At 39.5% G+C, this 288,358-nt stretch overlaps 2 protein-coding genes across 2 annotated transcripts; one reads left to right on the top strand and one right to left on the bottom strand.

Moving 5' to 3' along the window:
- The first annotated feature begins 52,661 nt into the window (after window positions 1–52,661).
- On the top strand, window positions 52,662–199,585 carry BANK1 (B cell scaffold protein with ankyrin repeats 1). The gene is made up of 18 exons (XM_086464796.1): window positions 52,662–52,683; window positions 53,247–53,396; window positions 56,214–56,321; window positions 61,336–61,734; window positions 70,691–70,756; window positions 82,235–82,383; window positions 83,543–83,681; window positions 85,467–85,609; window positions 92,741–92,858; window positions 106,375–106,571; window positions 171,407–171,503; window positions 173,055–173,351; window positions 176,158–176,430; window positions 186,473–186,541; window positions 189,596–189,777; window positions 191,427–191,490; window positions 192,957–193,085; window positions 199,344–199,585. Exons 1-18 carry the CDS (start codon window positions 52,662–52,664, stop codon window positions 199,583–199,585), a joined length of 2,844 nt encoding a protein of 947 aa, XP_086320922.1.
- A 42,958-nt stretch (window positions 199,586–242,543) lies between these two features.
- On the bottom strand, window positions 242,544–263,845 carry SLC39A8 (solute carrier family 39 member 8). Its single transcript, XM_086464795.1, has 8 exons — window positions 263,654–263,845; window positions 258,004–258,172; window positions 253,631–253,800; window positions 252,968–253,090; window positions 251,652–251,819; window positions 245,629–245,836; window positions 244,941–245,125; window positions 242,544–242,690 (listed from the first exon to the last, which is right to left on the bottom strand). Exons 1-8 carry the CDS (start codon window positions 263,843–263,845, stop codon window positions 242,544–242,546), a joined length of 1,362 nt encoding a protein of 453 aa, XP_086320921.1.
- Between the last annotated feature and the right edge of the window lie 24,513 nt (window positions 263,846–288,358).

The following is a 288,358-nucleotide window of genomic DNA, read 5'->3' as shown; positions in this document are numbered from 1 at the left end:
ATCAGACCATAAATAAGCAATGAATATGGGGTCAGCTTTAACTGAAACATATAGTCCAACACTATCTTGATTACACGCTGACCAGTTTAATTGGATCGCTCTGGTCATCAAAAGGAGTGAAACGGTACAATTAAATACATAAAAGATAGAAATGGTGGATAGAGATACTGCAGCAGTCAGAGGTAGAACAGGCAGTTGGGGGGGGGGGGGGGGAGGGGGAGTACAAAAAAAGTCCAGTTATCCTATTGAATCTGTTATTCTGAGTGCAGATATCTTCGTGGTTCCTCATACTTATGTACAGTACTTTGCAGCCTAGTATTTGCAAATGGTCCAGGAAACTGTTAGACAACCTACATTTTCTTCTGAAATAGTAAGTCTCAAAGAAACAAACTGCATGGCAGTACACACAATAAAATGTAATGAGAATGATAAACCACGTGGTTGTTGCTCAAAGCTTAGACCTAAGAGCAGCAGAGAGCAGAGACACAGTGTGCTGTATTTCAATCTGTCTAGATTTTCCATCAAATAAGCAAAACTAGTTTTCAATTACTGTAGGCATGACTCAGAAAAATACAAGTGGGCAATATAGAAAGGCTGTGAAAGCAGTGAGATAAAAAGTATAAAACAACTGGATTTCAAAAATCTAAAATTGCAGAAAATTCGTCCATATTAAGGCTAACCACTGTTTGACTCTCAGTGCTACTTCATTAGGGTCATTTAGCATATAACTAACCTGATCTTAGGGAGGACAGTTGCCAAAAGGTGGATACTGCCCACTGATGATATTAATACTTCCTTCTAGTACCAGTCTAAATAGTTTGGAATGAGATCTACATACATTATGTGCAGATACTGCTGGTGGCAATGCTTTTGCTGATGTTTTAGAAGATATGCCTGGAACACAGGCAAAGCTAACAAAGAATTGATCAAGGTACAATGGGAAGAAAATTAGGTGAGAATAAGCTTTTACCTGCTTTTCTTTTCTTCATTACCTTGGACTTAAAATGTCTTGAAAAGAGTCTTAAACAGGACAGTCACTCATCTTTTATTGTTCCAAATGACCAAAGTTGCAGTAAGTTGCTTTTCTTACACTCATTTGATTACAGATGACTGTATGGTCTATTTCAGTATGTGTCTTGCTCAAAGAAGATTCACCTGTAAACAGCAGTTTTTAAGGTGGCACTTAAAGCCACTGAGGGGCTCAAAAGAAATGCAAGAGAATTCAGGACTGGTCAATTCTGATTGAACAATACAAGAAAAAGCAATGGATTTGACAGGGAACATTTCTGACAATTTTTAGAAGCCTTCTTGAGAGAATGCATTGTTGAAATGAAGAGTACAGTGCAGTACACCCCACCTTTCTATATCATCCTAGTCTTTTCCATCTGGTAGAAAGCACAGTCATTCCCTCTTCTGTAGATCTCTCATTCTTTCTGTTTTATGTGTTAAGCACCAAGGTATGGAAGTTGCTCCTGCTGATTTCTTATAGGACACCACTTCTGTCTTTCAGTATTTCTAACAAGCATTTTTATTCTTTTCTGTCTACAATACACATAAAGCCTACACATCTCAACTCTCTTTCTATGATCAGGCTTAGTTTCCCAGAATTTGCTTCTCCAAGCCAGTACTGAAAAAAATTGACTTTTTCACCTGTTGAACCTTTGTACTTTTCTAAATGTTTCTGGGCTTTCTCATGCTTTTCTCTATGAGAAGACACAGCTGAGTTGGAATTCTGCCTCCACTTCCTTTGAACAACTTTGTGACTGGATATAAAATTTTCCAGATAACTGAACTTATCTATTGCTTCTGCAGTTGATTACTAGGTAATGTTTGCTTGCATCCTATCAGTGGTAACTGAGTCAGTATACAGGCATATCATTCCCTCCCACATTAACATCCTTAATGTGGTTTTCACTCATGGTTTTCATGGACTCCAGCATTTGCTGTCTATTATCTAGCACTGCAGCTTGCCTTGTTATCTCATCGGCACATATGACTTGTTCTGTGGGGCGGGGAGGGGGGGTGTCAAGGGCACAGGACACGACATACGACATGCCATTCATTTTGTAGTTTGCAAATCCTTTCAGAGCTTCCCTCAAAGTAAATTCTCTACACACGTTGAAAAATTTGGGGCAGCATATGTTACTGTTTCACACACTGCCTAATGAAATGCTTGCTTGCTGCTGTTCACAGGTGTTCAGAGCCCAGCACTGACTTATCAGGTTGTGTTTATAGGTAGCTTGCACTTGGCAGTTTTATTCCATAGCCCATTTGGGCTAATTACTCCTCCATGCCAATACCACCAACCTCTTCTGGACAGACATCACATAGATTTTTTTGCCTCTGGACAAGAAGCAATGGGCTACTGAATATCTATCTTTCGGTATTTTAAAAGCCAACAACTGATCTTCTGACTCCAGATGTTCTTTGCTTGCTACATGTTCATCCTTCAGCATCATCTGGCTCTTAGTCATGATGCCATACCTACCTGTACAAATACCTTGGACATTCAATTTAGGTGTTAAATGAAGAATGAATGAACATGAAAGCAACAAAGTTCAACCAGATGCCTCTTTCATTCAGTAAATCAAGACGAGCAGTCATTTCCCATTACTTCATTTGGAGAGCTTATACATCCGACAGCCAGACTTTCACAGTTAGGTCCGCAGTTGTAAGGGCGATAGCTTTGCTTCATTTTTAATGAATGTCTCTTCAAGCTGTTGATAGAACTTATCAGCTGCATCTTTGTCATCTGCTATCGTAGGAGTGTTAATCTGTATGATCGACATATTGACTGGATTTGCTAGAAAAAGAACTGTAATGATTTTACTGCTGATTGGACTACATCCAAGCGTATACTTTGATCTCCTCTTGGATACAACAAACACAATGCAAGTTTCTTCTAATTTTTCTGAGCTTAAGCAGCACCCCAAGTAGCTGTTCATCATCCTAGAATGACATCTATTATTCCACTTCAGCACTGATTCTATATTTATCTACTTCAGATTTTTCCAATTCTTTTGTCACAGTAACTCTCTTTTCTCCCCCATGCATTTCATGTTCTTACCTTAAAACTTGGTCTGCAGAAGAATGTGGTATAACTATCATGAATTATCTTCCTAGAGGCTTGGTAGGGCCAGAGGTACTCTATATGACCAATGACTCCATATGACCAAATACTCTATATGAACCTCTACAGCTCGGAAGAGGGAAGTGTCTTGCATTCCACCACAGGAAAAAGATAAGAGGATGGATCTGCTGGCCATTGCTCTGCCATCGTCTTTTCCTTCACCCTCTCCAGTTTTCACCTACCCAGTCATGCATATCTCCTGAAGTTTTTCAATTTACCTGTACCATGGTCAGCATTTGTGGTTTGAATACTCTACTGATCCTACAAGTAATGAAGTCCTCATCTGACAAGGGTCAGGTGATTTGGTGAATATTTGATCCACAAAAAAGAATGATGAAAGTAGAGGTACAAAAGGGATGAAAACATGGGTTTGGTAACTGATAGAGTGGGTCACAGAAGTTGGAGGAAGTACAGAGCATCTGAGAACTAAAGGGAGAGTCTGAATATTGAACAAGTTACTTTAAGAGATGCATGTAGTAAGTGCTGCTCAGCTGTAAGTGGCAGTTGGGTGAGCACTGTGAAACCTCCAAAATGTAGCAGATCTGGTTGACACACTATGATCAATCTTCTTTTGCATCTCATAACATTTTATATTTATATTCAATCTGGAAATAACAATTATCAAAATACTTTAAATCAGGACCCTATTAAAACAGAAGCTGTGACTCAAGTTCACTTTTAAACTGATTCCATGCTTGTTAGAGCATGTTTCTCTTTTGAAGGTACTCCTCTGCTACAGAGCACAAAATGGCATCTTAAGGAAAGAGGAATAAAAACAGAACAACTTCCTATTCTTTCTTGAATGTTTACATAATATTTCAGATGTGTTTTTTCTGAGCTGAAATAAATTCTGCTTCTAGGGACAAACCTGCCACTCATGTTCCACCAAAAAGTTTTGCTTTTCTGGGGTGCATGTCAAAACAGAATTTGGGATATTTCTGCGTTCTTTTCATAATTTTGCATTATATTCCTCAGTGGCTTTCCTAGCTTCATCTTCAGGACTTTTCTCATATTCATTTTTCTAGTTAACTTTTTTCTTCCTTCAGATACCTGTGGATATGACCTTGCAGAAAAAACATAGTAGTATCAATACATCCAGTCCAGTCTTTAATTTCTTCCATCAGTTCCTCTTCATAAGAAAAACAGACAAATTAATAGTAGGGTCAAAGGCTGCCTTTTATTGATCATTATGAGATGTCATCAGGACAGATTGTCTGCTTTTTTCTTCTGTTTACCTGAACACATTAGAATTTCTCTCTTCAGGATTTGTTGACTCCAAGCTGTGATGCAGATATTTTAGGAAACTGTATAGATCACCAGAAAAAGATTCTTCTGACTGAGTCCACCCACTGGTCTAACTGTCTGTCACACATCTCATGTTCAGCAGATGCCTAGAGGCTCTCCACATGGTCATAGAAACATTTAGATGATGACAAAACCATTGCAATGTGAATTTGGACCTGGTTCTGCCAATCAAAGTAGTATTTATTTACTCTGTTCTCTTCAGGTTCTTCATACACTTCTCTCCAGAGCAATCCTGTAATGCAAGAAGTCCCACTGATTTACATAGCCTCTTTTGCTTCAAAACGCTGCACATGAAATTTGAAAAGTAAAAACTTGTCACATCTAATCTTCTCTCAGAAGAATTGCATAGATTTATGTAGCCACATGTTTAAACTGCTTAGAATAATATCCTGGTACTCTGGAAAAATGTTTTCAATATGTTCAACATAAATCCATAACCTTTACCTCAGATGTATGAAATGTAGAAAAGAACTATTTTTTCCTTCTAATTTTTGCATTATAGTCAGCAATTATGATCTTTTATAGACAGATACTCACCTGCAGTTACAACAAATCGTTATAATTTTTATTACCAGCAATTAAAATACAACAGGAGTGTATTTCATTTCAGATGCACTTTATTCTTCTTAGGATCTACACACTTGTAGTTGAAGTATCATAAAAATCAATATGAAGTAAACAGAAATGCAAAAATATGAATGAGGATCAGTGAAGAACTCAGAGAAACTCCTTGGCTGGATCCCATCTCAGGAAAGTTTGAGTGCAGCTGCAGCATTGTCAAATCCTATAGAACTCATTTTGTATAGCCATGTTATCATTTTTGTTAAATTGTGGGTTTAGGCTTTTTTAATTACTCGTGAGAATACACAGAAGAGTCAAGTAGCAAAAGGAAGTCAGGATAATCATTTCATTTAGAATCTAAAGATTTTCTAAGGTGGCCTGATGACAACTCACATGTCCTCATTGTTTTTGAAGCCTATATAAGAGATACAGTGACCAAATCCACACTTTCAATATGAAGTATGATGCTGACCTACATAGCCACTTGGCCATTATCATATTTCTGGTGTCCACAACTGACTATGATCCATACTTGTATGAAATATTAGGGTTGCTGTATCTGCAGAAGCAAACTTTCTCTTTGCCTATTGCTATTGTAGCTTATAACTGATATATTCTGGTGCCCCAGTAAAGAAAGATCTTTGTCTACCTTTATCCATTCAGATGTACTATTCCTGACTCCAGCTGCCCAGACCCTAGGCAGGATACAAGTAACACATTATGCTGGCCTTCTGACTAAGTCACTTTCTCCCCACGGGAAATGCAAGTACTAGGAAAGTAAGCAGTAACACAGTATCTTGATTAAAGTAAATAAGCACATTTGAGCTTTTCAAACTATTTCTAAGAAAGCAAGGGTGATGCAGCTGTGATGGCAGCAGGAACTGGAGCAGGTGTGGTTCCCTGTTTTGCCACACAGTTCTGGTGTGACAGCACTGATGGAATTACAGAGCTTAGGCTAGGAAAGAGCTCATGAGGTTAAGTCCATCTATCTGCCCTGAGGCAGCATCGGCTGCATCTCTGCCAAGGTTTGTCTAACTGCTCTTAAAAAACATTCAGTGGCTGCAGCTCTAAACCCCCTAGGCAGTCTATTTCTGTGATTAATTCATCCTTACCTTTAGGTACATTTTTTTTCTCCCGATGTCTAGCTTAAACCTCCTTTACTACAATTTAAGCCTGTTACTTTTGTCTTATCCACCATGGGCTCAGAAATATTTTCCTCCTTTTGCAGCAAGTTATTAAGCATTTGAAGAATGTCATTGAGTCTCCACTCTTCTCACCTCAAGTCTAAGCAGTAGTGTGTAAACCCACGCTTCGGGAATTACCTAGCTGGGTGATATACCACACATATCCCTTTGCCAAAGGGAGTGTTCAGACCTACAAAGCCATTGTTAATATCAGACATTGTACTTCTAGGAACAGTACTGTTTCAATTGTGAACTTCCCCCAACAGTCTTTTCATTAACAGCTTCAGCTAGAACACAATGGGTTTGTATTTAAAAGTCAGCCAACTACGCTGTTTACCACTGATATGCAACAGGAACAAATAGCCTAGTGCCAAAAGGACTATTTAAACATGAGATTATAGTTATACGATTTACCTAAGCGACAAAGTTCCAGAACAAACATCCAGAGACTCCTAGGTACCAATCTGTGGAAGACCTTCAGGAAATCTGCATTCCAAAGTATTTTTAGAAACATGGAGAGCTTGTAGCAGTAGCAAGCTCAGAACAAGGCTTCTCTATATTCAAGTGGGCTGCAGAGTAAGAAAAGAAAAACATGCTAACTGCTTTCTAAATGCTAACAAAAGAGATTTATTCTAATGGATTTTCCAATGAACAGTCTTGAAGTTCTTATCCAGAATTTGCATTTACCCAGTCTCTAAATTTCAATGAGATCTCAACAGAAGAAATAAGAATTTTCATGTACAATTTACGCTTGCACACGTGAAACATATCTCATGTCAGGAGGACACAAACTATTAAGAAGAAAGTATGGTCCAATGTAAAACAGTAAATAGAGGCACTGATAACCAGAAGGCTGCCTGATAACTCAGCAGAGTTGTGTTCCTCTGTGTTTTGTACAAGTAAGGATCCTTCTCTCTAGACCTCCAGAGACAACTGTTGTTTCAAGAAGAGAATTCTGAATAATAAGAAATAAATTCAAGTAGAAGTGAAGGGAGGAGTGCAAGAGGGAAATGATTCACTACCATAACTGAAGTAGAAGAATAACCCATTCATATGCAAGGCTATTTGTTGTTCTGTGTCATTGCACTAATGAATCACATTAGTAGTAGTAGCTTACCAGTACAGAGAGGAAACAAAGACTATTTGCAGCAGGGATTACACCAGTAATTTCAGTGAAAACTTCTAATTCCAAAACACCTGGCTGAAGAAAGGGCTGTATTCATACCTATACCTGCAGAGACTTCCTCACTTTTTTGGGCTATGTGAGATTTAAACATATTTGTCTTAGTGCCAGATCTGAGGCAGAATCTGACAGTGCAGACACTGATATATTATGAACTGCCAAAAGTACAAACTAAGGAGCACAATGTTTGTGCTTCTACAGCTAGAGTGTTCATTAGTGGTTTAGAGGAGAAAAGAAACAGAAAGGCTGTGACAGGGAATAACTTCACTGGCAATATAACTAATCTATGCTTTAATTTTCCAACTAAAGGTCTTAAGAAATGTTACCTGAACTATGAGCCATTTATTCCAATAACTCTTAATTTGGATATTTAAGAATTTTTCAGTATGTTCAAATGTTGACAAAGACTATAAACCGAGAGCATCTCTAAGCTTAAATTCCCAAGAAGTGAGCTCTTGATTTGACTAGACCAGTACAAGGGGCTGCTCTCTGAAGAGGACTGTTTTCTGAGTTCGTTTGTGGATAAGAAAACCTAAAGATCATAAGAAATCCTATGATTTGACTAAACAAGTGCTGAATGCTAGTTAAAGCCCAACTGACAAAAGAAAAAGCAATAAAATTTAGGAATATTTTTCTGATAAAACTTATTGTTCCTCCCCAACATGGCAGATTTCTCAAATTTTTCAAAAATAGTTTTTCCTTGATTCACATGACTTGAGAACTCCTCAGGGACAAATTCCAAGGTCTGAATGCAGTTCTTTGAGCTGATCACATTCTTGAGAATCAGTGTAGGATCAGGATGCAACCTGTCTCAGATGAGCTCATCACAGGCCAGGTTTTGTCAGCCTTCCTCAACTAAGAACTCTTGCATTAAATGCCCAGCTGGGTTGGAGCTACATAGGTAAAGGTGGCAGAATATCAACCTTTGCTTTAGGAAGACATTTTCAATCCATATTTGGGAATGCTTGCCTAAAAAGATACAATGGCATCCTTTAGGGGCTTGAAACTTCCGAGATTCTCAGATTCTTGCAGCTTTTAAAGACCAAAAAATAAATATATGTTTTGTTTGTTTTAAATACATTTTCCAAGGTTTGGAAGGAAAAGCCTTCTTTACTAACCTGATATATAAAGCACACAGTAATTCCACTCCCAGACATAAATTGTAGAAACTCCAAATGCTAGGCAGATTAATAATTACACATTTACTGGAGAATTACAATCAATGGCATTACAAAATGCCTTTTTTCCCCCACTCTGTCACAGGAGCCCACTACATGGATGCTTATCCTAACCTTATCTAAAAGTCTATAAAACAAAAATGTCAAAACCAGAGATCGTATTCGTTCAAGGACTTTCATATACTTCCCCTTACTTACTGTTTTTAATACCATGTGATAGATGAGGAGTATGTGCAGAGTGCAGCTTGTTTTTTTAACAGTTGTTCTAAAACCTGCAGGGGGTCACTTACATGCTTCATGCAGCACAACCACGGGCCTCCCGCTGTATTTCACTTCATAACTTGCAGAAGTAATGCAAGACTCAACAATACATTCCTTCAGGCCCCTACTGATTTTCAGAGGGAAAAATAAACCACCCAAGAAACAACTTCCGTACAGATTCTCACACCCTTGTGAAAACTGAACGACACAGGCAGTACTGCAATACTTCAATTTTCAATGCCAGGTCAATGAGTAATGGGCAAGTAACGACCCTAGAAGGAACAGAGTAGAGACAGGAATGAGACAGATACTTCATTTGCTACACTGCAGAGCCATGAGCCTTTGGAAAGAGCCTGACACTATCCACCTCTCTGTACCTGATGAATGCTCCCCAGCCCTTCAGACCTGCTACTTGTTACAAGGGATCAAGCTTATGTTGTTGCCCAGCTTTCCATGTGAGCTGTAAGCCCTAGATTCGCTTCATTACTCCTTCCTCTAAATCTCTGGGAAATGAGAAGGGAGAGAACTCCCAGGCTCCTGGTGATCAAGTCAAGCACCCTGTTATAGGAAAAAGCATGGAAGATACCAAACTTGAGACACAGAAGAGCCAACCAACAACAACAAAAATGGCACTCAGTATTGACACCCAGGGCAAGTTTTAGATATATCACTACATCATAAAACTATAGTTCTTGTTATGAATTAAAAAAAGAAAGAGTATGGTTTAGGAAACGGTAGGAATAGAGATAGTGAGGGAGCTAAAACAGATTAAAAAAAAACCATTTTAATGTTAACTTTGGGGGGAAAAACTTAACAGAATTTTTAATAATTCCACAGTAGGCAAATGGTTAAATTATTGCTAGTAGACCCTTTCTCTAGTTGTAAATTTATTCAAAGAGAAAAACAACATTTTCATTTAATTTTTTTCCCCTACAATTTGGTATGCACTTTGCAAATAAATAGAAGACAAGTAGTTGCACTTTTTGCTTAAGGTTTTGATGGTTAAATATATGAACTACTTCATATTTTCATACATGTATTTCTAGAGTTTCACCTAAGTTTTAACACCTGCTTTACTTTGTTACAGCTATGGACCAATAACTTTTATAAATAGCTCAAAGAAGCTTTTCTTTTGTTTGTTTGTTTCCCTGTTAGACTGTCTCTCCTATTGCAAAAATCAACTCAGAATGTAAAGGAAGAAACCCACTATAATATATGCACCTTCTGATTCATGGAAAGATGAGGAAGAAAACAGAAAAGGCAGTACAACACAAATGACCCTATCTGGATAAAAACTATAAGAGTTGTTGATAAAGATTTGGAGCAACCTGGCTAAACTCTGTGGGCTTAATATGTCAGCTCTGCACTATACTATTAGAAAATTTAAGAGGAAGAACAGGTTATGCTTAAACATTAATACTCTTTAGAGCAGATGGAGTCTTCTCCTCTTTGCAGGAATTCCAAGAGACTATTTGATTTAGTCTTCTGCATCTTTCCAGGATCTACTTAATAAAAAATACACTAAGGTTTATCATCAGCATGGCTTGGGCTAGCCACAAAAAATAAGCCCTAATTTATGTCTTGAATACTAGAAGGTATAGCTAAGTCTTGTAACTGTAGTTGAACCTTATCTTTTCACATTAGTTTAGCCACTATACTGCATATGTTACACACCAAAGCAGTTCATTAAATAAGTCAATCAAAGGAAGTAATCAAAAAAGGCAAAGAATAAGAAAAATACGGGGACTGTCTTCCCCCTACTCTCTGAACCCGCCCATAAGCTGGGGGAGAAGACTGGATTTCTTTTGAGGTAGAACAATTTCATAATCTTCCTGTCAGGCCAACAAGAAAGTTAGCAAATTAAGCAGTGCCAGAGTATGTTTTCAAGCTTGGCACTCTCCCATCTCTACAGCTGAGTTACTAAAACTGTCCCTGGCACAGATTTGTCCTGTACCAACTCGTGGTCTTCTAGGCATTCCCAGGGACATTTGAGGTGTTAACACAGGCCCAAAGCCACTTCCAGTAGTAATTTAGACAGATTGCCAAATATAGGTACAGTCTACACAGGGCATATACACCAGTATGCATCTTACGGCTCTCTTCAGACTACAGGCACAAGGAGCTAGTAAAGCATGTAGAAAGATTAGGGCATCAGCACAAACATAAAATGGCCATCCCATCATATATTGGGCCACAGACACCTAAGTATTAACTACAGACATGTTAGTTTCTCTCGGCCTTTCTTGCAGAACAACACGGGCATATACAATATCCATTCCAGGCAATAGTGTTCCATCTTTCCTTGATATATGTGATATAAAGCAGTTACTAGGACATGTATGCAAGTTTTATAAAGTTCACTGAACAAAATTCTACCATTAAACTGTCTTAGAGTAACGCACATCTGAAAGTAAATGAACTGCAAGATAATAATGCTTAGAAGGCCAGTGAAGCATAAATACATGCATTGTTAAAATTAGTTTCTTTTAAATGGGACAAATAAATGTGCAGTTCTTACAAAAAACTCACCTATTGATTTGGAGAAAAAGATCTGTTCAAATGTAACTTGAGATTATTTTGAATATCAGTGCATTACAGACTAATTCTATTAAAGAGATGAATTCCTCATTTTTTCCCTCTACTAGGGATTTTAATCAGTTCCTAGATGTGATATTAGTTGTATTTAACCTGAAAGGAGACGGATTCAGTCATGCATACATGACTAACTCTGTTAAAACATCAACAACAGAACAGAAAATCTACCATCTAGATTTTAACAGGACTACACTACTAACAAAGGCCCTGCTTTGAGATTCAGAGCCCTAAAATGTCAATAATCACGTTAAGTCTATGACGAACAGAAAACCAGTAAGTGCAAAGGATAAGACTCTTAACGTGTACTCAACCAAAAGGGAAAAAAAGAATATACACAACATGCTTTATTACAATTTATTCTATACTGTAAAGGTTTCCAGACACAGCTGTCTATTCCAAGCAAATTAAGTGGCAATTTAAGTGGCAATTTAAGCAACCAATAATCAGAGCCCTGAACACTCCATAAGTTAACAGATGCTAATTTTACCAGGTATTTTACTCCTTGGTACAGACTTACACTTTGGAATTAGACCTCTGTCTTGACAAAGCTTTTGATTTGCTTTGACAGAAGACAGATTACGAGAAGGGGTTAACTGTACCCTGATGTGTTAAAGATTCAGAGGACAACTCTGACTTCCTTGACTGATGGAAAACAGTTGATAACACTGGGGACTAGTGAACTCAACCCCACCATTTCTTTCCAGCCTGCTGTCTGGTTACGTGGGGCAGAAAATATTTTTGAAAGGAAGCAGAGCAGAGCGTGTTTCTCATAGAGGTGCAGTATTTCCCACGTACTTCTGGTTTATATGCACTAGGTGGAAAGAGGTTCAGAAATTATCATCTGCAGAGAGTGATAAACTATCTTTGAGAAGACCTTGCCACCTTTCATTCTAACAATAAGTCAAGGAGTGGAAGGGCCATCAGCACTTCTGAACAGCCAGTCTTCCCTGGTAGCTCTGCAAATACGATTTGTTGCTGCTAACACTAACACAAACAAACAAAAAAACCACCCCAAAAAACAAATTTGGGAGTGGGAGGGCACCAGAAAAAGATATTATCCAAAATAAGTGACAAACAATTCTGTGTTGATTTATTTGGGATTTAGTCAAGCTTCTCACCACTAGAGTGCTGTTGGTGGATCTATATAAAGATATCTTCTGCCATGTTAGATGCTTTAGGATATCCATTTCTCCCTAGCTTCTACCTGTCATTCCAGAAGGTTATGGAGCCCTTGTTGGGTTTGTGACATAACTCATCCATCCAAATGTATAAAATGGCACTAGATGTCTTGGTTTAAGTATTTTCACATAGATTAATTACTTTGAGGTGTTTGAAGTGGTTTTCTGTGGTGGGAAACAGGATTTGTTACAATTAGTTCAAATTAGGTGCACCACACAGGCACTCTTCCCTTTTCCTGTGATGAATAGTCAGCTGAACTAGAATGTTTTCCCCAAGAATTCTTTTTCCTCTCTCTTTATTATAGCTCATTACTACAAGAAGGTTGTTACAGAGGGCAAATATTTGTCCCAAAAGCATTACAGAAAGCTGTCATATCTTTTGCAGAAAGCACCTTGATACACACACTCCCCCACTTCACTCCATCAATGAGTTTTGTCCTTCCTCATGTCATGGCTAGAGGCAGCTTGGGACACCCTGGACACAGAGTCAGGGTTTGGTTTGGTTTGGGGTTTTTTAAAGATCAATAGTAAGATTTTACATTTTGTTGTCTTCAGATACACTGGAAACCAGAACCCCAAATCAACACGCTGGGCAATCTGCTCAGTGATAAATAATCCATCTTCTGGATGTGGCATGAGTTACTGAGGTTTCACAGTTTAATTGTTATGATAATATAATCATATAACTAGAAATCAATGCCCCAGCCCAGGAATTAAAAATATATTAATCAGAACTGTGTTTGAAAGAACTAGCTTAACAGATTGAAGACAGTTTTATTTGCTATTATTAGTAGGTCCCCACCAGCTCTGTGTATCCAAAGTCATAATTTTTGAAAACACAGTCCCTCACCTGACTAGTCAAGCAGCACAACAGACCTGTAATCTGTTTGCAATAGCCTGTGCTCAGTCAGGTTACAATTACATAGTGTGTAGTTCGCTTTATTCTAGTTTAATGTTTTAATCTAGAAATGCACCAAACCTCTAAAGTCAGAGAATTTTGCCTGGGCGATTAAATTGGTAGCCTAGATGAATAAAACTATCAGTGGGTAATACATCCCTTATTTAAATAATCCCAGGTTCCCTCTCTCTTTGGCTGAATAGATATTTAATATTTCAGTGTACAATCATGCGTGCCCCAAATACTTCACCCAAATACTTCACTTCCTAGATTGTATCACAGTGCTACTGTAAAACAGTTTTTCTTAATTACAACAAACTACTAAGACTAACTTACACTGCTACAGAAAAAACAATGCATTAGGGCTTCCATTTCCTTTCCCTTAAACTCTGACCATGGTTCTTGGAGGCAACACTGTCCCCTTTTGAGCACCAAGGGCTGTGCTCTCTGATGTTTAAAGGAAATGGAAAAAAGGTCCTGCTGGATCACACTCTTTGGCTCAGGCAGTCAGCCTGCACCTAACCTGAACTGAGCTGGAATCACTGCTTCCAACAGGACTTTTGGTTTTGACTCCAGAACTCCCACAGCTGCTAACACCAACAGGACCCACACTGGACATCACTAGGCTAGTTAACAGTGATATCACTTGGTTACATGCTGTAAAACACAAAAGCAAGAGAACAAGCCAAACCCTTTTTCGGCGGGCACAGTTGCTGGGGAAATCATCTTCTCTTTCTGTTCAGTACTTCAATAACCCTTCAGCTCCAAAAAAATAAACAAACCAACCAACCACAGTCAACTTGCCTAGAAGCATGCATAGCATTAATGCCTTTTTTTTTTTTTTGATTTTCACTTCCAAAGAAACTGCTTTCCTTTACAGGTTGTACTGCTTGATAGGCCTACTTTCTAACTGTCATTGCATCCCCCCCACTTATTTTTGAACACAGATGTAAAACAAATATATACAGTCTAATGCCACGTGTTCATGCATTCATACTAGTTGGCTTCAGAAAGGGTAAGCTGTGGAGTTTGGTTTAGCCATTACAACAGAAAAGCCTGTGTACCTGTAAGAGCTGGAGAGTGAGTGAGGAATTAGGAGCAGCAGAAGGAACTTGACAGAGGAAAATGGAAATGGCCTCCCTAAGAAACCTCTTGCAGCCTGATCACCCCTGTCTTGGGGTATGCTTTCTACTGTTGGTCTCAGCAACTCTGGAAATATTATCATTTAATAAACACTAACCTTTCCTCTAGCCTCAGCCAGTCTCAATTGCTTTAAATTGCAGTGAACAAAACAGGTCAGGTTCAAGCCTGCAAGACACTGTCACACACATGAAAATTTTTCAGAGGTCCACATGCTTATGTCTGTAAGGCTGTTTGGCCTGACTGAATCCTCTGCATGATCACGTGCCTGCTTTGCATCTCCTTACTTCATAAGCTTAACCGTATCTTCATACAAATCTAAATTTTATCTTCATATTATAATAGAACTGCAGTATTTATTTGAAATTATTTCTTACTCTTTAACACTGCATAAGCACTACTGTGTTTATTTACAATGGCTACTGTTATTAGGTTCTTGAAAGCCACAAAACATAAAAAATCTTCTTGATATTGCAGATTTTGAGTAACCTCTGTCAGCAAACATCACGACCTCAGAGTACTACGTATTTATAAACTTACAGTAGTAAATGAAGACTTATATTTTGGAAATTATTTTGGAAAAAATACACACCAAAACCTCATCCTAAATACAGATATCAAGACCAAGAGGAGCGCAAGCTGAAATAATTCCATTTACAGTAATAACAGACTGGAGCTACCCGTACTTGTTTTAACTACATATCATTACACAGAACAACCATCAGTTAGGCAGCTTGAGACACAGCTTATTTTTCCTGATATATGAAATAGACATAAATGACCAAAATCGGTCATATGACCAATGATGAGTTTGTTAATTAAAAGAGTGGCAGAATTCCAGTAGGATGACTTTATGAAGTTTATTATAATACAAGTTGTTTTCAGCCTAATAATGAACGGTAAATTACCATATAATTTTACGAGTTTGAAGAAAAGATGCTTTTTAATTTTTCTCTTTTAATGACAGAACATGAAAAAGTTCTTCCTAATTCTATTTGGTCTTACTTCATTTCTTTCCTCTCTTTTTGTGAAACTTTATTTAACCAAGACATTTACAGTTATATATGAGGAACTTTGTTCCTTCCAGGATGAAATTGTGCATTGCATGCTAGTCTATCTAACATTATGCAGGAGTTTGTATGTAGGATGACTGCAGTACACAGAAAGAATACAGCAACAAGATTTAACGGGCTGCCTGTTACCCAGCTGTCTCTTTACATTTTGCATGTATTGCAGTGAGGCCTCAGTGCCTTCAGCCACTCAGAAACTGCCCAGCTGTGCCAAAAAGCACATTTAGCATGTTTGGAGCAAATTAATATTGCAAATCTCATTTTGCCAAACAGAGCAAGATGACAAAGAAACCAAGGCCTAGCTAGGCCACAGTTTTAATTACCTCCACAAACCTGGAATTATAACCACTAATTCTGTCTGACCAAAGAATTATCCTGAATGACTAACTGTAACAAACATGATTATTCCTCTATAATCTGGACACTTCAAAATGTTTCTGTCTATCTCAGAGGCTGTCCTTTGTATAAGTGCTTGGGAAAGAGTAGGAACACATTCATGCCAGCCATGAGGTGCAGACACCCATTCTGTGTCTCCCTAAGGCAAGGGGAGGTCCTCTCCCATACTTGATCTAGCAGGAAAATGAAACCTCTCCACAACCTTCTGTACAAAGCATCTTGCGGTCTGCATCACCACCTCCTCAACATAGCTCGACACAAAATTATTTGCCAGGACCTGGGTTACTGAGAGAAAAGACACTAAACCGTTCCAAAAACTTGAGCTAATGAAAACATCTCATTCCTTGTTCCTTGCATGAGCCCAAGGAGAAGGCCCCATAATCAATCCCACCCCAGCCAAACAAGAGCTAAGAAAAGGCTGCCATTGCAAAACAGCACTTAGATAGGCTTACAAACCGCTTCCTCCATGCAGGAGGCCACAGCATTACTAGCTGGCAATACTCCCCCTTAGTGCTTCCAGATTAATGAGGCAGTTGAGCATATGCAGGAAAGCATCCTTTTTTACAGAAAGGCTTCTTTTTCTTGCTAGCTCATGCTGCTGTCTCTTGCATAAGCTGCGAGCAGTCTTACAGATTTATACATCAACCTGAGGTGTTGTCAGATCTTTGGTTTTATTTCTTCATCAGAAAACTGTTTTATGCACCTTCAGAAACTCTGTTTTGTCCTTACCTTCTCATCCATTCTCTGGAGGACAGTACCTGCTCCCTGTGGGATTATTGTCTTTATGCAAGTTACTTGGCCTGCAAGGTGAGCATGCTCCAGACTACCTTGTAGGTTAACACACCCTTAGTACTTTTTCTAAAAGCCACATAACACCCCTATTCTACCTTGTTTTGTTTTTCTCTCCCAATCTGAGTCTCCTTTAAGTGTTTTCTTAATCCTTTTAAATACTCTTGCTAAATTACTTGTGTTAATCAAGTGATCTAATTGCTGACAGTGAATGAGGTGGTCTCCAGGCTAGCTTACCAAATGCTGATTTGCATGTACACTGCAACTTCTAACTGGGAGCCAAGACATCTGCTGACAGGTGGTAACTCCTCCAGGATCTGCTCTCCTGTGACCTGCTGAGTTGTTTTCTTGGCTTATTCATTTATATCCTAAAGAAAGAAATAGGATCCTTCACAACTTTTTCTTGTTAAGCCTGGCTCATGTGCTCTCTGTGGCTTTGGCCAGGAACCATGTGGCTGGAGGATTTATATGAAGTGAAAAGGTTGTGATTCTAGTAAGAAATCTACATGACCCATCAGCTGTGATTTATTGGTCCCTAAAATGACCTAAAAATATGTTGAATGGTTGTATTCTTTCAGTCAGTGCTTAGCATTTGAAAAGCACTTTTTCAGGTGATGAGGAATGTCTTCACAACAGTGCAGTGAGAAAAAAGATTTTCAATAATGATTATTAATTTCTAGAAGACGTGCACTGTAAGGCTATTATGATGAGTCCTGACAAAGTATTGTCTGCCTGATACTTCTCAAATTTTTCAGCTTTTATTGACATTACTGGAAGCCCACTGCTTAAAATAATACACTCCTAGGGCACATCATGCATAACATTAAGCTGCCTACTGTAGGCATACAGCTGCCACAACCAGAGAGCTTTTACGTTACACTCCTTACAACTACCTGGATACCTGCTGTCCCTGCTGCTATGTCCAAGTGTTTTCCAGGCAGAATGCAATGTCTCTTTTGGGATGGAGGGAGACTGTAAACATCACAGAAAGACAGAGGAGAAAAAGGGTTATATACCAAACAAAAGAGACAGAGTAGTGTAAGGTGTATAAGCAGAATTTAGGAGGATGTGGCCAAAATCATAGTCCTGAAACCTAGCTGTCTGTCAACAAACTCCAGAGCTTTTGACCTTTCAGTGCTGTCAGCTCTTTTCTATGAATATGCCAAAGCCCGTCATCACTGTGTGGTACATACTTCTTCAGCCTTCTCTCCCACCTTTATCTCACTGTATATCGGAAATCTGGTGATTGTCTCCTACATTCCTGATCATGCCTGATATGCTTGTCAGATGCTCCCGTCTCCTAAGGGTGCCCTGACCACCGTGCTATTGACAGCTCCTGGCACTCGTGCAGTTGACTGCTTTCTGCATGGTGCCACATCTTCAAAATAAAGAAAGAGAAAGAGGATACAGAACAAACACAATCCTGCAGCAGTTACAGGCCCAGTACATGCTCGAAGGACCAATTCTGCAGTTTTCTACAATACAGAGTTCTGAGTAGAGGGACTAGAGCCCAGGTCTGCCTCTCCTTTCCCTACAATAAACAGTGCTCTATCTATTAGGTGGCACCTTTTCCTTCCTGTCATACAATGCTAATTCAGGGAAGGATGATGTCCTGGATATAGCAGAGGGCAGAGCAAACAAGCAGTAAAACACTCTGACAGCAATTATTTCTGGTAAATCATGTAAGTCTGGAGCTGCCACACAGCAACTCCGTCGCTCTTCAGAAATACCCTCAACCAAGCTGCTTAACCAAGCATTCTCCCATGCCACCCCAGAGGCTGTGCAGCAATCAGCAGTGCTTCTCCCCACGCCAGTTACAGTGACCAACTGACGCCATTGTGTTGCTGGGAAAATAATATTGGACCAGCACAGCATAACATTTATATCCTTTTCTCATCCCTGCTCTTATACCTGCAAACAGCCCACATTCCTAACCAATCAGAAAGTTAGAGTCAGGAAAATAACCTTTCACAACACAGTATAAAACACAAAATCTAATGTTCTAATAAAAATATATTAACTTTCACTTTTTCATGCTCTTCTGTTTATTAAATTCCACACAAAAAAAATTCGCTTATCTGTTTCAGCTCCAGTACAGCTGCTAAATTCATGCAGTAATGCCAGTGCTCTGTCTTCCAGCTTTTAAGTGCATAACATGGACTTTTCAAAAGATCAAAGCAATTAAAAAAGAAATGAGTGTATGAAACTAGCTTCAAAACTGTCTCAGTTCTCCTGCTGTTCCTGATGGTTTTGATGTGACTTTCCCTGCTTTCTTCTTTCTACATCTCTGTTCACAGAGTGAAGGGCTATGGCCACACACCGGGTTTCCTTAAGAAAATTTTCTACATAGTATAGCTAAGAGGGGAGCTTTCCTTCTGTATAAATTGCATCCAGGTTTCTTAATCTCCACTGAGAATTACTTTTATATTAGATTATCAAAGAAGACACGCCCACTCTGCCTGGACTCTGATTTGAATTTGATTTGTTTTGCAAGAGCAGTAAAGTAAATTACTGCACCTAGCTGAGCTGGAGCTGATAGCATTCACTCTCATAAACAGTATGAATTAGATACCGTCCTTCATAGAGATCACTTTCTTTCTGCTAGCATGTAGAATGTACTGGAAATGTTCACTTTTGAATTGATTAAGATCTGCGGACCATATTCAGATTCCTATAGTCTGCCTGTGGCAAATCAGCTCATTTTTCTGTGAGGTGCTGACCTAGGAGCTACGAACAGAACGACAGGTGGTCCCTAGCTGAATAGTTTTCTGGAGTTCACAGCCAGTTTCTTTTAACCTTCTGAATAGTGAAGCAAATATATTAGATTTTACTCTTCCCAACAGGCTTCTAAATGTCAGGAGATCTGTTATTGAGAAAATGTAAATCTCACTGAGGAAGTCCGGGATCTATCCAGAAGCTGCTGAAATTGGTGGAAGTCACCTGAATGATTTTGACATGGAGATCATTCTTTTGGAATAACATGTAGTTCTTGCTATTAAAACTGAATTTCCTTTCTGCACAATTGCCAACAGAGCATCTATAATTATTAAGAAGGTATCCATTGATACAATCCAATATGGCAAGAGGGTCTGAAACATTGTTGACTTTTTTCCTACTACATACAAAGAGTGAAAGTAAATGATGCTAAGAAAAAATAACAACCTATTTTGTAATTCTAAAAACATGAAGGGAGGCAATCAAGAATCTTTTCTGTTCTGAATATAAGTTAAGCAAGGGCACGATTTACCTCTGATGAAGACCATGGCTATCATTGATGTTAGTAGACACTGGATTAGCCTAAAAAGATAACAAAAGAAGTGGTTCATAGTTCACATTCAGTCTTTGAACTCTGCTGTTAAAACTGAGATAAACCCAAGATACAAGTAACAAAATATTGGAAAATGCCTTGTAGAAATGAAAGCATTCAAAATTCCCTGATATATTTATGCTGGTAAATGGTCAATACTGCCATGCTCTGCTTTACAAAGCACGTCTTATCTGTACAGCAAACTGTGAACAGGTAAGGGGTCATCCTGGTTCTCACTCACAGCCCATCCCAAGTAGGAAAGAAGAAAAGGTCTGCATGTGCTCCACACAGCTGCTGTGCAGACAAAAAGACAAAATCTCAAATCTGCGGCTATGAGGTCTAAATGACTAGACTCACTAAACTTTCCAGCTTTGCAAGGCATAATAGCAAATGTAAAAGAAGTGAGAACAGCATCTGGAAAGATCGAAACGTGAAACAGTTGCAAGATGGTTGTTTCCTTTTCAGCCCTGACACCAGTGCCTGATGACAGACTGCTAAAATGAAAAGTGGCAGTTGGCCACCAGAGGGAGCCTGCACAACTTCAAAAATTGCAGAAAGACCGTAAGATTGACAGGAGAAAAACCGACTATGTTATTTGCATAGAGACTGAAGAGAGCAAGTGAAGTCTTTTTCAGGTTCCACAGAAACGTTTCACACAGGACCCAGGCTTCATGTAACATTATTTTGCTGCTTCAGTGTGGAAAAGTCAGGAAGCTACACAAAGCAAATGATGAATTGAAAAAGGTTGCAGTAATCACATGAGAAAGAGGGCAATAAACAGCTAACTAGTTCAGCTTCACATAAAACGAGTAAAATAGGAAAATAATAATTTATAACATTAGTTCCATCATATTCCTTTTTCTGTTCTGTCTGTGTAGGGCCTAATCTAGCCTGGAAGTAATTTCTTATCTCATTTTGTATAGCCACAAGTATGGACGATACGGATATAATGAACAAGAAACAATGCAATGGACTGTCTATACTTGTACTTCTTCAAATATTTGATATCGCTTCAACAAATGTATTTATGAATGAGAAAAAAATACTTCTGATTATTCTAAAAATAAGAAAACTGAACATGCCTTGAGAATAAATTTACAGCTTTCACCATCCACTGGTCAGATTTGCTTCTCTGAAGAAGATCACCGCCCTTTTGGATACCTTGTGTTTATAGTCATAGCATTTAGTGATTTCTTCTCAAGCAACCCTGTGCAATGCCAAGTTGACGTTTATGAAAGAGGTAAGATTTATGGAACACTCTTTCGGAACAAATTAGAAATTTCTTGCGATGACTTTATTGGAAAAAGATCAAAGAAACATCTCTCTAATAATATTGATGTTGTTATGTTGGTAACTGTGTATTTTCCTGCAGGACATGGGAATGAAGAAACATCAAAAGGGATGTTGGGAGAGCGGGCAAGAGTGGAAGGGAAACGAATGCAAATGGCATGGATGTCACTCTAGGTAATCAAACTGACCAAAAACTATGTGCAGTGGTAAAAGAGGAAAGTAAAAGGACAATTGTGTATGCAAGATGTCTGCTTTTCAAATTCCACTTGCTACATGACAGCGACCAGTGAAATTATTAATGGTTTCTGAGACCTCACCAGAGAGGCCTGCTGGCTTCTTGAATTACAACTGCAGTGCCAATATGACTATTCTTGCTGACTGCAACAGATGCAATGGGTGGCCACATACTCCTTCCCTACTTGTCACAGAGGGCAATTAAGCTCATTAGAGTCCTACATCCAGGCTATGATTTCTGCTCAATCCAGTCACTGTTGGATGTATGGCAAAAGTCAAAAGATACTGTCTTGGGCCCGTCAGTTAGTGAGAATGAAAGTACTGGGGCAGCTTACAGGCAGGTGTCTTCACTCACTCCTCTGACTCCAGCTACTGGTAGGCTACCGTAAAATTGTGCTTGCTTATGCTATTTTTGTGAGTCCTCCAGTCCTTTATATATCTTTCCCAATGTAATCCCACACTATAAATGTCTCAGGTAATTGGAAAAATTGCCACAGGTCATAAAAAATTGAAAGGTTTGGTTTCTCATTTCTACACTTCTGAAGAAAGAGCCACTATGATTGGGCCAGTTTGCCGGTTATGAGTTTCAATCTGTTGGGAAACTGTAATTTCAAGCGTATTTCTTCCATTTCTCACCACTTACAACAGCACAGATCGGCAGAAGGAGCAGTACAGAGAGCTAAGAAGCTTCTATTAAAAAAAAAAAAAGGTCCGATATTACCTCATCCTAACTACAGGACATCTCTTGTGCATTGACTAGAACAGCCACAGTTTAATTGCTTCTGCAACTTGACGATTTGCTGTGTTACTGGAAAATCTCACAGTGTTTGATATTTTTTTTCTTACAGGTCAAGTACAGCTGTCAGTAGAGTCCAGGAGAATCTCAGTTTTCACTCTAAAGAGACTGGAGCTTCTGCATGGTGCAGTGCTGACTTACCTCTAAGAGCATCCAGGGTTAGAAAGTAGTTAGAAAGAATCAAACAGCTCTTACACGTTTTAAGTTTCATGTGATTATTTGGGGCCAAACATATGCTGTGTGCTTCCTCTCTGTCATCTGATTTTCTGATGATTTTCAGTTTTCATTGTTGGAGGTTGTGCTGCAGGACTGATAAAGCACTTACAGCCACTTGGACCATGTTTTATCCAAAGCAATCCAGGGTTCGAAGCCTTGCAGGGGTGACAAACACTACACAGGATTTCTTAGGCTTTTTCCTTCTGACGCTTCTGATGGACATTTCAAGTGGCCAAAGTTACAAATGGAAGAAAACCACTCAAAAACTTTATGGAAAAAGAATAATGCAGGCATTGGCTTTGTACTGAGCATTTTAGTTATTGCATGGGAAGACCTTATATTGTTCAGATCAAACAAAAGATTTGACTCAGGGAAGTCAGTGGTATCTTTAGTTCCTACTTGCCTAATCCAGTTAATAAAAGAACTCAGAAGGCAGTAAAAGAGGTATTTTAGGGGCCCTACATCACCTGGATACAAGCCTGTGCATTTGGGATCTGACACCGTGGTCACTTTGCAGTGAGGAATTCATCTCTCTTCACCCAGGTGCTTCTTTGCACATTTAGTATGTTTTACAGGGTCCTTTTGTTCCCTCCCCTGCTCTAAGACACTGAAATGTTTTGTCCCAGTGTCCCACATAACACAGAATACAGGTGATGTTCTGTACCCACCTGCCTTGCCACCGCCATGCAACACACTTAAATACAAAGCAGCATTTTTCAAATAAAAAAAAACAGCAAGAAGTTGATTTTAAAACATATTAACCTGGAGCTTCAATTTAATGTTCTTTGTTACCTGCAATGTTTGAATAATCAATTATCTCCTAAGGCTTGCAATAGTTTCACATTACAAATTGTTCTGGAAGCTTGGGATTTGGGTTGGAGTTTCTGACTCTCGAAGTTAGGAGATAAACTCTCTAAGTTTAAACCTTCATAGCACTTGTGACCTAAGTATTTCAATGTGCGGCTATGTTTTGATATCAAATTGTATTTGCATATATTTTTAGTATTTATACAAGAATGTCCAACTGAAATGCAACGTTTGTTGATAGGAACACCTGCTGGGTTACATTACAACATACTAATAATGGGAAATTGCCTGCTGTATTTAAAAAATAGAGGAAGTTTTTCATACAGTTTATTTGGAATGGAAGGTGGAGATAATATGGTCTTCACTGAATAAGAAGGTAACTGAGCAAGGGAGATGCATGTGTCTGCTTCATAAAGGTATCATTTTTCTTTCCAAATATAAAGTGGCAGCTTTGGATGTGGGAAGGAGTGCTATGTCTGTTCATTTAAAAATATGGCCAATATTTACAGCATTCATGTTCTCATTTTTAGATTTCTACTCAAACATAATTGTCTACCATATACATAACACTAACTGCTTAATCCAAAAATATTTTCCTCTTCAATTTTTAGAAAATAAACAGGAGAGAGACAAATCAAATCATTACGTGTAACCGAAAATCCTGTGTGCATATATGTACACCACATCTATGCAGTATCCGCAGATGGATATAAATCTACATACATGGTCTCAGCATTTTACAAAGAACAAAATAAATATGTAAAACTACTTAGAAGGGTCCAATTAAAAAAAACCCCACACTTCTAATGTATTTCAATTCTGAACTGCCCTGATTTTATTAATTAAAGATATAGGAGGAAAACTACCTGTTACAAGGCTCTACAACACTTTCAAGGTATTGCCTGAACATGTGTGGCCAAATATGAAATAGCGAGTACTGTGGAGTGACATGAGTTTAGCTGGCAAGAAATGAATCAAATTATTCATGAGCAGCGTAGCAATTAAAGCATAACAAATGACTACCACTGAACCCATTATTCTGCAAACACCATTTATTCTACACAATTGTTTCAGAAATGTTTCAAGGAAGTTTTCTTAATATATATATATATATATATATATATGTATGTATGTGTGTATGCGTCATGGTTTAACCCCAGCCAGCAACTAAGCACCATGCAGCTATGCAGTCACTCCTCCCCTCCATATAGGATAGGGTGGAGAATTGGAAAAAAAAAGTAAAACTGATGGATTGAGATAAGAACAGCCTAATAACTGAAATTTAAAAATATAATAATAATAATAATAGTCATGAAAAGGAAGACAACAAAACAGAGAGAGAAATAAAACCTGAGAAAGACAAGTGATGCACAATACAACTGCTCACCACTCGCTGACCCATGCCCAGCCTGTCCCTGAGCAGTGATCAGCCCCTCCCAGCCAACTCCCCCTCGTTTATATGCTGAGCATGACGTCCTGCCCTGGCCATGCTCCCTCCCAGCTTCTTGTGCACCTCCTTACTTGCACAGCATGGGAAACTGAAGAATCCTTGACTTAGGATAAGCACTACTTAGCAACAACTAAACCATCAGCGTGTTATCAACATTCTTCTTGTAGTAAATCCAAAACACAGTGCTGTACCAGTTACTAAGAAGAAAATTAACCCTATTCCAGCCAAAACCAGGACAATATGTATGTACGTATATGTGTGTATAAGCATTTTTAATACATACACATACATATGTTCTTGTATTTCAACATTTAGTTTTGCATCCTTCTGCATCTAAAGCCAGATACAGGTCTAAAGAACTGATCCAATATCCACTAAAGCCAACAAGAATCTTTCCACTGTTTTCAGTGGACTTGGTTAATGACATTGGTTTCAAAAGGAAAGAAAAAGAATAATCAATAAAGCACAACAAAATTCCACAAAGAGTAATTGTCTGGAACACAAGTATGCCATTGTTTTTAGGTTTACTATTGCCTGGATTTTTAAGCTAAACCTTTCATCTCTAGTTGCTTTAGTCAAACACTAGGAAACAGACATTGCACCATAGCTTCCACCTAGGCTGTCTGTCCTAATAATAATTATTATTCTTTCTATTAAAGCAGCACTAGCCACAACCAGAGGCAAAAAACATATGACTAAAAGGCTCCTCAGTATACACCATAATTCTAATTTTGGTGATAAAAACCTGGCTCTAGCTTTGAGGGTTTCAAATATACAATATTGCATACAGTTGCTGCATATCATGTCTCATCTTTCCTGTTCTGCACAAACATAATGGGTGAAAAAGCTCAGAGGAGCAATTGTTTGTTTTCTACACCATAAAAGTCAGCAACTGACTGCCTTCACTTTGTAGCTTTTATTACATTACTTGCTTGGTGTCCAATAATCCCCGTGAGCCATGATGCTGGAGTTTCACATCTCTGAGCCACTTTCACACAGCCCACACACTACTTGGCATCCTGCTGCCACAACAGTTATTTCCAAAAACCTATTTTGACACAGTATATTTAAAAGGCAAGCCCCACAGAACTGCACTGTACTAACACAAAGCATAGCACAATTTATTCTGAAGTATGGGATGACAGGAAACAGCATTGCATGAATCCTTTGATTTTATATCAGCACATGAACCATAAAACTCTGCACATGAGACTGAAAATTGCATGAACTGTTTGCTTATAGGATACTAAAGTAGGTGGGTGAGAAATATGGCTCTGTTACAAGACTCTTACTTGCAGGAATACATGTATGAATTCCTGCATATATGACCTGATGGAAGAAGGTATGATGTATTACTGATAAGGGAGAAAAGCTACCTTCTGTTCTGCCCTGGAGTGCAGAGAAGCAGGAAAGAAAGGTACTGTAACTCTGTATTTGACTTTTCGTACATCCAGTCCAGAACATTGTCCCTCATAGTAGTTAGCATCAGAATTTTGAAATAAAGGTGACAGATACCTTCCATCATCTATATCTAAGGTCTTGTCCTAAACTCAATATCCCAGATTCAATCTCACTTCCAAAGTTTTTATTTCTAAGCACTGTAACTTTGTATGAGTTTCCATTACTTTTCAGATCTGCATAATTTTTGACCTTGATACCACTCTGTTTAGCTAGAAGTCACTTCTGGTGAACTGTGACTCAGTGGTCTAGCTCCGAATCACTGTTCCCTTGAGGGTTACTTGCAGGGTATGACAAAACCAGCTTCTGGCTATGTGGGCTTCCCAGAGCCTGGAAATAGAACAAGGTCAGTGGTTTCCTTTCCCCTACAATGCCACATCCTTTGGTGTAGCCCATACCATGCTCTCTTCCCTGGCCTGTTCATACACCCATGCCCTAGTCCATCAGAGTTTGCTCTGACTCTGCGCACTGAAATGAACTGCGGGGTGGGTCAACACTGGTAGGCCACAACCTACCAGTTCCTATAAAAGGCATGGGAAGGAGGCAACAGTAAAGAAGGTGATGCAGAGGGGTGGAGAGTAGTGAGGGATGAAGACAACTGTCGTGCTTGGTCTGTGGAGGCCTTATCCTGTTTTTTGCCTAGTTAGGGCCCTCCTGTTGTCAACCGCTGCAAAGTAGCCAAATGTGGGTACATTGCAGGTCAAAGTTAAAAGTCAATTGAAGTAACATTACAGGGTGATTACACTGCTCTGACTGTGCTGACTGCATGGGCAGACTGCCATTGCCATAAACCACAACAGCAACTGCTGAATCAGCTCCTTCTCTAAGGAAAATGAAGCTAGGCAACCTATAAATCCCAGCAGCTACCCCTCTAGAGTCCAACACAATCATCCCCTCCAAACCCTTCGTTCCATTTTCATTTAGTCAGCAACGAAATGCAGGGAGATTATTCAATGGAAAATAATTCATTCAAATATTCACAAGAGCTCTTTGTTAGCTGGACTCAAATTCATACACAAGATGCCAGAGTATAATAAGGATCTCAGTAAAGCAGCTACTTCCAAGCACAAGAGTGCTGGATGATAGGGGAAAAATTTTTTGCTTGGATCATCAGCAGATACACCTATTTGACCTTCTCATCACTAAAAGAAAATAAATAGTTGTTACTCCCACTGCCTGAGATGGGTTTCCCTGGGTGAAATCCTAAAGACATCAATTTTTATTTTAATTCATCATGTATGCACTTTGGAGAGTTCAGTTTTGCTGTGACAATTCCCCTGGAGTCTTTGGAAACTTTGTTTAAGGAAGCTGTGACAAGATCTGGTTTGTGAGACAATAAACACTTCAGAGCTGTACAGATTTTGAAGGAGTCCATTGCTCAAAGAATGATTACTCTGTTTCCAGTGCAGGAGCTATAGGATGTGTGAAGATCTCATTCTAGTCTAGTCTTTGTAGCTTGCATTTATTTTCATTTGTATCGTCTGCCTTTTTGCATGAGATTCATAGCTCTTCTATATAACGGTCCCAGCCTGAACAATTCTGCCAGCAAAAATGAAAAACTGCAATAACATGTATTGCTGTAGAAGTTACAGCTGATTCATAGAATGTAAACAAACATGCAACTATCTGTAGGTCTTCATGTGAAAGTTAAATGCAGAATCGGGCAGATGTATTCAGATTGCTGTTAAATTTGTGACTGTAGACATGTGCTAGATATTAGCTTTTATTGCAGTTTGCCTTACACAATGAATTCAAGGCTATTTGTCGTTTACAGCACATCCTCCTCAGTTTGCAAGAAAAAAGCAATGGACATTCCTCGAGTACATTCTTCAATACGAACTCACAATCACTAACCAATATCTTGTCCATCTATGACAGCTGATGAGGCTGCTTCTGTTTTAACATAAAAGGAATTGCTGCTGACTGCGGCTTTTTGGGATTACGTGCTTTGTTATGTATGTCTTTGACTTTGCTTTCGAAGCTCAGATATGAAGAATATCAGGTAACTTTGATTGTCTTCACCATTTGCCCTCCAACATGTAATTGACAAAGAATCTAACAGGCAACTGCAGCACCCATCAAACGACACTAAAATCACTTGTAAAGAGAGGGGATGGGAAGAGGGAGTGGCGGGCAGAAAGAGAGATGTCCTAGAGCACACTGTGCTGTGGGGGAAATTATATAATCTCGGCAAAGCATAATACAAGTATTTCTTCTTTTTGTGTGTGTGTGTATACAAAGGAAAATATAACATCAGCTTCATTCTTGTTCACGCCTCCTCTTCATAAAGCAAAAAACCTGCTGTCCACTGTAAGAGAAGGTTTTGGGCATTTTGTGTACCGAAATGTACCCATAAACAACAAAAAGGCAGCATTTTATTGCGTTCTGACTGGGTTATACAGTCCCCAACACTGTAGTATGTTCTCCAGTGGCCTAGATACCAGGGTGTAACTTGGATGCAGATGAAGATCTTTAGTTTTTAATTAATAATACATAGTGCAGAATCTGAAAGGCTATCTATAATTTATGTATCAGTGTCTCAAAAGCAGTCATTCATACATTATATATTCAGACAGAAAATTATTTCGCTTTTATTTCCCAATAAAAAGTATATTAAGATGTTACTGTGTACCCTCTAAAATGGATCAGGGCTACCCAGAGCTTCATAGCTCTCAAAAATGCCTGATTCCACGGGGTTCTGTCTGCTACAAGAGGGTGAATGTGCAAGAGCATCACTGACTGAGCATCTCTCCCTCTCTTCCAATGGGCTTTTAAAAATGATCAGGCCACTTCTTGGACATGTGCTAATTTACCCACAGTAGGACAGATAATGTGAGAAAAGAGGTTTATAAAAAGGGAAGGAAATAATTTAACAATAAGCGGTTTCCAATCTGGGCTTAAGAAAAACTGGTTATGGTAACATACCACAAGACTCCTATACAACACAGGAAGAAAAAAGTTTTTTTTGAGATACAAGTTTATGCAAAGCTATTGCATATAAAGCATGTTTAATATTAACAGTCATTCTCATCATGCTGTCCTATTTTCCAAGCACCCACCTACTTATAGGCACTTTAAAAAGTAAAAGTAAAAAAATGCATACTGTGTATGCCGAACATGCAACTCTTTAAAAGTTGCTTTCAACGCTGTATTTTTCTCCCCCTTTCTATGAAGCTGCAAAGCCTAAAAATTCTATATTTTCTCCCCCCCTCTATGAAGCTGCAAAGCCTGAAATAGTGATTTCAGGCACCACAGTTCAAAGAAAGTCAGTTTCTGTTACACCTCAGTCTTTTTTACACCACTTTTATGTCTAAACAATGTAGACAAGATGCCAGCAGGATCAAACAAGCCCTCCCTCCTGCCTCAGGTGCTGGGGAGGATATTTCTAGGTGGCTGGGAGTCCCAGCTGTTTGACAGACTCTCTGAACTTGTTCACTCCAGAGGGAAATGAGTCACATCTACCCTTGCTTTGCTGAAGCTCCACCACAGTGGATGTGGGACCAACCAAAGTATAAGTTGTGTTTTTTTCAGACTTGCTTCTCTTCCATGTTCTACAGTCCTAAAAAACTGTTCACTTTTTTTTTCCCTAAAGTACTGATATAAGCCAGCCTCAACAGAGATTTAGTGCAACTGAAATAACAAATATTTTCCAATCTCACAAAGGCAAGGAGATGATAAACTAGTATTTGTGATGCATCTGGATGTATGATGATTTGTATGTAGTGAGACAGCGAGGCAGGAGACCAGAATTCACAAGACAACTTTCAGCAAAGTGAGAAAAGGAGTATCAACCCACACAGAAAGAAGGTATAAAAATTATATTTTTTTTTAAACATGGATCTAAAGTTGCCATCTGAATTTCTCAGTACAAAAATATTTCGGACAAAACAAAACAGTTCAACATGACCTACAAGTAAACAATCTAGAAGAGAAACATAATTCCTGGAGATTCATATACTTTACTTCCCTTTATGAATGGAACCAAGCATTAAGCTGCTCCTGCAGGTATGTCATGGGGGAAAATACTGGTCATAAATAGTTTTGGGTTAAGCCTACCTCTCCCTCTCTATCTCTCAGAACTGAAATTTCAGCATGGAAGGGCTTTTGAGAGACATTATTAGTAGTAGACTGAGGTGTTATCAAACAGAACATTTAACTTGGCTAGTCTAAAATCATAGCATATTTTTCCTTCACAATTCGTAGCTCAATAACTAGGATTACCAACTGGCTCTTGGCAGTTATTTTGAAGATTACAGTAATTACACTTCAATGAATTTCTTCATAATCATCTGTTTCTTGGTATAATAAAATATTAGAATATCACAGTGTATGAATTAGCAGGTAGTTACCACAGAAGTCTGATATACAGCAATCCAAATCCATCTCTATTTAAGTTTTGAAATATTATTTCTTAATCTTGTAAACTGTCCACGCTGGTGGTGAACAGTTTCTCTTTTTTTTTTTTTTTTTTTTTTTTTTTAATCTCTGCTGCTAATCTTTATTTTTGTTCTGTAAATTTGCATCATGAGGTATTTTAAATAATCTCATATGTTTTTTCTCATGGGACTCCAATGTCAGTTTTTGCATGATGGTCTATGCTACAAAGTTGTATTTCTCTGATAGGAAATCAGTAAAAGGAAAAAAGGTGCTGAGAAAAAAAAATCTATTTTATCACATTTGTCAGCCATTCTAAAAAAAGCTTTAAAAAGCCTTGTGAAACCTCAAGCTGAGGCAAATATGAAAAAGAACTGTATCTTTGCAAGTACTTAACTGCAGGCAAATGGCAATTGCTTCCGCAACAGGAAGTTAGATTTTCTCATTAGTTGAAAAGTAAAATATTGGCAAATTAGACTATAATTTTAGCAAAAAACTCTTAAGTCACATGGTCTATTTCTTCTGTTCTGACAGGACTGAGCTGTTCATCTTGAAGTGTTTTGTACAACCTGGGTTTGAGTAACTCCAATTAAAAAGCAAATAAGATCATTCCAGTGAAAGGTTCTTTATATTTCATTTGCCACCTGACAAGCTGTCTTTGAAAACCACCACAAACCACTTAAAACTTCATACTATTAGAAAATATTCCTTAATAGATATGTTATCAGTTACTTTATACTGCTTCAGTTGTATCTGAAAAGGAATTTCTTACTTGAAGAATAATGACGATAATCTGGACTAAATTAATTCTATGGTCAATGGTCAGAGGTATACGCACTACTAAATTAACAGGAAGAGGCTGTAAATCCACATTGTTTTAACTCACATTTACAGTACAATAATTACGTTCTGAAAAATTACAAACAGTCCTCAACAAATCAAATGTCAGGGCTGCATAATGTTACATGGCTACTGAGAAGAAAATGATGTCACCTTAGTCTCTCAAGCACATATGATCAATAAGAAGCAAGTGCTGACTATTGGTCAGTAAATATACATCACCTTCGCTCTGGTTTCATTATTAGATCTCTGTCTTTGCAATCCTAAACACTGAAGTTGATAGTCTCAATGGTTTGAAATCTCCACATGTTGCTACAATCCTATTGAGACACCTTAAATTAGTCCTTAGTTCCCTGTTTGCAACACAAACATTTGCTATTTTTCAAGAACGCAATTCAAGTGTCCACTTCCTTTACCTTCCAGACCATTCTTAGCAATTGATTTTAAAGAGAAGCCAAGCATTACTCCTGTGTGGTTCAAGCAGTCACTACTGTATCAGAAATAGTGTGGCCAGCAGGAGTAGGGAGGTGATCGTGCCCCTGTACTCATCACTGATGAGGCTGCACTTCAAACACTGTGTGGTTGTGGGCCCCTCACTGCAAGAAGGACATTGAGGTGCTGGAGCGTATCCCGAGAAGGGCAACGAAGCTGGTGAAGGGTCTGGAGAACAGGTCTTACTAGGAGCAGCTGAGGGAACTGGGGTTGTTTAGTCTGGAGAAGAGAAGGCTGAGGGGAGACCTTATTGCTCTCTACAGCTACCTGAAAGGAGGTTGTAGTAAGGTGGGGGTTGGTATCTTCTCCCAAGTAACAAGTGATACAACAAGAGGAAACGGCCTCAGGTTGTGCCAGGGGAGGTTTAGATGGGCCATTACGAAAAATGTCTTTACTGAAAGAGTACTGGAACAGGCTGCTCAGGGAAGTGGTGGAGTCCCTGGAGGTGTTCAAAAAAACATGTAGAAGTGGCACTTCGGAACATGGTTTAGTGGGCGTGGTGGTGTTGGGTTGATGGTTGGACTTGGTGATCTTAGAGGTCTTTTCCAACCTTAATGAATCTATGATTCTATGATTCTACTTTGCTGGACATACTGGCAGATATTTTAATAATTTGCAAAGAATCATAGAATCAGAGAACCATAGAATGGTTTGGGTTGGAAGGGACCTTAAAGACCATCTAGTTGTCAGGGACACCTTCCACTAGACTGGGTTGCTCAAGGCTCCATCCAACCTGGTCTTGAACACTTCCAGGGATGGAGCATCCACAACTTCCTTAGGCAACCTGTTCCAATGTCTCACCACCCTCAGGGTGAAGAACTCCTTTCCTGTACCTAGTTTAAACCAGTCCTCTCCCAGCTTCCAATCATTACCTATCACTGTAGGCCCTTGTAAAAAATCCCTCCCCAGCCTTCTTGCAGGCCCCCTTCAGGGACTGGAAGGCCGCTACAAGGTCTCCCCAGAGCCTTCTCCTTTCCAGGCTGAACAAGCCCAACTCTCTCAGCCTGTTTGTGTAGGAAGGGTGTTCCAGCTCTCTGACCATCTTGGTAGCCCTCCTCTGGACTCGCTCCAACAGCTCAATGTCTTTCTTGTGTTGGGGGCTTCAGAGCTGGAAGCAGTACTCCAGGTGGGGTCTCACGAGGGCAGAGTAGAGGGGGAGAATCACCTCCCTCAACCTGCTGGCCATGCTTCTCTTGATGCAGCCCAGGATACGGTTGGCTTTCTGGGCTGCCAGCGCACACTGTTGGCTCATGTTCATCCTAACATCCACCAGCACGCCCAAGTCCTTTTCCCCAGGACTGCTCTCAATCCACTCTTTGCCCAACCTTTATCTGTGCTTCAAATTGCCCCAACCCAGGTGCAGGACCTTGCACTTGGCCTTGTTGAACCTCATGATGTTGGCCTGGGCCCACCTCTCCAGTCTGCCAAGGTCCCTCTGGATGGCACCCCTACTCTCCAGTGTGTTGACCTCACCACACAATTTGGTGTCGTCGGCAAACTTGCTGAAGGTGCACTTAATGCCACTGTCCATGTCACCGACAAAGATGTTAAATAGCACCGGTCCCAGTACCGATCCCTGAGGAACACCGCTTGTCACTGGTCTCCACTCAGACATCGAGCCGTTGATCGCAACTCTTTGAGTGCGACCTTCCAGACAATTTCTTATCCACTGAGTGGTCCATCCAGAACATACAATAAGATGCAAAGGAAGAAAAATTGATACATAGGAAGATATGTCCACAGACTTGGAGGAGAGTGAAGAGGGAGTAAACCTGACTTGCATCAGCCAAGAATACAGGCCAAAGACAGTGAGTAATCTGGGTCTAAAAATTCCACTATGTACACATTCAGTGATGCTTTCTGTGAAGCGAGGAAACACAGTGTTCTGCTATTGGGGGTCTGAACTGGCTTGAACAACTACTTACTGTCTTTCTGGTCATTTGTTTGTGGGTTTGCATATGAGAAGACAAGCCAGCAGTTCATTTATGACCCAGCTTTTCTTATAATCCAAAAGCCACTCCGTTGTCCATTTAATGGGATTTAAGTCCAAATCAACTCAATCTAAATTTTTCTAACATCCTGTTGGGCACTCTATCAAGTGATTTATTAGTGTGTAGTTCTTCAGTACAGATTTTCAAATACAGATCTAAAACCACCATGAGGGCGGGCATTAAAAATTCATATTACAAACAATTACTGTAAGACATAGACAAGACACATCAGGTATTACCTTCCTAAGCATGTAGGAGTAGCTTGCTATATAGCGTTACATTGTGGCATTGACTTTCTTATGCTGTAAACAGCATTTGAACTGGTTTCTAATCACAACATGATTAATTCAGTTTGTTACCACTGAAGGCTTAAATGTCACCCAATTCATAGATTATTGTTAAGCAAAATCTTAAGGATTCACGTGACCTGTACAGGCATACTGAAACTTAAATCACAATAACAGGTAATTCTACACTAAGTTATATTCCATAGATGAAGCGGGAAAAGAATTAATTTCTGCTCTCTGTTATACCCGTAAAGAGACTTCTCTTTTAAATCCACACAGATGTATAATGTGTCTGAAGTTTCTTCAAAACTATATAAAACTCTGTTGTGATCCCCAAGGACATTATGGAAGCAAACAGAACTTTTTTTTTAATATGAGAATGAAATCAAAGAATGACACAAATAATTTTCATTACATACTGGCAGTGCTTTTATGTTCCAGGCCACCTATTTTATATTCTCTTATATTTCATCTCTGTCATTAACCAATTTAACCATAATGGTACTAGAGAAAGAAGCTATTAGATTTGTCTCACTTGACCCATTTTTTCCTTAACTGACAGTGTTACTGTGTACAGTAACATTTTTTTTGGACTCATGTTCCCTTCCAGAGCTACTTTATTATTATCTTCATAGGTATGAACTAAAGGAAGGTCTCAAGCATTATTTTCTTGCTGCCTTCAGCACTGCACTGTGTTCAGCTCTGGGGCCCCCAGCATAAAAAAGACATGGGCCTGCTCCAGCAGGTCCAGAGGAGGCCACGAAGATGATCAGGGGGCTGGAGCACCTCCCCAGTGAGGACAGGCTGAGAGAGTTGGGGTTGTTCAGCCTGGAGAAGAGAAGGCTCCGGGGAGACCTTAGAGCAGCCTTCCAGTACTTAAAGGGGGCCTGCAGGAAAGATGGGGAGGGACTTTTTTTATCATGGAGTGTAGCGATAAGAGAAAGAGTAATCATTTCCAACTGAAAGAGGGTAGAGTCAGATTAGGTGCAAGGAAGAAGTTCTTTACTGTGAGGGTGGTGAGACACTGGCACAGGTTGCCCAGAGAAGCTGTGGCTGCCCCCTCCCTGGCAGTGTTCAAGGCCAGGCTGGATGGGGCTTGGAGCAACCTGGTCTAGTGGGAGGTGCCCCTGCCCATGACAGGGGGGTTGGAACTAGATGATCGTTAAGGTCCCTTCCAACCCAGACCATTCTACAATTCTACAATTCCTTGAAAGCTGTCATACAAACTAACACTCTTAATTCTTTGATATCTCTTAGTGAGATTTAACTAATATTTAGAAATACATCACGTACTTAGTTTCTCCTTTTTTTTTCCACTAGACAAGAAGAGTGGACACTCAGCTAAATCCATGTTAATTCCTATAGTAGCATCTGATATTGAAATGAATTACCTGTGTGCATGGGCAGATAAACTAACATGACTATAGCATGAATCTAAAACCACCCACACCCATGCAAACACTTGCTAATACAAAACCAAACAGTGTCATCGGAAATGCAATACTCCCAACTGCTTATATTAGTGATTATAGCAATATTTTCTGTATTCTAGTATAACCTAGCAATATCATCAGTGGATTTTACAATGAAAGCTGCAAGTAAAATTAAGAGTTAATAATGAACTGGGAATAAATCTTTCAAGACCACTTCAAGCTCTTTAACAGACAAAAAGTTGTTCAAACCTTAGCAGACCTGTAGGAAACAAATGTGGAACATATGTAGGAAATTATCCTGGCAATGTATTGAGTATTAATTATATCCAAACAAGAAGCCACTCTTCCAACAATAGCAGTATATTCCCAAAGGGAAAAACAAAAACAGTATTAGCAAGAAATCAGTTTTGAGAAAATCACTGAGAAACTAAAGCTAAAAAGCATTACAGAAGTATACAATTATCCCCAAACTACTGTTATGAATCTAGGATGTTTGGAGGCAATCTTATACTTGAAGTGAATTTAATAAAACTGAAGCCTGAAATTCATATTGAGGACACCCAGACAACTTGCACACAACACTGACGTCATTTCCAAGACACTTTTTTCATGTTTTAACGTGGATTTTTTGCTTGTTTTCCCTCTAATACAGCACTGCTTCATAACAAGCACTGAGGTTGCTTAATAATTTAACTGCTTTTTCCTTGCCTAGAAACAGTGAGCATTCTTACACCTCCAGCATGAATTATAAATTCCTTGATTTTATGATCTATACAAAGTGCAGTCATTAGGAGGTTGAAGAACTGGGGAAACCCAGTTCTTCTGCTGGGCTTGTAGAGAAGACCTCAACATAAGAGACTTCACAGCAAACTTAATTTGTCAGCAAGAGTCTTTGCTGGAAATGGCATTGGCAGTAATATCTAGTCATATGCAGATACTACACCTCACCAGAGAAAACCTTCATAACTAGGCTGGTGTAGGAAGAAGTGTAAGTTGATGGCAGTAACCCTGATGTTAAAAAATACAGCTGCTTTGTTCTTAGAAATACAGCTGCTGGCTGTAGGCCTCGTTATACCTAATACTGTCTTGAGTGGTTGCAAATAGTCAAACAGCACCATGCTCACTGTTACCCCTGTTCTCATCGTTGTCCTGGACAGGCCAGTATCACTGTCTCAAAAGTTGTGATGACAGCACCATAGCTCAGCAAAACTCAGCATTCCAGCAAACAGTACTTCAGCTCAGCAGCAAAGGCTCAATTGGGTTCAACTAAAAGCACAGACCCAACACATTCAGCCTAACGGCCACCAGGTAGGGGTTAAAGGGCACATACCATGACAAACCAAGCAATCCTCCATAAAACTGCCACAATCCTCACCAAGTTTTATCCTCCCTTAAACTGTGATCTAACAACACAACTCCTGCATTACGTTCTTCTCAGCAACACGTCTTAGATGGTCTCCTTTCAGCCTTATCTGGATCACCCTGCACCTACCACCATGCTTCCTTCTTCCACCCGATGAAAACACATATTTGATCACACCATTGCAAGCCTTCAGGCATGCCACACACATTGACCAATGCTCCACCAAGGCCTCCATGTGGAGCACAGCTTCTTGCTTTTGGACTCTGCTGAAGGCTTATCTTTCTACGACTAGTAGACACCTGCCTGTTGTTTGGTTTAAAATCTGAGTAGAGCAAATCTTTTTCTTCCTTCTAGGACTCATTGCCCCAGTGCTGGCTTACTTTTCCTTCCTCTCAAAATAAGCCTATCATGATTCCATTTTGTCCTTCATCCTAACACGCAGGAAAAACTCATAATTTTGTTTTGTTTTTCCTGGAATGACATAGTTCCAAGTTCCATTTTAGTTATTTTTATATTTAAATGCATTTACCCTTAAGCACCTTTTTTCTTTTAATGAATTCTTATGTCTGCAGTAAAGATTGTCACAGTTCAGACTGATAAATCATCCCAACCACATCCAATTACATTCTCTAACCTGTCTTTTAAGGAATAGCACTCATTATTGACTTGGCAAGACAGTCAGATACAGTATTTCCAAATGTTTTATCTTTGACATATTGCTTCCTCCACTGTAAGATATCTCCTTCCTGTTCATCCTGCTCACGACTCAAGAATACTAACACTCTAATGTAGCACCCCCTGTGTCCAAAAATATAGTACTGGAATGAGGCATTGCCTAGGTACTTGCCACTTCAATGAATGAAACCTGAAGCGAAAAATGAGCAGAAAGGAACAATGGGAGGTATTCCAGGCTCTTCCCAATGCACATGTGAACTGACTTGGTTGAATCTAGTCTGGATTTTTCCTCTGTATATGTAGCTAGAGGTTTCCTCTATGTGGTAGGTCAGGTCAAGCCAGAAATTCACCAAAACCACCCACTCATTAGCAAAAACATACTGAAAAAACCCCCAAAATCACACCAAATAAAATCAAAGTATCCACCTGTGTAATGATAGAAACAGGAACAGCTCACAATGGTTCAGTTTTTCACATATTTCTGTTGAACACAGGCCCTGCAGTGTGCAAGGGCTTTACAGTAGTCCTTTGACTGAAGTCCAGCCCCCTGTAGATTTGTGGTTTGTGGTTGACTGCAAACCGTGAAGGTTTTGTTACACTGAGGCATCTATAAATACTGCCTCTACGTGGATTTTCCTTTTTCTAATACTGCTTGAATTCACTCTGCAGCCTTTCCTTCAGCTGAGGCAGAGCTGAGCACTTGTCTCCTCTATTTTGGACACCCACATTCCTGAAACTGATACTTAGCCACTTCACCTTTGAGATCTTTGACAAATTTCACTAAAATTGGCCACAAGGCATTGAAGCTCCGGTAGGGAAGCAGAACACAGAAGTTCGGATGGGTGAGAAGCACACACCCAGGCGTGAAGAGCAGTTGGACAAGCTTTGCTTCCTTTGGAAACCAACTTAGCACCTTTTTCTTCCAGAAGATACTGTTTTCCTGTAATTGTATTTTAAGGGGCAACTCTGGCTCCTCGTGGTGGGTCTAGCCTTTATTTTGCATTTGAAAGATGCTACCTTGATCAATGGCTCCTGACTAAATTTGACGGCCAGCATAGCAGTGAGCTTAAGTGGTTAGTTTCTCTCACGGGCTACTTTGTCTCACTTGTTTTGTTTTTCCTCTGTGTCACATCACAAAATAAATATATGGCATAATATTGCAGAGGTGTTAAATCACACCACACCTGAACACCTTCCCGGCAGGGCACTGAAACTGTGGTGCTATGACAGAGATCTTGGAGGACACCTCCTAGGCGCCCTTCGTCCTTGGTGGGCTTTCCATGCCACACAGCAGCTCCCTGGGATGACCTGGGCTCCCTGCTGTGGCCTCGCACTAAACCCAACACTCTGCAGAGCTGGAAAGGCTCCACTCCTTCCTCATTTTCTGTCCACACCCAACCAACTTGGACGGTGAAGATCTCTTACTGCGTCCAACGTGGGGAGGGAGAGGCTTTAGCGGGGGCTCCCCTCACCTTCCCGCCTTCAAGATGGGCGGCGACGTTTCCCGCCAGCGGGGGATATCGTGCGACCGCAGCGGGCGGCGGGGACCCACCGCCGGGAGGAGCCGAGGGCGGCCCTACGCTTCCGGCCTAGCGGCGGTGACCTCAGCGGCCGGGTCAGCGCCCTCTGGCCCGGGGGACGGACGGAGGGAGGGAGAGCGAGCGAGCCGGCGGCGGCAGCGGCGCCATGCGCCCGGCAGGTCGGTAGGGGCGGCGCGGCGCGAGGCGGCGCGGCCGCGCTGCGGGGGCCGCGCCCGCGAGGGCGGGCGGGGGTGTGAGGGTGGGCGCGAGGGCAGGAGGGGGCCCAGCCGCGGCCGCCATCTCGTGGCCGGGGGACGAGGGGAGCGGACCGGAGCGGCGGGGCCGGGCTGGGGCCGGGCGCGGGTGGGCCTCGTCGGTGAGGAGGGGGTTTAGGGGTCGGCGCGAAGGAGGGCTTTGCTGCCGGATCCCCGGGGCTGTTGGCGGAGGCGGAGGTGTGTGGTGAGGTTCCTGTGGTAAAATGGGCTGCACTGCTCCCCGGGAAGTGCCTCTGGGTTCTTGGCCAGAGGTGTTGTGTTGCAGAGTGGAGAAACCTCCATGAGGTATTCTCTGCTTTTTCTTGATAAAGTTGGGTGCTTATTGGGTGCATATCCTGTTAGCATGGCTAGTCCAAAAAATATTTTTTTTTTCTATTTGATAAATCACGTTCCCTGTTTGCGTGTTTTCATGGCAAATTATGCCAAGAGTTTTTTTCTGACTATTCTTAGTACCTGAAAACAGTTTCAGGTAACTTTTCCTTGAAAATAGTCCTCAGTTGCAAGTGGTGTTTAATGCAGCTATTATTGTCTTGCAGTACACAACGTGACTTTTCTGAAGATTTGGAAGTCTGGCACAGAAAAGTTAGGAAATTACAGTTGTATGAGCAATGTTACTTCTGTGTCCTACGTGTATATCCACTGTGGGATAGTCTTAATTGGCTAATCACATGCTGTATTATTAATTAAAGATTTATCATCCTTTTTTGTTCTGTCAGCATTCAGTATGGGATCCAGCCTTCATACTGTACAGCAAAACCCTGCTAGACTTTGCACGGAAATAATCTTTTCCTTATTTATGTTTTCATTGGTGTTTGTTGCGTATCTGTGTGCCTCAAAACTGTTAGTCTATATTTTATTATTCCCTTGGTAGTCCTGGAATGTATTATCATTCCGTTTACTGGTGGAAAAAAATGATGAGAAGATAAAATAACTTATGAAGGTTACATGTAAATCAGAGGCAGTCTTGAATCTGAACCAGGAATCCCTAACTCCTTGTCCTTGTGTTTGTTCTTCCCAGCCATGTTTCCTTATTCACAGAAATACTGTGTGTTTACTGCTCCTGTTTTCTTCACATGCATTTGCCAGCCTCAGCAACACTCAAACCAAACTGCAAAGCCTGGCGCTCAATAAAGGGGAAGTGAAAGACATGCAGCCAGATGCCAGAGGTTTGACTTGCTTGCAGCAGGGAACTCAGCTTTATCTTTGTGACATTTCTGTTATTTGGGACAATATTTTCTCCTCATTTTATGAAAGACAAATCAAGAAAGAGATCTGAAAGCCTGATTCTGCAAAGGTGACTCAATGCTTTGGTTTACCATTCTGGTTCATCATTTTAAATGGCTACGTCAGATATCAAGGCAGGCTTTTTTTCAGAGTACCTATTATTTTTTATCATTTTATAACATCAAAGTAACCATATTAGGTATTAATTATCAAATGCAGCATCCTAATTACATTAGTGATGCAAGCCATCTCTGCCTACTACTCTCCTAATATAGATGAAAACACTAGAGAAGAAAGGCAAAGTGACTTTCCCAGCTGTTGTGTAATAAGTTAGTTGTAGATAAAATATCAAAACTCAAGACTGCTTTGCTTTCTACCCAAGGCTGGTTGTAAAACGGATGTAGTTATTTTACCAGTATCTAGCCTTTGATAGATAGGATTTTCTATCTAGACTCAACTTGCAGTATTGCAAGCTTCTTTAAAGAAAAAAGTAGCTTGCATGAGCAGAAACACATGCTTAATAGCATTTCTAAATATACATGCACTGTCCCAGTTAGTAGGCAAACAGGTATTTCTAGATGTGAATGGTCAGTTGTGTTCTGATAATTGCAGATGTTTACTTAGTGATCGTGTTATATAAATGACAGTATACAATTGTGCATGACCTGGGGATATCCACTTTAACGTCTGGCTTTTGGTGAATAAAGGCAGTCAAATCCTGAGTGTGCATGTGAAATTGCTGGAGTAATTGCTGAGCAAATACATAAGAGCACCAAAGAGAGATGGCTGGTTTCCCAGCTGCTTGCTGCCAGTTCCACACACTGGCATTGGCAGGGAAACAAGTAACTGTAGGTTCAGCCAGCAGTGAATGTGCCGGCCTTCTGCTCTGTCACTGTTTGTCACTTTTCATGTATTGCTCTGCGCAAGCCCCATCCGCCTGGGACCTCCATGCATAGATCCCTCTCTTGCAGTTTTACCACAGCACCAAACCTTTCTTTCCAATGAAGAGAGGCCTGTTTTCTCCTGATGAAACACTAGCTGTGAGGTATTGGAGTTGTTTTGGGTGGGTTCCCCAAGACATAGTCTAGCTCAAATCTGAAAACTGTTCGGGGCACTCGGTGGGAGAGTTACTTGTTACTTGTCAGTACTTTGTAGGAAACCCTGGCCTAGATGAACTTCTTTATGCGAATTCCATGAAACACGCTGTACCTAGTAGAGATAAAACATCCATAGTGCATGATCCTTGATGATACCTGTCTTGACTTGAGACAGGAGGCTCTGACAGGGTAACTTGTTAATGGCTATGCCATGTTTGAGTTATCATTCCTCTCCATGCTTATTAACATAAATATCATCACTGAGATCTTCCATTGTGTGGTCTTTACACAATGTGCATTTCTGTGCCACCAGCTGTTTCTGGGACAGTGTTTACATGACAGATATTCTGTGAGGGGATCTAGCCAGTGAATAGACAAAAATAATACTTGATTTTTGGTTTTCTCAAGAATTGGGGATCACTTGAATTTTTAGTAGCCTTAAAAATTTTTAAACCTCTTTACTTTTAGGAACAAAAGAAGTCTCAGACCATGATTTGATTCAAAATCTAAGGGATTTAGTGGTGGAGTTTTAAAGCAGATTCAGCAATAACGTCATACTATGAATAATTAATATTACTACTAATAATGTATTAGTAATTTGAGTATCAAAGAAGCCAGTACTGTGAAAGCTGCTGTCATCTGTTTACAATCTTATTACTGTGAAAGAAAGCTCCTATTTTTTATTATTGATGAAACATTTTGATATTTCTGCAGCGAAAAACAAAATTATAATATTTATATTTTAAAGGTGAAATCTGTCTCCTTAGAATGTAGAAATGGAAATCTTCACCATGGATAAGGTCATTATTCTGATGTGTATTCCAGATGCAACATTTTCAAGCGGGTCTGTTGGCTAGAAACTAGAATTTTATATTTTAAAAACATACTGTATGAGGAAAAAGAAAAATGAGATTCATTAAGCTTTGAAATTCAAGTACCTTATAATTAACACAAAACTATCATTTGTCTGCAGAAGTGTTGGGTTGCTGATTCAGATTCAAAAGTTGATCCCAACAAGATGTTTTCCTTTTGCTTTTTCCCTTCTGTTGCAAGCAGTGATTACTGAAGTGTGCATTTAAGCAATTGACCACCCACATTTGAAAAATTGTATCATTGTTACCGCAATAAAGGTGAAAAAAAGAGCAGCGATCTCAGTTTCTGAAAAGAATGTGTCTGGGGACTGAAGAACCACAGTGTCACTGTTTTCTTGTCTGTACATTTCTTGAAGCTGGTCTTTGAGCACTTGGTTAGCTTATATATTCCTTTGTTTGTTTGTAGGTAATAATGTTGTAACTCCTCTACGTAACTCCTCTAATAAGCTTAAGGGCCACAATGCAAACAGCAGCAAAAGCTTGTGATTATAATTATCCACCTGGGAGCTCCAGTAATTTCTGGCTATCATTAAAAAAATAAAGTTGCACTGACCTTTTGTATAAATTAAAATCAGACTATTACAACGTGAGCTGTGATTAAACAGCCAGGTTTAATAAATGTAAACAAAAGAACAAAAGTAGTAAGTTCAGAATGGTATTTTAAATATCTAGGCTTTTTGAAACTGGTGCGAAGGTAAGAAGGGAGTCACAAATACCAAGATCTAAATTTCAAACTGGGATCTGTTTCATGTGATAATATTGATGATTATTTAGTGTTTATTTTCTCCCTGCATAAGTAAGAAAGCAAGGCTTTGTATTAAGCCACAGAGTATAACTTAAGCTATCGCAGGCTTGACAGTTAAAGCAAAGTGGTCTTAAGCAGCCCCATCATTACTTTGTTTTTCAGTGTTTCTGTGAGCCTTAAATAAGATGAGGCTTACACGTTTGACATTGAGGTAGTTCAGGCAGTGGTATAGCTGAGTTTGGAAAGCACCCTTTTGCTTTCAGATCACATGCTTAACAGCTGTAAAGGTCTTGAAACTTTATACAGGTGTTTATAAATAGCACAGTTTGTGGCTATGGCTCATTGCTTCTTGTAACCTTAGGGGTGATGAGCAGTCATTTTTATTATGTGACCAATTGCCAACTAATGACTCTTCATTATTGCCAAATATTACATACTATTAAAAACAAATTTACAACAGTAAATACTATTCATTTTAGCAGTATCTTGAAATCACTTTTATGATAAATGAGAACTGGCAACATATCTATAGTAAATGCAGTTACAGCCTGAGTATAGCCTACTTGAAATATCAGGTTACTACTTTCATCAGAGAACGGTGTTTTGCTAGCGTACCATCTGAGCATTGATTCGGAACATTCAAACCCTGAAGTACACAGTAACGTATATTGCAGTTAGAAAAGGAAAGCAAACTTCCTTCTTCCTTCCTTTTTTAATCATGAAGATAGTATCAGTATACTTAAAAAATATAAGTAAATTACAGATGTTATTAAAAAAGATGCCAAGATTTTTCAAAAGTATTTGTTATTCAATTCAATAAATTCAAATGTTATTCAATTTATTATTCAAAACTACTAGTGCCAAGTAGTTCCCATTATTTTTGGGAGATGAGCTGTTTTTAAAATTTGGGACAGACAGTTCACAGATAGATTTTCTGAAATGTCCATGTGTTTTTTTAAGAGCCTATTTGTTTACCTTCCTTGAAATACTTGGGATTTCTTGTCAAGATGCTTAGGAATCACTCTTATGCTTTAGCAGAGGTGGGTTTGTGAGTACTTAGTCTTTTTGAAGTAAAGTCTTGGATGGGTAATACAGATAATGAAAGTATGCAGGTCTGCAGTAAACCTAAATGTTAACTGATCAGTAACATGAGAACTTTCAGGGCAGTACCTTTCAACTTGCGAGGAAACAAAACATTAGAAGAATAAAAATACATTTATTTATGTATTTATTATGACTTGCTTCTGCTGCCTGTTTATAAAATTGACTTGAACATGGTTGTTAGAGTGTTCTCTCTCTTAGTTGTAAAATGCTGTTAATGTTCAGGCACATGTAGGAAACACGTTTGTGTCTTCTATCGGATCAGAGCAAAAATTGTTGTGAGTACACTTAATTACAGGTCCCACACTGTTTTAAGCAAATAAAATGTAATTCTGGTGAGAGCAGAAAGAGTCAAATATTCAGCTGCTGTAATTGTGTGAAAAAAGCGAAGGGTAAGTCTTCATACAGTAGTCCTTTGCTGTGCAGATAGACCCAAAACTAAATCTAGAGAAAGAATATGATGGTCCTAGAAATAAAAATTCCCTTGGGTAGGATGCCGCACAGAAGGATTTTGTTCTTTTCAGTATTTATGGTAGTTCATTAAAACTTGTTATGTTATCTTGATGTCGAATGACTCACTTTAAGACTATGGTAATACTTTTTTAAAGAAAAGGAAGATAATAACATGCCCTAAATTAAACAGTTTGTTCAAGAACGACATAGAAAACTAGGAATGATACCCAAGGTATGAGTGTCTTAATGCTACAAACCCAAGACCCTTATCTCTCTAAGTAAAAAAAGGCAAAAAAAAACCAACAAAAAACCAAAAACCAAAAACCAACCAACCAACCAAAAGACAAAGATGTCTTAGTAGTAGTAATAATAAAATAGTAATGTTTGCCTTTAACTGGAAAAAAATAATTTCAAGGCCTGTTCAACTTTTTGCAGTCTTTCTGAGCATCTGTGCAGAATTTGGACACAGTGGTGGTTTGCAATGTGCAGTGCAGGGCTTGGCTTTCCTGTCCAGAGAAGCTCTTAGAGGGTGCTCAGATGCAAAAGGAGATGGTTTTACAGGCATATGTTCCACCTTCCCAGTGGTCAATGCAGTAGTGTGTTCCTCAAAACAGATACTAAGAGCAGTGAGCTTTTCTTGGAAATGCTGTCTCTAGCGTATCCAGCTGTCTTGCTGTACTGCCCCGTATTTTTATTTTTGCAGCTGAGATCTATGTTTGTATCAAGTACAGATTCATACTGCGATATTTCATTACTGTTATTGATAAATACACCACTAAAATGGGTAAATCAAAAAAGAAACACAAGCAAAAGAAAATGGGTGAAAAATTGTTAAAACTTCATTGGTGATATGTTCTAATTTTAAATATTTCCTTTGCGTGTGGTAAGTGTGATGTGCATGCGTTTGTGTAAATGTGTGTGTGTGCATACCTAAAAATGTTCTTTAGAAAAGAGGAATGGGGATTTTCATAACTGCTGTTGCTTCTGTTTGAGAACTAGACTCATTCATGTACAACTATGAAGCTGAAATGCAATACCTTTGTCAAGTTCTGTATTTTTCCCTCTGTACCTACAGGTAAACTTCAAGTGAGTTGCTGAATCTTGCAGGTTTTGATAGCTGAAAAAAAAGAACTGCAAATATCTTCCCTTTTTTCCACTAGAGTGCCATAGTAGATGTCTTTATTTCTTAATTCCTTTATCTTCTAAGAAAACTTTCCTTCCTATACCTCTGAAGTCCGTAGATCCTCCACACATTTCTTGTTCTTTTTGCTCTTGTGAAACATCCTCTAGCAGTTTCCTGGTTTTGCACAGGAGTTCGGGTTAAAGAATTTGGAAGGAAGGAGGAGACTGCATTCTGTTAAGGTTCTCCATCTTACTCTCTCTATTCAGCAAAACCTCTTAAAACCACAAGGAACACATCTGTCTTGTCAGCCAAGTGAGTTTTATGGCTGTGTCTGGTCTTTCTGCTGAATTGTACCACAGCTTCTCTCCAGCTGACATTCTTGGGTTTCCTTTCTATGGAAACAAACATCAGAGGGGGGGAGGAAGAGAGGTTTTCATGGATGCTGGAATTTTGCCCTTACACCAAGTTAAGGTGCAACTGAGTAGTGCAGCCAGATCTAGGAGCTGTTACCTGATCCTAGATCCCCTGCTCTAGATGTAAGTTATTAACTAGATAAAAGAATCTTCTTACAAGAAGTAAAGAAAATATCAGACTAAAAGGTAAACAGCACCACCCCCTCAAACCTGAGATTCTGTCAAAGGCTCTCCAACACATTCAAGTCCTTGTGTGAGAATACACATACAGTTCAGTTCTTGTATTAATGTACTCTACCCTCCAAGTTTCTCGGTGTTGGGGACATGCATGTGTTCTGTATCTTGAACAAAGCAAGCTATTTTCCTGTCAAAATGTAATGAAGTGGTGATATTTTCACTTGCTATTTATCATTATGCTTTCTTCCAAATAATAATAAAAAAATCCAAATATTATGGTTTTTTTAGTTCTCTATGGCACAGGGTGAATGTTAACTCGAAGAATAAATAATTCAAGTTTCTTTACTGTAGTCAATAACAAGTGGTGGGTTTAGGGTGGGTTTTTCTAGTATCAGATTAGAGGTGTGATTGAAATAGCAAGCATTGTTTATTTTTTTAATGGAAAATACAAAAAATTCTAGGAATTTTGAAAAAATAGAAAAGCGTGTGGAATGGCAGTTACGAATTGAACGTTTAAGAAATTGAATAATATATATGTTATGATGAATAATATATGTTAAACATATTTTCATATAGTGCACCCTTCTATTATTCATCACTTTCATTTGTTCATAAAACATTTACAGTTTAAATAGCTGAAAGGAAAAAATACAGTGTGCCTGGAATGAATTGAACTAGGACAATTTAGAGCCATTTAAGGACTGAAAATAAAAGCCCCTGCCTTAAATAATGGTAGTGTCTTCTGTAAAAATGAAAGGCTAAATACAGTGCAGGCTTCAAAGCAGTTTAATGCTAATGTGATAGTGGGGCACTAAATGAAAAAAGAAAAAAAAAAGCAGTACTTTTATCAGAAGCCACAACTGTGGTGTTCCTCTGGTTTATTAAGATTTGTGTGACTGAAAGGACTTGGGCACTTGCTTTTTTTTAAACTATAATATGCATGACTGACAAAAATAGATTTTTTTTTTTTTTTTTTTAAATTAACAAAACCACACAAACAGCAAAACACGGGTATCTTCTGACTTTGATTAGCTTCCTTTTAAAAATATGAAATACAGTTGGGAAACAGGTAGATATGCAGTATTGAGCATAAAATCCTTCATCACAGTGATTTCTCAAAGGTTTTGTTACTAAGATTTTTTTTTTTAAGTGTTTGCAATAGTATTAACATAATTCAGTCATGACTGATAAGCATGTAATGCTAGCCAGGAGTGTGTCTTTGAGCGTATGTATGAAAAATCCTAAGAAGGTGGTACATGTAGTTTAAGAGTGTACAAGCAGACCGTGTGTACCTAGAACAACTTCTTCCCGTTATAAGATCAATTTAGCTGAGCTTTTAGAGAGAAGCTGGCTCAATCAGATCTAGCATGTTTACGACTTTGGAGGTGACTTTAAAAAAAAAAAAAAAAAACAACAAAAACCACAACAGAGACCCCTCTGAAAAATTATTATTTGATCATCATTATTTCTCAAATGCCTTTTGTTTGTTCAAGGGAACTGAAATAAACATGTGATTTGTGAGTCTCAATTCTCATTTGCATCAAAGCAAGTTGATTAGGCTTTGAGTGAACCAGATAGACCACAAAATATCTTTATGAGTGTCTAAATGATTTTTGGTATGTCCAGAAAGTAATTTCTAGCAGCATAATTTTACTTTTATTATCTAAAGATAATTTACATTTCAAATTTATCTGAATCTTTTAAATAGTATTTTTAAAAGGTAGGGCTACATTACCAGAAAAATTTAATAAAGATTGAATCAAAGAATAGGAAGAGTCTTGCTTGGATAGGGTGTTCAATATTATCTAGAAAATCCAATAAAAATGCAGAAAACTCAATACACATTTTTTTCCTCCATGCTCCCTGTGCCTGCCCCCCTCCCCCCCATGTTTGCTATGGGAGCATTTCACTGAATCTCCAGTTTTCACAGCTGTAAAAATTTAAGGCTAATTCCCCAGTGTGTCAGAATAGCTGTTAATCAGTGAAGCCTTGTTGCTGTGCACTATCAGAGGAAATTTTGCCAATGTTTTTAATCGAAACTTTTTAAGGTTTTCATACTTGCATTCTGGTTTTGCAACACTATAATCTTGTCATCAAAACTTCTACATTGGTTTTTCTCCCTTATCAATTCTGTTCCCTGTTCAAGATTGACCGTTTTAGAGGAGGCCAAATTTAATTTGGCCTTGAATGCATGAGACAGTCTGTAATGCCTGAATTGGAGAAAAGATATTTTCTGTGACAGTTAAAGGTAGATTCTACATTTATCAGTTTGGAAACAGAAGTATTTCCTCCTTACAGGGTACATGCAGGACAGTTTTATTTTAATTTTCTTCTAGCGCTCTTGCCAAGCTATTGTCAGTTGGTTTTCTCTGAGAATTTAAAAAACAGCTCTGTTTTGCTGGCAAACTTGCAATCTATACTTCAACACTGAAGCTTATAGAATTCATTAAAATGTTGATCCATATTCCTGTATTTTAGCTTGCAAGTAGATAGTGTATACCATAAATTTTGTACTCTCCCATGCTGTTAAGTCTATCCTGTTCATTGTGGATGACATGTATAATAATCATTATTATTCATTTTGTACACAACTGTTTTTTTTTAAAAACATGCCTTAAATGACAACATAAAAAGGCAGAACTGTCCTTTGAAGTTGTGATAACTCATTCATGTTTTGGAGACTTCTGTGAAAAGCTAGTCCTTTTTATCAGAAAGGATAAGGGGTTGAACATTAACCATATTTAAAATATTATAATAAGTTAATTTTGCTATTTTGTTTCTCTCACTGCAATTATGTCACAGATGAGCATTGTAAAATTTGAATTGCCAAAATGTACATACTCTCCCTAAAACAGTCTGTTTTGCTTAGTACACTGAAAAGACCAAAGTTTTCACACATAAATGACAGCTAAGAATCTGAGTCTTTATTAAAGCAGTAGGAGGCTTCAGAGAAGTGTTTCCAAACCTAAATTCCTCTCTTTTTATAGGTTTCTGTTTCTTACTGGAAGATCAGAGTGATGAAAAGTTTCACAAGAGGTTTAAGCAACTCCCATTTCCTGAAAATGACTCTTGAACATGTTGTTTTCTTTCTGGATATTTCCATTCTTAGTATATTGTTGGTGTCATGCACTGAACTTTAATGTCATAATAAGCATTTAATAAGTGTTACATTTTGTTGTAGTCCTAATTAGCCAATCCAGGTACTTCTAAGCACATTATATATAAATGTAATGTGTATATATACATATATAAGTACTGCAGGAACATATGGCATTGCAGTCTGTACCGGCTATAAATTCAGTGAAAGTCACTATGTTAAAAAGCGTTGCTTGAGGAACCTGCTTTGGTGCAAGTGCTTGAGAGCGAGTGGGAGCTCAGGTGCATGCTCACGTCACTATGCTTTAGCACTCAGTGCCGGGGCCAGGTCAGTGAGCACTCTGAGGACTTAATTTCCCAGGCGCTGTAAGGCCACTTCCACACTGGTAAGTAGTGCTGCCTACAGAAGTGGATTTGCAGAGGCCAGCAGTAGGCACTGAGGACCTGAGAGCTGTGCAAGGGGTGTTGAAGGGAGCTTATTTTGAACTCGCTGTAGTCTGGTCCTGTGGCATTAGGAGGTGGCGCATATTAGGTGTGATTCTGAAGCAGATGTTCTGCTTTACTTTCATCTTAAAGTTATGTGCACCAGGGCCAGTCAGTAAGGTGAAGCAAAGCCTGAGTGAGGACAATCAGATGCTCATGATCTTAACTGAATGTTAAGGTTGACTTACTCTAAGCCATAGCTGTTGCTGCAAGTGGCAATTTTCCCCTCCCATTAACTTCAGAGGCTTGGATTTATCCCGTGCGTCGTTTTCCCTTTTGTCAACTGCAAGGAAAAGCAGGCTGGGGAGTTGTTTGAATAAAAAAAATAATATGCCAGGATGGGTGTAAACAACTGTATAGTAAAGATGTGTAGGACTGCCCCTTCTGTTAGCAGTGAGATTTTTTTCTGTGTTTTTAAGATGTTTTTGCAGTTAATGGCAGTAATCTGCAGGAAATGGAAGATGGAGCATGAGCAGTATAACCTTCAGAGGAGGAAATGTAAGACTGCACACTGTATTTCATATCTATACCAAACATGCCATCAGTTATTGCTGAGCAGCTGGCATGTGGTAGCATGTTACACTGTGGTGTTTTGAGGGGTCTTAGATTAGATGCTAATAAAGTGTATGTACAAAAAGGACAGTGATAGACCTATGACAGCATCAGCCTGTTTTCTTTAAGATTTTTCTTTTTCTGGTTAAGTAAAAATTTGGTTGTATAGATTTGGTCAAACCATGAAGGATTTGATGATGTAAAAAGCAGGATGTTTCATAATTTCTTGGTCGTGTCCTGTCCCCCTCAAGCTTCTAAGTTTTACTATATTTGAACTACACAGGTTCTCTGAATGTAGTGCGATAAGGCTTAATTTGATCTCAGAAATTGTTTAAGAAAGATTTGTTTTCACTTTCTATTCTGTACCTTTCTAACTAGAAATGGTAGATGGTGTGCTTGAAAAGCTAGAAATGCCAATGAGATACTTTTCCTCCAGTGTACGTAATTACATAGACATAGTTTTCCTGTTTCTATCCAACAATGAGAATACACAGCAATGACAGTAAAGTATGGTAGGTAGGTATGTATGGTGTGGTAAATCTATTTGCAAAAACCTGAACGTACAGAACTTCCAGTTTGTTCATTTCCAGGAAGAGACCTATTTGGTCAAAGACAGTAGTACTTATATTAAACCTTTCTATGAGGACTGTCTGCTCAAGAAGGACCCAAAATCGATACCCAGGTAACTCTCAAAATTTGTCCTATTTTAGGACTGGTAATAATTTGAGAATTTATGTTTTGCAGGGGCGAAAGGTAATTGCATGTGTTAAACTTACACTGAGGAGATATGCTTGCTGGAAAAATGTCTTTTGAATCTCATGTAAGCTTTAAGAGTATTTGGGCGTTGTGGTTGATTTTGCAATCCTATGGGTGAATTGTGTGAAGGCAGGCTTGCACTCATGTGACTAACTCGATTTCTTTCTGTCTGATGGGCAGAAATAAAAATTGTTTGTTATATAGCTAGTGTCTAAATCTTCGTCTTCAGGCAGTAGAGAGGAAGCTAAGGTGGTTTTAATACAGAGAAGTCAGCTTTCTACTGAGGTTGTTGCTGAATGTTTTATTTAGCTTAGTTTCTAACTCAGTTAGCTCTGTCATTGCTCATTTTAGGAAGCGACACATTTATATAATGATTTTCTGCTTCATTTACTTCCTTCTGTGTGCATCATTAGCATGAATGCTGTTAAAAAGGTCAACACAAAAATATGAAGTGTTTGTCCAGCGCTGATTAGAGATTTGTCTTGGGCTTTGTTGTTGTTATTGTTTGGGGGTTTTTTGGTGACTGTCACGTATTTGTCAGAAAGGGACAAAAGAAATGAGCTAAAACTGGAGCACCCTTTTTTCTACAGCCTCATAGCTTAGACATGTTATCATCAAATAGAAACTGCTTCTCACACTTCCTTTAATTTCTGGATGAATGCTCAAGTAAACGAGATGCATAAAAAATGGATTTAAAAGCAGTCTGCAAAAGCAGGAGAAGATCAAGCAATTTGGTTTATTGGGTGTCAGAAGCCCTCCCTGGATACTCTGCTGGCTTGTGGCAAGGGAAACATAGTAGTTTTAAAAACCTAAAGAAGTATGAGTAAGACAATGGAATAGGTTGCCCAGAGAAGTTGTTGGACGGGGCTTTGAGCAACCTGATCTAGTGAAAGATGGCCCTGCTCGTGGCAGGAGGTTGGACTAGATGATCTTTAAAGGTCCCTTCCAATCCAAACCATTCTGTGATTCTATGAGTGCTCTGAGAGAGTTCTACTAGGCAGATTTCTTGTGTCAATGATAATCTGTAACTTAGGAACTGTTGAGATGTCGTCTGTGGTTAACTGAGTGTATTTGACCACATTACAAATGCAGGGAACACAGAAATCTCTAAGCAGAAATTGCAATAAGTGGTTATATTTATTGAAAATCGTGTATTGGTGATTGTCTGATGATCAGTGTCTGCCAAGTCCCTAGAGTACAAATTACGCTATTTAATGTGTAAGACATTTTCCTTGTGTTTGATATAGCAGTACTGCTGTGTGACCTCCCCAGATCACAGCAGTTGGAACCACAGCAGCTTGCCCAAAATGTTATTGCTCACAAGATCAGGTCTTTCTGGTTTGTTGTATACGCACCATTTTCTGAGGTATGTTCTCTTGTGGTAGAGGTAAATGTACTGGATTTCATGACACTGTTTCCCCTAGCACTAACTAATATCTGCAGAACATGTTTTCCATTCTCTGTTTCTTATTTTGAAGGAATTAGAGATAAGAATTTGCAAGAAACTGAAGTAACAATGGAATCAAAGGTGGCAGAGATAAAAGCAACAGAAGGCAGAAGAAAAAGCAAAGAGGTTGAATTTAAACAAGAAGAATTTAAATGTGATCGTAAATCCAAAAATCCCTGGGGTAAGTCAGGATGGCACATCTAGAGAGATCCTGATAAGAGAAACACTGGCAATAAAGAATAAAACAAAATAAAATAAAATAAAAGGACACTTTGGTGTACCCTAAGAGTGACATTTTGAATCTGAAATTTTAAAAAATGTTTCATGTTTATAGAACTATGGTTATAGTGGTAGTGTAAGGGAAAGCTTCAGTTGGTGGTTGGTTGTAGTAGCAATAGCATCAGTTAAGACAAACTTGATACAGCTTGTTGAGGTTTTTGTGTGACATAAAAGACCTGTTCCACAGCAATCATAAAAAAAAGTAGTGTACTATTTCAGCTCTTTATACTGCCATTATGGTATATTTTTCTCTTCATGACTTGTTGGTGTCTAAAGCATTTCTGAATTACGTGATTGTGTTCTGCTAAATCTACCAAAGACTCTCAAGGAAGCAACTGTAATGACACAAAATTTTGCCTCATTGCGATGGTGATAAAGGAGGAAGTATACCTTGAAGTAGAGAACTGAGTTCTGACCTCTATATCCCATTTTTGTGTTTAGTTGTGTTCATTAGAAATGACAGCACCTGTCCATCAATAGGTATTCAGCTGTGGACGGACAAGGCCTCCATAGGCAAAGATACTGTGATAATTATGACACTTGTGTATGTATTCACAGGACAGATCAGAGAGAGAGGCTGAAACCAGGGAATAAGGACATATCACTCTTCAGGAGAAACAGCTTTTTGGGCATAATGTTAGCTTTGTCAGATGTGATAATCAGGTATCTTTCTAGTCTACTTGGGTCAGGTCCATGCTGTGGAAAGGTACCCCACGACCTTACTTGGCTCTGTGTTCCCATTGCCATTGTAGGGAAGGTCAATGGAATTTCTTTGAGAAGAGAAGGCCCAGGAGTTCAAGCCTAAACTCATCCCATTTGTAGGAAAATTGTTCCTCTCTGTAGAACCTCATTTTGCACACTCCAGACCTCACTGAGGTTAGTGAAAAGAATGATGAAGACATGAGGCTTCATTTTATACAGATAGAGCAAGTATTTGTTTTCACACACAACTTAGCAATTAGCAACAGAAGGTACATAAATGATGAAAATGTTCTTATTGCATGCTAGTTAAATAGCCGTTTGAGAATAGAAGTGCAGCCGCTCTGCTGGCTGACGCAGTGATGGCAGGAGTGTCCCGTGCTTTAGGATAATTGCTTTAATTGAAACAGGTGTGCCACAGTGCTGCAGCAATTTAGCTACTTCGTGATCTCACTCTAAAGTTTACAAGTGGGCTTTTGTAATTTTCATTTCCATTAGTGGACCGTCTCTGAGAAGCAACATGACTTACTTGAAAACGTTTTCCATTATCTGCAAGTAGTTCTAAAGTGCTTTCTGCTGTCCTTCCCACGATGAATCCATTTTGGCTTGCTTCAGGGGATTTGCCTTGCAGAATTCCAGCAACCAAGAACTAGAGATGCATTTTGAGGTATTTTTACTGGATGTGTGTCAGGTGCACTGACTGGGAAAATACTTGTGGTCTGGATGCGTGAGGGGCAGTTCCTTATGCTAAGGCCACTGATTAGTGCTGAATTAGATGTTCTCATTCTGTTTCCAAATGTTAATTTGGGGATGTTTGAAGTGCTAGTGAAACTTTTTCCATAGTTCCTTATGATATCATTTTAAGTGATCAGGGCAAGTAATATGAAGAGATGAATGGCTGAATCTTTGAAAAGATTGCAAGGGGACCAAGAGACTAAAGGTCTTTTGTTTCTGGAGTCTCATTTGAACTAGTATGTATGCTTGCCATTCTCGTCCTTCATACAGCCCAAATGGAAATGAATCTTATTGAGCTTAGAAGAAAGGTTTTGCAAATCTTCAAGCAAAGACAGGAGTCTGGGTCTCTTACACTTTCTCATGTTTCTCATGCTCCATTTTTGTCGTTGTATCATGACCCTTGACTATACCCATAGTTTTATCCAACAGAGTGAAAGGAATGGGGGGTAAAGGGAGAGCAGAGGAGATACCTCAGTGGGAAAACGGACATTTTTCAAACCCTAGCAGTTTTAAAAAACATGGGCTTAAGACTCTCTAGATGAAGAATGCATGTTTCTGTGGAATGAGAACTCATGGGATAATGTTACATATTCACCTTGGGTGACATTTGATTTGGACAGTGAAACTAGAATCTTAGGACACATGAAAGTCTAATCAGATGAGTGTGGTCAACTTCTAAAGTCTTGAATTTCCCTGCCCTGAGTCTCCTTGCCTGGAAAAAGCTACTTCTTCCTCTGTAAGTTTTACCATGGAAAGATACTCATGGTAATCTTGGAGAATATAGTCTGCTGTTCACAACAGTATTAAAGATGCATTGCATGTCATTCTGTATTGCTTATGTTGCCCCGATTTTTCATTAATATATTATGAGAAAGTAAGCAAGAACTGTTCTGTGCTTTTCCACTTCTCTTTTGAGATAGTCAGCAAGTGTACTTATTTTAACAAATTTTTGCTGATGGACAGTAGCTCGTTACATACTGTCAGAGGTCATATACTTCTTTCTCAAATGTCTTTCTTTTTAAGACTGCCATTTAAAAAAAATAAAACAACCTCCCCTTCCCCAAGTGAGGACATCTGTAACAGGATGAAATTAAAGGGATGAATTTTCTTCTTTCTCTAGCAATTGATCCTCTCCTTTCTCAACATAGTGTTTGAGAACAATTTGAAAGGGAATTTTCTTCACACAGATATCAAAAGCTAATGCAATTGAGGCAAGGAGTGTAAACAGACTTGGATTTACTTTTTTATTAGAGTTGCCTATGGCAAGCTTGTTGTGTGGTTCTAGGAATTCCTGGGCAGCTGAGAGAACAACAGGGAATGACATCGTTGTGCTCCAGTACCCAGCTGGAGAAGGCTGTGGATGACCCCGAGAAATATAGTGATACATCTTTCGGTTAAATTTTTGGTAAACATTTGTGTTCGAGTGTCAGGTTTTTTTATGAAAGCATCCTAAGGCAGGAAGGGGGACTGTACAGCCAATTTTTAAAGCCTAACCTAATTGAAATCAGCCTTATTTAAGTCAAACAAAGTGTGTTAATGCTGATTTGCTGAAAACAACTCTAGTAAAATGCAGATATCTAGATGTAAAGCACATCATCTACAAACATTAAGCCTTTAAAAGGCAGAAAATAAGTTGGCATCTGTGCAGGGGACTTGCTTTTCTGAATCTGGCAGTGTTATTACCAAAGATGAGTGTAACCAAGTATTACTTGCTCACTTCTAAACACACAGAAACTATCTTTTACAAGACTGCAAGATTCATAGACTGAGATATCTGTTTAAGTTTAGCCACCAGCCCCCAATCTTTGATATGTTTCCTTTGCCTTCCTGATGTGTTTAGTGCGTTACAGAGTTCTTGAGATTTCCCTTAATTTTCTTATATACTTGCCTTTTTTCCCTCCATACTAAGTGTTTTAATTGTTGCTGTAAAAAAGATGTTCTTTTGCATTATGTGTGCAAGTTCTTGATTCCTGCTTGGTCACGCTAGTCCACAAAGATGTTCTCGTCTTGTTTGGTTCTCACAAGATTCAGCAGGTCTTTTCAAAGAAGACTTCAGATGGCGTGTTTCAGGAGATGTGCTTTTTTGGGCAACCACGCACCAGTAACTAGAGAATAGTTTTGCTTGTCAGAAGAACCCTTTCAGGTTATGGATGACTGCGTAAATTCTCTTACTGTTTCTCACTGCTGAACTAATAATACATTTGATTTCTACCTTTGAGTCAGTTTCCAAGTAGGAGTAGTTGAAGCATGACTTAATTTTGTCAGGATATGATAGTTTCTATTACATTAACTTTCAAGGGAACAAAATTCATCTCAACTTACATTATATTCCAAGTGCAGTAACTTCAAAGAAATATTCAGTGAGAGATGAAAATAATGAAGGGGGAAAAAACTCCATTGAAAAGTTAAGCATTGTTACTGTGTATTCAATATCGGGTAGTGTTGCATTAAAGCTAGACTTCAGCTTTTGTTGTTTCAGGTTAAAATGCTGCTGTTCTGAAGGCAGAGTTTTGGATGGGCTTTAATTTTCAAGTAAGCTGCATTCTAGCATCTACATCAAACCATTCTATGATTCTATTATCTTAGTAAAATTTCTGAAAGCAAAAAATGTTGTGTAACAGGAAAAAGCTAAAGGCACATGGAGTAGATTTTAGATAGAGCGCTTCATAGCTATTCCTAGGGTAAACTTTGACTCGGCATTTAAAGTCAGGCAAACATTTCAAAATTCACCTTTTAGTAAAGTTTTGGAGAAGTAAGATGTAAGTCTTGCATTCCTGCTTAATATCAAAGCTAACTCTCCATCTAGAAGGCAGATCAATGGCAAAAAAAAAATACAAGGATATAATTCAAAACAAATGCACATTTGGTTTCCCAGAGGTGACTTGATAGCACTAGCTGCTTTTTTCAAACCAATAGGCATTGCACTAAGCTGCAGCACAAAGTGCCTCGCTCGTATGAGTCTCTTCTCAATAGCATGACTCTTCCTTCTGTATATAGATAGAAAAGAAAAATTAAATATGGCAGCCACATTAAATGAAAGTTTCATGAGATGTATGTTTCTGAGCCTTTCTTCCATCAAGTATGGTGTTAGATATATTTCACTCCCTTTTCTTACACAAATAAAGCTTTCTTTTTCATATCTAAAAATCGATATATTTAAAATAAATGCAGCTGAGCCTTCAATAAACGTCTTAAAACCCCTTTCTCATTCACACTTAGCTGAGATCAAAGCTGCAGACTTAGGTGCAGATCTAGTGTATGGAAATAGAATTACTTAATCTTCTTTTATCAATTCAATGCAACTTCCTTACTTTTATCTTTAGAATTTCTTGAATACTCAAGCCTTGTCCTGTCCATTTGCACAGGGGTGAACTTTATACCTTATGTATATTTCTGTTAGGATTATTATATAATGTCAGCCCTTGAAGAGTATTTCTACTGAAGGACTTACTCCTCCACACCTAGCACATAGGGAGCTCCTCAGCTGTGCCTGAATGGTTGGGTCCAGCAGTTCTTTCCTGCTCTGGGGTATGGGAATGCCTTTTGGATGCTTCCAGTCTGCACAGAGATGAGTTGCGGTTGTGCGCCATTCCTTATCAGTGCTCTCCTACATTGAGAGGAAACTTAGGCTCTTGGCCAAGTGGATGCTGTGGAAGATACCAGCAGATTCCTCTTCTCTGCAATCAGGACACCAAGATTCTGTGAATGTTTTTACCATTCAATTTCAACATGCTTTTTTATCTGTCCCTGCAATTCCACTTAGCTGTGTCTTTACTCAGGTCCATCATAATGGAAGGAAACGCAGCTGAGCATGAATTTAAAATGAGACCTTTTAACTTAAAGACTGAATGTGAACTTTCTGTGCATATCCGAGGTAACGTCAAGTGAGGTTATTTTATTCTTCCCATACACTGTATCAAGCACAAGCGACTCCTACCCTGTATATAGTTTCGGATTCCTGAAAATGTATTTTGAACAGGCAGGAGAGTTCGCAGAAGTGCAGAGAGAATGGTAGGAGTTCTACAAAGCCTCTTTTGTAGTGGGAAGAGTAATAATCCCAGTTTACAAACCGTAATGAAAGCAAGGCTAAGAGTCACTTCGTGAGAGTCTGAAGACTTTAGGGGACAGATTTCTGAGAGCAAATACTTCTTTAAGCTTGCAGAAATAGCTAAAATTATATTCCATGGCTGGAAGTTGAAACTACACAGATTCAAACAGAGTGTAAAGAATGAATTCTTAAATATTCTTCATGGATTAAGCATCCTTTATAATTCCATATTTTTAAAGGACCACTACAGTGCTTTTAGTAAATCGGGACTGAAAATAGGAGGTGCTTGGTAATTCCATTTCTTGTGATATGAAATGGTGACTGAAAGAGCTTTTGACCTTACAGCTCTGTTAATACAATTTCTTCTTTTGAAACTATGCGGCATCATAGCCTTTTGTTTCTACTTTTTTTTTTTTTTGGTAAGAGTTATGGAAAATCAAATGAGATTCTGAAAACAAATAACGTTGCAGCATGGCAGCAAGTAAGTTTCTCATCCTAGTGTCATAAAACACATAACTTTGCTCTGAGTTAAATGAAAAATACACTACTATTTATTTTTACAATTAAGCTTCGGCATTTCAGCAGAAACAGGCATTTTTCGGAATGGTTTTACCATGGAAAATGTAGCAGTCACCTTTCCAAATATATTTTGACAAATATTACCCTGCTCTAGTTTGTTGGTCAGGGTCAGTCATCTTGAAATATCGTCACCCAGTACCGTATTGAGCATGGCCCTATATGATTTCCTATGACAGAAAACTTTGAAAGGATGAGTATTCACAGATGTTTAAAAGATGGCAACTATCCTCTGAACAGTTTATAAACATATAATGAACTCAAGAGACTAAGCTATAGTGTCCCTATTCAGGAAGTTTCAGTCAGCCTTCAGCTGGGTAAGCTTTGTTTGAAATATCTCCTGAGTAACGAATGAATGAACAAAATTTAGAAATAATTTCTTCTAAAAAGTAGGGAAGTCCAGTAATTAAAGCAGTAATCCTGGACTGGAGATCTAGGTTAAGTTGTTTATTTTGTACAAGACTTACATGGGATCCTTGACAAGTTTTTTTTATTCTCCTTAGCTACATCTGTTCTATGCTTCCAACAGTGCATCCCACTGTCCAGATCCATTGTGTGCCCAAGAAACATTTTAACTCTATGTATGCCCACCTTTTCCATATCTCTTGATACTCACAAAGCAGCAGCTTAGATACTCACCTGCAAAGAAGCTCTGGTGCACTGCAGACAAGTGTCAGTCAGGTTGCCTGACCCATCAGGAGCCTGGGAGACACAGTGAAGTTCAGTGGAGGTAAAGTGCAGCAGCTGTAGCTATTCCTGGGTTGCTTCACAGGGCTGTGATTGTGAACTACTCCAGAGGTATTAAGCTACCCTGACATTTTAATGTATATTTTACTGGTTAGCAAATCACAGTTATTTGTGGTTTCACAGAATCACAGGGTGGTTGTGGTTGGAAGGGACATCTGGAGGCCAGCTTGTACAACGCCCCTGCTCAAGCAAGGTACCTAGAGCCGGGATCATGTCCAGGCATCTTTTGAGTAGCTCCAAGGATGGAGATTCCACAGCCTTCCTGGGCAGCTTATGCCAGTGCTCACAGTAAAAAAAGCTTTTCCCGATGCTCAGAGGGAGCCTCCTGTGTTTCAGCTTGTGCCTGTTGCCTGTTTCATACTGTCACCCTAGTAACACTGTGGAAGAGTATTAGTCTTCTTACTAGCATAACATCTAGCATTTACATCTTAAAGGGAAAGCACAACTAAAAAAAAATGTAGTTCTAGATTTATTTTTGTCAGATCTCATTTTAAGTTCATGCTCAGCTGCATTTCCTTCTATTACAATGTAATTTTTTTAGAATAAGGACAGTAAAGAAAGATCACTAACAACTATCCTAATACCATGCTGCCAAAATATCCTAAACATACTAATCCGCTTTCTAATTAGGTCAGATTGTGTCCAGTGTTCAAATGTATTTTCTTTACTTCTGCCATTAAAAGCTAACAGTTGCATTTTTTGGTAGTATCTCTTACTTGTCAAGAATCTAGGAGAGAGCAGAATGTGTGAATGCACTCTGCTTTCTACACTGCAACTTCAGTATTTATTCTGAAATACTAGTTGAAGCTATTCTAAACATAAAATATTCTGAGCTATTTTACCAGCATTTGTGTGGACAATCTTTCTGCCTTGGTCGAGAAATAAGCAGATGGTTGTCATTTCAAGATGACCTGCCCTGTTTCTTCAGCACCTCAAGTTTTTAAGAGTGGAGAAAACTAATGATCTGTCTTCTGATATTTATAATGGATTTGAAATGCATCTGAAATTTTTTTTTTTAATGTTTTCTTCTCTCTAGAAAATACAAAGGATATTCTCGTGATATATGAACAAGAAGCAGAAGCGTGGGCTCTGTATTTAAAATCTCTTTTTGGACACATAGTGAATGAAGGAGGAATCTTACTGTACAATCTGGAGACTTCATCTTTCAAGCACCAGGAGCTATTCTCTTTACCGTGTTATAAATGTAAACTCCTGATACTATCATGTGGACTTCTTAACTGCCTGAATCGAAAAACAAGTTATTTTCTGGAACAAGTTCTAAAACCTCTGGATAATGTGGTGATTCTACTTTGTGGGGTGGAGAATTCAAAGATTCTTTATGAGATACTGACCTTAGATGGAGGTATCAAAGAGATTTCCACTGATCAGGAACCGGAAGAATATCTCTCTGTTGTTACTGGAATTATTCAACCAGGTAATCTAAAGCTGAAAACGTTGTGGGATTATTAAAAGACTTTTCTTAGCTGTATTAATATCATTTAGAAGAGAAAAAAAAGTGATAATTCAGATTTTCAGGAGAAATTATCTCTCTTCAGCTTGATCCAACAGTTTTAGTTTGATGCATTTGTTGTTGAAGTTTTATGAAACTGTGTACTCTTAGTCTGGCTTCATTTTCGCAGGGAAGCAGCTTTGGAAAGTCTAAAAGCTGCCATGAGCACCTGTAAACCTACTGTCACTAATTCGCGGTAAGATTGAAGAGCTGACATACACTTGTTTGTCTGTTTCACAAGTTTATAGATCTCAGAAACTGTGCAGAACTGTGGGTTTATGTTTCATCTCTTTCAAAATGCCTTATTGTGAGTATATATAATTCTTTAGATAAATCTGACAGAGTGAAAAATACTTACTGAGTAAGACCCAGTTTCATGGATGGCATAGTTTCCTGTGTTACACACAAAAGCTCGAAGCACAGAAGTTCCCTTCTCGTTTTACCAGCCCAAGTAATAATTCTGTGCTGGAAGGACTAAAACTCTCTAGTTTGTATGTGTTTGCACATCCATGGAAACTGCAAAGAAGCATTAATGTAATAATTGGCACTTCTGGAATGTAAGAAAAACCCCTCTCCTGAGGGCGAGAGGTACTAAAATGGCAAAGTCTGTGCAAATGGTTTAGTTTAACCCAGTTTAACTTTGCCAGGCTGCACAAGTGAAACCAAGAAATAACTTTACAAAGACAGATGCATTGGCCACTTTAGAAACATGGTGTAAGTTGTGCACAGGTTTCAGGTAGAGGGCTGTGTGTTTTGCTTTGAGAGATATTTACTGCTGCCTCTTTGTAGTCTATGGGTCTCTTACCTCCTCTCAGCCCTTGCTATTTTGTCATGATTTTGTCTGCTAAGCAGAACATTGTGCTTCTGTCTTTCTTACCTGCAAGGTGCCATTTTACTGGTGTGGGAGCTTGTGCTTGAGAAAGACATCCTGCAGTTCAGGAGTTTTAGTCAGAAATTAACCTGGGTTTGGATGCAGATGAACAACCAAGAATATTCTTTTGAACACAGGGGTAGAGAGACGCCAGCTGAGTCAGAGTGAGCTAGCTGCATGTCCCTGCTGCCTTGTGCTTGAGCAGATAAGCTTAAGCATATTGTAACGCTTTCAAACTTGCCTAGGATGTGTCTACACACAGTCTGGCTATATCAGATCAGTGCTTTCAAAACTAAGTTTTAAACTCTTCCTTCCCAGCCATCTCCTGTTACAACATTTCATGCTGTTTGGTATTTATTAACCTTTTCCTCAATATATCTTTTCCTGAGCATCTCTCAAGAGTTTAAGTTTTGGGGCTAATTACAGTTGCCTGGTTTGGTTTCAGGAGGTAATGTTTGCAATTTCTCACTGCGTCTGATACATAGCATCAGATTGAAGTTCCTGGGCAGCTTTTTAGTGGAATGAAAACAGTGTCTCTATACTAATGTGTGTGTCTGTGTATAGGAACAAAATCGGCCCAGAGACAGTCAGTTGACTCATGCACAGGAAATTGCAAACGTTTCTGCAAAGATAATCAGTTTCCTAGAAGACAGTTCTTTGCTTAGGTCTGTGAATTCACAGAAGTATTTATTGCATCTGCCCTTGGGGTTTTACTTACAGTGTAATGTCAAGTGTCTAACAGGTGCGCAAATGATCTTTTATTTGGCAGTGGTCGATATCAGCAACTTCGGAGACAAGTATTAAAGCTGAATTAATCAATAGGCAGGCCTCAGTTTCAGTGTGTGCATCTTTACCAAGGATGCATAGACTGCAGTTGACTGAACTGGATCCAGGACTGGGTGTAGTGGTGCTGCCTGGTGCTTTAGGGTGTAAGCCCTCCTTCATACACATAGCAGAGACCTTCTCTGGCCCTGTTTTTTCTGTACTGGTGTGCCCTAGGCATCAGGCAGGCCAGCTCAGATCAGTGCTTGCTAGGAGACCTCTGCACTGCTTTCTGTTGTGCAGTGAAAGTATTCCAAGTGCAAGATTTGCAATTGCCTGGGTGTTGATTTAAGCTCTGAGGAATGAAGATGTGTATGTCTTACCGTTATTCACCTTTGCTTAAAGATGATGGTGACTGGAGTGTCTGTGTCTATGATACTCTTTTGTAGAACCCTATTAAGCCCTTAGACTTTGTGATATCTGTGGCAGGGATTTTGACAGATTACACATCTGGGAAAAAGATTTTTCCCTTGTATTTAAAATGCCTCACTAAGGGGTTATTAAGTATACTTGGATTATTTAGGTTTCAGTGCTTATCCCTTATCCCCTTCTATTTCTGCTTTTGGAGATAGTGGTAAAAACACTTTTGGGTATGCTTCGTGCTTTTCTGTTCCTTTTTTTCCCTAAACTATTCATTGCTGTTAACTTGTTTCTCCATGCATCTGTACCATCTTGTCTCCTCAATATTAACAAGAGCTGTCACTCTACAAAGTCTAAAAATTTAGTGATGTGCTTTAATTACAATGATTACATGGCACCATGCTGTCGTGCACCACCACAGCTAAATTCTGTTAATCCCTTAGGACAGCGAGTCATTGAGATCCTAGGTCTAATTGATGCCAGGGCTCAGGAGCGCCTTGTGGGTGGTTAGAACAACTGAAGATGGATGCTAAATCAGATTGTTACCTCACAGACCTGAAGAGTGTTAATAATGGCGTAGCTTAGCTGCTAGAAATCACCACCTTTCCACTGCAGCTCTCTCCATACTCTGCAAAGTTCCTAGGCAAGGTGAGTTCTCATCTGTCTCTTCTCCCCTAGAACCATTCTCTTTGAACTGTCTCTATGGTCGTGAGATGGAAAGAGTGCAAAATAAACCTAATTTTATATGCGCCTTACACCCAGTTATTTTGCCAAAACCTTTTGCCTACCAGATGGTGCCAGTTTCATCTTGTTGGAGCAGTTAGGGCTCTTTTGTCTGTTGAAACTTCCTTCTACATCTGAGGTAGTATATATGCCAAAAATACTAAGTGAAGCCAAATACTGATTAAAATGCTCAGTAAAACCAAATAGAATGGAAGATGCAGGGTTTTTTTGGAACCAAGCAGAGGGCTTGTTTGCTCTGTAATGTGATTCAAACACAAAATCTGAAGGGTCTGTCATTCCTGTTTGAGCACATTCATGAAGGAGTAGAGGGAGAACTGAGACATGGAAACTGGACTTTCTAACGTATGTTTCCTGGTTGATGACAGATCTTATTATATTTATCTTATGCATGAAGAGGAAGGCAAATACTTTTATTGTTGTCAAAAGATTCCTTTAGCAGAACTTGTTCACAAAATACTTCATTGTTTGAAACTGCCACATTCAGATTTAGAGTTGGTTTTGAATTTTATGTTGTCATAAAAAAAGATAAATCTCTTGGAAAGAGTAGAGCACTCAGAAATTTTGTTATCCTGTATTAACATCTACGATGGCCCACTGTGACTCTAGAATTCTGACTTTTCTTTAACAGCTTTCCCTACTATTGCTGAAAGTAGAATCATGGGACACATTTTGTTTGCATCTGTCTTTTCTCTTTTTCTTTCTACAACTTCTCCTTGGTCTGCTGAACTGTGTACCTCTTTTTATACTAAATTGATGTACTTTCACTGTATTAATTCGGTACCCTGGGAATTTTTAGCCTAGACATAGCTGGTTTTTTTGTTTAGTCCTGAAACACTTCCGCTTCAAATTCAGGCTAGCCATATGTTTAAGCAGAGGATTTGTAGATAATAGATAATTATATGCAGCTGGAAGTAGTTACTTAGATCTTTAAATGTCCTGTAGTTATTTGTGCCTTAGTATTGATGATGCAGAAAGTGAACAGGTCTTATCTAATACAAATGATTTTCTGTGACAATGTTTCTGAAGTGTGCTGACACTTTTATGAGACTTTTTGGTGGGACTCCTCAGTATAGATCAGGAGTCGTAAGTATCCATTAGTCTGCTTGCTAGTTTATTAGGTTTCATTGTTCACTGTTCAACAAAACTACTCTTGTTACTTCTACTTCCAGCCTTTTCTCTAAGCAGTGGTACCCTCTTTTTTTGCCAAAATTTGAAGAGAATCTACTTCTATAAAATTTGATAGTTGAGAACCACTCAACAAACCTACATGTATCCATTCCTTATCTGCTATAATGAGAAGAGGTACATAAAATAACATAACCCTACTAGAAAACTGTTTCCATGATCTTTGACATTCCAGGAAAGATTCTCAGAATGACTATGTAACTTCTACCTGAGACAGCAATATAGTTAGTAATTTCTGATTGTTACCTTGTTGGACTTGATGATCTCAGAGGTCTATTCCAGCCTAGTGATTCTGTGATTAAAAAATATTCAGTGTGCCTGCACACGATTTTAATCACCAAGAAAAGTAATATTAAGAAAACTGCTTTTGCAGCTACTAGTAAGGTATACATCTGGAATAATGAGCTACTAGCATTAGGTATTTGTCTCTAATAGGTAAACGTAGGACAAATAGGCTGGAAGCTTAAAATAGGGCTTAACATACGCATTCATAACATATATCTTAACATGTATCTTCAGCCCACTTCAAGTATGGGGCTGATTTCCACTGGTCACAGAAAAGAGAAATAAATCACTGTATTTTTACCATAAGCTTTTATGGTATCTGTCTCCTGTTTCACTTCTAATACAGTAGCAAAGATTTTATTGGAATTGTACCAGGAATTTGGGTATAACATTGAATACGGAAGTAATACTTCATATTTTTCATCCACTGGTTTGCTTGTTCTCCTGTAAAATCTTCTTTATGCTGGTACTCAAAATGGCAATGGATTTTCTTAGGCTGTCAGCCAGACTTGAGCTGATGAGCTAAACCCCTTCATTTGAGGGGGAACTTTACCATTGTCTTCAGCGGGCAAGTGTTTCACCTGGATTTTGACACTGACTTGGAGTCTATGAAGAAATGAAGCTAAAGTGCTAACAAAAAACAAAGTTGAAGAGGAAACAAAGTCACTAGAATTTTTGGTCTTGTTTGTTTCTGAGTACTGAATACAGCATGATTTTGTGTGTGTGTGAAATGAAGTCCTGGTTGTAAAGATTTCTCACATGGACATGCAAGATTGAGTAAACAGACAGAAGTTGATAGGTGGTTCTGGCCAACCCTGCCATGGGAGGTTGTGGTAGATGATACTACATGGTTGTGCCTACCTTTCCTCCTTCCCCAATGTATTTACATTCAGACAGTGTGTGCCACTGTTGGTGCTTTAAGGCAGTGAGATCATCTGCTCATTGAGGAGCATCTCAAATGCCAATTAAACTTTTATTGAAACAAAAATAATCTGTATGAATTTATCATAAGCAGAAGAGCAGAAGGGACATTTTGTTAGCTGAAGTGTGCTACGGTATAATCCTCATTTCCATTTTGTCCTGCCGGTGAGTCTTTGAACTGCTCTGCAGGGACTGCTGCTAAGATTAACAGATTAATAAATCTTCCTGAGACATTGTGTTTCTCCATCACCACACAGAATGATTGCTGGGATGGCAGGGCAGGGATGGGAATTTGTAACAGGGATGACTGTCAACAAAAAACTGATTAGTGTCACTAACTTGTTTCATCTGGCACGTGATCCTGGCTATTTCAAACCAGAACTGAAGTGACAGCCTGGAAGTGGCAACCATAGATAGGATGTTGAGACTGCCATCCCCTGCTGCCTAAACTGTTTGAGTTGTTTGTTGTTTCCTCTCTTATTTCTGCAAAATCCAGAGGAGACTTTATTTCTTATACAATCAGGTTCCCTAGCAGCTCATGTTTCAATGTGTCAGGGTGACCTGTACCCTTGGATTCTGAAGTATGCATCATGTATGTGATGTTTTCTCTTCTTACTTTTGACACTAATTGGATGAAAACTGCTTACACTTGGAAAAGTAAATGCACTGACATCTTAAAGTGAATGTTTTTTAACAGCATTTAGGACAAACTCATAAAAAGTTTTATTAATAATAAAAGTCAAATGGCTAGAACATAAGCATTACTGCAACAGCATGTACTAATTTAAATTAATGTGCTGTGATTTTACTGTGTTTTATTTACTGTATTTTATTAAGTTAATTTTTTTTAATGAATTAATGGATTTATCGTCATTAGTCTCTCTTTCAAGGTTGCAGGTGGACATCATCCAAATTTATGTCTTGTTTATGGCACAGCAGTCATCAGTCAGTATTTAGTTGCTGTTGTGAGGCTCTTTCTAGAGCTTACAAATAATTTAAGATTTCCAGCAGGTATTTTGCAGCTAGAACTGTAAAATGGCTGTGTAAATCTATAGCCTTACATTTCACTGAAAGGATTGTCAGGCATTGGAATAGGCTGCCCGGGGAGGTGGTTGAGTCACCATCCCTTAATGTGTTTAAAGGTCGTTTAGATGTGGTGCTTGGAGATACGGTTTAGGGGTGTACTTGGCAGAGTAGGGTTGATGGTTGGACTGGGTGATCTCAAAGGTCTTTTCCAACCTGAATGATTCTATGTCCTTCATATAATGTATTATTGATTCTTGTCAGATTTTGCACTGTGGTTACCAATCACAGTTACTGAAAAATTATCATTGGAAGGTGTCTAGAGAAGTCCTCTGGAAATGCATTCTTTGTATTTTTTGGCACACAAGTCTTGTTATAACGAAATTTCTATTTGTAATTTTACCATCATATATTTCTGTTAAGTTAGTGTCAGCTTTTTGGAAATAGGATAAAATCAGAGTCATGTTGTTTTCCAGATTAAAAAACTTGTAACACCTGTCCCTGAAAAAATGAAGTGTAGCACCTAGTTAAGTTCCTACTGGAAAAAAAGAATCAATATTAGGATAGCAAAAGAACAATTCCTGCTTTTTTAATGGAATTAGATTTTGTGCTTGGTAGGGTCTCTCTGTACTTAAAAGACTACGAGGGCAGAACTTCGTCCAGAAAATGTTACTACAGTTACAAAGTTATGTGTTCAAAAGTCAAAAACTTAAAGGTACAAAGTGGCTGATTAAACTTTAGTTAGGATCCTTGTTCGTAGCATTGATTGCCCTTAATTATGTAAGTGCGTTCTTCCCACACCCCAGCTCCCTGCCAAGAACCTGCCCTCATTAGTATACAGGATAAATAGTGCTCGGTTAATTAGCAGTTATTTGATACTTTGTTTTGTGTTTGAGTTTATGGTTGCATTATTTATATGTTGAATGCCATTCAAATCCTGTTGAGAAAACAGAATTATTAATTTCCTAATGTGCTTTCCTGTAGAACTCCTTTCTGTATTGAGTGCTGTCCAAACATTGTTTTATTTTGTCATCATTTTACATGCTTGTATTTAGCAAATTAGGCTGAAGCATTTCTTCCACTTCTGATACTACTTTAAGATACTACTTTTCTTAACACTTACCAGTATACAGTATTTTTTACATCCGTATTCAAACTGCCTTTAATTTCAGATGCATTTGTGACTGCTTGGATGTCCACAGGTCAGCTGTAAGGTCTTTCAAGAAAGTGCAGTACAAAACTGACGAGCACTTCTGAAAAGCATGTTTTAAAAGCCTTCTGGCTTCTGCCTCAAAACTTCAGAATGGGAACATGAAATTACCTAAATTCTCTAGAGCAGCAATCAGCTAATATCACTGTCCTTTCTCTCTCTGGAATCCTCTCCTCATTCACTGGACTCTTGTTATCTATAACAAGAATAACTGAATCAGAATATGGTAGACACCACCTTCTTTGAGTACAAAACCACAAGTCAGTGCCAAAGTAGGTCTAACTTGTGCACTGTCCACAGTACAGATCAATTTAAAAGAAATAGTCTTTTTAAAGTATATATAAATATATTAGAAAGGAGAAAGACTGCTTTTGAGTGTTTGGTTTTATGCAACCTTAAGGCTCCTCTTTTCATCCTAGCACTGGCGTCTTTACCCAGTGACTTACTTTTCAATTTTGTAGTAATATTGGTTATACACTTCTGGAGCACGCAGCAATATACATGGGATCCTGATCAGGATCCCACAGATGCTCTACAACAGCATCTTTGAGTTAGCTGGATCTCACAGTGTGGAGCTCAAGCAGGCCTGATACCTCTTATGTCAGTGTTACCTTAGATGAAGAAAAACAGGCGGTACCTTGATCCAGCATAAAGAAAAAGTGCCATAGACACATATTGCATAATGTGGCACAAAGTCTCTGGGTAGTTATTAAGCCATCAAAATCATTTCAACAAATTGAACTGACAGAGTTCTTTAATATTTGACCAGAACTTTACTTAATGTGGACATTGCTTTTTTTGACCCAGCACTGGGAACTCTGTGGCCACATTTCTTGTACTATCAAACACAGCCCTGCACAGTTGTCTTCCAAACCACAATACCTGCATCCGTTTTCCATTTCTAAATTTCCTGCACCTCATTCTATTCTCTTTCCTTTTGCCCAACTCCTCTCCCATTGTTTGCTATATTGACTTTCAGGGAAACTTTTCTTCCTCAAGCCCATATTTCTTGCCTGCTATAGTAAACTGGAAAGATCAGTCACAAGGATGTTTACTGAAAAGGGATAAATACCATTCTATCTGAAGATCTCTCTAGGCTTTTCTTCTCCACTAGTCTTTGGATTTATTTTTTTCTAGCTGCAAAACTGTAGCCTTAAAATAGCTTTATCTTACATCTAAAATAACATACAGAATTTAATCTAAAAAAAGAAAGTGGAAATTGGCATAATTTCTGAGGTTTTAGGTTGCTTGTCCATTTGTTTTCTTAACTCTGTTTTATTTTGCCAATTGTTTCTTTTTTTTTTTTAGCTTGATTTCTGATGCTAAGATCTTCCTTAGAGCAAACTAAACATTCTGTGAAACAATCAATTAGGATGACAGTGATCACTGTCATCAGAGTTGGTGACCAGTTAAAGATATTTCCAAGTAGATACCATTACAGAATTACTCTTTTTTCGTAGGTGAGCCACAGAATGAAAATCCTGGAGACTCTTTGTCTTACGTCTATGAAGCAGTTCTTGCAGACGGTGAGTTGAATTCTCCTTGTATTTACTCAAATGAAGCTAGTACTCTTCAGAAAATTAAATTTCTTTTCTTACATCTTGTCAGACATGAAAGGCAATAAACTAACCTTACCATACCATACAGTTGTGTAGAAGAGCATGCAGTGTTCTCAAACATCCACCCACAGATCTATACCCACATGTTCTTGTAAGAAACATGAAAGGAGGAGGAGATTCAACAGGGGCATTTCCTTTTTCATTTAATTTCAGAGTAGAGAAAAAGGAAGACATGAAGAGCTTTCCTTTTCTGTTCCCAGCATGAGGAGTTTCACTTGTAGTAAAGAGAGAGCTGATTTGAAATTTCAGATAGATCAGTCCTACTGACATTACCCTTCCAGCATCATTCGTTGGCAGCCAGTGGTTGGGAGAAGTCCTGCATCACAACTTCAGCCCCTGTCGACATTTGCCATTCTGGTGTATTTATAGTTGTGAAAGCCTATAAAGAGTTTTAGTAGGGAAAACAGATTGGCAAAATCTCCACTTGCTTTTAGTAAACAGCTACATAACATGTTTCCTATCCCCAGTTCTTGCTTAAACAACTTCTGTTTCTGGGTTGACACTGTTGTGAAGTGATTGGCTTAACAGCACCAGCATGCAGACTGATGGGAAAGGACAAGTAAGTTATTTTGGAATTCACAGCATCACAGAATGGTAGGGGCTGGAAGGGACCTCTGGTCCAACTCCCCTGCTAAAGTAGGCTCACCTATAGCATGTTGCACAGGATCATGTCCAGGTAGGTTTTGAAAGTCTTCGGAGAAGGAGACTCCACAACCTCTCTGGGCAGCCTGTTCTGGTGCTCTGTCACCCTCAAAGGAAAGAAGTTTTACCTCATGTTCAGAGGAAAGATTCCTGACATAACAGTCTGTGCTGTTGGACTCTGAGGTTATTGGCTCTGTGGGTCTGATTTGCTGTCAAGGTGTAGGGGCAGAAGGATACAGCAAGCTCACTGACTCTTCCATACCGGCATGAATTCAATATATATGTCAGCGATGTATGGAATTTAGAATTTTAGCTTCTTCAGTTAACTTCAAGACACGAGCATCAACCTGTGTGCTTTTAAATACTCCAGTCATTCCCTCTTACCATGCTTTGGTTTACAATGCAGAACAATTTTGGAGCACGTGGATTTGGTTTCTTTCAGATAAAGCTAGAAGGATGAGTGCCCTCAGGGAGCTCACTCAGTGCATTTCAGACGCTAGAAGGTGTGCATTCTACAGGTCCAGACCAGAACTAGTTGGAAATATGCCCCTTTGAAATGAGTGTAGTGTGGAAGGGAGTATTTAGCACCAACCATTTCTCTCTACTAAATCTTCTGTTAGTCCCCTCTCCTTTCTGATAGGGACTGTTTGTGATTCTCTTGGCATCTTGGGTGTACTAGTGTGATCTCAAGCAGAAAGCTGCTGTAAAGCTGCACTGTTTTATCCCTGCAGATCTATTGTCAAGATTTCTAAGGATGTCTCTTTTGGTCCTGTGTTGAATGTGCCATGGGTCAGTGCATTGAAGAAGTTTGTAGGTATAAAGAAGGCTTTTTGTCATTAGTGGCTCATCATCTAGGTGCTCAGTAAGCAGGCATCACTGTTTCTTTTGGTCATGATTGTGATGTCCAAAAAATGAGACAGTAACAGAGGGAATGGTCAGAGAAAACAGAATTCCAAGAAAAGAAAGGACTGGGGAGATGTTCCTCCAAGCTACTCCCTCTTTAAACCCTAAGTCTTTCTATATTAATCCTTTTCTGCTTTTATATGGGGACTGGAAGAGCAGGTTTAAGTCCAAGTTTCCCATCAGCTAAATGGTCAATGTTGTAATAAAGTGAATTGAGGATTTTCCAGCTAAGAAAGTCTTGCATTAAAGGCAAAAATTTCACTTGAAATCTTTGCTGAAGTTGCCTGGACCACAGTGCTCAGCTTTTGTCAGTCATCATGATAGCACTGTTGTATGTAGCCTCTGCTGGTTAATGATGTCCAGTTATTGTTGAGATGACCAAAGAGATTCTCAATTGCTGTGATGGGTGAAAAGGCCAACTAGAAAAGAGGGATTCTTCTGTATGTGAGGCTAAGACTGACTCCCGACTGCATGTAAGGAAATACATGGTCAACATTTCTTCTGTGGTGGTGCAACAGGAAGCAGTTATCTGATACTGCTGCAGAGCTTTGGAGGAGAAAGAAGCATGTCAGTCTTCATGAAGCAGAGAAAGGTAAGATGGCAGCTGCAAATGAGCCCTGCAGAAAGTAGGTGAATCTTCATGTTACCAGACATGATTTGACTTTGGATGTATTGTGAAAAAAATGTTTCCAGGGACTCTATCTTCTCTTTGCTTCTTCCTAATAAGAAGAAAGTGTATGCAGTGCTAAACTCTATGTATGACACAAAACAGAAGTCAGGAGAAATTATAAACCAAGAAAGGATTTTTTGCTAGAACCCTCTAAATTCACAAAAGAAGAGCACTTTATGTAAGGTCTTCAGCAAAGACTGGCCTGCTGAAAGCTGGTTTGTTTTGAGTATGGAGGTATTGTACAAAAGAAAGGATAAGCTGAAGAAGATGGAATTTAGACGTGAACTGGAATGAAAGTTGAACAGGTCAGAAGTACAAAGCTAAATGAGAAATCTAAAGCAGCAAGGGTGGAAAGAGCAGTGAGTGGATGACAGGACATATTGAAAAAAACCTGAAACAAAACAAACTATATCCAGTAAAACAGATAGATGGGGAATGAGCAAGCGCTAACCATCAATAAGAAGTGATTGACTGAAGTGAATTGTGCAAGGCCTTGAGGGAAAAGGTCAGACAGTACATTGGAAAATGGAAAAACAATGTGATCACTGAGATCCTTTTGGGGAAATACAAGCTACAAGCAGATGCGAAAACAATTGATTTGCTAGTGATTGATGGAAAAGATCCAGTTATGGAATGCTAATCACCGTTATATGAATGTATGAGGACTGATTCCTGTAGGTGATAACTGAACAAGACAGCTTTTTAGCCGCTCACAAATGTTGCTATGTGTTTACTTTATTTCTGGTTTCTGTATAAGAAAAATAGACTTATTTTTTTGCTTTCCTGCTGTATTTTGAGAAATGCCCTTGTGGTTCCTCAGGAAATTTTCTGCTCCCCAATGAATCATTATTTATAATTTGTACTAAGGCTGGAAAAGTGCAGCAGTCTTACTAGGATCTGGGTATACCTTGTAACCACACAGATAAAATGTGAATGCCTTATTGTAGAACTGGCCTTCATTATTTTACCTGCAAAATAGAGATAACCTCAGAGTTAGATACCCATTAGGTGATGCTCTGCTTCAGAAAAGGCAGTTCCCCTCCTGTGAAACAGCTTCATCTGTTTTAACATTTGCCATTAAGGCTTGTATCCTAGCACTAATTAACTGAACCAATTAGGGATGGGCAAGCGGATCACGAAAAGATGATTTTCAAGTGTAATAGCTGTCTCCCTGTTAGGTTTAACAGCAGACATCTTTTGGTCCTGCTCAGAGGTCTCATCAAACTAACATACATGCACATACTGTGTTACCTGTATCCTTTACCAAACTAAACTGGAGAAAGGCCAGCACTTTGTAACAAATAAAAGAAGAGCTATCAGAGTACCTCTGCTATGCTATTCTTTCCTATAATGCTATCTGAAATCCTGTTTCAGTAAAATGAGCCTGGGGTCTAGGTGTTAGATTAAAGGACAGTGTCTTAAAAGATAAAGACCTCAGATTACTTTCCTATTCATAATCCTAACAAAAGGAAAATAATCAGGGGTTAGAAAGCAAGCATGGTTTTCAGATGCCTCTAAAAATATTACTCTTGATTATGTTCCTGGGAAAGCAGCATACCTTTTAGCCTGTTTTAAGGGTCGATAGATTTTTAGCTATTTCAAACTAAAGGTGGGAGTAAATTGCAAAGCAGCCTGTCCCCTAGTGAGTCAGTCTTGCTGACAACTCACATTTTTTTCCCCTTCTTTAATACCAGATGTGTCTGGTGTGAGTCTTTCTGCTGACAGCAGCTGTGGCAGCGTGGCACGGGGAGACATGTGGTCTCCTAGATAGACAAGTCCCATGTAATTTAGAGCTGTACAGATCAAGAATAGCATCATAAATTTCATCCAGGCATTGATAAGAGCCCTGTTCAAGTATTGGAGTTCTGCTGTCATACTCAGACTAAGATACAATATTTGGTAAATGAGCTGCTGCAGTCCAAGCTAGCTTCTGTTACCAGATTGATTTAAAGGGTGCTGTAATGTGGAGTATATTATCTTGTGTCAGTAAATGTTTGGATACTATTAATGACATGTATCCTGTACTTCGAGTGGGGTGAAGGCTGAGAGTGCCAGCTACCAGTGTCTCTCCCCCTAGCCTCTCCCAGTGTAGTTGTTAAAGTACTGATCAGTTACATTAAATTTGCTGACCTTCCAGCCAGGTCAATTTTTGAATTTTGATGACTGTAAAGAATATTCTTCATCAAGAAAATAGCTTCAAACATGGCTAAGAGTGGAAAGTTTGGCTACTCATTAGAATTTTCTTGAGGGTGACATCTGTAAAAACTTAAACCCCTTTTTGGCCTGAAATCTGAGCTTTTGGCCTGCCATGCGTGCTTCCCTGAAGTACAACTTGATTCTAAAATGCTCTTCTCTAGCTGTGTTATTTCGTATCTATGTAATTCAAAATGTAGCCACGTGCCACTTCTGTGTCCAAGCACAGTGTGCAATTTGTGCTAGGCCACTTACAAGAGGCTGGAATTGCAGTTCAGAGCCACTAGGCAGCTGCAGCTAGCCCCTTTGGAATAATAAGGAAGCTGCAGAATTGTTTTATCAGGCAAACGAGTTTTGGAGGTCTGCTCACAAACCCGGATGCCTCTGCTATCAATCCTTTTGTCTTCAGTGGTAATTTGAGGCAGCACCAGGAGGATAACCTGTCTCTGTTGTAACAGAGACACGTTATCAGATTTTGGGCAGTGTTTAGTGCTGTATAATCCATCACTGAAACAGAGGTAAGATATGCGTGTGCTGATACCACAGAGAAATGGAACAAAAATGCCAGTGTTCTTGCTGTGGTAGAACTCCAGTAACTCTGAAGTGGATAGATGGCCTCTTTAATACAACATTAGACTTTAGTAACTGAGAGCTGCTGGCACACACAGAGGGACAGACTTCAGTTTGCTTCTCCCTGAAGAAGAGGCAGATTGAATGTATGCAGAATGTAGAAACTGGAAATAGCAGGCTTGGGCTCCATCAACAGTTCTGCTTGGCACCTAAATGACCTCAGGCAGGTAGTTATTCTTTCCAAACTGATCAGTGTGCCTAACAGTTTAGAAACTCTTTGGGACTGGTGTCTAAAGCTCAGCGAAGTGGTCATATTATTAGTGCTGTGGCTGCAGCTGAAAATCATAGATTTGATTGAGGTAAAAATAATAACGTCAGCTGATATATAGTAAAAGATAAACTTAGTCCAAAAAGCCTCTAAATATATGCATCCTAACCAAAGCACTGATTGCTAAGTTTAGGTCAAATCTTTCTTCCAAGCCACAGACCAGTTAGGAACTAGGTAGATGTCATAGATTTAGCCTCTGAATATGCAGCTAAAATCACATGAAAGTGTATATGAAGAAACACCTATAGTTTTATGCAAATTATTTTTTAAAGATTATTGATAAATTTATGGAAAATTGCTTTTTGCTGTTTTGGCATTATTTGAAGGAAGGGTTCTTTGGTTTTACTACCAGATCCAATATGGCTACAGGTAATAAGACTTTTATATTGTGTTTAGATGCTTTTATGATGACTCCATTAGGCTACAATTATATCAGAGTGGTAAATTGTTGTGTACAGAAACAAGTAATACAAGAACAGGTGGGTATGCACCTTTGCAATCAAATCTGTCTTTGCCTACACATATATAGTAATGCATAGAACAAAAGATATGGGGGCTTCCAGGGATTGCTCTGTTATGGGAGAGAAGCAGACATGAATGAAAATTGTAGCACTATCACTTGCTGAGATGACATAAACACCAACTCTAAATATTCAGAAAAGGGAAAACTGTTCTTCATAGCTTTTAAAGGAACTGTCAATTTGATGCTTATTAGCAAGAAAAGTTGTTCACCATAAATAAAGTAATAGAAACATTTTGGAGACATGGGCAAAATAGGCCAACTCGCAGAAAGCTACTGTTTTTGACAGAAGAACTCAACCATGCAGGAGAAACTGGGACTGAAAATGGTTTTGAGAAAAACAAAGATAACTGTCAACGTATTTGCAAAAGATAGATGATTCAGCATAGAGGGAAACATTATTTAAAGCTTATTCAATAATGAATATGTTTACCTTGGTCTGGAATTTGTACGTGATAGAAAACAAGTGAAATAAATTAAGATTTAAGTTAGTTGCTTCTGTCTTTGAGTATGTTTTTAATAATTTTAGGAAGAAGCCTTTCCATTCCTAAGCCCTCTCTTACCATCAGTAAAAGAAAACTTTTCAACAGAGCAGAAAATGGGATTTGCTTTGAAATCATATCTTAGAAAGGACTTATGGTAACAATGAGGAAATCCTGTGTTCATGCTGACGAAAACAGACTCATTGAATGAAGCCCAGTGTGGTGGATGTTTTCTGCCTCCATGTTTTCCAAGCCTTTCTTGTGTAATTTATAGAGCAATTTATTCAGTTAGATGCTGCCTTTCATCCCATTCTGCTGCACTATTTGCTGAGTTCATACAGCAATTACAAATACCCATACTATAAGAGGATTAAATTTCATAAATGTCTATGATAAACTTAGGTGGATCGCAGGAAGGATACGATGTGTGTAAGTTTTTTTCTTGATTTTTCCACATTGCAGAAAGTTACTGGTTTTTTCTGTATGGCTCTACTTTCATCCACAGTTCTGCAGAGCACTCACACATTTGACTTTAAGCTTTTGCAAGGAAGTCACTTATACATGAGCACCTTTTCAATTATACCTCACAGAACCCAGTGGGACCTCCTCTGCCTTTACCTCACATTCTGCTGGGGAGTGGTCCTACCACGTTATGTGGGATGACTCCTCCACTTAAATCATCTCCTGAATTTAGCCTAAGTGCTCTTCCCTGTAATTCTCTCTATTTTAATCTTTGGCACTGGAACACCCTGTCTTTTCTTTCACGTGGCAAATTGGCCACATTTGCTTAATTACCTTTCCATTCTTTGTTGTCTGCCTAACCTGATTTGCCCATATTTCATATCCTTTTGTATGTTGTGTGATCTAGGCATAAACGAGGACCTTTTTTGTAATGCCATTTCAGTTCTTCACCGAGGTTTGCTTTAGCAAGACTTGAGGAAGAACTGAAAATTATAAAGCTAGCAAGCATTTTGCTTTTGTAAAACCAACTAAATTTTGGCTGTGAGATTCATTCCATGAGTAGTCTTAGAAAACACATAAATCTTTCATAAGTTTGTATTTTCTGCTATTTTTAATACCCCAAATCTGTCACATACATTGTTGACTCAAAACACGTAGCAAGTACCAAGTAATCAGAGACAATTTATAATCCTCATGTAGACTGCAGTAGGGATAGCTAAAGCATGTATTTGAAAAATTAGAATTTGGAGGCGGGGTGGGGGAAGGTTGGATGTGGCATGAGAGTTGTTTAGAAGCCACGGTGAGGCATTAATTGTTGAATCTGTGAGAGACTAGAGAGGCTTCATTAAAATTTCTCGGTTTATGCGAAACAATGCAATTTCAAAGTAATTTCATTAATTCAGTTAAAAATGTTAAATTGAAAGCAATAATGCATTCCAAAAGGTCTTGTGTAAAATATATCAAATTGATGTATTGAAGTTACATGAATTAAGAGAGAACATTGAAGTAAAATTGAAAACATCAGCACTGTGCCAAATTAAGTGAATAACTGTTACAGTAAATGTGTGTAATATTTTATTATTTAAATATGAACTTAAATTTTACATCAGTCCTTTCAATGGAATCGTCAGCAGTAGATATTTGTCAAAAGTAAGCCAACAAAAGTAACCTGATGGAAATGGAGCATTACACTCTATAATAGACAATAGATAATTCCCAGTAGGACTGCCCTGAATACTCAAGGGAAGATTATCATAGATTTTCCTTTCTTTTTAGCTTCTAGCTCATAGTGCTATCTAAGCATCATTAGATATAGTTAGTAATTTCTTATACGTCGATCCTACAAGAAAGGGTTGAGTTTTATTCATCCATATTTTAATTGTTACTGCTACATTTTAAGAACCTCACAGGTAGGTCACCATTATATAAAACATTAAAAGAACACATTCACCAAGCAACAAATACCCTTTAATAAATCCTCACTCTTAGATATTTCAGCACTATAATGATGTTCATTTTATGTTTCTTTTAAGCTAATCCTCACCTACAGTTGTAAATTCTTGTTAAATGATCATTTTTTCTGAAAGCCTTAGCAATTAGTGGAGCTCCCTAGCCATTGCTTTAAAGTTAGAAGCAAGACTGTAAAGAGGATTCACAGTGAAGATGTTCAAAATTTAAGTGTTCAAAAGACCTGTACGTAAGGCAACACTTTCTGCCCATATTAAACAAGTATTGTCTATACTTTGCTCCATTTGTGTTATTAGAGTCTCATTACTGTAGTATTAAACCCTTGTGAGCTACATTGTTTTAGTTAATGTCACCAAGACAAGGCTTGCTTAATCTCTGGCATATTGCTTGTTCAGCATTTACAGATAACACTTCACGTGGTTGTTTCATTTCCATGTTTTAGGACAGATAGTGTGCAAACTGCTGGTAGGAATCTGAGTGCTGGAGATGGTGGCTCTAGAGTTTGGTTATTAAGTATATAGTAGTGATAATATAGATCCCTGTTATTCTTGGACTGCTGTACATGGCTTTTGTTATTGTCAAGTAGACCTGAAAGAGGTCTTGCTTGATGCTTTTTAGCTAATAAATTGTTAACCATTTTCACAGTCAGCAGGGGAATCCCTCATTCTCTTAAATATCCAAGTCTTTGATGTAAGAGCCACAGTTCTTAATAATTTATGTAAACTGTAGGGTTGTGCAATCCCAATCCTGACTGGATTGAAGTCCTGATATTGTAGTTATATGTCACTAGGCATAATAAAAATATTAAAATGCAATTAATGTGGGAGGAAAATGTTATCCTAATTTAAACCAACTTGTTAGCACTAGCAGTAGATGAATTATTGTGGACATTAAAGGGTGGAAGTAACTACTGTTGTCTTCGATAAGTAGAGTGCAGACTGTAGAAATAAAGCTGTCATGAACTTCATGAACTTTACATAGATTAGAATGCATCCACGCGATCCTTGAAGAACGATCACTGACAGAAAGCTGACATCTGTAAGATTTATGAGTGACTTAAAATATGAACACATAATTCCCCAAGTACATGCTGTGGGCATACAGACTCCTGTTTTCCTCAGCAATGGTTCAGGCCTTCCGTTTTCTGAAGGGTGGTGCTAAATAAAGTCTAGTCTTCACAGTGATAATCAGAGAAATTAATGTACATACTTTTCGAGCTGAATTAGTTAAGGTGCATTGAACCATGGGTGGATTCTCATTCAGAATCAAAATAGCCTTTGTCCAGTGTAGCCTATTTAACTTTCAAAATAAATTAAAGCAAACGGAATTAAATCTACTTCAATAAAGTATGTCTACATATAGGTTCAGTGTAATTTTACCATTCTGCACTGAATTCACAGATTAAATTCAGAATTAGTTTGCCTTAAAGACATGAGAATATAAGCAAGAGTAGGCTGGGAAGATTTTACTAGCTGAAATGATGATGAAAACTGAGCCTTCCCACCTTAGATGTTCAAAGAACCTTTAGCTTCCTAAACAAAATGTGGACAAATGAGACTTTTTTTTTTTTTTCTTTTCTTTTTTTTGTTTTTCTCAGATGCCTCTAAGAATGAAAACATCTCTGGAAAAACAAAAATTTGCATCAGACATAGCATACTCAAGTTTCTGTGCTACATTCCCTGACATAAGTTTACTTAGCAGGCACATTTATTATAGAAGTAGTTTATTAAATCTATGCCTTCTTAAGCAAGGCAGGGTTGGTAAGGAAAGGGAACATTCTGTATCAAACTGGTACATATCAGGGAAATAAAGGCAAGCAAGTAGTGAGAAAACTAATTGTAAGTTACCCGTAGTGATGCTGAATGGAAAGACTTCTGTGTCGCTTAGGAGCACTGTGTGGTTTGTGTACCTTGGTCACTGGGGCACTTTGGAAAAAAATCAAAGTGGCTGTGGTACTTGTTTGAGCAAAGCTGCTCAGTAGTGAATTGCTACTGTTCCATGCTCTGCCTGTCACTAATTTATATTACTACTCTACATCCATTTAAGAGGAAAAGGTGTGCCTGAAAAGTTATTTGTGTCCTTGAATGTAATTGACTGTGAGTGTTCCATAATTTACAGTAATACAAGATACTGTTGATGTCTCTTAGGGTATTTTCTCACCAGCCAGTCAAGATTTTTTTAACTCTGAGCTGCTTGGAATGATATCATTAATCTAACTAGGTGACTGCAATATGCTGGGTAATCCTGCATGATGAAGAGCTGCTGCAGTCCTTTGAGATGGGTGGCAAGAGCGTTTTGTACAGGGTAATAGAGTGTCTGGAAGGAGCAGTAATGATACAGCTGAGAAGTAGCAGGTGTGAAGAATAGCTTTTCTAGAACACAGGCTTAATCAGAGCTCTGCAGATGCAGTTGTCAGTTCTTTTGTATTTCCTCATCAAATTCTGTGATTTGGTAAAGGATTCACTATGGCTCTTGGGCCTTTACCAGTACAGCAAAACGGGAAAGAAACTGGTTGCAAGCTATCTGTATGACTGGTGTAGCTTTCCAAACCCAGCATATCCTACACAAAAAATGTGTGCCTTTAGTCCATCATTCTGTCCATGAAGGAAGGCAAAGGCTATGGAGTCTCTGTCAAGAAAATCTGTGTCTACTGTCATAGTTACCCAGTCACAGGTATCACAGCCCTTACATAAATCCTTCCTGTAGACAGGTGGGCTGATATTGTAGGCATGTAGCATATCCTTGTTTATGTATGGAGAAAGCAAGAGTGGGAAAAATCTTAGTTTTATCTCAGTATAAGAGTTTGTTCCTCTGAGATTACAAAACTGGCTGATCTCTGTGACCTCATTGGTCACAATGACTTTGGTCTAAAGGCCCTGTCCCTTTTGACTTTAGTAAGACAAGGCATATGAGCAGAGTCTGTTGATATAAATAAAGGCTGCAGGATCAGAACTTCAGAGGCAAGCTCTTTATCGAAGGGGTAAACCTCACCACATTTACATAAAAAGGAATGTTGCGAGGGTTTCATGTGGTGCTCTTAGTGTGACTCCAAATGCCATATGAGTAATATGCTGGAAACCACATCATTGCTATGTTTTGTTGATCTGGGATTATTAACAATGTCCTCATTCCACATTATTTATTTCAGATCACCAAACTAGCTCCGATGTTAGTTTGTCGGATGTCCAGGGAGCATCAGAAAGAACAGATCACAGTTTTAAAACAGAGGTACTTTCTGAAACATTAGAGACTAAGGAGCAGTTGATATTGGTGCTTCCAAGAAGAATATCGTGTGAGGTAAGATTTTTGAATGCTAAAATCTTTGCGACCACAGACAATGTTCTTCTCTTCCTCCTGCAATCTCATTCGTACTATAACGGTTCTGAAAACAAATAGCAGATAAGGGCCCAAAATGAGAGTGCGTTGAAACTGCAAAGGAATTTATTTTGTGTTTGTGTCACATCCACACTGCAGCCAAAAGATTTGCAAATAAGGTAGTTTTGAGACAGTCTCTGAGGGATTTTATCTCTATTAGAATTATTTGGCGTCTTGGGTAGAGATATTACTGTCATGTGGGCCTTGTAGTTTAGAGGGAGCGTGTAGTCAGGCACTTCTTGAGAGATATGGAGTGTCTCTTGGCAAGAGTCCATGGTGGGGTATATGGGTACACGCATATGTGCCCATACCACAAGTTGCAGAAGTGCTTGTGTGAGTGTATACCTTGTCTGATTTAAAATTAAGTCAGAAATATTTATACATACATATCTGCGTGCATATCCAATGGACACAAATGTTCATACGTGTATGTTTTTAATCAGAGTTGCCGTGAGAAAATATGTGAAAATGTAAACAGAGGAGGTACAGTATCCAACACTGCATTCCTTTATGTAAGTGGGTGTCCACAGCCAGATATGGAGGTTGCAGTGGACACAGAATGTTGCGCTTGCTGGCTTTCTTTCAAAGATGACTTACACACATAATTTCGTTGTTGAGATCAGTACAGGTCTAAGGGAGTAACACTCCCTCTGGTTCAGGAGGCAGTAGAAGGGTATTGTCTCACATTACCTGTGGCTTTTGTCTTACTTTACTGTCAGTTCACTGTAAGAGTTTAAGTAAATCTAAAGTATTTTAGGTGGTTGTTATTAGGCTGAATATCACTCTTCTAGGCAGTAAAGCAGAATGGTCTTAGAAAATGTAACAAGTCACCTACATATGAATTTAAAATCCTGTTTTAAAATATTGTTAGTTAAACTAAATTTAAAATGCTACATTAATTGTTTCACTTATGTCAGTAAAGTACTAAAGGATAACACTGCGGTGACATCATGTTTGGTATTACGATTTTTTTGTATGAAGCCGTTCGTAAAGGAACTTTCCAACTTATGTTTTCATTTGCATTTTACACTTTCAGTATAACTTTCTGAAGGACTAATGGGAACATATTTTAATTTTATAGAACCCTGGTGAAATATTCATTTTGCTGAAAGATGAAATAGATGATGAAACTTTAGAAATCGAATTCATAGCAGACAATCAACGAATTAGGACACAGCCAGCCTCATGGAATAAAAAGGTCAAGTACATGAAAGCCTTAGGTAAGAAAAAAATTCTTTACCTTTAAGTAAACAGAAAATTTTGGTCTTCTTTCACTTTTTCTGATAAGTAGTTTCACTTCCCACTATTTTGTAGATGTTTCCTGTACATGGGTTTTGCACACAGAACATTTATTAATAATGCAGAAAAGCAAGGTCTTGTGATTTATGGGAAACTAGGTTCTGTTAGATTGTTTTTGTGTCGTTAAATGGCAGGTGGCAGTCTTAAAATGTCATTAATTAGTCACAGATTAACATTCTTCAAAATCACTGCCATAAAATGCAAAGCTAATATTATTTTCTTATTACTTTATTACTAAAATATTTCGTTTTATATTTAACACAGCTAAATATAATTCTTACTGACAGAGGAAATAATTTCTTTTCTTGTTCGTGTCTGTGCTATTTCTCACTAAGCACTGCTTGTTTCTAATGATTTTTTTCAACTGCTCCATCCATAACTAGTTGCCAACAGTTTCAACTATTTAACAACAGTTTCTCTTAGGAGATCTGTGCGGATTTAAGGGCCACGCCTGTCCCCACTCACTTAATGTGAGTTAAGAATTAAAAAAATTTTCACTTAAGTGTTCAGAGTGTAGCTTGCTACTGCACTGCATGCTGTGAATTCTCAAAGGAACTTATATAATATTTTATTCCCAAACCATTGCAATACAACATTAACAACATTAGATAGGAAGAGTTATATATATACAGGCTACAATTTTCTACAGTGGCTTCTTGGAGCTATGTTTGGGTAATTCTGTGGCCTGGTTTTCATTCTGAACACAATCCTGAGACAATGGCCACCTATGGCCTGAGAGTTCTTTGTCACTGTGATGGTGCAGAGAGTTTGGTTTTAAAGACCTGATGGGAAAGTACATGACCAACAGGAAACTTTCATCTGTAACTGGGGTTCAGAGAAGGAAAGCTGAAATCCTCATTCACAGATCTTAAAAGATTCTTCCAGAATTAATCTAAAAACAAAAAAATAAAAAAAAAATTGGGCAGTTTCCATTTAAGTGGTTTAAGGTCATGTTCTATTAATTTAGTTTCTTTGGCCCTATTACTCTTACTCGTCTCCATTTTCAGGGTTGCCCGTTTTTGTCACTGTTTTGTGGGCGGAGATAGAATTCTAAGAAAACTACTAGTGCTGGTATGGTACAGCAGGATACCTGGCACAATGAATGCTAATGAATTATAAAATATGCTCATAAAGAGGGCTTGTGCTGCATGCATACACAGAAGAAGTCATACTTAAGTAATAGACTGTACAAATGCCTCTTTCCTTTGCTTTTACTAGGTAAACAACTGGAATGGAAGTAATTATGCTGCAGTTTCTGCAGCCTAGTTCAAATCCAATTTTGACAACCTTGCCTGCAATTAAGAAAAATGTTTCAAAAGTTGAATAGCAATTCCACTGTTTGTAATAAATGAACTTCTCCTTAATTTGTAGGCATAAGGGAGCTGATTATAGGTCATCAGTCTATCAAAGGGAAGTTGGAAATTTGAAGCATACTGTTTTCATCTCCTTTCTAATGTGAAGCAATACAACAGCTTTGTTTTATACAGTTTTACAGATACATATTTTCTTTTGTCAGCTTTTTAATGTTAGATTGAATGACTGGGATAAAAAACTGACTACACTGAATCATCAGTGAAGTGCAAATCCATTTCATCGACTCTATGCATTTTCTGTGATATCTTCCTGTTCTTTTACTCATTCCCTGAGACCTCTGGTCTGGGACTGTAAAACATTTTCAGCTACTGTTCTGGTTTGTGTTTTTTAAGATTTTCCTGCTGGCCCCGTGTGTGTAAATGTCTACTGTGGGGGAGTCATTAAGACCACAGCGCAGATCGAGTACTATACTGCACTAGAGGAGATTGAGCACGTTTTTAAGAAAGTGGCTGACCCAATAGCTTTCACTTGTCAGGTAAGTTGACTTCTACGTTTTTAATTAAAAAAATAAAATATTAATTAAACCTATATGAGCTAAGAGGTACACAGTCTTTTGATTGCACAGTAATGAGCAATGGCTCAATAACAGGCTCAGGATTAGAGACCTGTCTTTGAGATGTCTAGTTGTAAGCAGGTTGGGCAAGTGAAAACAAATTTTCTCTCTTTTTTTTTTTTGTTTTTTTTCTTTAGAGTCATATAAACATCCTTTGAGCTGTATATGACCAACCAACAACATCCTGCATTACAGAGGATTCAAATAGTAACAAACAGTAGTGATGTCCCTCTCCACTTAAAGTGTTCTTTTTAGTATGTTCTAAACCCAATAGAAACAAGTAATCTTAAATCACATTGTATTTGGAGGATTATTATTCATTCACCAGCAAACAGGATTTTTCTGGCATAGCTCGTATGGAAGACAGTAGGTTGCCATTCATGTAGAGTCCATTTACAGCTGCTGAATTATCATTCATGTGGTTTGCTGATTGCCATGCAGATTCTTTGCACATATTTAGAAGAATTCAGGTTTTGAGCTGGGTTTCAAATCAGCACAGCAGGCTGCAGTGCTCAGCAGAAGGTCCTTTGCCAATGGCGCATACAAAATAATCAGAAAAGAAAGCATCTATTAAGAAAGGATGGAATTTCAGGTATCATTTGTTGACTGCTGGGTAGCCCAAGCAGACTTGTCATAATGTCTATATTGTAATTGCAAAGCCAGAACAAAAATAATAGTCTGTGTTTCCAGTGCAGACAGTCTCATTTTCCTGTGACAAATCTACCTTATCTACCACCTAAGGCATTACACTCATAACGAAAGGATTAATAAAAAATGATGTATTGCATTATTAGTGTTCTGTTAAGGATGGGGGTAGATTCATTCCAAGTACAGTCACTTCTGTTCTAAGAAAACAGGCTGTTGCACAAAAAAAAAGTGCAACGCTAAGTACAAGTGCGTTCGTCAAGTCTTTATAGTATCCATCGTTCTTTAGCCTGTAGTTTGATATGAATATGGAAATAAGTTTCTAACAGGTGTCATTTAAAATTTTGTGCATAAGAAGTGTGTCATAATGATTAAAAAAATGATAATTAACCTGGTGAACTGGATACCTACAACACACGTGGTATTTCCACTGGATAAATATTTGTGTTATTCAGGAGTTTGACCCTTCATTTGACCAGCATGACTAATATTTAGTAAGACACATGCAATTCAAATTATATTCAAATGCAAAAATAATTCTATGCAGAGCAGTAGTGCACACCAGGAATATGTCAGGTATGTTTAGCAATTTCCTCACCTTTACTCATTTGGATAATAAGCAAGGGTTTAAATGAGGAGGCACTGTTTGCCTGCTCTTAATTTTATTGTTTTGGCAGCAGAAAAATTAATGATGAGAAAGTTTTTGTAATTGGGTAAGTTTTACAATCCACACAATATCATGCTTGCTCTGCAATAAAATATACTAATGGTAATTCTTTTGTAGTGTACGTATGTGTTGGAAGATTTGTCATCATATTTAGTGGTATCTGCTGGGCCATGGTGTGAGGTACAGTAACTAGCTAGGTAGTTAAAGTGTTTCCACAAACTTTTTAAATACTTTAAGCTCTCATGTAAACCTGATTTGATGGCAATAAGATGTATCATAAAGATGCAATTGACATAACATCATTTACCTTCATCTTTAAAAAGATATTCACGCAAGGAAAAACAAAACAGACTTGATAGTAATTAGAATTCCCATCAAGTAGTAGGAGTAACTTTTATTTAACCAGGATAATTAAAACCTTTGAGACTTATCAGCTTATTTGCGAAAGTATCCTGGGGCAACTGTGGTTTATCTATGCAAAGTAACAATCAAACACAATAGAAAACAAAATTAAAAGAAAATAGAAAAGCTTACAGCAATTATTGGTCAAAGCAATATCACTCTGTGGTTCAAAGAAAAGTTCAAGATTTTCACAAATGCCTGCAATCTGAGAAGTAACTCTGTATTAAAATTCTGTGATGAAAACAAATTGCTATAGTAACGCATACCGAAGAGAAAATGCTTTGGTAAAATGCTTTCATTGTGTGTATTTTGTGTTGCCAACCCCTCCAGCTACTTTGAGATGCTATCGTTGTGATTATTGTCCCCTTCATCCACTTTGTCCTCCAATAGAGCCAAACAGATAAACGAAACCCAAGAAATGGGCTTGCAGCTGTCCATTCCTTTTACAGATGGTCAGGTCAGTTCATACATCTTAGTGGGAGACCAACAAAGTATGGTACTGCTGCACTTACAAATTCCTCTTTTTAGAGAGGAATTAAAGATTAACATTAGCCATGTTTTTGATTAAACGTATTTTAAGATATTTACAAATCGTGTTTTGGGGTGGAATTCTTTGCCACATCTGTAGATCGTAACTTTCTATGTTCCACATTTGTCTGAATTTACAAAGCATTTACCAACATTAGCAAGACATTTTAAACAACCAAATAAATGTCTAAAATGTAAGGAAATAAATAGAGTAAAAAATGAAATAAGTTTCTTTGCGTAGGTTTCAAAAGAAAAAACCCTGAAATTTTATAGTAAAGTAGGAAGAGTTGGGATCATAACAACTGAATCATAGTGCTGAATGAACTTGCTATCAGAATATATGAAGGTGGGTGTTTGATAAAGGCCATGAGTTTTATTTGTTCTCTCATATAATACTGCATTATAGAAATTCTCTCGGAATTTGTGTTCTTACAGTAACCCAGTGTACAGACTGATTTTAAGGTTCTTATAATTCATAATTAAACTTTATCATATTTCATTTTTTACTTTTCATCAACTTCTCATTTCAACATTCTGCTGGATTTACATACTGCATTGATTTTTCTCTCAGACTTTCTACCAAGTGCAACTATTGATTCAATTATTTAGTGTTAGTGTTTCCTGGTACAGATTTCATAGATTTAAAAAAAAAAAAAAAAAAAAAGACTAAGATCATATCCTTATTACTCAAATTGATAGGTTCATGTTAGTTTGAGTGACTTTGAATATCTGGAGAGATTCAGGAAGTCTTCATGATAAACTTTGTTGAATAATACCCCTATGATTCTGAGAGACTTGTTATCTTAAAGGGTGTTTTTATCACAGTCACCAAACGGGATTCCAGTTGCAGTGTATATTGAAAAAGAAGAATGAAATAAACTGCAGCCTTTTCTATGAAAACTTGTAAGAAATAGCTATGACTTATGTGGTGGTATTATCTATCTGCCTTTACCTGATCCCCAGAGATATTTCCTTTGAAACTGTTTTTAATATTTCAATCTTCTAAGCCACATTGCAGCTGTTATTTTAAAATGTTTCTTTCTTTTCTTCTAAGTATGAAATCTCTCCATATTCTATCACTGGCTAAAATTGTCAGAAATGCCTAAGTGATTTTTAAGCCTAGCCCATTCTCTTTGGCAGAAGCAATCTAGATATTGAAGTGCATGTAAACTAGTGTGTGGTATGTAAGAACTAATGAAGAAGTTCATTTTTATGTGTGTAATGTAACCTTGTTAGTACTGCTAAAGCCTGTGAGAAATATATTGATTTACTGGCTGTGTAAGCTGTGTTTGTGGGACACATTTTCAGGGCTTTGTTAGCAGTTATTAAAGAATGTACATCATCTCATTCACAAAAGTAGCCAAGTATGTTCAAGGATGGTTTTGGAAGCGCAGGTGTGATGGTCAGCACTTGGGGCTTCTATATTGTTCACAGCTGTGTCCTGTTGCTCTGAAAAGGCAGGGAGGGAATGGAGATAGTGCCTACACCTGGGGAGGTGGTACGGAGCAAGGACAGGCTGCTGGTCATGAGCTCTGGGGTAGCAGGAGGGTGGAGCAAAGGGTAGCTGGCTGTGCTTCAGAGAGCGTGGGAAGAATTGCTTACAAACTCACTAGCTTAATTCTGAGCGGCTCCTGGAAAGAACTTGTCTGCAAGGACATGGGGGAGAGCAGTGCTTTTCCTTCTTTTCTGTCATGTTTTAAATCTTTGTTCAGGTAAAATGTGGGCTTTCTCAAACTCCTGACAGGCTCAGAGTTCTCTTGCAGTGTACTTAACTTTAAATATTGGTGAAGCTTCAGCATGAACTTTAGGTGTGTAATGTTGGTGGGATTTCTTGGGAAGATTTCATGGACCTATAGAGACCTGTGTAGGGTACATCAGAATATGTAAACGCAGCATACTTAGAGTCTGTGAGTGCTCTGGAGCAGGAATGGGCAGTAAAATAAAAGTCTTTAAACTGATTTACTTCTTGGAGGAGATGACCTTTATGTTGGTATGGAGCTAGATAGTGCAGAGTAGTTCTATGGCTAGTTCTGTTTCACTGTTATTTCTGCTATTATCTTCCATAAGTACTGGAACAGGCCCTTCTGTATGTGAGACAAAAGACATTAGCATGTACTTTTTTTTTTATTTTTAAGTAACTAAACTAGATTTTCCTGCTATGTCTTTGTTGTAGAGTAGCAGAACAAAACTACTCACTATAGTTTAGTTAACAAGATAGCTCGTAAAATCATTGCTTGAGCCTTAAGATTTTAGATCCTTGGAGTAAGAGAAAACATTTGAGGTGGAAAACGTGAAGCAAATTGCTATGATACTCTGTATAAGAAGTGTATTGTGCCTCACTTGGAAATCATAGAAATGGATAGGCTGGTCATCAGAAGGCAGGCCTGTTAAAAACTGAGAAATTTAATTCTACTTCCATCTGTTCCCTTTAGGAGATCAGAGTAACTTCTGTCTGAGGGACTTCTAAAAACAGAGCTAGCCTGATGTGGTTAAGCCGTGCAACTGTTTATGGCCTTGAAAATGTTGATGCAAGTTCCTAAAGTTGTGTGCCTTTCTCATTTCAAGAACTTGCTCCATCTTAGATTGTGAAACGTTTTATCTCATGTAAATTCGGTTGTCTGAGTGCAAAGTAAGAGCTATACACTCTTAAGATAGTCCTTCCCTGGATTTCTGTCTGAAATAAAAGGGAGAAGGGGTTCCTGCCTCAGCTGATATTAAAAAACAGAGAAGCTTTGTAAGCAACCCTGAGTGCTTGCTAAAGAGACTATGGGGTGTTTATTTGGCTTTGATATACAATACAGTCTGAAATGGATTCTGTCTGAAATTGCTCCTCAGGCATTTCTGGACAGATGATAAGAGGCAGGTGTTGTTGGAGTGGTTTTTGTTTGTTCATTTTCATTTGAACAGAGAGAGCTAGATAAGTAGCAAAATGTGTAAGGGGCATCCCTACCATTTAAAATGGAAATTAAAAATATTACTTCAGGTTTAGTTTGTCTAGAAGCCTAGCTATATGTTTATTCTCTGTATATTAGAATTTCTGCTATACAGTTGCTTCAGTGAATACTGGTGGTTTTGAGACTTTTTCTTCATGGTGCAACAACTTCATATACAGTCATCTGAGCTAGTTCCTGTGTTACTACTTATTTTTGACCTACTCTAGATTGAACTCCCTTAAGTTCCAATGATGACAGCATATCTAAGAAGACCTACTTGGAATAAGAGAGAATAGTATGGTTTCCTCATAATATTGTTCCTCTTATTAATTTTAAATATAATATGGTTATTCATGTTAATGGCGGGGGGATGTTATAGATATTTGGGAGGTTTTGCATATCCTTTCTCAATTCACATTGTAAGTCTGGTACTCAGGTTAGATCTTTATTCTAGAACAAGCCTTAAAGATATTTTTTTTCTGGGCAGAGGCTTTTTTTTTTTTTTTTTAAGCTTATTGCTTTGGTTATTGAGGACTAAATTATGTATTCATGATTATTGAATAACAAATAAAGAGAATATAATGTGACCCATTTCTTTCCATAATTCACCCTTTTTGTACCGTCACAAGTTACTAAATAGAATTGTGTATCATAATCAGTATTGGAAGGGTCAGTATTAATTATGGGAAAAATAAGCAGTCATATTTTATTGTTGGTAGTTGCCTACCTGCACAAACTTGTCTTCCAGTTCTGGGTAGGTCTCAGATGAAAATTTTGTCCTGCATGTGTACTCAACATTTTCTGATCACATCACGCTTAAGTTCTTACTCATTTTTAACAGCCTCTGGAATTAAACTTCAGGTTTCATCAGTAGACCCCTCTGTCCTTTTCTCCTCAGCATGTCAGTCACAGAGTTTCTTTTTAGGTTTGTATGCTAAGTGTGTCTGCAGATATTTCCTGTTAGTGATCCCAGAATTCTCTTGACCAGCAACAGTTCAGCTATGGGAAGGGAAGTTTTGCTGCAGGGCTGCTGACATCTGAGCAGAGTAAACCAACTCCTACTGAGAGCTTCTCCGCTGTGGCTGACCTCCTTTTGGTGCCCAGTGCAGCACAGAGACTAGGACCATAGTACTCAGCATAAAATGTCCTTACTGTTCAAATCTGTGTACTAATGCTTCTCTTGTCACATCTAGCAAAGGAGCGCTTAATTATGGCTACCTTGAGAGTCATTAGAAATAGACCTTGGCCTTCGGTCCAGAAAGAGGCAATCAAAAAAAGAACTCATGGCAGTCAGTGAGGATTTCCCTTGTCTAGACTATGTGTTTAGTGGAAAGCTAATCTAACTGGTAGCTGTCAGTTTCTGTATCTGTCAACAATGTTATGCCTTGGCTTATGGAACTGAAGCTATTTTCTACCTAGCAAAGTATGGAATCTTAATGTAAAGGTTTTGGGTAACAGAGAGCTACTGAAGTCTTTAAACTTATCCTGAATTACTGCTGTAGTAAGACCTTGGATTTATTGACACCTCGCATCTGTTAGAACAGTTCCTGGCTATTACACTGCATTGTTGTAGCTAAATCGAGAGTTGATAAACACAAATCTTCCTGTCCTTACCCTTCATCCAGAAGTTCTTAGTCACAGCTGAATTTAATAAGCTATAATACCTAGTTTTCTTCAATTGGATTGTGTTATCATGAGCCTTCTTTATTAGAATATCTCTTCTGTAGCTTTCAAACCCTATGCTGCTCTTACTAAGAATGAGTTTCTGATAATACTGTTTTGAGTAATTTGATTCACTAGCACTCTGAGGATAAAGTTAAAAATACATATGCAACAATTGCACTAATATTTTTTCTTTTTTTTTTTTCTTTGAAACAGGCTTTTAAATTTTCTTCTGTAGAGAAGATGGATGATATTCTGACATTGTTATTGAAAAGCAAGGTATCTACTTACGAATTCAGCCCATTCCAAAGTGAAGAACACCATCAACAAGCTAGTGAGTCTCTTCATATATGCATTGATTTTTATCACTGATGCTGTGGTTATTACACATAAGGGTTAATAAGACAATATTTAAGTATTAAAGCCCTTAGTGAAATGGAGGAATCCACAATAAAGACAACGTAACCGGGAAAAATTGACCTTGTGACTCAGTACTATGTATACTTGTCTGCATGTTTGATCAGCTTTGGATTAACTGCAAATTGACAGATTTGCTGAGCAAATTTATACTTATGGAGAAAATGGACAATAAGAGACTTGAGAAGATGCCTATTCATTATGTATTTTTTACTAATTGCTCTTCTGTGATACCATTTAAACTTCACTTTCTCAAATTTGGTTACATAAAAAGAAAATCAGAAAGATTTCTCTGTTGAAGAGAATGGATGGCTTTTGAATTTAGAACAGTACTAGACTTCTCCATTCACTTCAGTACCTATGCACTTAATAGTTTCCATTACTTCTGGACAAAAGATAATTATATTATTTTTAATTTAAAAAGAAAAAAGCATCCCAGTGAGTTAAAACAGGATTTGTCTATGAAGTAGACACTATATGCACAATTCAGTAGTGTATCAATAGGAGCTGCTGTTTAGTGCTAAATGGTGGGTCCTGGTTGAATACATTAAGCACTTATTAAGGATTCAGCTTGTTTTGCAATAAACCAGGAGTGTGATTATTTAGCTTGTGTTTTGAAGGCATGATTATAATGTTATTTCAGATGTGTATTAGAACTTAGCTTTCCTAAGAAGCTTTTGGGGAAAAACAAAAGCCAAGAAAATGTATTTCCCTTCTGAAATACTTAAGAAGGATGTGTTTGAGTTGTTGCGTGACTCCTGTTTTGTGTACCTGGACTATGGTTTTGAGAGAAAACAAGCTCGCTACAATCAAGTACAATGTGACGCTTCTCATAACCAAATATAACGAGTTTTGAAGGTAGCTCTACTGTGATCAATATCATGCTTCCTTTCCTTTTCAGTAAGGTTTCTTTGATGATGGAATTCACCCCTCTGTACTAAATAAACATGATTCCACTTGTATTCTAAAAATGAGCTTAAATGTGAGTCTAGGTTAGTGGAAGCAAACAAGTAGAGGGTTATGTAAGGCACCTGTCCTTGACATTTTCCTGTGCAAGACTGCAGGATTGGGGTGTGTAGGACATATTAAAAGTCATTCCCAATGTGAAACGTTAGTACTGATGCATGGAAGATTTTCTGCTTCTATAGTAACCAGTTAGATTTGGGCGCGTCTTGAATATTGAGAATAACGCTTCCAACCTGCAGTCCCTGCCCAAAAGGCCTGTGCAGTTCAAGAGCAAGTTGACTGCTTGTGAGCTTGAGCCAAGTAGTGACCTTCTTAAAATTAACTGGTTTGATGTACAGCACAACAAGAAAGTACAAAGTTAGATGCCTAGATTCTTCACAAAAGAAGGATGTGGTTGCAGAGCTGGAAGCACTCAGAATGTGGGAGGCCTAGGCTTCGATCTCCCTTTTGCCTGAAAGGTGTGTAAAGCTATGTCTTTGCTCCCTGTAAGAGCAACCCAAACAGACATTAGACCTATCAGCCATAATAGAGGACTAACATCTCCTTATTCAGCCATTTTTATAGCATTTTATTCCAAGCACCACTTTTTCTTGCAAAGAGAAGATGGCAAAGAATGAAAAAATAATTAAATAGCAAAGGAAGTTGTGCTATTGGAAGAAAAGCTCTGAGATGAGTTATTCTTGTAACTCTAAACAGGCAGACCGAATCAGCCTTAATTTCATGATTCCTGTATGTGCTGCTTTTCCCTAGTTGTCAAAATAGGCTCTTATGCCAAAAATTCAGTTGTCTGTTTCTAAGGGGAATGCATATGCATTGTGGCATACTTGGTTGAAATATTGGCATGTCAATGTCAGAATAAAGATACACGTTTAACTTTTCAGTGACTACCTGTATGTGATTCTAGGATTCCTGCCCACTTCCAAACTTTGCTTCTAAAGGCTTCACAGCCTATTGAACTCAGTAAAGCCTCTGATTAGACTTGGTATCAAATGCTTAGTTCATAAAGCTTTGGATATATAATTTTCCTCCAAAAGATGGAGTGATTTTTTTTGTTTTGTTTTTTGGTTTTGTGCAGCTAGCATCTAATGGACTGTACTTAATCATCTGGCTTTCTAGTCTGGGTGTATAGCTCTAGCTTAATAATAATACCTCTGCCCAAAGGTAGATGCACTCCTTGGACACTAGATGCTTCTAAAGTAAAGATGAACTCCTTTCAACCTAAACACTAAAAAAAGTTCAAAACTTTTAAAACCTTTTCCTTTGGAGACTGTTTTATGACTCCAGTCATTGGCATGATTACAGGAGGTCAATCTTGCAGCATGAGGCATAGATAAGAGAAACCTTTCTTTGTATGGTTTTACTTTGATGCTGTATTTTAACTTTAGCTAGCACATCAGGGTACAGCTGATAAATTGCTGTACTTGAGAGTTCTGGATATGAACTCAAAGTGAACAAACAATGAAGAACTCATGATTAATGAATTGCATGGTTTGACTTCTCACAAAGTGTACAGCTGTGTGATTTAAAAACTTAGGACTGTAAAATTAAATATAAAATCTGATAGGAAAAATGCACATGATATAATCAAAGAAAAATGCAATCTGATTCTTGCCTATATTAACAGGGGTTTAGATCAAGACATCACCAGATGCATGATGCTTACATAATTTTTCAAGAGTCCCTCCCTTCCCCAGAATGACTGTTTTAACAATTTTTTAGTCTGGTGAATGCAGTTCTTCCAAGAGATCAGTGTCTAGGCTGGCAAAGCCAAGGACACAGTTGGCTGTCCTGGGTTTGACTGGGATAGAGTTAATTGTCAAAAGAAGCTGGAAGGAGACAAGCCTGGACAGCTGACCCAAACTAGCCAAGGGAATATTCGATACCATGTGATATTATGCTCAGTATATAAACTGGGGGAGCTGGCAGGGAACAGGCTGGACATCAGTTCAGGTGATGAGTGATAGCATTGTGCATCACTTGCTTCGTATATTCTTTTAGTAGTAGTAGTAGTAGTAGTTCTTCTCTCCTTGTCTTGTCCTGTTAAACAGTCCTTATCTCAACCCACGAGTGTTTTACCTTTTTCTTCCAATTCTTCCCCTCATCCCCTTGGGGCTGAGGGGGAGGTGGAGTGAGCAGGTGAGCAGTGGCATGGTGCTTAGTTACTGGCTGAGCCTAAACCATGACAATGGCAAAGGTGCAAAAGGTCAACTTTGATACTATCTTACTTTCAACACAGCTGTTACAAATGTCTGAATAATCCTCTCAGCTAGCACTTCTTTGGTTCACTCTTCAGTGCATAGTTTCAGATTGCCTAATTTAAGGTAATCTTATAACTGTCTTTATTTTGTGTGCAGAATCTCCACTGGAAATGCAATTTCAACTTTCTAGGTGGTAAGAACAAAAGTATGTATGTGATACTACTATAGCTCTCACTGTCCTATCATGTACATACCTGATCATATTTATAGTGGGTTTTGCTTGTAGACCCTGAGGCTGTTTATTGTCTTTCAGTTTCCATTTATTTAAATTAAGTTGGAGACTTTGAGCACTTGGTGATAGGCCTTATGTGTAGTTCCTTGTTTAATATCTTTTCTTAATGACTGGTCTGTTATACCCCGTCTGCTATATCAATATAACCAGGTCTCATAAACATGTGTGATTACCCATCTTTATACTAGCATACATATATGCAAGTGTGCCCATAAATAAGATGTGCTTAGGGTAAAATCATTTGTTGTTATTTCCCTGGGGTTGACTTAACTAGAATATTTTCAGTATCCCTGTTTCTTTTAAATGCTAATTAAAAGAGCAAAGTGACCTCATAAACTTACTATGTTACCATATTATCTAACAGAACAACTTTACATGCTTAGGGTAGGTATATCACTGGATATAATGATTCTGATAAGGGAAGTTTTTCAAAAGATGGATCACAAATACATATTCTGGAGATTGGAATCTCTTGCCATCTAAGCAAGGAGAGTTGTTTGAGCAGCACATCAGGCTTTGAGAAGTTATTTGCAATAGGAAAGTCTAGGGCTATAGGCCTGCACTTTAACGTGTATGTAATAGTCTTTCTCTATGGGATCTCACTTGTTGGGCTACATACAGAAAGAAAATTACATCTCTGCCTAAATGGAGGCAATGGTGACACTGTATCTTTATTTGTTGTTTGACCTCCTCTTAAGTTTGTCAGTATTATTCAAAAGAAATTGACTTATAAAAGGTAGGAATTGGAAATGGTAAAAATAGAATTTTGTGCTGATTTTTTTTTTTTTACAAACCAAGGTTTCCAGTGATAGCCATTGGAATGTATTTTGCCATGCATGAGATGAATTTCAGTTGCTTGCTTTTGATGAAGTATCCTACTGTAATAGTTATTGTAGTAACAAAAAAGTAAATCGGGAGTCTCTACCAGAACAATATTGTTGGAACTGCTGTGTATGTAAAAGATCGTCAGAAATGAAGTGCACACTCCAGACGTAAGCTGTGCCTTTTTTGTTTGTTTGTTTTAATTGCTTTTTTTTGTGGTTGTATGATATGTTTTATGTAGTTCTGAAGAAGATAAAAGCATCTGAATGTGTCAAAATATATTTAGGATTATGCATGGATATTACCTACTAGCAGTATAGAAGAATTAAGATAAAGATTTTTATTCAGCTTATCAAGGGGGAGAATGTTTTAGTAATAAATTATATTTAAAGAGATTATTCTGCAGTCTCTGAAGGGGAATACTGGAAGCGAAATGAGATGAGAAAGCTGAATGCATACTGAATAGAAGCCACTGGAAACTCAGTGTGTTTAACAACAGCATTAACTGAAAGACAGAGAGTGCCAAGACATGTCTGGTGTTTTTAGTGGTGGTGTCCTCCATTCCTTGTGGAGGCATGTAACTAAAGCTGGAGGTAGTGTCCTGAATGTTATACGTTCTGTACCAAACTGATTTCAGGCTACCTTGTATGCATATTATTCCTTTATATTCTGGTAATAGAAGCCAGTCAAAACATACTAACAAATCCAAACTCATGTTTCAAAACTTTTCTTGAGCTAGGGAAGCTCTGATTCTGCTCTTGAATCCTCAGGTTTGGGAATTCTTGGTGCATTGATTCCTGTCCAACAGATGGCAATTTTCTTGAGGAAAATCTGTTTCTTCTTCCACTATTAATTAATTTTCCTTTTTTTTTTTTTAAAAAAAAAAAAAAACCACAAGTTATCTGTTACTATTTCTCTGATTAAACTCAAACATTGAGGCTTATGAAAAGTCCTGAATTTATTCTTCTTGTAGAAAATACTGCTTTTTTTGACACCTAACACTGCTAGGAATATAAGAAGTCGTATCCTGATGTCTGTAATTCTTTCTTTCAGGCTGAAACTTTTCTTCCCAAGAGAAGAAATAGAGTCTGGGTTTTCAGCTGCTAGTGAAACAATAGGAGAAAAGATAGACTGGGGGAGAAGAAACAGATGGGGCTTTAATTGTTTCTTTGGTTTAATTGATGTTGACCCTGTAGAAGTCATTTGAAGTGTCTATTTAAATTGCTAAAGAAATAGTAATGTCCTGTATCAATAATTTGGGAAATAAAAGAAGGATGTCTTACAAGATCTGCAGAAATATCACTGTAGGCTGTTCTGTTTGCTTACTGCAATTTTATGAAAATTCCCGCAGGCTGAAACAGTGCTACAAACAGTAATACTAGATTTTATGCTCTGTTTTATAGCTGAGGCGTTCCAGAATGCTCTGCAGAGAAGGGTAGAGAAGGGGTTATGACAGGACAATTCATGCAAAACAGCAATTCACCGTTAACGTTGTATATGTCAAATAAAACGTCAATTAAAAGCAAGCACAGGCCTCGAAGTTAGTTGAAAACTTGAAGAAGCCGCCTTAATGCACTTGAAAATATGCCACTTGGGCACTTTCTCTTTAACCTTTCCTTCCCCCTTACGATCACCAGCTAACTAGTTCTTAGTGTAGGTGCCAAACATCGTCAGCTTCTGTCTGCTAACATTTTTCGTTAAAGGACTGCTACTGAGTAAAAGCTGTTGACATCTAGTTACCCTAATAACTGCTACTTTTGTTCAGTTCTATATATTTAGCTGAAATGTATCAGTTGTTCCAGTTTCACAGCTGATAAAAATTCCAGCAATTTTCCCCAATTCATTGTGACAAACTTGGAAGTTCAAGAATGGTGTTTTCTGCCTGAAAAATGTGTGCTTTCAAATAATTACAGCCTCTTCCTACTGTGTATAATACTTCAGTTAAAGCAGTTAAACGCAGTATGGTGGAAATTTCTTTACAGTGGAACATCTAATTTGTCCTAAGAGCTCACTGAATTTTGAAAATTAATTGGCAATTAAGTGAGCAATTATAATTTAAAAGAAAAAAAAACAAACCAAACACAAATAGATCTTGCAGTGGGTTATTCTTACTTGGTTATTTTGACAGTGGTACCCTTGATTGTCATTGACTTTTGCTTTAGAACCTGGATGAAAGAGCTATCTTCTTCACCTTTGTCAGGTGACTTTGGAGGGATTTAAACAGTGGTGCCTCTTTTCAGAACAGGAGCAAAGGGAAAGATCATTAGGCTTCAATTGTCTCTTTTGAGGTTATTAACCTTACTATATCTTTTAATTAATTAAATATGTATTTAGTGGAGGAATTTTTGAGAGCTCAAATCCAACAACATCTTTTTCCCCTCACTGCATGGGTGGGAAAACCGTTGGCTTATACAGTGCAGAGAATGACTGCTGGTACCACAGCTGCATACAGAAACAGACATTGAAGTGGTACTGAGGTTGCTGAAGGAACAGCAGCCATCTCACCGTTTGTATAGTATTTACCAAGAAAGTGATCATACCAGGGTGGCCTCAAGTGGTTCAATAGTTCAGAGTTTTCTACCAGCAAGACTTGTAAAGTTTGGCCCTTGAAGATTGCATCCTACTTTGTGTAAGTGCAGGGGGCTCCATTTGTGTTGCCTGAAGTCTTGGCTTTGCAAATCAGTGTTAAAACCTGTCTTAAACTGTTGGAGCTCAGTATGGTAATCTGATGGTCCTCGCAATAACTTTTTGCCTTGTGCCACAGCTTGATGGCACCAGGCTTCTGTTTCATGAGCAGAAGAAATTAAATCTGTCCATTTGAACCACTTAATAAAGCCTTTGCTTGCATCTGCTCTATTGGTTGACTGATCTTGCACAGCACTGAAACAAGATGTGGAGGCTCTCCGTTTCTGAGGGTAAGGGTGGTGGCACCGTAGCAACTAAAGATGACATGAAGTTAGTGCCTGTGGATTGAGGACTTGCTTATTTTTGGTATTGTCAATATACCACCAGATACTCATACCTGGAAGAGATGTAGTTATGAGGCATTTAGTGGGTGGAGGGGCAAGGTGACAAGTCAGGAGCCTCCTAATCCCAGCTGGTGATTTCCATAACTAAAGGAAAAACAATGCACATCTCTCTCTCTTGAATCTGAAGACACTCTTACAGTCCGAAATTGTTGTGATAAATGAAATGGAATATCAAAGCCCAGGACCAATAGACAAAGCTGCAATACCTGTCTTCCCAAGTTTCTGGTGTTTGTGTGGCTCCCTCCCTCCACACCACGTGGTATATATGAACCATCTGTGGGAGCAGCTAGTCAGTTTGATGTCTGAAAGTGTTCGTGGCTGACTAGAGTGCAGAAACAGCAGTCTTTGTGGCTGTAAGCTTTATTCTCCTACATTCATTGGTGAATCTAATTCTTCTGCAGCAGCAACTGGAGAAGTCTCATGCCTAGCATTAGTTCCTCGAGAGGAACGCCAAAGAAGTCTGAACAGAGCTTTCTCCACTTTTAATCCCAACCTTGTTAGTACGCAGCTGAAGCTGGAGATGGCATATCATTTTTGAACACAGCTGAAGTCCAAAATAAGGTACTGAGAATAGTATGATGTTGTGATTCAGCAGTGTTTGGATTCCGTAAAGGAAGAGTCTCCCGAGGTGGTCTCTTGAGTTAGAAGCCTGTATTACTTGTCAACAGAGAAGAGTTTTCCATTGTCATTTGGGAGTACAGGCACCTGGATAAGGAGAGCATAAGAGTGAGTTTTGTTAGCTGGGATTGCCAGCTTAGGGTGTTAAGACTTGTGTGGCGGGAGTCTGCTATTTTCAGACAGCTCTTAGTTCTTAATGCATCTGTGCAATAGGAAGCTCCAGAAGCCGTGTCTGGCTCATCTGATGTGCATTGTTTCTAGAAAGTCTCCATGTAATCACCCTACTGTGTGAGGCCTGTGTAGTTCAGATGTCTTTGCACAAGAAAATAGGTCTTTGGGTTCTGCTCATCTTGAGCAGAGTAGAAGCACCAAGAAGTTCAGTATTGTCTGAAGGGAAAGACTTGAAACTCTTGAATGTGGCTGTATATTGTGTTTTATGATCGTGTCTGCTAGTGAACAGTGATTCTACCTATTATGTTGCATGGCCTGGCAAAAATCCAGTGTTTTGTCAATACTGTATTTTGCTAAATAGTTGCTGGGGAGAAGAGTGCATTCATACCAGTTATGTTACTAAGAAGGACGTGTGTTTAATTTCATAGAGGGCTCATGGCTAAAAAAAAACCTGGTCGTAGAAAGCACAAAGGATATATTCAGCAACACAAAATATTTCAGGCAGCCAACTTTACTCTGTATTACTTGTAATAACAGTATACCAATAATGGTATAAATGTGTTTTCCCCCCAGAGCATTCAATTCCTGTTAAAATTGCCATTATGCCATCACTTTTTGTACAACTAAAAGACTTTCAATTCAAGGGTCCATTATTCATTTATTTATAGATAATAAAGCCATATTTATTCTAGAGATGGATTTCACCATGCTATTTAAATTTATCTGTAACAGTAGATGGTGCAGAGAGAGCTCTTGAATGAAATTAGGAGATAGGTTACAATAATTTTGTAATCCTGATGCAGTTTGTTATTTGTCTTCTCTGGACTTTGGGTCTTTGGATGGCACTCTTGCCTGTTGCACCTGTTTTAAGCATGGGGTGGAAATCCATACTGTGAAAGTCATTCGAATTACTCTGTGAACAGAACTTTCCATTTTATTCTCACTTTTGAAGTGGATGCCGTGAAAAGATGAAATTATTTATAGTGACTGTCAGTAGACTTATGTCTCGAGCAAGATTTGTGTCCTGGAACTAACACTTCAATAACTCAGTTCAGTCTTTAGATTTAACATACTCCCAAGAAAATAATATAATCCTGGTAGCTTCTTTGTTCAGAGATGTAACAGTGATGCTAGCACTGATGCTTGTTTAACCTTTTTGGAAATTGCCTTTCAATCTAAGATCTCATTGGATCTTGTACAAAAAGAAAATCCCTCTGCTATTGAATAAAACCAGTCCTGCTTGTATCTGCATATATGTATGGAATTTTGTTGCGTTATTGCACAAAGTTGCTGACTGATAGGTTGGTATGTAGCAATAGCACTATCCTCAATGGCTGCTTCACCTATAGTCGTAACTAGGACCAACATTTTGAGACTGTATGATTTTATAACAAAGCTCATGTAGCCCAAATAGTTGTGAAGGTGTACAGGACAGATTTATCTGAATGCTCATTCTCAAAATAAGAAACAAATGAAACTATTTCTATCTTCTCTTCTTGGTGAAAGTCTTTAATATTATTCATGTGGTGTTAAAAACATTTGTTTTACGTATGTCTTCTCTGAGTATTATGTAAAAGATCTCACCACCAGTGCTGCTGTTAGTTTTCATACCTGAAGACAGCCTTTTTTTCTACTTACTGCAAGGAGTAATATAAAAAAAAGATTGTTTTAGGAAATTGATTTATTGATTTTTTACCATCCTCCATGGCTGGCTGAGATAGTTCATTTGCTAATGATGTAGTCTCCTGTAATGTTCAAAGTATGTAAGTGTAGCAGTCGTGCTTGAATATCAAACCTAACTAGGGAGGAGTTTGAATGGTATCCAGAAATAACAGCTCAACTGTGAAAGAGCTGAAGGAATTTTGGAATTGGTTCTGGGATGCCTCTGTTTTGTGTTACTTTGAAAACTCAAATATGAGCCTGGAACAAGCTTACGAATACCACTGACTCTTTTTTTCTCTTTATATTGGTGAAGAAGTCATTGGTGATACAGACCTGGTTCCCCTTTCAGATTTGTAGCCAATTGTTTCAGGTTTCATTAGCATGAGTGGAAATTTCTTTTAGAGCATGTTAATACTTCTTTAAGGCTCTTCCTACTGGTGTATTTGTCCTTCTAGAATCTGCTAACAGGATGCAAACTATTGATTAGCTTTCATGTAATTTGCTCTTCTTTAAAATTACTGCTCAACAGCTGTTTCATTGCTGGACATCTCAAAAAAAAAAAAGAAAAGAAAAAAAAACATAAAAACATAGCAAAGGACAGAAGCATTAAGAAAAGCAATTTGACAATGATTTGTGGATGTTTTTTCAAATATTAGCTTGGTCTTGGACACCTTTTTTTGTTGTTTCAGAGAATCCTGTATAATGTGTAAGAAGTCCACTTAGCTTTGATGCTGTTGTCCCAGTCTTACAATTACTTGCATACATTTTACTGCTCATGTGACAGCTCCTTAAATTGGTATATATTTGCCTCGGTCTGTGGAGGGGTTAGTTTTTTCCTGCAGTTAGCAAAGTATAGCCAAAAATAACAAGTCAAATGACTATACTCTGGGGTGACATTTATAGTTCTTCTAATTACAGAATTGAGTCCAGTTTGTGGAAGTTCATTTAAAATGTTGACCAATATGGAGTAAAGAGGTTGTATGGCACTGACTTCTCTCAAAAACCTAGCTACTATAGAGTTTTAAGATTCCCTGTTGTAACTTAAAGGATTTTAAAGCACACTGCAATTGCAAAGGAATATAGGCTAAACACATACCCTTGTTGACAGAAGCTCAGCCTGCCAAGGTGTCTAAAATGAGTGACTTGATTTACACAGGTGCTGTGTATTTACAGTTTCTTGGTTGGATTTTGGGTTGCCTGGTGGAAATTAAAGTCAGGCAACACTCAATTTGTTTAAAAAAATAAATTCAGGTTCATTAATGTGACTTTTGGCTGAGATGTAGCCCACTGAAATACCTTGTGTCAACACAGTATTGGAGTGGAGTAGCAGTGGAATATTCTTTATCCAAAATACAGTCAAGAAATGTCCTACAGTTTTTCTGGTTGATCAGTACTTAGCTGTATCTATTCCAAGAACTGTTCTTGTTCCTTGAATTCTTATATCTAATGGTGGGGTGAGCTTTTACCCTTTCCCATATTAACATTCTGCAGGAGCAAGAGGAGGGGCAGGGGGAAGGTGCACAAATTCACCACTGCTGAGCTAAATTTTAGTATATAGAAGAATGTAAAAACGAGAAAGTTTGTAATGACTGGCAGCTAAGAGAATTCCAAAAGGAGTCATAACTACTACTAAGTTTTTCTTCAAGCACACAAAGGGCTGAAAACATACTGGCTAGCCTGTAGGACAATTGGTGACAGGGATATGAAAGAGAACTCAAGAAAACTAGAAGAAACTGTAGATTCCCAAGTTATAGTCCTGGTTGGGAGACACATGGAAAGAGACTGTCTGGAGTTGAAGGAATCATGTCATTTTAGCAAAAATGGGCCGGTTGAGCACAAAGAAATTACCAGGACTATGGTATATAAGAGCTCTGAGGAAATTTAGGAGTAAAATAGCCGGATTTCTAACAGTAGTGTGCAATTTTAGAGTTCTGTAGTACTAGAAGGTGTAACTGTGGTGCAAAACCCCAATTTCCCTGGGGAACTTGAGAGCTAGAAGCAGGTTAATGTGTTGTCTCTACCAGCCAAATTAATAGAAATTGTAATAAAATAAATTTTATGTAATGTGAAATCTTGCTTTATAGATTTCTTGTAGTTTTTTATGAGTCAGCAAACCTGATCAAGTCAGTAGTTGATTTGGCATGCATGAATAACTGGCCAAAACTAGGAAGCAGACAGTTGGAAAAAACTTATGCTAGTAATACAAAGTATTCAGGGTAGTAAGGAGGAGGACTACCTGGGGAAAAAAATAGAAAGGCCTTATGAGATTTATTAGTTAAGCAGTAAAATGTCAGATGATATTCACTGTAGGTAAAAACAAAGTGATGCAAGTGGAAAAAGCAGTCCAATGTTGTCATACAAAATGAGAGGCTTTGAGCAGGCTATTAGCACTGACGAATGAGACCATGCAGTTCCATGATAACATCAACTTGTTGCTAGGCAGCAGATCGAAAAGCAAATGAAATACTAGGAACTATTAGAAAAGGAATAGAGAACGAAACAGGACATAATTATGACAATGCATAAATTACATGGCTCACCCACAAGTTGAGTATTGTGTGCAGTTCTCCTATCATCTCAAAATAGTTACGTTAAAGCTGGAAAAGGTTCAGAAAAGAGCAGTAGGGGTGATGGAGCTGATTCTCTGTAGGGCACAGTTAAGTAGACTGGATCTCTTCAAGAAAGAAATTTTGGGAATGAGTAAATCGCTAGGAGTTCAGAGAGGGCAGATAAGGATGGTGAATAAGATGAATTAGGGACTATCAACTGAACCTAGCAGGAGCCAGGTTCAGAACAAACTAGAGGACAGTTTTCTTCAGACAGCAGGTGGTAAAGGCACTGCCGAAAGCCCCTGAGGGTGCAAGAAGTTGATGGTGCCTGGGGCAGGCTGTATGCATACTTGGAAAAGAGATACACCACATGCTGATGTATATAGACAAATCACTACACAACAAACAACAAATTATTAGAAAATAGAGTATGAAGCCTGATGGAAGTGTTGTTTGTGCTTGATCTCTCTTTTTGTTTGTGTGTTTTGTTGTTGTATGTAGCTTGTAGCCGCTGGTAAAGTATGAATACAGGACTATGCTGAAATGACAAACTAACTTCAGTTTAGCTTTGTCCCAGTCCTCCAAAGTGAAAAACGAAGTCTGTGATAGAAATTAATATCATGCTGTTTCAGATAAATCCTAAAAATGTTGTCCAACACGTTAGTTTTTCATTACAGGGATAAGCAAAGTTTGCTTTGCGAGTCTTTGGTAGTCATGTGAATTTTCAGCGATGTCTTTTAATATGAAAACATGGCACCATAAACCTATAAAACGATCCCATTCAAATATCTCAAAAATATTCCAAAAGCATATCTTGGCTGTAGAATTTTCTTCCTCTTGCAAGAAATCTTATTTCTCAATAGAATTAAAGTGCTTTAAAATCCCCCTCTCAGAAAAAAAAATAAATGAGATTTCCCAGGTATGCGAAAGGCTCCTTTATTAAAGTATGTATGTGAATTGTAAAACTGTTATTTGGAGGAATTGTTTCTGCGTATGAGTTCTGTATTGGCAGTTTGATAACTGTGATTCTGTAGCACTAATATTCAAAGGACTTTTGTAAAAGAAGGTGGAAGAAGTTCTATGAAAGCAAAACTGTTCTTTATGAAAATTTTGTTTCCACATACAGATAGTCATTTGGAAGAATTTCCTACTCTCCTTCACTGTGCAGCCAGATTTGGATTAAAGAACCTTGCAACATTTCTACTTGATTGTCCTGAGGCCACACAGGCTTGCAAAATAACCAACAAATATGGAGACGATCCAGCAAGTATCGCTGAGAAGCACGGGCACAGGGAACTAATGAAATTAATCAAAGAACTGTCAGTAAGTCCACATGCTTTTTCCATATGTCATCTATAACCAGGGGACTATGATGAGGTACTAGAGAGACCCAATAGTATTACCTCTTCTAAAGCCTAATACATTGGAGTCCTTCTCTCTGCAAATATTATTATACTCCTCCTGTCTCAGGAGGGGTCAAAATGGGGTACAGCCACTTTCTTTGTGCACTGTCGTAGTGGAGATCAGAGGTTTTGTGCTCCTTGAATTTTAGGCTTGTGATGGAAGGAGAACAGTGAATCGGAAGTACCTCATGTGGCCTAGATAGATTGGTGCTTTCAACACCCAAACAATGGTTAGATTGTAAGTAGTCTAGGCCAACCATCTACAGTAGGAGTTAGACTCCTTTAAAAGTCACTTTAAAAGTGACTCTGAACTCTCTTAGCATTACCACTCTTCAGCATTCAACAAAGAGTGGTTGCCCTTCCTTGGCTGTCCACTCCACTGTGAAGGAAGGCTAAATGTTACGACCCTGCGTTAGATGGAGTAAATCTTTCTTCAGCTGGGTATGCAAGAAGGGTTTTGGGCAATAGTTGCCTTTTCACTTGAAAGATAATAGAATAAAGGTCCGTGCATGGTACTAGCATGCCAACTATTGCAAATAAAATCTAACAGAATTGGCAGTATAAAAAGTAATTTACTGTAGTAATATTTGAGAGCTTTAACCTATTTTAAATCACTGTTGTGCTAACTATAATATGAGCAGAGATGATAATTCTTGCTCCAGAGGTTTGAAGGCCTAGAGAATAGATCGGGTAAATCATATCTTGAAAGAAAGACAGGATGTGAACATTGACATAAGTAAGCCTATATTGTGCAGACCTGGCGCAGCTTTGCTGATGGTGTGTGGGGTTTTTTTGTTTGGGGTTTGTTTGGGTTTTTTTGTGTCTGATTCCGTGTTCACAGACAAATGGTAACAAGAGACGTGCAAGAGAAGAAAATATGATGAGAAAGCCAGAAGTTTCACTTTCCTATTATAATCTTCTTGATGGTTATCAAGCTGGATAGACATAAGACCAAAGATGGCATTTGAAGAAATATAAGATAATAGCTGTTTAAATTATGTATGGGAGAATGTTTTGCATGACTAAGGAGGAAAATGCAAGAAACCTAAGGGTAGTTTGTAGAAAGAGATATAAGGAATGGAAACACTGGCTGACTGAGGTTAGTTATTAAAATTCTGGAGCAAGGACATAGGGTTTGGTCAAGTTTTTTCTTTGATACAGTTGGCATCTAAAGTAAAGGTGAGGGAGAGGCACTGGGAAAAATGAAGACAAGTTTACTGTGATCGGTGTTGAACCATGAAGATGGTTTTAGCAATGTCTTATAAGAGGATTCTTTTTTTTTTTTTCCAATGAGTTTAAGGGGCAGAAAATGGCAGACATATAAAAAGTGCCTGCAGATAAGGTATTTTGGCAGTAATCAAGATGCTGGATAGGAATATGCTATTTAACTTGTTGTTGTTGAACAGCTATTGATACAGGCTCTGAAAACACTGAGGGCTGAGAGTATCTGCAAAGCAGGTATTTTTCTAATACTGTTAAAGAAAGCTCATACCTAACTGAGGATATGATCTGGTGTCTTTTCTGAAGTGACGGACTATTCCCTTGCATTTACTGGACAATGAATCTGATCAGGTCTCCAAAGTACTGCAGAGCTTCTTCTATTGATTGAGTGCAAAGGGGTGTTGTACTACAGAGGTGATGCTTTTACCTCAGTGTTTAATACTGTAGTTGAGATCAAATTAAACTGAAGAAAATGTGATCTTCCTTACCATCCAGCATAAAGCTGTCCACAAAACCAGGCTGTCTTTCTGGTTCAACGTGTTCGTAATTTCACATTTAACAATTTCTAGTTGCGGTAGTTTGTCTCTCAGTCATCCTTGCACTGGTCAGAGAGCTCCTGTGAGTAGCAGTCTGATGTACAGGGTCAGGCCTTTCAGCTCTTGCAGTTTACCAGTTTGCCTTGAAGAGAATGGAACTGTGTTCCTCCACATCCCTACCTGTGCATCTGGCTAAATGCCACCTTTGTATGGTCAGGTGCCCCTGGTACCTGCTTTACACTCTGAATGTAAAGGATTGGTAAGACTATATAGAATGTGAGTAAGGTGATATTTAACTCTCAGTGAGATATCTAGATTTCTTTTGTAGGATGATCATATGAGTCAAAGAGTTTAGCATGAAAAATAGTTTATCATGTTTAATGATAATGGTTGATTCTGTAGGACATTCATTTTTTACGCTATTATTGTAGAAACTCACCCCTGCACTTCAGACATGTCTTTTTTTGTGCACCCCACATGGGATTGGAGGCTTCAGAAAATGGGTAATTTTCTTTTTATCCTTGGAAACACACTCATATTCAACCTCATACTGTAGTTTGGGGCCTCTGTAAGAGGAGACAAAAGCACACAAGGTACAGGCAGACTACAACTGATATGCATTGAGAGAATATGTTGCACTTCTCTAATTTTACTTTTTTGGTAGACTGTCAGTGACGGAAGGCCGTGTTTGTGAGGGTGATATATTTCACTTTAAAAAGTGTGCAAAGTATGTGCATACCTCTGATTAGCTTTTCTTTTTTAGTAGGATTATTAATTGTCCTAATAACATCTCAGTATAAAATTATCAATCTAAACCATGGATTTATAATGGTAACTCTGACTTTATACAACGTAATTTTCCATTAAACGGGTTCCTTCATGGTACATATCTGCTGTTGTTTGCATGTAAACAGTTAACAATAGTTGTTCTCTGCCCGTGATGACTGCTGTCCCAGCTGTGAATACTTATACCAGCACTGAAGTGAAAACAAGTCTACCTTTGTAAGCATATGTAGTTTGGTTAGGACATGCAGTTGTACTACCCATTTTCAGTTGATTCAAATGGCGTGGCTTACTAATGCAACACAAGTAAAAACTGGAGCATGCTTCAAGTCTGCCAAATGCGTAATATGGTATTTTAAAAATGTTAGCTCCAACTGCTGGAAGAAAAATGGCTTATTTGTGTCCCCTGTAATAGTGCACTTAAGAAAAAAAACACTTACTGTACTTCTGTAATTGATGGGAATGTGAAAAAGAAATACTTGCATGGCTCTAAGCCAAGCAGAATTTAGTTTAATCACATTCCAGGAACTTCTTTTACAGCTGGCGTATTGAAATTGCTCGTTATTACAATAGAAGTACTTTTGTACTTGGCATACCTCTCACTGTTTTAAAATTGTTACCTGTGTTTTGCCATTCCTTTAAGGAATAGCCCCAAGATATACACAGTAATTCATCACTTCTGTCTTAAAGAGTGATAGGGTTCCAGAAAAATGAGTTTATTAAAACATACATTCAATTTGTCCGAAAACCTGGAAAGTGTCTTTTCATTTGCCTTTGTGCTGGAGGATCCTTAGGGGAGTGAGAATTCCTTGAGATGGTTAGGGTGACAGAGAGAGCAGCAAAAGAAGTGGCGGTACCACAGCTACTGTTTCTACCTTCAAGCCCAAGGCTTTGCTGTGCAGCCCTCTTTGGTGGCTGGTCAGCAGATCTGTGCTCAGGGGTTTTTGGTGATGCAGCTTTGCTGGTAAGGCCCTTCAGCTCCCATGTCCAGCAGGCTTACTGGAGAGGTGCTCAGGGCTCTCTTGGCAAAAGTGAGCTGTAGGAGTTGGTTAACTTGCACACTGGGCCTTCTGTATGGCACAAGTTCCCTGTGCTTATTTAAAGGGAAAGCATCTCTTCTGGAGCTGGACACTGACAGTGTTGATGTGGGGAGTGTTACAGCCACAGAAGATGGACCTGGAGTACCTGGTGGGAGTGCTGGGAGCTGATCTCCTGATTTGTGTCAAAACAAAGCACAAGGGAAGGATCACATAACATGTGGCATACTTGATACAGCTGTAAGAATGGAGGGGGAAGAGGTTTTCCCCTTTTAGTACCAGTGGTATATGCAGGGTCATTAAATGCTAATACATCACACCCTTTAAGAACCTGTATAAATGTGTGCTTCCACAAGTGGTAGTGTCTGCCACCTTTGTCAGAAATCCTGCATTTCAAACATTTACTGAAAATGTCTCCTTTGTGCTGAGAGCACAGCAAGACTTGATCCATTTGTGTTAAAGGTACTAAATTGATGGAGTTGTCCCTAAAAGAATCTTTAACAGGCATTATGATGAAGCTCAGTTTCAAATGTGCCAGCAGTTTATTAAGCAAATTGTATTTTTCTTGCGTTTTAGCACAAAGCCACCTAAATGGACATTCATTTCCAATTTCTACATGTTTCATTAAAGTTTAAATGAAGTAATTCTCTCTTTATAACATAAAAGAGGGATATCGCTTAACATTCTGCGATAACATCCTTGTCTTGTGATTTTATTCTTCTATAGAACCAAGTACTTGACTATTTTCCATAATTGCTTTTCGGTTGAATTACTTGAATCAAGTGTGTGAATTTAAAACTAGTAAGAGACATTCAGTAGGAATACTGGCAGGAGTCCTTGTCTCAGAGTATCTGAACAGGGGAAATGATGAGTCTTTTGAGTTTAGGTGATCCAGCTGATGGCTCAAACACCAGTGAGAAAGGCCAAAGTACTTTTTGCTTTCCATTAGCCACAGGCTCAACATGCATCTGTGGTCAGTTGTGACCTACCTGTGATAGGTAGTACCTTGTTAAGCCTCAGTAGTTTAGTTGGATATCGGTGCCCTATTTCAGATGTGTCTTGGACGTGCCTTGTCCCTGAAAGCTGCTCTAACACTAGCTTGTTGTTCTTGACGCCAGCTGTGGGCTTCTAAGCCTATGTAAAAGTTCCACCTCCAGAAAATAAAGAAATCGCTTAAATGAAGTTCTTACCCAGCAGACAAAGGAAGACTTTAAAAAATAGCCAAGAGAAAATTTCGAAGCGTTAAGTGACTAATGAGACGAGTATGTTCAATTTGTGACCTAGCCATTTAAAATTGAAGGTCGCACCGATAGCCAGTTTAGGCATTTATGCTTTGGTATGAGCGTGATTCTTTGTTCCAGCACTTTGGTTTGGTTTGCTGCTGAATGTGTTGTAGTCAAGAATATTACTGTATACCCCTTGTAGTACACATCTAAGAAAGTATCTAAGAAAAATACATTTCAGAAGTGTTTTATTGGTTGTTTAATGCAAATAACTTTTGATTGTTGGCCTTTAAAGCAGATTCCTAGGGGTGACATAAATGTTATTTAAATATAAAAATTGAAACAGTTACTTCATGTTGCCACCACACAGTTGAGATAGCACAAATTCATTTTTATTTTTAAAACACCTTCTAACGTTTCAGAATTCATTGTCTGAAATGTAAGGCAGAAAATGCAGGTTAACTGAGTTGTTTTAACCTGCCCAGGATCTGTGGCCAGTCCTGTGAATGGCAGAACAGGGGATTAATGGAAGAATCTTCTTCCTCTGCCAGCACCAAAACTCTGTCTGGATTTCTTGTTTAATATAATATTCTGTCTGCCTGCTTCAGGCATCCCTTAGGCAGCTATTGAAAATATAATAGGTATTTAATTGTATGTATCGGTGAAGTTCCTTTAGAGTTGCATAGGTTGAGACAGTGCCCTGGATAGGCCTGTCACAAGAAGCTTGTTTTTTTTCCAGAAGGGAGAGTCACATCAATTCCTTGCTAACTCTGGCGAGGTACACCCTGCAAAGTTTAGATCCACAGTTACCGAGTTCACTGCTGTTAGCGGTCCCCTCAATCGCAGAGAGAAACATAATCATACAGGTGGTCATCATTTTCACTCAGTCATAATTTTTCACTCATAATTTTTGCTCCATGAAACTCGTATGTTTTCTGGAAGATACATGTTTTAGATAAGTTGGGGGTGGGGAGAGAAGTTTTTGTTTCTGAAATGCCAAGATATATTCTTATAAATCTTAGTGAACTTAAAAGGATGGGCAGAGGTGTAGGTTGGCAAGTATTTCATCGGTGTACACCTCTCCCCTCTCATCTCTCTTATTTTGAAGTGAGTGGTTGAACCAGATTACAGAATTTCTTCAAGTATCTTCAGTTTGATGAAATAGAAAAGACTACAAAAACCAGTGTATTGTGAAAATTGAGGGTACTTTTTTCCTCAGTTGTTTTATGCAAAAAGAGTCTTACCTGGCTTTGTTGCTGCTGTCGCCAAATAACAATAAATCTTTAGACGGCAGGAATCCCTTCAACAAGAATTCTCATGATTTGCTAGGGAGTTATAGAAGCTCGTCAGGAATCAGCTTTTTTTGAACACAGAAGTATTATTCTTACATTTATGTTTAGCTTTGTGTTTCTATAAAAGGCTATATGATAAGGCACAGCTCTTCAGCATGAAATGATTATATTTTTAAATCTGGTTGCAATATATATTGCTAAGCTATTACATTTCTGCTGGGGAAGGACCACGTGTAGAAAGATAAACTGGATATATATTAAAGAATCTTAAATTAAATTAATCTGCTATCAGTATTTGTCTAATTACTTTAAATGCTACTGTAGCATTGCACTAGCCCATAGCTCATTACTTTCAAATAGCTGTAAGAGTATGTGACAGAGCAGAGGATTAGTCTGGTTTCTGGAATTCCTGCTAATCCAGTTGTGATGCCTCAGTGAAGCCTGCTGGGATTTTATTCTTGCCACAATATTTTAATGTAGGTTACATGCATCCTTTGGTACCCTGGAAGTTCCTTAACTGAAATGAGTAAGTGAACGTATTCTTTGGTAGTTTTTGGTGACTGGATATTCACTAATCAAATTCTTAAACTCCTCAAGGAACTGGAGCGAAGTCCTGTAAGCTTCTGCCATCTGATAAGCAAATGTTATCCTATGATTTCCATCAGATGTTTGTTCATTGGGTTCTCTTTCTTTTCCGAAATTGCTTGTGGAGAGGCTTGCCATTAGTGCTTGGTGTCTTATGTTCACGATTTGGTTTGGGGAGTTTACTATTTTTATTTTTACTGGCTGACAAGGTTTTCCTCTTCTCTTTTTCACATGTTCTCAGAGGGACATGCTCCCTGTAATAATAATTTGCTGGCATATACTGCCTCTTGAGATTAGACAATTTATATTTTAATGAAGAGATAAGGTATGGACTGAGCATGGAAAAGCTTGAGTTTAAGGAGAAAAGGCTAGATTTCTCATTTTTAAAAAAATCTTGGTCAATACACTAAAGTTTCTATGTAGACTTTTATTCAGGCTAGAACCTTGCACCTTAACTGTGATTAAATCTTCTGTCATAATTATGCAATTGAGTACAACCTTCTTGCAAAAAGAATGATAAATGGAACTGCAGATTTGGAAACCTTACTTCTGTATGAGATGCCTATTGAAATTTGTGAGTGGATTAAAATGAACTAGGATGGTTTTACCAAAGAATTGTCTGGTATTTTGTCTCATCTTTTGATATTCTGTAACTATAGGACTGACACAGTGGAAGTCACTTAATTGCAATTCACTGTTTCAAAAAGCTTTTACAATTTTTAAGGGAAACTTGAATACTAATGGAATCTCAGGCAAAATGCCTGTGAATTAGAAGCAGGGAAAACGAAAAGGGGTTCTGTGATGATGCTTCTATTCTTAAATGCATTTACAGTTATAAAACCAAGGGATTTCCACAGGTCCTTCTGACTGTGTTGTTGACAGGGCAACATCAGCAAAGATACTTAGCTAAGGGGCTTTTTGGGAAGGTGGGATGGGGAGTGTCCAGCTTTTCAGAAGTAGTATTGAGGCTGAAAAGAACCATCCATATCATTTATCTGCATTATTAGGCTCTGAATTTGTTTGGACATGTAAAAAACATTTGGCTAAGCTGTTTATGTTAATGAAAAATGCAAATACAATACTTTACAGAAGGGAGAGAAAGTAAAAGTGACCGTGTTATGTTGTAGTAGAAATCAGTGGCATGCCTATGTCAAATCTGGCCTCCACATCTTTAAAGAAGTGTGGGAATAAATGTGTTCAGGTAGATAGAGACTTTACACTAGCCTGAAGAGGTGTTAGAGGGTATATGGTAAAGGTGTGTAGAATAATGACTGTTTTCAAAGTAAATGAGCTGCTTCTGCTTAACCTCTCTCATGGTAAGTGAACAAACAAATTTGACATGAATTACTGTTCCATATAAGATGTAATTTCTCTGTTCAGCTAGTTAAGATACCACTGAAGTGAGAAGCATAGGAAGAATTCAACAGGCTAGAGATTTTTGTGGATGTTGTGAACTTTTAGTCACTATTCAGTGTGTTATTTTCATCATGAGGGCATGAATCCTCTACCCGAGTTGCATGAAGTTAAGGAAGACATTTTCCCAGGGAGAAGCTACCCCATAGTTGTCCATTAAAACAATTGATCCTTGCACCTTTCCATCAACTTTCCTGCACTGACTGTTCCAATAACTGTATTATTGGGTCAGAAGGTTGCCTTTTTATTTCTTCTTCCTCAAATACAGACATCTCGGAAGCCCTTACAATGCAAAGGAAAAGGTGAAATGGTCTAAAGTCATCTGCTAGCTCCAAGTGTTACTGCAGAAGGAAGGATTACTAGGGCATTCCAGTGGACAGTCTAGAAGCAAGTTTTGGGTCTTGCCTCTGTCAGTTGAAACAATTTGAAAGTATAAATGTCAAAAAACAGGTTTACCTTGAGGTAGTATGTGGTGTCAGTGAGACTATCTGGAGTATTCCCTTTGGCTGCCTCCCAGTGATATGGACAGAATCAAACACAGAGTCATAGAATGGTTTGGGTTGGAAGGGACCTCAAAGACCATCTAGTTCCAACCCCCACACCAAGGGCAGGGACACCTTCCACTAGACCAGGTTGCTCAAAGCCCCGTCCAACCTGCCCTTGAACGCTGCCAGGGAGGGGGCAGCCACAGCTTCTCTGAGCAACCTTTTCCAGTGCCTCACCACCCTCACAGTAAAGAATTTCTTCCTTGCACCTAATCTAACTCTACCCTCTTTCAGTTTGAAACTGTTACCCCTCATCCTATCACTACACTTCTTGATCAAGAGTCTCTCCCCACCTTTCCTGCAGGCCCCCTTTAAGTACTGAGAGGCAGCTATAAGGTCTCCCTGGAGCCTTCTCTTTTCCAGGCTGAGCAACCCCAGCTCTCTCAGCCTACTTTCGTAGGACAGATGCTCTTGCCCCAAATCATGTCATGTTTTGCAAGTTGTGGAGCACAAAGAAAGATAGCATATCAAGGATACCTTTCTCCAGCCCCTCAGAAGGGAAAAAACCCAGGAAAAACAACCCACAGAGCAAAAATGTAATAAGGGATTTTCAGCTTCCTGAGGGAAAAAGAAAGAAAATTAGGAGGGGAAAGGAGCTGTTAAAGTTACTGTGGTAGATAAAATCTGTGAGCCAAAACCACCTACCTTTTGAGTGACACTGTGAGGTCTGAAAGCTTTTGATGTCAAAACCCTACGAAAGTCTATTTGGATGTGGTGGGTTGACATTGACTGGATGCCAGGTGCCCACCAAAGCTGCTCTATTCCTCCCCATCCTCAGCTGGACAGGGGAAGAAAGTATAATGAAAGGGTCATGGGTTGAGATAAGGACAGGGAGATCACTTGGCAATTACAGTTATGGGCAAAACAGACTCAACTGAGGGAAATTAGTGTATTACCAATCAAGTCAGAGAAGGGTGATGAGAAATAAAATCAAATCTTAAAAACACCTTCCACCCACCCCTCCTTTCTTCTCAGGCTTAATTTTACTCCAAATTTCGCTGCCTTCTGCCTCTGAGCACAAGGGGATGGAACAGGAGTTGCAGTCAGTTCATCACTCATTGTTTCTGCCTCTCCTTCCTCAAGGGGAGGACTCTTCATGTTCTTCCCGTGCTGCCAATGTGGGGTCCCTCCCACAGGAGACAGTCCCCCATGAACTTCTCCAAAGTGAGTCCTTCCCATGTTCACAGACTGCTCCAGCATCAGTCCCCTGCGGGGTCACGAGTCCTGCCAGCAAACCTGCTCCAGCTTGGGCTCCTCTGTCTCCACAGGTCCTGCCAGGAGCCTATTCCAGCATAGGCTTCCCATGGGGTCGCAGCCCCCTTTGGGCATTCACCTGCTCTGACATGGGGTCCTCCATAGGCTGTGGTCAGATACCTACTTCACTGTGGACCTCCATGGGCTTCAGGGGGACAGCCTATCTCACCATGGTCTTAACCATGGGCTGCAGGGGAATCTCCACTCTGTCGGCTGGAGCACCTTCTCCCCCTCCTTCTTCACTGACCTTGGTGTCTACAGAGTTTTTTCTCTCACATATTCTGACTCCTCTCTCTGGCTGCAATTCCTGCTGCCTGGTAACTCTTTTTTCCCTTTCTTAAATATATTATCACAGAAACGCTACCACCATGACTGATTAATAGGCTCAGCCTTGGCCAGTGGTGGGTTTGTCTTGGATCTGTCTGGCATTGGCTCTATCGGACATAGGGGAAGCTTCTACCAGCTTCTCACAGAAGCCACCCCTGTAGCCCCCCTGCTACCAAAACCTTGCCGCGCAAATCCATTACAGTGGAGAAGCAAGATTTAATGAGTAAAGTTATGTAAGAGGCTTGCCGTGTCCTTAGTAATCTGAAGGTTCAGAGCTCTTCGCAGATCTAATAGTGACTTACCAGACTTTCCTACAGCTGTAATTTATTGCTTAATTAGAAAAATTGTCTTTAGGCTCTACATCAATAGAATGACCATTAGGGAAAGGCATTTTTCAAAGCTCCCAAGCCCATTATGTGGAGACTGCTTAAGAAAATCCATTTCTGCCCTGCATAGTGTTATTTCTGTTTAACACAGCCATGCACAGTTTCAATTTATAATTCTAAGGACCCCGCACAGAAGGCACACTATTTTGCCTTCTGTTCTTCTCGCCCCCATATATTGTTTTACAATAAATGATTCGGTACTTCACTGCCAGGACTATAGGGTGTCTAGCAATAATCATTTCCTTTTCTTAGCTTTGATGCAAACTTTTAAAAATGGTTCCTGAGTTCCCACACACTATGAAACTCAGAACATGCAGCAATTCACATACATACGTTCACTTTCATGAAGAAAGACAGTTACAAATTGCTTTATAATACATGTTGAATAACCATCACAATCACTGTAATTGAAATTGTATGCTGTGTCTGTAACAGACAGGGGCAGCCTTCGTCAGCCCCATGAGCTACATGCCAGAATCTTTATGTGGCTGGCAGCAGCAGTGTACGTATGTCAGAGGCTTGGGAGTTGTTCTCAGGCAGAAGTTGTTCTCTACAGCTCTTACTGTGAGGCATATAGCTGGATCTTACCACTCTCTGATGATGCCAGTCTTATGATCCACATTGGCTTGATTTTTGCTTGCTCCTGAGATTTCAGGTTATTTTACTGTTCTTGTGTAGTCTTGGGGTGAACTGGGGACCATCCTTGAAATATTAGAGAACTGCTTAAGACCTACAGTTGGCAACCTGTGGCCTTATGAATTCTAGCTGAGTCCATCTGCTGTTAATAAATACCACCTCCTGAGAGCCACAAGTATGAAAGTAGGCAGGAAAGTCTCCTGCCATATGGAAGACACTACCAAGTTCCCTTCAGGCTACCTAGGAAAGCACAGAAATCAGTATCTGTACCAGGCATGGAAATAATATAGTAAGTGTGATTCCTAATTGGATCACTTAATCAAACTTTCAAAGGTCTTTTTTAATGAGAATTTTTTTTTAAAAAAATGCTGCCAGTTGGTAGCATATACTCTTACATAAATTTGTCAAAGGATTGAACAAAAGTTTTGATGGAGACTCTATATGACTCCAAGGTGCTTTCCAAATTAATTAAAGTCCTGTGTTGCAAGGAAAAGAGGTTAAAGGTGACAAAATCTGGTATGGGTATATAGATATGCAGTCAATTCTGGGCAGCTTGTCCTAGGGACACCTGTCATCATTGACAATATAATCAGTGAGGTTATAACTGTAAAAACTAGTGATTTTTATAGATTTCATTGTTCCTCGTTTGAATAAAGTTAAACAAGATAGAACTAGGTGCAGGCCTGAGCTAATCATGCATGTATAGAACAAGAAAAATAAAAAGCTTTCTGGAAAATCCAAAATAGGTAATTTCAGAATTTTGAAGGCACTGTGGTTGAGCTAGTTAATGAGAACTGTTCATCTCCTTTTTTCCAGATTATTAATTAAAGAAGGGGGGGGGGGAGGGAGGTGTGCATATTAAATGCACCCGTGTAATACAGAGATAAAGATAGTATGTCTTACTAGTTTTTTAGTAAATAAAATGACAAAGGGGCAAGTGTACGTATACAGTTCATTGGGACTGCATTGTGTTGTGTTATTATGGTGTGTTTAGTTAGAGCTTGGGCACTCAGTGAAACAGGCTTCTGTCAGACCCTTGACTGTGAATCATTACTGAAGAACAAATAATACACAGTGCCAGGAGCAAAATGCAGCACATTGTTCAGGCAGCACTTAACTAGGAGTAGTTAAAAGACTTACTGGAGTTGAAAATATCCAGAAAGGTGGTAAACAACTGGGTAGCATTTTAACAGTGATTCGTTCTATACCTCTAAGCAGTAGATGCCAGCAAAAAGAGTAGATGGTAGAAATGCATGAGCAGAGGCTTTAAGCAACCTTGGAAAAATGCAGAGCTGGTGGGCTACTGTTGAACTAAAGCGTCCATTCCACAGAGCAGAAATAACAAGCCCAGGGCATAAATGAACAAAAACATACCTTCATAAGAGCTGAAGTTTTAACTACCTACCACAGTAGCAGTGAAAAAAGTAAAGACATTTGGAACAGAAGAAGATACAGGGATTTGCACTTCCTTGGAATTGAGAATTTGTTCTTAGGGAATTATTTCTAGTCTGGCTTTTTCCACTGGCAGCTGAAGATCACCGGGGGTGATAATGTACGTTGGAAAAGGTATGCTGATCTAAGTAGAGATAGAGAAGCTAAAAATGATCACTAAAGTGTCTGGAGTTCTAAGGTACTGTGACAATCAAACTAAGTTATACTGTGTGGCACCATGTTCTCATAAGCTTTTGGCCAAAATCTGGTGCTTGTGGCTTATGTAACATGTCTACTAGCAAAAATAAATGCTGTTATAGCAAGCAAATGAGAAGGATTTCGCAGGATTCCAAGAATTTTAGAAGATTAATATCCTTTTGAAAAGCTTGTCTTAAATGAAATGGATCATAAACAGCTTTATTGCTGTTGCTTAAGAAGACTGTGAGGACTCTGGGGAAGGTTAGCTGTGGATTTGTGGTGTGAACACCACATGTGGCAATCTGGTTATGAAGGAAAAATTAGAAAATATGTGTTGGATTTGGAGAAAGTAAGCTTTGTGATCTCCTGCAAAAAGGGTTGTGGAGGGTTTGTGCATAGCAATAATAACAATAGTACAAAGAAACAAAAGCTGCGTATTCCCAATTAATACTATAACACGTCTTTCTGCTATATAGGTGGGATTTCTTCTCTCTTTTAACAGGATGAGACTGGAAACTTTTATACTGTTTTGGGTCAATACGTTATAAAGGATACAAAAGAATACGAATGCATTTAAAAACAGAAAAATCTATGGCACGGGAAGCAGAGATATTTTGTACTTGCATTGAATGAACCATATGATTGGAGACGCAACTAAGACTTTTCATATGTATGTCAAAAATATAGTCCAGGTCAAGTGAAAGAATTCATTGTTGATAGTTTATGAAGAATTATCACCATGTTCCAGTATTTAAAGGGTGGCTACAAAGAAGATGGAGACTCCCTTTTTACAAGGAGTCGAATGGAAAAAAGAAAGGGTAATGGGTACAAGTTACCGCTGGGGAAATTTTTCCCAATGAGAACAATCAGCCATCGAAGTAATGTCCCCAGGGAAGTGGTGGATTCCCCAACATTGGACACTTTGAAGATTCAGCTGCACAGGGTGCTGGGCCATCTTGTCTAGACTGTGCTTTTCCCCAAAAAGGTTGGACCAGACTATCCTTGAGATCCCTTCCAACCTGGTATTCTATGATTCTCTGAATTAGCTTCCTAGAGAAAAGTAGATGCAAGTTTTTTTATGTTGCCGGGGGCAGGGGGAGTAATGTATATTTTTATTCTCATTTCCTTAAGAATGCTTCAAATGTTCTTTCAATAGCTCTCACAGCGAATGTAGATAAACTAGTAACTATATATATGAAATCCTGATTTTGCTGAGTAACACTATACTTCACCTAATAATATATGAAAATTGACTGTATTTGTGAGGGCAAGAGTTGAAAGGCTTTGCAATTAGATTCAGGTTTAAAAATTTGAGTGCTGCTATTCATTATCTTGATTCTTAAAAGGCTAGTGAAAAATGGTATTAAAAAGTAGCTATATGCTAACAGGCTGTAGAATTGTGCTTGGATCTGTATTAAATCCTGTAAGTTGGCAGAATAATGCAAATGAATCCTGGATTGTCGTCTTCTGTAACCAAAAAGGTTGTGCTCTTGGTAGCAGAGGACAGTTGTTCTAAATGTGAAGGGCTACAGCAAGAGAACAGTCAGAACTCAACATGGATTTGTGATCTAGCAGCTCTCTACACAAGTCTGTATTTAGAGTGGTCTCAGTGATTGCAGATTTCAGTGTTTTCACAAAAAAAAAAAAAAAGTAGACTATTTTGCAGACTAACAGGAGATTACCGTAAAAAGCTGAGGCATCAGAACTGCAGGATCTAACCCATCCAGAAGAAAGAAATGGATTGTTGCTACCTGACAGCAGCGACATTGACGTATTTTAGAAGACTTGGAAATCTATCCATATTTACAAGGAATCACGTGGAGTATTTGAATGCTACTGCTTTGTTTAGTTAATAACTTGATTGCCAGGAACCCTAGCTTCATGATGCTCATTTCAAACATTTTCTGTGATATTTTCTGAGACTTGAATTCATCATAGCCTCAATAAGTTTGTGAGTCATTTTTGATACTCAGAATTGTAATTTGACCTTTCTTTCAGATTTCTCTAGTTACAGATATTTCCATTTCTAATACTTAATAGGTGGGAAATTTTATTGTGTTCATTATAATTCAGCTAGCAGTGAAATGTTAATTGAATACTGCTAGTTTCTTTAGATAATAGCTCTACATTAATTTGCCGATTTTTCTGGTTGGAGAAAGTTTTGTGTTAGATTGGTACACAAACTATTATAATGGTCTTACAAGTGTTAGTGGTTCTATTGGTACTGTGCTAAGCTCATAACATGCTGGTAAAGAGAACAGGAATGTAGTTTGGAATTGTTCCTGAGTGATTTGGGGAGTAAATGCTTCCATGGTTACTGAAGTCTTCAATTTTTGGTCTCAGCGTTGAGCGGAAGTGTATATGAACTATCTCAAAATCAGTGTCAATAGTGTGATTTAACAAAATTATTCTAGCCTTTGGCTCATAACATTTGCAGTTTTATTTTTAGCAAAACATTTTGTAATTTTAAAGATGTTTTTGATTATACCCTTCAAGTGTTTCTTTAGATGTACTATTCACATCAGTGTAGCTTGTATGTAAAAGTACATGGTGATCTTTCCTAGAGCTGAGATACACGAAACATCATGAATTAAAATGTGTTATTATGAGTAACAGCTAGAATTACCTCATGTTATAAAAATCTGCCAGTATTTGTCATCCTATATATGGTTAATTGCCAAACTGTATACTAAATTTTTGTCCCAGTTCCCACATATTTTAAGTGTTGCATGCTTGGAGTGGGCTGACTTTTTTTCAAGATTTAAAGCTTGAAGTTTATTTGGTAAATACACATATTATACAGATTGACACCCTTTGTTCTCATCACCTTGAATGATCTGCAAAAATGACTAGAGATCTAAGTTCAGAAATCCAGACAAAATCATTGCCCTGACCCATTAAGCTCATACTCTGTCTGGATACAGAACAGGGATAGAGGCAAATTACTTGTCACAGACTTTACATTTGTTACTCTACATTTTATCTGTCTGTAGCTATCGAGAAGAGTGAATGTCAGAGCAGTGCTTAAGAAGCCATTTATTTATAAGAAATGGAACTACAGGATCTCAGCCTTCCTGGTATTCACAAGCTTCTGAGTCTAGATCTGGCTTTCTGTTCCTCCCATCTCTGAAACAGGCCAGAGCCATGTGGATGTAACATGCCTGACCCAATAAAAAGTCAGATTCCATTTGTGATTTTAATCTATTTCTAATTATAATCACATTTTTTGATGTGATGCTTTATGTGGAAGAGCGAAGATTTGTCCCCAGGCTGTGGTGGTTTGAGCCCATTCAGCTGGCAAGGAAGCACCACGTGGCTGCTCACTCACCCCTACCCTGTACCCTGAGGGATGAGGAGAAAATGCAACCAAAAGGGCTTGAGGGTCGAGACACAGGACAGGGAGGGCTCACTCATTGGTTACGGTCCAGCAAAAGACAGACTCTACTTGGGGATAACAACATACATTTAATACAAAACAACCACCACCGTCAAGGATAATAAGAGATACAACCAGGTTTAAAAAACAACACACCTTCCCCGCCCACCCCTCTGGTCTTCCCGGGCTCAGCTCTGCTCCCTCTTCCCCCCCAGCAGAGCAGGGAATAAGGGTCACAGCCCGTCCAGCACAGGATCTCTCCGCTGCTCCTTACTCCTCAGAGAGAGAGGTCTTCGCAGTCCTCCTCTGCTACATTGCAGGGTCTCTCTCATGGCGGACAGCCCTCCATGAACTGCTCCAGCCTGAGTCCTTTCCCACGGGGCTGCAGCTCCCCACAAACTGCCCCAGCACAGGTCCCTCCCAGGGCTGCTGCCCTCCCAGCGACGGGCTGCTCCAGTGCAGACTGCCTTGGGAGTCGTGGTCTCCTTTGGGCCCAGTCCCTGCTCTGGCCTGGGGTCCTCCACAGGCTGCAGGCCAACCTCTGGGCCACTGCTGATCTCCATGGGCTGCAGGGGCTCAGCCTGCCACCCCACCATGGGCTGCAAGGAAATCTCTGCTCCAGCACACCCCCCCCCCCTTCTCACTGACCTAGGTGTCCACATGGCTATCTCTCTCTTTCCCCCTCACCAACACAGACAGACAAAACAAAGTAGACAATTAACACGTTCTTTCACTCTCAGATAGTTATTTCCAGAGGCGCTATTGATCTGGCCTTGGCCAGAGTTGCATCTGAAATTGGAGCTGGGGGAGCTTCTCAAAGCCTCTTACAGGAGCCACCTCTGTAGCTCTCTCCCCTGCTACCAAAGCTGTTCCAAACCCCCACCAGACACCAAACCACCACAGACTGCTTCTTGAAGATACTGATTTTATCTTTGTCAATTCTTTTCTTCTGTCTTTTTACTATTACTTTATCTCTATGCACTGGAAGCTGGTAAAATAAACAGTAAATGCATCAGGTGTCTTTAAACTAGCCTCTGCCTGGGCTTAGTCTTGCACCGTGCTTTCCACTCCAGCTCTCGTAGACTTAATCAGGCTTTGAGAATACTCAGCAAATGGAGTATTGGACCCTAGAAGCATCATAGGTTCAGTGGATGCCATTAGGTCTTTGGAAAAGAGAAAATATCCTTTAGAAAAGTTTTTCAGTTCTTTGTCAGGAAAAGCTTCTTTTCCTAGCCTTTTTGTACAGAAAGGGCCAGAGTAAGTAAAAGATGAAATGGAAGCAAAGCAATATGTAGGTGAGAGTCCCAATGTTATTTGCAAAGCATAGGACAGTGTTGAGCAGAAGGCAGAATGTAGAGATGACTAATCTATGGGCTAAGCAGAGATCAGCAGGAAGATGAGGAGAATTCCATGCAGAAATCTAATATTTAGTTTATTAATGATTTCTGAGATATCAGCCAGTTCTGTTTCACAGAAGTTACGTCCATTACATATGTAAAATTTAGGTAAACTGGTAATTTTGTTTATTTTGTCTTCCCCACACCAAAGTTTCTGATACATTACCTGAAGTCACTAATGTAGTAGAGATGGATTTATGGACGTCTGCCCAGTTCTTTACAGTTTAGGCAGCTGACAGTGCTACATCTTGCCCATGACATGAGCTGTCCTTTGGGCTGAGTGAGTAGGTGATTCTGTCCCAGGAAACTCAGCAGAATCGAACCCTCAGTTGAATACAAAGTTATGAAAGTTAATTCTGATTATTGTTTTTTTGTTGGATGTCATTATTTTCATTGCAAACCATTTATTTGATTTTTTTTTTAAATCTATTCAGTTTATCAATTTATTCACAGCTACTGCATTTTGTTATGACTTTGTTCTGTAGTTGCAGGCCCTCTGTAAACATGTTGTAGTTCAGGTGCTGTCATTTCTTCTTTATCACATCTTACCTCAGTCACAATTATGTTATTTGTTGATCAGAGAAGTGCAACGTTTAATTAAGAAAAGGATGAATGCTGTCAGGTTTTATTTTCTACAAAGAAATAATAGGAGGATGTTTTCTAGGGTTAGAGAAAGATAAAGGGAGTAGAAAATTTGTGGGGGTTTTATATGTGTGAGCTTTTTGTTTAGTGCTACCTAAATTATGTATGCTAATAAAATTATGGTGCTTGTATAAGGTGCTTTTGTATTAATTGTGTATGACGTGGATATATTAAGAAGCTGCTATTTTAGTCTAGTGTTAATTTTCTCTGACCTAGTAGAGCACTGATTGGTGGACTTGGAATATGATAGAGCTGTTGTTCAACCTTACGTGTTCTTATTCTACATAGAGAAATGTATCATACCTTTACATCAGTAGTGTCTCTTTTATTTTGAGGTATGGGTCTCTGACCTCTCTCTCTCTTCCCCGTTGTAACTCCATTTATTGCCCTCGGTGGGGTTCACAGTACATGTAAATGATGATACTCTTGGACAGTACCCCTGAAATAGCTTCTGGGTCTGGAAAAAAAAGCAGTAAGTCTGCCCCTCTGAAGTTACAGGTTACCCTATCCAACACTGCCTGTGTTCCTTATCAGCCTACAAAAAGAAGAAATAGCTGGAGCAGAGGTTCGAACATCTTCATCTGGTGCTTTCAGTCATAGCAAGCCGCAATGTTCTACTACAAGAACAGCTATATTTTTGTCTGTTGTCCACACTTTGAGGAATATTAAGGCAGCCAGGCTTTTGATACTCTGATCACAAACAGGGACTTGACAGTTTTTTGAACAAAAACTTGACCTAGGCAGTTATCTAATTGCAGGGTAATGCAGGTTAGAGCATTATTTCTGAAGAGAAGGCAGCATTTATCTGTACAACACAAGCCATGTCTGTCTTTCTGTGGAGAAAAAAGCAGGTAATGCTCTGGGAAAATAATGCAACTAGCCTAGAAAAGGAGGAAAAGTAGGGATCCTGAGGTTAATAGTTGTGGACGGAGAAGGATAAGAGCATTTCGTAGCAGTTTTCTATGCCAGTGTGGGAGTTGTTAAAAATTTTGCAATTTTATGCATTCTCCAAGTAAATGAATGTGTTCTACCAAAAAAATTACTAGAAAGATGAACGAACTTCATAAAAAAAGGAGAAATTTATTCAGAATTTAAATTCAAGTATAGTTATTTTCCTATGAATTCATGCAAAAAGTAGCCTTTTTCCCAGAGATTTTTGTTCCTTGTATACAGACTTGCACTTCTTTGTTCATACTGGTCTTCTGTGTGAAATAAATTATTCTCTAGCTAATCGGTAGGTGTTCCAAGGCTTTGCCATTAAACTTTTGTTTATTCAGCTGACTCAACTGAATAAGCACAGTATCCTCACCAAACGATCTCTGACATGTTGTAGCTGGCAGTGCAAAGTATTCCTGGGTGTGTACCCTGTAGGTGTCCTTTAAAAAACTTGAGCACTTACATGACAAAATAGAAAATTCTAAGCGCTATAGATAAATATACAATATTAAAAGCTGGGAGACCTTATTTGACAATCAGTATTTTTTAAGTGCTTCCAAATCTTAGTCCTACTGTAAGTCTAGTAGTAGACTGGACATGAAGAGCTAGAGATGAATACAGCTAAAAATGCTTTTATGTAAATCTCTGTTTGCAGATCAAATGTTTTATAAAAGAATACATGTGCATGTGGGCTAAGAGTTGGAAAGTTTCAGACTTCTAAGTGGAAAGGATTGAAGAAGTAAAAACTATTTTCACAGAAGCAAAATTTATTTTGAAACTTATGGAAAGTCTAGATAGGCTTTTGTGTTTGCTTAGTGTGTTTTGCCTGGTGTGATTTCTATGTGTGCTTTTCCCTGCCACAAATTCTGTGGACATTTAGGTGGGTTAAGGACCTATAGAATGAGATGCTACTGTCTATTACAGTGATAGTTTGAAAACGTTTTATAGAGGAATTATGTCGTTATGTACTGTTGCAAAATTCACAACCATATTAAGGGAACAGAGTAACTGTTTCAACAGTGACAACCAAGATATGTTATCCACTTGTTTATATTCAGATGATTCATCATATATTCTGTAATTTGCCAAGTCTTTATCTAACAGCTATTTAAAAAACAAAACAAAACAACAAAAAAAGACCAGGACAATATATCAGAAGGAAACTCTTCAGAACAAAATTAGCCCTGGAAATTATATTTGACATCCAGTGGAAACAGCATGACCGGGCTCCTGCTTGATTTTTGTGCTGCCATGACCAATAAAATGTAGTCGGCAAAGAAGGTAGTGAAAGGTTTGTGCTTTTTTTGGCTTCTGAGTCATGTCCAAAGTTGGTCTGTGCATGTTATCTCGCCTCTTGTTTTCATAAGGAACTGTAGGCTGTTCAAAAAACTGGGGGAAGTGGCCAGGGTGTTATGCCATGTATGCAGCAAGACGAAATGGTTTTTTGAGAAGCCAGACTGCATATGAGGAGCTTGAAGACAGGTTATATATCTGCTATCACTCTCCAATCTCCGTCCTACGAAAGAGTTGTGTAAGAGGGAAAAATGTAGGCAAAGGAGATGCTTTCCCTGCCACTTTATCTGTTTTGCCCCTCCTTTCTTCCTTTTCTGGATGATTTTGAAGGATCCAGAGAGCAGCAGATTGTGCAAGTCTAGGGGTAGTCTATTTCTGTGTTTGCAGTTCCCGAAACTAGCAGTATTACCAAGATGTTTTGATGGGGGCTTTCTAAATGGTGTTTACTGTAGCTGATGATTCATTCACAGCTGTTTCAGTAACTGTTACTTATCATTTATACATTTCATACAAAACAGACAAATTAAGTTTGGCAGGGACTCGTGCAGTAGCAGCTCAAGATTTGTAACTGATGCAGAAGCCCTGTCTCTTTGGCGAAACCACCAGATAAGGAAGGCGTTTTGACTTTAAGGAATGTTTTCAGGTTTAATTTCTGACACTGTGGATCTGCTATGTCTCCTACGAATGGAGCAATGGAAGGAGTCCCCCTCAGCTTCTGCTTGAGTGTGAGGGGAGGAATGGTTTGCTGTTGGATCTATGCACAGTTGTCCCACTCATGTTCCCTTATGTTGTAGTACACACTTGGGACCTCCTTCTTGTTTTGAGATCACGGGAAAAGGCCAGCATATAAACATTGAGAGAAATTTAAGGGAGCCAGCAGGGTTTTTACTATCCTCTTTTGACACTGATAAATTGCACAACTCAAATTATTATTTTATACTGCAACAGTTTGGAAAAACTCAGGATTTCAGAATATCATGGATTTTGTTAGTGTCAGAATTGCTGGGGCTCGTGCAGAAGGCTCTTTCTGGCTCTGGTTTTGCATGCTAGTATGTGTATTTTTAATCCAAAATAGAGACCAGTGCCTGCCTGAATTTGCTAATCTGATGTCTGCTAACCTGTATCTGGGGTTTGGGATTTGGCACTCTGTTCTGGGTTACCCCTTCCACAAACAGAGGTGAGTCATACTCTTCTTGTGAGTCTGTTAAGACTTCTGGAACAGGAAGTGGAGCGAAATCACGCAGGAGGTTCTGCAGAGTCATGTGATAAGAGTGCATACTAGTTGTCTCCGATTCAGTTGCTTGGGGGAAAAGCTGCAGTGCTTAATGGTTTAGAATTGAAGAGGCTGAAAGGAAAGGAAGCCTTGACAAATGTGATTTTTAAATGCAAATTATTATTTTTTAGCCTAATGGTAGGAATTACTGGATTTTAGTTCTTAACCCACAATAATTTTGTCTAATATAGCACCATATTATGCCCTATCATTGGTAATAAGCTCTAACATTAGTGATGGTAATAATGTGTTATCCTTCTGATTTATTATTCATCAAATTAATCCCTTGGATATTTATTTTGATTTCATCTGCCTTACTCCTGGAGTTAGCCTGTCTTTAGCCCGTTGTATGCAGGAGATCCATGCACCTTTTAGCAATCTTTACAGATTTCTCAGTAGCAAAGAATTATTTTCTGCTTTTCTAGTAAGGCCTATGTATTAATAGAGAGCTTCCTCTTTAGAAGATACTTTTAAGGGAGCTAAAATGAGACACCCAAACCTGCTACAGATATAAAAATCAATATTCACAAATTGTTTGACTGTGGTTCTTTATTAAGTGTTTTGTGTTTTCTCCTTTTTTAGTTTTTCTTTGCTGTGAGCATTCTAGAAAATGAGTGAACACGAGAAATAGTTAGAACTTGATACAAGCAGAGTAAGACTTTCACAGAGTGAAATACCCCATTATGGAATAATCAGCATTATTTGTTATGGCACCTCCATGAGAGATTTTAGTAGTGGCTCTCATTTATACCATATAAGAGACTACAACCAAGGCAAATATGGCTAGCCAGGAGTGTCTTCTTCCTCTCTGCTATATAACAATATTTAACAAAATAGTCTTTCTCTGAATACTTTAATAATTGCTAGTTGTGAAACATCACTCCTAGGCCTTGCATATTTGTTTGTTATTTTTAAATTTTGCATATTTATTTTTTATTTATCTATTTGTCTTAAGCTTTGAGCAAAACAGTGCAGGGCTTCAATAAAACAAATGCATAGACAAAGGTGAACTTGTAAGGAATAGACAAGCTACCAGAGAACTTGAGGGTGTTCAAATTTTAAAGCTGTTTGACATTTTTAAAATATTGTTAATGATTAGAGCATAGTTTCTTTTTTACAGTTCTGCGCGTGCTTGTACATGCCTAAAATCCTGTATTAGCTGTGGTTTTGAAGATGGCTTCAGCTAAAAATATTTGATGCTGTCAAAATACTGCTGAGGAACAGAATCTGATTTCACAGGACTTGATGTTTTCTAAGCAGATGTTTCCAGTTTTTATAATACTATTGATTTTAGTCCTAGCAACACAGTCTGAACTGGTGCAAATATTTTCAGATGGCATATGTATGTGGGAAGGAGTTTTATCAGAATGTCTCAAGCATGATTGTTCTAGAGATGTGTATGACAGCAGGTCACTATTTAGCCATCAGTATTCATGGTTGAAGTATATTTTAGATCATAGATCTAATTTGACTTGACACGTGGCAGAAGACATCTATCATCTGTTGTTTTTATCACTTCCCCCTACTTGTATATTTTTAAAATAATAGAAAAATAGGGGGAAATGTATATTAAACTTTTTTTTACAAGAAAATGTCATTTTACCTTTTAGCCTTAGTGCTGATTTCACAGAACTTTAGTTTTAAGCCCTTTTAATTTTTTTAATTTTTATTTTATTTTTATAACTTACTGAAAAGAATTGTCTGCTCTCCTTTTTGCAGCTCAAGCATTGATTAATTTGATCCTAATTTTTGGAACTAATGCTGGTGACACAGTTCTTTTCATTCCATCAGACAGGCTAAAAGATTACAATTTTCTGCACTCTTTTTATATTGTTCTAGTAAAACAGTGCAGTTACTACATTTTTCCTATTTTTAGAAGTAAAAGGGTTGCACAGAAACTTTCGACATTAGCTGAAGATATTTTTCATTTGGAGATGAGGAAGGTCCTGACCTGGGTCAGAAGTTAGGCAAAATTATCTCATTATTCAAGTGACCTCTGCAAAAGTTGCAGTATGAAGAAAGAACTTTTGTAATTCTAATGCATATATAACAGTATTGAAGTGCAGATATAATTTTATGCTCTTTATTCGTGTCTCATCTCATTAAACTGGGGCCTGTTCATATCCATATATCTATGGATTTATCATAAATACTCTGTATACATGGCTAAGGAGGTAGTCTTGTGTCACATTTGCTCTGTATTTGTTACAGTACTTCTGTATATAGCAATGCACGTAGTTGGAGAGAGCCAAGTTGTACACCACTTTGCATCCGCTTTCTGCTATAAGAATACCTAAAGATAAGACTAGAGAGTTTGTTTCCTGGGAAAAAAGTTTGCTTTGGCGGCGTTAGACCCAGGAATAGGAGCTCATTGGAGCCTGTAGGGAAGAAAGGTTAGATACCTTCCAATGTTTGGAGCCATGCATCCATTGGGCTACAGCACAGTTTGCTTGAGCCTCCATGGAAACACTAAAGCAGAGGTTTACATGTGCCCTCTGGCCATGGACTTGTGGGCTACTCAGTCTAGTTCATGCATTGAGGTTTTTTCTTCAGGAGTGTTCGAGTGACCTTCTGTTTAACAGATACTGATACTTTCTCGGAAAAGTTGATGCAACCATCAGGAAACAATATGGAATGTACTGCAGGAAAGGAGGAGACTTCCCTCCCCACACCCCCTCCCCACACCCTCCCCACACCCCCCGCACCCACCCACCCCCCAATGGATATGAATCCAAGATAAAATCCAGTTAAGGCAGTAATTTCATGGTTCACATTTGAAGGTCAGAAGATACAGAGTTCATTATATAAGTAGCCTGCGTTGTTTATATATCTTGCATTAGTGCTGCTGTTCTGACCTTTCAGCTCTGGAACTGATATGGCCCCCAGGGTTTAAAGCAATATACTTTTTTAAAAATTCAGTTGTGTCTTACCAAAATATTTGCACTGACACAGTGCTTCCAATAGAGCCTGTGGGTAGAAGGGGAACATCAAGGTGTTGTGAACAGGTGATTTAGATCACTGAAAGGACCACAGTCAAAGGTATCAGCACAAGTGGTTTTAATATGATGTTGTAAAAGTGCAACTTGAACATAAGTTCGGTGGCAAGGTTCACTCTATTACTGTACAGCACAATCACTTCAACAGTGATTCAAAGTTACCAAGGCACAAATCAGAGTTGCCATATTACAAGGTTATGTGCAATAATGGTCACTTACCAAAGATCTGCCATTGGTAAAAGGTCTCTCTGCCTCGAGGAGCAACCTTGAGAGGCGTCCCAGCTCAAGGGGAGATCAGCACCATGCAGCCACGCTGCCTAGCGGGGACAGCTAAAAGAAGCCTCACTTAGGCTGTCTTATTTGTGGAATAAAGTGGATGGCTCATAGTCAAATTACATGCAATGGGAAAGGTCTACATGAAACTCCTTGTACCCACAACTTTCTTCACTCCTTGATAAATGTGTCTTGGAAAAGCCACCCACTATTCATGTGTTAATTGCACGATCAGTGTTCCAAGCTCATATGCATCAGTGCTCACTGTGTCGCTCTGCTCCTTTGTGTGTTTTCAGAGAACAGATTGAAACTAGAGGAGTTCTTGACCTGGCTACAGCTCAGGCCTTTACCTCCTTTGGAGCTGGTACCAAAGAACTGCGAGTTAGGTTAAGAGGTCAAGTGCATCCATCACACAAGGTTTTATGAAACTATGTATTTATTCTCCTTCTCTCCTGAGTCCCATAGAGGATTGAGTAGGTCCCAGCTGTGGCAGAAAAGAAATCCTCTAAAATGAAAAGATACAGAAGACAAAGGGTGGGGCAGAAAGAAGCGTGTAGCTTCTTTGGATATTTTCAGATTACATTCCTCTGAAGTCTGAAAATGAATGCTGGCAGGAAGTTTCTCTCTCCTTCAATTTTGAGTTTGTAGGTGGAGAAGGAACAGATGATGGACAGCAGCAGCTCAAATCTCTGTACTAGCTAAGCCATACAGCACAGTGCTGGGCACTCATCATCAGTGTTGACAGCAGCAGAGGTGGGGGTGGACAAATGATTACTAGAATAGCATGTATATCACCAGGAGGATGTAGTCCACCAAATGTGGGAGCTATTCCTGCTTTTTGAGATGCTAACCAACTCCTTACTTTTAATAGAGATTGGCTGTGCATTACACAAGGGGTTAAGCTGTTCTGCGTTCAACCATCCTTTTACAATATTGTAGGAGAGTAATATCTGCGTTGCAAGGGATTTAATTTCCTTGCCTAATTAAACTAGAAGGCAAATGAGTGCTGTTGTACAAACAGTAAATTCCTCAGTGATTTACTTCATGTTAAGTAGATTTGTGTAGAAATTCGTCTTTGTTCTACAGAAAGTAGATGGTTCCCATCTGCAGTGCCATCTGTCTAGGTTAGCCATTCGGTTCTAGCCCATGTCAAGAGACTGAAAGGTGGTAGCTAAAATTTAATTTTGTTCTTGTTCTTTGCCTTACTGTTGCAGAATACTGTCATCACTGCAGTTACTTGGTGTCTTTGTTGAATGTCTCAGTGGAAAGGCCAAAGCATGTTCTCTTGCATGATGGACTTCCAAGCCAGAGTTTATAGACAGAGCAGGGTGAGAAATCTGTACAGGTTCTCTCTCCTAGCTAAACAAAGAAACAAATAAATAAGCCTTCATTTAACAATTTACCATCTTGATGAGAAATGCACTGGATGGTTAATTCTTATTAATATAAGAATGTATAGAGCAGATTTTCAGAATATTAATTGCCTAGTAACTTGACTGAAATAAAAAAACAGTCATATTGCAGAATTGTAGGGAAAGATGAGAGGCAGCACTGAGCTGAAGAGATAACCCTGTATGGGCTCGTGGATTCAAGAACACAGAAATGTTTTTAGTCTGTGACAGCATGTAGGGCACTAGAGTTCTTGTGCATGTTGGGGGCTTTGCAGTAATACATGTTAACAGTTTGGTTTAATTTTTTACTAATTTTATTGAGATTCTTACTGTTCAGTCCATGATACACGGCAGAAAAGGGCTTTCCTCCTCTTTTGTTTTTCTTGGCTGGAAATTTGTGTACTGGTTTGGGGCTTTTATTTACATGAAGTTGGTCCACAGTTGCACACTTGCTTCTGCTTGTAAATGTTTTTGGGGTATATTAAAGAAGTAGTAGTAAATAGAAATGCATAGAACTTAGCCTCAAATGGGTTTATATTTCCTGAACAAAAACAGAAAGCAAAAGTTTAATGCAGTTCGTGGGCAGGGGGAACCAACGGGGAAGGAGATTTGATACCCGCATTGTTTTAAACAAGTGCCAGAAGAGGGAGACTGTGGTGCATCCAAACACAGCATTATTGCTAGTTAGCCAATGATGTAAAAGGAGAAATCAATGGTGTCAAAATGTGGACTGACTACCTTGCTCAGAGGAGTGTGCTACTCCTTGAAGACCATAATTCGATGACACCAGTACAGAGTATGATACTGTTTGGGCACATGGTCCACGTGAATTATAGCAATAAGGACTCAGTACAAAACTTCCTTACGAGGGTCCTTCCCTGAAGAACTCCATGGGTGTCCAGTGAAGCAACTGCACCTGAAAGGCACTTGTGTGCTTGTCTGTTCCCATTAATCTCTAGATGGAGGTGATTAGATTAACTAGTCCAGTTGACATTGTTGTAATTGTTTTTCAGTTTACTTGGTGTTGTAAAGCAATCAAATTAAGAGACTTGCATTGCCTCCGTTTACTAGATTAAGAAAAAAGAACATTGAACTACAGTGTGTCAAAGACTAGCAGACTTAGAAGAATTTAACGCATCAGTTGACAAATGGGGTAAGGGAACAAAATTTGAGACCACAGTTTTTTTAAAAACTGTTGCTTTTGGCCATGGGGGTGAGTGCAGCTTGCCAGAGTTATCTTTTCTCTTCCAGAATCCCCCAAAACTACTGCTGCTTGACAAAATGACAATGATACAGTGATTCCAGCATTTTATTGTGTCTGGCAAACCTTCTATTAGTTCTACTAGTGTGCTTTAACATATTGAAAGTAATGTTCTTCAAATCAGAAAGGTGTGAGTCAGAGTTCAGTATGATACATTTCACTTAGATACCATCAGGATTTAAATGTCAGGCTTGTCTTTAATTTTCTCTTCCATATATTTGGAAGGCTTTTGGGCATTGATTTTTATGCACAAGCACTGAACAATAAGCTGGCTACTAGAAACTGATTATTCCTATTGTTCTTGTTCACTGACCACCAAACTCTCAGTATGTCATAGTTCTATGTACAGGTTAGGGTTTGGTTACATTGATTTAATTTTTTTAGTTTTCCATTTTGTCTTTAGTCTGTATTGTTTACATCAGCTGAACTGGCAAACTGCTACAGTACAAATATGAGGTTGACTGTGTAAACAACCCTCTAGCAATCCCAATGGATCCCAGTGCTGGCATTTTACTGTTTTCGCAAAGGTAACATGGGAAAAGAAGACAAAGTAAAAAGAATAGAAGGTTCTGATCGATGGTTAATAGAAACAATACATTCATAACAACAGAGTTTAGTGTGCAGAAAAGTATAGATTTGGTTTTAGAGCTCAGACCTTTGCTTCCCTGCATCTTGTTCCTTTGTCTAGGATGATAATTACCCATATGCTAGGTCAGAACAAGCTACGTACTGTAAATATAAAGAAAAAATGTATGAATGTGAGTAATATGAGTTTACTATTTGTCTGTTCATTTGTTGTTTGTTTTTTCTTTTTAGATTTCTTCTGTGAGCAATGTTCTAAAATATAAAACGAAGTGCTTCCAGTCAGAATTAAACAAATGAACCATAACTTTAGAATTTAACCATTCACAGAGCACATACAATCTCTTCTCATAATCGATGTCAAGGTCTCATTCAGGAACATCCTAGAAGACCACACATCCATTTGGCTGGATTTCCTAATGTTCGTAGTTAATTCCTTTGGCCTGTATACAGTAGGCAGCAGTAAGGGATCTGTGAATGGAAGGAGAACACTTCCTCCTAGATTTGTATTTTGAGTATCATCTTGTGATTTTTATTTTTGTTTGTTGTCCTTTGAAAGCTGTCTTTGCTGAGTGTTGATGTGGCAGGTGAGCATATTTGACAAGCAATCTAACTCTCCTACAGTAGAACAAGAAGTGATAACTTTAAGATATTTGTCTGTTGATAAACTGCATTCTTTAGGTTTTTGCCTTTGCATGTTACTGAGGAGAGATAGACCTTCTAAGTTTAAAGTCTGTAGAATTTAGTTGAAGGCTGTGTAGAAAACAACCTGGTGTGAAACCAATGTGTATATCATTGACACAGTCCTCCTTTTGCTGTGCTTAGTGTAAACTGGTAGTATCTCTACTAGCGTTAGTTTAATTGCATTGTTATCAGCCCTTGAGCTACCAAAACATTTTAAGTGAGACTGTCCTGGTTTGGCTGGGTTACAATCCCAGCCCAGCCATGCTGGGCAGCCTGCAAGCAGTTTTGAGTCAGCCAGGGCAGCTGACCTGAGTTAACTACAGGTGTAGCCCACACCATAATGTCATGGTCATTATAAAGGGGGAAGGTTTGTTGAGGAAGGGGAGCTCCTGTGGTTTTCCTGCTGGGGTTCCTCCTGCTTCTCTCTGCTCCTGAGGACTGCTCTCCAGTCGATTGTGATGACTGGATAGTCATTTGGCTGAGTATAGCTTTGTACACCTTTGTTCGTGTTGGTGTATCTCATTAAAGTCTGTTTTTACTTCCACCCCCCGGGTTTGCTTTCCTTTTCCTGGTGCTCCTCCCTGGCTAGTGAGGGGTCATTGGGCGATAGAGCAACTGTTGTAGTTTAGCTCTGAGTACAGGCTAAACATAGACAGAGACTTATTTGAAAGGTGTGGACAAGATTTGGGCATTCAACATCTTTCCCCCATAAGCACCAAATACTTGCTTAGTTTTCAATGGAACTGGTTTCCTGTGTCAAGTGCTTATAGATTTTAGCTGTGTGGCTTACTTGGAATCTGAAAGACGGAAGGATAAAGTCTTGGGAGGTTCAAACAAGTGTTTTCAATGACATGTTCTAAAGAGTATGTATTGTACAAAAATAGCGAGCTTGCAGATCACAAGGAAAATAGTATCTATAGATGGATTTTCTCAGAACTGTTTCTTGTGATTATTATGTAGAAAGACAAATGCTTCTCTGGTGTTACATAATCTAAAAAAAAAATAGACTTTTAAACAAAATTACATCTTGCATGTTTTACACTTATTTGGCAGGCACTTCTATTGTACGATACTTAGGAGAAAAGCAAGTTCATCTTGGATGGACACCACAAGAACAAGTTAAAAATTATAGATTATCTTGAGGACTTGTGTAATGAAGCTATACATTAGAGAAACAATGCTGACCTAACGAAAAAGTTAGAATTGCATCTTCCTTTTCAGCATAGCTGAAGTGTCAGCATTGTGAATGAATTTCTTCCACAGAGTGCAGAGTGATATTTTTCCATGTCAAAGTAAATCCTTAAAGCCAGGCCTGAAGAAGGAGTCGCTGTTTTGACAAGTCTCTTTGTGCCTAGCTGCTTGGAAGAGTGCTGCAGCACACCTAACCGGTTGTGACAGAGGAAAGCTGATGTGGCATGCATTATTTGCCTTGATAGTGTGATGTTTTCTCCTTTCATAAAATGCAAAGTTGAAGAAACATGGAAAATGACCTGCTACTAAAACCACTTTTACATGCAGTGAAGGCTTTCATCTCACATTGTTATTGCCTAACACTACCACATCTAAGAGTTTAGAGAAAGAAATTCAAACAACTGAGCTATACAATAGCTCAAGTATTTGCAAAGGTAGCATAGCAAGAACATAGAGTAAGAAGTTGCTTTTAGTCGTGGAATTGCAATGTTGTACCAGGGAATATGTATTTCAAAAATCTTACTGGATTCAGCTAGAAATACATAATGGATTGAAGCCACTTTTATTGTTGTGTTATGTATATTTCTTAAACGTCTTCAGGATGTTCAGTATAAAGCCTTTTTTCTGATAATTTGTAATAGTTTACAAGAAGTTTTGGTAATCCCCAGTAAATGCATAAGCGTAGTCTTTTCCTTATGAGTTGCATCATAACTATAAAAGCAAACCTGGGCTTGGGTTTATCTATCAGTTTCCAGTTCACAATGATGAAAGGTTTAGTATTTGGTGGAAAGGAATTTAACTGCTGTTACCTTTTAAAGATGTTTGCTTTCTGCAGATTTTCTAAGAAGAGATGACAAATGTGGAGGAGACCCTTGGGACTGACTGTACTCTGGGGAGGAAAGCAGCCCATGTGAGCTCAAGCCCTGTTACTCAGCACTCTCGCAAGTTGTTATGTACTGATGAGGAGAAAGCTTTGCTTGGAGTTTGACCATACCAGATGACAGAAAATTCATTCCTCATTCTGGCTTTCTGTTTCCTGTGATGTGTGGCCAGTTCTCAGGGAGCTCATGCTGCAGACTTTGTGTGGTATGATAAACAGCACCCTTAGGAGCAGAGACCAAAACTAAATCCGTTTTCATTAGTATGATATAGGTAGTCATATACAATAAAGAGGTCACATGCCTTAGCTAAGGCCAAGGTGCATGTACAAAAAAAGGAAAAAAAAAAAAAAAAGCCCAGTACTTCCTGCTTCTCTCACTCCATAGTAAATATAATCTCCAATTAAGCATAGCTAAAAGAAAGTGTATTTACTGTAGGACACTTACTAGTGAGAGAAAACAGAATCTAAAATACATTAAAAAAGGAACTGTACTGAAATACTACATTTTGCTAAGGCAACATCTTTTTTTTTTCTCCTTTGTGACTTGTGGGAGAAAGTACATTCTAGTTTATACTCATTTATGACTGTTTGCTCTAGTCATTTGCTTAGAATTTGTTTATTTGTATGTGGTTCATTATATAAGTTTATTTCAAACAGAGCCCTTTGCTCTTTAGACATTTCATAAAATGTGAAGTAAGTCTATACAGTGTCTTCATAGGATAACTCCAGCAGTATATACCTTGAAAGTTTTCAGTGGAGCAAAATTTAGGTTCAAAAGTAAGAGAAAACAGATGTTGGACCTGTTCAGTGGTAATTTAAATAGTAGTTTGAGCTGTTAATTAGGTCCGAGTTGGTCAAAACCAAACGCAATAGAAGGGTGGTGTGACTAGAACTGATTTCGCTTTTAGTATGTGTGTGCAAAGTATCTTAAGCGTGGAATCACACTCAAGCTCTGACGTGAGCAGTGTTACCTCTGAATGGGTGATGCAAATATGGAATTTGGTCACAAACACCGAGGGCCCAAAAATGCAGGTGCAGCTCATCTCCTCTTCTACCTCCTTGCCCTCCGAACATGAAATCAGCTCAAGACTACTCATCTCATGCCTGTTTTCCACTCAGTTCCTGTCCTTCCTTATAGCAGTACTGATTTTAGCCCAGTTATTTTCACAAAAGTTTCTTTCACTGGACCCTATGCTTTCAGCAAAGTGGCTCAAATTAGTTGCAGCTTCAGTATCTAAGTTGTGAATTTACCATGATTAAAGGCTAAGTTGATGTCACAACAAGTTTGCAACTGTAATGGTTTTGAAGTGATCTCCCATGTGACCCAGGTGACTAAAGTGAAAAATAGAGAAGAGTCAAATATTGACATTTCCAGGCAAAAAATAAATACAGGTGGCCAAATCTGTCAGGTGTTGTGATCACAGTGACTGTGTATGTTGTCAGTCTGAAATGGTGTTTTATCCTTAGACTGTCAAGTCTGTCAGAAAGTTGTGAAACAACTGGAACAGTTCACTCCCAATTCTTACACAGTTACTTTATAGATTTGACAACCTGGGAAGTAGTGCGATGGGTAAGGTTAATAGACCATAATGTGTAATCATTTGGAATTAACATTCAGAATCATCACCTTTGATGCCATACAGTTAAGAGGTTTTTTACACCCTTTTCCTGAAAATACACTCCAGTCTAATTAGTGGAAAGCCATACACTCGTTCCTGTAGTTGCAAGAACAAAGGTACTTGTCAAAGATTAAAACTAACAACAACATTTGTATTTTAAATGGGGACTGGCCCTGAAAGCCTGTTTACTCTTCCCACTCCTCACAATACTTGTCCTCACCTCCTTTCTTACATTGATTTCTGAGCTGGTTCTATATCACAGTGCTTGACTTCATTGGAGGGCGGAAAAGACTCAGGCTTCTGATTTTCTGGGTTCAGGGAGCTCCTAGCCATGAAATCCATTTGCTGATTGTTCTGCCCTCCTGGGCCTAAATGTAGTAAATGTATTCTCGCTAGGTGTGATTTTTGCCACAAAATTCTAAATTAATGCAGTGCTCCGTTCTAGTGGAATGATACTTTCATATTGTTTTCTGTACTTCAGGAAAAAAATGAATTGGGAACATGCTAGCATCAAAACAGAGCTCCATTGCCCACAGGTTTTTTTGATAGTGGAGCTCGCTGACGTTGTCTGAGGATCACAGCAGGCCTCACTGTGGCAGGTATTTGATGAGGCTGATATCAGAAAGTGTGGGCAGTGCTGTGAGAAAATGAAAACATGATTGCCACTGAGGTCATTTGCAACCTTTGACTGTCTGGCATGTTTTAATGTCTTGCTCTCAAAACATTAATTTGACTCAGGAAGTAGTTGGGCACCTTAATGTTTCATAGATTTCTATGATATTTGGAACAAGATAAATTGTGTCTGTGTGAATGAAGTTATGGTACCTTGCTTACTGGCGACTCTAAAAGTATTCATTCCTGCAGAATGATGAGCCCTGCTTCAGCAAAGGGTCTCTGTCCTGAGTTCTTTGCAGCACTGACTGCTGAAATTGAACACAAAGCATGCAAAATTTGTAAACCCATGTCTAGCTGAATGCAGTGGTTTTGCAAAAGCAGCTGTAACTCTAGAAATCATAAGCTATTTTAATGGGACGTGGATATCCAAGTTCTTTGGATGATAGTGTTTTTTAAAAGTTTTCTTCAATTTCATCACTATAGCTGATCTGTAAATTTTGTATTCTTTTTAACTGGTAGACTGCTGATAAAAGTGATATCAGAATTAATTGGGTGTTTTGCCTTAAAAGTAACTCCCGAATTTTCAGAAGTTTCTGTTGGTTCTTACACACGATGATGGTGATATTCCTAATTTATTTAATTCTAATTTATGGAGATAACCAGATCTAGAGAGTTTGCTGCATTTTCTGGACTTTCAAAGGTGAAGAAGCAGAAACTGATACAGCATGACAGCTTACTGATGTGAATCGTTAGGGACTGGTGTTGATTTCATTACAGCTCCTTGGTCTGCAGTGGAATTGGTCCTGACTTACACTGTGTATAGATCAGCTGAGAATTAGGCTGAAAGAACACAGACAGGGTAAAGTCGCAAGTTTTGTTTGATAATATAAGCAAGTGCAGTCTAACACAGTATTTGTAGAGAAACTGAAATGACGATTTGAGCCCTGTGAGTAATCCCAGGAGCTTTACAAAGGCTTTTCTTATTTAAAACCCCAATTTCACTACTGCTGTGGAAATACTAAGATACAGATTCCAAGTAGGGGCTGAGAGGGTAAAGCAACCAAAATAGTTCTGTTTGGTTTGTATTACCTCGCATCACCATATTAAAATAAGAAGTAGAGTTTTCTAAGGAATGTGTAGCGTAACATGACGGATTTAGGGAGGTGTATAATGAGCAAATTTTCATTAGATGAATTTTAGTGACCAAAGACTGTCATGTTGACAGAAGTTATTCCACAATTTTATGACCATTAGGAAAACTTCCTTTATAATTGCAGTCTCAGGAAAATATTTTATTAAATCTTTTGAACAGTAATTTTAAATGTGAATAGAACTAAAGAATGTTGTTTGCATTTTTATATTCTATAATTCAGAAACAGCCAGAAGGATTTTTATGACACTTTTTTGAAGTTCAGAAGAATAAAATACAGTTCTGTCAAGAAGAGGTCTTAGCAGTAGTAGTATTTTTACAGATCTTTTTGTTGCTTGGTGCAATTTACTTAGGAAAGAAGCAGCTCTCAGGGCAGGATGTTTCTGTCAGCTAAAGAGTTGATAGTTTATTTTGGAAAAGGAGATAGATACTATTGCATAGGCACTGAGCCAGAGCTTTTAATTAATTTTTAATCACAACAAAAACAGTGAGTATAGGTAAAACTAGGATTCTTTTATCAGTCTTGGGCCAAGACTAGTGTGCTTCTATCAGAATATATGCTTGCAGAAGAACTTGCTTTGCCTAAGTAGTATGCATCAGTAGGTGAGGAATACAAGAGGGGAGGGATAGAGGCATCTTGAGGGGCAGGGAGTGGGGAGGTAGGCATCCCTCCATCGGCATCCCTCCATCAGCATCTCTTCTGGTGCAAGAGCTAGGGAGCACTGTGTGAAACTGATAAGAGTTGAGTTCAAGACGTTATTTTTCACAGAGCAGACAATATACTCCTGGAAGTCATAGCCACAGGGTGCTGTGACTGCTCAGAGTTTAAAAGTGTGTCCATTAAGTCAAGGGGAGATTGGGTTAATACTTGGAAGAGAAAATCATAGTGGGTTAGTAAGTAGAGGGAGACCATCAGGAAATCTCTTGAGCTGAAAATAGTTGATATGGAGAGCATTGAAGGTATTTTGCCCTGTCTACTGTTGGGACTGGGTTGACCCAGTATATTTATTTTCTAATGGAATTAAATGCTGTAAGACAGTTTGTTTGCCCTGGGGTTCCAGATGAGTAATAGTGGCTAATGTGGTAGTACTTCCTAATAGAGTGGAGCATGGAGGCCACGTCAGGCTGTTAGAAAAAGGGCGTTCAAGTGGAGTGGATATCAAGCCCTTTCTAACATCGGCCCTTGACTGACTTGTTGGATCGAAAAGTGGGTTCAGACTCACTAAGATTGTTTCACGTGCTCTAACAGCAGAATTTGCCTGTCTAGTTTTACCTTCATAAAGGTGATCACTCGATCCCCCAAACTAAAAAGCAAAGACACTTAACAGCATTTAAATCTCAAAGAAGAGCAGAATTATGCCTCCTTTTGAAAGATATCTTTTCAGTATTCTTTGACAGTCATCCAGAGATGAGTGCTAGTTGTGGATTTTCATAAACTACTACGTTTATAGTCCCCAATGGTTGAAGTTTCTTCCTGTTTTATTCAGGTGGCCATGTAAATTCTGTAACTGGGCCAGTTTGCTATGTATTTTAAGATCTGTGGCTTTTCTCATTTGCATATGTACCAGAACAAGAAGCAAAAGGTAACTGTATAGGTAGTCAGGTTTTTGCTCAAGAAATTTTGGTGCAAAGTTCCATGCACAGCATTATCTTTCAAAAGACATGGTTTATTATATATTACCATTATTGTGATTATAACTTTGCCATTATTTCTCCTTGTCTACTGTTTTTTATGGAACTGTCAGACCCCCCAGATTAGAAAAGACTGTTTTGGCTAGAAACCTCCTATTAATGTTCTTTTGCTACTTGTTGTATTATTTCTGTTAATTTGCTGTGGAATATATTGTTTGAAATCAGAAAACATAATTTAAGCTCTCATCTTTTAGTATATGTCTGTCTTGTTAAGTTTATATTAAAAATTATTCCCTCCTTAAGGAAATGTGTGCATAAAATTATAAACACAAAAGCAATTAAAATAATTGTAGAAGTCATCATTATCAGTAGATGACATAAACTCTGTGCTTTTGCATTACTTGTACAGAATTCCATTTTGGGTCTTAGTGTGTCAAGGCAGAGATTTGCATTTCAATGGGGAAAGCATGAAACACAGGCCCTGTAACTTGGATTGTTATTTAACAAAGGGGCATTGTTCAGAGCGTAGGGTATTTTCTTTTACAGAGCTTGTGGTAAAGTAGTGCAGGGCAGGTCTATGCTTTCTGTCACTACAAAATAGGGTATGTGTGTGCCTGACATGTACATGCATCTCTTAAGCTTTGCTGCTTTCTTCAACTGTTTGCTTTAGCAAAGTTGAATTGGACTACAGTGTGTTGAATAGAAATTGCTTCAGTCCATGAAAGAAGTGGAAAATGCAGCTTCCGTCGCACATCAAAGTGAGCATAGAGGCATCTAGAGTATTCTGCAGAAAGGCACCCCAGGAGCTACAGTTTCATCTCCTTTAACCTCAAAATGGGAGAATGGCTTTTAATTCCCACTTCTTCTTTCCACAGTCCCCAAATTCTTCCCTGTAGGCTTCAGTCTTTGATGTCTGTCTACCCTTATCTGTATTTCACTCTTCTTTAGACTGCAGTGTTTTTAGGGAAATGAGGCAAACCTCATCCTGCATTTCCATGGATTTGGGAATGCTATGTTAGTCTTCCAATTCTGGTAACCAGCTGGACAGGGAAAGCATGTTGGCTGCGTGTTTTGGACTGTGATGCATATAAGACTCCAGTGAGCTGATTTAGGCGTTTCTGTGTAGGAGTGATACTGCCGTGCATATCTGTGGTTACTTCGCATTGATTTTGAAGTTCTAAGTGGCCTTTGTAGACAAAGCTAGAGCATAGTAGTGTCTGCTTTATATCACGTGGGAGATAATACTTGCAGTTTCTTTGCATGTTGAAAGAAAAAGAGATTATTGCTACTCTATTGCTTTAACTAGGATGCTGCTTTTCCTCCCGGTATACTGAATTAATATTTTGGTAAGAGGGGACTCTTGAGTGTGTGATATAGCTTAATACATAGGCTGAATGCAAAGAAAATCTGAGATCAGAAAAGAATGTGTACGGAGCTTTGATGTGACTTTTGTTGGTCAAAACCTGTTAAAACTAAAGACTACGTATGTGCTTGACTGCAGCTCTGAGACTAGCTGCCCCCAAGAAGATACACATACCAATCTTTCATGGACACATTGCATTTTTTTTCTCCTTGTTTTCCCTATATAAAAAGTAATTCAGGATAAAAGTAAAAGCACATTTTTCACAGGGAACAGAAAATGTTACTGGCAATGTGAACGTTACTCCACTGTGTCAGAATTGGCAGTCTGTGTGTGTGTGTGTATCAGGGGAATAATGTAACCAGTTGAGAAAATAATAAAGCATTGGGACAGTGGGTTATGCAGCTGCTTGTAGAAGTTGTGTTATAAATCACAGTATAAAAACAGGAGTCATTAATATAGTCCATTACATCCCTTGAATATAATTGGACCTCTATTCAAGAGGTACAGAAGTAAGTGCATGCATTGATATTCTCAGTTTAATATAAGCTTCAGTGTCTCATAAGGCAGCTCCTCAGCTGACATAGATTGATTTCAAGACTCCAAATCACTGTCTGAGGATCTGCCCCACAGAATATAATACAGTCAAGGGTTGTGTGTTCAGTCACAAATATTCACCATCTTTAAGCTATAATTGTTGCTTAGAGAGAGCTTTCTATTTGAGGTTTGTGTATTATCATTCCTTACTCTATTATCTTCCAGCTTTCAGTGTAAGAATTGATAGCAATAGTAAGGTCCCTTGTGGAACCTTTATCTTTTTTCAATGAAAACCTTGATATTTTTTCTTTTTAATGTTTTATTGCAATTTCATTATTGTTTCACAATGCAAAGTGAGGTTGGAGTTTGAGGGGTGGAAGCACAGGTACAACAGATATTAGGAAGAAGTTCTTTACCATAAAGGTGGCAAAGCACTGGAACAGTTTGCCCAGAGAGGTGGTGGAGGTCCCATCCCTGGAGACAGTCAAGATCAGGCTTGATGGGGCTCTGGGCAACCTGATCTAGCGAAAGATGTCCCTGCTCACTGCAGGGGGTTGGACTGGATGACCTTTGGAGGTCCCTTCCAGCCCAATGCATTCTATGATCCTATAATTCTAAGTCAGAGGTTTCATGCCTTTATTCACTGTCAGTAGTCCTTTATTATGCAAGCACTTACACTGTAAAATACAGGAATATAATGCTATCTAATGAAAATAAGGCTGTTGGAGATAGTTCCTACAGTAAACATACTGATTTTTGAAACTTGCACTATTATTACGGCCCAGATGATTGCTAAATTCATTTTCTTTTCCTGTTGTTTAAATTGCCATTTTGATTTAAGGTCCTATGTTATTTTCTCCTAAGTTGTCTACAAAATTCAGCTCCTGATGCTGTAGGAGTGACACCAAATTCCTGCTGAAGACAGTGGAAGTATTCCTATTACCTTACATCATAGTTGGGGGCAGAAGTAAGATTTTGCTGTAAATCTTTATCAGTATGTCTCCCACAAGCAGCCTCCTGTCTTTGTTTCATAAGTTATTCCATGTGCTTAGTTGGAGAAAAGAAGGTAGCGACTTTGTGAGGAATGCATGGAGGTGGTATTCTCTGCAAGGTAAACTGGCAGCATGTTAATGGCCAACACTGTGCTTACCACTGTGAGCTAGAAAAAAGAGTTGAAGAATCCAAAACCAAAGCAAAACAGCATTTTGTATTGCAGTTGTGAAATTCACGGCTGGACATAGGAAGGTGTTTGAGAAACATTTCGTTGCGGTCTGGAACCACTAACAACCTCTCCAGGAACACAGACTGAGACATGAGGTTAGTGCTAATTGGATCTCACATTGTAGACAGTCGTTTGCCTGCAGCAATCAAGGAAGGGAAAAACTTTTGTCTCATCTTCTCTCAGTTTCTTGATTCTCCACTCATGGATGCTTAGGGAATCCAGAATAATTCAGCTAAGGCAGGGGGATTTAGTGTGCTTACAACTAACAACAGGGAAATAAGGATCAGACCTGTAACTGCAGATTTTGAAGGGAAAAAAAGAGGTATGATCTCAGGAAGTTTGAAAGATGCTGTGTAAGAAGGTCAAATTGTAATGGATTTGAGTTCTGATGGAAACAGCAGAACAAATTCATACATCACCTAGCAGCACAGAGCACTTGCATGTTGTAAGTGAATTTCTGCACTTTACTACAGCAAAATATGGCTGGCACAATTAGCTCCATGTAAAAGAAAACTGTATATTTTGAGCATGTTTTCCAGGTTTGTCACATGCTGTTAAACTACAGGAGTGTTTTTCAGTTTTTGTGTACAGCATGGGACTTCTTTTCAGTGCTGGGAACAGAGTCTGCATCAAGCTGCAAACCCCCCTTTGGACATGGAGTTTGGTTTCTTTCTTGGCAGCCTCCGTTCCTGTATTGTTATAGAATCTACCAGGTAGAAGAGGGAGGGTATCTGCAGTGCCAGAAAGTGAAAATAACAGGTCATTTTAACTACAATGAACGTGTATTTAAATAGAGCGATATTTTACAAAGAGTTGGCTATTGCCCAGATCATTTTTGGGTCTGAAACACAGAGGAATAGTAACTAAGCAACAGATTGGCTGGTGGGAATTGGATCACCAAAGGAGACTGATGGAAGAGTCCCCAGGTGAAGAGGATGGGAATTACAAAAGAAAAGTGCTTGCAATAGAGAGATTTGGACAGGAGAAGAAAAGGAAACAGATTACTTTAAAAAGGGGAAACTGGTTACATTTTCTCAAGAAAAGATGTGCATTGAACCCCTGACCTAACACCAAGGAGTGCTGAAATATGGCAAGGAATCTGAAGTATAGTCGGGCATGTGAGCATCTGTTGTTTCACAGTTGTCTGTATTTTTTATGCTACTGCAAAGAGTCTGGACTCCTTGAACAAATTAGAGACTATATGAGCTTTAACTTGTCCCCTTATGCACAAGGTTGGAGCTCTTGACAAATTACTGCCTAAGGAATTATGGGATCTCAGGAGCCAACACTGCTCCTATAGCCCTTGTACTGCATTCCTGGGAAGCTCATAGTAACCAGTCTCTACCCAGCAAGAGCACTAGAGAAAGGAACCGGAGTTTTTGCAGAGATCTAAGAAAAATCAAACCAAACAGCCTAAGCATTATAGGATATCAAAGCACAGATGTGGCTGTCCAGCAGGCAGGATATAATCGAGGCCATGTAGCACCTTGTGTAGATAGCTAAGAACTCTAGCTTTCAGAAAAGGAGTGGAATTTGATTTTTTTTTTTTTTCAAATACAACAGATTTCAGCTTCAGCTTTTGTTTTTATCATCTCAGAATATGAGAGGAGTAGAAAAAGCCATTTGATGTCTATACTTGCCAGAACCTTTTGAAGAGGAAGTTTAAGTAGTGGTGTTTGTGGTTGACAGGAGGTAAAAATGGCATCAGTGCTATGAGATCCACTGAAGCCAGTGCAAAACTTACACTTACAAAGTGCACCCACTTTGCTTCAGTGGGTGTTGAGTCATGGCTTGTATACTTCTCCTGTGTCTTGGTTGGAAGTTGCCTCTCTGCGTATATACCGCATTTTGTTGGTCAAGGAAGGTCAGTTGCTAACCTTCCTTTGCATGCGCAGTGTTGCCTTTCTGCATCAAACTTACTCAGTATATCAAGGTGGTGGTTCTACAGCTTGCTTGCTGGAGCTCACAAGGGATCTGGGATCTCTCATTCCGCTGCTTCCAGTCCTTTCACAAGAGTCACTGCAGTTACCTCCAGATACTCTCAATTTCTTTTTTCTTTTTGAATTCCACAAAAGAAACAAAAAACCTCATCTTCAGGTGGGTCTGCTAAGTGGAGACCCACTGGAGACTGGAGATGGCTGTGCTGCTCCGCTGAAGTTTAAGCAATTACTACATTTGCAAAGTACTGCTTGTAATGTCCCAACTTTGTACCTTCAGCTACAGATGTCATGAGTGGTTTCATAAATATCACGTGTGTGTGTACACACAAAATACTCTTTTCATATGAAGAACTTTAACTAACTTATTTGCTAAATTTGAGTTATGAGAGTTATCTCATTCTCTGCCTGAAGAGGAGGCATAATATTCTGACTATCCTGTTGAAAAGCACTGTAGCTTGATTTAATGTTATTTTTTATTTTCTTTATTACTTTCTTTCTCTTTCTTTATTGCTTTCCTTCCCTGTCTCTCTTTCATTTTGTCTCTTTTCCGTGACTGTATATAATTTTGTGGTACCTTCTTCTGAGGTTTGGGGAGGGTTTTGTTGGTTTGGGGTTTGGTTTGATTTTTTTTTTTTTTTTGAAATGCCTTTCAAATGTTGAATTCTGCACTTAAACATTGCAACAGTTGATAAGTGACACCTTTAATACTGTAAATAGAAGAGAATTAGGCTGCTTGATTAATTTCTGCCTTGTAATTCAGTGAAAGCCTGTTTACATATATACCCTACAAAGACTTGGGGGTGACTCAGATCTTCCACAAGATGTGCTGATATAGATGAACTTCTGTAATTATATTGCATTAATACATTCTGCGTGTTATTTTGAGGTATGTCGGAAGATGCACAGTATTTTAGGCTGCGATATCTATATTCACATGGATTCATTTGAGAGAAAACTACAAAGAAAAGCATAATGTGTTTCGAAGATTGGTGGCTTTGGTAGATGTTTTCTGAAACAAAAGCTTTATACAAATAATTTCTCTGACCAGTTTTTCTTTTCTGGATATATAGGACATTGCCTGAAAATCTACTGGGCTGGTAAAGGATCTTTTGGTTGATTAGATAGATGATCTTCAGGGTATTAAACATGAGAGAAGAGATAGCTCATTCCCTAAAATTTATCTCTATTGGTCTTAAGAGGTTTCTCCTAGTTACTTGCTTGCTTTTTAACTCAATGAGTGCATAGTTTGGGCATGAGTTTTTGAGGTACACAATCCTGCACCGAGAACTGTGAGGACAAATTCTTCAAGCTTCCCAAGCTGTTTGGAGGCATGGAGGCACAACAGCCTCTCCCTGAGCCCCTTCTGTGCCAATACATTGGGGTTCTGCAGAGCTGTAGTTTTCATGTGTTTCTATTTGGTTTTCTTATATTAACAAAAAGAAACTGGATGTTGCACTTTTTCTCTAAAGTGGGCATTTGGATTTTAAACATTGGCAGTGTTTTATTATATAAGGCAATCAAAAAGTTAAACCAGCGAAAAAGGGGAGATCTAAATGTTTTGACTGGTTAAACAGCCAAACATGTAGAGCAAAACTAAGTGAAACATAAAAATGTAAATGAAACCTGTTCCTAAAGCTTGTAAATTGCTTATTTCACTAAATTAGGATGAATGGTCACTATTTCAGTATGTGGAGATGGGTTGTGATGAAAACCACATAATATTTCCTTGAAATATTCTCTTGAGGTAACATTTCTTTTACCTCTAAAATATGAATCTTTTGTGTTAACTTTGGTAATTCCTTTGGTCTACTACAATGAAAAAGCAGTTTAATTACTAAAACTTCATCTCCTTAGAAATGTCAATGCCTTGTCATAGAAACAAGGTTGACATTCATCTATTAAGATTTTAAATGAGTCAACAAATAATCATCCTGAGTTTCTACATGGGAGGACTGCTGAAGTATAAAATCTCAATTCAGTCTCTTGTGTTTAATCATTTGTTATTAGACAGTGAGTTTGGTAGTATGCGTTCATCTGTTCTCTTATTATTTTCTTAAACATGTTATTGCCTCTTCTCTGCTTGCTCGCATCAAAGACAAATCTAGAGCACAGAGGACCCCATGGTTTCCAAAAATGTGCAGCATGAACTGCACAGGAGAGAGGTATGGTTTTATTATTTTTTCCTACTTTGTCTTCTCTTATGGGAAAGGAAAATGATGCGAGGTGTGTGTCTCTTAGGCTGTGGAGTCCGGTTCCGTGATTTGCTTTCTGGCAGCATGTTGGGGGTTTATGAGTCTTGTACGGTTCTTGGGAAGAATCATTGAATGGTTTGGGTTGGAAAGGACCTTAAAGACCACCTAGTTCCAATCCCCCTGCCATAGGCAGGGACACCTTCCACTAGACCAGGTTGCTCAAAGCCCCATCCAGCCTGGCCTTGAGCACTGCCAAGCAGGGCGCAGCCACAGCTTCTCTGGGCAACTTCTTCCAGTGCCTCACGACACTCACAGTAAAGCATTTCTGCCTAGTATCTAATCTAAATGTGCTCTCTTTAAGTTTAAACCATTACCCCTCGTCCTATCACTACTCTCCCTGGTAAAGAGTCCCTCCCCACCTTTCCTGCAGGCCCCCTTTGAGTACTGGAAGGCCGCTGTAAGGTCTCTCTGGAGCCTTCTCTTCTTCAGGCTGAACAACTCTCTCAGCCTGTCCTCATAGGGGAGGTGCTCCTGCCCCCTGATCATCTTTGTGGCCCTCCTCCAGACCTGCTCAAGCAGGTCTGTGTCTTTCTTATGCTGGGGCTCCAGAGCTGACAGCAGTACTGCAGGTGGGCTCTCAACAGAGCAGAGTAGAGGGGGAGAGTCACCTCCTTCAACCTGCTGGCCACACTTGTCTTGATGCAGCCCAGAAAGCCAGTCACATCCTGGTCAACTTGTCAACCAGAACTCCCAGGTCCTCCTCCATAGAGCTGCTCTCCGGCAGGTCAACCTCCAGCCTGTACTGGTGGATGGGGTTATTCTTCCCCAGGTGCAGCCCTTGTTGAACTTCATGTTCCTCTCTGCCCAACTCTACAGCCTGTCCAGGTCTTGTTGAATGGCAGCACAGCCTTCTGGTGTATCAGCCCCTCCTCCCAGTTTTGTATCATTAGAAATTTGCTGGGGGTGCACTCTGTCCCTTCATCCAGGTCGCTGATGAATGTTGAACAAGACTGGACCCAATACTGACCCCTCGGGATCACCACTCTCTGAGCTCTGCCCTTCAGCCAGTTCTCAATCCACCTCACTGTCCCCTCATCTAACCCACACTTCCTAAGCTTACCTATGAGGACGTGATGGGAGACAGTGTCAAAAGCTTTGCTAAAGTTGACGTAGACAACGCCCACTGCTCTCCCCTCATCTACCCAGCCAGGCATGCCATCATAGAAGGCCATCAGGTTGGTCAAGCATGATTCTCCATTGGTGAATCCATGTTGAGCACTCCTGATAACCTTCTTTTCCTCCACATGCTGTGAGATAACAGCCAGAATCAGCTGCTCCATCACCTTTCCAGGGACAGAGGTGAGGCTGACTGGTCTGTAGTTTCTGGGTCCTCCTTCTTGCCCTTTCTGAAGACTAGAGTGACATTGGCTTTCCTCCAGTCCTCAGGCACTTCAGCTGTTCTCCATGACCTTTCAAAGATGATGGAGAGCAGCTTAGCAACAGCATCTGCTAGCTCCCTCAGCACTTGTGGGTGCATCCCATCAGGGCCCAAGGATTTGTAGGTGGGCCCGTGGATTTTTGGGTGTTTTTAGTAAAGTGTCAGAATTTAGTTTATCTTACGTTTTTGCTGGAAAATGTAGGTGGTGTTTGTATTCTTTTGGTATTTCTGTTGCATCAGTCATAGAAAGCCATTGTTTGACTGCAGAATCTGCTGTGCTGAAGGAGAGGCATCCCATTTGAATTGATGGTAAAGAAGTAATGAAATCAGCTGGGGTCTGCTCCTGTGTGTTTTTTACTGCTTGCTGTTTCAGCACAAGTTAGCTAGAGCCTGGTGCTTCACAGTGTAGTGAGTCAATGAATTCATGATTCAGGCTCCAAGGTCACAGAATCACAGAAGGTCCTTGTTCGTCTGTCAATCTCTATCTCTCTCTTCTGTCAGTCTGTCCTGTCTACCTAGCTGCTGAAGTCGAGACAGCTGGAAATTGAGAAAAATTGTAAATTTCATGTTAATTTGTCATGTGACTGGCTATTTTTCAGGAATGCTTGGGTATTTTTAACCAGTTTGTTACAGCTAGATATTTGGTCTCATATCCCTCCTGCCCCTTAGGTATGTTGTTTGTTTTTTGTTTGTTTGTTTGTTTATTCTTGGGTTCCACAGCACTGGACACTGCAACAGTTCATCCAGCACTCATGGGCAAATGAACCTTTCAAGCATTTTACACAGGAATGGAAATATCAGTATGAAATACTTTTGGGTTATGCTGTTTTTCATATTATTTAAACTGTAATTCCCCTGCAATAGCATGTCTCTTCTTCATGGTGTCTGCTAAAGCTTTGAAATTTAAAAATATATGGATTTTTCAGGTTTCCTATTCACCCATTCCTCCTTAACCAGCAAGATTATAGCTCTTAATGCTCCACAGCTGCCTGCTGTGACAATAACTAACCCCTCTTCCATATTAAAGACTATTTAAAAATAGTTCACATCCTCCACAATAAATCTGATTTCTAAACTTCCTCAACATCATATGCTGCTGTGTGAAGTTACACGTACTATGAGTTTGTTTAGTGAAACATGAATATCAAAGGTTTGCCTATCACAGGAATTGTGTGTCAGAGTTTATACGTATTATATTTCCACAAAAGGGAATTTACACTGTAACAGAAGTAAAAAGGCAAGGCAGGACACTCAGCAGTCCATTGAAAAACAATACCAGAGTGCTATGGGCAACAGGTTATACAGTGCCATCGCTATTTTGCTTTTTTTTATTCCTGCCTGCCAGGGTAACCACGTTTAATAGGAGGTTAGCTGTGACAAGTGACCCTGAAGTGATAGTTGGTAGCAGTAGTCCATTTGTCTAGAACTCTTCTCGTCCACAGACCCATTTTTATAGATGCATTTTATAGACGTTTAGAATCAGACATTCTTCCTATACAGCTACACATATTTAGACAAAAGATAGGCTTTAGAGTTTCATATAAAGTATTATAGTCCTTTTGAGGCTGACATACATTTTACTATCCATGAAGATCTACCCCAGGAGTGTTATCCTGCATGCACATGTTGCAGCAAAGTGTGTGCGACAGGGCTGGCACAGGCCCCAGGGGAAAGAATAAAATGGGACTCCTTTTGTAACTGGCTGCCACTGTTTTCCCCATCTGCTGCTGGGGTCCTTCCAGCTCCTAAGCTCTTGTGAAATTAGCCAGTCTTTACACTCAATAGCTACTTTCTGTGTGGTGCAGGGAGGAGAGGAGAAGGAGGGGAATGAGTTGGTTAAAAATTGTTGAATGTCCTGTTAAGGATAAACAAAAACTGTCTTTAAAAAGCTAAAGTGAAAAGATAGAATCCAACTGCTTAGTAATTCCAGTATCTCTGCTTGCTTATATTGCTTTTCTGTTATATAACATTGTATTATTGATAGTTGTGGCTACAAGGTGTCTTGAGAAAGAGAAGGGAGAAGGAAAAAAACCAATCCACTAATGTATTACATCCCAGCTTCATTAGCATCTTGTTTTACTCTAATGCAGCAGGTATATCTGCCAAATGTGAAACTTGGCCCACTGCTCTGAATTATAAAGCTGAGTAACTAGAGTTCTGGATCCTGACTGTGAGTCAGGAAAATGTAAGCCACAGCAAAGGTAATTGCAGTAGACTAACACTACTGGTGTTACATAAGACCATGGTGCTGCAGGAAGCCGCCTGCTGAGTGTCAGATCTAAGTTGCTTTCTCCTTTTTCTCTCTTGCTTTATAGTCACTTTCCACTTCAGCTTTTATTTTGTTCTTTGCTCCTACTTTCTGCTCTTGAGAACTGAAAGTGCTCACTGAAAAGGTAATACTTGAGATCTATATTCGTACCAAGTTCTAATCTAGTAGCAGCTGCCTTTAAAATGGCTGTCAGATACATTTTTAGTGAGCTGTGCTTGCTAAGCATTTTCTAATACTGATGTCATTAGCATAAAATAAGGCTGATTACCCAAGTTCGATTGGTTCCCCTCTTTAAGTTGAGAAGAAAAAAATATTACAGACTCTTTTAAACAGAAATTACATAGATTGGTGTCTTAAGGTTAAAATTCGTCTTTATGTCTGTCTCTCTTGCCCTCCTGAAGCAGAAGTAGGCCTCAACACATGTCATGTGGTCTTAAGTAATTTTTATGACTTTTAGCAGGTACCCGGTTGTTTCCTGCAAGCAGCAACTAATTGTATTTCAGTCATCAGTCAGGGAATGTATTTCTTTCAGATTTATCCAAAACACTCATATTTGTTTAACCTTCTTCAGCTGTGACAGATTTTGTGGTATATAGCATACAATTCAGTGCATTATGCTGTTCAACCCTCACTTGTTCATACAAAATTCTGAGGGGATACAGTGCTGCAGGTAACATATTTAGATGCTTATTGGGTTTATATGGAAAGCAGTTACAGCTGATGGCAGGCTGTAGTAAAGATGGAACAAATGCAACACCGTAGATCAAGAAGAATGCTCTCGTCAAGAGACAGACCACATACCACAGCAGGTTTCACAACAGGTCACCGAGAGTCAAAGTACATATGGCCCCTGGTACAAATTACACAGGTATACTCTGGAAAAGACTGTCAAAGCACAGGTGGCTGCTCGCTGTTGGTTTGTTGCTGTTCATAGGGCACACACAGCTAAGAGGACTAGATATTTTCCTTAAGATATGGGAGCATGTCAGAGAGAAATACCTTATAAAATTAGGACAAATAAGCCTTCATTTCTTTCGGTAGCACCTTCTGTGCTCAAACATTAGGAGTTTCTCTCCGTAGAAATAGTCAAGTGAAACAGAACATTACGTTAGATAACATATCATTGAGGAGAATTTTGTTTTGCTTAGTTGCAAGTACCTTTGACATTTTAAAAAGTAGCTTGGTATTCTTTTTCTCTATTGCCACCTTCTGTCCTCTGTTTGGGGGTCTGGATTGTCAGAGGTCTTGTAGAAATCATGAAGATGAACTTCATATTGTTTGCATGCCATATGCAAAATGGACCCAAATTAGACTGGATTTTTTGCCTCTCTTGGCTGTTTTCTGTACGTGCAGGATGTATTACTGAGACAATGGATTACAGTTTGAAAGTGGTAAATATATAGCCATCAGATAAAAACAACAGTCAACAAAATATGTGAAAGCAACAAGACACCTTAAAGGGAAAATTATTTCTCTTGCAACAATAGTGCAGAGGTCACTGATCAAATGCACAAGTTGTCTTTTTGGGAGAGAGATAAGAGCTTTCACTTAAATTGATGTCCAAAGGTCTGAAAGTAGTTTGCAGCCTTGTTACCAAGCCCTGAAACTTGCTTACAGAGTGAGAATAGCACAGCCTGTCTTCTGATTGTTGTTTTGACTACAGTATCACCATCCTTCAGTTTATACATGAAGATGTACCTGAACTAAAACAATGATGCAGAATAGCCAGGGTACTAGCAACAATTTTAAATAGTTGAATCTGAAAGCCAAAACATGCACCAAGTTTGGATCGATTCAGAGTTAAGCAAAAATAAGAGAAGGACTTTGGTTGGCCTTTGAAAACTAAATTCTGCAGAGGCTAATTGTTTATCTGATTGACTAGGGGTGTGATTTACGTGAAACATGTTTCAAAAGGAAAATTGTGGTTCACCTTTTTTCCTGCTTTTGTTTCTCATAGAGTGCCTAATTTTGACACATGCTGTACTGATGTTTTCCTCACAGAAGAAATGTTTCACTAGACAATTTTTGCTGGTGTGTATGTGCACAGCCTGGGAACAGTAGCTTTTTAATTGACACAGTTAAGTGCAGTACAGATAATAACTGCTATCTCAACTACTGTTCTCATTCTTTATCTTAGCTATTGTTTGGGAATGTAAAGATTATTTTAAGAACCTGAATGTAAAACTTATATCTGAAAACTCTCATTATTGATAGCACATGTATGTGGAATACTCTCGGGAAATACCATGGCATTTCATGGATTTAGGCACTTTATCTCACTCCCCTTTAATTCAATATTAAGAAAACCCAACCTGTTGGCTAGACAGAGCAAAACGCCTGCTGGTTTCTGTGAAAGAACAAAAATTTCTGGGTATGCAGCAGGATCAAGGGGAAAGAGCTGAATCTCAGAGGTCACCAGAGAGTTGAAAATTTTCTGTTACTTGAGTGCAAATGACAAACAATACCATCACTGTTGGCATCTAAAATGTAGTTCTGTTGCTGCAAAATACAGCATCTGCTTAACACATTACAGTAGCACTGTGCAGTGTTGTACATAGAATAAAGGGCAGAAAATGAGATATAACTTATTAATGCTGGAGAGCTAGAGCCCACTGATAAGTCCATAAATGTTCTGCTGGTAGCATATATGCAACTACCTTTGTCTCCAGCCCATGACATACTTTTAAGTAATCTGGAGCACAGCGCTTTGAAACACACCATACTGAAAGACTGCATGTTCTTTTCCTCAGCCAGACCATGTTTGTCCTCATTGTGCTGGAAGAGGGTTGAAAGACTCGTGGGTGGTCAGCATGTTTGATGCATTTACTCTATGCCTTCTCCATTTTATTCCTTTCCTTCCAGGTGGAGTCACTGATTGTCTCAGTGGCGCAAAACCTTGCTAAATGCCAGTTATTTACTCTTCTCTTCTAAGCTTAAACTGTTCAATAGTGCTAATCTTAAGTTTTCCACAAGTGTTGCTCTTCCTCTAGTTGGTTACCCTTTCAGGTGCATTTCTGTCCACCCACTATTTAGGTGCTGTACCCCTGCAGTATTTGAAACATATCATGCCCCTAGGTGATAGTATGATCATCTGAAACCTAATTATGCTTTACAAAGCCAAAATTCTTACCTGTTCATTTTATTGCTGTCTGAGAGAATCAAAGAGCTCTTCAGAGCTAATGAGATTTTTCTTGTTTTGGAAAAGAAAAATGTTTTAATATGTGCTATCTAGGAGAAACAAAAGCAGAAATAAATAAATATGAGATCTAAAACTCTGTCCTATTCCCCATCTGTCAGTCAGGCACTGTAAATGCTCTCTTTCTCTTAAGCTGAGGAGGCTCTATAGTAGGTATAGCATTTTTGTTTCGTCACAGGGTGAGGTTTGGAGGTGCTAGGGGTCTAGATGAAGCTATGCCAGAGAAGTTTTGAGCTGGACCGTGGTTTCTTGAGAAGTGTCATGGACTAATGGGAGGAAGTATTCATTGCATAGTGGCTGATGCTGAAGTTAGCATAGCCTCAAAAGCTTTAGAAATTAACATTATGCCACACATGTCCCTTTTTACAGGAGTATACTTATCTGATGTGGTGACTTGACCATAGCCAGCAGCTAAGCACCCACACAACTGCTCACTCGCCCCGTCTGCCCCGCCCCCGGAGGGATGAGGGAGAGAGTTGGAAAAGCAAAAGCAAGAAAACTCGTGGGTCGAGATAAATACGGTTTAGTATGTGAAGGAGAGAGGGGGAAAAACCAAGTTAAGCAAAGGAGATCGTTCACCACCTCCCACAGGCAGACTGATGCCCAGCCAATCTCCAAACAGCCACCTTGGAAGCCAAAAAGCCCACCCTTTTCTTCCTCCACCCGTTTTTATTGCTGAGCATGGCATTATATGGCATGGAATACCCACTGGGCTGTGTCCTTTCCCAACTTCTTGCCCAGCTCGGTGTATTTGTTGGGAGGGGGACAGAGGAGAAAAAAAGAGAACCCCTTGAGGCTGTATACACACTCTTCAGTAGTAACCAAAACATGGGTGTGTATTCAATACTGTTTTAGTGACAAATCCACAACACAGCACCATAGGGGCTGCTATGAAGAAAGTTAACTCCATTCCAGCCAGACACAGTACATTTATAAATCCTGTTCTGATTCCCACAGGGAATCCTTTTGGAAGGGGTTCTTCATCTCACACCATACACAAACCCTAGATGTTACTTAATGAATCTTCCACTTCCTCTCTCTGCTACCGATTGGTCTGCTAAGGGAGCAGTAATTTAGTAACTACACTGAAAGTTCAAACAGTGTAATTGCCATCAAGTTGAAAGAGAAGCTCTCTGGAGAATGCTTATCATTTTGCCCAGAAAAAAATTAAGAAAAGCAAGAAAAATTCTTATCCAGCTAGATTGAAAAATTAACCTGTTGTTGAGATGGGAGTGCTTTTGTGGAGTTTGCAGTGATTACACAGCCTGTCAAACAGCAGTGGATATTTTGTTCAGTAGAATCAGTACTCTACAAGATTTGAAAGTCTTTCAAAAAGTCGTGTGGGTGTGTGAAGAGTGAAGTAACAAGAATTGTCGTTAAAGTAGAAATGAGCTAAAATGAGTCTGAGGAGGAATTTTATTTTTGAATGCTCAGAAGAAAAATCCCTTGATACTCAGTAGTTAGATTAGAGAACAGCACAAATGCTTAGAAGAGAGAAAGCGAGCACTGCAGTGATTTGATTTTAAAAAAATATATTTTTCTATATATCAGTAAATTAAGTTCTGTGATTGGAAGTCCCTTTTTTTTCTCCTGCAGTAATGTTTTCTGTCAAATCTGTAGTCATAAAGGCTGTATAATAACAAATAGACATTTAAAACACAGAGAGGGATACGGTTGTCGACACAGCAAGCTTTTACTTCATTTTTTGTTTATTGTTTGTTTCTCAGTGGTCGTGAAGGGAGGGCTTTTTTTTCCAGAAATTCAGTTTAAAAAAAAAAGTTGAGAAAGTTTACTATGATTTGATAGACAGGCATACAAAGCAAGTGTGAAGTTACACAGAATAATGATGCGAATACGGATCAGTTTAGGGATGCTAGTTGGCTGATACGCAGTGCAGTAGATCTGCTTGTAATGGAGTTAAAGGCAGACAAGCAAATGAAATGGTTTAGTAAGGGAGCCCAGAAGGAAATTACTTAAGATTACAATAGATTGTTTCAAATGAAGCAATTCTTTTTGCTCTTATTAAAACATCTGAGCCCAAAGTTGGGTATTCATTGATGTTTTAATTTGTTTAGTTTCTTAATATACTGCAAATCATCTGTTTCAGTCATACATTTACTCCAGACTGATCCCAAAATCATTAGATTTTAGCAGTGGAGTGTTTCGTGTCTCATTTCTTTTGTTCTATGTAATCATCTGTCTTTGGTAGTTGTGTGCATTTATATACTTTCAGCACATTGACAAGAGAATTCTAACTCTGTTATCTTTTAGTATTGCAGAAAATATGGTAGCTGTTGGAACTTCTGGCAAGCTATATGCAGAAGGAATTTTACAAATTATTGTGAATATCACAATATTATTTTTACTGTCATTCGGTGTCCTTGCTCGATTTTCCCAACTAATTTAGTATATGTTTGTTTTGTTCTAATTTGTAAGGATTAGTTTAATAAGAACACAAGTATGCTTGTCTCTTAGATCATGAGATACTCCTGATTTGAACCAATATGAACAAAAGGAGAAACCGGCTGGTTAAACTGAAATCCATACAGATAAATAAAGCAATTATATGCACCTACGACTCAAAAAAAGAAATCTGTGCTCTGGGAGTGATGATGCCACAACAGGAACATGCCTTTGAAAGAAAATCTTGTGTACTGCTGAGGTAGAATTGGAGAATGGTTTGGGTCAGAAGGGAATTTTAAAGATGATCTAGTTCCAACCCCCCTACCCTGGGTAGGGACACTTTCGACTAGATCATGTTGCTCAAAGCCCCATCCAACCTGGCCTTGAATACTTCCAAGTGTTAGGAGTTAAAGGCATAACAGATGTATGTTAAAGCCATAATGGGGCTAGGGGTCATGTATTTAAGAAGCAACAACACTGCTGCTTTTATTAGGTACAGACACCTGATAAAAAGCCACATAGTGTAAGCAGCTGCATGAGAAACTAGAAAGGCATGAGGGGTTTGCAATAAGATGATTACTTGCTGCCCTGTGAAGTCATTTTGAGTAATAGAGTAATCACTGCCTTTTGTTCATAGAATGAGCAGCTTTATTCAAAAATACAGTTACTGATCTTAAATACCCTTTCTTTTTGCGGTCTGTCTTGTGTGGCACGCACAGGTTTGGGTCAGTTGCTTCTTGCTCAGCTGGCTAATGGATGTTAATGGCACTGTGGATGCTGTCATCGTGTATTGCTATCACAAGGCCTCAATAAGACGTGGAAAACTGAAAAGAAATCATGGAAAACATAGCACTGGACAGCATCAGTGAGGAAAAAAAAAATCCCAGGAACTTCTTATGCCCTTGCACTTTTCCTGTAAACGAGTAGAGCAGAGAAGAGTCTCTAACTCGTTTCTGGGCATTGGATGTGCTGATCTCTCTGGCTCAGCAGTGCTGCATGTACAGCTTCTGGGCACAGCCTGAGATGTGCATGAGTCAAAGAGGTGGTATAGAGCTGAGGTGCTGGAGCACACACGCTCCTTCATCTGTGGTGGAGAAGGAGGAAGCTGAGGGCTTTGTACAGCAGCATGGAGTACATCGGGGGTGGCTCAGCCATGCTCTGTGAGAAGACAGAGTACATTGCCTGTCACACAGCTTGCTCTGACAGATGGGGAGCAAGCAGGAGAAGGCAGCAGTTTGGGCTGGCAGGATAATATATGCTGTTCTTGGCTTTCTCTAAGATAAGTCTTGCTTGGGTCAGGAGGCCAAGTTCAATGGTTTCAAGATCCAGCCTCCGGGCTACTCGCCCCACACTGCTTTAAACTGCTCTCTGTTTCAGCATTTTATGGCAGAACATGTGCAGCAAAACTTCTCTCCGCCCCCTTTCCTCCCACCTGCCCAACTTTAAAACCAGGTTAGATTCCCAAGTGTTTTTTGTATTTGATTATATCACTGTATTGAATGTTTCACTGAGCTCATGCTTTAGATAAATCTGTTTTCTCATCTGTTTTTTTGCAAGCACGAGTTATCAAGCAAGGTAATAGGGTAGTAAAAGTGCTTAACATTAATAAAGCTAATGAACAGCAGTGTTGGATCTGTCCTCATGCATGCAATCAATTTTATGAAGCTGGGTTCTTCAGTCATTTCTTCAGGTGCTCATACAGAGCCCTGGGAAAAATGAGTAATAAATACTTAAACACTTCCAATACTTTGATGAATATTTTACATTGTGGAATATGTGAATATTAGTATCGTTAATGCTGACTTGAGAGTTAGAAACATTTTTATAACCAGAATGGCTGGTCACTAAGCTGTAGCTCAGAGATACAGATGGAACTGAATGAAAGAAAGTGTTTGCCAAATTGTCTGCTTGCATTTCATGAACTACTGAGAGTGCAAATGGAAAATACTTCCTAGAGTCTATCTGGTTCTCACCTTTGCAGTCTGGAAAGCTCTGGTAGGCCCAGGGACAAAGGGTATAGTATAGGCCGGACCATAGCAAGGGTGGGACAAAAGGAGTGTTAACTGTGAAGATGGATGCCAAATGATAGTATATTTGAGGTCCCTTCTGCTTTCATTGCTGCGTCTGGGGTCTAAGCAGACAGTGGTGGCAGGTGTGAGGAATGGTATGAGCAATTCACCTGGTGTTGGAAAAAAAGTCCAACTACTGTGTTTCAACCTGTCTTCTCTGAAAGCAAGAACACGCATGTTAGAAAGCAAGTCTGGTATGCCTGTGACAGGGAATAGAGGAAACATCCAGCTAAGGAAAAAAAAATTCTTCTGTCTTGCAGTTCTGAGATGGCCTACCCTATTTCCATCCTGTTTTTCTCTGTGCTTAAGTTCACTCCCCGTGAGAGGATGCTGTAGCGAAGGTTGTGGTCTGTTAAGTGATGCAAGTTTCCCACCTCTGTAATCCCTGCTTGTTGAGGTCTGTATCCACATCAGCCAGAAATGCACTGAAACCCTCTGGTTAATAAAGCCTTCAGAGCACAAGAGAGGACTCCTTCCCCCAGGAGACACCCAGTACCCTTCTTGGTCTAGAGGACAGACCTTTTGGGTTTGGCAGCACAGTTCACCTCCTGTGGAAATAAGTAACCTGCCAAGTATGCCACTTGATATCTAGTAGCAGGAAAGTGGTGTTTTATTGTCGCTACTGCCTTCTGGGAGCAGATGGCATTGAGCAGGCCAGCTCTTACATGTAGGCCAGGAGGACAGCCCTTTCTTTTGGGAAGGGCTCTCCACACTCATCCCAAGATCAGTTCTTACTGGAAGACAAGGTTGTCTTCATTGTCACTGAAGTGGGAATGTTTGTCCATCAGAAACAACCCTGAAGTACTCCATAAAATTAACCTTAAAATCGTTACCCTGGTAGGACTTGAAAGTTGGAATCTAGTCCTGCTTTTGCAGAATTTAAGTCCTTTCTAAATGAAATGTGGATGTGTCACCTATCCAAAACCAGCTAACGTTAAAATGCAGACAAAGTTGGCTGTGTAGAAGGCACTTGGAAGCAGTGTAGGGGTAAGAAATATATTATGTTGATGCTTTAATGCTAGGTAAGGACAAGAGCTGAGTTTCCAAATGAGCGTGTTAGGGTCAAAACTGACAAACAATGCAGTAATGAAACACAAACTGATGGAATCATTCGAGAAAATATTTTTCTGCTCCTGAGGTAAGAAACACCAACATAGGGCACAGAATGTGAAGTGCGACAGAATTTTGAATGATACTTAATCTCTTTCTACATCTTTACAGCATACATGAAAGTGGATTTTGTAGGAAGACCAGATAAGGTTTTTCTGTGAGGGTTTGGTTTGTTGTTTTTTTTTTTTTATCAGAGTCAATCCTGGTTTTCAGTTGTGCAGTTTGTGAAGAGATCAACAAGGTTTCCATTAGGTCAGGAAGTCACATGGAAAAAGCCATGAAATTACTGAAAAGTTATGTCACTTAAGAAAAACAGGTTCATAGTTTTCTTTTTGAATTATCTGGAAGAGGCTTTCCAATTTGCACTAGAGAGGGTGTAGAAACTGGGGGGATTGTTTGTCTGTTTAGGGGGGGTTTGTGGGTTTGTTTTTTTTTAACAAGTTGACCTTTTTTAGAAGAATCCAGCATACTTTTTTAGAAGGAAGCCAGCATATCTTCTTTTGGTGTTCGTGCCATTGCTTTGAATTGAAAAGATGAAAAAACTTCCCTCTCTATTGGACTAGAAAACTTCTCATGATCATATTAGTGCTTTTGTTCTCAAAAATAAATTGAGACTTAGGTTGCTTATGCTATCTTCTTTTTCTAGAATCTTAAATGTTGATCAGTAGTGATTTGTGGTGTTGTCTGCAAACTGAGAAGGCAGAAATTTCTTTACAATTTCATTTGGAGAGGATTTTTAGCCTAAACAAATAATAAGGAAGATAAAAGTAGGCCAGTGCTCAAAAAAATAGGTACTTGTATAAAAATTTAAAAAAATACAGAAATTGAGGTAAGGATACAGTTCTCTTATGTGACAAAACAATTTACAGTTACTTCGTATAACAGATAGCTGATGGAATAATGTACATGACTTATATCACAGAATCATAGAATACCAGGTTGGAAGGGATCTCAAGGATCATCTGGTCCAACCTTTTTTGGGAAAAGCACAGTCTAGACAGGATGGCCCAGCGCGCTGTACTTCAAAGTGTCCAATGTTGGGAAATCCACCACTTCCCTGGGGGCATTACTCCGATGGCTGATTGTTCTCATTGTGAAAACTTTTCCTCTTGTGTCCAATCAGAATCTCCCCAGCAGTAACTTGTACCCATTCCCCCTTCTCTTTTCCGTGTGACTCCTTGTAAAAAAGGAGTCTCCATCTTCTTTGTAGCTGTAATGAATTTGATAAGTGGTTGGGGGAGGCCCTCCCATTGAACTGGTCAACAGTTTATGTCTAAGAATACGAAGAATAAGGAGACCCTTCTGTTGAGCCACAAGGTTTAGAGCGGACCCCTTTGCCCTCTAAACTCCTTTTTGAAGAGCAGTCTAGGTGCGGCTAGATCCACCCTTAGTCCCAAACTTGGGCAACAGTTTATGATATGCATGTAGCCACTTACTGAGTCAGCGTTTGCCTGTTTCACAGTCCTGCCTAGGACTTTCAGTGAGACAGCTTCACAAAGTTGCAAAGAGACGTAATTTATTAAGGCAACAGATACAGCAAGTTCAGAATTGCTGTTGATACATTAAATACACTTACTGCAAAAACTGAGCTCGAGTTAGTAATTCCTGGGTAACATCTGGCTAAGTGTTGGAGGTGTAAGTCTTCCCAAAGAGGCATTCCTGCTTGGGGCAGAGAGAGGTCCAGGCCCGTAGACTGATTTGGTTAGTTGAAATTCTTTTCCTCCAAAATAGATTCTAAAGACTAATTTTGTACCTATTGACAGGGTAGGACTGAGTCATATCTGATTGGCTCCTAGCAGGCTAATGGCCCTATTAATTGAGGGGGTGGGAGGAAAGCAAACACTTGCTACAGATGTAGATGACTCCTCCAATTTTGTTGGTACAACCTCTGGCTATAAGACCTTTGCTCAGTCCCAGCAGTCCCAGTAGTTGGGCAGGGTTGTAAAACATCCAGATTGCCAGGTGTAAGACTTCCAACATCTGTGCTGGGTCTTAGCCAGATAAGCAAAATGTTGATCCTCCGCTGCTCATTGTCAGGTAAACAACAAGTGCACTAATTAGGCTGCATTCCTGTCCAAGGCTGGTACAAGATAAGCACACTAATTGCCTGCATTCCTGTTATGTGGCAAACTGGGCAGTTTTCCCACAGTACCCACCCTTTAAATACTGGAACATGGTGTTACTGTCTCCCCTACACCGCCTTTTCTTAAGGCTGAACAACAAACCCAGTTCTCTCAGCCTTTCTTCATATGGCAGGCTTCCCAGTCCTTTAATCATCCTTGTGGCCCTCCTCTGGACTCTCTCCAGCCAGTCCACATCTTTTTTTTATGTAGCAGGGACCAAAACTGAACACAGTATTCCAGGTGTGGCCTAAAAAGTGCTGAGTAGAGTGGGATAACGACTTCTTTGTCTCTGCTGGTGATGCCATTGTTGATGCAACCCAGCATCTTGTTGGCTTGCTTTGCTGCTGCAGCACACTGTTCACTCTTAATGAACTTGTTGTTGTTGTATATGAAAGAGTATAGCTTGTTCAGGAAACATAGTCAAGGGGAAACAGGAAAAAGTGCTGTGTTTGCGTACCAGCCAATGCATAGGCTTGCTCTGAGGTCCAGATCACCAGCATGTGCCTGGGAAGGAATACAGCAGGAGACGTTACCCGGCAAGTTTTTAAATGCATTGGTAAGGTTTTGACATTTAAGGTGAAGGGAAATAGCTAGAGGACGTTTTTCATTTTAAACAAAGACGACAAAGTCATTGAGGATGTCCAGACAGGATAACATTGGTGAGAGCAATCAAGATATGTTATTATATACAGTTCCTATGCTGGGAATGAGAAATTACACATAATAGCAGTAGATTTTTTTAAAAAAACAAACAAACAAACAAAAACCCCCCAAAAACCCGTATCTAAATGCAAACTTACCTCACTGTGGAGGAAAGATTGAAAATGCAGTAAGAGAACAACCCCAAATAGGAGAATAAAGTCCATAGGAAGTAGAAGCTGTATCAGGTCACTAAAGTCAAAGACAGAAGGGTAGCACAGGCACTTAAGGACATTATGAGAAATACCAAGGTACCAAATGAAATGCAGCCAACAAGAGAAATCAGAAGTAATAAGAAATGTGTTTATAAGGCTAGTTTTCAGCGATTCATTGTCAAAATGGAAAGGCTTATTGATTAGAGTAGTCCTGATTCCTGTACTATTCAGTACCCTATTAGCAATTTAGGTAATAGAAAGATTTTCCAAATTCCTTCGAATGCCAAGATCCAGTGTAGTGATTTATGCGTGGGCGTACTCTTATCCAGTTACTTGAAGTTTTGAAATGTTCCCAGTTCACATCTACTTCCAGGTTTGAAGCTGTTGATTTTACTTTTAAGAAAGGACTGTATGCAGTATTGTCTGCACTGAAGAGAAAGAAAAGATGCTAAAAGTATAAGTGCAAATGAGTCCATGTCGACTCAGTTGTCTTTTATAATGAAATTTAGCTAAAATAGTGATTATTTCTTTAGGATGCACTGACCCCAGAGACATCCATGTACCTGCATAGTTGGTATCAGATAATTTTAAAAGCACCACTGTTCTTGTGTCTGGGCCCTACGTGCCCTCGCAGCCTTTCTAGCAAGCCCATGTAGACTGTAGTAGCTTTAATCAGCATTTGGCAACTTGTTTCTCAGAGCCCCAGGGGAGTCAGGGCTCAGCAGAGGGAGGGGGCAGCTGTGGAGTCTTTCGGACTGCTGCATCTCAAGGAAGCCACACGATAGAAACTGTTTCTCTTTTGGTGTTCAACACAGGTTCAACTCCAGGTGACTGGCAATGTTGTCTTGTTGCTTAATAGTCAGAAGAGGAGGCCTAAAGCTGTGCCTGTAGGACAGCCATACAAAGGTTGTCCTCTGATCTGAAATGCTGAGCTACAGAGTAGTGGGAGACAGATGAATGAGCAACACTGTTCTTGGCAGAGCTGCAAACTTTGAGTGTTGGTAGCGGGATAAGGAGGAATGTTGTGGTGACATGTTATAAACAAATTAAACAACCAGATCTGTCTCAGCTCTGAAAGAATGTGCCTTAATGTGACTGAATAATATTTTTGAGATGTCCACTATCAAGCCTGAATGCTATCCAGCAGGCAGCTGGAAATGGTGCTAGAGTCCAGAAGAAGATCAGTCTTTGTCCTAAACAGGCAGCACCTTCAGTTTAGTCTAGTGTTTGAAGTCTCGCTTCTCCCAGAAAAAGGCCTAATGAAGAAAACCGGTAGGCAGATGGATTGACTGAGGTGTGAAAATTGAATTAGAATTAAAATTTAGATGTGGCCTGCAGTAATCCTATAAATTATGGGCTTTGTGAGACTGGCTGCAGGGAGCTGCCTTTTTTGTGCTCTCCTACTTGATATACTGGCTACAAGAAAGATAATTTGTACTGAAAAGGAGAAGGGGATCACCTAGCTTATCCAGTAATGCACTGACTTTCAGGAAAGCAAATCTTGTCTCAAGGAAGGAACACATGTTGTTCTTCAGTCATCTTTTACACAGGATGCAAAAACATTTCATCCTGAAGCAGAGGATATCTGGGGAGAATGCTGCAAAGGATATCCTGGTAGGTCTGGCCAAGTCTGGCGTACATGTAGGGAAGAAAATAGTCCAAGTTCTAGTGTTTAATGGAAAGATTCACTGCAGAGCCCCACAGAATATACATTTCATTTAGTGTTGTAAGTGGTTCTGGAATAATGTGCCTTGTTCAGATTTAAGGAGTTTGCCAAGGCAGCACGTGACCTATTAGGTACAATGACACTGCACACTGGAGAGCAGAGAGCTGTGACTTTAGAAGACAAAGTCTGCAAGGAACGGGCGGATAATCAACAGAAGGGCTGACAGATTTGTCAAGACAGAGACATGAAACTGTTGAGTCCATGTCAGCGTTTTAATGTTGTACTTGGTATTTAAGCCTAAGCAAGCAACTCTTTGTTAGTCCATACAACAATTTAAATCTTCCAGTGTGCTTCTGTGAGCTACCCTATGTCACGTCGGGGAGCTAACTTCCAGGGAATGATAATTCTTTTTTAATTCAGCTCTAACTAAAGAAAATGTCTTGTCAAAAGAATCAGTGAGAATTTTACAAGCAATGGTAAGGATTTTCTCCAGCAGTTTTCCCGATTGCTGCAATCTAGAAAAACTGAGAATGTAGGAGAAAGCATGAATTGCCAAATTATAACATAGGCATGGAAGCTTCTGTTACATACTTTTTTTTTCTTTTTTTTTCTTTTTTTTTTTTAAGAAATACTGGTACCATAAGAATAGAGATGTGAGTCTGGATTTAGGCTCATAAGGGATGTAATTATTCAGGGTAAAAAAGATAAATGTATATACAGTTGAATTTCAACTTATTAAGGGCCAATTTTCTGGAAGAAAAGGACAACTAATAAGGAGACAATTGGAAAACAGTGGGATCAAGCACATAAGAACCACGAGTTAATGAAGTATTACCCTAAGCATTGTCCCAGGCCCAGTTTAAGCACAAAGATCTGATTTTGAAAGCTGTCGAGCAATGTACATAAGGAGTTCTGTGTTGCTCTAGGAATATAAGGTATGAATATATTTTTATATATATATATTTATAACTTATACGTAAAGACTAACGTGAGCTGTAATTGATATATTTACCTGTGAGTTACAGTTTATAAATGAAGTGCTGATGTCCAGGTGCTTCTCACTTTTGCCATAACTTCATACAATATCACTGTTGGTTAGATTCCTCTGAATTCTTTAATGTTTCACTTCTCGCTGTACAAGAAGGTACAACACACCAAATTTCAATGGTGTGGGCCCTTCCTAGGGGGACGTTTCCCTCTCAGTACATATTCACTGGAGAGAAGTATTTTTGAGGGGTGAGAAAATCCTTTGAATAAGAAGGAGGAAATCTTTAAAAAACACACCTTAAAAAGGATGGCTTTTCAGAAGAGCATTGCAAAAACGCTGACAAGATGGTTATAATAATTTTGCTAATGGCATTCCTAAGTAAATAACTGAGGTAAATCGATTCAGGCTTTGTATAAGAGGGACAGCTTTGAAGCTACTCAAAATCTTGGCCTTTTGAAAGTCTTTAGTTTGACATGAAGCTTAATCAAGACAGTTAAAATACATAACAGGAAGAAAATTAAGTGTCTGCCTTTTGATGTTGAGAGGTGGTGTTTAATCTTAGGACTTGAAACATCATCAGTCTCTTGGAGGACTTTCAATTCATTCCAGCATTCCTGTTCCATCTTGATATAAGGAAATTTTATTGCTAACTCATGAACTAGTTTCAAAACTTTAGAGCCCTTTCCAGTAGTCTATTGTGAGCAGTTCTGTGCTGAAAACAACTTTTTAATACCTTTTTTTGTAATACCGGGTTCCAGTAAAGCTAGTTCTTCCTTTGGAAGGTGGCTTGACATCCATAAGAAATCTCAGTGTAAATCAAAGAGCCTTTTTCAGCCAGACTGACTCAAAAGACTGTAAAGTTCAGGCCTGTGTGCGTATTTTGCACCATGCCCTGAATTCTTCTGTGGAAATGTCGTGCTGGCTATGCTATTACATTCAAATTAGGTGACCCAGCCCATATAAAAGATGCTCCAAACCTAAAAGTAATGGGCATTTGTTCAGGGCATCATGGCAAGGTTTGCAAGCTGACTCATGGCATTATTCTGATTTAGCTATGTTGCTTTGCATTCTGAAATAAGGATACTCTCCACTGTCTTTGGAGACACCGCACCATTTTCAGCTTCACAGTCTCCTCACGCGCAGTGTCACAGGAGGCTTTTATCAATAATTTGTGCATTTTACAGACACTTTTTCTAGTGTAAACAGGTTTAGTTAAAGACTGATTCCATCTGCTCAGCTTTCCTGTGTCTCCCAGGTCCAGGAGACTTTTAGGAAGTGTAGTCAGGGGCTAAACTTCTGAATTGCATCCTGAATTGGCTGAGATTCAGCATTATCAGTGGAGCCACTATAAGCTGGCAGGGCAGGCTGACCTTCAATCTTCTGAAACATGGAGTTTTCAAAGATGCATATTAATCATATCTATTCTATTGTTTTCCTGTGAGTCACCAGGTTTCCTTCAGCTGAGAAGTATTTATGCCAAAGAAGAAAATCAGAAAGTGCTATTTGTTTCTTCCTCTTACCCTTTTGACCTCATTCTGCCAACTGTATATCCATGTGTACTTCATGTTTCCAAAGATAAAAGTGAAACACCTTGGAAGATTTCTCTGGTGTGATACTCCACTGTAATAGCGGGAGAGCTTAATACATCTAGAGCTCTGCTTGCTTCATTTCTTCTGCACATATCCTCTGTTCACAGGAAAAATACAGAACTTATCAGAAGATCTTTTTTTTTTTCCACGACTGTACACTTACATTTAGCACATGCAGGCCTAAATCTTTTGAAAGTAAGTACTCTGAAAAGCTCTAACTTCAGGGCTTTTAAGAGGTATCATGTTTCTGTGAAGTATAGAGGAACCAGATAAACAATGGGGAAGTTCAAGCAAAACAAGGGGGTGTCACTGATGTGCACATTATATAGACATAGAAGATAGAGATTAATACTTTATTGTTGGAGGTAGGTACAGCTTTGTGGAGATCCAGCCGTGTTCTTAAAGCAGCAAAGCAAAGCGGGCCAGGGAGATACCTGATGCACAGTCTGATGGCTGCACTGTCTTAACACTGGAATTCATGAGATGGCTGTGTACAAGAGCAGCAGAGGGAAGAAGGCATTCTCAGTTCCCCAGAAAAACCCACTATTTCTCCAGATTTTTTCCCCTTTCACACAGTGAGAACTCTGTCCCTGAGACAGTGGCTGTGGATGCCAGGAGGCAGCAGGGTACTTGGAACAAACTTCTTGAGAGTCTGGCATGAGCTCAGGGGAATTAGTTTCTGCCACCATGCAGAAGGGTATAACCACTCATTAGCTCTTCCTCTTGATTTCGCTGTTCACTAATCTTCTTGTAATTAATCTTGCAGACTGGATGATATAGGGACCATGCTGTTTCCCTGCCTGCTTTGGGGTTGCTATATTCAAACCCCCAGAGCTAACATTTTGTGATTCAAAATTCCTGAATAATTATTGAGGGTTCCGTTGTGCCTGCGCAGATAGTTTCATATTGCACTTACATGGGAATGAAGGTCCTGCTGTATTCCTTGAAAAAATTCCAGTTGTTTCTGAAAATCAGCAATTAACGAGAGTGTGTTGTATATTTTAAAACAATAGAACTGTCTGTAGTTGTGTTACAAGTTTACTCTGAGTGGCTATGGGTGAGCATAAGTTTGTACCTCTTCTGCTTGAAGAAATACGTGAATAGCGTTTTAGGGAATCAATTGTTCTGACCCTCCTAGGGCTAATTTTGAATAGCACTGTGTGAACGTAACGGTTTTCTAGAGGAACAAAAAAACCCAACACTCTGCCACCTTTGGGTGCTGAGGTAAACTGCTAACATGCTTTGCAGTCCTGTTTCTGGTTTTTCAGTGCACACGCGGCTTTTCGTACCAACCGCTAGGATACAGGAACTATTTGTAATGAGCTCTCCAGAGATTTCTTGCACTCTGTGCGTCCTTGAGCTACTCAGTAACGTCCTCTAGGCTTTCTGTTTTTCTGTTACTGATCTTTCTCATTACCTATGAATGCTTCACGGTTGGGAGCAGAGGTGGGAACTGTCTGGATAGCCCAGCGCAGTGCTAAGGCAACATCAATTAGCTTCACTCCTTGCCGTGTAAACTTGGATATCGCTTCATGGCAGAACCTTGTGTCCTTTACGTCTACCCAGATGTATGTGTGTTCCTTTTACCTATAGTATGTGTACTGCTACATAGTTGCAAATGCATGCTGTTTCTCTCTCCGCTTTCCCCTTGGTAGAATGTTGAATATTCTATCGATAGCAGAGTGTGAAGGTAGGAGATGATGTCACCGAAACAAATGTTCTCCTTTATTTTTGTTTCTAGATTAAAACAGCAGATAATGTCACCAATTGCAAGAAGGAAGCAGAAGATGACGACACTTACGTGTTTATGTTAGGCTCAGAAACTCAATCAGCCATGAGTAAGTCATGTTGTTAGACAACTTTATCAATGACAAAGCATGTGCTGTATTGAGTGAGTGGTATTATGGACAAACCAAGGGGGGAGAAATTATTTTAATACTTTCAATTTCCACATGTTACTGCAACTTCCAGAGAGGGCAGATGTCCTAGGAGAAGGGGGAAAGCAGGTGAAGGATTCAGGCCTGATGACAAAGGCATCTCTCAGCAAGACAGATCTCGGTGCAACCACCCCTCCTAGTAAGTTCTGGAAATCTGTGATCTCTGCTCTGAATCTAGGAAACAGATGAATTCTCCAAGTTCTCATAGAACAGCCTTCCTACAGGTGTGACCAGCTCCTATGTGGAGGCACAGACAGTAGACATTTTGCAGCTTGGTGTTCACATATCTAAGCATGGATTGATGACAAGCTTGTTGATAAACTGTGTGGTCATACGCGTTCCCCTTGAAAACTGCAAAGTTGCTTGTTCATGTTTACTGATGGTGTATATTTTACAATTGTTTTACGGTATCACAGATCTATAAAGCTAAACTTTATCCTGTTTCTATCTTACGTGTTTGTTGAGAATTTTGTCTTTTCAGCTGTCTCATATTCTGTATGAAGAGGATGTTTCTCATTTACTGAGTTTAAACTGATTGCTTTAGCACATCTAGGTAGATGATAGACACTAAAAAATGTGAGCTAGAAACCTGGTTAGCCCTGATGCATTTTCATTGTCTCTGTCACACTGTCTATGGGAACACCTCATATGTGTACCGCCTATGTGGAAGAAGAGCTGGGATTGTAACAGTGGGCTGTGTTAGCCAGCTAAATGCCTTAACCTCCCATTTAAATCAGTGGTGAAAGGAAGGCATCACCAAAGGATAACTCAGAATGGAAACCTCCCTCAAGGGCTCGTTATTGCCTGCTATGCATTGGCTGTAAGTTTGCTGACAGACTTGTGTGGTTTACTTGGTTGTGTTACTGATGTTGACTACACAAATCTTGATGCTGTACCTAGTGATTGAAATGTACGCTTTCACATCCCTCCACTATGTTCCTGTTCTGTGGTCCGTGGGCCACTGAAGACAGGAGAGCTTCATTTTCACAGGAGTGCAGACTCGTCTCCCAGGTGCAATGTTTATTTCATTTTAGAGAGTTAAATAAGCACCCAAACCCCACAGTATAAAAACAAGTTAGACAGCTGTGTGAGCTATGGCTTTATTTTACTAAGTGCTGCACTGTGCTGCATTGAAAGTCAAATAATACAAATTATGGAGGCAAGGTAAGCATGTGTGATTTCATTCTGACAGCAACTCTAGAAAAGTTTAACATTTGTGTTCCCGAAGATGGTGTGTATCAGAGTAGCAAGATACAATAAAAACTTCCACTGATGATTTAGTAAATATTTAAAAAGCTGTTCACTGACAGTATGTATTTGACAGCTTTCCCACCCTATCAGTTCATAAAAGTTTTATTAGCCATTGTATTATTTCTGTGGGAGTCCTTGAAACAGGAAATGTTTCCAGATGGCAAATTTTAAATGAAATAATGCATTCTTTAGCATTAAAAGCTAAGGAGAACCCAGGAGATCAATATGGAATTGGATCAAAATGCCAACAAGAAGTCGAGGTGGATGAGGAAAAGAAAGATGATGTAGAAGATAGCAGAGAGGAGACGGAACATGAAGATCAAGAAGAAGAAGATTCATGCAGCTTTCACAACAGTCCTGACAGTTTGTATGCCAGCATACCTGATGACCTCGAAGAGAGCAGGAAAGACGGCTTTTTCGGTAGGAGGCCACCTCCTCCCCCCCCTCGAAATCTGCCTGGCATCCTAAGAGAGGACGAGCCGCCCAATTTATTCCAAGGTACGATCTTGGGAGGAACATAACCCCAGATACGAACACATGCAAGTGCAGACTAGGTGCTGCTGTAGAGATTATGTATGGTCACTTCTTCCAACAGCAGTAGCTAGGCAGTATTGCCCTGATTCTGCAAAGCAAGCATGTGCATACGAATTTTGCTACATCAAGATATTCATGAGAAGGTATGTCAGCTCATACTGTGGTATGGGCTGCTGGGTTCCACTTTCAGGTTTTCCTCAGTCTACCCATCTCAGAGAGCTGCCAGATAATACATGATGCATTGGATTTACAAGAGAGGCTTGAAACAAAAGATTGAGCATGTATTTTTGTCAAGTTGACTTAAGTATTTACCATTTAAAAATACTAAATACAATCTTGATTTAATACAGCTTGGAATTTCACAGGTAGAATTAATAGAAAGTGACTGTGGGGGGAGAAGTAACATAATATTTTATTACATTTTAGCCAATGTTGTGGTTAGAAATACAAAACTATATTGTGTCACAGATTGAAAAGAGGGAGAAATTGTGACCTTTAATGAAATGCTTTGCCCTTTTTTTTTGCCTTTTTCTTTTTAATTCTTCTGCCCCAGGGTAAAAATCTAAAATTTAGTGTTGGAGTTTGATTCAGGTGATGAGAAACTCAAAATACTATTTGCATCTATTTCAGAAGGGATGATTATAATTTTTTCACATTGGGAAAAATAAGTACGCAAAAGAATTTGAGTTTAAATACCAGTCTTGAATAGTCACATAGGGCATAAAAAACTTATTATTTGTCATGGACACTAGTGATACGTGTGCACACAAATTGCTTCTCAGTTTCTCCACTGCTTATTACTGTTAACTCTGTATTTAAATGTGGCGTAACGTAATAGAGTCTTAAATTACTATCGCCAAGCACTTTGAAGTTCACATGAGTAGATAGAAATAGCTATCTAGCCTTATAGCCTGCTACGGGTAGGTTTTCATCCTGTTTTCTTTCTGTGGAAGAAAGAGATGGCTAGATGCAAGTTATAGGTAGATTGTAGGAGGAAGACAGACAGAATAAAATTGAAGATGCATTTGGCTTCCCACGAAATACCAAACTGCAGCTACACGTGTGCATAAGTGAGGGGTCAGGGTTGGCATACAGGATTTGCTAGTGTAGGTTTGATATAAGTGCCTGTCTTGGAATAGCTCTCATGTGGTTCTACCATCAAGTAATAATGTGACCCTCTCTGCCAAATACAGATTGTCTGTATGTGGGTACCAGCAGGGAGTTTGTCAGCTATGTAGCGTCCTGTGCTGAAAGCTGTGCTGGTACAGCAGAGTTCATGTAAAAACACTCCTCTGTGAACAGTTCATTTAAAACATGCTGTGAATTTTCCTGAATTGTTAGTCTTGGTTTCAGCACTGGAGCATGGGCTGGGGGGTCTAGAATTCCTCTAAATGAGGACGATGCTTACTTTCAAAGAGGAGCTCTAATGAGTCATTGCTACGTATTTTCAGTCAGCCACTTGCTTTAGGTGTTGCTGTGGAAAACGTAAAAGGCAAGTCCCCTCATCTTGAAGTCTTTGTTTTGGCAGTGGCATGAGAGTGCCCCCTGTGGGAGTTGAAAGAAAGAATATCCTACAGAGAAAGAAACAGAACATTTATAGTGACGTAGAAACGAACTATTTTTCATATTAAATATGGCAGGTGTATTAATCCCACTTGTTGTTTTAAAACTTTTTTATACCTTAGCCAGAATACATGTTGGTAGCACGCATTAATAATACGTCCCATTTATAAATGACACGTCCCATTTATAAATATATCCCACTTACAAAGATTGTTTAGCTTCTCTGAACCCATAAACAGATAAAACAATCTTTAAATAGCAGCTAAAGGATTGAAAACACCAGTAGTGACCACAGCCTAGTTTAGCAGATACACATGTACGGGCAGTATTTACAATACAAGGAAAACATGACACGGTACAAGAATTCCAGGCAGGTCTGCTGTTTTTGCAGGAAAAACGGGTAATCAGCCAAGGAACACTAGCCTCGGTAACAGCTTCTAACTCTTAGCAGTTTGTGAGGTTTTTAAAGACGTATCAAAACATACCCAGGTATCGGGAAACTCATTGATTCCTTTTAGTACTGTAAAATGTAAAAGCTAAAGGAAAGCAAGTTCTGAGTAGTTGAACAATGAAATATGTGAAATATAGGGACTACAGAGAGTCAGAAAAGTTATTGGGATGGGGGGGGTTGGATAGTCTTAGCATAGATTATAAGGGGTTATAAATTTAATCTGTGCTGTAAGGAGCTTTTTAAATTTTTTTCACCTTGTCCTACAGTACATCTTAGTAAAGCCATCAAAACCAAGTGGGGTGTTGAAGATGTAGAAAAGACAAAACCTAACGTTTTCTAAATTAAGTTTCAATTCTGAAGTCATTATTGCAACAGCTAACAAATAGCCTCACTCTCCAAAATGCCAAGGGCCACAATTGGTTTCACCATTAAAGAACATGTTTGTATGACTCTTGTGGGGCAGCTGGGACACTCAGTATTTCTTTTAAGTAAGCCCGTTTATTTGGGGGCTGATAGCTAAGCATCTATTTTTGATAATCTGGTGTGAAATCATGAGGAGGCCCTGAAGCTGGAATTATTCCGTTGGGACATCATCTCTACTGACTTAGATCATCAGAAGCCTCTGAAAATCACAGCACTTTAGTTTAGAAGTGAAATTAGGTCTCTGAGTTACTTTAGGAAACTCTAAAGCTTTAAGTTAAGTCCTAATCTTCTTTCTTTACCCTATATGTGGAGCACAATTCCTTGCTTTTTCAGAGACGAATTTTGTGGAGGACAGAAGAGAAAGAGAACGTGGCGATGGACTCTCGTGCTGCAGAGAAGACCAAGCTACATGCGAGACAGACAGCGAGGAGGAACACCCATACACTTTCATGGAACTGGATGAATGTGTGTATGATTTCATACTGGCTGAGGAGGAAGAGAAAAGGAAAGAACGTAGGTCTTTTATCATGAACAGGCCGCCAGCCCCTGCCCCTCGTCCCCAGTGTTCGCCCGTCAGAGAAGAGAACACTCCCTATATAGTACAAGGTTAGTGCTGCTGCTTTCGAAATATTTGCTGGTACAATATAGGCCTGTCTCTTCTGTTGGTGAATAGTATTTTTTAAAAGACTGAGATCCTTGTTCAGTTACTTTCAAACCAACAAATTGGTTGATTCAGTCAACCTGTTCTCACCTTTCAAATGAGCTGAGAACTTTCTGACTAATGTTAATTTTCAATTTGCATCTCAGCATCACTTTTTTGGTTTAATTTTAGAAAAATTATGACAATATGATGGAAAATTAAGAATCACTGGGCTAGCTGTGAGTGCATCTGTTTTAACAGTGCGATACAGAATGTGCTGTTTGAATCACCTTTCCTTTCAGTGGCTTTATCAAAATGTTTTTACTGAATTCTAAGAGAGAGATTTTAGCCTTTTTTTTTTTTTTCCTGACAAGAACAGTAGGGAGAAATGCCTGTGTGAGAACTCCTCTTTCAAATACTGTTTCTCCAATGCAAGATGCTAGAAATGGCCACCTGAGGAAGGATTATGTCCTTATACCATTCCTGTGAAAACTGGGGGACCTTTTTGAGCTTATTCATGGAAATGTAAGGCTGGAAGAGATTTCAGGTAGTCCAATTCAGACTGAAGCCAAATTTCAAAATAACAAAAGGGATTTCTGTGAACCTACTGTGGAGATCTCTATATAAGCCCAAAAGTCCCTACTGCCTGCGTTTCCAGGCTGCACTACAAAACCTGCCAGTGTGTAAGAATATGCATAAGAATAAATGACAGAAACCTAGGCTGAGAAAGGACACCCATAGATTGCTTACTCCATCCAGCACATGGTTTGCACTAAAACAGGATTAATACTACCCAAATCATCCTATTGAATACAGAGCACCTCCTTTTTCATGCCCATTTCAGTCAGTGATTTATTTTATTCTTCCTAGTTAGCTCTTTTCCTCCAGGCTGTATAACTCCAGGTGAGGGCCAGAATGTGTGTGCTAATGCGTTCATCATTTAGCTGCTCTTTCTTCAGCACGTTCAGGAGGTATAAGGATGAATCATTGTGGCAGTTAAGTGTAATCCAAGAACAGATGTGTATAGGGGGCCTGTTACAACTACAAAAGTCCTGAAATGGATGCTTTTACTGAGATTGCCGGACCAGTGTCTCAAATTTTGGTCTTCCATCATCATAGACAGGCCAATGACTTGAAAACCCTTACTGTGAAGATGCGTTATTTGTGAGATTGCTTTTACTGTCTTTTATTGCACTGGAGTGTTTCTGCTTTATCTACCCTAGCTGTTCACCAAGGAAGAGACTATCAGAGGAAGTGCTTTGATGGGGCTGTGGTTCTTTTACACCCTATATATGTATATATACACACACCCCCAAGGTTTTTAGCTTTGCTCTTATAAGCAGGTAGTGATAGACAAATTACTTTCCTGTTCTGTGAAATCCGCCTCTGACTCAAGTTCATTTCCTTATACAATACATGAGAAAAATGGAAGTGCTTCAGGAAGGCTTCAGTTGACAACGCAGGCCTCTGTTTTGCCTGGCTGCCCTGCTACTTCCCAATCTGGAGTTTCTCCCTCGCCTGTTTTGTGCAGGGATTCCTGAGAGAGTGAAATTTTAGACAGAAGTGATATATCTTCAGCTGAAAGATTTTTCTTGCTACTTGGATTGGCAATTTTTGTCCTTCTGCACAGTGGTTAAAAAATGCTTCATCCGGTCCAGCAATATCCCAGTTTCCAGTTTATTACATTAAAACTGCTTATAATTGCAAAGAAAAGATTGTTTCGGCTGCAAGAACCAGAAAATTTCATTCCAGTCCATCATTAAAATCTGCATGTGTTCACAGCCATTACTTTATAATTTAATCTAATCAGTGTAAAATAAAATTACTCTGGCCAGTGCATATGCACATTTTTCATCCCTCAGATAGATGGAAGATAGTTTCAGGTTTTGTTTCCATATGTTGTGTTAAAAAGAGCATTGCAGAAGTTGCAAAGTCAAATCATCACCAGTTAGAATTGAGGTCATTTTGCTGTTTTACTCCTCCTCGCTGCCACAAACATGACAATACAGTCCTTAAATATACAGCCACGTGCTGCTGTTGATCAGAGATAGTTAGTTTTATCTGGTGTTTAAAGTGGGTGAGCATAAGATGCAAAACTCTTCAGTGTTTTTCATTCCCATTTTTCTTTGAATATAACTAGTGCCTGCCTTCGGTCCAGTGTGTTGTTTCAGACCCTGCTGTGGTGAACCTTGGATTTGTTCTGTGTCCATTGTGGTTTTGGATGCCCAACAGAAAGTAACTAAGATGCCATTCTTGAGAACAAGCATTATGTAATGCTTTATTCGCTCAAAGAGGAGATCCCCTTGGTTTCAGTGGCCACTGTGAGTGCTCAGAGCTTCAAATTAAATCATTAGCATGTCTAGTCAGCACCGTGACATCAGGGATTCATGAGCCCAATTGCTGGCTCAAATGACTTGGGTTACACTGGGGCTTTGCTGGAGAGAGAAGTCGTGTTCTGCAGAAAAACTTCTAGTTACTTAACTAGGGCATCCTTCCCTCCTCTGTGTTCTTTCTCCATTCGCTAATTACCTTTTAACTTCTAAAACAAATTAATATTCCTGTAAGAAACAGGTTGTCTTCACTGCGCAGTTCTGGTTGATCTTCAGAACTGTTTCCTTCTGGTGTTCAGTAAGACACAGGTCCTGTGGGAGAAATATGAGTAGAGAATGGAGCATGATGCACAGAGGATCACACTGTCACCCACAACTGGATCCCCATGTACTTTGGGAGTTCATGGAACGAACACGCTTCATGCCCCAAGGACTGCAAGCAGGCGCTGTTGTGATAGTGCCATGCAGAGATGTAAGAGGAGGATTTCTTTTTGCCCTTTATGTGCTCACAGAGGTGATGGAAAATTATGAGCTCATTTATTGACAAAAAAAAAAGTGTAAGCATTACATAGCAGAAATGCCTTTTGCCTCTTGGATTGTGTGCAGGTTCCTCCTTTTTAATTTATTTTTTGCACCCATCAGGACAAATCAAGTGGCTGAATTCCCACGTGGGCTTTCACCACACCTTTGAAGTCCATGAAGTTACAAAAGAGTATCTTCTCCTTTAAGCAGAAGTGGTGGTGTTTGCATGAGAATAGCAGCAAAGAAAGTGAGCAAGTAGCCCTCAGTGTGATAAGTAGCTTTCAGATATATGGAAGCTCCAGTTTACACTAGGCAGAAAGCCTGCTCCGTGTAGATTACCACTTGGTGCTCTGCAGAATAGGATAATGGAACTGTTGATCTATAGAAAACAAACATGGAACTTCACAAGCCCATATTTAGAGTCTCTTTCAGAGCAGGATCTACAATTCCAAACCTAGGCAGCAGACACTCAGTGATGCAAGTTGTCATAACTGAACTACTGCAGTTTACAGTTTGAGCATCTGACCTGAATTTGCTGACAAATAAATACTGGGAAACATGAGTGAGATGAAAGATTTAAAACATAAATGTTCTAATCACTTTTACTCAGTTTCATTTATTCTATTTTCAAATTTTAATGAACGTGCAAACTATTGTACTGAGCACTGCTAAACATGCTGCATCTTTAATAAGCAGAGAGTACATTTGTTCTTTAATTTAGACCAATGCAAGAATTCTGCCTTCTGTGTGAAAGGCTCATCAACCAATGGAGCTGCAAATTGGCGCCAAGTAGCTTGTTGTCCAGATGGTGTGCACTCTTAGTGTGCTCCCTTTCCATTCCTGAAGTGTTTAGTATTCCTCTGTAGGTTTTTTTGGGTTTTTTTAATTCTGTGCTGCCAAAACAACTGTTAAATAAATGTATGACAGTGTTTTGTTTTCTGCTTACAGTGCAATTTTGATGTTCCCTACTGATACCAGATTTGCTTGAGCTGGAAACTGAAGTCCTCGTATTCTTAGGACAGGTGCTTGAGTTCCTGTAGCACCCCCCTATCACTTCTAAGTCTGACCTACCAGGACTGGTTTGATCATTTACCTCTTATCAGAGACCACCAGTATGAGAGGGGTTCTCTGCAGCGAGGACGCCGGTCCTACAACAGTGTAAATAAAACTTCATATGCTATAGCCTTTGTTCCTTTGCAAACCTTCCCACAAACCTCCCTGAAAGAATCCCCTCTGTGCACTGGAAACGTTTTACTATTTTAAGATAGCTATCTGTGGGACTTCACATAGGGTTAGAAGTGGAAAAATATGTTTCCCAGTTACTATCCCTGAAGAGAATAGCATTCTCATTGCTTATCAAAATCACAGAGTATGCAGTAAAAGTAGCAGCCAGTGGATGTTTTTAGGGAGGCAGAACATCTTATGTACGGAATAGACAACATAAACCCAAATGAAAAAAACAAAATCCACAATGGAACTGTTAGTGTCTTGGAAACTTATCAAGGCGATTACTGAGAACCGTAGCGATCACATCCTGAGTTAGTAATTCTTATTATGCAGGTTGTTTAAATGCTCTAAAGCAGGGGTTTCCAAAGCAAAGCCTCAGAGCCCATGCAAACTGCAAAACATTTATGTCCCACAGAGGGGTTTTTTTAGTACTTTCCTACAGTGAGTATAAAGTGCTGCACTGCAGATGAATTTCATTATGCGTCCCCAACTTAAGAGTGATTTTCCATGAATAAACTACTAGGATCCGCTGTTCAGCTGTCTTAGAGCACTTAGACTGTTTTTACAGACCTGGCTGGGAAGTGGTATTCTGGCTTCATCCACTGTGTTCAATCAAATATTTTGCTATCTTAACTTCAGTAGATTGAAACATGTACTGAATAAGGTGCACAGAGAGAAAATATTTATACGATGCTGCCTCGTTGCAAAGCAAACTGTTCTAAATAGCGTTATTTCTGGCAAAACCAGATATAGAGTCTTCCCCTTTTTGCTTTTCTCTACTGAAGAAAAATAGGACTGCAGAAGTATAGTCAGGTTTTACATGCTGGAACAAATATTCTTGAGTATATCACTGCAATCCTTCCAACTCCCATAATCCCCTAAGTTTGATTTCTGACAAAAGCAACAGTGGGAGAGTTGTCTTCATTGTGTGAGGTACAGCAGCCGCAGTGACACCCGCCGCCTTCTGAACAGCATCTTAAACTAACCACCGGTACCTGTTCTCACTCAGTCTTTACCCCTCCTGTAAGAAGGGGTTCTGGTATTACTATTATTATCTATTACTATCTTGCCTCAGTGTAGGGCGGTCATCTCTGTGTAGTCTCATGAGGGCCCCCCTGACTAAGGTTGCTGGGATTCTAACAGATTTGAGCTTATGTTTGACAGACTCTGGATCTCACTGCAAACTGGGCAGAGAATTGCTGGTGAGCATATGTCTCCACATTGTCATTACACTGTGATTCTTTTTAAAGTCATTTTACTTTTGATCTGAGAAAACTGGGTTTTTTCAGTCTCAACTGACTAATTATGTGGCTGAGGAAGGTAGAGGCTGACAACAGCCTGTGTGAGTTGCGATGAGTGGATGTGGTGCTGCAGCTGCAAAACTCCGGCAGCGTGCATTGGGCCACTGCAAATAACCGTGCGGTGGGGCAGTTTGACACTTCCGCAAATGCACCTGACATCACCTTGTCTTTATTCTGATGAAATGACTGTTGCGTGTTCTTATAAATGTCTGAGTGTCAGGCAGCACGTTTAGAACAGATCAGAACTTCTGTACCAGTTTATATGTGATTACTGGTTTTCTCACACCAGTGCAGTTAAAAGTGGCCAGTCTTCTTCCCTTTGGCGTCTGGCAGTGCAAGTGCATTCAGACACCCACGCTACCACAACAGGACAGCTTCTGGGACTTGAGCCTTTGTCACCTCGCACAGCACAGCCCAGCATCCCTTCTCCACCATACTTGGACGTAACTACACCAGAGTCATGAGGCACACTAATATGCTTTTGTTCTGTGCTCAGCTGTGTTGCCTCCAAAAAATCACAAGGGTCATGTTGTTTACAGTGTCCCATTTCCTTAGTTGATTTGATGCTACGAATCACTAGAAGTTTTTGTTTTAATCTTAGATAGGTAAAGTATTTTGTATAAAATTTTAGGAGTGGTCCTTAATCATCTCTCACAAAACTTACTGATTAACATTGCATGGATGACCTCTGTCTAGTCCTCATGCGGAGTGATGCTCAGTGTGTTTGCAAACAGAACAGACAAAAAGAAAATGAGATCTAAAAAGATGTGAACAAGCATCTGCAGAGTTCTCATCTCCTGAATAATAAGCACCATTCTACTATATTCCTTCCTTAGTATTCTCTGTGTATTTGTCATCCCTCACTGTGCTACATCTAATTTACAATCTAATCCCTACCAGAAAAAGAACTTGCAAGTTTTATTTGCCTAGGTACTATGCACACACACTTTAAATGTTAAAATGTTTAAATAATGGGAAAAAAATGGTGCAGCAAAGATAAGAGTCTCTCCCTGCAACATATCCCAACTAGCAATTTGCCCCTCCTTCTCCATTCTTCCATTAATCATGAGTTAATTGCGTGACAACTCTAAAATGAATGAAGCAAAAAAAAAACCCTAAGAGCAAGGAGGAAGCTTACAAACTCACTGTAATTTGCAACTGAGCTGAGATGTCTTAATAAGTGAAACCCTAGTGTATTTATTAATTTGCATTATCACTTAGCCGTGTGTTTCTATAAAGATTTTTTTTCCCCTGTATTTTAAATTTGAATGTTTCTTAAATAAAACAGTCATGGCAATAGATAATTTTGTTTGGAATATCAGCTCAGTGAAGCTGATGAATAAATGCATCTTGAATATCCCTAAGCCAAATGAATTCAAATTAGTGATATTTATCGATCTTTTTTTCGCTGTGTCTTTTCTCCTTTGTGTTTGTTCTGCTGAAAGTGTTGAGTAAGTAGGTATTATGTGTGATTAGCTCACATATTCTTCCAGAGGGTAGGTTCATCAGTCTGGCTTAACTTGCATCACTAGTGTATAGTGGGAAACTGCTGTTTGATTTTTAGAGGTAGTGGTGCTAACACAAGAAATGAGGCAACATCCCTCATAGTTTAGATGGGCAAAGTAAAATGTAAATTAGAAACTATATCCTGGTTGATCGTTGCCTCTTGACTGATAGGAGCTGTCCTCTCTCGTCGTGTAACCCTTTCCACATTTGGATTGCCTGTGTTTCTAATTATGTCAGTTCTTACCGGCCTATCACTAAGCAATTTTTGAAATGTCATAGTGCATCTATGATCCCTTAGCATTACGGCTTTGTGTTAGAACCTCAATTAATTCTGAAAATCAAATTCCTGTTCTTTTTGTCAACCTGCAGCTATTATAAAAATTCCATTCTCTCTTTCTAGACCCTTTATACTCATCACAGTTTCTTGCACAGTATGTGGCTATAAAATGCTCTTCTTGGTACAGAATTATACACAAGAGACTTAGATATCAAATGTTTCTAGCCTTTCTATTTGTGGTGATAACCGTGAAAATACTTACGACATTTCAGGCCTCATAACATTATTTACCTGCATGTGCAGACAGCCTGAAACAACATCTGTAGCTAGGCTGATTGAGATAAAAAAGGCAATTCAGAGTTTCTTGGATCCCACTCACTTTCCAAGCCTTCTTTTGGGGATTTTCTCAGAGTTCTTCCTGTTTGTCACAAAATTTGTGTTTTGTCACACTTTAAGTGTTGTCTGGTTTCATGGCCTACTAGAAAATATTGCAGTATTTTCTTACTCTGTGATTTTGCTTTCCTGAAGAAATATTGAGGTTACATTACATTCCTGAAAAACGATCTCACTACCTAAGACATAAAAATGTATTTAGGGCACGCAAAGAACTTCCTCTGTGTCCTGTAGCAACTGAAGAGAGAAGAGGGAATAAAGCAGAAGTACTTATTAGTTCTCTCAGCCTCCTTTAATTCTGAGAAACTGAGAGAGAAGAGGAGATGCATCATAAACAAAAATTTTGTAGAATTGGGTTGGGACATTTAATTTGTAGCTTTTGACCTACAAGCATCTATGGGTACTTTAGCCAGTCACAGTGTGATTACAAATTCAAAAGGACTCTCTTTCTGATCATACAGATGTTATTGAAGGGTGCGCATAAAGTAAAAAAGCATAATAGAAGTACTGCAGTGTTTTAATCAGATTATCTATAGCAGGGAGGCTCTGAAAATATAAAAATATATATCCTTCCTCAGTTGAAGGACTATGGCATTCTGACGCTTTAAAAAATTGCTATATTAATATTGCTTTACTGAAGGAATATTCACTTTAGTCTTCCGTAAGAAATAATGGAATATATCCCTGTGCAAGCTTGCCAGTTTCTTTCATTCCACTACCATCTTCAAGCTGTCCGTAAGTAATTAGAATGTAGAAATGAAAGAGTAAATTGCTGGAGTCTTCTGGAAACCTGTGGCAGTCGTACAGTGGTGTGTGCATGCGGCTTTCCAGGCATTCCAGAAGCAGGGATTTGTTTTCATTGACCTCTCCCACACTGAATACTTGCTGCCAACAAATCATTTCAGCAAGGCGTGGCATGCAAAGTGGTTTTAACATTTTTACTTTGAACTGGAAGAGTAATTCCATTTCTGATTACTCCAACACTGCAAAACTCAGCAGAAATTTCAAAGCCTGTCAATTAAAGTGCTTTCCAATTAGGGATATTGTTGAGTGTATCCCTTCTCCTCCTTACGCAGTAAAATTCAGGCTGCCTGCATTACCTCTGTGTTCTGCTTACTTTAATTTCTTCTTTAAAAAGAGAGTACTGTTTCAAGTATGGAAGAAAACGCTGCAACCATATTTAGCAGGATTCTTTGAGAATTACAGCGAAGAGTATTACAAAAGTTAAAAGTCTCAGTGTTAGGCTGAAGCTAGGGACATACCATCAGCAGATTGTGCTGCCTGTGTACTTCTTTTACTCTCTCCATTTAGCCTGAGAACATTTTAAGGAACATCAGCTGTTTTCATTCATCATCACCTTCCATACAAGCCTGCTCAGGAGTTGGCATAAAGACTACTCTGCAGTGTAGAAAAGATACCCTTAGATTTGCTCCTTCCTCACCTCTGCACGTAGCATGTGCAGAGTTTTGATGTCACAGCGGTCTCGATCATCCATTTTACAAGTTCCGTTGAGAGAAGTGGATGCATCATACAAGGCAGCCTGAGGAGGCAGACACAGAGCCAACTGACGTCCGCTGGGTTTCCCCGGTTGGCAGGAGCCAGAAGTCAGGACTCTGGGGTACCACACAGAGCGTGCCTGCTCTGCTGCTTGAGCAGAGCTCCGTTGTACTGAGCCGTGGTCCCCAAGCAACTATTTGTTCCATTGAACTGGCACGTTTGCTGCATTGCAGTAATGTCAGAAAGATTACTTAAGGGGAAGGAATTATTCTAGATTATCAGTGTGCTTAGCCAAAACCAGAACTGAGACTCAAGAGGGAAAGCCTATATGGCAGTAGCTAAGTCAGAAACCAAGCAATTCCCACCTCCTGGTTTTACATATGCCACCAGCAACAGTTTGACTGCAGCATTTCAGGGCATATCCAGGCTGGCTGTACTCTGCGCACCTCACAGGAATGGGGATGATGGGCTATGCTAATGGAATAAGTGATCATGCTTTGCTGCTCCGAGTGCTTGAATAACGTAGACAAAAATATACACATACTTTTGCTTAGGCAGTGTCATTGTGCTTGCCTAGTACTATTTTTTTTTCTGCCTTAGCTTTCCCCGTAAAATAAGAAACAGGCTACAGTAAGTATCTGTACCATGTGAAGAACTCTGAGATCTAGCTGCCTTTTCTAAACAAGTAATATGTTAATGTGATACGTCTGTTTTATTTTCTTCAAAACTTCTTGTCATGATATCTGTAACATCAGTAATCCTGCCTTTCTGTGCAACAGAACCATTTTTCAAGTAATTAACATTAGACTGACAAGTGGGTTGAGAAGTACTCCTCGGCTAAAACAAGAAATTTATTCCAGCCTGCTTTCATGAGCCTCCTTCCTTCATTCAGAATGTGTGATGGTTTTTATTACTATTCTTCACTAACTTCCTTATATTCTTAATTTTGTTGTAGTGTTTCAGCAAAAGGCCACTCAAGTGCCCAGTGACAACAACAGGACATACTGCAATGCCAGGAAGCCCGGTACAGAATTTAATTTAGCTCTTTAACTGCCTTGATGCTTTTCAGTAGAACTAGTAGAGATATGCTGTGACTCAATTTTGACTGATTTTTCCCACATATGATTTATATCCTTAATGGTATTGCAGCATTAAGAGATCAGATTAAAGAAGGAAAAATAAAAGTTAGTCATGTGGAAAGGATTTGTAGAGTCAGAGTTACTTTATACTTTTCTGTTTCCATTCCCCATTGTGATTAAAACCAAGAAAAGGAAGGGTGGGAGGGCTCAGCTGTGCACTAATTCCAGTCCTGGAAAGGCAGCAGTGTGAGGAGCAACAGTTCTCTCCTGAGTACCCCGAGATCCACATAAAATGAATTGCTTGTGGCACTGCAGTTGTTATTTGAGTTGTAGCACATCAAAATGTTGCTACGATAAACTCCATTAATGGCACCCTAAAATAATTAACTATGTTATGAAGAAAATGAGTGAACACTGAGTGAAGATTTTCCCTTCCTCTTCTGTTAACAAGTAGCAGTTCAGGATTAAAGCATACAGAGCAGCACGTAATCGCCTGTTTATTTCTGTAGCGGGGAACTGCAGTTTCCAGTGCTGCTGACATTGCTTTTCATGAATGCTAAACCACTTAGGAAAAGAATACAGGAGCTTCTAGATCTTACTGGGTTGGAATATTGGTAGCACATCTCTGCAAACCAACCTAGTGGCCTTCTGTGATGGAGTGACTATATCAGTGGGAAGAGCTACGCGTGTCGTCTATCTGGACTTCTGTAAGGCCTTTGACATGGTGCCCCACAAGATCCTTCTCACTAAATTGGAGAGATACAGATTTGATGGGTGGACTGTTCGGTGGGTGAGGAATTGGTTGGATGGTCGCATCCAGAGGGTAGTGGTCAACAGCTTAATGTCCAGATGGAGATTGGTGATAATTGTCGTCCCTCAGGGGTTCGTACTGGGACCAGTGCTGTTTAATATCTTCATCAGTGACATAGATTGTGGGATCGAGTGCACCCTCAGCAAGTTTGCAGATGACACCAGGCTGAGTGGTGCAGGTGACGCACCTGAGGGACAGGATGCCATCCAGAGGGACCTGGATGAGCTTTGAAAGTGGGCCCATGTGAACCTCATGAGGTTCAACAAGGCCAAGTGCAAGGTCCTGCACCTGGGTCGGATCAACCCCCAGTGTCAATACAGGCTGGGGGATGAAGGGATTGAGAGCAGCCCTGTGGAGATGGACTTGGGGGTGCTGGAGGACGAAAAGCTGGACGTGAGCCAGCAATGTGTGCTCACAGCCCAGAAGTCCAACTGTATCCTGGGCTGCATCAAGAGAAGTGTGGCCAGCAGGTTGAGGGAGGGGATTCTGCCCCTCTACTCCGCTCTCATAAGGCCCCACCTGGAGCACTGTGTCTAGCTCTGGAGTCCTCAGCACAGGAAACACATGGACCTCTTGGCGTGGGTCCAGAGGAGGGCCACAAAAATGATCAGAGGGATGGAACACCTCTCTTATGAGGACAGGCTGAGAGAGTTGGGGTTGTTCAGCCTGGAGAAGAGAAGGCTCCAAGGAGACCTCAGTTGTGGCTTTTCACTACTTGAAGGGGGCTTATAAGAAAGATGGGGGCAATCTTTTTAGCAGGGTCTGTTGAGATAGGTCAAGGGGTAATGGTTTTAAGCTAAAAGAGGGTAGATTTAAACTAGATTTAAGGAAGAAATTTTTTGTGGTGGGGGTGCTGAAACACCGGCACAGGCTGCCCAGAGAGGTGACAGATGCCCCATCCCTGGAAACATTCAAGGTCAGGTTGGATGGGGCTCTGAGCAGCATGATCCAGCTAAAGATGTCCCTGCTCACTGCAGGGGGGTTGGACTAGATGGACTTTAAAGGTCCCTTCCAACCCAAAGTATTCTATGATTGATAAAACAGAGTAGTTTTTATGGGTCTGAGGAAATACGCCCCCACAGACATGCCCCTTTTGCTGATAGGAAGAATGCGGTTTCACCTCAGCTGGTCTGATCTTCAAATAATCTTAGCAGGTGCAAGGCATTAGGGTCATTACTCTGTCAAAATAGAAATAATTGGCTGAGATGCAAAAGAGTAGACATTCATGTCTAATAGGTGCTTGTATGATCTAAAGGAGGGAGTGGGAGAAGCTGTGTTTTCACTTCTGTAGTGCATTTCCTTTTGCACAGTCCTTCCTGGCTTAAAATAGAGATACTGGTGCTTAGCACAGCAGCAAAACTTACCCAAAAATCATACTTAAGATTTAAACTTTTATCCTGGCTGCATTCTCTGTGCAGCAAAACAGGTACTTTATGGCACCTTTGCAACAGCGTCATACAGAGAGCTGCCTGTAGGAGAGCCCTGTTTCATGGCTGCTCACGTGTTCTGGATCGGCCATTTCAGTAGCACATGGAGATGCACAGTGCTACACCTCCCCAGACCAAGCTGTGAAACTGGTATCACGCGTCTCCCTGTCATTTCCCTTCAGTGGTGCACCTGTATCATAACCTCCAGGAGGTCTAGGTTTTAATGTTTTCTTGTCACTGCAATGTCTTTAATAATTTGGGGGAAGGAAGTCACGTGACATTTCAAAGTGCTTTCTGGCCACATATCTGCCCCAGCTTTTGAGAAATGTAATGTGTGAAGTTGGAGAAGGAAGGGAGAAAAGGCAGTGTGGGTGTTTTTTCTTAACATGGCAACGATTTCCTTTAAAATGTCAGTACTATAGCTTTAGCGCTAAAAGGAAATTCTTACTGAACTGACAGTAACGGAGAATCTGTGGATCAGGGTAGTAGTAATGAATGAAATGTTTAAGATGCTACTCTGCTGCCAAAGAGTAATAGTAGAATTCTCATTGATTTGTTGCATTTGTCTCATTAAAAAAAGTTCAAAAAAAAAAAGACAAACAGAAAGAAGAAAAGGGGGGAAGTCACCCGAAAGACGGTGTGTTTTTATTAATCTCAGATTATAAAATCACTGCTTACATGCCTTTGTTGAAAAAAGCACTTGCATCATAAAGAGAAAGGAATGAAATGGGTTAATAATATTTTCTATCATTTTGTCGCAGCACACCGAGGCCACACTGACACAGTAACTGACAGCACTGTGAAACACAACATCCCTGCTGAGCAGGAAGAACTCATCGACCTGCAGGAACAAGTGAAAAAGGGGGAAATTTCTGTGGATGAAGCCCTTGACAGATTTAAACAGTGGCAAAATGAAAACCAGAGACTACAGTCCACTCAACAGGTATGAGTCTGAAATTTATGTTTCTTGATGGGAATCTTGATCAGAAGTTCCAAAACCAAACTCTAGTATTTTGGCTCCTACATGCGAGGTCAAAAACAAAAGTCATGATTTATGTGACCATCAGCTTCCAAGGAACTTGCTGCTTATCATTCTGAATCTTCTAGATACCTGTTTCCACTGTTGTTTGGTTACTCGAAGGGCTTCTTGAATTTATTTTGCCTCACTTAAACTGCTGTTGCATTTGGTTAAAATCATGTGTTAAATATGTTCATCTTTCAAGAGTTCTGTGCTAAACCGCTAGGCGATGCTTAGATCTATGCATCTTTTATGAAATCTTCTGCAGCTGAACAAACCGAATGCGCTATTGAACAGCATCAGCTCACAGACGTACATCACGCATACGTTGTTAATATATACTGACTTACATTGGGCTTTATGCCCATCTGAAAGTGCTGAGGCTGCTTACTGAAATTCACAGTCGTTAGCCACGCTCTGCAGCTCCCTGGTAGCCAGTGTGTGGAGTAAACGGAGGTGCACAAACCCAGGATTTACAAAAGCCCCCACACTGAGTCACTGAAAGAACTGCATCAAAGCTGCACACTAAGGAGAGGGACACGGCGAGGAGGTTTGTTAATTCTAACAAGACAGCTGGAGGAAGAGGTTACACCCTCATTTTATATGAGTTCGTGCATTAAAAAAAGGTATTTTCTTGTTCTCCTTTAGGTGCATTTAGTAGAAAGAGGAAAACCAAAACTAGTCTACTGCTCTACAGAGTGGGAGAGCTATCAGATGCTGCCAACGAGGAGAGATTAAATGCTCTTTGTGTTTCCATTTACTGAAGAAATAGCACGAGCTTTGTCCCCACAGAAGAACACTTAACAGCACAAGTGCAAGGGCTTAGACTGGTGTAGGGGCCCCGTTCCCAGGCCGGAGACCAGCAGCCCAGCACTGGCTGTTCAGCAGCAGTGCGAGGGCATGGAGGATGCCCCCTCCCAAATCTGTCTGCAGCCAAGCACACGGATGGGAATTGCTGGTGTTGCTCTATCAGTCGGGGGAGCTACTTGTGGAGGAAGGTGAATCTAATCTGTGCAAAGATAGCAGCACTAAGTCTTTTTTTTCTTGGTTAACTAAAAGATGCCTGTATTTCAAAGAAGATTTACTAGGCCTGACTTCACTGCTTAGGGAAAAAGCTGCTTTCTAGTGGTGGTTTATACCCTGCGTTGCATGTGTGACTTTCCTTTGGGTTTGTGCTGTAGAAAAGTCACTGTTACCCCAGTTTGGACGTGATGAATTTACATCACGCTGTCACTGAAGTTCTCTGGTCTTCACTGAGATTTTTGAGGAAAAAATCACTTGTCCAAAGCAAAAAATAAAGCCCCAAGCCTCTTCAGTCTAACGCCAGAATCAATGTAACTTACTGATAGGTAAAAACTCTACAGGGCTCTTAGGTATAAATGCTAAAATTAGCACCTACTTACAGCATATCATAGATATTTTTCAGTCTTTTAAAATTATTTTCCTGGAGAGAGAAGCTTGGTGTTCAGAATGCTAAAGAATCCAGCTCTTAGAGTTATTCATTATTTCTACAGTAAACTTCTGTGACCTATTTCTGCTGCTGGCTTTATGCTTGGTTTTTTTTTTACTTAAAGGAAACAGTGCCCCACCTTAGAGACACCCTGCTTGGAAACAGACTAGAAAAGGAAAATCTGAACGGTAAGTCACACCTGCTCTGCCTTCCAGAACACTGAAGCCTTGAGCTGTAAGTATACTGCAACGGTCTGATCCAAAGCATAAGCCGATGTTTTGGCTCAGGCATCAAATTTGTAATGAGCATTTTCTGTATCTGACCACATTTAAGTAATTTTAGTGTAATCAGGCCTTCAGCAGGGTCAAAATTTCATCCCTAAGATGAGCTCGCTGAGAGTTAATGGTGTGGAAAATTTTTGTGGCTCTTTGTGGGGCTTTTCTGTAGCCCGCTTCCTACCGCTTCTTCACAATGAGGGTAGGTGATTTCTTTAGAACAATTTACTTGATGATGTCAATATTTTGTATGTAAATCAGCTGTCAGTTTGCACTTGCAAATTCCTGATGAACATTCTTTAGTATTTTAAGTCAATAATAAAAGCTGTACAATTGGTCATTTAAGATGCTTTTTTCCCTTTATGATTGAATGGCACCTGCAGCAGTATAAATCACCTGCATTTCCTGCAAATTGTTTTCTCTTGTTTAAGAGAAGAATGTATGAGATGGTATTGACTTTAGGCCTATGATTTCTGTAAACTTCAGTACGTGTGCATTCTTGGAAGGGAAATTTAGTATTTCTTTTTTCTCATTGGACTTAGTGCCATTTGTATATCACGATTTAAAATTATTACCTAAATGTGTTATTTCCTTACTGCGAGAGAGAAGAATAATCCCCAGCACTGCTTTCATTATTCAGTTAGACAGTGTTGTGTTTATGTGGCCTTGTGAGATACTGTAATCGAGGGAAATTCTTACTGGCCCAGTGGCAGAGTTGCAGTCCAGACTATTTATATTTCATCTTTAATATCCTTCATGGCTGGTAGCACGTCAACAGGCTCAGTCCATGAGTCTTCACAAGGCACTTAGAGCCTGAGGGCCTGGGATCGCTGCATTTGTTCCTACAATCTGTTTTCTATACACAAGGCAAAGCTCACGATGACATGAGGGTGATTCTTGGAAAGTTTTTGTCTGTAGGGTTTTCTTCTAAGGCCACATCGGTCCTGCCTCTGTAGCTGTCCTCTCTCTCCAGAGTTTAGTTATTAAATCAGACCGGCAGAAATGTATTATGAACACCAGAATTGTAAATTTTGTGAAATTATCCAGTAAATCTGATAATGATCACCATATTCCCTTCTGATCCTAACCTCTCTGCCCTCTGTTACGTTATCTTATATCCTGTGATACATATACATCAGCAACTATGCACTGCAGAAATACAATGGGAAGAATCATTATGGAGGGACCTGTCTTGTCCAACAGTGCACTTTATTATCAAAGATTTAAATTCTTGAAAATAAGAACTTCTAAAAGATAGAACTCCCTCTACAGCTGGAGGCGTATTGATGGCAAGAGTAAAGAAGGACCAGTACCTAAGTCCAGACATGAATAAATTGCCTGAAACAAAAATTACAATCATGTTCTTTTCTCTTTCGTAGTTCCTAAGGAAAGCAGGCCGGAGAACATTCATTTTAGAGACTTTTTGTTCCACATGCCATTTCATAAAGCGGTACGTATGAATGTTAGCAGCTCTCAGATTCGTTTAAAGAATTCTAGTTTTTACATTGGTATACAGACTCTCCGTACCTTTTAAAACCTGTGCCTCCCTCTCCAGATTCCATGTTTGAAATCAGGATTTGGGTAGTCTTTTTCATAGATGGTTTTTGAAGACTTGATTGAGGATTTAAAGGGATCACATCGGAAGCCTGTTAGAAAAGGAATTTGATTTTATTTTAATGAGGAAATATCTCCTATAAGTTAGTATGGAACATAATTTTTAGTTTCTTGATAAGTTTGTTCTTGCTTCCACTGTAATGAAAGTTATTAATGAGAGTGGCACTCGGTTCACTCTTCCATTATAACATTTGATGCTATCTCAAAGTTCATGTCTCAGTTTAATATAGGACTGAATAACACCCCCTAAAAAATCAACCACAAAGCAAAAAGTTCTGTCACTCTTGGAGTGAAATATCTACAAAAACCTATTTTAAGAACAACTAAATAAGGACTAAGCATGTAGAATGTTCATTTGCAGAAAGTACAGGCACAGACAATGATTTTTCTCGTTACTGTATAATATACATATGGTCTTGCCCATAGACATTGATAATAGCTTATTTTTTTTCCAAGGAAAGTAACATGTTAGCCAACAGAACAACAACTAAAAACACCTTTAATACAATTTCATGGAAATACACAAGTGATTTGGGGACAAAAGCTCCATTTTGAAATCTGAGTGGCCCAGATTTTTTAAGGTATTTACGGTTTTACTTGGCATCTTTCCTCACGCCACCAAAGTACTGAACTAGAAGTAGCCTATTGCCTATGGAAAACTTTATCCATAAGCAAGTCTCATACGCTATTTGGAAAGTCGCCTCGCCAACTGGTGAAATGCTACAGAGTAGGAGATGAGGAAGAATGGAGAGAACAGAATTGAAACAGCTGAACTGATGAGGTACATCTTGGCATTCAAAGTCCTTGGCCATAGGTCTCCTCTGGGAGATGTTACCCAACTGGGACAGGCAGAGTGTGCCCACAGTGGGGTCGACGTGTGCTGCTCTCACAGTGAGATGCTGTGCTCGCTTGCTAAGGTGGATGCGTGCCGCTGCTGCTGTGGGCTCCCACAGGGCCTGAGCATACAAATACGGTTAGACCACAGCTTTCTCTGTGGTAACCCATTCCTTGCCTATACCCTTAAGTGTAAGACTTGAGAGTCTTGGGTTTGTGCCTGTCCACTTCAGAATGAGTGGCAGCAGCTTAGATGACATTTGTGTGAGGACGGTGAGACAAGCTTCCTTTAAAGTCTTAAAAGACAATGCAGCTTTCACGTGCATTCCGTGCCCATACTTTCTAGCACACAGGAGTTTTAAAAAAAAAAAAAACACCTATATGATGCCTGTCTACATCTTTGGACATTTGGATTACCTACATGAATCTCATTTAGCTGTTTCTGAAATGAGATTTCAAAATGTGCCTTGTATTGTGGTTACATTATGGCACCTTATGTGCCACATCCCACAGATTTAGTCATCCAGCATCTAAGAATACGTGCAAGATTGCAGAAACTACATAAGATGGTTTGAATTGCTTCTAGTTAGTTATCCCCTCATAGCTAATTGCTGTAAAACCTTGAACTTGGTCTTGAGGGATACAGCTAGTATAGTATAAGATTCCCCATCAAAACCGAGAATGACTGGTACCCTCTCTTCTCCATTCGGCGTAGCAGCAAGAACCAAGTAGTAGGTGTCACTGCTTCCTTGCTAGGTAATGAGCAAGATAGAGGCCGCAGAAGACAAAGCGTAACTCAGATGGACTTCAGAAGATCAATACTGCATTAAGCAAGTGTTATGCTTGACTTTTTTTTAATTATCATCATTTCAATACCAGCAACTTACATAATAGTTTTAAACGAAGGTATGTCTTGGGCAACATGTCAGACACTTAGTAGTCCTCCAGTGACAAATACACCCATGGGGCAAATGAGCAATTCAGTCTTTGCATCGGTTCCAGTCTTGGGGCCCTTGTCAAGACTGGCAAGGTAGGTGGCCTGCTGTGGAAAGGTCAAAAGCTTTTTCTACGGGGGACTCCAGTGAAACCGTTTAGGTTTTAGCTGTTAAAAATCAGTAGGTGCTCACACTGACAGTGGCCTTCGTATCCAAGAAGGACAACTTTACTGTCTGTTGCTAGAGACTGTTTAATACTGATCCGCTCTTGTAAGGCACTGTAAACAGCCAGGTCATCCACGGCAGTAAAGGCATCCTCCACAGAATTTCTTCTTCCAGATTTTGATTTCCAGATTTATAGATAGCTATGACAGTAAAGCAGGTCTTGTTTAATTAAGTGTGCTCAACCAGCTGCCAAAGACCAAATCTCTTCCTCAGCTTTATCCAAAAAACCACTCAAAAGAGCACTATGCACCCTTCACAAACTGGCAGGTTATTGATTACGTTCACTATCCTAAATGTCTGGCTTCATTCCTCAACCCTCATCAGCACCTTCTTTTTAGTCCAAGTTGCTAGCAGATTGCTTATTCATCAGTTGATGCCACTCCAGCCTGCAGGTAGTGTCTAAGTAGAGTTCCCTGAAAATTAAAAAAACAGCACTTAATTTGGAGTGCATTAACCAATTCCCATTGTCTCTGATAAGTCAATATGAAGATGAACAAAGACAGTCCCTAAGCTTGACATGTGGATCCATGGGAACTCAGACTTCTTTACTTACCCCAGTTAGCAAAGTTGAAATAACAGGATCCTGAAGCACATACGAGATATTGTATGTGTGGAAAGTGAGGAAGGCATAGAAAAGATTTGTTTTCTTCATGACTTCGCCAGTATGCATTTCAGTCAGAACAATCTAGTCTTGAAAATACTTATTTGTTGGTAGTTTACGATAGCGTCCGTTGGACTGGTGAAGCTACATCTTTACCTGGGCTTATCTCCGGTTTCTTCAGTATTTTTTAGCTTCACATGATGCTCAAATTTAAAAATCAAGAAAATAACAAAAATCAGTTTCTTGCCCATTTGCCACCCAACCAGGTTTTCATGAGGCAAGCCCACAGTCAAGCTGTTGATTCAGGAGTTCACCCAGACAGCTGAATATCCACATACCCCTCAGCCCCTCCTAACTGCCACCAATTAAGACCAGCCACGCTCTTAGAAGTAAGATTTGTACAAAATCCACCTCATGTCATTCTCCCACACAACACCTGCCTATTTTTGTGGATGTCTCTTGCTCCTCTGCTCCCAGGGACATTGTTACATTCACATTAGAAGCAGAACAGCAAGTGACTCATCCTCAGTAGGTATTTTGTGAATTATTCAGCTTTGAAAGACATTCTGCACGGGCCTAATGTATCATTGATACACATGGCTATTTATTAATTGCATCTTTTCTTTTTAGTCTCCAGCTAGGAACCCAACAGACAAGGAACAGATGCCTAATTAACAGAGGTAAGAGCGTGTATATAGCCATAGACATTTGCCATGGAAACTAACGCTTGTGGAAGTACTTTCCATCCGAGTGCGTTTGTGTAACAGTAGGATGGAAATGCATCTCAGAGGTCTGATTTCACAAGATAAATCATAGCCATCGTACATCCTGGTTTATACTAGAACTTATTTTTTGTCAGGCGTCAACCTGTTTGTGCTACTGCAGGGCAGTTTTGCAAGCAGTTAGGCACTGACCTGACTTGTGGATGCAGTTGAAGAGCGTTCCCATTAATTACTGCAACTAAAAGCGGTGTTAAGAGTGTAGTCCTACCTACTGATCACACCTGCAGTGCCAAACATACTGAATATTGAAATAAAGTTGAAAGGTATAGATGCAAGGATGTGTCCAGAAATGCTGATTAACCAAGAGACCAATAGTCATTTAAGTGCTGGAAATCTTACAGGTGTTGGTACAGTCTCTGTAAACAGCAGAATTTTCTGATGTTTGTGTTAGTGATTGTGAGTTTCTTGGGTTTAGGGATCTAATGAGATCTTTAATAGTTGGGGGGTTTAATTACTATTTGCTACCTGTGCAGTTCCATGTACATCAGCAATGTACATGGACAAACATGTAGCAGTTTTAAAACTATGTCTACCTTTCAGTGAAACTTGATCATTAGGCTTGCTGCTAGGAGCTAAAAGTAAATAAATCTGGTTTACAGCATTCATTGGGTTTTCAGGGGGGCTGGTGGTTTTGTTTGTGGGTTTTGCAATCAGTTCAGTTTTCAACATCTGTGCTGAGAATAAACTTACCAGGAACTGAACTTAGATCACCGTCTGAGGTTGTAGACTTCATTAATTACCTTGCATTCATTCTGAGAATAGGTACAGTGAAATAATCAGCTGGGAAATCTCTTATTTTGCCAATTCCTCTGAAAATGGAGGAGTCATGCAACCTTTCTTATGCATGGAAGGATGATTGCCATTAAAAGTTTAAGGCCAAGAACAAGGATTGTTCATTCTGTCAGTGTACGTGCAAATCTTTTCCTTGGGATCATTAACAAACTTCCGATCCCTTGGTTTTCTTAGGCACTGGATTTCTTCAGTTTGTTGATCTCTGCAAGAACAGACTGTGTTGAACAGCTCCAGAAGGCAGTTAGATTTTAGTCTTCAGTTTCCTTTTCTTCAGATGAGTTTAGGACCTGAAAGTTTCAAAATGAAAGCTTACAGTTTTAGAGATCAGTAGTATTTGGGATTTTGCATTATTAGAGTTATAAAAGGGATTAAATAATATTTGTTCACAGTAACAAAATGATACAATTTATACCTGAAGACAAATGTAATTTTAAAGGCTTTGTTAGCTGAGTTACTTCGATTCAATTTGCCTCTCCAGCTTTTCCAAGTAAGGGGGATGACGTGTTACACTGCTGTCACATTAGTTTTGTGGCACTGAAAACAGATAATCTTCAGTGAGGTCTTTCTGCCACCCTTCTGTCATGTAAAGGAGAGGGGAGTGGCTCCTTATGAGAACTGTGTTTCCATCTCATTTCTGGACCCAACTGCCCTTCTGCTTACTGGAGCAAGGTACCTCCTCTGCTGCTGCTTATCCTCGACATCACGTGCTCAGCCCCTTTCCCCTCCCTCCCCCAAAGTTCTCGTAAGAGAATTAGACTTATGGCGTGACCTGAAAATGAAAAATTAATTATCACTCCTTCATCAGGAGGCAGCTCAACTCCTACATGGGCTTTCCTTACAGAGCTGTTTCCTTGAGTGGAGCTGAAGTCACCTACACTGGATGGGTAAAAAAAGCTTTGACTGTTAAAAGCTCTGAAGCTGGAGAAAACTATTATGAAAACCTGGAAGTAGCGGAGGTGCTTGTAACTGGCAGATTGCTGAAGTGAATCGTTCAAGGGGGGGAGAGGGAATTACCCCTGGGATCAGAATAGGTGATCTCTGTCACTTTTAGAAGGTTATGTGGGAGAGAGAACATGAATTAGATGTGGGAGAACTGGCAAAATACAATTTATCCAGCACGTTCAATCAATTCTGTTTGTGAATTATCCACACCAAACTCTGAGGTTCTCCTCTTCTGCCAAGTATGGCCTCTCTATAGCTTTCTTGCTGTTTTCTGTCTTCAGATTGGTCCAGAGGCCTTATAATACCATAGCACTAAATATACTAGTATTTGAAAAGCAAAGAGTTTATGTAGAGGCGCATGTGCTGCAGCTGTAAAGTAGCAGAATGGCCCCGGCAAGATTAAAAAGAACATGGTAGTTTGGGGGTTGTTTTTTTTCTTCTCTTTTTTACACCACTTTTGAGGAGATGATATTAACAGAAAACTAACAGAGTTGGAAAGGTAATGTTCATTTAACTGCACACAGTGGAAAACATCCATTTAAAATAAAATTCTAAAATCCTCTGAGAAACTGCATGTCTGAAATTTATGCTTTCCATGAAAATCCAAAGCAAAGAAGTTTTGTTTTGTTTTCCTCTCAAGACTCCAGTATTGTTTCTAAAAGCGATGCAATACCCTCAGTGGTGGACACAGCAATACTGCATGTACCACTTAGGAGGACTGGGGGAAAAAAAAAAGTGTGTCTGAAGACAGACCACTGGTTTTTATGACTAATTGCAGGGGGATTCTTTGAATGGTTGATTATTACCGAAAAAAATTGCAGATAAAACATTCAAAACCTACATTTTTATTGCTAACATTCTGACCCTCCAAAGAGCTAAGAACTTTGTACTGGATTTGGAGGCTCGACTGTGTTGCTCGTGCCTGCCCGTAGATCATCACACTCGCCTTATGCAAGGGGGGAGGAGAATAAGGGAGCTGAGACCCCGCTGGTGGATCTGAAGGTGCTGACTGTGGTTTTGATTCTCCCGTACTCGTTTCAGCAAATACGGTGTTTGATCTTGTTCTAACCGAGCAGCCTCGTGAAGATCAGGCCTTCTCCGTTACTTCTTCCAGCGTGACCCCGCGGCCAGCTGTGCATCGCTTTCCTCTGCCCGGCGTCCCACGCGCTGCCAAGCTGCGCCCCGGCAGCCCCTCTGTGCCAGGGCAGTGTGATCATCGCTGCGCTGTCAGTGTCTTGGAATCTCTCGCCTGGGCCAGCTCTGGAAGAAGTCCAGTATCATAAGGCAAATTAATAAGGTATCTTGTAAAGTCAGCACTGAATTTTACATTTTTTGCTTTGCCAATTTTTTTTCAAGATAACAGCTGAGGATTTACATGAAGATACATTGCGTGCTTTGGTTAATTACTTTCAAACTCATTTCAATTTTTCCATAATGCTTGATAGTTGCTTAAAAGTAGACTTTGTGCACAAGAGGAGGATCATGAAAAGTTATGAAGATTATGAAATTATAAGACATAAATTTTATCTTTTACTTTTTAAGACATTTTTCTATAAAATTTGTATATAAATTCATCTTTCCTAGGAATAATTGTACTCCATCACTAGTTTAAGTAATTCTGCTCAAAGTAAAGCTACTTTCTAAAGTCAAACTATGTAAATCAGTACTAATTATCTACTAATGCATTAAAGTGATTACAAGAATTGGGTTTACAAGGAAGTTGTGTTTTGTTTAATAAGTTGTCTCAGGTAGGTAAGATCCAGACCAAGACCAAGAGAATCTTTACTGCATTTACACAGCAAAAGTAAAGGAATAAATATGGTAAATGGGTATAATACTGCAAAATTTAAGTGAGCATGTGATAATACAGGAGTATGCAAGACTTGTCCTTTTTCATACACAAAAAAGGGAAAAAAAAAAAAATCTTGTATGCAACCTGCAGAGACCATAAGAGAATATTTTAACTTTCAGATAAGTAGGAGTTTAAATAGGCTTCCCCCCATCCTAGTTCTGTGAGCTCTGCACAAGCCTTCTTGAAAAGCAAGTAAACCCACTGTTAGCCAGAGCTGCCTCCACAGCAATGTTAATCTTTACTAACCTCTCAGTTGTGCGTTGTTCATGGACATCTTTAGGAACCCGAATTGTTTATAGCAAGCATCCCCTCCAGCAGTGTTAAATCTCTGCTTTGCATGTACGAAGAAATGCTTGCGCTTAGACTTTAGGTAGGAAAAACTGAAAACTACTTACAATCAGAAACTCTTAAATATAAATAAATGTTGGTCCTTAACTAGATGTTAATTGCTACACAAATTTGGTAGAGGGGAGTGGATTTGACATTCAGACTTATGAGCCTGGAGGGTCATAATTAGTTTTCCAATTTCAACAAATTATTGTGCCAAGAACCGTTACAAATAAAAATAAGCCAAAAAGACAATGTTGGGATTTTAAAATAATGACAGAATCTTGCAAGTTTGGATCCCACCCAGAGCTTTAGGCTAATTAAAATTCTGTTTTACAGGGGTTGATTAAACATTTTCAGGAAATTACCTGTTCTCTGGGGGAAACCCCCAGTGCTGTTAGAAATGCTCCCACAAATACTGCAGGTGTATTGCTATGAAGCCATAATATTCAGTGACTGCTGCATTAGCGTGGCAACGCAGCTTTGCATTCCATTCAAAGGCTTCTCTTGGGCTATTTGAACCACAGCAAAAGCCTTGAAACGTATAATGTCTCCCAGATCTGGAAATATGGTCAGTGTGTATGAGCTGAGGGACCTGAGACAGTCAGGCTTTATAGGAGAGGAGCCGTGATGTTTCAATGCTGACCTGGACACGTGGAAATAGAGCGGGGAGAATTACTTGGAAATCTAAATGTGTATGAGCTGTTATTTTCCCTTAAGAGGTTCCCTCCCTCCCCCAAAATAAACATTTACATTCTTGTAAAAGTAACTAGTCGATGTATCCCCTGGCAAGCATTCCTGAGGAGCCAACGTACAAATGGCAAAGAGAATACAAATCATGAAAAGTTTCTTCATGTCAGTACCTGCTCCCTTTTCTGAAGTTTATTGCTTGTTTCCGTAGCGGAGGAGATGAAGGGACCTTTCTTGGGGGCAGGGCGGGATGTCGGTCCTCACAGACCTCCAAGGCAGGACGCAGGTGCTCTCTGTGCTGCCAAGGGAGAGGCAATGGCCCAGTGGCTCCGTTGCCCCAGTGAGGGGGCACCAGGAAACATAAGAGATTTGAGGTCAATGGTAAGAAACTAACCAAACAGGACATTTACAAAGATAAAGCACAGAAATTTACATCAAGGAAACCCAGTGGTTTCCTGGGGAAAACAAGGAGTGTAACGATATAGCAACGGTGCCAAACACGCACCCTAGGAGCCAGGCTGTAGTTCCCCGCAGGAAATAAAAAAGGTGTGCTCTGGCCATGTACCTACAAGTACGTGCATCTACACTGCGTGGGGTGATACTCCACAGCTTCCAGCCCGGGGTAGCTCAGGGTGACCCGTAACAAAGCAACTCTTGTTCGCTGCTTTTGCTGCTTCATTCAAGCACGGCTCTAAGCGTAGCAAGTACAGTAGTCCCAGTGTTAGAGATTTCAGCAGTATCCAAGCATAGCACCAGTTCCAGCTGGAAACACCACCAGGGAATTCCCATTTGCTAAACACTGAAGCACAGAAGAAACTATTGCCTTGTTACAGGAACTGCCAAGAACAGCAAAGAGGATTTTAGAATTTTAAAGGCCAAATTCAAGCCCAGCAACATTAGTGAGATTTAAAAGGCAAAAAGCTTTGGTAATCCTTGACCAGGAAGGGTAGGAGAGGACAGGCAGAGGCACTTCTCATTTTTTCATCAGTGGAGCCCTTGTTTAGTAGGGAATTTTCATCAGCAAGCTTTAGCCACTGAAGACAATGATGAATTTCAGGCTTGCCCTCCCAGCCAACAGGCTCTTTTTTTTTTTTTTTTTTTTTTTAAATCTCCCCACAATGTTCTAAGGCTGTGTCATTCTTTCCCTCAGCAAGTGCACCTAGCATTTGACAGACACAATGTCTGACTGTTGCACAACAGAAATATAACAACAGTAAATATTTAAACTAGTTGAGATGTCACTGAAACTGTTGAAACTGTAATCTTGAGCCCTGATGTACAAAAAGCAGCAGTATTTTCAGTTCCTGCAGCTGCTTTTGCCACTGTCACAGAAGTACAGCTATCCTACAGAGTGCAGAGTAGTCTCAAAAGGATGTAAGAAATCCGTGGGGAAGAGACACAGTGTCACTTTAATGAAGAAATACTTTTGCTGCACTACAGATTTGCTGGCTTTTATCGCTGTGACCTTCAACTGAGGGTGGATTTGACACAAGTAGTTTAAGATCTCCTCTCATTCCTGGTGTTTTAATGTAGAACAAAAAAAAACCAAACCCACACCACCCAAACCCTTTCACTCTCTTATGCGTCCTGTATCTCAGCTCAATTGTTGTCAGGGTACAAAATTTTTCTGACAAATTGTATGCAATCCATGACAGTGTAATTTCTATGGTATGAAATGCCACAATGGCTAAGCAACAAGTTGAAAGCAGAGCTTTTTTTCGCAGACACGCACACACACACACACACACACTCTGTTTTCTGCTGCAAGATTTCCATATATTTCTCCAAGGTGTGCCACTAAACTTCAGGCACATTTATAAGCAGACATTCTGACAAAGGCAGTCCTGAAGTTTTCCTAACCAAATGTGCACTGCTAACAGGAAACATCAGCAACATTTGGCAGCACGTAAATGATTAAGTAGATCACAAGAGCTTGAAGGCCTAGCTGACACAAGACCCCTGTTGTAGGTGCTCTAAAATATTCTCTTCATTGTAAGCTGGGAGATTCACTACTTGACTAAGCAAAATAACACCACTTTTCCAGCTGCCAGTGTGCATTCTGTTAAATTTCAACCGATAATCCATTCAAAAATGTTTTAAACATTGTGACATCCAAGAAAAAGAAAACGATACAAAGAGATTCACAGGGACTGTAGTTGTCAGCAAGCCAAAACTCACATCAGGCTCCCATGGATGGCCTGGCTGGCCTGCCAGGAGGGGCCTCATTACAGGAGAGGTTTCACTGGGTCACCAGTGCTCAAAGATTGCCCGCTCTTTGTGGGGTAACTCACTGGTCAGCGGTAGCCTGTTGTCCATGAGGGTGGTGGTACGGCCTTGCTGGCTGTTCACTCTATGAAAAAATACTTGTAGCATTTCACCAACAGTGCAGTAGAGAGCAGAATGAAAACAGATCGGAAGTCCTGCCTTCATTTTATTAAAGAAGCTCTAATCCTTGCAGGAACGTAAGTGATGCTGAAGCTGTGTTTCAGACTTGGTAGGAAACCTCTACTGTGATAAGAGCAGGAGCAAAATGACAAGCGTTGTCCTGACAGTCCTCGGGGGCTTGTTACTAATGAAGGGGAGGCAGGCCCACGCAGACCGACTGCTCATCCCCTTCATTTACTGTACCCAGCGCTCAGCCTGACAAACCTCAGCCGTACTGAAATGCAACTCTGAAGTGACTCATTGCTGAAACAGGCCCCAAGACAAGCCATCAGCGAGCGAGGTGGAGGGACGGACTCAGTCTCACCCCACTACTAGACACGCTGGGCTGCAGTAACTGAAATTAAGGACTGCATCAAGAGAGCAGGGAAGAGTTTAATGGAGACAGAAAATGGTCCCAGGGAAGGGACAGACAGCTTATGGCACACTCCTAGTACAAGAAATCGGAAGACCTATACCAACGTCATTGCCAGCTCTCAACAGTAATGCCAAAAGCTTGGATGAGCCTCATGGTTGGCCCACAGCAGCCCTTCAGCAAGTAACCTTGGATCCAGTGCGTTTCAAGGCAAGACACATAGGTGTAACAACTGTCTGAAGGACTCGTTCCTAGCAGAGATTTGTCTGATTCAGGCCGCTTCTCTGACTCTTGCAATACCTTCCTCTGCTAGATTAAGTACTGTTATCAGAAATCTTTTCATACAAAGATATTTCTAGATAAAGAAAAAACAAACTAACAAACATTGAAAACATCCTTTCTTTCCCCTTCTTAAACTGAGATCACAAAGCAGACTTGATAAACTTTGTTGTAGTTTTGAAGTTACAACACACAGCTCTACCTGCAAGGCACAGGCCAGCACACATCGTGGCCATTTCCTTACCCTGCAGGACAACCCATGAGCCGCAGCCTGGAGGTGAAGTACGTAACACCCAGGGCCCCACTCCGCAGCTTAGATTTCAGTTGTACGTGGAAGACAAGAATCGGGGACCATAAGGTAGCAGTACGTAACCGAACAAACAGCCATCACTGCAAGTAACGGCACCTCGCTCAGGTTCTCGCACCAGTAGGTTTTTATAACCTTCTTCACCCAAATGCGGTGGCTGTCCCACTCCAATCCTAGACACCCAAGGAATGCAGGCACCCAAATGAGCTTGTGGATGCCCCTGTTGGAAGTGAATACCGGGGAGCTCAGCATACAGCATGCAGTATTTCTCTGTCAAAGTCCCTTTACACGTATGGGGATACTTCAGGGCATCCTTCATACTCCACTATGCCACAGAACTGTTGTGAACAAAACCGCAGTACAGATGGCAGGGCACTCAAGTATGATTACAAAAAATTAAAATCAACAACCACCATTGTAAGCACTGGTGGTTATGCCGTGAATGCAAGCTGCAGCTTAGCCTAACAATTCCCTACCTGCTGGTAACCAGACAAGCAAATACCAGCAGCTGCCTTGCGGCAAAACAGGGCCTGCATCGGCCGTCATTCTCCCAAGCTGTAGTTTTGGGCTCACAGCACGCACAGGCGGTACGGAGAGACACATAGTGCTCTGGTGAAGGAGATGGAGAATGGGAAAGGATTAGGCAAGGGGTAAATGCAAGAGGGAAGCCTTCATTTAAGCATGTCCTCAAAAACTCCATCACAGCCAATACAGACAACAGTTTACATTAGTCTTCTATTTTAGGGTGGATTCAGTCAATCTAGAACCACAGGAAGCAATAAATGAAGTTCCTGATGCTGTCTCTACTGACCAATTAAATCCCTTTGGAGCCAAGCAAGCTTCTTCATTAATACAAACACCATTAAAAGCAAACTTTTTCCAGCCCTAACACACTAAAAACCTTTGGAGTGATATCAGTGCACACATGGCTCACAGGTACTACAGGAAAATGCACAAACTGCAGTGCATATGTTATCTTGCACAACTTCCACAGCCTTCCTCTTTGATAGCTGCAATTTCACTTGATGTATCAGGCTCAGTGGTGGTGCAAATGCTCTGGAAAGCAAGACTGAGTGAAAAGTGATGAGACCCAAAACAGGCGAGCAACTTCTGCCTCAGCTCCACAGAGGATCCTTCTCTCCTTGATCCATCTCATGAGCTTTAAGTTGCCTTTACACCATACCTGACTTGCCTCAGTTTATTAAGAGGAGACTAAAAAAAACACACTAACATAATCCATCTCCTGTTGGGAAAATGACTGAAGTATTTCTATCTCTCAGCATTAGACACCTGGGGTAACAATAGAATGAAGGGAAAGAAAGAGGCAACAACGTTCCTCTGGTCTGATAATTTCATTGCCATTTGAGCAACTGTCACATCCTTTCTTATTTTCTCCTGTCCACCTAAAATATACGTTTACAAGATGTGAACATACTGTAAAAGGAGCCCCAGAAGAAAGATACATTATAAAACTTCTCAGGCAGGATTATTTCTTTTCTGGATACTTCTCATTAGTATTTCCTGCTAAGTGAGTTTGAACCCTGAATTTGCTTGCCATCACACAGTGTGCGTTACCTCAGTTTTTATGTTTTGTTTTGCACGAGTGCCATTAACAACATCTTGTATTCTGTTTCTGACTGTCGGTCTGAATACAGTTCCTATTTCTTTTGCCAGTTTTGGATGCTAGATGTCAGATTTGTGTCTAATCGTACGCCTCGCAAACACAAGACAAACAAAACTGCACACAGGAGGCATTTCAGAGTAAAAACACATAGTGTTTGCAAAATTAAGCCGAGATCAGGATTCTAACAAAACGAACTCTCTAGAGCATGGGTCGGCTTCTCAAAATAGTCTTAGAGAAAGCTAGAGCTACATCTCTGCTCCTGCCATCCCCACCCCACCGAGCATCAGCTATTTTGAAACAGTAAGTAACACTTCCTATAGCCCAGGGCTGTAAAACTATTTTGCCTTGTAAGGACAGCAGGTGTAGTACTATTTTATAAAACAAGGTGAGTAAATAATTCTGTGGATCCAAAGCAGGCTCCCTTCCTCCTCCCAAATGAGACAAGATGACTTAACCCCAGCATGGGAGTTGGTGTTTAAATATCTCTTGTGCTGGGCAACTCCCTCCAAGTCTTCCCTTTCCAAGAGCTGTCATTAGCCCCCAGTTAGGACCAGGGTTAACTGGATGAAGGCTGAGATACCGTGACAAATTTCTGATGTTTAAATGGCAAGAAAAATACAGCTTCCCATTTGCAACCCAGATCAGCTAATCCTTCAGAGGTGAGATCTGACTGTTCCAAATGTCACATCCACAACCACAGAACTGTCAGTCAGTTATCCAGGCCTGGCGGTCATTATCACCCTGAGATTCTTAATTTCACAGGGTGACTACTCTTTCATTTGCCTTTGAATGTAAGATGCCTGGCTTGCACCAAATAACCCAGAGTAATAGTTAAGATCATAATTTAAAGTGTTTATGGCACTACTGAAGAAAAAGCAGAAGTTTGGCCTGCATAGCCTCTCTGGTCACTGTCCAACTGAAGTCAAAGGAAAGTTTGACCAAATTTTGTGTGATTATAGCAAGCTCCACTTCTCCAAGCTAATCTAAGCAGCCCCCTTATCTTTCAGCAAAATATCAGAACAAAATGCAATGGTGTTCCTGACCAGGCCCCTGAATTGACTCACACGTGTACGAACATGTGTGTATTGTGTGGCACCAACAGCAGGGCGAAAAGAAACTGCTTCGCCATTGGGAGGAGACTGTTCTAGTTCACTGACCAAGTTAAGAACTCTAAGGTTACGAAGCAATCCACAATCAAGAGTACAAGATACCTTTTTTTACAGGCCGTTGACAGAAGGCATTTGAGATACGGTACCATTTTCCACAGGACACCAAATTAGCATAAACGAAAACCAAGGCTAATGAGATTAGATAGGGCTAGAGCAGGTTATGCACTGTGGGAAAGCACGGAAATCCCCTGCCTCAAAGGAAGCCACACAGTAGTGTTTGGTCCTCTCCTGCTCTCCCTTGCTCCAACACTTGTTGAAACTGTACGAACAGCTCAGCCCAGCACCTCCTTCTCCCTCGATTCCCTCCCATCTTAGCTTGGTACATGCCCTGAGGAAGAAAAGCCGATATCCCACCCACATACTTCTTACTTGGCCCTTCTGCTTGGTTGCCTACCCAGAAGGCCACAAACGACAGCTTTTGCCAGCTAACCTCTCTGCAGCCACACAGAGATTGAGTTCTTTTTTTTGGTCTCCCTTAAATTTCTGCAAGCCAGCTACAGCCAAACCACACCATAGCCCAGAGAGAAACCAGTTCAATGGTGGGAAACTGTTTACTTTTTTTAACCATGAACAAGTCACAGATATCATCAAATTGAACAGACTAATGAAACATCCACACAGCTGTTTTGCTTCACTGACCTAATCTGTTTGCTAAACACTTTGGGGCTTAGGGTATCAGAAAATCCCACAGTCAATTGCTCGCTCAGCCTCCCACGGCCAAGCTCTCCTTATCTAGCCGCTTTCCATGGAGCATTATGTTAAGCAAGGTTCCCTGCACTAACCACAGGAGCTGCAGCTTATTGATCCAGGAAATTCAAGTACGCTTTTAAGAGCGCCAGCAGCCAGGGCATTTTCCCCCTTCCTAAAGAGTGTAGAAACAAAAATATGCCCAAGACAAAACCACATTGAATTCAAACAACTGGGGGAGTGAAGACCCCTCTATCCTCTTCTCACTTGTATACATCATTGTAAAGAACGTATTAAAGTGGTGGGTGAGCCAATTTCGAGCCTTCTCTTTCCACCCACAGCTTTTGTTGCTTTTACCTCAGTTCAATCATTCATTCATGCTCCCTCAGCCGCTCGCCCACATAGATTCCTTGCTGACAGCCCAGCTGCGCATACGCATTTGGAGTTACAGTAACGGCTTTTGTGATGCTGGTATTGAGAGAATAAGAGAAGCAATAGGGAGGGAAAGCTCTGAAAGGCTGTACAAGATGGACCATCACAGGTTTACATCACACACACACACTCACACACACATGTAACATGCTAGTGTTCAAGCTAACTGATGCAAAGCCACTGACACAGCTCCCAGGGGCTATCTGCAACAGCGAGTACTTGCTAATTTTAGATCCACAGGCAGTATCAGTAAGCATCAAACATAGAAAGTGGGGTTTTCAAAGAAGCTGAAGGCAGCTGAACTCCAGGAGCTTGAACCTGAAGAGCTCAGCCTTATAGCCATGGAAAAGACAGCTCCCCGGTACAGTCTCTGGATTGGAGGTACCCCTGCTCACCCAGCAGACCCATCGTACAGGAATGCTGGGACAAACCACACCATCCTTTCCGGAGGCAGTGGCAGCTGCCAGGTTCTGTGTGCCAACACTGCCCCTGGCCTCAGCACAGAGCACAAGCCTTCCACTGCTAAGCCCCACACGGAACAGCTTGCTCTTCCCAGGGCAGGCACGTGCTGACAGCGCCTCCGCCCCAGCTCCAGGGATTTTGTTACTTGACAGGCCAGCTACAGCCTAAATGCCTGAGCAAGGGCAGGCAAAGGGAGGGGTCACCTCTTTTCCTTTGGAGTGCTTTTTCTCTGCCGTAGCCCCAGTCCCACCACCTGAGGGAAAAGGACTCCTGACCCGTGTGACAGGCTACGAGGCTTTTGCTTGCCACTGTCACCTCAGGCAAGAGAGCCGACACCCTCTGCACTGGAATCAGGTGGGGATGAGAGATGAAGGCAAGTTAACCATTGCCTCTTGTGTCACATTGTCCAGCCCTTCTCTCATCCAGAACAGATGTATCTGCCTCTTACCCTGTTCAGGAAGAAAAACCCTGTCTTATTTAAGAGGAAGGCCTGGGCCCAGGCATTCCCTTCTCCATGCATTCCACTTCACATCACAATAAAGGGTCATTACTGAAGAAATTCAATACGACAACATTTTAGGAGACATAGCAATCATCTTCTACAGACACCATTACAACTATGACACCTGGGCACATCCCCGCCCAGCCTTTTTTCCCCTCACAGTTTTTCTAGCAGCATTTTTTCCCCTTCCTTCAGCGTTCAAGACAAGCTTCAAGACTGTACAGTTCTGCCTCACATAGTAAAGAATCTAGCAAACCCAGCAAGCTACACAAACAGCCCTGTGAGTAGTATTCCAAGCTCTCAGAAACCCACTTCATGGACTTGGGCATTACCAGCACAGCATGATACATGCAGTAGCAAAGGGAAGACATAATGGGGCACAGACCTGGAGCATAATAGCAGGAATGGCATAATTCCCTTAATTATCTTCAGTATTTGACAGTTCACCATCTCTTCAGGATGAAAGCCACAATCTCTTATCAGCTGATGTGTTCAGTTGATTGCAGTGACACAGACTACAGTAAATTCTCCAGCAACCAGACTGTAAAAACCCCCACTGCTGCTACAGATTGAAACTGCCATTTTAAATCTATTTGGTTTTCTCAGCAGATACGGGTTTCTTATGAATCATTGTGTCTCAATGCAGCAGAGGGGCTGGACCACAACTTGGCTAGATAACCAGCAGTGAACACAAAAGACTGTATAGCAACATGGTATGCAAAGCATGGAAAAATAATGATCAACCGAAGGCTTCCAACCCTGAATGCATGAAACCAAGCTTCTAAATTACACAGACCGTTAAATAAGTATGCCAATTTCAAATGTGGTGACTACCTGCTAGGGCTATATTTCAAAATTCTCATTTTTGTGAAACAAGGAGGAAAGAGAAGGATGCTCTTGCTGTTAAAGCACCAGCTGAGATTTGGGCAGCGGGGCGCGTTATCCTAGCACAGCAGCTGCTGCAGGTAGCTTAATGCTATACTGTGGCTGTAAGCTGCCAACGGCATTTTTCCAGGGGGGCCACAGTCAGTGTGGCTGTCACCATGCTGCCACAGGTGCAGGCATATAACACCCTGGAAGATTTTATCCTTGTGATTAGTGCTCTCACAAGGGATGACAGGGTTAAACTCAGAGATTCATCCCAAGTCTAAAAGCAACACACTTGGAGCCCAAAGGACACGGCTGTCCTCCAACGTAAGCGCTTCAGCCACATAGCGGCAATTCAGGCCCACGTTAAGGCATCGAACTCCGGGTGTATTGTAGGAAGGACCAAATACCCATTTGTAAGAAATTAGGGATGCAACGCCTACAAGTTCAGTGCCAAGAAGCCGACTCTCATAAGGCCTACAATCATTCGGAAATCCAGCCTTCTCAGGCCTTCTGCAGCAACTAGCAGTTTCCACCTAACTTCTAGAAGCATAAAGCTGCTAAGATAGAAAGCATGTATTTGCAAGGCTGACTTAAGAGCATTGCAGGGTATGCCAGATGTCTTGTCCAGGACAGAGAATACTAGAAAGCTTGAGCTAAGGGGGCTAAAAGCTCCCTTTTTGTCTCTTCTACCTCAAATTGTTTACTTGTTGCTGAAGTATATGGCACTTTTTCAGCTCCACAGCTGGCTGCATTGCAAGGATGGGTGAATTCGTGTTATCCATAACCACTGCAAGCCTCCTGGAGTCTAACTTTTCACTGTGAAAGGCATCTAGCGAATGTAAGGTATTTCTTAGCAGCAGCAGGGGAAGTAAATAATGGGGAGAGCACTCTTCGGATGCTTTAAGATATTTGAATAAATGAGGCTTAAAAGCCATTTATTTTGAAACCGCTGTTGCCAGTGATTAATATGTTCTAACAACTCAGCCTTGTGTTAATCTCTTTGGGCAGACAAAGAAACATTACATGAACCTGCACTGTTTGTTCATAATTTTTAAACTGAAGTTTCATAAGCTACTCTGGGACACAGCAGTCTCTAGAGGTCCAATGTAAATGGATTTTTTTTTTTTTTCCAAATATTCACAACCTAAGGAGAGCAGGCTTTAAATTAGTGCCTTGTGTCAGATTAAATAGCTTCTTGTTGTGCTCACTGCAAAATGCGAATTAACAGAGAAACATCAGTAGCTGTGCTAGCAAATTATTTATAATTAATCATATTGTCAGAGACACCCTTTGCTTTCTGCCCCCCACATTCACACAACTGCATTGTAGTAAAACTGGCAGAGGCTTGCCTCAGGGAAGCCTGTGCTGTTGGAGGCCATTTTAATGATTGTATCAGGAGAATTCAAACACATGCGAGATTTAGGCAGGGGTTTGGGGGGTGGGAAGGAGGGAGTTTGAGGCTGGGGTTTTGGGGTGTGGGGTTTTTTTAAAGCACTAACATATTAGGGAGTGCAGTGCTCCAGCAGTGGGAGCAAAAACCAGGATAGATGATGCAAGAAGTCCTCCCAGTCTTGAGGTCTGTAAACTAAAGCCCAGAAAATACTTTAATTATGAAGAAATGGGGAAGGCTCAACTCAGCAGATATAACTGCACTCATCAGTCCTGACACTGGATGTGAAAGCATAATTTATGTTTAACATTTTAGCTGATACATTCTTTGTTAGTCTTAGTATTCATCCAGATAATATATCTGCTCAACATCCTTTTTAATTTTGGCAAATTGGTTTTGATCAATAGCATTCTTGCCAATAGCCAGCTTCCTAACTGGCACCACGGTATAGCTTCTTGTCAGATTTTTGTGGGGATAAAGAGCTCCTTCAGTTTGTGGTAGTACGATTCCCATCGTCGTTGTCGTCGTCCCCCCCCTCCCCGGACTCCTGGGCCGCATACCAACTCAGGGCAAGTCAGGTATGCAAAAGGCTCCCCCTGCCCCTCCTATTGTCTGGGAAGCAGTAACGCCTGACAGCCCAGTAACAGAGAAACATCTGTACCCAGGTCGTGCACAGCGTACTGGAGTGTTAAGGCACTCCCTTAACGTATCTGGCTCCTGCTTCCCCCATTGTTTGAAGAACAATGCTGACAGGCAGGCCTAGTACATCTGTACCTGGGTTGTGGTCCAAAGGGAGAGATACCAGAACTCCAAGATCTAGCGAGTTCTGGGCCTGCGCAACTGGTAGAAAGTACCGGAACATTACATCATCTGTGTTGGGCCAAAATGGAACAATACCTGACGAAAGTCAGTTACCTCACACCCTATATAGTGACCCTAAGGGAGACCCTTTGAGCTCTCCTGGGTTGCAGCGGGCTGTGACCAGCACCTCCCCTGAGCTGGGACGCCTCTCAGGTACCGCTGATGACTGGTCAGGGGTGAGAAGTCACCCTTCTTGAGACTCAGTCATTGCCCACTGAGGAATGTCAATGCATTGTGAGCATTTACTCCAAAACTCAAAAAGGGTAATTCTAACTGTAAGCCAGCCTCTTATCTTCACCTTTCTACCTATTTAAGTGTCATCTGTTTGTCTGTGTGTTTTATATATATATGCATGCTTTAATTTAGGATACCTTGTAATAAGTTAGTGTGAACCTTGTCATTCTCGAATCTGCAACTAAGTCGCTGTTTTAATTACATGTTCTACTAAATTACCTTCTTAAACCTCAAATCGGTTAATGATTAAGAGCTGCTAAAATTCAACCCTTTGATCTACCTCAGACCATTAATAAACTTTAAATTGTTGCTAAATCATAACAATGTGAAAACATTTCACCTGCGACACAGTTACACCTCTTTTCCAAGGTGCTGCAATGCCTGCCTAGAATGCAAAATACAGAGACTCCCTTGCTTGCCCAAGTCCCATCTGCAGATAAGTGTGGCTAACACACGTGCACACACACACACATTAAATGTATCATCATTCCATAGACATTGAACACGGGTAGAGCTAATTAGACTACGTAGTGCAGCCTAGGAGTACTGACTGGTTGGACAATTGGTACAACGGTTGGACTTGATGATCTTGGAGGTCTTTTCCAACCTCTCAATTCTATGATTCTCTGACAGCAAAGCCCCGGCCAGCTCAGGTGTCTTCTGGCCAGCACTGAGGTGTGAGGTGTTGATAGAACGAGTCTCTCAGTAAGCCTAGAAGAGGGATCCTGACAAGCTTCAGGACTGAAGCCACAATGCAACAAGATGCCAGGTTGAGTTCGTGTTCTGAAATCAGGCACATTTTTCTTTCCAGTTTGAATAAACCACACATTCTCCAGAAGCTTGGATGAGTAGCTTGGAAGAAACACTTGGCAATCACTTTGAGTAGTTCAATGAGAGATTCTGCTGAATCTGCAATTGTTGCTTAAGCAACAACAAAAAAATCTTACACTAGAGTAAGAAAATGACAGAGGATAAAGCTGAAAACATATTGCTATTTATAAAGAAAACTCAAAAAAATCTGTTGTTTCCTCTTCGGATAACATGCTTTAAACTACCTCCACATACCCAGTCTTCAAATCAGTTGTTCTTTTCCACATCATTCATATGCACAAGATTTGCACTATGGGTAACTGTGAAAGCCTGGGAAGGGTTTGCTACCCTTAAGATCAGAAAGTCAAGTAAGAAAGGCTAACACGGGAATATTGTGTAAAGATACAGGAAGAATGAACTTGACATGTCTATTAACTGCACCTTCACAATACAGAAGAGTGAACCCAAAAGGCAAGCTTAACGGAAAGAAAATGCCTATAAATCAGTCACTGTAATTGTTGCTGAAACTGTAGTTGATGCCAGGAATTCACCAATTTAAAAGAATATTTAACATGTATAGGTAATAAGATTTACACATTCATAAAACTTACCTCAGGACATACCTCAGCCACTGGATTTGGGAAACCAACACATCTATAATGGATGTTTTATACCTATTTGCATCATAATTCTTATGTTCCTGCCTATTCTTTAGAGCAACCATGAGCTTAGCCTATGGTTATCACCCCACCTCACAGCATGCTAACCCCCAGCCAGTGGCAGGAAAAAGCCACTTACCTCATTAACAGAGACTGCTGTACTCTGCCCTCTTTTTATTCTGGAACCAGAGGTATACAAGAAAACAAGTAAATGTAAGGAATTCCAAATCTTGTTTAAATTCAAACACAGGATTATTTTTGATGTGCATAATATTTCAGCCCAATTTCTTAAAGATAAGGGAAACAGCATTTGTAGATTAAACTTTAAAAAAAAATAAAAAACAAAACAAAAACAACCCAAACAAAACAAAAAAAAAAGAAAAAGAAAAAAAACCCAAACCACACACAAAAACAGAGAAAGAACACTAAGAACACTACAAGCCCTGGTAACAAATGCAAGCATTCAGATGCTCTTTTGAAATCTGTTGGAAGGTAAGAAGTAACACATGGCTTTGTTACCAGGTATCAGTGCTGCAGAGACATTTTGAAAACAGCAGGAGTTTAAGATCTTCTCCTGCCCCTGCTGACCTAGCAAGAGGAAACAAGCCCTGTGGTGGCACTGCGCCACAGAGGGCTCCAGAATGCCCACCTCTGCACTTTGGAAATAATGCAATAGCTACTGAACCTCTCAACAGCAACCAAAGCAACTTCTAGGAAGGCAAAGAAAAGGCTTAGCAGAACAGCACAGCAGATCCCATTCGAAGCAAATGCAGATTTGCAAGGCTACTTCCACATGATGCTGGACGTTTTATTGGTCAGAAGACGCCTACGTTGGAATTTCTTTGCCATCTGATTTTCTGGGTTGTGCCCCAGAAGCAAACAGAATCAATAAATTATTGCAGTGAAGCAAATTAATTAGGAGTTACAATGAGTCCCTGTTAAATATTAAGGCGTCTGTTTCTTCTGAACTGACTTTATGCATTTGTTAATTGATGCACTCTTACTCATCCCTCCTTACTGTTCTCCAGTACTACATGGCCTCAGGAAGCTGTACTCACGCCACATCTCCCTCAGAGATAAGCAAGTTTGGAAAAGGACTATTAACTGTGGGTAAAAATATAATTGTGGTTGACAGATGTTCTATTTGCTTTGACATGTTTCATCTAGATCCCTCTCCCTCCACTAAAACAAAAGGAAATATTGCATTGTTTTCACTTCAAGAATGCAAGACAGCTCCAAATACCTGTTCCTTATGACAAAACTGTAATTTTTCTTCCCTTTCAACAGTTATTAGAGGTTTGGTAATGTTTGGGGTATTTAATGATCACAGTTAAAGATATATACGCATACCCAGGAAGTTGACTGATCTTCTAAATAATCCGTTATACATAGGAGAGCCACCAGATTAGTGCAATTTATTGTAGCGGAGAGGCATTGAAGAAATTCACTGTTTTACTCTACATCCCTAAATCATGCCTGCTATGCCAAGAGGCCAAGAAAATCCTCAACAGGAAGTTAGGAGACAGATTAGTAAATCTTACTGTCTTTATAACACAGAATCTGGTTGTTTGTGTACAAAACCAGCTATACTACTTTGTAGAAGTGCTTTCAGTAAAAGCTGACACAATTCATACTCATTTTAGCATCCTTCAACAAAAGGTGTTTTTAAATTATGCAATATACATATAAAAGTGCAGTTCTGTTCATATGATTTTTGTCATATAAAAATATTTAACTACTCCATGCCCAACATTTTTCATTTTTTGTTCCTCCCATTGAGCTTTTGCAACTAGATTAGTCCTAGTATATCTGCAATTTCTGCTTTTTTATTTATCCTGATGTTACATTTATTATTTGTACATTATGACAACAAAATACTAGTCCCAGAAGACATAATGCAAGCACGTTTTCCTTATAAAAGGGGCTGCCAAGCAGTAGCTAGCACATACATGAAAGTGTCTAACTGGAGCCTTAACACTAACTCTCCCCACCTTACACTTTGGATATTCATTCATAGTCGTACAGTCCAGCATAAAACTATTGCTGTTTTTCTGTGATTTTACTGTTGTATATGAACTGTGAGGCAGTGGTCTTTTTTTTTTTTTTTTTTAAATGAAGATGACAAGTTGGGGGAATTGGCCTAATTTCAGTGGCAATTATGGATTTCAGCATAGAGACAAAGTTTGTAAGGACATGGTCCTACAACATTTGACTTTGATAACATGAAAACTCGAAAGAGCTACAAGGACTACCAGGAGGTATTTTACACTAATTAGAGCTGCTTGTTGGAAATGCAGCTCACAGCAGGTGACTGCTGTGCTGCTTCTAAGCAGATTCATGACTCCTAACTGCTGCTTGAATTGGTGGGTAATCAGGTCTCACCACATACAGAGAGACTACAATATCCTTTCCCTGTTTCTTCTAGTCGCAGTTCCCAGCCCTCCTCTCCAATACTGAAATACCAGAACCACTTTTTCCCCCCATTCACTCACACTCCCAATTCAAAACGCGGTGTATTTTTGTATGCACACTTTTCAAACCTTTTGGTGGAGAAGTGGGGGTGGGGGGAGAACACCCCACTATGTAACACTACTACAGTGAAACCCTATTTGGAGAAGAGTCATCCACTCATAAAGCACAGGCAGATTCTGTTACTCTGCCTCAGGGCTGCTTTGGAAATAAGATATAACTAGTTTCACTGATTTCACTGAAAGCAATTGTGCTGCTGCTATCCTAAGTTATTACCTACAGAGAACAGTGATTAACTTATCCTGAGAAGAGGGAATAACATGTAATAGGATGGAATATAGGAAATATTTACTATAATTTAAAGTCATATAAAGATGGGGGAAAAAAATTAAGCTTAGTTATACACATTACACTACAGTACAGGCGGGCGGTTGATTCATTGTCATTGGTATTCCTGTCCTTCCTACTTCTTGCAGCTGTTCTTTAGGTGAAAAAGATAAAGCATTTTGTTTCCTCACTTTCTCTCCCCTCCCTTATCCTCCCACGCCCCAAAAATCAGCTCAGTGAATTGCCTTCTCTAGTCAAGAGACTTAATTTCAGAGATTATGGAAGGGCAGTTATGCTAGTCACAAGAAAAGCTACAGTCTATATTTTACAAACAGCTAGGATGTGTTTCTAAAGGAAGACTGTACCTGCTACAGATTTGCATAAGCCATCTTATGCCTGCATTCATTCCATAGATTTAATAAAGAAAAAAAAAAATATTTTTCAGCACATTCCACCGTGCAAACCACTGAACAAACTTTTCCCAAGATATCCTGTCATTTGTCTAAGGAGACAAAAATAAGATCTGGAGCATCTCTTTAAAAAGAGAAATATCCAACAAAGGCAAACTGGCACTGCTGGAACGGTCCAGACCTCAAGTCTATCTTTTCCGTTCAAAAATCATTCTGCTACTTGTCAGTATTAACTGTGTCAGTAAAAGACTCTGAGAATTCTTCTGGAATAACCTGCCAAAGAGACAGATTTCTTTTCAAACCTCTTTCAGAGGTTTTTACCTAAGCAGGCGACTGAAGTCTCAGCATCATTCTAGAAGTGACATAAGTATTTGATACAAAAATAGTCATTTATACCATAGAAGTGTTACTACTGTGATCATCCTCCGCTGAACAGAGCTGTGCTTCCAGATCACAATTGCCTGTGCCTAAAGCAGTTTACAAGGGAGAAAGAAAGTGCTACCTCTGTATTCACATAAGCCACCGTCAGGAAAAAAGTGAGCACACAGCATTCGTTTACTTAATATACACAATAATCGAAACACAGACTATTTCTGCAAATGTAGATGCGAACTCTCACAATATGTTCCATGATCATTGGTTAGAGGCTTAAGTCCATTTTCAATATGTATTTAATTTTGCAACTAGTAGTCTTATTTTCTGTCACAATTTATTTTTTCTCACAGTAAGAAATAAGATCACAGAAGGTTTAAAACCAAGCACACCTAATGTCCCACTAGGAGAAATATCAAACTCTCCACACTGGAAGCATAACTGATAGCAAATTCTATACAATATAAAAATCCCTGTCTGGAAAAACAGGAAAATGCCTGTACTGTAAGAATATGTCTCACTTGTTTGAAATTACAGCATGCAGCCCAGAGTGCAAGCCATCTCTCATTTAGATTCACAGCCCTTCAACCAAAGCCATGGTACTTGCTGTGTGCCAGCTCTTACCCAGCAGTAACTGAGGAACAAGTGATCTTTCATTTGCCAAGCAGTAAAACCCACACAGAATAATTACCAAGCAACAGCCAACGTGCTGTAAATCTGAAGTTGTTGCACAGCCATCCTCTCAGAGGCAGGAGATTTGCTGGCTGTGTTTCAGAGACCTTCAATCCCAGGGGATCTGGAGGAGGCCACATCATGGTACAAGCACAGGTCTCAACGAATGGGCCTTCCCCCCTGCCTGCTAGGCACGCCTGGGTGAAAGGGAGGTTGGAATGAACAGTCTTAAATCACATTAAATCCCACTGCTTCTAGTAGGTCCCAGACATCTAAGAACAATGTTGAGTTCTTGAGCAAACAAACTCTCCCTTCTCCCCTTACGGTGTTCCAAGCCAGTCTGCACTAGTGATAATAGAGGCCACTGGAAAAGGGTAGGAAAGGGCTGGAAGAAATAATAGTAGGTGTAATGGGAAGGGGATGTTACAAGAAAAGGCAGTTCCCAGACAGGTCCTCTTTCCCAGGATCTTCACTTCCATGTGAGCTCATTGCACAAAGACCATTGAAAACAGAACTGTCCCCCTGGGCTGCAGACTAGGACTCACATTACCCACACAGCTCTGTTCAAAGATGAAGGAGTCCAACTCCGGTAAGATTATCAAGGAACTAACCTGATTCCACAATCTACTGTAAGCAACATGAGCCATAGCATTTAGTATCCTTTCAAAAAGTATGGTCATGCAGTAGAAGACAGTGCTTTGAAAAACTCTCTAAACTCACTTGAATGAAGAATGATGGCCCAAATACTGTGAGAAAATGGCTGATTCCCCAACAGCATGTCTGTTGGGATATGTTCATCAGATTTGCTCATTGCTGTCCACATCCATCCCAGGAAAGAGTATGGGCCTGTCTGGGGTGACTCTCACCCCAGCCCTCCTCACACAGCCAAGTAAGAGTATGGGATGCACCAAGTGACAACGGGATTTTAACAAGGACTTCATGGAAGGCAGAGTCCTCACATCAAACTTTCTTAACAAGAAAGGTGCTATACTTGATAAATTACTATGTTCAGAATACTTAGAAATTGGAGAGGTGGATTTCATGTACTTCATAGTTATGATTTAAAGTGATCCCCATCATCACAGGGTCTGAGTCATGCCAGGCAGGGATAGGAAGGTGGCTATTGAATCTATTGCTATGGTGATCAAAAGGTCTGAATATCTTTGACATGAACCACACACAGGCTGCAGCTGCCATAAGAAGCCAAATTAGTTTGTTCAGCATGTTGCTGCCTTATGCAAAGCTATAAAGGATGGACTACTATTGCCTGCCAGAAGTCTCCCATTGACTCTTCCACAGCCTGCTTACTCTGGTCTGCACAAAAGAACTTCTCAGCCTTAGTAGCTGTAGATGAAGCAAAACCATAAACTGAAGTCTTCAACAACTTCACTGTATTTTTACAGGAAACGGCTTCACTTTGGTGTTTAAAAGTTACCTGTGTCTGAAAATGCCATAGTTTCCGGAGAAATTATTACTTTTCAGAGACAAATTAACCTTTGGTCTAATGAAACTTAATCCACTGATACTGCTCTTTGGTGAGCCAAATTATTGCAAAAATTCATCTGCCTGTAACAAGCACTGACTAATGCTCCATGACTACAAAACTACAAAACACAATTTAACTTGCAGCAGACGTCAGGTTTATTCTAATTGAGGCCAACTCAGACTAGCAAATTCAGATCAATGCATGGCATGTGCAGGCTCAGAGTCTGGTAAGCTCGGCCCTTTCTACTGTTTCAGTTTAGCAACACACATGCGTGTGTGCGCAAACACGCCTTCACTCTGGAGTTTTTATCCACTGAAACTGTAAAGAGCATTACTCCTGGCACTTATTACTTGATTGGCTGAATTTCTATAAGGGTATGAAAAAAAGGTTTTAAAATGCTCCAGATTTAAGTAAAATTAATCAGAATGGTTTGGGTTTTTTTTTTAACCAGGATATACAACTGTTTGCACAGTTAGTGTTGCTCCCATATTTCTCTTAGAGAAATAAATTACAAGGTTCTTTCCTTGCCTTTGCAATCCAATTTCTTATTTTATCTCTTCATTTTTATTCTCTCTCCCACATGTTCCTCCCTTAATTACAACTTCAGATATTAGAGGAAAAAAATAGTCACAATGAATCAGGTGGTTAGTCCATGATGTGTGACATTCTATTTAATACTGATGTCAGACCGGCAGATCACTTGGAAACATCACTGTGTTGCAAGTCAGCTGAAGAGAAATTCATGTAAGCTTTCTGAATACTCAGTTCCTCTGGTTGATTCCATAGCAGATTTAACAGATGCACACCGAAGGAAAGACAGAGAGACCACCTCCAACAGTTGCCACACATGGGTTTCGAATAGGTGGCATTTCTCTGGTGGCAGCACAAGATACCTACAGAAAAGGCACAGCAACTGGGTCTGCAGAACATGGTTACACACGAAAGTCAATTTTCTACTAACGCAAGATACTTCCCCTATAGCATACAATTCTGTATGCTCAGGAAGAGACTAGAAAAACTTAGTAAGTTTACGCATTTGTCCTAGCAGAAAGCATTAATCCCTTGAGAATCATATTTGCACTATCTTTTCAACTATCTGCTTTTCAGGCAACAAACTCTCCTAACATTTCAGGGCAGTGAGAAGGTAAGCAACTGAGTTAAAGTAACCTAAAGGTCAGCAAGGTCTGCCTGAAGTTACACATCAGTTCAGTTTCATCTCAGACTGAAAAGGTTTCCCAATTTCACATTTTTGTTTTGAACCTTTCAGTAACTCTGGCCAGAAACTTCAGTTTTAAACTATTTCAGTGTTATTCAGTGTCAATAGCTTCCCCAAAAGAACTGGCAGCTAGAGTTCTAATTTCAGATTGGTCCAAGCTGTGTTTCATGAAGGAGTAAGTGTAAGGGCAGTATAGAACGAGAGCCTGTATAATTAGCTTTACAGTAACTCTCCCTTTGGTTTACATGAAGTCAGAAACTGAGTACTTCATATGTTCTTTGGAAAGGTAAATGCACACGTGAGAAACCTGAAGCAATTAAGACATAAGAGAACAAAGACACAGATAAGAATTTCTACATAGACGCAGTTAAGACAAATATTGAGTCTTAGAGTTCATGATTCAGCAATCTTTTCTAAATATCCTGTTGTATTTTGAGTGTGTTTCAGTGTATTTTCTCTCAAAAGAGGTTTTAGGTAAACCAGGCCTTAGAGTAGCAGAAGGGTGTGCACCTGCAATCAGTAAGATGCTTCCACTCACCTCCACAACAGCAAAATGAATTTTGAATAAGCCATCTTGTTTATCATACAGGTACATACTGTTTACTTCTTTAGAAGTCTGTTCTCTCCTTCCTGACTAGGTAAGTACTCAGCAATTGCTGCATTCCTTTAATAGAGTTGAATATCTGAAGCATAAACCAGAAGATAATGTTGCACATTGTGTTGTTAGGTATTTTACGATAGATTATACTCATTAAACCTGTGACTACTGTTTGCATTTATTGGGTTCCAAGGAAGGATTACAAAACAATTACCAGTCCTACAGACCTGCTAGAAGGCTTAATTGCAGATTTGCTGTATCTGCACCACAAATTAAAAAGCAGAAAGTTACATTCTTTAGGCAAAATTAAAATTTGCCCACACATACATACAGAAGGGTTTTTTCCCTAGTTGCTGGATTTCACCATACTTCATTATACAGTCCTGATATATAAAAGGCTCCATTTCTATTGTCTACATGGTGCTTCAGGGATTAGAAAAGGAGAAATAAATGCAGCTGCACAAAAGCTTAAAATTATTCACAGTAGTAAGTCATTGGTAGTGGTACCTCTACTTAAGTGAGCTGTCTTTTTTCACTCATTGGTAGACTTGAGATCAAAGTCCATCCCGGTATTTCTGCTAAGTTTTCTAAGGGTTGCACAGAATTATTTAGCTACATGATGTCCAATTAAACAAAGTAGTAAAAATGCTTGTTATCATATGAAAAACTTACAGGTCATGGCAGGATGGAGTTTGAAGAAAAGGATGAGAGCAGAAATATATTATAAAAAAAAAAAAAACCACACCAAAACAAAATGAAACAAAACCGTTTTTCCTGTAGCTAACAATGCATCTTTTATATGCCAGTAAGATTCAGACATTGTCAGTTTCCATCCTTCTGAAGGCTGGTGCTATTTATTCAGCAATTCAAAGGAATTTGACTTTGTTTCAGCTTCAAACTGTGATCTCCTCTCTTATAATTGGAAGAACATTGCTTCAGATTTGCAAGAGATTTCAAGCTTTTTCTCCCTAGTATAGGGATCTTTCTGAAACACCTACGTCATATGAAAAGTATGGAAATGACCAAACTAGATGGACAGGAACCCATATGACTCATTTGAGGGGAGCTCTTCAGCAAAGCCCTTGTAACACTATCATTTTTCCTGTATCAGCCAATTCAGCTCTAAAGCCACGCTCCAAGGGAATGACATTGAGTCATTTCTAGTGAATACATGAGCAACACCGAAACCAATTCTTTATGACAAACTGTGTACAAAGTAGATACGTGCCAGAAGGGAATTCTGATAGTTTAGTGTTGTACACATACATCGTAAGAGCAAGCGGCATTTGCAGCAAGGCCATGGGGAATCAGGCTTGCAAGCTGTACTGGGTGGAGGCCATCCTGTAACACAGGCATAACTGATGCTGTCAGGGGAGACCAGCCTACACCTCTCCCCATCTGCAAGAAATTACAGTTAAGTTTGATAGGACAGCTTGAATAATCAAGTGCTTGCACGTGTAGGAAATGGATGTACATCTGAATGCAATCTAGCACTAAGGAATCAAAAACAAATTTTATATCCGAACAGGGCACAGATGTCATGACTGATTTTGGGGAAGACTTAGAGGTATCAAGTGCCTCCATATGTGGACTCTTCACATCCTAAAACTTTGTCAGAATTTTTCCACCATGGTCCAGTGTAGTTAGCTTATTTCAGTGTCTCAAAGATCTTCCCTGGACTGCGGGACAACTTTTTCCATTTAAGAAAGCAGCTAGCCACTAGCGCTTGGTTTGCTACCTCACAATTTAAAGCCAAATGTGTAATTACACAAGCTATAAATAAGCATAAGGATTTGTGCAGCAAGAATCTTATTACAGCAGTGTAGCTACGCTAGACAGGAAGTGATGTGATTAACAACTGAGAACTCAATAACTTGTTTTTGCCTTAGAAGAACCTACAGCACCTTCCAAGTTCTGTAGTTAGTGTCTATCTATTGTTGTTAATTTTCTCGTAACAGAAGGGAAAATTGTTTCCCAACGTGAAGAACAGCCAGTATGCAAACACCAAACATCTGCAGTCTACCAAATGAAAAACTACTTTCTCTGACATATCTAGCCACTGTTTTAATTGCTGGCAAATTCCCTGCTCAAAATTCTGTAAAGTGGTACAAATTATGACAACAAATCAATTTCCAGTTATTTCCAAAGGGTATTTTTCAACAGGGTATTAACAGGAACTCATCATAAAGATAATTAATTTATTTTTCTGCATGTGATTTCCTTTTGAAGGGAGGGAGATAGTCACAATAGATGGAATCTGCCTAGGGAAGAATGAAAGTGGCCTTTATATTATAGCCCCTTGGAGACAGCAGTCCAACAAGAGGCATAAAGATCACTGGTCTAGTCTCACAAAATCCTTCAGCCTCAGTTTATGAAACACACACTTATGACTAAGAATTAGGGTCATGCAGTTGAGAGGAAGGTGTTACTCTTCTCCAATACAGGCAGTATTTATAGGAGGGACACTGCACAAAACCTCAGAGCAGCTTTGAAACGGAGGCAGATTTAAGCCAAGCGAGGAGCTCTCTCCCCTCAGCCATACATTATACACAGCTGCATAATCAGTGTTACTTTTCTGTAAAGTATCTCATACGGAAATCCAAAATAAGCAGACATTACAGACATGAACCAGGTATTTCAGTGCCAATTCTCCCATGAAATCATCAGCTGAGTTGCCAGCAGCAGTAAAGGCAATGAAAACACTACAGAAATTACAGAAGGAGCTGATCTGTAACACAGACAACCATTATTCTTTGTTAGTAGCAAAGACGAGACAACTGCAAAGAAAAAGGAGTTCAAGGCTAGGAAACTAATTTCTCCAGCTGCTATATCAGCCAACAAGATCAGAAAGGCTTCAACCACAGTTGATAATAGCTCTTTTCCTCTTGACATTGCTTGGAAACCACAACTATATGGCCAACTGTGGAAGGAAAAAAAAATCCCCTATATTGAGCTAGATTGTCTCATGAGTAAGGAATTTTTACCTTAATAGAATCACTCCAAGCTTATCAAGAGAACACAGAGTTATACTTCTTAGTTTGCCATCACAAGCAAAATTTGTTTCCTTTCTTTCCTTCTTGTTTATTACGTTAGAGGGAACACTAACACAGGACCTGTCTTTCAAAAATACACCTTGATTTTTGAGAAGAACGTGTGGATGAACCTATCCAGAAAGGGCTTTGGGAAAAATATCTTGAATAGAAGAAATCCTTAAGATGGTCCAGAAGTTTCTCTCAATTAAGCTCAGGTCTTGGGCTTCTGCAGATTCCGTTTTTTGATTGCCCATACAACAAACAAGAACTTGAAGAGCTTCAGCTGGCAACAAGAAGTTACAGCACATAGTACAGTTGCCTGATACAAATATTCCCACAGTGGATGACAGTTTTTTATCTTAATTTCTAGCAAAAAGTACGTGATTCAATTTTAAGAAAAAACAGGGCAAGATTGACACTGTTGACTTCACCGAAAATTTTTGCACCAACATTGAGATCAAACAGTTCCCACAACAGGAACAGACCAATAAAAAGTGAAGAAAAAACTGATTACCAAAGGGGCACGTGACATTAGCAACTCAAAGATACTCAAATGTAAAGTTACAGTAAGTATGTCTTCAGCAAGAAATTACCCATTCCAATTTTCTCTGCTCCCATTTATTCTGCAAAGGTTCAGTACAGCTTTGGGTGCTTTTTTAATAGGGAAAGGAAAGGGAGGTTACAATATAATTTTTTTCAGGCTTAAGTACAAAATTAACGTAATATGGCTGAGCTTGAACTTGTCCATAGTTCCTTCTGTAGGAAAGCACTGTCACACCCAGTTGCTAAGGCAAGACAAGAGGAGTTGTCATTTCTTACCCAGAAAACAGCCTAAGCAACCACCAACAAACTAGCAGTCAAACTATCTCCGCTTTAAGCCTCCAGTGTCTGCCAGACTCCAAACTGTTTCTCTAACTTGCTGTCTCTAAAAATCACTTGCTACAGACTTTAACCAAGTATGAGCTCTCAGCTGGGAGCACTATGGTCTAATGTTGCCTGCTCTATTTCAGTCCAGCCTGCCTCTTCAGGTCCTTTATCACAAAAATCCCAGTGCACAGACCTTTGCTGGGATCTGAGCTTTCCAGTTTGTTCCACAGCTTAACAGTCCTGTTCACCCCTTCCTCCCCTACGCACTGCTGTATGACTCCGCAATCATTCCCTCCACACCTGCATTTCCTCCAGCATTTAGTATCTTGGCTCAGTACTTAGAAGCTGCTCTGACCTGCAGCCCACACATGCAGGTTCTGTTGCCAAGGTCCTGTCTAGCCCCATTATCCCAGTCTGCAGAGCCAAACAGCCACTCCTGAAGACTGGACCTCCAACTTTCTTTTACTAGAAAGGGCACAAGCAAGGTCTGATCTATTCTATGAACCACAGGTGTTCAAGAAAGCCAACAGGAATTGCTGTAGAAGATACAAATCCTAGAGGAGTTGCATTAAACCCAACCTTCAACTCAAGTTTGTGTATTTTTGATGAAAGGACATTTTTAAACTTGACTCTATTCAGCTATGAAATATATAGCCTTGCTAAAAAGGAACATTAGCTCATTTATCCTGACCGTGATAAGGACCAAATCATCAATCTGGACATGGATCTAGACAGACTGGACAGACTTCCAGTTTTGCAGGGCCAGTTAGGAGGACTCCTGCATTTGTCTATTCATGTTGAGAGATTTTCTGTGTTATTTTTATCTTCTTTGAAAGAATTGCGAGCTTAAAAATTAAACCTAAGCTACGTATTTTACTTATGTGACTAGATAGTTGCCACCTTGTCATCTTGGATCTTAGTGTTTGGACCTAGAAAAGACACTTCTAGCTAGTTTGCCAGACAAATTAATGTTAATAGCAAGTCAGCCATGCTAAATCCTATTCCTGTGGGAAGACTCAGGGTTTAGCTGGGACTGCTCACTGAAGCAGCAAATGCTGGGTTCTAACTTGCAGAACTGTGCTACATCTGTGGAGTGGAATTTCCTCCCTGGGGTAGCTAGGGAGAGCTGTAAGAAGTCAGATTTATGAATTTGAACAGCCAGGTTTTGATACCCACTAGTAGGAATACAGAAGGGCAGGACTACGATAGTACTCAGTACCCTTTGCAGGAACTTCTTTTCTTGCTACCATCCACACACTTCTCCCTGTTGGCTTTCAGCATATTGCATATTGTTTTGCCATTCCTAAGTCTGTTCACAAAGTGCACAATTTTTTTTTTTTTTTTTTTTTTAAATCCTGAGAAACTTCCCTGAAAGTTGCCTGCCTAGAAGTAATACAGAAGCAAAGCAGTGTTTTACCTCCAAGGTTTGAAACACTTTCCTTGATTTGCATATTTTTTGAACAACAGAAGCAAGTAACTCTGCTGACACTATGTAAGTCACAATTGCTTCCCCAGGCACAGGCCTCAGTGTTGTCAGAACTGAGATCAAAAGCGGATCTGAGGCATGTTGACACTGATGTGCTTTTATTTCTGTGGTAATAACAGTGGCAACTTGATCTCACCCAAGATGGCTATTCATTTTCTAAGCGTTTTACGAACATTAAGAGCTTGCAATTAGCAATGCCCTAAACTGACAGACAAGATAGACCATAATTGCCATTTCAGGGACGCAGCAGAAATGTAAGGGAGAAGACAGATTTAAGCAACGTACACAAAATCACAGAAGCAGCTAAACTCAGACCCAACTTGAAAACCTCACGTTGCCTTTGTCTAGAAGTCAAAAAATATGCAAGTGGGATCACATGCCATCACATGGACTCACTAGTGTGATCTGGGGAGTAGCATAGCCAAGTTCTTATGAACTCCTACCCCATTTAACCAGACACCAGCTGCATTACCACATGAACAAGCCAGCCTTGTTATAGGCACACGCTGTTGCAGACGGAGGGAACTTGAGCATTTCTGTACTGCGCTCCCCATGTTTCCATTCAGGAATTACTACAAGCCAAGCTGAATGTTTCTTTATCTGCAGTGTCAGCAAGGCACAGGGTCTTACTCCTCCTTGACGTCTTATTTTCCAGAGTAGAAAACTCAAAGCATTTGAAACCACTGAATTTAAACATTATATATGATTTTATGCATATCGGTCACTGTAACATGTACATATTTATGAATTTTGCTTATAACACTTCTGGCAGGTAGAAAATTTTCAACTTACAGATCAAAAGCACAAGCATAGAGATCTCAACAGTCCTTGCTTCTACCATCTTAAACACAATATCTTCCTTACTATTCATTCTCTTTGTTAATTCATTTTCAGTGATTTGTTGCTCCTCCCACCCAACAGTGAGCAGGGAGAAAGTGGTAGAAGTTGTTTCCTAACCTCTCTCTCCAAGAAAGTATATTCACACCCATTACAATTAAGCAAATACACTAACATTAAAAGGTACCGAATTGTTCAAGCTGGCAGGCACTCTTGAATGCCCACAACCTCCAGCGGCTTAATTCCCCATAGAAAACACTCAGCATCTCAAAGGTTATCATCCTCATCAAAACAACAATAAAACAAAATAATAATAATTTTTTTAAAAAAAAAAAAACAACAGTCTGGACACCTAACAGGGCAGAACCATTTAAAAGAGAAAGAATGACATCTTCATAAAACTTTGTATGTTCAGATGAAAGCAATCAAAAGAACCCATTAACAGTTCTCAGAAATCACAGTTCATGCACTCTTAAAAATAACAAGCCCCAAGAGCAAAACGAAGCTAGGAAATTATAAGCCATAAACAAAATGCTTTTAATTAGCCCAGGCAGAGCAGCACACCAACCCCACTATTTCAGTTACACCATTCCTGAGGCAGCTCAAGTGGCAAGCGCGTTGTATCACATGAATGTAGTCCATGTTCTGCTGAGCAACTCTCTCTGGCACCCAGCACAGCTGTAGCAAGCAGAGCAACAGACTTGGACTCGGGTACCAAACATCGTCTTGCGTTCACCTGTATATCAATGTACAGCTGAACATGTGGATCTGGACAAATACAAGTGACCTACAGCTACTTCCCCATCCATCATTTTAATGGTGGCCACAAATTATATCCCACAGCAATTATGTAACTTCCAGCCCTTTTTGCAATAATTCAGAACATTATTCTACAGAGACTTTGTTATAGGATTCCCTTAGAAGCACTCTGTGCACCAGCTACCACTGCAGTGTACTTGTTCCTGGAGAAACCTGCCACTGCAGGCCCTTTGCCTCATGCTTCCCTTGGGTTTTCCACATGCTGGGTTGGAGTACAGCTCTCTGGCCAGCATCCTCAGCACTTCACTTCAGAAACAGCAGCAGCACCCAGTGCAGGGTCAGAAAAGCAGAAAAATACAATGCAGCTCCATGTCACCCACAGTGGTAGAGGCTCCTCAGCTTCCCTAGCTCACCCTTCCCAGCAACACCGCCCCTCTTACCTCCTCCTCGGCTCAAATCTACACAGAAGTCCAAAGCAGTTCAACATCCTCTCCAAGGTTTCCTAGTGATGCAGGCTCCAGTCACTCCCTTTTCAAAGTCAGGCATTTTGTTTCCTCAAAAGTCTTCAGGTAAGCGTCTCTCTTTCACTCATGTTTAATCCCAGCAGGAGTAGCAGTAAGATGCCAGTAAGACCCAGGAGGAACCATCTGTTCTGTTATAAACACCCTTAAGAGTGTTTATTTAACCCATTTATGGTGCATCTTCATCAGGTTTGTATCTTTCAAGTTTTTAAAGCAGGTTGTTTCCTGGCCCTGCAAAAGCCTCACTCAGCCTGAACAGAGCTGAGAGAAATTGTGAAGTTAATTATCACAGCTAATGGCTTCCTGCACACCACCTGGGCTGGGTCACTGCCTCGGCATATGCTTGCCATCCACACCAATGGGATCCTCCTTTGTCAATGTGTTGTTCACATTTGCAACACATATTACAGCATATATATATTTAATTACCTCACCTCACTGACGTATTCCAACTTGGTAAGTGTCTCGTGCCCCAGCCCATACCTTTCTCACACTCTAGGGGATCTTTTATACTACTTTCTTGCAATTATTTACAGCACATGCTCCAAATCCATGCTGGGTTACCAGAAAACAGAGGGTAGGCATGACAGATTATAATCACCCACCTATCCCACTTGCCCTTTTCCAGTCTGGATAAAACATCAGCAGTTTTCCTATTTTTCATCTCCCAAGACATCATACATCTCACACAGTACCCAACCCTGCTTTCTCTCTATACCTACCCCCTAATCCTCCAGCTGACTCTTCATTAAGAAGTACTTCCATCCTCTCAGCAGCAACACCACTGCCTTTGCTTCTCTTCATTATTTAGTTACTCACCAGTTGCTCCAAGATCCACCCACTGGCAGCCTCCAGTTTTCAGTAAAATCATAGAATCATAAAACAGTTTGGGTTGGAATGGACCTTTAAAGTCCATCTAGTCCAACCCCCCTGCAGTGAGCAGGGACATCTTTAGCTGGATCATGCTGCTCAGAGCCCCATCCAACCTGACCTTGAATGTTTCCAGGGATGGGGCATCTGTCACCTCTCTGGGCAGCCTGTGCCGGTGTTTCAGCACCCCCACCATAAAAAATTTCTTCCTTATATCTAGTCTAAATCTACACTCTTTTAGTTTAAAACCATCACTCCTCATCCTGTCACAACAGGCCCTGCTAAAAAGATTTCCCCCATCTTTCTTATAAGCCCCCTTCAAGTAGTGAAAAGCCACAACTGAGGTCTCCTTGGAGTCTTCTCTTCTCCAGGCTGAACAACCCCAACTCTCTCAGCCTGTCCTCATAAGAGAGGTGTTCCATCCCTCTGACCATTTTTGTGGCCCTCCTCTGGACCCACACCAAGAGGTCCATGTGTTTCCTGTGCTGAGGACTCCAGAGCTAGACACAGTGCTCCAGGTGGGGCCTTATGAGAGCGGAGTAGAGGGGCAGAATCCCCTCCCTCAACCTGCTGGCCACACTTCTCTTGATGCAGCCCAGGATACAGTTGGCCTTCTGGGCTGCGAGCACACATTGCTGGCTCATGTCCAGCTTTTCGTCCTCCAGCACCCCCAAGTCCATCTCCACAGGGCTGCTCTCAATCCCTTCATCCCCCAGCCTGTATTGATACCAGGGGTTGCCCCGACCCAGGTGCAGGACCTTGCACTTGGCCTTGTTGAACCTCATGAGGTTCACATGGGCCAACTTCCAAAGCTCATCCAGGTCCCTCTGGATGGCATCCTGTCCCTCAGGTGTGTCACCCACACCACTCAGCCTGGTGTCATCTGCAAACTTGCTGAGGGTGCACTCGATCCCACCATCTAGGCCTCTGTGAGAGTAAAGAGTTGCAACTCCTCCTTAATTCCCCCTACAACAGAAACAGTAGGTGCTGGGCCATTCCCTTCCCATACTGACATTTCATCTTCTTCTCATCCTTGTACCAACTGCTAAGGACTTCACCTTTCAGACTCTGGTTTGAGCTCATTATTGGCAGGCACTACATTATGACTCCTGTTTACACAGTGATGAGTTAGACTTCAGATGGCTAGTTGAGCAGACCTACCTCTCCTTTGCTCTTAGTGAATACTGAACAGTGCCCATATGAGCTAGTGCCTTCCATATGCTCACATCCTTGGCTGAGTTTCTTAAAGAAATTGGTTGTTGTTACTTAAAGTATAAAAGTACAAGATTTCTTAGCCTCAGAAAGAAAGCCACTGTTCACTGCGCAAGGGGATAGCTCTATTGAATCATCTTTCACTTCACAAGCCACAAATGATAATGTGTCCATAACAAAAATTACAGCATTTAGTGCAGAATTAAATTTATGTAAATAAAAGTAATTATAATAATTACTGCTACTGTGGTGCAATTATATTATTAATTGTGCCCTCTCAAATTATGATCTCCTTGACTTGCATTTCTGGTATAAGCGATGTCTTTATATACTTTTTTCTCCCCTCAGAGGGAAAAAGAACAAGAAAGTTCCTCCCTCACAGTGTTTCATCACCTACCAGTAATCTAACCAAACTATCCTGTTCTGACCTGCTAGTACAGATTTACTAATTTTGTTAGGTTTAGTTATCCAGGAGACAAACAGAGTAGACACAGCTGGGGGAAACGCAGGATTTGTGGCTTATGGAGTGCCTTATGTACTTATGGATTAAATTTCCTAACAATACCAGTATTTTCAAATTTCTCGTAAACTGCAAACTGGGATGCAATTTCACTTTGAAGACTCAAAAGGATAATGTTTCCGAAACACAGCATATTCCCTGAACCCTCTAGGTTGGGAACTTTACATGTATTTCACACCCACATAAGACAAGTAATTACTAGTCAAATGTGATTACAGCTCCAATTGTTGCTCTATAGCTATGTTGGTACCTATCTTTGTGTCTAAATCATAAGGCACATATGCTCTGGAGAGTAAATCAGTCCCAGGTACACCAGTTCCCTAAAGTAAACAGTTACAGATCTACCCTCACTGGCAAGTCACTTTCCTTCCAGTGGAATTTAGAGTGGACACAGAAGATAAGAGGGTGGAGAAGTTATATTACTTACCTGAGACTCATCTCTATATGCCATCAATATGTATCTGGATACTCACCCAGTTATCAGCAAAGAAGTACTCTTAAGTTGCACTGGTGATATCTGCCTCATAAATAGACTGACACCTCTCTGTTGTGTTTTACTCTATGAGCTTTCTCCTCAGCATGGTTAAGTGGACTAGGAAATAGGACTTTAGCTAACAAGTGAGCTACAACCCAGCAAGTGCTTAAAAAGTCTTCAGAACTGATGACTTATAAGGTGTTGTAGAGAGTATGTTGAACCAGTATTACATTATGGTGCTGGAAGTACCAGAGGTTCTAATTTTTCAGGTAAGGTGGTTATCTGCAGGTTCTGCTTGCTGTGACCATTTTTAGCCTTTCAAAAGTTGCACGCTTTAGTCTCGGCAAACAAGCAAAAGTTCCTCATGTCATCATTTTTCACTGTTTTGTAGAACCGTTTCATACTATCTTGTAGCTGTGTTCTACACATTGTACTCTGAAAAAAAAAAAAAATGAGTATGCTAAACTGAACTAAAGAGTGAGGATGTTGGTCTATAGGCAGCTTTTATCCCAAATGTGTTAGAATACAGTTATGACAGAACAAGTTTGTAGTGCACTAAGCTCCAGTACTATATACATTTAAGACTGATAACCCTGTGCCTGATACTTACTATGCAAATATATAACACTATCAACTTCGTGGAGATATACTATCACTATGTCACAAAGAGATACTGTCATTTCATGACATAGTACACCTTTCTTATTAGGGTTGACTGCGTTATCAATATAGCTGTCCTTCTTCCTGCAGACACTGTTTATGAACATATACTGCTCTGTTTATCTGAGCTAGTACAGATCTCTGCTAACACAGTCCTTCATTGTGCAGCACAGACATACCCATTCAACATGTCAAGCAAGTAGTTATACACGGTGCAATTCCAACAGTACGACACTGGTTTCTAAGTTCACAAAACAATCTTGGCAGAAGACATCTTCAAAGACATGTATTTTCAAGTATGAAATACGGTGAGTGTGGTCATATTTAGAAATCAGATCTATGCCTCTTGCATACCCAAAGCTCTCCCTGAAGTATAGAAGAAATTTGTTACAAGTACTTCAGTGAACAAGGCCCTTTGTTGTTACCAATGAAAGTCATGCATTTGAGCTGCTAAGTGATTTTTCATTACGGTAAGACAAGCAACCATAGATCTAGCTATGACAGGAAGAGCAATAAAAAAGCAAAAAGGGAGAAGTAAGTTTTATGGACTGATTTTTTTTTTAAAAAAAAAGTCAGGGAACATTATATACCTCATCTAATTACCAATTCAGCAGAAGCTGTAGCTTTGATTTCACTAATATACCAACGAGGTGAAAAATCACAAAATCTCTACTGAATAGAGGACAATTTCTCTGTTGGCACAGAGAACAATGCTTTGTAATACGAGAACATTAATCACAACAAAATCACTTTTTTGCACTTGGGTCTGCTGTTTGTAAAAGGAAATTTCAAGCAAATCACACCATAACTTACTTCTAATGAACGCTTACCTACTGCAAATCACTACCAACATTTTTACAACCAAAAGGGGATCTGTATTATCTTACTAATAGCTTATTAAAATGGTCAAGAGTTTCCAGCAGACTACAAGAAGTATACAGAAAACTAGAGAGGAAGAGAGACACTAGAAGTTCTGTGATAAACTTTACAAGATCTGATTAATTTCCATATATGAAAATCTGAGAAATAATTTCAAAATCTTCCCATCATCACACACAAGTATGATTCTCTCAAAGACAAAAGAAGCATTCTGAAAAAAGTTTTCATTACAATTAAGTCAGCTCAGTACAAATCACTGCAAAAAATACACAAATCAATGATGCGGCAATAATTTTTATGTCTTAAAGAAACAACTTGGAAATTGTTTACCTTTCTCTAGATGGTATTTTGTTGTTGTATTTACTGTGAGACAAAAACTCCATTAGCTTTCACCAATTAATTGGAAAAGTGGGGTTTGTGCAGTTTCTGTATCCTTTAGGCCAATGACATCAAAGCCATTTGGTATTCTCTAACTAACTAAATATGCTTGACTCATATAATCATCTATAATTCATCTAATTAGATTGGTTTTCTCACTCTTTAGCAGGAGGGGAATGCCACTGTGCATGTTTTCTTATCAAGAACCAGTCTAACCAGAGATGACCACTGATGTGTCTCCAATTGACTAAGGCTAGCTGCATATAAATGAACTTTCTTCTTGTCTTTGATTGTCTATACCAGTAATGCTCTACATAATAAAATATCTGGTATAATAACTAAATGCTTTTATTGAACAGAAATAGTACTTAAAAATAAAATAATAACTCAGGCATTGCTAAGACCAACTCCAAAATCACCACGTGGCTAACTTCAGCAACTTTGTAGGTCCAACTACATTTTCTTAGCAAACAAAATGATGCTTGGCTCCTCCTCAGCACTTGCTAAGATGGCAAAACAGTAATTCAGAATGGGACATGTGTAGCTGCCATCAGGAGATACTGGCTGTGAATGACGAGGTAAAGCCATGATAAAACAGATAGCAGAATTGAGGTGATCAGATTTTGGAGTTTCTGAGAATGAGTATGTTTTTTCTCAGGCAAGAGCCATTGATAAACTTACTTTTCCATGTATGCAAGGTCTGGATTTTATTGCTGGAAAATAGCATCTTTTTCTCCTTTAAACTAAACCACATTTATGCATGCATTGCTTCTAGTGTCATTAACAACCACTGTACATACAAAAAAGCTACAGAAAACAGTGGACAGATTGTAACCAGTATTTTTTTAAAAGATAGCAATAAAGAATCACGGAGAGTTTCTGATGATATTAGCTTTTGGGATGTCATCAAGCTTCTCAAATAGTCTAAAGGATAGCTAACAACTATAGACAGGAGGCTCATATTCTACTCCTAACTGTTTCTTGCCTTCTTCTGGATAGCTACTTCATGTTTTTGACTTACTTTCCTATCTGTAAGCTGTGCTATGTACACAGATCCCCTTTTATGGGACAACTTGGGATCTAGATCTGAAACGGGTACATGAGAACTAAACAATTCAATCTGAAGTCAACACAGTAACATAACATGCATTGCATTTTATAGTGACAATCACAACAGAAATACTTTATATTCAAAACTTCTAGAAGAATCCAATTAAGCACAGGAACAAGGGCAGTACATCATAGTGAGGGTGCATTGTTTTTTCAAAGTTAAGTAAGAATAATGACTTTTTTTCTCTAACACAACCTAAGATTGCAAGTTGTAAGACAAAGCGAGATAGCTAGTATTCAGTAGGAAATTAACTACCCATGGAGGCAGTCAAAATAAGGAAAACCAATACTGGACTGGAATTACACAGGGTGAAATACCTGAAAGGCTTTGCTTATCTATATAAGACTTTGTCAGCCTTGTTTCTAGTTCAGAGAAACAAAATAGGAATTAAAAGTTCAGCAAAAATCACAGAATAGTAGGGTTGGAAGGGACCCCTGGAGATCATCTAGTCCAACCCCCCTGATAAAGCAGGTTCACGTCCAGGCAAGTCTTGAATATCTCCAGGGAAGGAGACTCCACAACCTCCCTGGGCAGCCTGATCCAGTGCTCTGTCACCCTCAGAGTAAAGAAGTTTTTCCTCATGTTGAGGTGGAACTTCCTGTGCTCCATTTGTGCCTGTTGCCCCTTGTCCTGTTGCTGGGCACCACTGAGAAGAATCTGGCCCCATCTTCTTGACACCTGCCCTTCTACTGACCCCTGGGGAACACCACTAGCTACAAGCTTCCAACTAGACTGTGCCACTGATCACTGCCCTTCAGCCAGTTCTCAATCTATTTCCCTGTCCCCTCATCTAACCCACATTTCCTAAGTTTACCTATGAGGATGTGATGGGAGACAGTGTCAAAAGCCTTCCTGAAGTTGAGGTAGACAACACCCACTGCTCTCCCCTCATCTACTCAGCCAGGCATGCCGTCATAGAAGGCTATCAGATTGGTCAAGCATGACTCCCCATTGGTGAATCCATGTTGAGCACTCCTGATAACCTTCTTTTCTTCCAGTCCTCAGGCAACTCTGCTGTTCTCCATGACCTTTCAAAGATGATGGAGAGCAGTTCAGCAATAGCATCTGCCAGCTCCCTTTCATGGGTGCATCCCATTGGAGCCCATGGATTTGTGGGTGTCCAGTTTGCCTAAATGATCTCTAACCCGATCCTTCTCAAGCAAGGGGAAGTCTTCTATTCTCCAGACTTTCTCTGTTAACTCCAGGGCCTGGGATTCCTTGAGGGCTGACCTTAGTATTAAAGACTAAGGCAAAGGTGGCATTCAGTGACTTTGCCTTCTTTGTATCCCCCGTCACCAGGGCACCCACCTCATTCAGCAGTGGGCCCACATTTTCCCTAGTCTCCGTTTTGCTACCAATGTACTTGAAGAATCCCTTCTTGTTATCCTTGACATCCCTTGCCAGCTTTAATTCCAAGTGGGCCTTAGCCTTCCTCGTTGCACCCCTGCATACTCTGACAACGTTCCTATATTCCTCCCAAGTAGCCAGTCCCGTTTTCCACGTTCTGTAAACTTCCTTCTTCAAGTTTTTCCAGAAGCTCCTTGCTCATCCATGCAGGTCTCCTACCTCCTTTGCTTGATTTCTTACTCATACGGATGCATAGATCTTGAGCTTGGAGGAAGTGGGGCTTGAACAGCAATCAGCTCTCTTGGCCCCCCCCAACCTTCTAGAGTGCTAGCCCATGGGATTCCTCCAAGCAGGTCTTTGAAGAGACCAAAGTTAGCTCTCCTGAAGTCCAGGGTGGTAATCCTACTTACTGCCCTGCTTCTTCCATGCAGGATCCTGAACTCCACCATCTCACAGTCAATATAGCCAAGGCTGCCCCCAACCTTCACATCCCTAACCAGTCCTTTGTTTGTTAGCACAAGGTCCAGCGGCACATTGGTTCTTCCAACACCTGTGTCAAAAAGTTATCATCAATGCTCTGTAGGAATCTCTTGGACTGTGCATGCCTACCTGTGCTGCCTTTCCAGCAAATATCAGGGTGGTTGAAGTTCCCCATGTTTTCCAAATTGTTTCATCTGGAGTTTGGTTTAAGCAGCAGCAGTTCACTAAGAGTTTCACTAAGCAGCTTCAATAAGAAAACAAGCACTTTTCTAACAAATCAATTCTTTCCTTGTACATGACCTGTACGAAGAATTACTTTTTGGAGCACCTTCATCAGCACAGTGCTCCTGATGTGTTTTTAGGTACATTCTTTTTATTTTCTTGTACAAAACAGAGACACCCAAAAAGCCCCTTCCCAAAATATGCTGACCCACCAGTCTCCTTAATAGAGGAGGGGAAAGAGCAGGTGGAATATTGAGCACCATGGAGCCCACCATGTCACTATTACAGATGTGATTACTCAACTGCATCAATGATCCTTCCAAAGTCTTTTGTCACATACGAACAAAGACTGCAAATAACAGAACAGCTTTTTGAATGTGGTACAGACATCCAGGTCTCTCTTTGGATACTGTAGTTGCCGTACTCCGGATACTGTACTCTGCTTTTTTGATTTAGTCTTCTACTTGAAGAATGTAACAATCCTTAGTTGAAGTTGTTTGTTCTTAGAGTCAGGAATTGTTCTCTCTCTAAAGGAAATCAAATTTGGGTCCTATGAATCTTTCATAGTGCTTTCACCAAGACCAGCAGTTAATAGCTACTTTATGGAGAATTACATTATCTCCTAAATTTACATGCTATCCATAAATTCAAACTATATCTTCTCTGCAGTTCACTTCTTATGCCATTCAATATCTCCTACTTTTACCCTAAACCTTAAATGCAGTAGCACTTAACTTTAAAATGGAAGAAGATGTAGAAATTGTGGAGGGTTTTTAAAATCAGAACAAAGCATTAGGATAATAGGGACTACAAAACGTGTAAATACATTATCATCTTCAAAAGCACTGTAATAAGTAAAAAAAAAAAAAAAAGGCAAAACAAACAAAAAAAAGACAATCTATTGGGTACAAAAGAAATGTAGTAGGGATTAAGTCCTAAAAATACAATGTAACCTTATCTTTGACAGGTGTATTATATCTACTGCTAGCAGACTTACCGCTTTCTGTCTAGTTTTCATTCTAGCAACCTTTGTCAGCTTGTCACAGCTGTATACTTTGAAGTGAACTGCAAGACAGGGAGAGGAGTTTCTTCTCAAATCTTAGATAACTTGTGCATCAAGTATTTTAAGAGCTGATAAGACAGCTACAGCATTCCTGGAAACTTTGGGATATTCTAGGAAAATAAGTCAAGAGCTACAATAGGCATTTGGTGCATATGCATACATGAAATGGTTTACTGGCACCTACCAATCCATACAGAGTAACACCTGCAGAAGGATAATCCAAGTTAATGATCTTTTCCATACTCATTTCTAATTTCTGAAACAAAACATGCCTTTCTAGAGACAATTTTTCTCTATCTTCTTTTTCTTTAGTAAAACTTCCATTGAGGAATTCTGATCCTTTTGGAAATGGCCTCACAGTATCTATGCCTTCTTGCACCTATCACATAGGCTGGAAGCTCAAACATCTGAAGCTGTTGCTACGTACTCAAGGAATCAGCTACAGCCAACTAGCTCCTGTAACTGTAGAGAGGACAGTGGGACTCTGTGTCTCTTGTCCTATATTGTTGCTCTTACAATCAGATTTCTACCTAAGCAGCTTTCGCTTGACTTAAACTGTTTGTGGGATTATTATTTTTTTAAAATTTCAAGGGATCTGAAAGATTTCTTGAATTCTACTGTTTAGCATTATTGTCTAGAGTTAAAGGAAAAGCATGTTCAATCCATGCTCTAAATTTAGCAACGTTACATGTTCAGAAAAGTTAAAACTTGGCTCAAGACTGTTTGCCTCCATAAATGGCTTCAGTAGAATTGCATGGAGTAGAAAAACAGTCATCTAAGACTGTTTTCTCCCTGAATCTTAGTCGCCTTCAAATTTACACAGACGTGATGGTACAGTACAAGACAAAACAACATGCAAATATGTAAATCTGTTCACCTACGTACAGGTAAAACCAGTGGTTGCTTAAAAAAATTATTGATTGTGATACAGAAATTGTCATGCACAATTGATACTGTATATGTATCAAATAGGAGACATTTCCACTGCTATCACTAGCATAACTGAATGTAATCTATGCATGTTAAGTCATCTTTAAACTATGCAGATCAGGTTTTGTCGCTCTTTTAACTGAGGCAACGCAAAGCTTCAGGCAGACTGCAAAACTTGATGGAGCAGCAGGGCCTTCAACATATAGAAGATCACAGTAAGTTCCAGACTACTGTTAGGATGGGGCTGATATCAAATTTAGCTGGTTAAAACTGAGACCAAATTTCTGGTTTGATGCTTTAAATCCTTATTTAGTAAAGAACTCATTGAAATGTCAAAAGCAATAACCCTAAACTTTAAGTACCAACTTAATTTTTCAATTAATTTCTCCTGAAATCATAGACAGCAATTATATACCACATTTTTGACAAGTTTCCCCCCATAGACCATTTCACTTTTCCACATATCCCTTCTTCAAGGGATCAGAAGAACTCTAGGGTTTATCCTTTGTCCATGTTGTTGCTCTTTATGTGCTTCTGCCTCAAAATCAATTGTTCTTCCTTCTTTAGTGTCTTTTATAGGTGTGGGGGTTTGTCGTGGTGTTTTTATCCCCCACCTCTAGTGAAGTTTAATGAAGTGTGTCTTGGGTCATGAAGCATATCACGAAAAAAAGAGGAAATTTTATGAAAGTGATCTATTTATGACAGTATAATATCTACAATGGTAATGCTAACACAGAGTATCTTCTCAAGTGTATGTTAGATAATGTCACATCATTTGCCCTAAGGAAATAACAAATACAAAAGCATGTAAGAACCCCCTGAAATTACACTATACACAGAACTTGCACAACTGTTGAAAAGAAGGCTGAAGAGATGGCAGAATACAAGATGAACATTGTTACAGATGACATTAACATGAAAAAGAATATGAAAATCTTTCCCTCGACTAATTTCCAAACTTTTAGGGAGTAACTTACTGCAGTCTTATTTGTCACAAAACAACACTTTTTGAGTGTTTGCTCATGCTTCTTCCTCCCTGAATGCATCAGCAAAATCTAGGAAATCACTGGCAGTCCTAGAATTGGAACAGATTTATTTTGTATGTACTAAACAAACATAACAGCAAAGATTATACAGCCAAACCAGCTCACACAGAAATCAAAAAGCTTTCCTACCTACTAAATATTCCACTAGCAGAAAAGTCAATTTGATTTGTGACTAAAGCACTACCCTGAAAATCAGACTTGTTCCATCTGTAGTCTGCTCTGTGATCTAAAAGTAGGTTATTTCAATGACTCCTTTGTCGCAGTTTTTCCTCCTTAGGGACATAACAAAAATCAAGTCTCCCTTGCAAATGTTTGGAATTAAAGGTGAAAAGTACCATGCAGGAGTATTATTACAATAATCTGATGAACTAAGAATGGTCAAATGATTTTAAAAAGTCAATGAACATTAACAGTTACTATAGCACATTCCTGTCATACACAAGAGCAGCATTTGCAAACAGCTTATATCCAAGGAATGAACAAAGGAAAAGGTTTAAAGGAAAGAACATGGAGTGGGAGGACTCTCCTTCACAGAAATGTAGAGGGCACAAAGTGACTAATAAATGCTTTTTCCATACAACAAATATCATACACTACTATATTTACATTTTACCATTTATAACATATTTTAAAATAAGTATCATTTACAACTCCTGTGCAGTTTCCCTTAAAATGTTTATCAAATGGACCCCTAGAGAAGTTCTTTCTTCTAATGTAATTACAGATGAGATTCAAATAAAATAAATCCTTTACCTGATAGAAAATGTATTTTAATAGCGAATTATAAAGAAAAGATTTGTCCCTTCCTACTGCCACGAAATAGGTCAAGAAACAGTATCTTCTTTGAAGTTGTAAAACTTGCCTAAAAATCAATGAAAAAGAGTAACTTACTAGAGAATAACAACACTTCCTTCAAAGCTTAGTGGTGACTGAAATGGAATATATTCTGTTATGAATTTTTCTTGCACACATCTTACCACACCAGAATAGCTGAATTGTTTATTTCAGAAGAACTCATACATAAAAGCACGATTTTAGAAAGTTCATATGCAACAGACTGTGCTAAGAGTTTTTATATTTTAATATCACTTACTTTCACCCAACCGCACACAAGAAAATTATTCAAATTACAAAAAAGCTTACTGGAATGTTGATTTTAGCAAGTTTTTTCTAAATGCCACTTTGTAAAAATAGCAATAAATTTTTAAAAATTTTAACCTGAAATACTGATTTTTAAAAGGGACAAAGGAAACTTAAATATAAAACATTATTATTTTCATAAAATACAAAATGCTTGAACATTTTTAAAACACTCAATGTTTCTAAAATATTATGGAGTTGATAAATTGTCATAAATTTAACACAGGTTCCCTCTAATTAAAAAAAGTGGTTCTCAAAATAAATCAACAATTCCCTAGTGCACTTACAAAGAGAAAAGATCAAAAGCAGTAACTGGTATCTTTCCTTCCAGTGTTAATTAGTAATTAAAAATCTTAGCTTCATTAGTACCTGCTCTGAAATATTTGATTTTTTTTTTTTTTTTTTTAATTTGATGGGGGAAGGGGATGTTACACAGACAAATCCTGCAACAAAAGTCATGAAAATTAACCAGTTTTGAAACTGCTTGCCTTCATCACAGTTAAAAAAGAATATATAAGACTTCATTATTTTCTTTCAAATAAGCATCTTCCTTGGAGACCCTCAGCTTTCATTTGGTCTTGAGTTGCATGTATTGCATAATTCTACTGGCCAAGTAACATCCTTTCTCTAGGACAGTTCAGATATGTCCAATAATTTTAAGTAGAAATAAAAACATTAGAATCTGTTCTTTGGCATAGTACAGAACTTGACAGCTCCTACTATTTGGACTGACTGCGAGTCCTAAAGAAGAATTTCCTGTATTTGGAGCAAGGGGGACAGGATGGGACTTGTCACGATTTCAAAACCAAGTAAATTAAATTAATGTCCCTTTATGGATTTCAAGTGTCTTCCATTTGTAATTCACTTGGTGTCTTCAGTATTGATTCCATTTTCACTTGCATTATCACAGCTGAATATTTCCTGCATACAAGGTAATCATCAGTATAGCAGTAAACCCTGTTAGTAAACCAGCATTCTGAATAAGGAAGAATGTGAGATCCATCTTTCTTCCTGTCACTTTCTCTCGCAGCATATCATTCATCTCTGGGAACTGAAAAAAGGGATATTTTTAAGTAAGTATTGCCATCTCGTGGTAGCATGCATAACTTAAGGCATTAAGAACTGAACCATACTGTGACTTTGGACTGAATATTAGAACTAACAGAGGGTGAAGGCGGTCACAGGAACAGGTCACCCAACTACCCTGAAAAACCACTTCACCAAGGACAGTGAGATGAAACGGTGTTTTGTTTCTCTATACTGATTTCACCTGGTTATCTCTCAGGCAAATTTCCTCTTTTTGATTCCGGCAGTCTCCTAGGGCTCAATTGTTGGTCTACACGTTGCTAGGAGCAGCTGCCCTTGTATTGCTAAATGTTGTGTTTCTTCCTTCACTAGTATATAAACAGAGAAATTCTTGTTCAGGAAATGGAAGAATAGGATTCTTCTGCTTTACCTATACGCAGATGAAGTGAAGCTGAACACATACACCACCCCTCAGAAATAAGAAACCTGTTATAAACAGAAGGTCTGGTGGGCTGATGAGGTACGGGTAAAGCATGGAAGAAAGAAGAATGCTGTGAAACTGGTGGTAACACATGTAATGTTACATTACAGCGCAATGAAGGGATTCTTCTTTCCACAACAGGCATCTTAATGGCAACACAATAGCAAAGGATGACTGATCTGCTATTAACCACAGAAACAAAGATACTTCCTCTGCCAGTCAATGGAGGTGATGGCAGATGAGCACTGACGATAAAGTCCCCTGTATGGGGTGATTCAGGGTATGTGTTTCCTGCAGATAAAGTCAACTGCAGTGGATTTTGATGAACATACTCAAATAAGCTTTAGACTCTCCTGCTGTTGTGCTGAGAGTGGCATAGCCAGAATGCAATGAAGACTCTGTATTTCAGTGTTTGTTTAGAAACGTTCAGGCTGGGTGACTCAGAAGCTATCTTACTTTGATCTCACAAGGCAGAAACAGCCATTGAAGGTAATGTAACTCTTGAAGAACAGACTAAGGTGAGTGGGAAGCGGCCAAACCTTCCCAGAAATCATTCCAGAGCTCCGTAATCCTCTTGCACAAGAGGCAAAGACAAAAAACCAGATCAGCTTCATGCCATACAGCAAGGCTCACCTGTGCACACACCTCAGTGTACACATTCTCACATGCCCGCAGCCTCACCACACAGTGATATTACTGGCAGAGGATGGACTGTGCAAATACTGGAGGAAAAAAGAACAGCAAAAAGCAAAGAAGGAAGGAAGGAATGACATTTAGTTAATCCTACCTGCTTCTGGACAAGCAAACCAGAAGTATGTGAAAACCAGAACAGAAAGCGGAAAGCCAGATCTCTGTACAGAGCACTTGAATACCCTATTTCAGACTTTACAGTGGGGAGAAAAATTCAGACAGGTAACGATTCAATCCAAAAACCTATATAAAGAGAGAGAGATGAGGGGGACAGGGACAACACCGAGAGAGAGAAACAGAGAGAACAGAACAATAGATACAAAAAGAAGAATGTTACCTACTTTGATGGATTTAATAATTAATTTCAGTTGAGCCACTCTAAATTTATGCCATGAGTTTTACACATCATAGTTGATCACACTACTATTTATTATATAAGAACTAAACTATATGAAAAGCATTAGCAATTAAGGTACTGCAAACTTGTACACTAAATTACTTACATCGTCCATTTAACTCCAATATTATTACTTATTAAATCCTACGTTACTACCTAAACTATAATAGTACTTAATAAAATAGTCACTATAACTACATGACAGTTCTTAAACACATATAGAATCAAACTGGGCTGTCGAATCTTTTCAAATTCAGGTCTCACTCTTCCAGTTCTACACTCAAATAGATCCTCCACATGTGGCAAGTGTAAACACCTTTGCAGATACATCTGTTCTTACAACACTGAATTAAACGTAAGAAAACTTAAAATTCTCGAAAAATCTCTCTCATTTCAGATAAAACATCATCCTAAAAGCCATTTATAAATATTGCTGACTGCCTGTGAATCCAGATTTTATCTCCCAATATCTAAATCTGATCTGGATCTCAGCACAATTTCTTTGGCTTAATAGAATCATTGAACTGATTCACAGGCAGTGAATTTGTGCACCTCCATTAAGGGTATAATTGATGATTTAACATACAATAATAAGATGACGACCCTGGCACAAGAGGGACAAAATACTAAATTCTACTGGAGGGACTTAGTGCAGTCTTTCTTTTCTTACAGAAAAATAAATAACTGAAAATGAAATTTTATCTCACCATATCTGCCAGAGAGATGTACAGGAACATTCCACCAGCTATGGCAAAGATGATGTTAGGAGCAAAGTTGTTGCCTACTAATATACCAAAAGCCATCCCAATGTAACAGGAACATGCAGACAGAAAGTTGAACAACAGAGCCTGCCGAGTATTCATTCCTGCATTAAGCAAGATGACAAAATCCCCTACAAGAAAAGAAAGAAAAAAAAAAAAAATCTTCAGAAAATGATATTGTGATTATTTTCTGACTTCAAAGGAAGTCTGAAGAAAAGACATGATATGTATACAAATTATAACCCCCTGCTATTTTTCTTCATTCAAATAAATGATGAAGCTTTTCCTTCCGTACTAAGGTAACTGAAATATTCTAAAGCAAGTAGGTGATGCACAATTGAGCTAAGAGTACGGGAACACAGAACTACCTATAATGATTAAAAAAAAAAAAAAAATTGATACAACAGTGTATGCAGCATATACAAACAAGGCAATTAATACCTCTCATAGACATTTCCAGCTCCCACCCAGCTGCACTTGGGAACTTCCTCTAGATGTGTATTTTGGTGCTTGGGAAGTTTTTGATTAATATTTTTCCCATTGTCTAAATTCAATCTACGCTGAATTTTGGCCAGCACAACCTCCTACAACAGTGATTTCCTCAATAAACAACGTCTTGAATGAAGTTCCTTACCCAGTTCATGAGGAAACTCTTCACACAAGATGGCTATGGAGGTACTAAGCCCTTGCAACAGAGACAAAGTGAAAGAAGCACCAATAGCCAAACCATCTATGAAATTATGTACGGCATCACTCAGTGTTACCATCCAAGCAATGGTCCCAATCTTTGACAGTGGGCGCCCATTAAGACACTTGCATAAGCTGCCTTGGGTGGCTTCTTCCTGGAAAAAAAATAACACAATAAAGCAATTACATTAAACACTGAATAAAGAAGCCAAGAAATCACACTTCTGTCTTTAAATGAAAGCCAAGTATAAAATAAAGCACTACTGCATATAGACACCAAAATGCTTGGTCCAAGAAGCAAAAGGCACAGGTAGCAACAGCAAATGTTTTCCGTTTCAACAAGTTAACACGCAGGGCCCAATAACCCTTCTGACCACCCAGTTTTGTCTGAATACCCTTCAGCTGAGACAGAAAGCAGTTCAGACCACAGTGGTCTGAGTGGCTCTCTGGGATCTCTGTCCAATTAAGAGTGTCAAGGCTCCTCACAGCCTCCTCAGCCACCTCTATTAAGCATGTAGAGTCAGAGGGATTTTATGACAGTGACTGACAGCATTTGTATTTCCTACCTAAAAAACATCTGGACAAGTTACGTACTGCCAGTACATCATACTCCGAGACATACTTAGCCACCACAGTAACAGCCAGGAACATGTGAATATAGACACTCTATAAACTTTATTTCTAATTTTGGGCAATGATAGTCAAGTCCAACTATGCAAATTAGTTTCTACAAAGTGTATGTTTAATAAAAACAGCAGTGGGTAATTCTGACTGTGCGAGTTGAAGGCTCAGAGCATGAAAACAACAGGCTAATATAAAACTGCAATGCACATACACACCAGGGATCTCTAATTCCTCACAGAAGTGCAAGTAATCTATATATGTGGTGCTATGAAATAGTGAACAACTTGAAGCAGATAAAAGGACCTGCCATTTTAGCTGGGAGCACAAACTAACCTCCCCTAAAAAATTCCTAAAAATATCCATTCTGATACAACTTCTGTACACATATATACTGTAGTTACATAACACTTATGCATTAAGCATTATAGTATTTCCCTCCTAAAAAAAAGGATTTGCATATAAGGCATTAACCGGTGCTTACTTACTGGAATACATAAGCAGTAATATAAACATCCGCATGCCCATAATGATTTATACACCTCTTGAAGGAGAAGTGTGTAGACGAACACTTCTTCCTCCTTATGAAAGGTCACAGATTATTCCAAACAATTTTCCTTAGTTATTAAAAAGAACACTGCTAATTGTTTTAGTTTCGCCTTATCAAACGCAAACGCTACCAGGCAACTGAATTTTGAACTTCACGGAAATATAATGATTAATAAATCTTTAATGACAGAGCAGTAAGGTCTGTCTCATCATTTGCTCACCAGACTCTTATCTGACATCCTACATCCTTGTATGTAGGAGCTGCCTTGGGACAGGAGAAAAGTTCAAGTCAGCGATTTCTGAGTCAGATGCCTAATACACTACTTGGAACTCATAGCTAATAAAGCCTTGGTTGAGTAGTGCCACAGCTGCCATAAAGAACACTTACAGCTCCTGTAAGTCCTGAAATTGTACTTTGATATGAAAATGAGCAACAGTGACAATGTTATCCAAAAACTGGGAGTTTCCCTGCTGACTCAAACACATAGGTTTTAGACTTGTACTACATGCTTGCCTTCAGTTTTTGGAGATTCTCCTCTCAACATTTCATCTAACACACAAGCAATGCCAATCATATTTTTAGGATGATTCATTTGTACCTGTACTAATTCTGTTTGAGATAGGGTCACTTATGAGTAACAGACCTCTCTCTTAATCCACAAAGGCAACTTGAACTTCACTTCGAGAGAGAAATATTGCAAAGCAAGCCACATAAAACGCATATATTAGGTAACTGGAAGTAAAAAGAAACATGAGTATGATAAAATCCAAACACAATTAGCAAAGCTCTCCACCTATTCATCCAGCTCCCTAAGCAGAAGTTCTGTTCCCCTATGTTTTTTTCTGTTCCCTGGTGACCATCCTTCCAGCTGCCTAAGAACTGATGGAGGCATTGTTTTGCAGATTGTCCTGATTTCTGTCAGAAGCACATCATCTTTCTTGGGCATGTTTCTAGCTTCACTGAAGAAATGGAGTTTGAGACAATGCACAGATTTTAATTTTTAATCATCCATTTTTCTACTAAAAAAAATAATTGTTCTTTCAGAAACCACACACACACAAAAACCGCAACAACAGCAAGTATTTTCTGATAAAGCAACAATATTAAACTCAAGAGACTGCATTTTGAAAAGGTATATTAGTAACTTCTATTACGCATGAAAAAGAGAGGTGGTGGTGGCTTTTCTTTTGTAAAAACTTTCTATTACCAAAAAATTCTCAATTCAAACACCAAGCATCTCCATAAAATAAATTATTTTATGAAAAGAGTTTATTAGAATGAAAATTCCTAAAAATGCAATGAAAACAGTAAGTAAATAATACAAATGTGCAAAATGTCACTTGTACGTACATGTTTGTTTGTTCCCATCAAAGCACGTTTATTTTTATGTGAGAAACATGTGTGTGCCTACAGTTTTCTGAGGGCTGAAGGGGCATAACAGGCTTATCCACGGAACTAACTAAAAAGACCCATTTTCTGGTACCAGTTGCACAGCTGCAAATTCTGACAGTCCAAAGCATCGCATATGTGTAACAAAAAAATCTGAAGGGCTTTTTTGTTGAAATAAATATTTTACAAATATACGTGCTGAACTTTCTATGCATGTATGAAGAAAATGAACATTGAGTAAGAAGATGCTATTAAGAATTCGTTGTTGAACTCATCAAGAATGGAACTGACTGTAGAAACATGCTGAGATTTGGTTTGGTTTAATCCTTGTACATTTTTTTAAAGTAAATGCAATTAATTTAGGAGAATAGTATTGAATTACTTCTAAAAATTACTTTTCTTGATCCAATCTTTTAAAATGCAGAAAGAACTGTCATTTAGAAACTAAGAATCAGTTTTTGAGAGGCTTCTGTAATATATATATATAGCTATCTGTCGTTGACTGTGTAGCTCTGAGGTATCATAATTCTTGCCTGTAATCTACTTTAGATAATGTCTTGACTTCTTCTATAAATTATATAAAGTACAATGACATCGCCTGTCTGGGTTTACAAACCAAACTACACTAGATTGTGTCTCAGATACAAGTAGATGAACGACTAATACATATTCTTAATGTTTAAGATAAGGCACACTGCTGACAAATTTACCCGACAAATATATAGGATTCCAAGGCAAAAACAATGTCTGTCTCTGCTGGACTGTTCCCACTTCATCATGGTAGTTCGGCAGACACCACGGAAGGAATACCAGCTAAGGAGCTCTGTAATAACCAGCTGGACTATCAGGTCTGACTTTTATTAATCATTAGTGCAGTTCTGTATTATTTGTATCTTCACAGTTTATGGTAAACCAAAGATATCCTTGGTATTTTTACTCTTCCAAACATAATTTTTTTACTAAAAGTAATGGCTTCTCCTTTGTTCCCAAACTTAAGAAACTATACATTCTCTTAACTTTATCCTATGATATCTCATCAGATTCCTATTGCTATTTCTGACTGCCTTAGACATGAACCAGACATGTCCTTTTGTGTCCTCTGGAAGTGCCCATAGGACCAAGAAGGTATCCTGATGCCATCTCCAGGGCATAAATAAAGTCCATCATAAAGTTTTGTTATACAACTCCAACATTGTGCACTCATGGACACTGATATTTCAGCAATTTGTCTCTGAAACAACTTTTCTTCAAAGTTACTGTTGTCAAGCCTTATAATTTTAATGCATAGCAGATACCCAAATTTTGGGTAAGCACAGAAGAGGTTTCCAAGGTTGCAATTACTGCTGCAAGTGAAACCTGAAAGTATGTGACTAATTAAACATTTAGATTTACTCGGGCAGTCAGTCTGTTCTGGCATTAAAACAGAATATGGCTGAAAACAGCTACCACACTTTGGCACAATCGGACCTCAAACTCCCTCCTTAAAGCCTACATGACGATTTCTGGCCACACTGCGTTTGTCCTCTCTAATAAGCTTTAGATGACATGGACATTAGGTATGCGTTGGCTTATGCCAAATGGTTTCTTCATAAATACCAAATGCCTGTAAAGCTGAATGCACACCTACCCTCACGGCACTACCCTAGCTGCCCCAAAACCCCTCACCCATATCGGCCCTGCCCTGCCCGCTAATGACTCAGAAGGCTACCTGGCCCCTCTGAACCTCCCTGGAAGAGGAAAAGAGTAATGGTGGCTCTTTTTGTTGCTACCTCCAGTATCAGCAGCAGGCTACCTGCCACTGGGATTCCTTGCAGCCAGCCTCAGCTCTGGAGCGAATTTTACCCTGTCACTTTCAGGAGGTTTTAATACAACATATTCTCTTCCCAGCTTTGGAGAAATGGAAAGGAAGAAAGAATGGAAAGCATAAATTTTCCTAAGAACAGTAAGTAGAGGAGAACCACCTTTGTGAAATTTTAAGCTCTTAAAGTCAAGACTGCATGTAAAAGGAGATATATGAGTATCCCACAAAGGATCTTGGAGTGACCTACAATATGTTATGATCACGAGCACTGCATCTAAACTAATTGCTAGAAATAAATGCTATATAGTTATATTTTATTATTATAACATACAGTATGATTTTGTTATGTTTACATTACGTGTAAGCAGATGGCTAGCCAAAACATAATAATAGAATAGGTCCAGATAAAACTTCTGGTAAACAGGGCAGAAAAAAACAGCACCCATAACACAGGAGATGACCATCTCCACAGAGAGTGGAGGGTTCCTCTATTTGTTTTATAAATCTACAAAATACAGTTTAGGGACACTCACAATACTAATTCCCTCTTGATGCTCATGCAATTTTAATTATTAAGGATGTTTCTCCTAGTTTGTAAAATGCCCAGTATCCACCACACTTCATGACATTTCTTCAGTAAGGACAAGTACAATTCCGGTACTTTAAACTCTGCATTAAACACCCTGTGAGCCTGCAGGGTCAATGCAGAACTCTCAGACTCTCTCCCAGCTGTTAGGGCCTGCCTCTGGCTTCCTCTCCTGCTCCTCACAAACAATCTACTGGCTAAAGAACATGGGTGGTAAAACAGAAATCTCTACTATGAAAAAAACCCGCCTTAGCCACCAAAGAAATGTTTCTATGTTTTTATTTTTTTTTTAAAATAAGGGACAGTATGGCTCCTCCCTGTACAGGAAAAAGAGTAAAGAAGCACACCAACTTTCTCTTCATGCCTCCATTTTCTTCTCAGTCAGAAGTCATATTTGCAGTATGAAAACAAACACAAAGAAATACAGAGAGCAAACGTGAAAGAGAATTATTATTACTATTATTATATATTTAAACCAGGAGGAATGGCTTCTGTCTCAACATATTACCTCCATAATTCCCACAGTATCCAAATATACTACACTAGCACAAGCAGTGCTCACAATATACTGCATGAATGTTACTGTATTAGTTTTCCTCATTAATCACTGATTCAGAGGAATCAGGTTCTCACACTTAGTGTGAGATAAGCTTTATATAGTCAGGAACACAATATGGATCATGCAACACGAGAACACACTACCACTCTTTAAGCAAAACAATAACAACAACAACAAAATCAAAATCAAAATTAATGGAATTATCTGGTTAAACATATATCTCTGTCCTACCCATCCCAATACTGATATCAATTCACCCTTTTTGTTGGCTACGAATTGACTGTATCATTCAGCTTTTGTAAGCTTGCCCCAAAACCCCACATTTTTTCATAGGGCTCAAGCAACTTACAAGCTATAAGTTTACAAAAACTTGACAAAAGTAGTAAAAATTCCTATTAACTCTCCCCTCATATATGCTTATATAATTTGCAGGGATAACAAATACATAGACACAATTTTCATACCTGTGCTGAGACCACACTGATGCTGTCAAAACCAAGATTTCCATTGCTCTCTATGATGGCTGAATTTGCATAACACACCCCCCCATTGCTGGACGACAGTGGTTTGGGTGGGTTAGTCTTATCCTGAGAACAATTCTGTTCACCATTTTCAGAGTCACTATGGCCAGTCTAGGTGACAAATAAACAAGTAGGTAGCTAATTAAAACAAAGGCAAAATAACAAACATAATAGAGACCAAAAAAGAAAAGGTGGAGGCATCATATTCATGCTCCCTTGCTTTTAACACCAAGTAAATCTTTAAATGGGCAGCAGCAAACATTTAAATGTTTAAATGAACTCCAAACATATCTAAATTCCTAATTTATCTCTTACTTTTAGCCAATCAGAATACATGTGGGAATTTTTCATTTTTATACCTTTATATAGAACCTCCCAAGCCAAACACCTGATCAACATTTGCTAGTTATTCATGGCTGCTAGTCAAATAGAGCTTATTATTTGTCAACTGTTCCCAAAAATAAAGGGCAACAAATTCATTTTTTCTAATTTTTTTTTGGTGGAGTTATTACAAATGAGGGACAGCTGATCTTCATAATCTTCAATATCAGCAACAGTTTCGTAGGGGTGACCTTAAGTGAGGTAAGAGTAGGAAGACAGCAGAGTTTCCTTTGCAAGACACGAGCAGAGGGGACCAAAAATTTTGAGAAGCCCTTCTCTAAGACAAATTCAGCCCTACTCACGTGAGTACACAGAAAACAAGTACTCTGACGTATGGGTAGAAAGCAGCGCCCTGTGCAATACAGGTAACTGCAGTGTCACTAAAGTAGGTCTGTGTACCAGAGCATGGGGGAACACAGAACTGAAGTTACTGAAGGTGAGATTCAGGCACTGTCAGCACAGTTACACTTTACAGATGACTAAGAAGATATGTCACACTGATTTCTCTTGCCCAAAGGGGAGATCCAAGGACAAACTCCATTCTCTCCAGCTCCTGCATATTTCCACTTTTTTTCTGACGTGTTTAGCTAGCACGGCAACAACTTAGCCGTTGAGAGCAACTAGAGCATACGCCAGCGACAGCAGACCACACCCACATCTGAATTCTATTCCCAGCTCTGCTCCTAACTCCTCAAAAAAGTGGGGTTGCTTCCCCTATCCATATGGGTTTTAAACAGATATATCAGAACACGTGGTAAGGCTGAATTCCTCAAATAAAATGGAAAAACCCACACATTTTATTAAACTATCAAGTAGCTCATAAAATTTAACAAGCACTTTAAGGGAAGGCTCAGTCCATTAGTGATATATTTCATTACCTGGTTATAGATCTTCAAGATCACTTTAAGAATCCTTTCCACAAAGAAGAGAATGTAGAATCCACCAAACACAGCAACTGCTTTCTCAGCATAGTTATCTACTTTTGGGTCAAACCCAAATGCCTAACAGAAGAAAAAAGCAATGCAAATTAGTCTGTTATCTTAGTACATTTCCAGAAAAACAAACAAACACCCCCCACACACAGACACTCCTCTAAAGTACAGTCTGTCTCTCTACTGAGCATGAGTTTCCATGAGGCTGAAATTATGAAAGACCTTTACCTTTTTAGATTTTTTAAATTTGGATTAAATGTTAACAGTGTTTTAATTCAGTAGAACTTCACATGCAGAATGTAGTAGTAAAGTGAAAGACGAGAAGGGTCTAACGTGCAGTCTATTAAAGCTCAGCAGAATTTTATCCAGTGCATTTCTCACTCTATCTAAAGGCAGAATAGCCCTTGGTCTCTCCCATGGCACAACTAGACATAGATCTTGATAGCTCTGCTCACCCAGCCAGAAGAGATAGTAGCTAACGGCACTGAAGCCCACCCGCAACTCTTTGGAGATTGCAGCCCACACACAGAACCCCACTGCAGCATGCTTCTAAAATTAATACACTTTAGAAACTAGTATACAAACCAAACAATTATTCCCCTTGCTTACCTCTGGAATGAGCTGGAAAATTGCATTAGAAAAGAGAGTGCCAATGGCCAAGCCCACGAAGTAGGTTAAAACCTTGGGGAAATATGACTTCTTCAAGAGGGGAGTTAAAATCAATCCCAGAAGTGATGCCAAGTTAATGATAGTCACAGCCAGGAAACCAAATCCCCAAACTGCGGATAAACAAGCAGAAATATAAAATATTTTAGTATAACACCCACTTCAGGCTGTTTATGATTTTTCTAACAGTTGAATCGGCACAAAACTGGCAAGAAGAGTGGTTCCATGGTTGAAACTACACTTCACAAATATAAAAATCTTCAAATGCAAAGATACTTAAGATACACACCTGCAGAAAGGAAATATCTGGAAACATAGTCTGGGATTACCATACTAAAAATGGAAACTGAGCTAGTACAAGGTCTGGGACAGCCTATCTGCTGCTAGTCTCTCTACAGTCAGTGAAGAGTAAAAATTAAGGCTTAGGCCAACAGTCAAAGTAGCTATAGCACAGACAGAAGATAAAACTTCTTACTAGTTCCAGGGTTAGATCCAGTTGTCATTTACTCCTAAGGAACTCCAAACTAGAAAGTCTGCTGTCTTGGCTGTAGTAGATTCAAAAATCCTTCCTGATAAGGGACAACTCCTTCAAATCATCCTGAGGCGGTAACCTTCTGTTCCTAACATTCCCCCTCCTCCTCTAATTCAAAGTAGTTCTGTCAGCTGAAAACGCTACCCATTGCTGCTTATCAAACAAGTGAGGTGGCAGACAGCTGATAGTAGAGACAATTATAATAGAGAAATGAAAGCGTATGAAAAAAGAGGTTCTAGGTTCAAAAAGATGGACGTGTGATTTAGGCACACAGTGGGGAAAACCTCTCCTAAGAAGTGGCAAAGGCACCAGGGTTCACCCTAACTTAGCTTCCTTCCCCATAAGAACAGTCTCAAGATTTTGAGAGTTCAGACACCAGGACTCATACAAAGCTATACCATAATTATTCTGGAGTCTGAATTATAGGTTGGGGGCGGGGTGTCGGTGTGTGAGGTCGTGAGGTTGCTGCTGTTGTTCATAAGCATCACAAAGCTGTGCCTCTATGCATGACTACTGTTTTTCCCAGTGACATCTCAAGTCCCTGCGAGTACAGAGAAAAGCTTTAAAGGTTGTACTGAAGAGGCCTCCAACGCTGCCTCAAGTAATGCCACAAAACCACAAAGTTATCCATATAGATAGTGGGTTTGTCTATAAAAATTAACCACAAATAAAAATCAAAGCAAACACAATGGTGGCTATATGTGAACAGTTTGGTATAATCCAGAAAGTTGCATCATTATAAGCTTTACAATATGTACGTAGAGAGGTTATCATAAATTCCTTTCTGCACAGCAGAAACTAACAGATCAGATTACGATCTGCAGCCTAACTTTCCCGTAACCCAATCATCAAACACACTAAGCTGGATTCCCCACCTGCAACTGCGATAACTCTACTTTGTTTGCTCAGTGTCACAACTTTTACATGTAATGAATTTTATATTACGTCAAGAACAGAAAGCATTAGAAACATTTAAAGCATTTGCAGAAGATAAATCAATGCCAATCAGAACATTCATTCACCATTGTATGCTTGATGCAATAGGAGATATCTCCTAACATACTAAAGGACCTGTGCTCACAAGTACAGACATATTCTCATCCACTGGTATGTAGTATCCCCTTTTGTCACAAAAAAAAAGAAAAAGAAAAAGAAAAAGAAAAAGAAAAAAAAAGGAAAAGGAAGTCTTTCTTCTTCCTGATTTACCAGAGATTAGAGGTGCCAGAAGACAGATGTGGTTTTGCTTTTAAAATTCTGTCCTAGATCTGGATGGCCCAAAGATCTTGGGATTTTACACACTGATATTTTGTTTCTGATTTACTCAACTGAAGTGGAAGAATAAGTAAGAATTAAAATAAGCAATTAAATAACCTCAAACAATGAAAGAATAAATTAAATATTATCCATCCTCAGCATTCCACAGATCCTGCAGTCAGCCTTAGAAATATGGGAACTAAACTCATGAAACTCTAAAAGGAATAAAATTAATCTAAGATCTTTCTTATATGTTCTCCAGGAAGGTGCTCGTGGGCCTTGTGGCAAGCTTCTCTTTAAGTTCAGAAAGACCTGAAAAGTAATTTGAAAGAAAAAAAACTCCCACAAACAAACGATCACCCCATAATTACACAATTACAGGAACTGGTACTTCAAGTGAAGTACCACAAATTAGGGAAAAAAGAAGTTATAAAATTCCACGGCAAGCAATGTTGCCAAAGTTCCTGCACTATAGACTTCACTTCACAATATCATGTATGCAATGCTATCTTAAAATTGGTTTTATTCACTAGGACTCCATCTACACTAAGCTGTTAATTTGTCCATGCATCTCAGAAAGCTGGCTAGTCTGACTTTACACATCAGAGCGGAGCATTATGCTTAGGACGCACACTCTCTTCCCCTGAGACGGGTGGCATGGTCACCTTTTGCCAACTACCATTATTCTTTCTGTCTCTAGAACTGCAGTCCCAATAAAGAGACAGCCAATCCCAACAAAGAGACAGCCAAGATACCCAAAGGCACAAGAAATCCAAAAAAGAAAACGACGGGAGTCCAAGTAAGATGCCCTCCTTAGAAAACCACTGCTCAGCACTGTTTCTTATAAGAAGTGGGGATGACTCCTCTGGGCCCTCCTGAGGCAGACTCAGGCTCTTCCTTCGCTCTGTCCTGGGATGAAAAGGAAATAAGGGCATGAAGGAGAAGCCAAGCAGACAGCACAGAACCTGTTCGCCTTGGACAGAAGGAACACTACTGGGCATTTCCAGCTATTTCATGCAGCTCTACACACCACCCTATTGTCTTTCAGAGAAGCTAGAAAGGGAAGGACATGGGTGTGCCCCTAAGGTCAGCTAGGTTAGATATGAGTTATACAAACACCAAGGAAAAAGACAGGCTATATGCTGCCTTTTAACGTCTCTTCTTCATCACCACTTTTTTTTTTTTAATTGCAAGTAGCTGTCCCATAAAGCTTATTGTACTAATTTCTTCTGTATGTGTCGTCTGTTTGTATTTTGGAAGACAGAATACTGTTCAGTGTGTGGGAGTCCTTAGGCAGAAAATTCACATATGCATAGCTGGAAACATGCATAGAGGATTGTGCTTCATGGGCAGTAATTGAAAGCAAGTGGTCTCAATGCTGCCACAATACAGATTCATTTTGTGATGGGATGGGGGTGTGCATAAATCAACATCTGCATTTGGCACTGGGCCTTTCTGTGAATCTCCCTTTGAAACAGGTACCACTATGTGTCACAGCCTCATACACTTGTGGTTAAAAATACCCTAATGATGGGCCTTGCAGATTTCTCGTGCTGCAGCTAAGGGAGGGGCAGTGAGAAGGCTGCCTTGTTTATCCGGCTACTGGACATTGCTTCTGAGCTGACAAGATAAAAGAAAAAACAAGAGGGATGGTCTAAATCTGCTCATCCAACCTGCTCATCCAACTTCCTAACTTTTTAATTCAGCTGACTCCCTTGGAACAATAAATTTATTTGGAATACTCAAATAAATAGGCCATTACATATTTGATCTTTATCATTTCAACAAGTGACTTCATTAACCAGCTGAATCTCCCCTGTCCTACACTTTTTACTGCACTGTACAGTTCTATGCACAATAAACACAGAAGTAACAGTGAGAAAAATAGGAGGAAGGAAGAGTAAGGCTACTCAAACATGTGATGACGCTCCATGAGTAGGGGGCAGCACAGAAGATGACATGAAAGTAGGAGGTTGGGTTTGCAAAGAATATGAGTATTTTTCCTCCTCAGTAAAACAGTCATTGGCTCCCCAGATGTCATGACTCCCACCTGCAAATAATTCCACTCGAATGCAGTCTCCTAATAATTTTACCTTGAGTTGCCTTGATACATGCACATCCCACTAAGTCTGATTTCCCACTGCAAATCAGCTGCACAGACTTCCCTTCTGTCCTCCCATCTTCTCTCCTATTAACCAGCTATTAGTGAGGGTTCTTGTGCTTCAAGGCACAAACTATTATCCAAATAAAACATTTCAGAAAGACTCTTCCTTTAATGGACAAATTATTCCATAACTAGCTACTCTGTTCTTTTGCCTTTTTCTAAAACATTTTTGATAGATCACTGTCAAGAGACAGATTATTTATTCAGATTGTTTGCTGAACTGAACCAGCACTTTAATTTCATTTCCCACTTTACAACTTTATTTTCCTAAACAAGATACTCCTGTTACATATAGATAAACGCTTACTATTCCCCTAAGAAAACCACACTCCAGTTGCAGTATTAATGCAATTAATATTAACTAACCTTGTAAAGAATGTGGTTTAGACGTATCCACAAAGTTTTCCTGATGGTCACATGGGTGAAAAATTAGCTGCTGCAAAACAGCAGGACATATTGTAGAGAAGCTTGAATTTGATATGTGACTGTTGTTCGGTATCCCATTCAATGACAAAATTTCCTCTCCAGTCAAGCACTGAAACAAAAAGGGATTTTGCCAACTTAATACACTACTGCAAATCCAAAAAATAAGTCATACACCAAGACATCCAAGAACTACAACATGAAAATACTATAACACATTTTCAAGCAAGTGTCGGTGTTTGTATGCTGTGCATGAAAACACTGTGATTGCCTAACATGAAGCAGAAGTGATTCAAAGTATTTTAAGATAAATCACAAATTGACGAAACATGTTTTAAATAGACATTTGTAAATCTTTCGCACTATGAACCAGGACAGTTAAACCTAACAATATATTTGGAAAAACAGCTTCAAAGTAATTAAGGTCTCATGTAATTACAAAATACTTAAGAGAAGACTAGGTACAGTTAAAATCTCAGTGACAGAGTATGTCAGAAAATGATTGGTAATTCAGTGACTGCTCATTCATGTAAATGACTACTACTACTTTACAAGAATGCTTCCCAAATTAGCTGTTTAAAAATGGTCTAAACGTTAGCAGCACTTAACATTTTCCATGCATTTTATAGCAATAATTGTTAACGGCAAACATTTATATGTAAAACGATCCCATACTCCAATGAGCTAAATTCTTACTTGGGATCTCCACTTTGCCATCAGCTAAGGACAGAACGGTATCTAATGGGTCAGGGATAAATGTACTTCACAGTGCTAAACCAGGCCATGGGCAGGGCTGGTTGCTCTGTTCATTATTTTCAACCAAAAAGATAAAAGACAAACCATGAAATATCTTAAAATATACACCTACAGCAAAATCAAGTATATTTATATGAAATGTTCTATATCGCTGAAGTCTTTCATCTAACACTTTCCATTTATTCATATTCATTATTTCCTACAATGATCAGTACAGAAAGTGTTCTTTTTTGGGGTGTAAACAAAAGTAATTTGGCTTATTGCTGTACGACAAACACATACCAAGGAGCCTCAAGACAAAAAGTCAAATGTTTTCCTTCTATATAAGACATCAAGTTAGACCGTAACTCCCCCTGTAGCAAATCTCAATGTGGTTGCAGAAGCAAAGCACTGGAAGCCTTAGCAAAATAAAAAACAAATGGTCACTCCCGGCTCTTCTCAGTTTTGCTAGCCTTCACATTCCACAGCAGTTCTCCAATAATTCAAGATTATTATTTATAAAGCAAATTCCTTCTAGAGATATGCCAAAGCAACTGCAAGTCATTTACTTCAACAGAGCTGCTTCTGCTTCTGTTAACAAATATTTTTCTAATACTGTCCAAAAGGTGAAAGGCATCCATGCATCATTTGAACATGACTATTTCTGACTTAGCTTGGAGGGAGAGAACATGCAGGACAATTACAATTACCTCAGCCAAATTACATCCAGGATGTTTCTCTCCTTCCTCTGTAACAACTCAGTCCAGCAGAGCACTCAAGTACATGCTTGAACTTAAACATAACTATAAATTTTGCTAAGGCCAAGAGACCTTGAAGACTCAAATATCTACAAGCAATGTGCATATACTTTTATCTTTCAATGTCAATGCTAATGTCAAAGTGTCATATATAAAATAAATACAGCTTGATAACAGAAGATTTTGTTTGTTTGTTTTAAAGCACATCACTCCATTTAATCTCAATGGAAGCAGTGCACAGAGAAACCGTCACCGAAGATACAGTCTTTAACAGCCCAATACATGAACCTCTGGAGCTTTCTAAACTGGTCACATGCCTAATCGTTTTACCGTTAACTCTGCATTATGGAATAATACAAAATATGTAACTAACATGTCCAGTATGAAACAAAGAGAAGATAATTGTGGTCTATAGGAATAGTTCCTTATGGTGCTGCTTGTGTTACTGGCTCATAGAGCCATTTCTGGAAGTCTATGGTGAAAAGCCCTTAAAAAACCAAGCCAGTAGGAGCCGAGAATCCCTAACATAACTATGTCTAAGAGAAATCAGCTTTAACTATCTCATTCCTAAAAACACAGTATAGATTACTAGTATTTAAAATACTAATGTGTTAGTATTAATATTAGTTCACAAAAATCTAAACCATGTTGTAGGCAGAAAACCAGACTGTGGAAAGAAAATAAACCAGACACAGAATGAACTAGTAAAGTCAAGACTTGTAACTTTGGCTACATACAAACAAGCAAGTGAGAAACATCATTGGACAAGAGCTCTTTTATGTGAAGATGAGAAATAACATTTCATTTAATTACTATTATTATTTCGATCAGGGACAAACCCAGAGGATAATCATTGCTATAAACGATTCATTGTTATAAGTCACCTCATCCTCTCCCTAAACTCCTACATACATCCAAGAGCTAAAAAGCAAGCTTGCATGAGTTCATTGGCACAATTAAAGGATTATTTAAAAGATTAAATCTATTGGAAGCCTTGGATTGGAACAACTCATGTTTGCACACTGCAAAACTCTGCATTTGTCTTTGGAGGATAAATACATTAAGACAGCCACATTGCTGTAAAAACATAAGCTATTTATTTTGTAAGACTGACAGATGATCTCAGCAGAAAGGAAATTTAGCCTCATGGAACAGGGGACTGAGAATGATGTCCTGGCTCACCAAGGCTACTGTCATGTCTGTCACCCGCTACTGGGTGAGGGGACTAGCAGAAATGTGACTGTCACCCAGTGTTTAATAACCATTGCCAAAAAAAAAAAAAAAAAAAATGACATAACTGGTCACGTCTCTGAACTGTTGAAAAATCATTTTAAAAATGCTTTCATCAAAACTGGGGAGGCCTTAAATCAGTAGAATTTACACAATTACAAAGTATTCAGAGTTTAAAAAAAAAAAAATAAACCATCAATTGGGTTATTCAAACAGATATTTACTTTTCTCCTGGTAAGGCTCTCCCAGAAATGATTGACCAATATGGGATTTTATTTTTTTTTCAAGATGGTAAATGAAATAAAGTGAGGCCCAACTATCTAGAATCTCTCTACACCAGTATCTTCATAAATGAAAAGCAGATGCCAGCTCACCACATCCTTTGAAGGAAAGGATGGGATAATTGCTCAGACAAAAATAATGCAGAGGGAACCTCTAACTGGGAAATGCTACAGTACCAACCATCTTGTAAATTCTTCAGTCCCTTTTCTAATCTTCTGTCATGTTCTGATCTTTGTTCTACCTTTGTTTTATCTGTAGAATTCCACATGTGAATTACTAAGACACCCAACAGCAACCTGGACTGCAGTTTCTAGATGTTGCCAGATTCAATACTAGCCTATGCATCCAGGCTATTTCAATCTTTAAGAAAATGCATTGGCTTCTCGTGGATTTTCTTTTGTAAGAGTAAAAGGCTTACCAAAACTGTTATGAATTAAACAGTAAAACTAAACACTAACACTGGGATAAAACTAACAGAGACTGTTCCTTCCTGACAGTTTTTTAAAGTGCTGTATTGCCTATCCCATATAGATCAACTCTCCACTAAAATATACTTCAGGCTTGGATGAAGGACTCTGATAGAACAGAGGTGTGCTACCACCATTGGAAGAAAGGCCTCGGAGTCATCCCACTAGCTCTGAAGACTTAAGAACTGAAAGTCTAAGATAAACCTTGTTTCCTCCTACAGTCAGATATTTATGCAGCCTGAATAGATTCAGACTACATAAGAAAGACCTGAATCCCTCTCCAGAGGTATTTACTTCCCTCTGCAGAGAACCAGTAGAGCTTAGGCCCCTGGTGCCTTCCAAAACACAAAGTTAGATTAGGCTACTTATGTCTTCTGTCATAACCAGGAGATACTCTAAATTATCAACTTGTAAGCACAAAGAATCACAGTGTTTGAAAATGATCAGGTATGATTTACTCGGTATGAGTATGCATTTGCATACACAACCTGACCAAAGTCATTGATACACATAACATCTATGAGGGACCAAAAGCCAGGAGCTAAAATGCACTTGCTTAAATGGTACTAGCTGTTAGAGCAGCTGTAAGGCCAATTTTAAGGAAGAATACTAGTAATTCAGCAAAAAGCATACACATTTCAGTATGGAACCCTAGATACTATTCAAAATGGACACAACTAGAACAGGCCTGTAAAAAATTTTGTTTCAGTTAAACTTCAAATGACTTACAAGGAACATGCATGTACAGCAATAAGAATGAGTATTACTTTTTTTTTTTTTCCACCGTAGCCTGTGCCAAAGCCTGTGTACGAGGGCTACGTGCTTTTGCAGAGGGAAAACCTGAAGGACTGAAGAATCTACTCATTTCTATGCCCTTTTAAAGAAAGCTCCTTTTCATACCCATATTCAACACTACAAACTTGTATTTCACATGTGTGGCTGGGAATGTTTATATTTTTAATACACTGTGTTGGAACAGTGTTCAATTTGTGAGATTTGAAAGCAGTGACTCTGGCAAATATTGCCGTGCTTATACTGAATACTAGATTGATTTCAGTGGCATTAACTCCCAATTAAACTGCTGTGAAGGGTAAAGACACCAGAATTGTACTCTTTCTGAAACAGAAGGAGCTTATCCAAGGTTTGTTTCCTTCACAGAACAAGCAAAAGAGCTACTAATCCAAATGTAAAAAAAATTCTCAAGGTCCCTAGAGCCATGCCTCTTCTGTATCTTGGGGAGTGGAATCAAACCAGAGCAAGTAGTCATCCCTGCTTTCATTTCATTTTCGTGACTTTGTGTCCCTGATTCCTGAGCATAAGGAAATCTCCACCAGCCTCAAGATTCCGCCTCAAGGGAACAAACCTAGTCTAGGATACCACAGAGACATGAAATTACATAGGCTTTAAAAGCAGCAATGAGGTCTGAGTTTTGTATGGAGACACTAGAGTACAATATTTTAATGAAAAGTAATATTCCAATGATATTTAGTCAGTAAATTAACCGTTTTAAACAGTTTTTAGTAGACTGATTGACGGGTATACACTTTGCACTCAACTTAGACGAAAGATGTGAAAATTTCTGAAGAGGTTTCTTTCCGCAAGTCAACCTGCCTAGAATCAAGTTCGTGCTATCCTGCAACAGCTGTATTTTAACAAGCCCTGAAGATTTGCTTATATGACCCTCGGAGGGAAACACTAGCTGATTCTCCCACACTTTTTGCTGCGTCCAGCTGCCACGCACCCAGGAACAGCGCCAGTTTAACTGGCGAACACCGAAGCGGCAGAGCTAATGCCCAGGGCAGCCCCGCACACAGCAGCCCGCTGATGGATACAGGCTTTCCCCGCCCGCACGCTGGTCCCCCCCGGGCCGGTACCTTTGCCCGAAACCCGGGCCCAGCGCCTCGGGAGACCTTTGCTCCCTCCCTCCCCGCTTCAACGTGAGGAAACACGACGGAGACGAGATTCAAGAAACTCGGGAGCTGCCCACCCGGCTCGGCGCCCTGGCTCCTGGACGTGCGTGCCCAGCCCAGCCCAGCCCTCACCACCGCCGCCGCGGAGCCAAAGCGGCACCCGGCCAAGCCCAGCTCCCGCCGCCGCCGGGGCCGGGGCCCCCCGCGGTACCTGGTTGTGGTGCAGGTGGGCCAGCGGCAGCCCCGCGCCCAGGGCCGGCGCGGCGCCCAGCCGGTGCAGCAGGGCGGAGATCTGCCCGGCCGACAGGCTGTGGTTGGTCCCGAAGACGCGCAGCACATCGTCGGCGAAGGTCACGGCTGCCGGGGCGCCCCGCGCCGCCGCTGCCGCCGCGCGCGGAACCATCTCCAGCCCCGCAGGACGCCGAGTGCGGCCGAGCGCGCAGCACCGCGCAGCCCCTCCGCCTCTGCGGGGCGGGAGCGGCGGCCGCCCGGCCCGGCCCGGCCCGGCCCCTCCCCGGGGGGCGTAGTGGAGAGACGGGGCGGGCGGCAGCGCGGCGGTATCACCGCGGCTCTGGACGGGACGGGGGCCGCCCACACCCCCCCACCCCACCCCCCCCGCGGCAACGGCAGTGCCCCTGCGGGAGCCCTCGGCAAGGGGTCGCCCCGCTTTTCGGTCCCCGCCGCGGTGACGGGCTGCTTATCGAGCGCCAGCCTAGTCCTGCCGGCCTGGGGCTGAGGGCAGCCGCAGGGCCTCCCCATAGGGAGAGGGGGACACGGGGCTGCTCGGAGCTGGCCCCAAGCACGGGCAGGGGGGAGGCTGCAGGCAAGCGTGCTGTAGCCAGCGCTGGCCCGGGGCCCAAGGGTCACGCAGCCATCGGACACATCCGCGGCGGCACGCAGGCTCCCCTCAGCTGCCCCGAGCGCCGCTTCCGGACGCGCACCTACGGACATCGCCCGCCCGCCCGCCTTCCCCCGCCCGGGCCCCACGCCCACCCGCCTCGACCCACGAACGGCAGATGGGATAGTCGAGGCCAAGGTCCAGGCGCAGGCCCAGGCCCAGGCCCGGTGCGCAGGCAGGTAGGGCCCTGCCGCACGCACGCACCTCACCAGCGGTATCGCCGCAGTCGAGGCACCTGGACCTTGGAATGAGCCGTGCCGTTGGCAGCCAGTTAGGCAACTCCTCTCCGGCCCCCTCGCTCCCACAGGCTGAGACAGGGATGTGTGTCTAGTCTGCCTTTCTAGGAAAGTTTAATGCCTGCTTTCATAATATTTCATGTTATTTCATGCATGCTTTTTAACAGAGAAAATTATGACTGGTCACAGGGATGTTCCTACGGGCTGTCACTCAAGTGGTTCAGATATCAATCCTCATGCTTCAGGACAGCAGCCAGGTGGTAGCAGCTCCGGCTCAGGAGAGACTTGTGCTATTAAGTTATTCTGTAACTGCCCGTTAGAAAAATTTCCTATATATTCCTGTAGTGGGCAGGGACAGCATATTTTCAAAGCCGTGGGTTTTTTGAACAGATTCTCATTTAGACCTCTGTGGAACTGTGCTAACTTACATGAGCTGAGACACTGTCCCCAGTTCCAAATTTTCTGAAGCCAGAATTCTGTACTGTGTGTGCCAAGCAGCCTGGGTAACAGCACTACATAGGAGGCATGGTTAAAGATACTTCACAAGCAGTGAAACTCATTTGAATAATTTCTTCATAAACAACTTCGATACCACAGTGCATAAAGCACGTAGCATAAAAAAATGCCAGCAGCATAACACACTACTATGGGAAAAAAAAAAAAAAAAAGTAACCTAGAGAGCGCTACAATCGTATAAATTCTACTGCTGGAAAACCTGTTAGTCTTTCTGAAGTAGAGCCTGAATAGCTGATGCACTTTCATGCTTCCCTCACACGTGGTTGGTGGCAGCTAAACCAGCCCCAGCACAATTTAGCTGCAGATTGTTCCAAATGACAGTCCCCATCTGCACTGGTTGTACCACCAGCCACGGCTGGAGATGCTCCACCCTACCCACCTCTCCATTTACATCTGCATTTTGGGTCTCTTTCAGAGAAATCAACACAAGATTTCCTTTGCTGCTAAGGGAATTGCAACTCTTTAGGCAGCAGCTATGTCAGTAGCAGAACTGGCACCTCCTATACTTTCTTCTTCAGTATGTCTGTTTCTAAAGACAGCTCTAGTAACAGCTGATTATTGAAGGCATTCTGAAATTTTAAAAAGTCTGTATTTGGAAAGTACCTTATGACTAGTAGATAAATTGGAAACAACTGCAAACTGGTTAAAACAGGTATATCAAAACAGGTGGCTGGTTGCATCAAAAAGATTTGTCAGTGCTCTGTTGTGCAGGACCAACCAGTTAATCTCAAAATTGATAATTTTTAGACCTCCTTTTTATCAGTAACAGAAATATGAAGGATTATTTAAATTAGTGTAATTAAACAAATTCATATTTGCATTAATTCTCGGACTCCTATTTCCACAATGCCGAAAAGTTCAAGGAATTCCTGGATAATTCCATTCAGAATTATTCTCTGTTGCCAGTCCTCTGCAGAATGAAAATCCTGCTCTGTTGCTGAGAGACAGCCAAATTTTTTTTTCCTCAAGGAGTGATGCATACTGCTCTAGTTTAAAAGAAATAAAAAGTTTCCAAACTGAGTGTTACCAAAAAAGACCTGAAGAACTAGAAGGGTACACTAACAGTAAGACCAGAGGTCACATACCTTTCAAACGGTACATAGAGCACTTGAAGGACGACTCTAGATTTTGTGTATGTTCTTGTGACATACAGACCCAATCAGAAAGTCTGATCCAAAGATCAAGTCTGATAAAGCTTAGCCAAATACTAACGGAGCCAAATTCTCAAACTGAAAGAACAATCTGTTTGTACACTGTAAACCAAGTATTTCCCAACAGTACTTCATGGTCCTGATTCAGTATTGTTTTGTTTCCTGCTTTGCTTACACCTGTGTGATGTTACTGTCACAGTTAAACCACCACCAGATGCCAGCGCACCAGGTGGTGACTGGCAGTGGGCAAGACAACACATAATCAGCTTCTCAAATCTTCTGAAGTGCCAAATCCTCTCTGAAGTGGGTTTCTCTTAGGAAATTCAGTGAAGCTGAGGCTAATTACATCAAAGCTAGCATGAGATTTGTAATCATGTGTGTTATTTACTTATCTCAAAGCCAGAAGAACCCTCTCTGTTTATTGTAATTCAAACCATTTCAAATTAATTTGAAAATAGCAATATTATAATTCTGTCATTTGGAAGGTAAAATAGACACACCCATCCCTTGTATTAACATTTTCACCCTTTTTCTCTCAACTCTTAGGTGGATTAACTATTTAAATAGGATTTAAAAATTTTATCCTGTAACTAAACACCTTTGAATGAAATGGCATATAGCAATGGATATTTCTAGGAGAAGTATCTAAGTAGATATGTAAAAATATTGGACTGACACCTTTTTTAATGCATTTTCCCTAAGTAATTCTCTTCATTGTGGTAAGTTCCCAACAGTTCTATTTGTTCGTTTTTAACTTGGCCAGGCAGACTCAAACATTCACAGCCACTATATTCTAACTTCCAGAGCCTCACAGTCAAATAAATTACGTATTAACAGCATTCTAAGATAGATGCTCAGCTTTCAGTGTTACCAGCTCAGGAATCGCAGTTCTCCTCAATTCTGTGCTCTTGCAAATACTGAAAGGGAAATCAGGGATTAGAGATCTAGGAACAAAGAAAAAGGGTGCTGTGAACACTCAAACCCACAGAAGCCAAATAAAAACCATATTGTTTGGCTTAAAAATCTTAAGATGTGAAAGGCTGAATCTCATCAATCTGCAGATCTTGACTCATTTTTGAAAGCTTGGGTTCATAGAACGGCACCAGAAATATATTGTTATATGTCACTGTAGAAAAGTTTCTGAAATTACAGAATTAAAAGGAATCTTTCCTTTAAGGCACATTGGCCAAAATACCTCGTACTGGTACAGTAAAACATTCAAAGAGAAAAGTGGGATTTCAAGTTTTACAAAAGAGTTTGACACACTTGTAATTTTAACAGTGAATTACAAGTGCTGCGGCATGATACGGACCTCAAAGTACGAGAGGCACAATGGCACTGCTATGGTGAATCAATCATACCTTGTTGCTTTTCTAAGGCTGCACTATGGGTACCATTTGTGTACTGTTTACTGTCCTGAGAAGCTTGGCTCCCACAAAAGGTTAACGTTATGCAACAGATTTCACCCAGGAAGAAGTATTACTCGTTCTACAACCCTCCACTAGCCAGTTCATTAGCTCTCTCTCTGTGAAACTGTAAAATACCCTGTTCCTGATAAGAAATGTGATCCATTTGCTCCTTAGGACTAAATATGGTTTAAGCCAGTATCTTTAAAGACAAAATCACTATAATAAAATAATCAGATTAAAATCTTCATTGCTTACATTTTCAAGTACTAATATACAGAGATATTTGACCTTCAACCACACAAGAATAAGCGTTGTCTTTAATGGAGATATTCAGATCAAGTTATCTTCAGTTCATAGCTGCTCATTAGAAAACTAAGCTTAATAAAATTCCACTGACACTTTAGAAATACTATCTGTCCCTACCTTATTAGCGTAGGGTCAAGATTATTTAGATCATATTTCTCCTGTCAAAGCTTAAAGGTGCCTTGAATCTAAAGTTTTGGCCTAGGGCCATCTCTAATTTTCAGTTGGTAAATAGGCTTCTGACTTACAAATCCAGTAGCTGTGGGGCCACAGCTTCAGAGGGTACAAAGCGAGATAGCGGCTGGAGAGCTGAGTCAGCCTGTAGCAGCTGTGGGTCATGATGCAAAGTACCCGAGATAGGTGTGCAGAGAGATAGGAAGTCATAACTTTCTTGAAAGAGAGCAGTATTCACTGGGAAGACAAATACTGCTCACATTGTCTTGCATTGCTCAAATAATCTTTACCAGAAGAGTAATTAATCTTCTGGAAAAAAAATACAGGTCTTCTGTCATTTTGGGGAAAAAAAAAAGGTTTTTTTAAAAAAAGCAAAAAGACAGTACCCGTTCTTATCAGTTAAACTTCATTTTATATGAAAAGGGAAGTTCAGCAGTTAGGAGTTCTTTTTCAAGGTAGCCTTATTTTGAACTGTAGCATTGTAAAAAAGAAATTTTACATTTACAAATTCAAAAGAAAACATTTCAGCTGTTCTCTGCAAGTCTTGCAAACACACTTTGAAATTTAAATTTTCTATTGTTCTAAAATTAGATCAAACCCAACTTTAAAGTCTCAAAATCACGGATGAAACAATGTTTTGCAGGAACATGCCCACTAGTGACCTCTTACCTGGTGATGACCTTTCAGTCCACCAGAGGATCCCAGGAGAGGCTCCATACATGACTGAAAACTACAAGCTCAGATTATATTGACATATCTGCACTGAATTGTATGTATCTAAAGAACAAGGGTTACCACAGAATAAAGGAGAAACCGTCATATGTCAATATTAGTATGATTAGATAAGCAGAGTCATGTCAGCAGGATGCCGGAGACACAAGATGCTGGCGTTGTATTTTACAGGCTGGATTCTGCAGGAATCAAGATGAACCCTGTGAGATAGCAATGCTAAGCCAGCTGTGGGGGTCATTTAGGGTTTTTTCCTCATAACCCAGTAGGGTGAAAAAGTAAGGAGAGTTTTTTGAGGAGGGCCCAGAACAGCCTCACCAGCTTCCATTACAGTACCTGGGAAGAAAACAATTCTTCTGGACACTTTTCTAGATCAATGGCCTTCAATAAATCTGCTAAACATGCTTGAATAAACAAATTATTTCTGAAAAACATAAAAACTCAGCTCTGAGTTTGTAATCATGTCGGTATGCTTAGCACATCTCCAGAATAGGTGCTGTACAGATCCCTGGGATTGGCAAATGTGCATTGAATCCAGCTTAATTTTTCAGCAACCATTAATATGAGAGGGAAGACAAGGTGCTATAAGGTAGAAGACATCCTACTTCAGAGGAAAACCACAGCTGCAGCTAACTGGTTTGGGATGCAGTGGGTTGTCATACAGATTCAGGCCCTTCAGTCACTTCTCACTTAACACTGAAATTTTGAAAGTTCCAATTAACAGACAGTAGTCCAAGCCTGCATGAGTTCTTAAGTACTGTCACCATGCCAAATTTAAATTCAGGCTATACTTAAAACTGTAGTGCTTTAATCTATTAAAATAATAGCCCCCAAATGACGAAAGTTTTTAAATTTGAGACATGGCTCACAATCAAACATTGGTTAACTCATTTAGGGGATATTACTTGAACATGAAAGCATCTCAGTTTTTACTCCATCCTGAGTGTATTTTTTGCATCTAACTGCAGATACCTGCAAGTAACAAAGTGTGTTAGCATGATTTCAAAGATATTTTCTATCATTCTGTTGAAAGACCAGCAGCATTATCACAATGGAGCACCAGAGTTGCCTGCAGTTCATCACAGCTTTTGAACGCTTTGTGCTTTCATGAACTTGTTACAAACATTTGTAGCCTAGATTAATATTCAAACTCTGCCTAGCCTGAAAGCAGGTTTTGTTTTGTTGAAGAGTTTTAGAAAATATGTTTTCTAAAATTCTGACAACTCATAATTATGCTGTAGAGTACAGCCACAGGATGCCTTTGAGGCTAGATAAGAACTAAACAGGAAAGAAACATGGATGAATATTCATACTGATAATCAAAACATTCAGGTACATCAGACAGGACTTTATAAAAGGAAGGAGAAAAGGGTATGACCCCTTACACATAGGTATAACACTTAGGTAGGAGGCTGTCTACAGACAACCTTACCAAGTTCGGATTTCATACATGCAAAGGTAAAGCTCCTAATACCATGCACAGAGGGAGCACACTAGATTAACCAAAGGCAGATCCTACTTCATCTTGAGGTTATACAAATCTGAAGCATTACGTGCATGAATTCTTATGGACTTAGTTCATGCAACAGTGGAATCCATGTTGATGTTCACAAAATACGACTGTGCATAAACACAAGCAAGAGAGGTGTTTAGAATATTCTATCAATAAATAACGTATAGGAAAATCTTTAACATGTGCAGCCAGAGGTACAAGGACACCCATAGACTATGCACAGCACTTGAAACCAGCGTCTGAAGCATTTAGTAAAGAAAGAAGAAAAGAAGATTCTATTCAGTGTTATTCTAACTTTAAAAAATTGCAAATTATATTTAACTTGGGCATCTGAAAGCTATGAGTAACTTATGTATATCAAGTATTTTTAGAATGCTTGTCCCTTAAAGGAAAATATACACAATTCAGTGAAACAGAGAGCACTTGCTGTTTTCTATGTTCTGTACATTTTCACAAACAGCATAGATGCATCCAGCTTCAGGCATTTAATTGGGCTGATGTTTGTGTGCTAAAAATCAGTGGAGTAGAATAAGCCCTGCCAAAGGGTAACACTGACACGAGGTCTTCCCTCAGCAATTAGAGCAGAAGCACCAAATACCTGTTTCAGTTACATGTGTAAATCAATAAATCAAGCTCACTAGAATTTATGGGGAAAAAAGCCCCTCTGTGAGGGTTCCTCATGTGCAGGAGGAAACAATGCTTCTAGTAGCAAGTAGCTGTTCATCAGTGTTTGTTCACTGGTTTCTCCTTCCTCTCCCCAACAAATTTTCTAGTCAAGCAGAATATTTGAGCATCCACCCTTCCCGTAGCGCCCTGTTTTCCAAGGTATATCACTCACTCAAGCAAAGTATAAGAGGATATACAAAATCCATATATTCCCTTGGCAGTCTCACTTACCGCTAGAGGAAAGTTGTGTACATGCACAGTGGCATTTCAGTATTATTTGACTAACTTGTCTGCAATGGCCTTTGGCAGTATGAAGTACAAGTTTAAGCCTTCTCTCACTAGTACTCAAACTGCCAAAATGTTAATGGAACAGTTATTTCTGACAAGCAAGTATTTAATGTATATCTATCTAGATGGTGGTGGTGATTTTCAAATTTGAATGCTTACTGGTTGTGTAAGAATTTCTAATGCCATTTGTGACTTCATCATGGCACATCTGTTTTAGGAGTTTTATTTAGTGCTGGAGTGTATGTGTGTTTGGGGGTTTTTTGTTGTTTTGGGGGAGAGGGTTAGGAAAACCATATGTGAATGACAGCAGAATATTTTCTTATTTGACTATTTTTGCTTTAAAAGCTTGTGCGCTCATTTAGGCCTAACACCATTAAGCCTGGCTTACTGAGACAGGAGTACTGCCGGCTCTGCTGAGTAGTCTTTATACACAATGTGACAGAAGGCCAAGGCAGAAGTCACAAATGTACTAGAGCGTTGATTTTAAAGGAGTTATGAGTTTACAGAACCAGAACGGTTCTATGGAAATAAAAACCCATGCTTAAAAAAAAAATAAAAAAATAAAAAATTAAAAAATTAAAAAAACCCCACAGAAAACAAAAAAATGTTTTGGAAGCTGTGCGTTAACTTATCATCAGGTCACAATACTAGAAAACCTCCACAGAACCATTGCCTTTGTTTACAACTCAAACATGGAAATGAGTAACTCAAACCTTAAAGGTAAAAAAAAAGGCGGGGGGGGGGGAACCATCCAAGCAAACTAAAAACACCACAACCTTCCAAAGTATATTTACTATCGGTTGTGGAATAGAAAGTGTTAAAATGGCTAAAGGATAACACAGTACAAACATTCGGCAGTGAATACTTCCCAAACAAGTTACAGATGCAGAAAGTTAGATCTGCAACTGCAGGTCACATGAAAAAAATTCACAAAAGAAATCAGAGTTAGTTCAGTACCATTAACTTACAGAAGCTGGCTGCAGAAGTGTTCAATAATTTTACAGCTTGATTTACATGTTGGTTTCTTATCACACTAACCCTAAAAGGCTGTAGAGGTTTTATAGTCAATTATCACTTTTAAAGGTCTTTGAAGACTAAATATATAACATTAAGTCCTTTGAGTCAATTTATGTTCTTCTGGTATAAATCAGAGTAAAGTCTCTCTGGCAAAGCAGAACACAGGACTAATTAGAATCACAGTAAGTCAAAAATTAAGAGTCCCACAGTCTCTATTTGCTTGGCCTACAAAAGTGTCCTCTCAGCAAGCGCAGCAGGGAGAAAAGAAACAAGAGTTCAGGTCAGCTTGTTCCCTGTTTTTGTGAGCTTGTGAGGCAAGTGTGTGGACACAACATTTTTCTAAGCTCTAGGCTGCATAAGTAGACAATAAATCGCTACAGATGAGGAAATGGCTTCTCTATATCCACCTGTATAGCTGTCAAAGTATACAACACAGATTATAAAATTATTCAAAAGTAGTTCTTAGTTTTAGCACACAAATACAGGAAGAACTGAGAAAATTTGTGAGCAAGTGCTAATAACTGTAAAAGAACAAATTTAAAAACAAAACAAAACAAAACAAATGGCCATAAGCAACTGCCCTAGAAACGTTTCATTTTGGAGGTGGGTATAAGATCACCACATGATAGAAGAGCACAGCATAACCAGTGAGAAAGCTTCCTAAGTAAACAACTATCAGTCTACTGCTCGATGCCACATAGTTGTTGAGATTCCTACCATAGTTGCTGGCAGTAAATGATGATTCTTTAGGAAAGAAAGATTCACCAGCTAATCCCTATAAGTAAACACAGTTTCAGTCCCCACTAAAGGGCAACCAAAGCAATAGTTTAGCAGCGATAGGCACCTCAAGAATGACCTTCATCTGAGAATCTCAAGAACATTGAGCTCATCTTCCTGAAACCTGTGGGTGAAGTTAATCCTACATTAGTTTTTACAGACTGGAAAATTTACAAATAGTAAATAGTGAAGTTCAATGATTTATGTGCAAACAAGCAGATGGAATCCACTTTTTTTAACTCCTACTGCACACGACCCCCTGCTGCTCTACAGAGCAGGTCTTGTACAAACACTATTCAACAAGGGCAAGGCTGTGTATAGGATTAAATTCCTAAACAAGAGAAGCAGACGGGACAGCTCAAAATTTGAGAGGTCTGTTAAGCACTTTACTGATACTCTCTCTTTTTTTTTTTTTTTTTTTAATAATTCACCTCAGGACACAGAAAACCCTGTTATTTAAGGACATGCTCTGATTTTGTTGCTTGGGACTGAAAAAGCAAAGTTAAACATTGTTTCACAATAACGCTGGAAAAGCACTAGTATCTCCTATTTCTAGCAACGCATTGCTTAACTGCAGTAAGAGATGACCCCCCCCTAACTGTTCCAAACTTTTAGCTGATCTCTTTTGTAAGGAAAGCATTCATCACTAACACCTGTGAGATAAACGACAGGCAAAGTGACTGCCACATCACTGAATAGCTGTCAGCAGGTCAAGTAGCAACTGCCAAGAGGCCAGGGAAGTTTTCTTCCAAAGACCAGCTGAAACGGAGCATTAAAACATGATCTTCGGATTTCGTAGCATAGAAGGAATAGGAAGGGAAGGATTTAGAAAGCATCAAATAACTATTTGGGGAGCAGGAAGGGGTTGTTGAATCTGTAACTACGTTGCCAGAGGAATCAAAAATTAAATAATGGATCTCAAATGTGGTCCTTAATTTTATTTTTTTCATACTTTTGTCATTTCCAACATACTTATCACAGTAAGAAATACAACAATACCAAGCCATGACTTAACCACTCAGATGGTATTTGAGAAATCTGAAAGAATCTTACGCAGACTGGTAACATCAGAAGCTGTCAGAAACAGAAGTGTTTAAGAGAGCAAACCCAGCCAACTTACTCCTGTAGTGCCCATTACAGGTATCAGGTCAGGGCTAGTAAGCTCAGCATCATGTACTTATTCTGCTCAGATGTATAGAGAACATTATAAAGAACAGAGTCATTTATTCATATTGGTATATCTTCCAGCACTTTTCAGAGAATTTGAACAGCATTGCTAAAGTATCCCACAATACATCATTAAAGACCCAACAACACACAAAAGTTTTGCATTGTAAAATTACCAATTCTATTTTAGGGATCTCCAAGGCCTAAACCCTTAAAGGGCCATGCAACATCACACATGCTTCCCTCTAAGAGTATTTTATTGGCATTTTAGCATCCTATTCTTTTTTCACTAAGAGATGTTTAATATTCTTGTTGTGATGAACAATAATGCTTGAATTACAGTTCAGTTATTAAATGTACAACACAAATTCAAATTGGATTTGCTTATACCTATCTAGTGATTGAAAATAACATAAATAAAATTCAGATAATTTAGTGATGAGTATACATACCTTTGTTTACAGAGAAGAGATTCTGTCACAGTGTCAGCTAATATATATCGTGACTCTACTTAAATCCTTGCATCTCAATACTTCCATCTTCTCAGACACAGTATTTTCCTTACTCTTTACAAAGCAAACCTTTCCCCTCTCTGTCCTTCACTTGACTTGGTAGTAAGTAATATGAGAGTGTTTGAAATTTGAACAAAACCTCCTTGTCCTGAGCGTACAAGGGGCGGAGGAAGATGCAGCTAGAGCAATAGGTTGTTCTTAGTGCCTTACACCACCCCCTTTGACAAAAGCCAAAGGACGAGACACTAAAGAGGCCATTCAAGGACAGCTGTTCCTGAGTCACTTGCCTCAGCTCCTTCTCCACAATTTGTTACGGAGTATTCTGGTGAGCGGACTGAAAGTTGAAAGTTACTTCATTGCTTGTACTTTTTAAAAATAAGATTAGGCTTCTCTGAGACATTTTGATGGCTATTACAAATACAGGAAAGAGGTGTAGCCTCACAATGGAAAAATGCAATGACTAACACCTGCCCTAATACTACTCACATGCGATGGTGACTTTAATGTTGCCAGGCAAAAGTTGTACATATACACAACTTCCCTTTTGGTCTTTTTAATGAAGCAATAGAATTTGACTCCTTGATTATGAAACATCTGGCAAGGATATGGTCCTCATATACAAGTTGGAAGCAGATAGGATTTGATCATAATGCTAAATTGCAGAAGAAGAAAATCTTCATCTCCTGCTACAAAATTCAAGGAATAAATAACTTTATATTAACTGTGAAGTTATTCCCATATTCCAGTATGTGAAAACAACTGTCAACACTCAAGAAAGATTGTGTTAAACAACAGAAACACTTCCAAATGATTTACCCAAAATAAACTTCCATCAGAAAGCTACCATGAACATTTACTCATCTTAGCTCTTAAAAATGAGTGATTGCTCTGGGTTTAAAGCCATTTCACATTCTTGAATTGAAACTTCAGATTTTACATTATTTTAATCTAATATCACCAACTACTACTGTGTTTAACACTGAACAGACTAAGGCTTTGCCTCACTAAAACCAAAGAAAAACTCCTCCTATCTTAAGACCCATGATTTTGTAGCTTATCTTATAGGGAAAGGACTGGACAAAGATGGGGCATTTTCTCCTCTCCCCATTTAAATTTGTAAGGAGAAATAAAACTGTTTAGATAAAAAGCAACGGAGCTGCAGTGTAATGCCTAAATCAGTTCCATCAGTTCCAGTAGATGCACAGATGCAGCAAACAGGCATGGATATAAAAAAGTGCAGTCATAGATGGCTGTTAGAAGACAAAGGGACAGAGAGGAAAGTCAGGGATGTACATCAACAAAGATCTGATAACCAGGTGTGCTGCCAAGCTGGGAACTGGAATCATCCTGAGAAAGCCAACGTGGTGTTACCTTAGATAGTGTTTTCACTTGCTCCCTAGCAAGTTGTACAAAATCAAACACATTTCACGCAGCAATAGCTCATGACTGTATTACATTTTTATTTCAATCTGTACAACACTTGTTTGCTTTTTTTTTAGGGGATTAACTTTTAGTCCTGTCACAGCAAACGCACAGTATCAGAGAATACACGGTACAGCTCCTGCCAAGAGGAGGAGATTCACAGCTGTCCTCTTGGCCTGCCCCCACCCTTGAATCCCAGCACCCTGCTGATCAACAGCAAGGGTTGCACCCAGGCAGTTTGTTCTGCTCTGACAGGTGCTGGCAGCATTCCCAGCAAGCAGACAGTTACAAAGATATGAAGACTTGGCTGCAAGTCAGAAAGCCAAGCTCATGGAAAGCATGGAAGGATCCGGAGGATGCAAAGGTGTGAAGACTTGGCTGCAAGTCAGAAAGCCAAGCTCATGGAAAGCATGGAAGGATCCGCAAGATGTGAAGGTGTTAAATCCCTTCTGTCCTGGAATGGCCAAAGGCTGCTCTAAACCATGCTGGCTGCCAGCAGTTGCAGGCACTTTTACAGAAGCTAGGACACCAACAAGAAAAAAAACACCAACAACAAAAAAAAACCACCAAAAAAAAACCCCAAAACATTTGAAATTAAGCATAGCCAAATATTTACCAGAAAAACTAGAGGATGCCCCTTAGCTCTTCATATCTTCCAGCTCATAACACAGTAAACTACTTGAGCTGCCCAAATCACACTGTCTGGATTAGTCCAGATCTGGCTTGAAGCAATACTGCTACAATCTCTCCTCTAAATGAAGCCTAACCTCTCCATCCTCCAAGATCAGACACCAGCCCTCCACTTTCTTCTGGAACTGCAAGGGTTGTTTTGCTTCCATTTTTTAAACAACTGTGACCCTACAGCTTTAGTGCTACACTGACAGGTAGGACTCCCTTGAAGCTGCTAGCAACACTGAAGACAATCCATTTGCAAGACTGAACTTTCTTTCGGTTCATCACATTTAAATGCTGAGAGTTCCATGTGTAAGCAGCACACATTGCAGAAGGCCAAGTTACTTCTTCTCCTCCCTCCCTCTCCCTGCTCACGTATTTCCAGAACATCAGCACAGATCAGTCCCCAGTTAGTGAGACTGGGCTGAACTTAAGCAAGAAAGGATAGTTCTAAGTTAAATTGCTTTGTACCTCAGCTTACTAAACTAACTTTCTTTACACACAGGCAGTGATACTCAAAGCATGGTTACCATAATCAGGGAAAGGGGCTGCAAGAAGTTACTTCATGTCCTCTCAGTCAACTTTATCTACTTTTATCACATCACCTTCCCCTGGACTGATGCTATTCCTGCTTATTTACCTTACGCTAAACAGTTACATTATCGGGAGACCTATGCATGTAGCCTACTGAACCACAGACAGATTGATTCTCCATAAAAATCTGTTTTAAAAAAATCATGATGCTGTCATACTACCTCAAGTTGCAGTTTTGTCTGTTTGGGGAGGGCTTTGCTGTAGAAAATGGGCATTATAGAGAAACAGCACATTGTTGTCAGGAAAAGCACTGTATACTACTTAGGTTGGAACCACACTAGATGATTTGCAGCTACTTGAAAATTCTAAGAAGATTCATCAAAGCAGAAAGATTGTGTCCTAAGACATATAGATCAACATGGATACTTTTCTTCCAAAACTGTACATGCACAGTGCACAAATGTAAAAACTACACAAAGTTTAGTGTAAACATGGGACTTGAAGACTCAGACAACCTGAGACTCCATATGATAGTTTTTAGTTACTTTAGAGCTATTGAACTGCATACAGGTAAATCAGGGTACCTATAGGCAGATTGATGGGATGCGTAACATTTTTCCTTAGCTATGCAAAGTAAAGTCACAACTTGTAACAATCATGTAGGCCTTTTATCGATGGAGATAACATTTGATGTATCTTCAAGTCAGAGTTTGTCAAACACTCATGGACTTATTCACAAAATTTAAAATTTCTTACGGAAGTAAACCAAGAAAGTCTGTCATTACAGTGAAAAGAGAAAGGACATCTTGGCAAAGCTATTCTTTTTTTACAGTATAGACACCAAATGCTAGTTCACTTTTTTTTTTTTTTTAATACACTAAAAACAGTTATCCAACACTTGCTGGGCAAAGAGCTAATATATCTTATTTACATTGGGGTTAGACATGGCACAGTTTCTAATCCACAGAAAGCTATCCTTAAACACAAAGTAACCATGACGTAGATTAGAATCCAGGATCTGAAAGCCTCAAAATGTGAGTGGAGCATTGGTTTATTTTTAGTGCAGTCTATAGGGCTGATTTTAAGACATTAAGCCTAACCCAGACTCTAAAAGCCTATGTACAGCACACAACTAGCTACTCACATGGGTGTGTTAGTGAGAAAAATCTGTACTTCTAAAACCCCTTGGTAAGGGACAGGTAGGGTAGACAAAGACTTTGCATTACCATTTTATTCCTATGTTAGACACAGTTAAGAATGCACACGAGTAGGAGCATTAAAATAGAGGCACAGAGGCAACTGTATTTGCTGAGGAACTAAGGCCCTAATGAAAGAATGCAGCTACGAACCCAGATCCGAGTTTCTGCCACACCAACAAAGTGTCTTTCAGTCACTTACTGGGAACACCCAGTACGTCAGCCTTTCACCAAGTACTTATTAAGGACCCATTAATTACCATGTATCCAAGTGCTAGAGTATTTCAGTTCCCTCTGCTCTGATACAAGTATCGTTGTTCTTGATAAACCAGAACCGCAGCTAATCCTCTGGCTTTATGCCCAACTGTATATTTGTTTTAAGTGATATAATCTGACTGTGCTGGATGTTTTATAAGAAACATGCTGTTAAAAGGACAATTTGAAACTTCTTGATTTGTTTGGACAATCGAAAACTTGGCTGTCCCTGTTGTGGCCTTCTCTGCACAAACACAGCAACTCTGAGGGAGAAGAAAATTATTTCAACACTAAAAAGCAGGCTTGTCGGTTTTGTTGTGAAGATTTACTCGAGAAATTAGGCAGTGTGCTGTGCTTTCTCTGGTCTAGTTCCTCAGAACCCTTCTTCTTAAGCCCACCTCCTTTCGCTTTCTGACTCCTCTTCTACATCCTTTTCCAACCCAAACAGGGCTTCTACTTCACACGGTCACCATCTCCTCTCCTCTGCTGCTGTTTCAGTCCTCCAGCTCCACGTATGGGCACTGAGACCAAACTGACAATCCAAGCTGAATCAGTTTACAGCTTCCCAGGTGTCCTTAAGATACGCTTCTAGTTCCAGAAGCCAGTAAAGGTATGCCAGGGCATGCACATGGGCTCCAAGCCACAACTGCCTCACCTGTGTCATGATTATGTCTCAATCATTGGGAGAGATTTTACAGCTCGCATTAACATAACTTTCAGACACATTTTACAGGTGCCTAAGTTCAGAAAGTGTTCCTTAACCTTGTGAGATCTTGCTTCTGGGTTTTCAAGTAGAGATACGTACTGTGGTATACAGCTTTGTTAGCCTAAGTAAGAATTCAGCAGTTGATACATACACTCTCATCAGCCCTTCTGTCACTACAGCTGCACTCAAACTAAGCCTTGGTGAAAGTTTAGCTTCAGAGTAGTAGCATTCTGAGGTGGTGGTATTTTCAGGTTTTTTGTAAGTGATGATGATAATACTAAATTTACACCTTATATACGCTATCTCCAGGAAACAGTACTTTTCTGCATGTTCTGTTATCAGCAGAGCAGACAACTACCAAACACATGGAAAAGTAAGCAGAAGGGACCAAATGCGCAAGTTTGGCTTCAGATCTTTCTTCTTCTCTACGTTGACAGCAAGAGAGAAATCCATACACTTCATACCTCAGCACTGTGTTCCTACACTGAAAGGCCAGGCTGTGCTCCTGATTTTATACCACGGGGTCACAATGGACTTGTTTGCAAGCACAATAAAACTTCATTATTTCCCCCCTTCCCTATATAGATATTGCAAACAATATTGTCGTTGACTATACAATGGCTACTTAAAAATAGAAATGATCAGGTCAAATGCTAGATACCAGCAAAGACTTAAGGGGAGAGACAGAATGAACATGTTCATTTGTGCAGTCAACGGAACATCTGCAATTACTAGTAAGAGGCTTTCCAAACAATTTCAATGCTTTACTTCAGAGAGTCTCTATGATCAGACAGCTTAGAGACCTGGCTTCTCTTTATTACCTATCTCTCTGAGTTCAAGGATTGAGCCTTAAATCATCCTGCTAAAGCCACTGCCCTAGATTTAGAATACTGGATCCCAATTTCTGATTTTCCTCTAGTCCTGCTCTAAATGACCAGACAGCTTTCCAGTTTTGTATTGCCTTTACCCTGAGGAAGGAAAGAGATGCACATACTTCAACCCAGAAAGCAGCATCACTGAAGAGCAGAAGACGGGAGAGAGATCTTGACCTGTCTATCTCTTGTTTTGCTATCAGCAATATTGTCCCTCAAGCCTTTTACTTCTTCACGTCTCAGACACATCTAACCTGATGTAGTTTTGGAAATTAACAGAAATTTCAGTGACGAAGCCAGCTAATGTCCTGTGAGGCACACAGCTGGCTCCTCTCAGCTTGAATAGCAAAGCCTTTCCTTGAGGAAACGGACTAACCCTTTGTATGTTCCCAGAGGGGAAATACAGTCATAGTAATCAGATAGGGAAGTTCAGATTGAGAATTCATAGTTAGAGTTTGTCAATCGAACACAAAGATAAAAAATGTTTTTAAGACATGACTCTCAAGAACAGTGAACCCTCACAACTTGATCAATTGACAGAAACAAGAACACATGAAGTCATGGGGAAAGAATTTGTGTTACTATATCATACTATTTTACCTAGAAATATATTTGAATGACCAGTGTCTCTTCATTGCCTTTTTCTTCCTGAATGACCCTAAAGTCACCAGTAGCACTAATTTACATATGCTTTTGAGACTAATGGTTTGCCCAAGGAAGATGTCAGAAAAACAGCTTCCTCCACTAGAACTCTTCGAGCTGTTCAAATAAGAGTCTGTTCTACGATAGTAGTGTCCCCGTTCAATAGTGGCCTTCAACAGGACATATGATCAAAGGTTTTCTGATGTGTGAAGTGGGGAGACACTTCTTGGCAAGAAAAGGTCTCTGTTCACCGAGTTGTGCGACTATCTTGACTACCCTGAACTTAGAGATCATAAGTGGATGCACAATGTAAGTAATAAAAAAATGCAATCAGATAATTTATAAGATTTTTGATGTGCTTGTCACTTCAGCATAACAAAACATGTATTTTATAAGAACCACTGAAAACTGGACTATAAGAGCTTTGCTCTTAACAGGCACAAGCAAACTTCTATTGAGTGATTTCTGAAGTTTCATCAATGTTTACAAACAAAATCTGGAGCAAACCCAAGTCTATGCAATATACTTTGAAAACGTCTTTGCTATCAGCAATGCTATTTCTGTTACTGCTTATTCATCACACCTTTTTCACCCCTCTGGGAATTCTTGCAAGTATTCCATGAGACAATGTATCTTTACTCCAATTTTTTTTAATACTGCCAGTGTTACTTTCTACTTCTTAGGAAGCACAGAATAATTGAATCCAGCCAACCATGGATATTTAATTTCTTCTTCTTTCTATAAGTGAAATAGTCTCTGTTCACAAAATAGTTTTCAGAAAACTATTATATCTAAAAGCTTGGAAGGTCTTCACTTCAGCTAAGCCAGTCTCCATGTTAGCAAATTTTAAGAATTCTTCAAGCATCCTGTCTTTATAAACCAACTAAGCAGAGATATCTGCAGAACACATGCTCCATCTAGGTACATATTTTTGTTCTTTAATTCAGTCATGTTACCAAAAAAAAAACAAAACAAAAAAAAAAAAAACCAAACAAAAAAACCCACCAACGTTTGACCATTTGACAGTCATTGCTGCAATTCAAAATGTATTTGTGTATTTGCTTGAGGTTCTTGAACAGATATTGCAGAGAAAGTATTATCCAAGTACCTAAGCCATGCTGAAAATTCAGTATCAAAAGTGTTGATTGTCCTTAAAATTAGATCTAATGTTTTAAAAACTATGTTCAAGATTAGTGTTTTAATTTTGGTAACACGAGGTGTTCCAAGATGTGTCAGGTGTTAAACGACCACTCAGATGCATGCTTACCACTACCTTACATCAACTCTGTTCTTCAGGGCACCTAGCATACCCTCAAGCGCTTTTATGGACTTGGGATCTTATCAAACTTAGCAAAAAGAAAGGCAAAAGAAACTCCCAGATACTTTCCAGAAGTAAGGAAAATACTTAGGAGATGGGAAAAACTTTAGATAATTATTCTTTCTGACAAGACAGCTCTTAGCTTATCTTTGGTTTACCACTATTTCACTGACTTGAAGTGCTTTACCTTCCTACACCTCACAGCAGCATGCATCCCATTTTTTTCCTTTTGCCAACTGTAAGAAATTAAATAATTCCTAAAGGTACCGTGCAACAGCAAATGATGGTACAAACATAGCACATGACCTTGAGCACTGCAAACTGTGCTTGCTCTTTCTAATCTGCTTTCCACACGCAATAGCCAATACCGTAATTGATACACAGCTTGTGGTGCTGTATGTGGCCAATTATATAACACATTAACATAAACAATTTGCAGCATGTGAGACAGTACCTGGACACACATAATGCTCAGAAAATATTTTTTGTAGAGCTAGGAGGAGGCAGAAGCAGTACCTATTGCCTTTTCTAACTGGCCTCTGTTGGCACAACATCTGACTTCCTTTGACGCTTGCCAGAGACTAACGATCTTTGCACTTTCTATGGGGGCCTATAGTTTATTACTTTGTCATCAATTTTCATTGAAATTAGGGCTCAATTATAGTTCTTGATTGGTAGTTTTACATCAGGAAACCTTCTAACTCAAGCAGCAGTAACAGTTTCTCTGCATTACCCCCGAAAGTTAAGGCTGCTAAAGAGCTGAGGCAATCATCCTTGGCCAAGGACTTGCTAAGCATGTGAGATATCCCACAGAGATAGTAGATTTGCATTAAAACAATAGTATGCATTTCCCTGACACAAACTTACTATAAAACTTTCATGTCAGCATGGAAGAAGTTTTCTAAAATATTTATTTTAGCTAAAGATAGCAAGGTAGTGTTTGTTACGGCTCTGTTGCTCTTAACTGTTGGGTTTTTCCCCCACAGTTACATGTTCAACACAGGTCTGGCTGCACCAAGCTTGAAATGCAAGAATAATTGAAGTCACAGCCTCACTGCAGTGATATTAAATGTACAGTATGTAGGCAAGGTAGGGAGCACTGACCAGCACGCGGCTGCATCACAACAGTTCAGCTAGTTACCCCTAAAAATGTCCCATTTTCAACGTCACTAATGATACATATTCTATTTTTTACTTTCTGACTGGATTTGTCTTGTTTCAAAATATTGCTGTACCAGACTGTCCCCTGATAGTAACATGTAAACCCCAGACTAGGATCCCATTGTATGAGAACCCGAAGAGCAAGGCCAGTTCCACCAAAAAAAAAAAAAAAAAAAAAGTCACATTTGAGTCATGGATGGTAGCTGCACTTGCAATATAAAAATGGGACAAACACACAGAAACCCACTAACACCAGCACATACTTTCCTAAGTCATCCCATACAGACTCCAGATCGTGGCCTTCTCAGCGTTTAGAAGGACCAGCAGCAATCGTGAGCAGGCAGAGGGCTCTGACTGATATGAAGGCATGATGAGATAACTGCAGCAGTACCCTGCCCCAGCTCTTTATCTCACCCCCAGGCAGCCTACCGCTATGCACTGTGCTGAGCTGCTCACAAGTAGCAATGTGAGCTACTGTAGTTTACAGACAGCCTGTGAAAATAAATCAGCACCAGTTTTGGTTTACTTTATTTATGTCAAACTAGCTTCCAACAAGTCCTGTATCAGTCTACAACACTACAGGAACTCTTACAATATTTTTTGTATGTCAGCAGCACAATCCTAAGAAATATGAGCACTTGCAGCCATTTGGTTAGGATACATTCAGAGGACAAGTTCAGCAAGAACCCCCATTCCCAAGCACGGTGAGATCAGTCTTTTGCCAAGAGATAATGCCAGCAACAACTTAGTACCACTACTTCTTCACTTTCCAGTATCCAGCTTGGGATTGTAACATTACTGAAGTGTTTTCAGGTAATACATACTATAGGTTTCACATACATGTGCAAACTTGCAGAGAGGGAGTGAATGCTTCAAGTGTTTGGCTTTACCCCTACCCAGGAAATAAAATGAATGAGATACAAGCTCATGTCCTGGTGTGATTTTCTACTTTTGGCATATGTTAGACTTCTTTTTTTTTTTTTTTGAATCACCCTCCCCAGATGGAAAGACTTAGTTTATCTGTCACATGTTTTCTGAACATACAAGAAAATTTCTCAGAAAGAAAAGCCTGCAGACCACTGTGAGCCTCCTAAATGAAAACAAGGTCCCTTCCAGAAGATCCCTGGATCAGGTAAAATTTGGTCCAACATTTCTAGAGTTTCTTTTAAAAGTACAAAGCTTCTGTTCTATCAAACATATAGTAATTATATTCTGCCATTTATGTTCTAAAACTGAACGTGAAGAAAATCCAGGAACCCTCCCAATGTAAGCCTGCAGCCCTGCACTGGTTTAAGTATTCTAGCCATTTTTTGCATAAATTATTCACCAAGTATCACACATTAGCCTGGCTGTCAGCATAAAACTTGGACATAGAGAGAAGACTCTTGATCACTTCCACAATTGATCTAAGTCAACGTGACTAACTGTGGTGAAGCTATAACAAGTTACACTGCTGTAAAAAAATTCAGTTTTTGAAGCACACCTAAAGAGGGGAAGTGTCTCATACTTCCGCTCACCTGGGCTGAAGGAGAAAAATTGAATCCTCTTTGTGATGTAGATCTGTGGAGGGGATAAATGTATACTGTTCTGTTCTGCAAAAGGTTACTAGCCTGTAACCTGTTAACATACATTAAAGTTAGACACAACGGAGCCTAAGCATGAGAAGTTTGCTGTGTCAGTAACAGGGAAGCTGTGGTAGGTGCCATTTCCAGGTGTTTTATAGTACTACCTGAAACACATATCCCTTCCTTCCTTCCTTCCTAAGGGGTTCAGAGGAGCAGCAGCACACCACATTCCAAGGAACAGCTCCAGCAGGCCAGGTTCAGAACCCAGCTCAGCAAAGCTCACCATGCACCCGCTCTTACTCACAGGTTTTCAGCAAGTCTGAGTTCTGAATCCGAACAAAGATAGGCAGCACATTGTCTTAATTTTCTTTCAATAGCCTTTAGAGAAACCAGCTAAGATCACAGTGCCATTAAGGTGACCAGTATATTCTAGTGTGCGTGTCCCTTCAAACCATATAATCTGTGTAGACCAAACAATGGAATGACTCAATGGCTCAGAGCATGCTTTTTTCTTACACATCTGAGGAAAAATAACCTCCATGAGCTGGTACAGTAGCCTGCTACTGCCTCACGCATGCTAATTGGTGCTCATTGAATAAAGTTTCCATTTCCAACTGAGTCTTTGTTTTTAAAAATAAAACACTTCCTGGAGACAAGTGAAGAAACCATTAAATTGCTACAGAGTAATTACATGAGAGGTCAGATGAAGATACCTCTTATGATTAATTTCTCCAGTCAGATAAAAAAAAATCATACTTAATAATTTTAATACTGGTCAAACTGTGACTTGGTTACCTAATTACGAAAACTAAATGTTGAAGAACACTATGGTTGATGTCAGGAGTTTCACATTAAATCAATCATGCATTTCCCAAAATCCTCAGTATGTGCTTACCAAAATATTTGAGAAGTTTCAGAAAGTGGATGTAAGTAAAGTAACATACTTGTCTTCGCTCACTGTCTAGTTAAGTAGATATTATATTTGAAAAGTCTGCTAACATTTTGTATGCGTTTTTTCTAGCTTTGTTTTTTTCCTTCCTGCACACCACATTTGAATGCTGAGCTTTTTTCCCTTTAGTGCATCTTTCTGATACTATACAAAGGACAGAAAGAACATGCCTTAAATTCACAAATGCATCTCATATGAAAGCAGAACTCAACCAGTGTAACAAATCTGTTTTGTAGTTTGCATCCATTTACAGTGTATGCTCAATGAAAAATATAAAATGCAGAGATATTAAAAGTCTGACTCTCCTTGACTCTTCTGGTATGTTACAATATGAGGTCATAAAGTTATATTTTATCAGTTTTGGCAGGAAATACTGCCACTCAAATCCCTAATGATTTAAAGAAAAATGTAAGCAATGTGGCACTGTCAGATACAGGTCTCTGTGATGCAGAGTCTATGAGATTGCTATAGGAACCAGTCATACTCTCTGCCTTGCCACTGATCTCAGAAGTTTTCCATCACTGAAGATACCATTAGAAATAAGCAGCGCTTAAATGGATGTTTCTCCAACAAAATGGTACTTAAGTGAGATTAAAGCTTTCTGCAGGACCTATTCTCTTCAACTTTTCACTCAGCAAAAAAATAAAGTGTTACAATAAGGGCAAGGCATCCCATCATGTTTTAGATAGAACTGATGCAATTAAATGTCCTGAGTGACTTATTTACAGTATGAAACACTAAAATCCAAACTCTGGAAATTATTTTCCTTCCATTTGGAGTCACAAGAATTCAAAAAGCATTCCCAGCTTCATTGTCTTCCACAAATCATTTATCATTTGATAGAGACACAAGAGAACTTAAACACTTTAAAAAAAACATCAAAACCTACAATGGGTTTGTTACAGGAACACCTTGCTTTCTGAGAAAAGCATGTCAGTCCAGTTTCTCCTCCACTCCTTGTCAGTGAAATAAACATGTTTCAAGCACAGAACAGAAAGCTCTTAACTCTCTTCTGTGCCTGGGTGTGGTTATTATCACTACTCCTACAGATCGTTGTGAATTATCTTACTGTCCATTGAGACTAGGATACTACTGGTCATTCCACGTGCTGGTGAAAAACAGTCCTTAATGAAGAGCTTACACAAATAAAAGAGGCAAAACTGCAATATAGGAGAGAAATACCATCCTTGTTTCAGACTAAATAATTGGACACAAACAGATTAAGGGACGAATCCACAATGAAATTCAAGTGTCTAACACTCATTAAACTCTTAACAGGAGCTGTGGCTAAGCCCTTTAATTGGCCTTGGCCTGCATGCTCCTGGGTCACACAGGCTGTTAGAGTTAGGAGCTGAACCCGTGCTTTCCGAATCCTTCTGTAGCACATTAACCACACAAAATCATCCTTGCATTTGCATATACAAACTCAACAACTATTCCATTGCTGTAAAAGAAGGATATAGGACATGGGTTGAATCCATTCCTGAAGCATCCCAAATTCCCATCTAATACTCCATTTTCTAAGTATCTTCCTATCAAATCCAGAGCTGTAAGACCCTTCCGTGCCATAGATGCCTCACCTATCAATGCCAGAATTGCTCATGGCTTGAATTTCTTCTTCATCTACAGTCAGTCATAAACCTGCAGCCTGTGCTCCTAGATGAAGGCAACAGCAGCTGCTGCCAGGAGAGTGTACGCACTGTCCTGTTGGCTTACCTTTGATTTCCAATTTGTATGCTCTGATCATGTGTAAGTCTGTCTTCATTTTGCAAAGAACACAGGCATACAAGTAACCATTGTCCAAGCCCAGCAACAAATTCAAGCCTAAATGACTAATTAGGACCACGTGAGTTGGATTTGATCAATTACTATTTTTTAGTCACTGAAAAGAAGGCTATACTCTGACAATACAAGTTTAAAACAGCTGAAGCTAGAGCTCCTAGAATTAATAGCATACTAGCCCATACTTTCTATATATCGCCATCAAGTGGAGTTAAACATACTATTTCTGTAGCCTGAAGCCTGAAAAAAAAAAAAAAACAGGCTGTTAAAATACATGTTTAATAAAAAGGTTTTGCAAAAAGTTAAGTTTGGTGTCAGATTACCAGTAAAACATAGGTCCAAGTGCCTGTGTAACGTCCAGAACAGAACGATACAAACACGACCACTGAACGCATCTTCACCACACTGGCTGGTTAAAGAGGGTGAGGGGGGAAACAGGTCATGCAGCTGGTCTGAGAGGTTCGCAGTATCTTCTCCCTAAAGGTG

The sequence above is a fragment of the Leptosomus discolor genome, chromosome 4, assembly GCF_034619465.1.
Source record: "Leptosomus discolor isolate bLepDis1 chromosome 4, bLepDis1.hap2, whole genome shotgun sequence".
In the NCBI taxonomy this organism is placed as follows: Eukaryota; Metazoa; Chordata; class Aves; order Leptosomiformes; family Leptosomidae; genus Leptosomus; species Leptosomus discolor.
Note: the sequence above shows the minus strand (reverse complement) of the source record. Positions and strands in the feature narration are given on the sequence as shown.

Excerpts from the sequence above, each read along its gene's own strand:
- SLC39A8 (XM_086464795.1), bottom strand. The coding sequence starts at position 263,845 with ATGGTTCCGCGCGCGGCGGCAGCGGCGGCGCGGGGCGCCCCGGCAGCC. Across the intron at positions 245,837-251,651 it reads TCAGTGTGGTCTCAGCACAG|GAAGAAGCCACCCAAGGCAG; the intron begins GTATGAAAATTG and ends TTTTTTTTCCAG. Across the intron at positions 242,691-244,940 it reads ACATCTCTCTGGCAGATATG|TTCCCAGAGATGAATGATAT; the intron begins GTGAGATAAAAT and ends CCCTTTTTTCAG.
- BANK1 (XM_086464796.1), top strand. The coding sequence starts at position 52,662 with ATGGCCCTGCTCGTGGCAGGAG. Across the intron at positions 56,322-61,335 it reads ATATAGTGATACATCTTTCG|AAAATACAAAGGATATTCTC; the intron begins GTTAAATTTTTG and ends TCTTCTCTCTAG. Across the intron at positions 186,542-189,595 it reads CTGCAATGCCAGGAAGCCCG|CACACCGAGGCCACACTGAC; the intron begins GTACAGAATTTA and ends ATTTTGTCGCAG.